The sequence below is a fragment of the Schistocerca americana genome, chromosome 1, assembly GCF_021461395.2.
Source record: "Schistocerca americana isolate TAMUIC-IGC-003095 chromosome 1, iqSchAmer2.1, whole genome shotgun sequence".
NCBI classification, from domain to species: Eukaryota; Metazoa; Arthropoda; class Insecta; order Orthoptera; family Acrididae; genus Schistocerca; species Schistocerca americana.
In genome coordinates this window covers 1,119,147,894-1,119,391,686 of record NC_060119.1, presented here as the reverse complement: position 1 = coordinate 1,119,391,686, position 243,793 = coordinate 1,119,147,894, and the positions used below count along the sequence as shown (strand labels likewise).

Genomic DNA, 243,793 nt, shown 5'->3' with positions numbered 1-243,793 from the left:
TCATGTCAGTGCCTGTCTGTCGCGCTGCCCCATCAACCGCCATCACCAAGCAGTGAGCTTCTGCTGTTGTCCTTCAGTACACAGTACCTCTTCACTCTGTGCTGTTCACGTGTTGTTGTTACTAGTGCTTTAAAGTAGTGACTGTTTTCTCGTGTTGTGAAGTTATTTTAAGGACAATGGACACTTGGTACCAGAGGATGTATTAACTCGCCGGATTGCTTCTGCTACATTTGTGACAACTATACCGTTAAAATGCAACAAAGAAACATTTCCCATTTTGTTGAAAAAGTATATTTCGTCTATTTTGGTACAAAGTTAGGCGATCAAGATAAGCCTTGGGCCCCACAAAAAGTTTGTTCAGTATGTGTTGAAGAACTGAGGCAATGGTTTCAAGGTAAAAAGCAGTACTTACGTTTTGGAATACCACTGGTTTGGAGGGAGCCCAAAAATCATAGTGATGGCTGCTATTTTTGTTCTTGCAGCTTACGAGGTTTCAATTTGAAAAACAAAAAGTATATTTCTTACCGTTGTTTTGCAGTGATGTTCCATGGCACGTTTCAAAATAGAATATTCTCCTCACATCTTGACTACTTCGCTGCAAACTTCGGTGATGTAAGTGAAGAGCAGGGCGAAAGATTCCACCAAGACATCAAAGAAATGGAAAGAAGATACCAAGGAAGATGGAACGTCAACATGATAGCGGACTACTGCTGGATGATAAAAAGAGATGATCCTCAACGAGTCCGCAGCCGGAAAAGCAATAAAAGAAGTTTCGACAGAAAGCGTAACCGTTATTATAAGAACTTATGAGCTTAATGAGAAATGGAAGTGAACAGGAAATGTAGTTTAGAACATGATTTATAAATAAAATAAAATTTTATAACGATGGAAAAAATGTGATAAATTGCTTAAATTTTGTTATTATACCCAAAAATACTCCCATTTTTGTGAGAAAACCTGTCATGATAGAAAAAAAAGGACTGCATTTTTGAAATCAGCGCTTAAAAGTACATAAAAGTCAGTTAACAAATTTCAAACAACTTTCAAAAAATATTTTTTTGCAGACTTGTGTTATCGCTTCGCACATTTTCCACAACGCGCGTGATTTAGACTGCTGTTACCGAACAGTTTCGCACATATTATTTAGGGTGCATAAGTTTTCGGCTCTGAGCACTATGGGACTTAACTGCTGTGGTCATCAGTCCCCTAGAACTTAGAACTACTTTAACCTAACTAACCTAAGGACATCACACACATCCATGCTCGAGGCAGGATTCGAACCTGCGACCGTAGCGGTCTCGCGGTTCCATACTGTAGCGCCTAGAACCGCTCGGCCACTCTGGCCGGCACATAAGTTTTGCAGACATATTTTGCACCGTCCCCCTCTCCTCATCATAAGTTCACTGACATGCAGTAACAAATTGAACTCTCTGGTTATAAATATACGGAGGTATTGAAAACCGCGCTTAACCATGGTTACGAAAGGGGCACAGATGATTTGCAAACACAACCTTGTAAAAAATAAACGACATGAATTAAGAAATTGTCCTCTCTGTTTGAAACGTCCCTGATGGATTTGTTTCTGCAGTGACATCCAATGACTTGTCCACGGTAGCAGTCACTGAGCTCCTGTTCAGCTGTCACTGCTTTACACAATACTCCCCGCCTCATTTAATACTGGCGAGTCAGCCTCTCCAAAATTCTGCGGTACATAGGAGGTTCCGAAGCTTCTGATGAGTATTCTATACAGATACCGTACAGAATACAGGTAAACTGCCTAGCGGTGCACTGGATTTCCGTACGAGCCATCCGCAGTTCTTCGTACGGTACCGCCGGCAGAGGGCAGCAGCGTCGGCGGCGCCGTATCCTTGGGAGGTCGGTTACTACGCGATGGTAGCCCGCTAGTCAGTAGTTCTTAGGCCGCGGAGCAGTGCAGAAGTGACCGCTCTCCATGGAGGACCACAAGAAGGAGGCAGAGAGCTCCACGGAACTGGAGGTCGACGATGTGAGGGACCCCAGCGCCGAATACGTCGAGTCAAGTACGTCACAGCCAGCGGCGTGCGATGCTCTGTGGTGCTGCCACTGCGTTTACACGGGACGCGATTCGCGCAAGACGAAAGTCCGATTCCAGAAATCGATTTTCACTGTCCTGTTTACACCTAAGCACAGCACTGATTTTGCTAGCGCAATCAAATATCGGTTGTCCGGGCATCAGCTATTTTTTACAAGACTTCGTTTCTAAATCCTCTGTGCTTATTTCATCATCGCGGTTTACAGAGGTTATCAACATCTACGTAATACTTGTAACAAAGAGAAAGTACAATTTCCTGACGGACGTCAGTAATATCTTAAAGATGAGGAAGGGGAGACTGATAAAAAGCAGTGTTTGAAAATCTTATCCACTCTAATAAATGCGTGCGAAACTATTCAATAACACCACTCTACACCATGCGCGCTGTGAAAAAAAGGCGCGAAGCTATATCTGGTCGAACATTCCTGCATTCGAGCGTGTGGAGACTTGGAATGGCTAGGAATTCTCCCAATGAGAGATGACATATTCTTAGCCCTGTATTTGAGCTTTTGCCACTAAAAGCGAGAGCAGCTGTTTAGAAATTATACTGCTACTCAAGGTATAGGACTGTTGCTAAATACTTCGATTTTGCAAATTCAGGAAATATATCACCATTCTTTTACGGTATGACAATTATAGAACTATATGAAATAAAAACTTCATAACGTTTAAAGGTTTGCGTTAGGACGTTCAAAATGCACGGTTGGCCGCGGAGTGTGATGGGATTTAGCATGCGCGTGCGCGACGAAGCCCTTTCACTTGGATGGGTTCATCAATAAACAAAACTGGCGCATTTCGCGATCGAGAATTCTCTTCACCCTCAACGGATGATTGTGTGTTGTGCAATGTCCAGTCACGGAATAATCGGTGCGATATTCCTTGATGGCTCGGTGACTACCGAACGGTACGTGAAGGTTTTGGAAGATGATTTGATCCCCATTATCCAAAGTGACCCTGATTTTCGACAAGAATGGTTCATGCAGGACGGAGCTCGACTTCATCGAAGCAGGAGAGTGTTTGATGTTTGGGTAGAGCACTTTGGGGACCGCATTCTGGTCCTGGAGTACCCAGAAGCCGCTGGCATGGGCCTCGATTGGCCGCCATATTCTCCGGATCTGAATAAATGTGACTCCTTTTTGTGGGGCTGCATTAAAGACAAGGCGTACAGTAATCTACATCTACATTTATACTCCGCAAGCCACCCAACGGTGTGTGGCGGAGGGCACCTTTGTGCCACTGTCATTACCTCCCTTTCCTGTTCCACTCGCGTAGCCTGTCGGAAAGCCTCAGTGCGCGCTCGAATCTCTCTGATATTACATTCGTGGCCTCCTCGGCAGGTATAAGTAGGGGGAAGCAACATATTCGATACCTCATCCAGAAACGCACCCTCTCGAAACCTGGACAGCAAGCTACACCGCGATGCAGAGTGCCTCTCTTGCAGAGTCTGCCACTTGAGTTTGCTAAACATCTCCGTAACACTATCACGCTTACCAAATAACCCTGTGACGAAACGCGCCGCTCTTCTTTGGATCTTCTCTATCTCCTCCGTCAACCCGACCTGGTACAGATCCCACACTGATGAGCAATACTCAAGTATAGGTCGAACGAGCGTTTGGTAAGCCACCTCCTTCGTTGATGGACCACATTTTCAAAGGACTCTTCCAATGAATCTCAGCCTGGTACCCGCCTTACCAACAATTAATTTTATATGATCATTCCACTTCAAATCGTTCCGCACGCATACTCCCAGATATTTTACAGAAGTAACTGCTACCAGTGTTTGTTCCGCTATCATATAATCATACAATAAAGGATCCTTCTTTCTATGCATTCGCGATACATTACATTTGTCTATGTTAAGGGTCAGTTGCCACTCCCTGCACCAAGTGCCTATCCGCTGCAGATCTTCCTGCATTTCGTTACAATTTTCTAATGCTTCGACTTCTCTGTATACCACAGCATCATCCGCGAAAAGCCGCATGGAACTTCCGACACTATCTACTAGGTCATTTATATATATTGTGAAAAGCAATGGTCCCATAACAGTCCCCAGTGGCATGCCAGAGGTTACTTTAACGTCTGTAGACGTCTTTCCATTGAGAACAACATGCTGTGTTATGCTTGCTAAAAACTCTTCAATCCAGCCACACAGCTGTTCTGATATTCCATAGGCTCTTACTTTGTTTATCAGGCGACAGTGCGGAACTGTATCGAACGCCTTCCGGAATTCAAGGAAAGTGGCATCTACCTGCGAGCCTGTACGTAATATTTTCTGGGTCTCATGAACAAATAAAGCGAGTTGGGTCTCACACGATCGATGTTTCCGGAATCCATGTTGATTGCTACAGAGTAGATTCTGGGTTTCCAGAAATGACATGATACGCGAGTAAAAAACATGCTCTAAAATTCTACAACAGATCGACGTCAGAGATTAGTTTTGCGCATCTGCTCGACGACCCTTCTTGAAGACTGGGACTACCTGTGATCTTTTCCAATCATTTGGAACCTTCCGTTCCTCTAGAGACTTGCGGTACACGGCTGTTAGAATGGGGATTGTTCTTTCGCGTACTCTGTGTAGAATCGAACAGGTATCCCGTCAGGTCCAGTGGACTTTCCTCTGTTGAGTGATTCCACTTGCTTTTCTATTCCTTGGACACTTATTTCGATGTCAGCCATTTTTTCGTCTGTGCGAGGATTTAGAGAAGGAACTGCAGTGCGGTCTTCCTCTGTGAAATAGCTTTGGAAAAAGGTTTTTAGTATTTCAGCTTTACGCGTGTCATCCTCTGTTTCAATGCCATCATTATCCCGGAGTGTCTGGATATGCTATTTCGAGCCACTTACTGATTTAACGTAAGACCAGAACTTCCTAGGATTTTCTGTCAACTCGGTACATAGAATTTTACTTTCGAATTCACTGAACGCTTCACGCATAGCCCTCGTTACGCTAACTTTGACATCGTTTAGCTTCTGTTTGTCTGAGAGGTTTTGGTTGCGTTTAAGCTAGCAGTGAAGCTCTCTTTGCTTTCACAGTAGTTTCCTGACTTTGTTGTTGAACCACGGTGGGTTTTTCCCGTCCCTCACAGTTTTACTCGGCACGTACCTGTCTAAAACGCATTTTACGATTGCCTTGAACTTTTTCCATAAACACTCAACATTGTCAGTGTCGGATCAGCAATTTTCGTCTTGATCTGTTAGGTAGTCTGAAATCTCCCTTCTATTACTCTTGCTAAACAGATAAACCTTTCTCCCTTTTCTTATATTCCTATGTACTTCCATATTCAAGGATGCTGCAACGGCCTTATGATCACTGATCCCCTGTTCTGCACATACAGAGTCGAAAAGTTCGGGTCTGTTTGTTATCAGTAGGTCCAAGATGTTATCTCCACGAGTCGGTTCTCTGTTTAATTGCTCGAGGTAATTTTCGGATAGTGCACTCAGGATAATGTCACTCGATGGTCTGTTCCTACCACCCGTCCGAAACATCTGAGTGTCCCAGTCTATATCTGGTAAATTGAAATCTCCACCTAAGACTATAATATTCTGAGAAAATTTATGTGAAATGTATTCCAGATTTTCTCTCAGTTGTTCTGCCACTAATGCTGCTGAGTCGGGAGCTCGGTAAAAGGAGCCAATTATTAACCTAGCTCGGTTGTTGAGTGTAACCTCCACCCATAATAATTCACAGCAACTATCCACTTCTACTTCACTACAGGATAAACTACTACTAACAGCGACAAACACGCCACCACCGGTTGCATGCAATCCATCCTTTCTCAACACCGTCTGTGCCTTTGTAAAAATTTCGGCAGAATTTATCTCTGGCTTCAGCCAGCTTTCTGTACCTATAACGATTTCAGCTTCGGTGCTTTCTATCACAGCTTGGAGTTCCGGTACTTTACCAATGCAGCTTCGACAGTTTACAATTACAATACCGATTGCTGCTTGGTCCCCGCATGTCCTGACTTTGACTCGCACCCCTTGAGGCTGTTGCCCTTTCTGTACTTGCCCGAGCTATCTAACCTAAAAAAACCGCCCAGTCCACGCCACACAACCCTTGCTACCCGTGTAGCCTCCTGCTGTGTGTAGTGGACTCCTGACCTACCCAGCGGAACCCGAAACCCCAACTCCCTATGGCGCAAGTCGAGGAATCTGCAGCCCACACGGTCGCAGAACCGTCTCAGCCTCTGATTCAGACCCTCCACTCGGCTCTGTACCAATGGTCCGCAGTCAGTCCTGTCGACGATGCTGCAGATGGTGAGCTCTGCTTTCATCCCACTAGCGAGACTGGCAGTCTTCACCAAATCAGATAGCCGCCGGAAGCCAGAGAGGATTTCCTCCATCCCATAGCGACACACATCATTGGTGCCGACATGAGCCACCACCTGCAGATACATGCACCCTGTACCCTTCATGGCATCCGGAAGGACCCTTTCCACATCTGGAATGACTCCCCCCGATATGCACATGGAGTGCACATTGGTTTTCTTCCCCTCTCTTGCTGCCATATCCCTAAGGGGCCCCATTACGCGCCTGACGTTGGAGCTCCCAACTACCAGTAAGCCTACCCTCTGCGACTGCCCAGATCCTGCAGACTGAGGGGCAACCTCTGGGACAGGACAAGCAGCCACGTCTGGCCAAAGATCGGTATCGCCCGGAGACAGAGCCTGAAACTGGTTCGTCAGGCAAACTGGAGAGGCCTTCCGTTCAGCCCTCCGGAATGTCTTTTGCCCCCTGCCACACCTCGAGACAACCTTGCACTCTACCACAGGTCAGGGGTCAGCCTCAATGTGGGCAGTATCCCGGGCAGCCACAGCCGTAGTACGATCGGGGGATGCGTGGGACGAGCTGGTCGTCCCCGACAAACCCCCATCCGGACCCCCCACAGTGATGCCCATTGGCAACAGCCTCAAGCTGCGTGACCGAAGCCAACACTGCCTGAAGCTGGGAGCGAAGGGATGCCAACTCAGCTCGCATCCGAACACAGCAGTCGCAGTCCCTATCCAAGCTAGAAACTGTTGTGCAAAGAACGTCTGAACTAATCTAAAAAGAGCACAAACAAACTCCAATACCATCGCTGAGCTGAAAACAGCCATTCAGGAGGTCATCGACAACATCGACGTTCCGACACTTAAGCGGGTGATGCAGAATTTCGCTATTCGTCTGCGCCACATCATCATCTATGATGGCAGGCATATTGAACCTGCCATAACCGAAATCCGAATATCTGTAGTGACGTTTACATATTGAATACTGTGTGTGCACGCCGTAGCTTGTAACTAATTCATGTTTTTTTTCCATACTGCTCAATAATTGTCACTCTGTATCTCTTGCATTTGATTAAAGAAAAACGTTCTACCCGTCAATTAAATAGTGGACATGAATAACTTCTTTTTTTTTTTCTTACGCACCACAAATGGTCCACGTTAGGAACAGTTTAAAAAGCAAATAGCAACTTAATGGCCTAACACGACTCATATGCGCCAGAATGTTCATATAGAGCCGAAATCGACTGTGGGAGCTCTAATACGGCAGTTACCAGAATCGGTACTGGAGAATTTGCATTACAGAAGCGGAATTAGGATATCACTTTACAGAAACGATTGAGAGACTTACGTAAACGTAATACGTGTAGGCAGCTCGGCGAGATGGAAAGGGTAAAAACTAGAAGTGTAGTCACTTTTATTGCTTATTCAATGGAGTACAGAAATTATTAATTAAATTATTTGAAGCGTAGAAAGCTCCAAACCAGAAAATTAAGACGAAGGTAGAAAAAATTAATGCGAAAAGAGAGAATATGCTTCATAGTAAGCAAAATTTTAGATTAGTACATATTCGTTTTATAGGCCCATAGTGACCAGATTCTTGAGGATGTGTAACAAGTGGGACAAATAAAAATGCATAGAGTATATATATATATATATACTATGAATTTTTATTTGTCTGACTTATATATATATATATATATATATATATATATATATATATATATATATCGCTTTAAAAATGGTCCTGAAGCATACAGAAGAGCCGAAAATTTTATACGTCTTTTTGATTTAAATACCAATTGAAAGCATACCATAAGCAATTAAAGATATAGGTTGTGAAGTGTATAAGCTAGTTCCAAAGTTATTGTAGGGAAGCATCATAAAAGAAATACAAGGCTTCCCTATAGAGACTGCATTACTGCGCTAAAATTGTATCGATGTCAGGTATAATACTACGTTGCATTTATTTTATGCAATATAGTTAATCATAAATATATCAACTTGTTCTGTTAATAAATTTATCAGCTGAGTAGGAGTTGGCTACCAATAAATCTTTTAGGGCGTTTTTCAGCTGTACTCTATTTATTTGTTGTAGAATCCTAGGAGATATTCTGAGCGCAAATGTACCGAGATACTCGAACAGAATGACCTCCTCCATGCCAACGAACATGGATTTCCCGAATATCCGTCAGGTCAAATCCAACTCCCCTTTTCTCACATGACATCCTGAAAGTGATGGATCAAGGCAATCAGGAAGTTGCAGCATTTCTTGACTTCTGAAAAGCATTTGACTCAGTACCATAGGTACAGTTATTATTGAAAATTAGATCTTGTGGCGTAACAAGTCAAGTTGTCACGATTTTGGATTTACTGTTAAGCGGGACGCCGCAAGTTACCTAGTATGGAGAGTAATCGAGAAGCGTAAAAATAATTTCAGATGTGCTCCAAGGAAGTGTATTTGGTTACTTGCTGTTCATGTTGTATATTAATGACATTGTGGACAATATTACCTATAATGTTAGACGTTTCATAGGTGATGCAGTTATTAATAATGAGGTAGGGTGTGAAAGAAAGGTGCACAATTGTTCAATCAGATTTTGGTAAGATTTCAAAGCGGTGCAAAGGTAGACAACTTGCTTTAAGTGATCAAAAATGTAAAATTTTGGAGTTCAAAAAACGAAAAATCGTAGTGTCCTATAACTACAATATCAGTGAGTCACAGATGAAATCGGGCAAACTATGCAAATTGAAGTGATTTGAAATAGGACGATTGCATAGGTTCACAGTCAGTCACAAGTAAAACAGGTGGCAGACTTGGTTCATCAGTGGATTACTACGGAAATGCAGTCAGTCTACATATGAGACTGCTTACAAAACGCTCATTCTGGAATACTGCTCATGCGTGTGGGATCCATGCCAAATATGGGATATAGAACGTATGCAGAGAATGGTCACATGTTTGTTTGACCAGTGGAAGAGGTCACGGACAGCCTCAAAGAACTGAACTGGAAATCTCCTGAAGACAGACGCAAACTATCGCGTGAAAGCATACTCGTACATTTTGTTCGTTATGGTTCGTTGTATTTCATCGTAGCGGACAGCGGACGTCACATGACATCCGTTGAAGCTCGTTGTTGATCTTTTCACTCTGTTTTTTTTTTTTTTTTTTTTTTTATTACAGAGGCCTTCCAGCTCTCTGACCGAACACGCTGAGCTACCATGTCGGCTTTTTTTTCGTTTGTTGCATCTGATCGGGGCGGACGTCGTAAGACACCCTTTTAAGTTCGTTGTTGATCTATTATCTCAGTTTTTTTATTACAGAGGGCAGCTAACCCTCTGACCGAACACGCTGAGCTACCGTGCTGGCAGTCTTGTACTATTGCGAAGGAACGTAGGGTGACTTCGTTGCCAAATGATGATGCATAAGTCAGAAACGCGTAATAGTTTGGAAGGTTTCTAATACCAGGCTTTACATAACTGCTTTCCATTGTTACTTGAAAGTTATAAACACGTTTCGATAATTACTAACTAAACCATTTGTGGGAAAAAGTACACAAAGTCACTAGTAACGTCAGTTCACACTCATGTGGCCGGCCGGTGTGGCCGTGCGGTTCTAGGCGCTTCAGTCTGGAACCGCGTGACCGCTACGGTCGTAGGTTCGAATCCTGCCTTGGGCATGGATATGTGTGATGTCCTTAGGTTAGTTAGGTTCAAGTAGTTCTACGTTCTAGGGGTCTGATGACCTCAGAAGTTACGTCCCATAGTGCTCAGAGCTATTTGACCCATTTCACACTCATGTAATATACGTAAGCAGAGCCGATGTCTTACTATTTAATGATCTTTAAACTCTTATTTGCTTTAAAATAATACGTATTTTGAGAGAATATCGACCGAAAACGTTTTCTTTTTGGATGTAATCATTCACAGTAACAACCTAACCTAACCATATTTCTAACAAAGGAAAATAGTCTATTATGAACTCACTTTCCAACCGGATGTGTCCTCTGGTGATTCTTTAGTAACACAATCACTAAATCCACAGCTAAAACCGCTAAATATGTTTAAAATAACAAATTATAGGTGACATAAACCGCAGCTCACTAATCGACAGGGCCACACCGAATCCAAAACCTCTCGGTACAATTGTCGTAAAATCGGTGGGAGGACCGTTCGGTAACAGGTCTCAGAAGCTTACTGAATAGGATATTTCGATAAAGAACCGAAAACTACGTCGCTACTGAAACGAATCAACTACACCGATCGATATGAACGGTACAGAATAGGGCCCCTGGTCACCGATTAACCGGCCCCGAACACAGTGGGAGCTGGCATGGCTCTCGCCTCCCTAATCGGGGGCCTACTTCGGGCAGCGTCTGCTGCCACTCCAGATCGGCTGCAATTGCCACGGGACCGCCACGCCGCCTCCCACCTCATCTCCTGGCAGCAATACGGAAGAAAAACTGGCTGTTCCGTGAGTGGAAAACTCACTCGCCAGCCAGCCACCAAGAACCACCTCAACAAGATGCGTAGGGAGATCAAGGCTGCTGTCGAGGATCACCGCAGCAGAGGCTGGATGGACGTCGGCCCCACCGTCGATCCTACGGACGGCAGCACCTAGAGGGTCGTCCGCACCCTCCTGCAACGTCGGCAGCGCGTCCCACCACTGCAGGACGGCCAGGTAGTCGTCTGTGACTCAGACGCGAAGGCTAGTGTACTGGCTGAAGCTTTCGAGGCCAATTTCACCCCATTAGCGGATGTTGTCGATGACGACCACATCTAGCTTGCCAATGAAAGGCTGCCTTCCTTCCTGGTTGCGCGCGCCGAAGACGATATCAGCCCCCTTCCCCCTTCCAATCTCTGAGGCGGAAATTGCTGTGCAGCTTTTATCCATCGATTCCAGACGGGTCAGGGTCAGTGATGGGATCATCAACATTCTCGGCAAGAATCTGTCGCCAGCAATCCATCGGCATCTGGCCAACATCTTTAATCTTAGTTTGGGAGCATGGAACACGCCGACATGGTCGCCATTCCAAAGACAAACAAGGGCCCTCAGCTGACATTCAACTACCATCCCATCAGTCTCCTCCTGTCCCTCTCGACGGTCTTTGACAGGCTATCACTGCGGTGCTACATATGCATGCCAACAAGGAACGCCTCCTGCCTGATGAATAGTTTGGCTTCAGAAGTGGCCACGCCACCTCTCACCAACTGCTAAGCCTGACTAAACCTGCCACGAGGGTGCTGGAAACGCAGCAGTATGTTGGAGCAGCGCTCCTGGACATGTCTGGGGCCTTTGACTTCGTGTGATATGACGGCCTCGTGTACAGGCTCTTTGTGCACGGGTTCCGACATCACACAAAATCCTCCCTGGTCCTACCTTTCTGGCAGGACGTTGCATGAACGGGCTGAACAAGCCACATCCACTGTGAGGTCAATACGTACAGGGGTGCTACAGTGGTCGGTACTCGGCCCCTTGTTGTCCTCTCTGTACATCGCTGATGTACTGCAAGCGGCATGCGTGGAGTTGGCTCTCTATGCCCGAGACATGGCGTTTTCACACCCAGTATGAACGTCGACAACATGGATCGCCGCCTCCAGCTTGGCTGCGACACTTTCGGTGCCTGGAACACATCAGCTCCACGAGGTCACGGGCCTCTCGTTGCTGCAGGACGGTTCTGCTCGATTGCAAGTGCTTTTTACGAGAGGGTGGGCTACTCCTGTAACCGGCTCGTCAGCAGTTTGGGTCACCAGCGCCACCACCGGCCGACTACGCATTGACCAGAACCGTTGGGCGAGTGTTCAGTCCGCAACGCCATCAGGCCCACCCTCGCCCCCGCCTCCAACGCAGGCCGATCTCCCACGATAGGCCACTCAACTCAAGATTGCCAAGCCATGAAAGAACAACATGACAGTGCTTACACTGTCACTGGTCGGTGATGTTATTTGTAGTCTGGTGATTCTAGTAAAAGTTTTCCAACGTGATTATGGCCGCACGACGGAAAGTTACGAACGCGGAGTTGTAGTTGGAGCTAGACACATGGGATATTACATTTCGAAAATAGGTTAATCAATTCCATATTCCGCCGGCCGGAGTGGCCGAGCGGTTCTAGGCGCTGCAGTCTGGAACCGCGCGACCGCTACGGTCGCAGGTTCGAATCGAATAAGATGAACATCAATAAAAGCAAAACGCAAAACGAGGATAATGGAATGTAGTCGAATTAAGTCGGGTGATGCTGAGGGTATTAGATTAGGAAATGAGACACTTAAAGTAATAAAGGAGTTTTGCTATTTGGGGAGCAAAATGAGTGATGATGGTCGAAGTAGAGAGCATATAAAATGTAGACTGGCAATGGCAAGGAAAGCGTTTCTGAAGAAGAGAAATTTGTTAACATCGAGTATAGATTTAAGTGTGAGGAAGTCGTTTCTGAAAGTATTTGTATGGAGTGTAGCCATGTATGGAAGTGAAACGTGGACGATAAATAGTTGGGACAAGAAGAGAATAGAAGCTTTCAAAATGTGGTGGTACAGAAGAATGCTGAAGATTAGATGGGTAGATCACATAACTAATGATGAAGTATTGAATAGAATTGGGGAGAAGAGGAGTTTGTGGCACAACTTGACAAAAAGAAGGGACCCGTTAGTAGGACATGTTTTGAGGCATCAAGTGATCAGAAATTTAGCATTGGAGGGCAGCGAGGAGGGAAAAAATCGTAGAGGGAGACCAAGAGATGAATACACTAAGCAGGTTCAGAAGGATGTGGGTTGCAGTAAGTACTGGGAGATGAAGAAGCTTGCACAGGATAGGGTAGCATGGAGAGCTGCTTCAGACCAGTCTCAGGACTGAAGACCGCAACAACAACAACATGTCACCTACGCTTGACAACATTTCATTGCATGCAACATTTTATTCATATGTTTAAGCAATTCTGTTGAATGCTACTCCCAATTGAATTTATTGCCAAGTTTAATGCACAAGAATTAATTCTGTCACGCTCTTACATCTGCATATCTTCATATTTTATACACGTATTGTGTGGAACCTTCTTGCAGTTTCTGAACTACATAGAAGGGGTTCTTTTTAAGTTACCACCTCATATGTTACAGCTACCATCGATTTTACATTGTTTCACATGGTTATGTTTCATTCACTCATTCTGTTTTAAAGGAGCAATTTATTTGATGTTTGATGCCATTTACAGGGTACATTAATAAAACTGACAAACAGCAGGGACAGTTTCCTGGCTGGAAATGGAGGGAAAAAAATGGTTCAAATGGCTCTGAGCACTAGGGGACTTAACATCGGAGGTCATCAGTCCCCTAGAACTTAGAACTACTTAAACCTAACTAACCTAAGGAAATCGCACACATCCATGCCCGAGGCAGGATTCGAACCTGCGACCGTAGCGCTCGCGCGGTTCAAGACTGAAGCGCCTAGAACCGCTCGGCCACATCGGCCGGCGAAATGGAGGAAAAAATGTCCTATGAACATCCTTGCCACGGTAGACGGCGCTGGCCAATGACAGTTCCTCTGACCACGTGCTGTGTGTTCTTATGTGTTGCGGCCTGTGTGATCTACGTAGCGTACTGTAAGCAGCAGTATGATCAGGTACTCAAGTCGGGAACAGTCCGAGATTTCTGTACGGCCGAGAAAATGGAAACGGTCTAGGAGCAGCACAGCTATACCAAAACAAGTACCCTGGCAGACATCAACCACATCACACATCGTTTCAAACTCTTTTTTGGCGTTTGTGTGATCGTGGGTCCTTTCAGACAGACTAACGTGCAGAGAGACGGCGGACTGTGCGTACACCAGATCTGTAGGACCGAGTTCTACAGAATTTCGGAACGAACCCTAGTACAAAAACTCCAGGCAAGTGGCCCGCCAACACGATGTATGCCAAAGTACGTTTATCTGTATTCTGCATGACAGCCGCTACTATCCCTATCATCTGCAATCCCATGGAGGCCACTTTGAGCATCTTTTGCGATGTGGATGCGATGCAGCTCTGTACTGTTTTCAGTTGTGCGCACACCGTCCATTTACAGACACATGTTCAAAGGGCCTTTCTCCATCCATTTCCTGTCAGGAATCCGTCCCTATAGTTGGTCGGTTTTATTAATGTTCACCCTGTATAAATACGTACATTTCCGGAATGATTACGAAGTCTGCATTACACATCACGTGAGGGCTCAAGTGGGGCCCCTTCTCTCCCTTCTCCACGAGGACTCTAGTGCCCACAGCACTCCTACATTTCCAGAGCTCCCTCGAACAAGATGTTGTTGTTGTTGTGGTCTTCAGTCCTGAGACTGGTTTGATGCAGCTCTCCATGCTACTCTATCCTGTGCAAGCTTCTTCATCTCCCAGTACCTACTGCAGCCTACATCCTTCTGAATCTGCCTAGTGTATTCATCTCTTGGTCTCCCTCTACGATTTTTACCCTCCTCGCTGCCCTCCAATGCTAAATTTGTGATCCCTTGATGCCTCAAAACATGTCCTACTAACCGGTCCCTTCTTTTTGTCAAGTTGTGTCACAAACTCTTCTTCTCCCCAATTCTATTCAATACTTCATCATTAGTTATGTGATCTACCCATCTAATCTTCAGCATTCTTCTGTAGCACCACATTTCGAAAGCTTCTATTCTCTTCTTGTCCAAACTATTTATCGTCCATGTTTCACTTCCATACATGGCTACACTCCATACGAATACTTTCAGAAATGACTTCCTGACACTTAAATCAATACTCGATGTTAACAAATTTCTCTTCTTCAGAAACGCTTTCCTTGCCATTGCCAGTCTACATTTTACATCCTCTCTACTTCGACCATCATCAGTTATTTTGCTCCCCAAATAGCAAAACTACTTTAAGTGTCTCATTTCCTCATCTAATTCCCTCAGCATCAACCGACTTAATTCGACTACATTCCATTATCCTCGTTTTGCTTTTGTTGATGTTCATCTTATACCCTCCTTTCAAGACACTGTCCATTCCGATCAACTGCTCTTCCAAGTCCTTTGCTGTCTCTGACAGAATTACAATGTCATCGGCAAACTTCAAAGTTTTTATTTCTTCTCCATGGATTTTCATACCTACTCCGAACTTTTCTTTTGTTTCCTATACTGCTTGCTCAATATACAGATTGAATAGCATTGGGGAGAGTCTGCAACCCTGTCCCACTCCCTTCCCAACCACTGCTTCCCTTTCATGTCCCTCGACTCTTATAACTGCCACCTGCTTTCTGTACAAATTGTAAATAGCCTTTCGCTCCCTGTATTTTACCCCTGCCACCTTCAGAATTTGAAAGAGGGTATTCCAGTCAACATTGTCAAAAGCTTTCTCTAAGTCTACAAATGCTAGAAACGTAGGTTTGCCTTTCCTTAATCTTTTTTCTAAGGTAAGTCGTAGCGTCAGTATTGCCTGACGTGTTCCAACATTTCTACGGAATCCAAACTGATCTTCCTCTAGGTCGGCTTCTACAAGTTTTGCCATTCGTATGTAAAGAATTCGCGTTAGTGTTTTGCAGCTGTGACTTATTAAACTGATAGTTCGGTAACTTTCACATCTGTCAACACCTGCTTACTTTGGGATTGGAATTTTTATATTCTTCTTGAAGTCTGAGGGAATTTCTCCTGTCTCATACATCTTGCTCACCAGACGGTAGAGTTTTGTCAGGACTGGCTCTCCTAAGGCTGTCAGTAGTTCTAATGGAATGTTGTCTACTCCCGGGGCCTTGCTTCGACTCAGGTCTTTCAGTGCTCTGTCAAGCTCTTCACGCAGTATCATATCCCCCCATTTCATCTTCATCTACCTCCTCTTCCATTTCCATAATATTGTACTGAAGAACATCGCCCTGTATAGACCCTCTATGTACTCCTTCCACCTTTCTGCTTTCCCTTCTTTGCTTAGAAATTCGTTTCCATCTGAGCTCTTGATATTCATGGAAGTGGTTCTCTTTTCTCCAAAGGTCTCTTTAATTTTCCTGTAGGCAGTATCTATCTTACCCCTAGTGAGATAAGCCTCTACATCCTTACATTTGTCCTCGAACAAGATAGGATGTTTTTTTTCAAACAGATACGGCTTTAGGTTTGTGCTCCGGTCGCCGCATAATCACTGATCACCGTTATTATACCGGCGAAGCATTGCTTGGCCTGTGGCATCCCAGACGGTCTAGTGGTTTTACTTGGTGCATATGAGAGGAACATGAACATATTCGTGTGCTCATAGAGTGTTGTCTGCATGGGAAAGAACATGCTTCAGAATCTAACAGTATTGGCTTCTCTCTAGAGTTAACGTCAACATTCACACACATTCCCTACGTAATGCGGGACTGACCACAAAATGTGACGAGATGCAGACCTGCCAGTACAAAAGCAGGCAGGGGGTATTACGTTGTCAACAGAGTATTGTGTTGCCAATATAGAAGCAGTGAAAGCAGAATCGGTATGTCAGGAGAGCTCTGTGGACTAGTAATTGGATGTCACATGAGAAACATATTCATTAGGGACATGTTAACCCATATAAAGCTGTTGAAGTCACGAAGGAACAACCACAGGTAAACCAAGACAGCCCGCCCGGTTAGCCGTGCGGTCTAACGTACTGCTTTCTGGGCGGGAAGGCGTGCCCGTCTCCGGCACGAATCCGTCCGGCGGATTAGTGTCAATGTCCAGTGTGCCAGCCAGTCTGTGGATGGTTTTTAAGGCGGCTTTCCATCTGCCTCGGTGAGTGAGGGCTGGTTCCCCTTATTTCGCCTCAATTACACTATGTCGGCGATAGCTGCACAAACACTTTCTCGACGTATGCGTACACCATAATTGCTCTACCAGGCAAACATTGGGGCTACACTCGTCTGGTGTGGGACGTTCCCGGGGGGAGGGGGGGGGGGCAACCACATAATAATCCTGGGTTCGGCGTGGGGTGGGGTGGTGGTGGAGTGAGTGGACTGCTATAACCTGTTGTGGGGTTGTGAACCACTGAGGGCTAAGGCGGGAACGAAGCCTCTCCGTCGTTTCTAGGTCCCCAGTTCCATACAATACAATACAATAAACCAAGACAAGGCAAACACCTTATGTACTGACTGACGAGGATCGTTGGACATTGTGGGGGGGCTTTCTCAACATTTTTAACAATGAAATTCGACAAACAGCCCTGCAGTTGAGATATTTTATTTCATTTTCGCTCCCAGTTTCCGCACTTCACATGCACTTCTCAAAAATAATCGATACTGGCGTACTGGGACCATATACTTCTGGATGTCATTGAGTCGTAGCTCTGCAACTCGGCAGTCAGGTCTTCGAAGGAAGCACTTGAGCTACGACTCCATGACATCCAGAAACATAATGTCTCAGTATGCCAGTATCGATTATTTTTGAGAGGTGCATATGGGGCCTGAAGATGACATAATGGATTGCCGAAACTGGTGGCGAAAATAAAATAAAATAAAATTTCAATTGCAGGGCTGTTTGGAGAATTTCGTTTGTTAAATATTTGACCAGCCGGTGTCCCACGTCCAGAATGGATCAACAGAGATTGTGGAGGATGGCCGTAAAAATCGCATAAAATTATCCGAAGGAATCATTAGTGTGTTCTAAAGTTCTACTAGCACTCCAATTAGTAGAATGGCTATTGGTAGGGAGTTAAAAAGAATCCTAAGCGACGCTTGAGGTGTAAACAGCGACTTCATAGAACAGTAGGTGTCTGGAAAGGAGTGTTTTGGAGTGATGAATCACGTTGTTCTCTGTGACAACATGATGGAAGGATTAGTTTTTGACAGACGCTTGGAGAACCTTATGCGCCTTCATTCGCAGTGCTAACAGTGAAGTACGCAGTACGTGAAGTTAGGTTATTGAGGGGTTCATCGTAGTAAGGATGTGGCCCCCTTATCGCACTTAAGAAAACATTAAATGTAGGATGATATGAACACATGTCATGTACTACGTACAGTAGAGGAACAGTTCGGAGACGATGATTGCATCACCATGAAAATGCACGCTGTCATAAAGCAGCATCTGTGAGGTAGTGGTTCAAATGGCTCAAATGGCTGTAAGCACTATGGGACTTAACATCTGAGGTCATCAATCCCCTAGAACTTAGAACTACTTAAACCTAACTAACCTAAGGACATCACACACATCCATGCCAGAGGCAGGATTCGAACCTGCGACCTTAGCAGCAGCGCGGTTCCAGACTGAAGCGCCTAGAACCGCTCGGTCACTACGGCCGGCGGCAGTGGTTCCATAACGCTTCTGAGATGGACTGGCATGCTTAGCCCCGACTCGTGCCCAGCTGAATACCTTTGGGACGAGTTAGAATGTCGTCTGCACTCCAGACCCCAGCTTCCAACATCACTACCGTCTCTGTTTTCAGCTCTTGAGGATAAACGGGGTGCCATTCCTCCACAGAAATTCAGACGTCTTATTGAAAGTGTCCCAAGCAGTATTCAAAGAAATGGCGAAGTTTGGATTCACCTCACGCTAATATCCACTAATAAGCGTCCGAATACATTTGATCAGATACTGTACATCCACCTCTCAGAGGCGGGAACAGTGCAGATGAATTAAAATGCTAACAGTGGTTTAATCGTCGTTTACCGAATATTAAAAACCTGCAGTAACAAAATACCAGCTGTTGACAATTTTAGTGATCTGTAGAAAGCGTTTAATTATGCTCTGTATATCATGATACTCTCTTGCGAAATCTTACAACTTATGTATTTAACTGGTTTGAAACATATGTAACAAAAACAGTGTAAAATCTATCGCTGAAAAACTCAAACAACGAAGAAAGGGGAGAAAATACTTGTGATTGATGAAAAACCACGAATGAAGTTCCCAAAGGGTTCAGTTTGGGGCCCCACTCTCCTATCTTGTGTATGTGGATCACCCGAATCCACAAATGCGACATATTACGCAAAATCGATACTTTTACAGATGATGCAAGAGTTGCAATTAATTGTGTTAAAGAGACAGTAGTAGAACAAACTGTTATTAATGTTTCTCTGATATTCATCAAGAGTTAACCCGGAAATGGATCTTGTTTTAATAAAAAATTATGGGGCTATTCAATTCCATAAAACAAACGTCATAAACCCACAATCAATATAACCTACGAATAGAGTAGAATTTATCAAATTGTGGCAAATACATTTTGATGAAATTTGAACAGGAAGGAATACGTTAGTAACCTAATCGGTGAGTGGTGTTTACGTTTTTATCTTCTTAAATAGTCAAATGCAGCAACCACTGCACTTCGTACAGTGCCTACGTTCAGCAAAAATTGATATTTCAACATGCGATTCACATTTCCACTCTTTAGCGCCCACGCCAGCATTTTCTGGCACAACTCTTCGGTTGAAAAGAAATTTTGAACTGTCAGTAATAATAACAGTAGACATTCAATCAGTCATCGTAAAAGTTCGCAATATACATATTCACCAACGAAATCTGTTATAAATAATTTGAAACAGCAATGTTCACAGCTTTGGCGCCTGAAGCCGACAGGAAATGCATTTTATAGTCTTTACTAAAGCTGCTGTCTCAGAAAGCACCCACCAGGATAGACGGGCACGTTAACGCACCGTTTCCGGGATTCGGGGAGAGAGCCTGACACGGTTCGAAACTGCCTGGCGGATTAACGAGGGTTGGTTAGCCGGCGAGCCAGGATGCGGTTTTCAGGCGGTTTCCCACATCTCACCAGGGGAATTCCGGGCCCACACTCCGTCTCAAGTTTGACGCTACGCAAACATTTAGAATAGGCTCTCACACTTGCGCATAGGATTAACTCTAGACGCAGAGAGATGGTTACATGGATTCCGTCCTGGAGGCGAATGAGAGACTGATGACCTTAGATGTCTCGTCTCTTCAAACCCTTAATCATCATTATCAGCAGTACATAAAGACGTTCAACATGAAGAAATAAAAATCTTTGATAATTTGTCTAATAACATAAAATGACTGACGTGTTGCAAAGCACATTTTAAATCTTATTTCAAATAATTTCTTATCGACAGCCTCTTCTATTCTGTAGATGAATTTGTAGTTCAAATGTGCGTGAAATCCTACGGGACTTAACTGCTAAGGTCATCAGTCCATAAGCTTACACACTACTTAACCTAAATTATCCTAAGGACAAACACACACACCCATGCCCGAGGGAGGACTCGAACCTCCGCCGGGACCCGCAGCACAGTCCATGACTGCAGCGCCTTAGATGACTTTGTAGTGAAAAAACTGTTAGACTGTCTAATATAGAAGACAAAAGTGTTTTTGTTGCCTTGGATTTTAAGTATGTTTCCGTGGCAAGCTTAATATGTTAATTTCCATTACACATACTAAATAATCTGTACATTTCCAGCATGTTTCCACCCATATCAACAAATACTGCACTCATTCGTTCATAATGGCTACAGAAATAATGCAAATGATTTATAGAACATAGAATTAAGTAACCAAATAAAGTACTTACTTTCACTTACCTGGTCATTTAACGGTTATATACGAACTGCTGCAGTTTTAATCCCCGTTTGTTGATACACTATTCTACGTAATTCTACTTACATACACCCTGCATGCCACTGTACCGCAGAGAACATTTTGTTTCAGTATGAGCGTCGCTCTGTACTGTTCCACTCACAAAGTGAGAGAGGGATAAATAAATGTGTACAGACTTCGCTGACCATCTCACGTTCCTACAAGATCCTCTTCCGTCCCCACAACGCAACCTTTCCAATACTTAATGTATATCTTTTTCCATATCAGTTCCCCTCCAATCTTATCTGCATTCCAGTACCTTATTTGCGAAATGTTACCAGAAAAGCACTGCACCATTATCTTCAGTTTTATATTAGATAATATTATTTTATTATGATCATAGTATTTTAAATTGTATTATTATTCTGTCGGATAAAATCTTTTATTATTATCATAGCATTTTTGTTTCCCTTAAAGGGTGAAGAGCGAAAATCGTGGTCGTTTTCAAATCGTCTCCAACGAGGGAATGTAAATAACATATTAGTAAAAGTGCCGCCTCATGCAACTGATGTGCTTTGTAATGCTTCACAAATTGCGTTTTCTTAGTAAGGTATGTTAACGCTGCTGTGTTCATCTTTAACATGCAAGTGTAGATGACGTTATGAAACCAGATAACTGCAAAATCAGTAGTTTTGCACGTTTAGTTACTGGAATTTACCTATATGGGGTGTAATGAGTATATGTGCAGATATTTATGTTGGTGACTAAGGATATATTTGTGTTGGTGACTAAGGACGGTGTACTGAACTACATTACATAAGTATTTACATTATTTGCAGACTAATAATTATAGCCATTATTAGTCATAAATTTTTAGGTTTGTTAGTACCTCCAACTATGTGTGGCAAGAGCAAGCCATTAATGCCTATTTTCCCCTGGGCAGGTCAGGTGTTGAAGAGTGGATACGTGAACAACAGACATAATCGACTTAGTGGTGCAGTTACTACCACGCAAAAAAACGTCAGGCAGTACATTTTGTGACGTGTTTGTGGGGAAAATGTTCGATGCAGAGAAGACACAACCAACACACTATCGTGTGTACATATTAAGGTACCACATATAAAAATACACTGAGGTGTCAAAAATCATGGTATACCTCCTAATATAGTGTCAAACCTCCTCCTGCTTGGCATAGTGCAGCAGCTCGACGTCGCATGGATTCAACAAGCCATTGGAAGCCCCCTACAGAAAGATTGAACTACGCTGCCTCTATAGGCGTCCACAACTGCGAACGTGTTGCTGGTGCGGGATTTTGTGTACGGATTGATCTCTTGATTATGTCCCATAAATGTTTCATGGGACTCATGTCGGGCGATCTGGGAGGCCAAATCATTCGCTCGAATTGTCAAGAATATTCTCCAAACCAATCGCGAACGACTTTGGCCTGGTGACATGGCGCTTTGTCATCCATAAGAAATCCATCGTTGTTTGGGAACATGAAGTCCATGAATGGCTGTAAATGAAATAGCCAAACATAACTGTTTCCGGGTGATGATCGGTTCAGTTGGACTAGGGGCCCAGTACATTACATGTAAACTCAGCCCACACCATTACGAGGCACCACCAACTTGCCTTTTTGACCACTTGGCTGCGTGGCTTCGTGGGGTCTCCGCCACACTCAGACACTACCATCAGCTCATACCAACTGAAATCGGGACTCATCTGACAAGGCCACGGTTTTCCAGTCGTCTAGTGTCCAACCGATATGGTCACGAGCGCAGGAGAGACGCTGCAGGCGACGTCGCGTTGTTAGGAAAGGTACTCGCATCTGTCTTCTGCTGCCATAGACCATTAACGCCAAATTTTGCCTCACTGTCCTAACGGATACGTTCGTTGTACGTCCCACATCGAACTCTGCGGTTATTTCACGCAGTATTGCTTGTCTATTAGCACTGACAACTCTATGTTAATGCCGCTGCTCTCGGTCGTTAAGTGAGGGCCATTGGTCATTGCATGCCCGAAATTTGGTATTCTCGGCACACTCTTGACATTGTGGATCTCGGAATATTGAATTCCCTAACGATTTTCGCCGGCCATAGTGGCCGAGCGGTTCTAGGCGCTACAGTCTGGAACCGCGCGACCGCTACGGTCGCAGGTTCAAATCCTGCCTCGGGCATGGATGTGTGTGATGTCTTTAGGTTAGTTAGGTTTAAATAGTTCTAAGTTCTAGGGGACTGATGACCTCAGCATTTAAGTCCCATAGTGCTCAGAGCCATTTGAACCGTTTGAACCTAACGATTTCCGAAATGGAATGTCCCGTTGGTCTAGCTCCAGCTACCATACCACGATCAGACTCTGTTGATTCCTGTCGTGTGGCTATAATCATGTCGGACACCTTTTCACACGAATTGCCTGAGTACAAATGACAGCTCCGCCAATGCACTGCCCTTTTATACCTTGTGTACGCGATACTACTACCGTATATGAATGTGCATATCGCTGTCTCATGATTTTCGTTACTTCCGTGTATCTGCTCTTATACCAATTACACCATATAAGCCGACTTCTGCTCGGATATGGAGGCGATGTACTTGTCGCAGTTGACAAGAAATTTAAATCCACCAAGACAAGCAGCGTCGACCGTATTCACTGCCAGCTGTAACCAACATCTCTAGAGAAAACCTCAGGCCTCTAGCGTGTAAGTTCGCCACCCGTATACAGATGAGACTTTAAGCACCCAGTAGTTACTGGGATAATTACGAACTGGTGGGCGTTGCAAGACATCCTGTGAAACATTACAAAATGACTTCTCTGAAAACTTTAGTATCAGATAGTGATTCCGATTCCTTGGCCAGCTCGAGAGACTTTCATACGACGGCCACAGCTTGCATCTGCAGAGGACGCCGCCGGCGCTGCGGTTTTGTCACGTGAGCTCGCAAACTAACGGGGCCCGTCCGTAAACACAGCGCCACCACGCATGTCCATCTGTCCTCGCTTTCTCTGAGGCCTCTTATACACGCAATTGATAGCAGAGCGATTGAAATTGTCTGGGTTTTGCGTTTTTTCGATCCGAATAGCTCCCTGAACGGTTTGCGCACGGCTATGACAACTTTTGCTACACTCTGGACTTTGCTTCTTGCTAGCCATTCAGTTCGTGAACTCCTCCATCATCGAGCACAGGAGCCGCCTGTTTGCTCCGTTGAATTTTGTCACTACTAGTGCGAGTGATAATAAACCGTGTTCTATCTGTGCAGAGTGGGATAGGAAAGTGACGACGAGGACTTTCTCACCAGGCAGCTACTCACTGCGAAGCATGAATCCCGAATTTCAGAAGTTGTGGCAGTTGCAGCTGCAACAGCGACATTAACTGCAAGACAAGCTGTGGGAAATCCAGAACAAAAACAGCAACGGCAGGGATTGCTCTTACAGCTACTGCAAGATCAACAGTACTATGCGGTTGCAGCACCATCGCATCCTCCTCAATCATTCACTCGTTCCGGCGAGACAAACGAGAGTTGGGACGTCTGTTTACGTCGTTTTGTCCATCGCTATTAGGCAAGTCAAATAACTGACACTGAACGTCAGAGTACATTCTTTCTGGCTTGAAGTAATAAATAGTACAAAGTGGTGCAAAAATTATGCCCACCCTCGGTCCCCTGTAGTTTTAGCGTTCCTGATATTTGCCGGCCGGTGTGGTCGAGCGGTTCTAGGCTCTACAGTCTGGAACCGCGGGACCGCTACGGTCGCAGGTTCGAATCCTGCCTCGGGCATGGATGTGTGTGATGTCCTTAGGTTAGTTAGGTTTAAGTAGTTCTAAGTTCTAGGGGACTGATGACCTCAGATGTTAAGTCCCATAGTGCTCAGAGCCATCTGAACCATTTTTTCTGATATTTGTGGTTTGGTTACTATTACTGTCACCAAACCTACATAGTTGCATCTAGGCTCAAATTTAATCATTGCGTTAAGCGATGTAAATAAACATGCACAAAATGAGATGCTGCTTCACAAGGCTTACCACAAAAGTGTGAGTTTTCCTGTGGTGCATCGTTTGCAGAATGATTAATCCGCGAAGTTATTATACGTGTAGCTCCTGATAATGAAATTAGTGCAAAGGCCTTAGAGTCATCTGGTCCAGTCCTGAGCCAAAACTCACAAAGTAATAACAGCGCAAGCTACGAGGAGCGTTCAATAAGTAAAGCAAAATTTTTTTCTCGATCAGTTTCCGTCGGATCAATGTGGAATTTGTTGTGGGACATCGAGGACCATTCCCGATTCAGTCGCTATAGTTTCATGAAGTTAACGATAGGTGGCGGCGCTAAAAGTAGCCTTCAAACTGGCATCTGCAACGGAAGTGCCTTCCAAGCAGAAAACTGTCACTGAGTTTCTTTTGGCGGAAGACCAGACCATCGCAGATATTAACAGACGTCTGCGGAGACCTGGCGGTGAACAAAAGCACGGTGAGTCGTCGGGCGTGGCGTCTGTCATTACTGCAACAAGAGCATGTAAAGCTCTCCAGTCTTCCTTGCGCCGGCCGGCCGCACTCATATGTGACTCCCGCAATGTTGAAACGTGCGGACGCAACGAAACATTTCGCTGCTCAACTGGACGTCTCTATTGGTAGTGCTGATACACTCGTCCACCATTTGGGATGTGTTTGTGTGTTGTGTGTATTGAACTGGGGACCTAGAAACGACGGGGCGGCTTCGTCCCGCCGTAGCCCTCAACAGGCCACAGCAGTCCAAAGCCCACCCACCCCACCGCCGCCCCACACCGAATCCAGGGTTAATGTGCGGTTCAGCCCCCAGTGGAACCCCTGGGAACGTCTCATACCAGACGAGCGTTATCCGAAATGTTTGAGTGGTAGAGTAATTATGGTGTATGCGTACAGTGTAACTAAGGTGGAATAATGGGAACCAGCCCTTATTCGCGGAGGCAGATGGAAAACCGCCTTAAAAACCGTCTACAGGCTGTCCGGCACACCGGACCTCGACGCTAATCCGTCGGGTGGATTCGTGCAGGGGACCGGCACGCCTCCTGCTCGGTAAGCAGCGCGTTAGAACGCGCGGCTAGCCGGGCGGGCTACTGTTTGGAGTGCTCGAAGGTGTCTGCCAAATGGATGCCTCGTCGCCTAACAGAAGACCATAAGGAGCAACAAAGGACCATCTGTGCGGAATAGCTTGCGCGATGCGAAAAAAATGGTTCAACTGGCTCTGAGCACTATGGAACTTAACTTCTGAGGTCATCAGTCCCCTAGAACTTAGAACTTCTTAAACCTAACTAACCTAAGGACATCACAAACATCTGACGTCATCAGTCCCCTAGATTTAGAACTACTTAAACCTAACTAACCTAAGGACATCACACACATCCATGCCCGAGGCAGGATTCGAACCTGCAACCTTAGCACCAGCGGCCGGCGCTGTGGTAGGTAACCCCAGCGCAGTGTGGTGACGTATTATGGACAGTCGATCACCTTACGGGGTCAGATCGTAATGTTACCTAAGTATAAAAAGGTAGCTTGGCAACTAATCCTGCTGGCAGTAAACTCTTAGACGATAAATGACTTTTTGGCTTAGATACTTTTGAGCTTTTTGATTTCTCAATTCAAAATTTAGTTAATTTCGTTACAATAACGATTTGGTTCATAGAGCTTGATATGTTATGTGCGCATTATTAGCATTTGTTTGAACCTACACTAGGTAGTACTATAAAGTTCCAAACCCACATATCCTTAAAGCGATACGTAGTACCTTGGTTTTGTAGAGCACTTCCACTGTCTTTTGCCACGTGTGACCAAGGTAAAGCAGAGCTAATAAATAGCAAAGCACGGTAATAATATCTTCAGTATCGTATAACAAGTGGACGACGCCCATGGTAAAGCTAAGAAACCAAATATATCACCCTGAATGAATTTCCGGTGCTTTTAATTCTGCCATTAATGCTCAACGTAGTGTACATCTGTGTCCCACTTCTGGGCCAGAGAAATTGTTGCCAAAATTGGTTGGAGGCCATTATTTTTCCACGATGGATCTCTCTGACACCAGTATTGTGCAGATGATCAGACGAAACAGTGTTTAGCGATTAATACGCCAGTCGGAATGTATTGTTCTAACCGATTGCCATTTGGGGTTACAAGCATTTCCGCAGCATTCCAGAGGTACTCTGAGGAATTCATCCAAGGTATCCTCAGTCGTGTCTATCATTTGCATGACCCGCCGAGTACAAGGGCCATATGGAGTCTGCTGCAGAATCCACAGATGATGTTTGAGTGCCTTCAACCCAAGGACTGTGTTGTCGCATCGACAAATGTAGTTTCTTTGAACCAAGTGTAAGGTACCTAGGACGTACAGTGTGATTTAACCGCCCCTAAAAAATCAGTCGTTATGCAACCCGCTACACGTTCAAATACCACGAGCACGATTTTCATGTTCTCTCGCTCACTGAAAGCAGACTATTAACCCTACAGAAAAAATTAACGGGATCTTTCACAGGAAATTTAATGTAGTGAAATTTTCTACTGGGATATGTTACCACTCCAGGCTGTAGTTTTTGAATTATTCAAAAAAGACCTTCAAAATGACCCTCAAACGTATTGTTCTTCAATGACTGGAAAATTGTGGCCTCCATCGAAAACGTATCCCATTACAAAATTTAACTACATTAAATTTCCTACATAGATCCGGTTTATTTTTTCTGTAGAACTAATAGTTTGCGTGCCTTTGACTATCAAATATGGTGTCAAAAAGATCCACATATATCTCTGTGGTATTAAGTTTCAATATCGAAAATAAGCCCCTCATTTCGCTATCCGGCACTGCCTCGAAACGTACCGATAAGATGACACACCGGCTGCTACGGTGGGCGTTGTTACTTAGTAACAGTTTCTACGACATTCATTAGCGCCCCACCACGCGGCACTCTAATGTGGACACATTTCCCCCCTTGCCGTTGGTCCAGATGAAGAATCTGATAGGCACGAAGGGCCGTTTTGCCTTAAATGCCCTCAGCGGCAGACCCTCGACGAATTCCCAATTATGGCGCACGGGATAACAAAGGAAACAGGTTTTGATCCCCTGCAGCGCTGAGTGTTGTCTAATGTACAATGGGGTTGGCCAGAACATCTGCCTAAGTGTGCGGATCTGACATGGCACACAAGTGTTTTGTTTCGTCACCTGTTTAATGCAAATGATCATATTGAATTAAGCTTTGTAAACAATTTCAGTAGACAAAATCGCATAAATTTGTCTTTATTTTTTATGACCGATTTTGACAGGTATAGCTGTCATCTTCTGGTCTTCAAAAAATTGTTGTTATTAAGCGCGTTCATTGTGAGTTAGACTTTATAGAAAGGTGTCTCAGAAATAAAATATTCACAGCTAAAAAGCATCTTGCGCATATGGCCATGAACATATACATAGCGCTCATAGATATTTGTTAAATCTTAAAAATCACAATGTACAGTAAGATGCACATTTGCCCATCTGTTTACACTTGTGTAACATGTTCCACACATTGAGGATCCTTTTTGTGGAGGTATATGATGCAACTGTTGGAACAGTTGAAGTTTAACATAACCGTATTTCTCACCCAAGATCATTGCGACTCGATGCCCTGCCAGCATAGAGCTAGGAAGCTCTGAGTATTAAATTTTCCGTCCTGTACGTCCCCAAGCCACCTGCCAATTTATTCATGTATTTTCCCACTATATTGTGGATGCACAACAAGTAAACTATCGTTTATTTCTATCCTTCCTGGTTTTGCGATTTTGATCCCGAGCAGCGTAAGGGGAGAGTGTTGTACTTTAGGGGTAGTTTACTTAGAGAACACAGATATTTTCAGGTCGGTGTTTCAACCTAATGACTGACTTTAGAAAAACATGAAGGAGTAGGCACTAGTGGCAGCCAAAAGTACTTTCCAAAATTTCTGCTGTTTTCGTTGTTATGAGACGTGAGGTTGTGTTTTGTGCATTATTTGTGTCGGCCTCAGTGACCGAACGGTTCTAAGCACTTCAGTCTGGAACCGCGCGACCGCTACGGTCGCAGGTTCTAATCCTACCTCGGGCATGGATGTGTGTGATGTCCTTAGGTTAGTTAGGTTTAAGTAGTTCTAAGTTCTAGGGGACTAATGACCTGAGATGTTAAGTCCCATAGTGCTTAGAGCCATTTAAACCATTTGCATTATTTGTAAATGTTTTCAGTTACAAACATTTTAGCGTTGTATAATACGTTAAAGCTATTTGGAAGGTATTATTAAATCTTCGGTGACAGAATTTTATGCTCGCATCTCGTGGTCGTGCGGTAGCGTTCTCGCTTCCCACGCCCGGGTTCCCGGGTTCGATTCCCAGCGGGGTCAGGGATTTTCTCTGCCTCGTGATGGCTGGGTGTTGTGTGATGTCCTTAGGTTAGTTAGGTTTAAGTAGTTCTAAGTTCTAAGGGACTGATGACCATAAATGTAAAGCCCATAGTGCTCAGAACCATTTGAACAGAATTTTATGATCGGTAAAATTCTATATATTTATAAAGCTAGTTATCACTTCGGCGGTTGTGTACCATCTTGTACTTCGAAACGGAAAAACTCCTTGTACCATGGAACCTGTGATGTTTGTAAATTAACTGGGATCAGCAACTTTACCTGTCTTGAAAGTGGAAATTTGAGGTTCCAGCTCAAAACATATTTAACTTGCAACAGGGTTTTGATAATACTCCTACTAATTTGATTTCATTTACTGCTTATTGATGTGAAGTAGATAGATTTTTAAATATACTCTGAAAAAATTTGATCGATTGCAATACTTTTAAATTGCAATGGATTATTTGTTCCTAGGTATCTAATCATGTTGTTCCTTGGAATATTTTCTCACACCTGGAAAAACCTTACTTTTTCAGTGCAATTTTCGTAATTTCAGAAGAAAACAGTAACACACAAAGGTGAATACTATCGTTTAAAAACGGAATAAGAAAATATGTTAAACTTCTGTTACAAGCATAAGTTTGAAAAGTGTTCCAAGATAAAACGCTCTCTCCTATGATGTCTTACAAATGCAAAGATTAAACTACTTATAGGTCAGGTACTGTCACATAACAGATGCTGTGTTAGGTTCTCCAGCGGGGCACATGCTCAGTTGTATGTCTGGTTACAATATCTTAAAAAGTCCATGAAGATACTGCAAGCAGTTGCATTTTCTGCTGCTGGTACTGGGAAATTGTGGTCGAAATTTGTTTTGTCTCTTGCATAAAGCTACTTGCTACTCACGATACCACTCTCACGAAAGGATTATTTTATGTACATCACCATCTGGTGTTGAGTCACACGAACGGGTTGGGAGGTTTCTAGTGCATGTAGAGCTGGAAACACGTACTTATCACTGACTTTAGGTATCGTTGTAGCGGTATTGGCTTCAAATGGCTCTGAGCACTATGGGACTTAACTTCTGAGGTCATCAGTCCCCAAGAACTTAGAACTACTTAAACCTAACTAACCTAAGGACATGACACACATCCATGCCCGAGGCAGGATTCGAACCTGCGAGCGTAGCGGTCGCGCCGTTCGGACTGTAGCGCCTAGAACCGCTCGGTCACTCTGGCCGGCGTAGCGGTACTAATAAGGGTAATGCTCATTATTTTATTCGTAAAATCCGAAACAAGTACACTAATTGTGCGAACATTTACTCCTACCGATATTAATTTGAGCTGCTTGTTTCAACAATGTATGTATCGGATACCTTTTCGTTCTTTTCTTTATGTTACCCTTGGCCAGTGCTGTCTGCCAAACGAAACGAAGAACAGATAAGGGTCTTCCTTGGGTTAGTATGGAGTAGTGTTTGTTTGCTCGTCCTGTTCGCACTGATAATGTGTTGCCCGAAATACCTGAGGCTACCGGACGATGCAGCAACACGACTAACGCGTTGTTATCGCAGCGAAGCAAACTCCGACGGCTAGCGAGCGACAACCAAACATGACGATAGCCGTTTTACGAGAGGAAAGTACATAAGCTCAGCTGCTACACACTGTCGGACTAGGAAGACCTCGCGAGGCACTTAACAGCACGCCGAGCCTCCGGCCTGTTAGCACGTCTCATTAGCAATGCCAAGTGAAAGAATAATATGGCTACAGTTGCCTGACGATCTCCTAATTAACTAATCTGTTCACCCGCTACTGTTGACAAAGGCTCAGGCTGACCCTTCAGAGTGCCGCAGAATACAGCAAGCGCATCTTCCCCGTCTGTATCCTGTTCCTCATAAATTTCAACAGAGATTACGCTTGATAGCGTTACGGCGCTCGAGTCGGAGGTAGTTCGTCTGAATCTAGCAGACGGAGGGCATTTTCGTAATCAGTATTTGGCGGGCAAAGGGAGGAGGAGTTGTGACGTACAGTTCCTGACCACCAGACTCTGCGCCAGTATCCTTCATTAAATACCAAACCCTTCACCGGTATCTCGTGGAGTGAGGTCATCTGGTTAAACAATTAAAATCGCTCTAAAGAGGAAAGGCCGCTGAACCTGATGGGATACCAGTTCGATTTTACACAGAGTACGCGAAGGAACTTGCTCCTCTTCTTGCGGCGGTGTACCGTAGGTCTCTAGAAGAGCGTAGCGTTCCAAAGGATTGGAAAAGGGCACAGGTGATCCCCGTTTCCAAGAAGGGACGTCGAACAGATATGCAGAACTATAGACCTATATCTCTAACGTCGATCAGTTGTAGATTTTTGGGATACGTATTATGTTCGAGTATAATGACTTTTCTGGAGACTAGAAATCTACTCTGTAGGAATCAGCATGGGTTCCGAAAAAGACGATCGCGTGAAACCCAGCTCGCGCTATTCGTCCACGAGACTAAGAGGGCCATAGACACGGGTTCCCAGGTAGATGCCGTGTTTCTTGACTTCCGCAAGGCGTTCGATACAGTTCCCCACAGTCGTTTAATGAACAAAGTAAGAGCATATGGACTATCAGACCAATTGTGTGATTGGACTGAAGAGTTCCTAGATAACAGAACGCAGCATGTCTTTCTCAGTGGAGAGAAGTCTTCCGAAGTAAGAGTGATTTCAGGTGTGCCGCAGGGAAGTGTCGTAGGACCGTTGCTATTCGCAATATACATAAATGACCTTGTGGATAACATCGGAAGTTCACTGAGGCTTTTTGTGGATGATGCTGTAGTATATCGAAAAGTTGTAACAATGGAAAATTTTACTGAATTGCAGGAGGATCTGTAACGAATTGACGCATGGTGCAGAGAACGGCAACTGAACCTCAGTGTACACAAGTGTAATGTGCTGCGAATACATAGAAAGATAGATCCCTTATCATTTAGCTACAATATAGCAGGTCAGCAACTGGAAGCAGTTAATTCCATAAATTATCTGGGAGTAGGCATTAGGGGTGATTTAAAGTTGATCGTCGGTAAAGCAGATGCCAGACTGAGATCCATTGGAAGGATCCTAAGGAAATGCAATCCAAAAAACAAAGGAAGTAGGTTACAGTACACTTGTTCGTACTGCTTGAATAATGCTCACCGGTGTGGGTTCCGTACCAGATAGGGTTGATAGAAGAGATAGAGAAGATCCAACGGAGAACAGCGTGCTTCGTTACAGGATCATTTAGTAATCGCGAAAGCGTTACGGAGATGATAGATAAACTCCAGTGGAAGACTCTGCAGGAGAGACGCTCAGTAGCTCGGTACGGGCTTTTGTTGAAGTTTCGAGAACGTAGCTTCACCGTGTAGTCAAGCAGTATATTGCTCCCTCCTACGTATATCTCGCGAAGAGACCATGAGGATAAAATCAGAGAGATTAGAGCCCACACAGATACATACCGACAATCTTTCTTTCCACGAACAATACGAGACTGGAATAGAAGGGTGAACCGATAGAGGTACTCAAAGTACCCTCCGCCACACACCGTCAGGTGGATTGCGGAGTATGGATGTAGATGTAGATGTGAGACAATAATATGGCAATTTCTATGCAAACAAATGAAATACCTCTTGATGTTTGATGGTTTCGATTAATTCCTTTGATTGATCTCAGATGATCTAATCAAATAACATAGTTTGCATTTCTTACGTTGAGGATTAGTTGACAGGCTTTGCACCAAACTACATTTGTCTTTACGGCGCAATGCCTGAAACTTAAAAGTACCTATACCAACAAAATACAAATTTTCCATAGTTTTTTTTTACTTATTGCTAGATCTTATTTTAATTAGATAACCCCATCGGAAGAAACAGGGAATCCTCACAGATCTAGAGGCATGTAGGAAATCATTCTTCCCCTCGTCCTCGGAATTCAATGACCACATTATCTCCTCAGCATTGTTACAATAAATATCTTCCGCCATGCACAGACTTTATTTTTTAAGAATGTGTATGTAGAGATCTGTGCGGAGATGCAGCATAGACGGTGACCACAAATTCATTGGATTTTAGTTATTGTTCCCATGAAAGGTACATAAAATAGATCTTCTCATTACGGAATCTAAACACAGAATTTCAATAATGACAGAAGAATGACAGAAGAATGACCCTTAACAGAATATCAGACACCCATTCAGTTAATTATTCAACTTTTAAAAAATCTAATAAAACGAGAATGGCTTGTAAAGCCAGTGAACTTGTTGAGAATGTGACACATCCTGAGGATGATAATAATGACCGTATGGCTCTAGTATCTGAAGTCAAAGGCTTCACTCGGACAATGCATTACAGTCCGCACTGACAAAGGGAATACCACGGTCACGTATTATGGAAGTGACTACACTGACAAACTCGGGAGTTTTTGCAGGACGATGATATTGGCGAAATCCTACCGAGATCTATGCTAAAGTGCGTAAGGCTTACTTAGAGAGATGCACATATATCATCTGTCTTGACCTCTTACCCAGTTAGAGTGATGAAGCCTAAGGCCTCTAACGTGGATGGACAAATAAAGACTCACAAGTTGGATTTCCCTATACGTCCTGTTGTTAATGGGATTGGTAACCGACGGGCACCGGTCTCTAAATATTTGCTTCAACTGACTCGCAGTGAGTTCACATTTCGCGAAAATTTTTCTGTTACTAATAGAAAGGAACTTGTACGACTCTTAGGTGATATATCTTTACCTCCGGGCTGCACTTCACCGTCGCTTGATATGTTGTTGTTGTTGTGGTCTTCAGTCCAGAGACTGGTTTGATGCAGCTCTCCATGCTACTCTATCCTGTGCAAGATTCTTCATCTCCCAGTACCCATTGCAACCTACATCCTTCTTAATCTGCTTAGTGTATACACCTCTTGGTCTCCCTCTATGATTTTTACCCTCTATGGTGCCCTCCAATACTAAATTGGTGATCCATTGATGCCTCAGAACATGTCCTACCAACCGATCCCTTCTTCTATTGAAGTTGTGCCACAAATTTCTCTTCTCCCCAATGCTATTCAGTACCTCCTCATTAGTTACATGTTCTACCCATCAAATCTTCAGCATTCTTCCGTAGCACCACATTTCGAAAGCTTCTATTCTCTTCTTGTCTAAACTATTTATCGTCCATGTTTCACTTCCATACATGGCTCGGTTCTAGGCACTCAGTCCGGAACCGCGCGACTGCTACGGTCGCAGGTTCGAATCCTGCCTCGGGCATGGATGTGTGTGATGTCCTTAGGTTCGTTAGGTTTAACTAGTTTCAAATTCTAGGGGACTAATGAGCTCAGAAGTTGAGTCCCATAGTGCTCAGAGCCATTTGAACCATACATGGCTACACTACATACAAATACTTTCAGAAACGAGTTCCTGACACTTATGTCTATACTCGATGTTAACAAATTTCTCTTCCTCAGAAACGCTTCCCTTGCCGTTGCCATTCTACATTTTATATCCTCTATACTTCGACCATCATCAGTTATTTTACTCCTCAAGTAGCATAACTCATCTAGTACTTTAACTATCTCATTTCCTAACCTGATTCCCCCAACGTCACCTGATTCATTTCGACTACATTCCATTATTCTCGTATTGCTTTTGTTGATGTTCATCTTATATCCTCCTTTCAAGACACTGTCCGTTCCGTTCAGATGTCATAGGCGAACCTCAAAGTTTTTATTTCTTTTCCGTGGATTTTAATTCCTACTCCACATTTTTCTTTTGTTTCCTTTACTGCTTGCTCAATATACAGATTGAATAACATCGGGGATAGGCCACAACCCTGTCTCACTCCGCCGGCCGGGGTGGCCGAGCGGTTCTAGGCGCTACAGTCTGGAACCGCGCGACCACTACGGTCGCAGGTTCGAATCCTGCCTCGGGCATGGATGTGTGTGATGTCCTTAAGTTAGTTAGGTTTAAGGAGTTCTAAGTTCTAAGGGACTGATGACCTCAGCAGTTGAGTCCCATAGTGCTCAGAGCCATTTGAGCCTGTCCCACTCCCTTCCCAACCACTGCTTCCCTTTCATGCCCTCGACTCTTATAACTGCCACCTGGTTTCTGTACAAATTGTAAATAGCCTTTCGCTCCCTGTATTTTACCCCTGCCACCTTCAGAATTTGAAAGAGTATTCCAGTCAACATTGTCAAAAGCTTTCTCTAAGTCTACAAATGCTAGAAACGTTGGTTTGCCTTTCCTTAATCTGTTTTCTAAGATAAGTCGTAGGGCCAGTATTGCCTCACGTATTGGTATCTTTATTTTTCCTATAGGCAGTATCTATCTTACCCCTAGTGATATACGCCTCTACATCCTCACAATTATCCTCTAGCCATCCCTGCTTAGCCATTTTGCACATTTTGCACTTCCTGTCGATCTCATTTTTGAGACCTTTGTATTCCATTCTGCTTGCTTCATTTACTGCATTTTTGTATTTTATGCTTTAATCAATTAAATTCAATATCTCTTCTGTTACCCAAGGATTTCTATTACCCCTCGTCTTTTACCTACTTGATTCTCTTCTTTCACTATTTCATCTCTCAAAGCTACCCATTTCTACTGTATTTCTTTCCCCCATTCGTTCCCTAATGCTCTCCCTGAAACTCTGTACAACGTCTGGTTCTTTCAATTTATCCAGGTCCCATCTCCTTAAATTCCAACTTTTTTCTGCAATTTCTTCAGTTTTAATCTACAGTTCATAACCAATAGAGTGTGGTCAGAGTCCACATCTGCCCCTTGAGATGTCTTACAATTTAAAACCTGGTTCCTAAATCTCTGTCTTACCATTATATAATCTATCTGACACCTTCCAGTATCTCCAGGCTTCTTCCATGTATACAACTTTCTTTCATGATTCTTGAACCAAGTGTTAGCCATGATTAAGTTACGCTCTGTGCAAAATTCTACCAGGCGGCTTCCTCTTTCATTCCTTATCCCCAATCCATATTCACCTACTACGTTTCCTTCTCTTCCTTTTCCTACTACCAAATTCCAGTCACCCATGACCATTAAATCTTCATCTCCCTTCACCATCAGGATGATTTCTTTTATCTCATCATACATTTCATCAATCTCTTCGTCATCTGCGGAGCTAGCTGGCTTATAATCTTGTACTACTGTGGTAGGCATGGGCTTCGTATCTATCATGGCCACAATAATGCGTTCACTATGCTGTTTGTAGTAGCTTACTTGCACTCCTATTTTTTTATTCATTATTAAACCTACGACTGCATTACCCCTATTTGATTTTGTATTTATAACCCTGTAATCACCTGACCAGAAGTCTTGTTCCTCCTGCCACCAAACTTCACTAATTCCCACTATATCTAACTTTAACCTATCCATTTTTCTTTTTAAATTTTCTAACCGACCTGCCCGATTAAGGGATCTGACATTCCACGCTCCGATCCGTAGAATGCCAGTTTTCTTTCTCCTGTTAACGATGTCCTCCTAAGTAGTCCCCGCCCGGAGATCCGAATGGGGGACTATTTTACCTCCGGAATATTTTACCCAAGAGGACGCCATCATCTTTTAATCATACAGTAAAGCTGCATACCCTCGGGAACAATTAAGGATGTAGAATAAAATGTTATCGGGTTTCCAACCGCGTCAATTGGTTAAAACTACACGAGCTTTCGGCCAAGCACTCCTTGGCCATTGTCAAGTGTTATGACTGCCAGTGGGCTGTTGGTGCGCCCTTATATACGCTAGCTGCCGGCTGTGACGTCACTGGTTCCCGTGACATTGCCATATATGGGCATGTTTTGAGTCGGTGTTCGATGTGCCCTCTTCAACCGCGCGATCGCTGGATCCCACGCAGCGCTGAGCTGTAAGCCACCGTCTCTATTCAGGGTGTTTGTGGTAATTTTTATTTTAATAGCTTCCTGTATTAAACTGTCCCAGAAGCCGTTAGTGCGAGCCACGACAGAGGTATCGTCAAATTTTATGTGGTGGCCGTTTTCTAACGCATGCTCAGCTAACGCAGATTTCTCTGGATAGCGTAGGCGATAATACCTCTCATGTTCTTTCCTGCGTTGTTCCACAGTGCGCACTGTTTGTCCGATGTACTTCTGACCACACTCACAAGGTATTTCGTAAACTCCAGGTGTCCTGAGACCTACTGTCCTCGAACTCCATAATTACGGCGGCATTGCTATGACACGAAGATCTGTGCGCTACTGAGCGAAGATACTTATCGGAAGCTCCCACGCGACCCGACATCAAGAATAGTAAGAAAAACATCAGAACTTCTTAAGCGATCTTCAGTGGAAGACAGTGTGGTTAAGAATCTTCTCCCACAGGCGCCTAGACCACCTTCTGCTTATGGTTTACCGAAGATACACAAGGACGGGACGCCATTTCGCCTTATTGTGTCCACAATAGGTTCTCCAACATACAAGCTGGCGAAGTACTTGGCCAAGCTCCTCGCTCCACATGTGGGACACTGCGAACATCATATAAGAAACTCAGCAGAATTTATCAGCAGAATCAACCGTCTACGCCTTAGTGAGGACGATATTATGGTCAGTTTTGATGTAGTGGCGCTGTTCTCGAATGTGCCTATCAAAGATTCTCTGGATCTAATTTCGCAGTAATTTGTAAGTGACGTGGTCGAGCTATTTAGGTACACTGTTACGTCATCCTACTTCGTGTACAACGGCCAGTATTACGATCAGACAGACGGAGTAACAATGGGTAGTCCGTTGGCTCCAGCTGTTGCAAACCTCTTCATGGAGAATTTTGAGGATATTGCCATAGATACTGCGCCATTGAAGCCTAAGTGTTTCTTTCGATACGTTGACGACACGTTCGTCATTTGGCCACACGGACGCGAGAAATTAGACGAGTTTTTGGAACACCTCAATGGCATCAACAGTAATACCCAGTTCACCATGGAGGTGGAAAAAGATAATGCATTGAACTTCCTCGACGTCCTTGTCCACCGTAAACGAACTGGGTGCCTTGGCCACAGCGTCTACAGAAAACCCACCCACACAGACCTGTACCTGCACGCTACCAGCCATCATCATCCAGCACAGAAGCGCACAGTATTGCAAACATTGGTGAATCGTGCAAGAATAATATCAGACGACGACAACCTACCCCACTAACTGAACCACCTACGCAAGGTTTTCAGGAATAACGGCTACAGCACCCATCAAGTGAAAGAAGTGATTTCTGGGAAATATCAGAATAAGACCAGCGACGAAGAGCATGAAAAGAAACTTGCTTTGCTGCCATTCTGTAGCTCTGTGTCGGGCAAGATATGCCACCCGTTCAAAAGACACAAGATCAAATCGATCTTCAGGTCCCCAACGAAAATCCGTCAATTACTGAGACCAGTTAAAGACGCTGTAGGTCTCAGAACACCTGGAGTTTACGAAATACCTTGTGAGTGTGGCCAGAAGTACATCGGACAAACAGTGCGCACTGTGGAACAACGCAGGAAAGAACATGAGAGGTATTATCGCCTACGCTATCCAGAGAAATCTGCGTTAGCTGAGCATGCGTTAGAAAACGGTCACCACATAAAATTTGACGATACCTCCGTCGTGGCTCGCACTAACGGCTTCTGGGACAGTTTAATACAGGAAGCTATTAAAATAAAAATTATCACAAACACCCTGAATAGAGACGGTGGCTTACAGCTCAGCGCTGCGTGGGATCCAGCGATCGCGCGGTTGAAGAGGGCACATCGAACGCCGACTCAAAACATGCCCATATATGGCAATGTCACGGGAACCAGTGACGTCACAGCCGGCAGCTAGCGTATATAACGGCGCACCAACAGCCCACTGGCAGTCATAACACTTGACAATGACCAAGGAGTGCTTGGCCGAAAGCTCGTGTAGTTTTAACCAATTGACGCGGTTGGAAACCCGAGAACATTTTATTCAATGTTATCGCCGCGAGACTCTGCATTCATACAAATTACGGCTGTAGTTTCGCCTTGCTTTCAACCGTTCGCAGTACCATCACAGCAAGACTGTTTTGGTTAGTGTTACAAGGCCAGATCAGTCAATCATCCAGACTGTTGCCCCTGCAACTACTGAAAAGACTGCTGCCCCTCTTGAGGAAGCACACGTTTGTCTGGCCTCTCAACAGATACCCCTCCGTTGTGGTTGCACCTGCGGTACGGCTATCTGTATCGTTGAGGCACGCAAGCCTCCCCACCAACGGCAAGGTCCATGGTTCATGGGGGAGGTCCGTAATGGTATGGGCTGGGTTTACATGATATGTACTGGGCCCTCTAGTCCAACTGAACCCATCATCGCCCGGAAATAGTTATGTTGCACAATGTCTGGCAAAAGGAGATACGACACGATATTAGGACGTATCCCATGACTTTTGTCACCTCAGTGTTTGCCGACTGAACGGTATCCTCTGATGGTTCCAGAACCACACACCCTGGACCAGGCCAGTGTGGCCGAGCGGTTCTAGGCGCTGCAGTCTGGAACCGCGCGACCGCTACGGTCGCAGGTTCGAATCCTGCCTCGGGCATGGATGTGTGTGATGTCCTTAGGTTAGTTAGGTTTAAGTACTTCTAAGTTCTAGCGGACTGATGACCTCAGATGTTAAGTCCCATAGTGCTCAGAGCCATTTGAACCATTTTGAACCCTGGACCAAGTGGCATGATTATCGTTGTTAACTATATATGACCCAGAGCATCCATCAGCGTTAGTTTGGCACCAAGATTATAGTACATCAGAAGCCCGAAATTTTGTTTTTGCGTGGGCGTGCGACACATATCAATGTCGCCTAAAAAGACGTTGCCTAGAATTTAAACCTGAACGAAGAGAAGATCGTCCCTTATGCCGACCAACTGTGTGTTACGTTGTTTGTGCTGCCTGTCCACCAGCGAAAGAATTGGCAGCAAGATCTGGCACAGTCGCTTGGCGCTCTCAAGTCTGCGGAGGTACTGCATCATCTCAACGTAGAGAAGAGAGATTTGGATGTGCCTTCAACATGTGTGCTAATGGGGTCTATGAGTTGCGCCGGGTTCTTTGACAGTTTAAGCCGACCAAACGCGCAGTGGACGGAGTAGATTAGAATGTCGGCTTTACGTTATGTTTTTGTAAGAGAGCTGCCTACTGACATGTAAAAGGCGTGACAGCGTTACTATACCGTATGCGACATATATAGAATTTCGTCACTCCGGAAGGTGTGACTGAACGTCTTCTAGTTGGTGTCACGTTCAGGAGAAGACTAATTGTAGTCACTACGTGACTTTTTACATTTCTGGCCGATGTGACATACTTAGAGAACTCTGCCCAAAAATTCTTGTCCCCGTTGTGTACAAACCTCGTTTGCTGCGATGTCTATGCCGAAAGTTGTTGGCTGTCTTTCTGGCCATGCTATCAGTAACAGCGATAGCCTTCGAGTTATGGGCCACTGCACAGACAACACGCAAGAACGCGTTGAAGTGTATGGTCGATCTCTCACTTAACGTGTTTGTAGAAGGGAAATAGCGAATGTATTAAGAGGAATCAGCTAAGACTACTTTTCGATGAGCGTGTATCTCGTGCTTCTTTTTTGAAGAGTGTGTATCTTGTGCTGATTGGTTCTCATCAGCCACTTTCTCTACACAACTACTAGAGAAAAAAAAGAAAGTTATCGGTGGACTGCTCCATTTTGTTTTGGCTCTTCTAACGGCCTACTACTGTGCAGCAGCGCGGGAATTTCAGCGTGTATCGGCACAGCAGACGTGTACCTGTAAACACACAAAAGTTTCGTTACATGACTTCATTTTTTCGAAATACTAATTAAAACTTCATTTAACAAAAGAATACATTGTCCGTTGCAGGCTGTATTGCGTTTTATTAAAATCGTGCTACTAGCTAATTTCGGCTGTGAACCACCAATAAGCACATATGTCGTGTATCGTGCTCATCACAGTCTTTTATGTGACATACATAAAACCAGAAGCCTTACTCCATCGTAACCACACTCTAAATGCTGTAATATGTTTCACTTAATTTTGCTGGTTCCTCCATTAAGTAAGTGAAACATATTTCAAACACACACACACACACACACACACACACACACAAACACACACACACACTACCACATATATCAGTTAATAGCAGGCATAACTATAATACGCCCAGTCGTAAATTTTCGAAGTAAATAACTGTTCTACATTAAGTTGTGTATGGTTGCAGAAACAAAATAGCTGGCCTAAGTTACGTAAAATCTAGGAAATATATAGTGTGTAGTAACAAGATATAGAAACAAAATTTCGTCTGTTTTTCAAATATATAAATGCTGGTTTAAAAACTCAAAGTTATATGGATACAAGTAGTTAAAATGATTTTTTCTGTTTTTTATAAGACAAGCAAAAACCCAATGATGATGCATAAACTTCAGCGAAACATGTCTGTAGACTAAAAAGAAAATGAAAAATTATGTTTTGCTCAAGGCGGACCCTCACAAAAAGAAATATTCAGAAGAATGAAAAAGAAAATGGAAGATCTGTTAGTTGACAATCAGTTTGGCTGTAGGAAAAGGGAAGGCACCGGAGGGGCATTTCTAGCGTTATGCCTGATAGTGGAAGCAAGACTTAAGTAAAATCATCACACGTTCATACAATATGTCGATCTAGAAAAAGTGTTCGATGATTCAAATGGCGAAAAATGTTCGAAACTCTCAGGAAAATTCATCTAAGTTGTAGGGGAAGACAGGAAATATACAAGGGGTAACCATAAAGTTTCTGTCCTAAGGTCGTATATTCCAGAATCGGTATGCCAATCAGGGAAAATCTCCTTGAGCATTGAGGCAAACATCTCACCGACGCGCCGAAGGAGGTGGCGCAGTGGTTAGCACACTGGACACGCATTCGGCAGGACGACTGTTCAAACCTGCGACCGGCCATTCAGATTCACGTTTTCTGTGATTTCCCTAGATCGCTCCAGGCAAATGCTGGTATGGTTCCTTTCAAATGGCAGGGCTGATTTCCTGCCCCGTTCTTGACACAACCCGAGCTAGTCTCCGTCTCTAACGGCTTCGATGTTAACGTGACGTTAAACCCGATCTTCCTTCTTCCTTCCCACCGACGCATCAGGTTGAAGATGCTCGTTTGATAAAACACCGTATCCTGCTACGTGAAGAAGGGCGTAACTGCCGTATCCTCGTCCTACGGGTATCGACGACCCATCAAGGCCTTTTTTAAGTGACTGAATGCGTGATACTCGCATGGGGAGAGATCAGGGCTACAGGGCGGTGGTCCTCGGGTGTCTCCCGCTTGACTTGTAATTTCTGCTGGCCTTCTAGAGCAACTGGCGTCTTGTGTCGAATGGTGAACAGCACGGAACTTGACGCACCATTTTACAATGGTGATTTTTGACAGACATGCTGCCCCATATATATTCTTCATTCTCCGATGGGTGTCTAACGGTGTTTTTCCTTCGGCAGCCAAGAAAAAAATAACAGCACTTTGATCTTGTTTGCGTACATGTCGCTGCTCATACACCCTCATCGGAGTCGCTTACGTTACATATACACTGCAGCAGCGCCTTCAAAAGGATATTTTCTGACAAGGGAACCTCCCCATCGCACCCCCCTCAGATTTAGTTATAAGTTGACACAGTGGATAGGCCTTGAAAAACTGAACACAGATCAATTGAGAAAAGAGGAAGAAGTTGTGTGGAACTGTGAAAAAATAAGCAAAATATACAAACTGAGTAGTTCATGGGAAGATAGGCGACGTCAAGGACTCTAAGCACACAGGAGTGCTGTGGTCTCGTGGTAACGTGAGCAGCCGCGGAACGAGAGGTCCTTGGTTCAAATCGAGTGAAAAGTTTAATTTTTTTATTTTCAGTTTATGTGACAAACTATTGTGTTTTCATCATTTTTTGGGAGTGATTATCACATCCACAAGAAAACCTAAATCGGGCAAGGTAGAAGAATGTTTTTACCCATTCGCCAAGTGTACAAGTTACGTGCGTCGACAACACATTCCTGTCATGTGACGCACATGCCGTTACCAGTGTCGTATAGAATATATCAGATGTGTTTTCCTGTGGAGGAATCGGTTGACCTATGACCTTGCGATCAAATGTTTTCGGTTCCCATCGGAGAGGCACGTCCTTTCGTCTACTAATCGCACGGTTTTGCGATGCAGTCGCAAGACACAGACACTAAACTTATTACAGTGGACAGAGACGTCAATGAACGAACGGACAGATAATAACGATGTAAAAATAAAGAAAGTAAAATCCTCACTGGAGGGAAGACTTGAACCAAGGACCTTTCGTTCTCCAGCTGCTCACGCTACCACGAGACCACGGCGCTCCTGAGCTCACATTGTCCATGATGTTATCTATGTGCCCCATGGACTATTCAGTTTGTATATTTTGCTTATTTTTTCACAGTTCCACGCAACTTCTTCCTGTTTTCTCAATTGATCTGTGTTCAGTTTATCAAGGCCTATCCACTGTGCCAACTTATAACTAAATCTGAGGGGGGTGCGATGGGGAGGGTCCCTTGTGAGCACTCCTTATACTATATGTAAAAAAAAAAAAAAAAAAAAAAAAAAAAAAAAAAAAAAAAAAAAAAAAAAAAAAAAGGAGGAGCAATAAGGATGAAAGACCAATAAGGAAGTGCTTGATTTAGAAACTGTATAAGAGATGGATGTAGCGTTTCGTCCCTACTGTTCAGACAACCGATCAAAGAAGCAGTGACCGCAATCAAAGGAACGTTCAATAGTGGAATTAATAGGGTGAAAGGAGATCAATCGTAGGGTTCTGTGATGACGCTTCTATCCTCAGTGAAAGTGAGGAAGAATTGCAGAAACTGATGAATGGAGCCGAAAGTCTTATGATCAAACAATATGGATCAACAATAAATCAAAGAAAAAGAAAGTAATGAGAAGCAGCAAAAATGCGATTACTGATCAACTTAACATCAAAATTGCTGACCGCGATGTACACAAAGTGAAGAAATTCTGCCATTTTGGTCGCAAAATAACGCATGGCGTTCGAAGCGAGCTAGGCAGGCTAGCGCGGGCAAAGAGGTCATTCAGGCCAAAAGAGGTCTGCTAGTATCGACATTTCTGAGAATGTAAGTCTGGAGCACGGCATTATATCGAAGTTAATCATGGGCTGTGGGGGAACTGGAGAAGAAGAGAATCGAAGTGACTGAGATATGTTGTTGTAGAAGGATGCTAAAATTAGGTGGACTCTTCACATAATAATAAGGATCTCCGCAGAATCGGGGAGAAGAGAAATTATGTGGAAAACACTGACGTGCAGAAAGGACATGTGTTGAAACATCAAGGAATAACCTCCATTGAACTAGGGGAAGGTGTAGGGGGTAAAACCTGTGGAAGACAGATTGAAGTACTGTATGTCTAACAAATATTCGAGGAGTTTGGTGCAAGCGTTCCTCTGAGAAGAAGAGGTCCGCACCACTTGGAAGACTAATGACAAAAATAAAAAAAAGACTGCCCTCTCCTGGAATATTTTCTTTGAAAAATACACGGCAAGTGGTCTTTGTCATCCTTGACTAGCCCGAGTTTGAGCTTCCTCCTGATTTTCCCTTTTTTCTTCTAACATTCACGTTTATCGGCCACATGTTTCTCTAACAAAGTTGGAAAAGGAAAGAATAAACACGGCCGCGTCCTGCTTGAGCTACGGGAGCCATCGACAGCACACTATACCTTCGAGCGGGAAAACAACCGAAATTATGGTAGTGTCCTACGTCAGTGTCGCTCTTAGCATTGCATATATTCCACTGCAACAGACGACGTTTCATTTCAGACTTTGTAGAATATTGCCGCTGTAATCGCTGTAACATGTTAACACGTATGACAGTCTTTGGCAAGAAAGCTTTCATTTAACACAGTACTGAATTTTATTTGTGCAGTATATAGAAAGATTTTGCAGAAGTTTCCAAGTAGCGCCTTTTATGGGACAAGACGCAGAATAAAATAACGTAATAGATTTTTGTCTGACAAAAAACCATAACCTTGACCGAGGTAGATGAACTGCTCAAGCTGTTCAAGCAATTAACTAAAGTCTCTTACATGCGTAAACAAATGCTAACAGGCTCTGAACAAAAGCTTAAACGTCAGGTGGGATCTCCTCTGCCTTGCTGTCAGCCCGTCCAGTATTTGGATGAAGCAAAAAAAACTGTTCCCATAATAAACTGGCTCTCCAACAGCCCGCTATATACTTTGTGGTAGAGAATAAACGGTATTTAAAAAATTATCAAAAGTGGCGTGGTAGAATTGTGGTTTGACAGGTATTTTGCCATATCTCAGCTAAAAATTTTGAATTAACTAAATGAAACATCTTTTTAGCCTTGTGTCACACACTGCATTATTACTGTATAACCTAGGTTTCGGGTTATAAGCCCATTTGCATAGTACATAACTGGTCCCAAAGACGAGAACCAATCAAAGATAAACATGTCAAGTTCTTAATCTATCAATTCTTCATTTAAACTGTAAAAGTTATCTCTGTTGACAATTGTGACACAATTACATATGGATTTACAGAATTAATTACGACAGGATTTACAATGACTATTACTAAACTTACATTGGACCAGAGCTATGTGCAGGAATGGAAATTTTACCATTATCTGCTCATGAATGAAGACACCACGATTCCTATCCTCTGTAGTGGTTCTAACATTGTCTAAAAGGGGCAAGTAATTGAACTAAGTTTGCTCATTCAGTAATAAATCTGGGGATGCAAATATCGTTTCTTAATTTCTAATATTTCTAACTGAGTGAGCTGTGCATTGTTTCCCTCTATGTATAGGACTTCTGCATCTTATGTATTTCTGATTTTCATTCAAACAATGTTCGGCGAAGGATGAATCTGACTGGTTTTTTTATTCTCAAGCTTCTGTGGTATCCTCTGAACTTAATGCGGATTGCCCACCCAGTCTATCTAATACACCAAACTGACATTCTAAGCAGATGATTTTACAAACCACACTTTTCGTGGTGGCTGGTTGTGTATCTTTTGAACTGAAAAAATATATATACCTACTGTCCGAGGCCGGTAAGAGAACATTATTGCAGCCAAGAGACTAATCGTTTGGCGCCCCCTCCCTTCCACAACTTTTCACTCGTACACTTTTACCCGTCTTCACTTGATAGCGAAATGCAGCCATCTGAGAGGCAGGCGACCATTCAGAGATGGCACACAATGAATCAGGGAAGGTCTTGACGCAATGGTAACACCAACTGCTGTCGATCGCCGAAGTTGGGCTTGTCTAGCACTTGGACGGGAGATCGTCCAGTCTGCCGAGTGCTGTTGGCAATCGGGGTGACTCAGCATTTACATATTGAAAATGTAACTCTCTTATACGTGGAGCCAGGTACCAAGCTGACCGTACATCGAGAAACGTATAGGTAAGGAAAACAGTTGCCGTCAACATGGCGTTAGTAAACATCCAGACAGTAGTCGGCGATCGAGGAGCGTAACCAATAGGAAGCGTACAATGAATTTATCGATTACGTACTATACGAGTCTGAAAGATATGGAGGAATTCATGCAGGCATAATTTAATAATGTGAATTATGCAACGTGCAGAACGAAAATACAAAACAACAAAATTCAAAATTTACAACTTAATGCGGGATGTTAGCTGCCATAAGTTAAAAAAAATTACAGTAAATAAATGTAGAACCTCATGTCGCATTTATTAATAATTACTATATATGCATGGTATACGAGATAGTTACATAAACATTTGTAATATAGCCACTGGTAACGTAACATGAGTTTTCTTTATTTATTATTTACCCAAGCATACACAAGAACAAAAAGAACAGCAAATATATATACATCAAAAAAGCGTGTGGCCTATCGTACGCTGAAATTTGAGCTGATAGACATTACACTGATAATGTAGCTTTTTGAAAACTCACAAAAAAACTGTGATAAAACATAAATATGAAGCTTTGCTAAATCCATTGTGCAGGAAGTATTGTGTGTCACGGTCAAGTACAGTTAGCTAAAATCAGCCTGCCATAAAATGCCATGCACGTAGTGTCAACTGTAAAATCAGTGAAAACATAAAACAAACTTAACGCATTAGTAATGATTAAGTAATCATGAAGAAAGCATCGGTTGGTAGAGCATATTCTGAGACATCAAAGGATCACCAGTTTAGTATTGGAGGGCAGCGTGGAGGGTAAAAGCCGTAGAGTGAGGCCAAGAGATGAATACACTAAACAGATTCAGAAGGATGTAGGTTGCAGTAGGTACTGGGAGATGAAGCTTGCACAGAACAGAGTAGCATGGAGAGCTGCATCAAACCAATCTCTGGACTGAAGACCACAACAACAACAAGCAATCATGAGATAGTGTCAAAATAGGAACTAAAATTATGTGGACCTTGCAGAAGTAGAAACAGAAATATTGTATGAGCTATGTGTCCATGGCAACATACACGTAGCGCAACATAGACTAAAGGCCATTCCTAATACGCCGTTCTTGACGTGAATCGCCAGGGGATCGTATGATGGTGCAGTGTCAAACCATAACAAGAAATTAACAATTTCCATTGCGCAGCAACCTCTGCAAAGACAAAATTGTGTAATTCTCGTTTCTTTACAAATACGCCTGTGTGTTTCCAGGATTCCTTTCAGGTTCGCGCAGTACGTAATCGAAATATTCATTGTATACTTTCCACTGGTTACGTTCTTTGACAGCCAACTATTATCTCTGTGGTTTCTAACCCCATCTTTTGACTGCAGTTGTTTTCATTCTACATCTACATCTACATTTATACTCCGCAAGCCACCCAACGGTGTGTGGCGGAGGGCACTTTACGTGCCACTGTCATTACCTCCCTTTCCTGTTCCAGTCGCGTATGGTTCGCGGAAAGAACGACTGTCTGAAAGCCTCCGTTCGCGCTCTAATCTCTCTAATTTTACATTCGTGATCTCCTCGGGAGGTATAAGTAGGGGGAAGCAATATATTCGATACCTCATCCAGAAACGCACCCTCTCGAAACCTGGCGAGCAAGCTACACCGCGATGCAGAGCGCCTCTCTTGCAGAGTCAGACACTTGAGTTTATTAAACATCTCCGTAACGCTATCACGGTTACCAAATAACCCTGTGACGAAACGCGCCGCTCTTCTTTGGATCTTCTCTATCTCCTCCGTCAGACCGATCTGGTACGGATCCCACACTGACGAGCAATACTCAAGTATAGGTCGAACGAGTGTTTTGTAAGCCACCTCCTTTGTTGATGGACTACATTTTCTAAGCACTCTCCCAATGAATCTCAACCTGGTACCCGCCTCACCAACAATTAATTTGATATGATCATTCCACTTCAAATCGTTCCGCTCGCATACTCCCAGATATTTTACAGAAGTAACTGCTACCAGTGTTTGTTCCGCTATCATATAATCATACAATAAAGGATCCTTCTTTCTATGTATTCGCAATACATTACATTTGTCTATGTTAAGGGTCAGTTGCCACTCCCTCCACCAAGTGCCTATCCGCTGCAGATCTTCCTGCATTTCGCTACAATTTTCTAATGCTGCAACTTCTCTGTATACTACAGCATCATCCGCGAAAAGCCGCATGGAACTTCCGACACTATCTACTAGGTCATTTATATATATTGTGAAAAGCAATGGTCCCATAACACTCCCCTGTGGCATGCCAGAGGTTACTTTAACGTCTGTAGACGTCTCTCGATTGATAACAACATGCTGTGTACTGTTTGCTAAAAACTCTTCAATCCAGCCACACAGCTGGTCTGATATTCCGTAGGCTCTTACTTTGTTTATCAGGCGACAGTGCGGAACTGTATCGAACGCCTTCCGGAAGTCAAGAAAAATAGCATCTACCTGGGAGCCTGTATCTAATATTTTCTGGGTCTCAAGAACAAATAAAGCGAGTTGGGTCTCACACGATCGCTGTTTCCGGAATCCATGTTGATTCCTACATAGTAGATTCTGGGTTTCCAAAACCGACATGATACTCGAGCAAAAAACATGTTCTAAAATTCTACAACAGATCGACGTCAGAGATATAGGTCTATAGTTTTGCGCATCTGCTCGACGACCCTTCTTGAAGACTGGGACTATCTGTGCTCTTTTCCAATCATTTGGAACCCTCCGTTCCTCTAGAGACTTGCGGTACACGGCTGTTAGAAGGGAGGCAAGTTCTTTCGCGTACTCGGTGTAGAATCGAATTGGTATCCCGTCAGGTCCAGTGGACTTTCCTCTATTGAGTGATTCCAGTTGCTTTTCTATTCCTTGGACACTTATTTCGATGTCAGTCATTTTTTCGTTTGTGCGAGGATTTAGAGAAGGAACTTCCTCTGTGAAACAGCTTTGGAAAAAGGTGTTTAGTATTTCAGCTTTACGCATGTCATCCTCTGTTTCAATGCCATCATCATCCCGTAGTGTCTGGATATGCTGTTTCGAGCCACTTACTGATTTAACGTAAGACCAGAACTTCCTAGGATTTTCTGTCAAGTCGGTACATAGAATTTTACTTTCGAATTCACTGAACGCTTCACGCATAGCCCTCCTTACGCTAACTTTGACATCGTTTAGCTTCTGTTTGTCTGAGAGGTTTAGGCTGCGTTTAAACTTGGAGTGGAGCTCTCTTTGCTTTCGCAGTAGTTTCCTAACTTTGTTGTTGTACCACGGTGGGTTTTTCCCGTCCCTCACAGTTTTACTCGGCACGTACCTGTCTAAAACGCATTTTACGATTGCCTTGAACTTTTTCCATAAACACTCAACATTGTCAGTGTCTGAACAGAAATTTTCGTTTTGATCTGTTAGGTAGTCTGAAATCTGCCTTCTATTACTCTTGCTAAACAGATAAACCTTCCTCCCTTTTTTTATGTTCCTATTAACTTCCATATTCAGGGATGCTGCAACGGCCTTATGATCACTGATTCCCTGTTCTGTACATACAGAGTCGAAAAGTTCGGGTCCGTTTGTTATCAGTAGGTCCAAGATGTTACCTCCACGAGTCGGTTCTCTGTTTAATTGCTCGAGGTAATTTTCGGATAGTGCACTCAGTATAATGTCACTCGATGCTCTGTCCCTACCACCCGTCCTAAACATCTGAGTGTCCCAGTCTATATCGGGTAAATTGAAATCTCCACCTAAGACTATAACATGCTGAGAAAATTTATGTGAAATGTATTCCAAATTTTCTCTCAGTTGTTCTGCCACTAATGCTGCTGAGTCGGGAGGTCGGTAAAAGGAGCCAATTATTAACCTAGTTCGGTTGTTGAGTGTAACCTCCACCCATAATAATTCACAGCAACTATCCACTTCTACTTCACTACAGGATAAACTACTACTAACAGCGACGAACACTCCACCACCGGTTGCATGCAATCTATCCTTTCTAAACACCGTCTGTACCTTTGTAAAAATTTCGGCAGAATTTATCTCTGGCTTAAGCCAGCTTTCTGTACCTATAACGATTTCAGCTTCGGTGCTTTCTATCAGCGCTTGAAGTTCTGGTACTTTACCAACGCAGCTTCGACAGTTGACAATTACAATACCGATTGCTGCTTGGTCCCCATCTAACCTAAAAAACCGCCCAGTGCACGCCACACAACCCCTGCTACCCGTGTAGCCGCTTGTTGCGTGTAGTGGACTCCTGACCTATCCAGCGGAACCCGAAACCCCACCACCCTATGGCGCAAGTCGAGGAATCTGCAGCCCACACGGTCGCAGAACCGTCTCAGCCTCTGATTCAGACCCTCCACTCGGCTCTGTACCAAAGGTCCGCAGTCAGTCCTGTCGACGATGCTGCAGATGGTGAGCTCTGCTTTCATCCCGCTAGCGAGACTGGCAGTCTTCACCAAATCAGATAGCCGCCGGAAGCCAGAGAGGATTTCCTCCGATCCATAACGACACACATCATTGGTGCCGACATGAGCGACCACCTGCAGATGGGTGCACCCTGTACCCTTCATGGCATCCGGAAGGACCCTTTCCACATCTGGAATGACTCCTCCCGGTATGCACACGGAGTGCACATTGGTTTTCTTCCCCTCTCTTGCTGCCATTTCCCTAAGGGGCCCCATTACGCGCCTGACGTTGGAGCTCCCAACTACCAGTAAGCCCACCCTCTGCGACTGCCAGGATCTTGCAGACTGAGGGGCAACCTCTGGAACAGGACAAGCAGCCATGTCAGGCCGAAGATCAGTATCAACCTGAGACAGAGCCTGAAACCGGTTCGTCAGACAAACTGGAGAGGCTTTCCGTTCAGCCCTCCGGAATGTCTTTCGCCCCCTGCCACACCTTGAGACGACCTCCCACTCTACCACAGATGAGGGATCAGCCTCAATGCGGGCAGTATCCCGGGCATCCACAGTCGTAGTCCGATCAGGGGATGCGTGGGACGAGCTGGCCGTCCCCGACAAACCCCCATCCGGACCCCCACAGTGATGCCCATTGGCAACAGCCTCAAGCTGTGTGACCGAAGCCAACACTGCCTGAAGCTGGGAGCGAAGGGATGCCAACTCAGCCTGCATCCGAACACAGCAGTTGCAGTCCCTATCCATGCTAAAAACTGTTTTGCAAAGAACGTCTGAACTAATCTACAGAGAGCGCAAACAAATCAACAAAATTTAAACGGCCCTACTACTACCTTTCTGGGTGTACGGATAGTTTGGCACCTGGCTCCACATACATAAGAGCTGTATTTTCAGTACCGTAAGTGTCCACTTTGGTGTTGTTTTTTGTACTTCATTGTAAGTATTGATGGATCTTGTTGGCCAATGTCGCACATATTTTTCCTGAGGCACCTTTTATACTGTATTTCTTTGTTCTTAGCACAGCTACATCTTACGATGACGTATCGAAACGGGTCAATAAATTAGTTTGCGGCCAAGGCCTTCCACGATATGCACCGAATTTCACTTTTGTCAGTTTTTTTGCTATTAATTGTGTTACGCACTGTACAGAAATCTTAAAGTTGTGACGCCCCTGGCGCCTCTTTCATCTTGGAGACGCAAGCGGACGCATGTGTCGCTTGAGCGTAAACCCGGTCCTGCTACTGTCTATGGGACACAGAAAAACACAGAGAAACCCTTTGCTTTTAAAATGTTGCTTATCCTATTTGGAGTTTTAACCACGAAAATTCTAACATTCAATAATCATGTGGTTGACATATATTATTCATATTAACCTTCTTATATAATTGAGAACAGAAGGCCGGCCGTTGTGGCCGAGCGGTTCTAGGCGCTTCAGTCGGGAACCGCGCTGCTGCTACGGTCGCAGGTTCGAATCCTGCCTCGGGCATGCATGTGTGTGATGTCCATAGGTTAGTTAGGTTTAAGTAGTTCTAAGTCTAGGAGACTGATGACCTCGGATGTTAATTCCCATAGTGCTCAGAGCCATTTGAACTTTTTTTTTCTTTTTTTTTTTTTTGAGAGTAGAAGCTCTTTCTTCAATACAAACCGCTCGAAGTAGTTTCACACCAGTTCCAAATCTGGAAATGCATATGGGCTTATGGTTAAGGGGAACAGGCGTTGAAAGAGTAAGGTTTATGAAAATAAAAGACTGACTTCAGTATGAGATAAAAAACAAAACGCTACCGAAATAAAGGCAATCTGTTCGAAGATGCACGCCTTTGCACATCAGCGAAATTGAAGTCTGCTACTGGGTCACAATCAGTACATGTTGTTCCACCCGTGTATTGTAACACGCTTAGATGTTTCTTGGCACACAGCCAGGACGGTGCTACTCTAATCTGAACCTCTCTTCGCGAGCGACCCTTCCGAGATGATCCAGTGTATTGGGGAGTATCCCTGCGACGACACGCTGCCAGTATTGACATGTAGCAACCAAGCAGAATGAATGGTAGTCGGTAATATTCTGTACGAGCCCGAATCACTCTAATTTTAACGTCGAGGTCACAACGCGAGATATAAACTGCTCAAAACAACTTTTGCATCAGCTGCATGTCTGGCGAAGATGTCTGGAGGGGGGGGAGGAGCGTGGAATGAAAGAATAAGTTTTATCAAAGCCAAAAAGTAACATTACTGTGAAACAAAAAACAAAACAAAGACAGACTAGAACCAAGATGGTCATTTTGAAAGTGGCATGTTGCCACATCTGTGAAATCGAAATCTCCTGCTGCATAGCAGTCAGTACTTTGGTACTCCAGCCACTGCACTGAAACACACTATGATCCTCTTTGCCATGCTGTCCATATGGTGATCGGTACGTCGCTGCTTGCTGCAGGTTTCAGCTGTGTCCAAGTGGGGCTGTTGATAAAATATCGATTCTCGATATTTCTTCCAGAAAATATCGATGTGTAACAGCGAACGTTCTTCCCCGGTATTGATAAGTCGATACCAAATGCAATATCGGGTGCTGACACTTTTATTTTTTATTATATTTTTCTCGCAATTTTCGGTAAATATTTGAATTTGTTCTTTTGAAACTGTAGTAGAATATAATTTCACTTTCACTGTGTGAAGGCGTCTTACTACTTTTTGTGCGTTCGATACGTCCAGTCTTTGACTGTGTGAAACAGTATACGAGGGGCGTTAGAAAAGTCCGAGAGATGGCATCACCAGCGCGCATCGAGATCATGTTCAGTTAGTAGCATCTTTGGAAAGAACACACACCAAGTTTCAGCCATATAGGTATATTTCTTAGTGTTTGGCATCGGTGTATCAAGGAAGTAGAGCGATTGTCAAAAACTGGACGAAAAAGAAATTCGTCTGGTGATTAAACATTACTTTATGAAAGGTAAAACGCCTCAGGAGACTAAAGAGAAGCTTGATAAACATTACGGCGACTCTGCACCCTCAATTAGAACAGTTCATACGTGGTATCAAAATTTTCGGAGTGGCCATGTGGGCACAAGTGATGCTGAACGTTCTGGACGCCCTGTGGAGGTTACGACTACAGAAATCATTGATAAAATCCATGATATGGTGATTGATGACAGAAGAGATAAGGTGCGTGAGATTGCTAATGTTGTGGGTATCTCGAATGAACGGGTACATAATATTTTGCATAAACATTTGGACATGAAAAAGCTATTTGCAATATGGGTTCCGCGATTGCTGACGCTTGACCAAAAACGGAATCGTGTTAAGTGTTGCAAGGATGGTTTGCAGTTGTTCAGGAAGAATCTGCAGGACTTTAAGCGTCGTTTCGTCGCTGTGGATGAAACGTGGGTACATTACTATACTCCTGAGACCAAACAACAATCTAAACAATGGCTTACCAAGGGATAATCTGCACCAAAAAAGGCGAAGACCATTCCTTCGGTCAGAAAGGTTATGGCGACTGTCTTTGGGGATTTGCAAGGGATAATCCTCATCGACTATCTGGAAAAGGGTAAACCTATTACAGGTGAATATTATTCAACGCTATTGGACCGTTCGAAAACGGAGCTGCAAGAAAAACGCCGGCGACTGGACCACAAAAAAGTCCCTTTCCATCACAACAATGCACCAGCACACACCTCAGCAGTTGTGGTCGCAAAATTGATGGAAATAGGATTTCAATTCGTTTCACATCCCCCCTCTTATCCAGACTTGGCTCCCACAACTACTATTCGTTCCCCAATTTGAAGAAATGGCTGGCAGTACAAAGATTTTATTCAAACGAGGAGGTGATTACAGCAAATAATAGCTGTTTTGCAGAATTAGAAAATTCCTATTATTCGGAGGGGATCAACAAATTAGAACAGCATTGGACGAAGTGTATAAGTCTAATAGGAGACTATGTCGAAAAATAAAAAAAGATTTACCCCTAAAACGTAAGTAGTTTTTATTTTTGCACGGACTTTTCAAACGCCCCTCGTAGGTGGCACAAACGAAGGAGTCCGATTGCACTTGGGGTGGCGGTGTGAATGGAATAACAAGATTTCTAATATTAAAAAACAGAACACCAGTTGTGTTGAGATAACAATTTTTAACGCAACTAGTGTGCTAGTTCTTCGCATGGACGTTCTTCAAAAAAAGCTGCTGAAAATGATGAACAAAAATCTAAATAACAAGATTAGTTTTTGCGACGGTGTGAAGGGAAATGCTGGCATAATCGGCGCTCGACGATACCAACAGAGAGCGCAACGTTTAGCTTCATAAAACAATTTTCCTACATCAGCGTCAAAAAAGTTTTATTTCGACGTGTAGCCAATGACAAACTAAGAAAATAAGGTATGAGAGGATAACTGTGTGAAATATTGCATGACAATGCGTCATGTACACAGTTGTCATACAAGCTTTTCGTCTGCACGAAGTCCCATTATTAGCTCAAACATTTTCAAAATCGATACTACACTATACAACTCTAAAACCAGCAGTATATTTACAATGTGCATTCGACATTTTTAGGCCGATATGTCGATTTATTCCTCCTTCGATAAATCGATTCTTTCCGACCGTATATCGTGTCCATTATTTATATTTCTATAAGTATCGATATATCGTATTCCCAAGACTTGAAAAAAAATATCAACAGTCCTAGTTCCAAGCATACTCATTCCGGTTCCCGGCGGGAGATACTGCAGGCCATTCCATTTTGTTTATTCACAGCTTCTGACGGGAAGTGTTCACTAGATGGGAGCTATGTGGTCTTGCATTATCATCTCAAAAGTCAAAACGCATCATCAAAATGTTGAATGTAGGGCTGGATAATTGGTTGGAGGCTCCTGCCTCGCTACTGAACACCTAGGTAATGATGAGAAGCGTTCGCACCTATACATGATACTTGGCCAAAACGACTTCCACACCTCACGTTGGACTGATTACATGTCTAAGAACTGTAAATAACTCAAATGCACCGTAAGAAATACTGCAGAATGGCAAAAACTGCCACATGCGTATGTGGACGGAAGTCTTTCCACGTCAGCTGCTGTTAACAAGGAGGGAAGAAGCAGTGGTTTAAAGAATATGTAAAGAAACACCGAGAGTAATTTTCACTTCAATTTTATAAACAAAACGCTGTTTTTGATCTAAAACAACCAAAAATGTACAAACATATGTGTCCAATTTGGAGAATAACCACAGAAGATGCTTTATAAATAAATGCTTCTGGTGTAATTCTCTTTAATTAAATTGTAGTAAGCCAAGACAGAAAAGCAATAATAGCTTATTTTAACAGCTGCTGCGTAAGATGGTCATGCAAACAAAAGTGTTATGTTTTTACGCCATTTAATTACAGAACCACTATGGCTTCCTTCCCTGAAACCTTAGAGCAGTGGTTTCCAAACTTTACGTATGACAGAACACTATCCAGGTGTTGTAGTGGAACACATTGGGAAGGGTTAATAATCTTTTAAAATTTAATAAAACTTGTTTTATTTAGCGATTACTTCAATTATAAATTGTATATGATGGCACAGAAATCGTAATAAAATAAAAAGAATAGTATCGTCAAAATGTCGGAAAAACGCCATGTTATTAACGGTTTCTCGTGGAGTACTTATTCCGTTTCTACAGAACATGGGTGTTCCACGGAATAGTTTGGGGAACCCTGCTTTAGAGAATCTAACTCCCATGTGCAAAACAGATTCAAACGTCTGATTACTTGAAAAGTTAATGTGTTAAACATTTCACGTTAAGTGAACAAGCCAAAAAATTTTTAGAAGAGGTTTGAAATCACGTTTAATATTTGCTGCAAGGTGCTAAGTGCTCTCATTAACAAACAACACATGGGTTCAGTATGGGTAATTTGCTCCCCGTTTTACGTTTAACGATTGTGGATAGAGTTCAAGTGCACTCATTAACCAACGATGGATGGGTACAGTCTGGATAATTTGCACCCCGTTTTAACAAAAAGTAAGTTTTCACGCATCTCAGTGTTTATGATGTCATACCTCCTTAACTATGTGTCGTACAATGATATAATTTTGCAGGTACATTCAGTGGCGTGTATTAATACTGTCTGCAAAATGCAGGCTTAGTAGCAAGGAAGTAATAAATTGAAATGCCATGCCTGAAGCACACGTTTTACTGCATCAACAGCGAAAGTATAGTAACCGATAAACTCTTTTCCTCACATAGCTCTGTGAGGGGCGTCAGTGAGAAAAAAACTTGGAAAAAGTTTAAAATTTAGCGTAAAGTTTGCTGCAAATCGGTGAATGCACTCATTCTCAAATACTGGATGAATATAGTCTGGGTTATTTGCGCGCCATGAGTTCCGTGTATGAAGACATACACAGTTTCTAATTTTGATACCTGCCTTATTCTCTTAAACCTTTAACATGAGATTATAACTATTAATGAGTAGATTACGACAGTATTTTAAATTTTCAAATTCGGTCGGTAATAATATGACACTTTTTTGTTTGTTTTTTGGGCCTTTTTTCTCCGCAATCCCAGTTATACTAGTAATACAGGTTTACATACCTGAAGATGGCAAGTAAGAAACTTGCTGAAACGTTTCTGGATAACAACACATTGACTCGGCTGTCAACACGAGAAGATTTTACCATAGGTTTCCATACCGACTTTTGAGAATGTAATAAAAGTCTAATTTACACCGTACGGTCTTCGCTTTCATCTTCGGTGATCATTGTAACAATCTGGTTTTCTGACAAATCTGTATGTCAATATCGGAAAAATTTCTCATGTTTTACTTTACTACTATTGAACATATATTAAACGCAGTTATTACTCAAGATTTTTTGCTTCCTTCTTCATTACTAATGTTTTTCCATCTCTAGGTGCTCGTTTTTTAGAACACTGCCCTTCGCTGACACTGGATATATATATATATATATATATATATATATATATATATATATATATATATATATATATATATTTTTTTTTGCATTATGTGTTGTAAGAAAGCAACATCATAACAGCGACCGCTAAAGATGTTGTGAAAAAAAGCGAATCGAGTATGGTTTACTTCTCTATTACGGTCACAAAAGACGGTTTATAACCTATGTTACTTGGAATTATATGAAATATTTGAAATCAACTTTTTGCCTCTGGAAGCCGTTAGACATATGAAGTGCAGCTGGAACTGTTGACCGTGGCCGCGCGGGATTAGCCGAGCGGCAGCCGGCACGGTAGCTCAGCGTGTTCGGTCAGAGGGTTAGCTGTCCTCTGTAATAAAAAAAATGACTTAATCGATCAACGACGAATGTCTTCCGACGTCCGCCCCGAGCAGATGCGACGAACGAAAGCGAACAAAATGAGATTAAAAAACAGAAAAAAATGAAAAAAGCGGTCTAAGGCGCTGCAGTCATGGACTGTGCGGCTGGTCCCGGCGGAGGTTCGAGTCCTCCCTCGGGCATGGATGTGCGTGTTTGTCCTTAGGGTAATTTAGGTTAAGTAGTGTGTAAGCTTAGGGACTGATGACCTTAGCAGTTAAGTACCATAAGATTTCACACACAATTGAACATTTTTTTTTTTTGTTGACCGTGCACTGGGTTAGCCGTTTAGTAATATAGATACTGTTCCAATATTTTTTGTGAGTTACTCGACGCTATTATCAGTCAGATGAACAGTTCAAGCTGTAGCAGAAATCTGTCGCTCCCGCGTCGGATACCTGTCTCGGTCGATGTAGCTGCTTGTTGCGTTAAATCACACACGCAGAGGTCGTCCGCTTCTGTCGCTCAGTCAGGACTCGATCTACACTAGTGTCTCGCAAGCTAGTAACGCGAGATTTGCCGCCAAAAGAAATCAGAGTCAGACGCGCTTAGCCCAACCCATATGCTACAGAGGCCCCGGGGGTCATCTATTTTGGTGCGTATCGCCTCAAGGAACCTATTATCTACTGCCGATAGCTGTTTGCATGACCGCAGCGGAGCAAGTTACTGATACATAACAACCGTTATGTTAAGGGCCTTGGCACTGGTTTATTATACATAGAAGTTGTAAAAGATTCGCGTTAAGTGGCCGATGTGATTACAGCAATGTATTGTGCATAATTTAAATGGCATATTTCTTCTGTTCCCAAAGAAAGCAGGTGTTGACAGATGTGAAAATTACCGAAGTATCGGTTTAATAAGTCACAGCTGCAAAATACTAATGCGAATTCTTTACAGACGAATGGAAAAACTGGTAGAAGCCGACCTCGGGGAAGATCAGTTTGGATTCCGTAGAAATGTTGGAACACGTGAGGCAATACTGAGCCTACGACTTATCTTAGAAAATAGATTAAGGAAAGGCAAACCTACGTTTCTAGCATTTGTAAACTTAGAGAAAGCTTTTGATAATGTTGCCTGGAATACTCTCTTTCAAATTCTAAAGGTGACAGGGGTAAAATAAAGGGAGCGAAAGGCTATTTACAATTTGTACAGAAACCAGATGGCAGTTATAAGAGTCGAGGGGCAAGAAAGGGAAGCAGCTGTTGGGAAGGGAGTGAGACAGGGTTGTAGCCTCTCCCCGATGTTATTCAGTCTGTATATTGAGCAAGCAGAAAAGAAAACAAAAGAACAATTCGGAGTAGGTATTAAAATCCATGGAGAAGAAATAAAAACTTTGAGGTTCACCGATGACATTGTAATTCTGTCAGAGACAGCAAAGGGAAGAGCGGTTGAACGGAATGGACAGTGTCTTGAAAGGAGGGTAAAAGATGAACATCAACAAAAGCAAAATGAGGATGATGGAATGTAGTCGAATTAAGTCGGGTGATGCTGAGGGAATGAGATTAGGAAATGAGACACTTAAAGTAGTAAAGGAGTTTTGCTATTTGGGGAGCAAAATAACTGATGATGGTCGAAATAGAGAGGATATAAAATGTAGACTGGCAATGGCAAGGAAAGCGTTTCTGAAGAAGAGAAATTTGTAACATCGACTATAGATTGAAGTGTCAGGAAGTCGTTTCTGAAAGTATTTGTATGGAGTGTAGCCATGTATGGAAGTGAAACTTGGACGATAAATAGTTTGGACAGCAAGAGAATAGAAGCTTTCGAAATGTGGTGCTACAGAAGAATGCTGAAGATTAGATGGGTAGATCACATAACTAATGAGGAGGTATTGAATAGAATTGTGGATAAGAGGAGTTTGTGGCACAACTTGACAAGAAGAAGGTACCGGTTGGTAGGACATGTTCTGAGGCATCAAGGGATCACAAATTTAGCATTGGAGGGCAGCGTGGAGGGTAAAAATCGTAGACGAAGACCAAGAGATGAATACACTAAGCAGATTCAGAAGGATGTAGGTTGCAGTAAGTACTGGGAGATCAAGAAGCTTGCAGAGTAGCATGGAGAGCTGCATCAAACCAGTCTCAGGACTGAAGACCGCCGCGCGGGATTAGCCGAACGGTTTGGCGCTGCAGTCATGGACTGTGCGGCTGGTCCCGGCTGAGGTTCGAGTCCTCCCTAGGGCATGGGTGTGTGTGTTTGTCCTTAGGATAATTTAGGTTAAGTAGTGTGTAAGCTTAGGGACTGATGACCTTAGCAGTTAAGTCCCATAAGATTTCACACACATTTGAACATTTTTGACTGAAGACCACAACAACAACATTTCTTCTGTTTCTCTGATTTTTCCTGTAAAATCTGTAAAGCCGAACAATGTATTGAGAGACTGAGGTGATGCTGAGTTTGATGTGTGGACCCCGAACTTAGCAGGGGACGTTAAAAAATTTCGGTACTTGCGAATGTTGTGTGAGATCTCTTCAAAATTGTAAATATGAATGTTAAAGTGTTTTCTCTTATTGTTTCGTCACTTGACACCCTGTACAATTGGTTGGAAGAAGGGGGGGGGGGAGGGGTGCTAGGGGTGGATTGTAAACGGTCCATCAAACATCCCACTTTACAGTCACTACGTTTAAAAATTTCATTAAATAATAAATTAAACCTTTATTATTTTTCATTTTTAGTTAAGTACAAAAAATAAAGGTTTCCGCTCTTTCAAACAAGATATGTCACAGTCCATTAACTTCAAGCAATGCGAATCTACAGTTGATAATGACGATGAACTGCTATACTAACATCGAGAATGACACAGCCCTATAACATTATTTTTTATCCATTTTTGTGCTGTATGTGTGGGAGGCAGTGAACTGCTGCCTTTCTGACACGTTTGAACTGACTTATCTAGGGAGCTATAGGGGTTTTTCGTACCTTATGTTTTAATACAAGTTGTATGGTTTCACAGAAATGTCTGAAGCTGGCCAATTTTAGCTCTACATCATCTGATATGGAAAATTTAAAATTACATCCTAGAAATTTAACCTCTCTTACTTCCTCATTTATTTCTCCATCCATGGAGTGAGGCAACTAAGAGAGGCCACCACAGATATATCTGAGAAAGAATAAATACACTCCTGGAAATTGAAATAAGAGCACCATGAATTCATTGTCCCAGGAAGGGGAAACTTTATTGACACATTCCTGGGGTCAGATACATCACATGATCACACTGACAGAACCACAGGCACATAGACACAGGCAACAGAGCATGCACAATGTCGGCACTAGTACAGTGTATATCCACCTTTCGCAGCAATGCAGGCTGCTATTCTCCCATGGAGACGATCGTAGAGATGCTGGATGTAGTCCTGTGGAACGGCTTGCCATGCCATTTCCACCTGGCGCCTCAGTTGGACCAGCGTTCGTGCTGGACGTGCAGACCGCGTGAGACGACGCTTCATCCAGTCCCAAACATGCTCAATGGGGGACAGATCCGGAGATCTTGTTGGCCAGGGTAGTTGACTTACACCTTCTAGAGCACGTTGGGTGGCACGGGATACATGCGGACGTGCATTGTCCTGTTGGAACAGCAAGTTCCCTTGCCGGTCTAGGAATGGTAGAACGATGGGTTCGATGACGGTTTGGATGTACCGTGCACTATTCAGTGTCCCCTCGACGATCATCAGTGGTGTACGGCCAGTGTAGGAGATCGCTCCCCACACCATGATGCCGGGTGTTGGCCCTGTGTGCCTCGGTCGTATGCAGTCCTGATTGTGGCGCTCACCTGCATGGCGCCAAACACGCATACGACCATCATTGGCACCAAGGCAGAAGCGACTCTCATCGCTGAAGACGACACGTCTCCATTCGTCCCTCCATTCACGCCTGTCGCGACACCACTGGAGGCGGGCTGCACGATGTTGGGGCGTGAGCGGAAGACGGCCTAACGGTGTGCGGGACCGTAGCCCAGCTTCATGGAGACGGTTGCGGATGGTCCTCGCCGATACCCCAGGAGCAACAGTGTCCCTAATTTGCTGGGAAGTGGCGGTGCGGTCCCCTACGGCACTGCGTAGGATCCTACGGTCTTGGCGTGCATCCGTGCGTCGCTGCGGTCCGGTCCCAGGTCGACGGGCACGTGCACCTTCCGCCGACCACTGGCGACAACATCGATGTACTGTGGAGACCTCACGCCCCACGTGTTGAGCAATTCGGCGGTACGTCCACCCGGCCTCCCGCATGCCCACTATACGCCCTCGCTCAAAGTCCGTCAACTGCACATACGGTTCACGTCCACGCTGTCGCGGCATGCTACCAGTGTTAAAGACTGCGATGGAGCTCCGTATGCCACGGCAAACTGGCTGACACTGACGGCGGCGGTGCACAAATGCTGCGCAGCTAGCGCCATTCGACGGCCAACACCGCGGTTCCTGGTGTGTCCGCTGTGCCGTGCGTGTGATCATTGCTTGTACAGCCCTCTCGCAGTGTCCGGAGCAAGTATGGTGGGTCTGACACACCGGTGTCAATGTGTTCTTTTTTCCATTTCCAGGAGTGTATATCGAGATGCAGCATTCTCAAAGTCATATCTGACAACTAGGCGAATTTTCTGACGTTCGTAAGTAATTTTATGTGTGTAGTCGCCGAACTACGACATCGCCTTAGCTTTTTTTCTGCTGAGCTATATATTTTACTCTGTGGCATTTCAAAGAAGCTTCTAAGAGACCATCAGGGACATGAATAGAGTGGGGCTTGATGAAATTGTATCAAGATAATCGCGCCCGCAAACCACCGTCTCCGCCTGGAGAAGAGGTTCCGTGAACATCACTCCTGTTATTCCAAATGTAAGCAAATACGGGTGTTTATTATGGCGGCTGTCATATCAAGTGCTCTTAATGTTGATCCTGTGCACTGCTACACGCTATAAAGTGATTCTGGAGAAATAATACTGCACGTTGAATTTCATCTGGAGTTAAAGGCAGCCCAGGCCCGTGTTATAAGGCATCTCATTACCTCCAGGAGTCATCGGTGTTTCCTAATAGACCTTTTGTTTTAATTTTAGCCACAGACAAAAGTATTAAGTTTCATGAGTGTGCAGACTATTTTGCATTTCCTGAACGAAGGTGCCAGTACTCTATAAATGTTCTCTTAAGGTCTGACATTATCTGTGCGGAATGGGAGGGACATCCGTCATGCCGGTACCACACCGATTACCTTATGTCCAATGGGATGTCTTCCAGTAACTGCAACAGCAGCTTGTCTTAGGAACTCTAGATACCTGAATGTGTTTAGATTCCCTTGAATGAAACAGAGACTAATGCTTAGGTATGCCGCATCACTTTGAAATTTTCGTAAACAACAGTCGGAGAACTGCTACGAAGTTTGGAAGCCATTGCCATGAAGCTGTAGACGCAGCGAAATGTGAAGAGGATGAAATGCAATGTTTGCAGAAAATTCATTTTGTTGATCACTCTCGTACTTCCGAAATGCCTCTTAGAGACATTTGCATTGAGTGTTACTGCTCCAAAAATATTAATTTCATTTCTTTCATCAATTGCTCTTCTTTTTCCTTCACTTTATTTTCTGCGCTTCCAGTCTGTTGCTGAAAGTGTACCTCATCGATTTTTCAATGTAAAGTTATGCACATTACGATGTTTAAAAACGTGTTTGTTATTCTTAATTCATTATGTGTGCCAATTTCTATTAGCTTCTTTCCCCTATTATTTGGGCCTTTAGGTCTCCCTTGAGAAGTACATAATAATTTTTATTTCTTTTTCCTGTACTGTTTTGTAACAAGTCATACAATTCCATATTATTTTGAGTTCTTACACCTTCTGGTGTATACAAAGACAACATGGACGAATACTGTCGACTTTAAGACATAGCATTAGTATTATTATTATTTCATATATAGAAAAATACGAATGTATTTTGTTCTTTAATGCTTTCCGGAACCAGATGGAGACTCCAGCAGCAGGCCTTTGTTCTCGTGACACTCTGCAACAGATCATCACATAATTCTGAATTTCCATTGCCCCCGTAATTTCTTTTTCATTTGGAAGATAGCGACAATATCGATGTTAGGTTTGCCTGATTCTTGTTCCAGTTCTGTTTCTGTATGTGTCAGAACTCTTACACTCCATCTTGCCATTTAAAACGTTTATGAAGAAGCTTGCACAGGATAGAGCAGCATGGAGAGCTGCATCAAACCAGTCTCAGGACTGAAGACCACAACAACAACAACATGATAGACAAGATTTGTCCTTACTCTTTATCTTATTTCTTTGGTTGTCGGCATATGATGATCAGTCAAGAGTGAAATTTTCTTTAGATTTTTAGCAATCTGAGTGTGTCCCCAGGCCGCGTCGCAAACGGAGCGTAGAATAAGGACAGCGGTGGGGCTGCACCTTAAGCTTCCGTCCCAGCTGATTTTATTTCAGAACTGATCTGCATTAGACGGACTGCCTTCTCTGCGGCTTCGAGATGCGTACCCCGTTGTGCTAGAAACGCAGCTTCAACTTGAGCCCCCTGTCTACTGTCTCCTATATCTCTGAATGAACACAGCGGACTAGCTTTATTTTGACCTAGATAACCATTTTTTTTAAGTACTAGGACCCAGTACGTTGTCCTGGAGGTGAGTATTCATCGGAGGCAGAAATATCGTCAGGAGTGCCCTATAGAAGTGTGATAGGAGCGCTCTTGGTCTCTATACACATAAACGATGTGATGGTTAGGGAGAACAGAAGTCTGCGACTGTTTTGTGATGACGCTATAGTGTGTGGGAAAGTAAGGGTTCAGGATGACTTGGATAAAATTTGTCTCGTGTGCTCTGAATGTGGAGAAAATTTAAGACGACTACAAAAACAATCCTCTAACTTTCAAATACAGTATTAGCGGTTTGCAGCTTGACAAAATCACGTCAATTGAATATATAGCTGTAACGTTGCATGAAAGGGAAGCAGTGGTTGGGAAGGGAGTGAGACAGGGTTGTAGCCTATCCCCGATGTTATTCAATCTGTATATCGAGCAAGCAGTAAAGGAAACAAAAGAAAAATTTGGAGTAGGTGTTAAAATCCATGGAGAAGAAATAAAAACTTTGAGGTTCGCCGATGACATTGTAACTCTGTCAGAGACAGCAAAGGACCTGTAAGAGCAGTTGAACGGAATGGATAGTGTCTTGAAAGGAGGATATAAGACGAACATGAACAAAAGCAAAACGAGGATAATGGAATGTAGTCGAATTAAATCGGGTGAGGCTGCCGGAACTAGATTAGAAAATGAGACACTTAAAGTCGTAAATGATTTTTGCTGTTTGGGGAGCAAAATAACTGATGCTGGTCAAAGTAGAGAGGATATAAAATGTAGACTGGCAATGGCAAGGAAAGCGTTTCTGAAGAAGAGAAATTTGTTAACATCGAGTATAGATTGAAGTGTCAGGAAGTCATTTCTGAAAGTATTTGTAGGGAGTGTAGCCATGTATGGATGTGAAACTTGGACGATAAATAGTTTGGACAAGAAGAGAATAGAAGCTTTCGAAATGTGGTGTTACAGAAGAATGCTGAAGGTTAGATGGATAGATCACATAACTAATGAGGAGATATTGAATAGAATTGGAGAGAAGAGAAATTTTTGGCACAACTTGACTAGAAGAAGGGATCGGTTGTTAGGGCATATTCTGAGGCATCAAGAGATCACCAGTTTAGTATGGGAGGGCAGCGTGGAGGGTAAAAATCGTCGAGGGAGACCAAGAGATGAATACACTTAACAGATTCAGAAGGATGTAGGTTGCAGTAGGTACTGGGAGATGAAGAAGCTTGCACAGGGTAGAGTAGCATGGAGAGCTGCATCAAACCAGTCTCAGGACTGAAGGCCACAACAACAACGTTGCAAAGCGACATGAAGTGGAAGGAGCACGTAAGGTCCGTTTATTGGGATAACTTTAGGAAAGTGTAGCTCATCTATAAAAGAGAGTGGGTACAGAACACGTGTCCGACCCATTACTGAGTACTGTTTGAGTGTTTGGGGATCCCCACCATGTCGGATCAGTTCAGAGGCGTGCTATTAGATTTGCTACTGGCAGTTTCTTTTAACTCGCTCCGTGAACTCAAATTGGAATCACTGGAGAGAAGAAGACGTTCTTTCCGCGAACAGTATTGAGAACGTTTAGAGAACCGGCGTTTCCGACAGGCTGCAGACGTCTCCTACTGCCATCACTACAAAATATGGAGCAAGCAGGGCTAGGACAGCAGTACATGGACAGTCGTTTTTCCCTCGCTCGGTTTGCTAGTGGAACAGGAAAGGGAATGACTATCAATGTGCAAGATACCCACCTCCATGTACCTTATGGTGGCTTGCTGAGTATGTACACTACTGGCCATTAAAATTGCAAAACCAAGAAGAAATGCAGAAGATAAAAGGTTATTCATTGGACATATATATTATACTAGAACTGACATGTGACTACATTTTCACGCAGTTTGGGTGCATACATCCTGAGAAATCAGTACCTAGAGCAACCAGCTCTGGCCGTAATAACGGCGTTGATACGCCTGGGCATTGAGTCAAACAGAGCTTGGATGGCGTGTACAGGTACAGCTGCCCATGCAGCTTCAACACGATACCACAGTTCATCAACAGTAGTGACTGGCGTATTGTGACCTCAGCCACCATTGACCAGACGTCTTCAATTGGTGAGAGATGTGGAGAATGTGCTGGCCAGGGCAGCAGTCGAACGTTTTCTGTATTCAGAATGGCCCGTACAGGACCTGCAACATGTGGTCGTGCATTATCCTGCTGAAATGTAGGGTTTCGCAGGGATCGAATGAAGGGTAGAGCCACGGGTCTTAACACATCTGAAATGTAACGTCCACTGTTCAAAGTGCCGTCAATGCGAACAAGAGGTGACCGAGACGTGTAACCATAGGAACCCCATACCATCACGCCGGATGATACGCCAGTATGGCGATGACGAATACACGCTTCCAATGCGCGTTCACCGCGCAGTCGCGAAACACGGATGCGACCATCATAATGCTGTAAACAGAAAAGATGACGTTTTGCCATTCGTGCACCGAGTTTCGTCGTTGAGTACAACATCGCAGGCGCTCCTGTGTGCGATGCAGCGTCAAGGGTAACCGCAGCCATGGTCTCCGACCTGATAGTCCATGCTGCTGCAAACGTCGTCGAACTGTTCGTGCAGATGGTTGTTGTCTTGCAAACGTCCCCATTTGTTGACTCAGGGATCGAGACGTGGCTGCACGATCCGTTACAGCCATACGGATAAGATGCCTGTCATCTCGACTGCTAGTGATACGAGGCCGTTGGGATCCAGCACGGCGTTCCGTATGACCTTCCTGAACCCACCGATTCCATATTCTGCTAACAGTCATTAGATCTCGACCATCGCGAGCAGCAATGTCGCGATACGATAAACCGCAATCGCGATAGGCTACAATCCGGCCTTTATCAAAGTCGGAAACGTGATGGACGCATTTCTCCTCCTGCACGAGGCATTACAACAACGTTTTACCAGGTAACGCCGATCAACTGCTGTTTGTGTATGAGAAAGCGGTTGGAAACTTTCCTCATGTCAGCACGCTGTCGGTGTCGCAACCGGCGCCAACCTTGTGTGAATGCTCTGAAAAGCTAATCATTTTCCGTATCACAGCATCTTCTTCCTGTCGGTTAAATTTCGCGTCTGTAGCACGTCATCTTCGTGGTGTAGCAATTTTAATGGCCAGTAGTGTACATGTAGATGTAACTGTTACGCTTGCTAGTCACTCTTGTCAATACATCGCGCTGCTGCAGCTTTGGCGTGCTTAGACGCAAGGTCTTGTAGCCGAGGACGTGGAGAGTCCCAGCCGCCCGTTCACTGTTTACTCACGTGACGCCTCATTGGAATTGCAGCAGACTCTCTACGTGGGACGCCCTTGACAAAACATCTCTGGCCATTTCCTCATAGTTACTCTGCGTCACAGTGCCGCCCTATCCCCTGCTCACGTTCGCGGAAATAACTCAACACCTCGCAGTTCTAGTGTGTCGGCGGCGTATTCGTTCGTAGAAGTTTGTAAAAAATGGTTCTAAGCACTATGGGACTTAACACCTGAGGTCATCAGTCCCCTAGAACTTACAACTACTTAAACCTAACTAACCTAAGGACATCACACACATCCATGCCCGAGGCAGGATTCGAACCTGCGACCGTAGCTGTCGCACGGTTCCAGACTGAAGCGCCTAGAACCGCTCGGCCATAGCGGCCGGCTAGATGTTTGTAATCCTGCAGTATTTTGACAGTGTATTGATAATATGCTTGAATTGTTCTTTCACTCTACGGTAGAGTGTGCGCTGTTTTCAAACTTCCTAGCTAATTGAAACTGTGTGCTGGATTGGGACTCGAACCCAGAACCTTGCTTAGAATGGTTATTCTCTTACCAATTGAGATAACCAAGTACGATTCGCGACCCGCCCTCACAACTGCATTTCAGCTAGTACCATCTTCCCACTATCCAAACTTCACGGAAGTTCTCCTGGATACGTTGCGGAACTACCGCTCTTGGAAGGATGGGTACCGAGGAGATATGGCTTAGCCGCAATGTACGAGGGTCACTACAAACGAAATGAACACTATTTTTGTAAAAATACAGCTTTCATTCTGCATGTGTGAAAGTTTTACAGTGTGTAGATACATCCTTCCAGCTTGTTTTAAAACTTAATTTCTTCAAGATGGCTGCTACAAAAATGGTTCAAATGGCTCTGAGCACTATGCGACTTAACTTCTGAGGTCATCAGTCGCCTAGAACTTAGAACTAATTAAACCTAACTAACCTAAGGACATCACACACATGCATGCCCGAAGCAGGATTCGAACCTGCGACCGTAGCGGTCACGCGGTTCCAGACTGAAGCGCCTTTAACCGCTCGGCCACACGGCCGGCTAATACTGCTACACTTGACGTTCGTCAGAAGCAACATGCTGTCATAGAATTTCTGTGCTGTGAAAACGAGACAGTGGGAAACATCCACAAGAAGTTGAAAAAGGTGTATGGAGATGTTGCTGTCGATCGCAGTACAGTTAGTCGGTGGGCAAGCTGGTTACGTGATGAAAGCGGCCACGGCAATATTGAGGATTGTCCTCGCAGCGGCAGGCCTCGTACTGCACACACTCTACACAATGTGTAGACAGTTAACGAATTGGTGAATGCTGACAGACGCATCACAGTGAACGAATTGTCACGCTACGTTGGGATAGGGTAAGGAAGTGTTTGCAGAATACTGAAAGTGCTGGCTGGCTGGCTGGCTGGTTTGTGCCAGGTGGGTTCCCAGGATGTTGACGGTGGCTCACAAAGAAACAAGAGAAACGGTATGCAGCGAACTTTTGAAACAGTACGATAATGGCGGAGATGAATTTCTTGGAAGAATCGTGACACGTGGTGAAACATGGCTCCATCATTTTTCACCAGAGACGAAGAGGCAATCAATGGAGTGGCATCATGCAAATTCGCCCAAGGAAAAAAAAATTCAAAACCTCACCCTCTGCTGGAAAAGTTATGGCTAAGGTGAGACCTGAGTTTCTCCTGGCGTATACAACTTTCAAATAACTTCCGAGAATTCAGCCAGGTATCACTTTCAGCGACCGCCGATATTGGCATGCACGTCCAGCTATTGGGACAGTGTTATTAGGGAGGTAGTTGAGAATAAATTAGCGAGCAACCTCGTTAACAGGGATGGAGGTTTCTGTTTAAACTCTGTTTGGAATCCGGCTCTCTGCCTTGTCAAAAAACAGAGGGACAGAGTCAATGCTACCTCACCTGCGAATTCATAGTCTCACTATCGATAGCTCTGGCTTTGGTCATCTTTGGTGGCACTAGTGTTCAGTGTGTGTGTGTTATCTTTCCTGCTTCATCCCGAGAACCGAGGTTTTAAATTGGCATGTACGCCGCGTGTCCGTTGCAGTTTGCCTAGAAAATGGCGGGGTGTTCTCCCGCCGAAATATCGGCGGTCGCTGAATGTGTTACCTGGCTGAATTCCCGGAAGTTATTTGAAAATATGGCTAAGTTGTTTTTCGTTTCCGAAGGCCTTATGCTTGTGGACATCATGCCAAATGGAACCACCATAAATTCTGATGCATATGTGACGACACTGAAGAATCTTCATGCTCGACTGAGTCGTGTTCGACCACATCGGCAAAAGCAGGATGTTTTCCTGTTGCACGACAATGCACGGCCACATGTCAGTCAAAAAACCATGGAAGCGATCATAAAACTCGGATGGACAACACTGAAACACCCGCCTTACAGTCCTGACCTGGCTCCATGTGACTATCATCTCTTTGGGAAATTGAAAGACTGTCTTTGTGGAACAAGGTTTGAAGATGATGACTCCCTTGTGCACGCCGCCAAACAGTGGCCCCAACAGTTTGGTCCAGAATTTTACCGTGCGAGTATATAGGCGCTGGTTCCAAGATGGCGTAAGGCACTTGAGAGGGATGGAAATAATGCGGAGAAATGAAAATATTGTTCCTAAAGGACGTATCTACACACTGTAAAAATTTCAAACATGTAGAATAAAAGATGGATTTAAAAAAAATAGTGTGCATTTCCTTTGGAGTGACCCTCGTATAGTTGCTGAGATGAAATTTTCGGACCACAAACAGACTACTTGTGAACAGCGGGTCGCGAAAACTAAACTGATCCAAAAAGATTTTCGGCATTTCTCCGATTTTTTTCTGATTCATGTTTAAATCAACTGACAGAAGATGAGTGTACCCGATATTATTGACAGAGGAAGTAGAGCAGATGTCAATAAGGGCAGCACGTTTCGTTAAAGGTTCGTTTAGTAATCATGAATGCCTCACGGTGATGCTCATCCAACTGCAGTGGCAGACGTTGCAAGAGAGGCATTGTGCATCCACTGTTATAATCCCGAGAGGGTGAGTTCCTGGAAGAGTGAAACACAACATTGCTTCGACGTACGTAAGTCTTGCAAAGTGACTTTGAGTATAAAATGAGGGAGATCCGAGCACATTCGGAGGCTTACCATCAATCATTATTCCCACAGACCACTCGCGACTGGAACAGAAAAGGAAGGAAATAGCACTGGTAAACAGAGTACCCTCTTCCGCACGCCATAAGATGACTTGTGGCGTACAGACGTAGGTGCAGACGTGCGGATATTTTCAAAAAGACGAGGCAACAGTACACACCTGGCGTGTATGGCTCTGAGCACTATGGGACTCAACTTCTGAGGTCATTAGTCCCCTAGAACTTAGAACTAGTTAAACCTAACTAACCTAAGGACATCACACACATCCATGCCCGAGGCAGGATTCGAACCTGCGACCGTAGCGGTCTCGCGGTTCCAGAATGCAGCGCCTAGAACCGCACGGCCACTTCGGCCGGCACACCTGGCGTGTAGTCTTGGCATGAGATCATAAGGTGTTCGGAGAGCACAGCGTAGTAAAATTATGTTCCTGTATTGGGTGTTGACTGTTAGAAATAATATACTTTAAACAAATTATCGCGCCATTTGTATCAAGCATCGAGATGTGAAGTGTGGTAATGTTTGGAAATGCTTTTGCGTATTTGTAATTATTTGTATTTCACTGTGTTACATGTTCAAGTGTGAGCCTAAGGCAAAAGCAGACGTCTCAACCAGTTAAGGTGACCACCATCAGCAACGAAAGTGCAGTTCGAGACGCCTCGTGGGAAATGCAGTGATCTACTGACCCAGGATCTCGCTTAGAACAATCTAAACTACAACGAACAAATAAAAAGCACACAAAGATATATTGATAAGGGACCATGCAAGAAAGCTGATGATTGTCAGAAAAAGGGCAATCGCTAACCATTTGCCGAACCAAACGAATCAGGGAAAAAAGAAACTTTCCGGCAGAATAAAACTGTATTCCGGTCGGAGACTCCAACTATGTACCTTTGCCTTTTGCTTGGAAGTGCTCTGCCGACTGAACTACGCTAGCACGACTCCCACCCCGTTGTAACAGCTCTTCTTACGCTAGTATCTCATCTCCTACCTTTCAAACTTCACAGTAGTTCTCCTGCGAAACTTTCAGGCCTAGCACTCCTGGAAGAAAGGATATGGCGCATACAACTTCTGGCCACAGACAGAAGGATTGTTTCCAGGATGAATTTTTCACTCTGCAACAGAGTGTGAGCTGATATGAAACTTCCTGGAGAATTAAAACTGTGTGCCGGACCGGTACTCGAACCAGGGACCTTTGGAAGGTAGAAGATGAGGTACTGGCGGAAGTAAAACTGTGAGGACGGATCTTGATAGGTGCGTGGGTAGCTCACTTGGCGCCGGCACGGTAGCTTAGCGCGTTCGGTAAGGGTATTGCCACTATCCATTAAAAAAAAGTGAGTAAAGATTTCATTGTTAATACTTTGAGATACGTAATGCGACGCCCGTACAGAACTTATCTCCCTAAAGAAGAAACAGGACGGAAAAAACAGATAGCTAGAGAGATAGGAAAATGAGTCGATAGAGCACTTGCCCGCGAAAGGCAAAGCTCATGATTTCGAGTCTCAGACCGGCACACAGTTTTAATCTCCCAGAATGTTTCAAAGCAGCGCACCCCGCTCCAGAGTGAAAGTTCATTCTGAGAATCACGATAAGCTCAGTCTATGCCGTCCTGACGAGGTAGATGTCGAGCACTTACTTTCATAATTTGTCTACTTGGAAATACAGGAAAAACTTAATTAGCTCAGCAGAGAGATCGCCTGAAGTGACAAGGAACATCGTTCATGTGAAACACAACTCGCATATTTCTCCCGCGACATACTATAAGCTATGAATCAAGTCAGTCACGTAGGTGCAGTAATTCTTGATGCCCGAAAAGCATTTGAACTACATGTACGGTTACTGTTGTTGATAGAGAGGACGCATCAAGTTGTATCGGATGGAGAGTCATCAACAGATGTAGAAGTAACTTCGGGTGTGCCCCAGGGAAGTGTATGTTGGGACCCTTTCCGTTCATGTTGTACACTCATGCTCATAAATTACGGTTAATGCTGATACATAGTGAAACAACGCTCTGGTGGGCGGTTTGATCGTTTAAATCACCTCGGGGTATGACCATGCGGTACATTTGACCTGTGCTCGTCGCACGGTGGCGCTTGCAGCAGTCCACATACGCAGAGATGTGTTGGTGCATGTCAGAGTACGGTGCAGCGAGTAAGTGTGCAGGAGTTTTCAGGCGTGCTAATGGTGAATATGTGTTGAAAATGGATCAAAGAACTCATATTGATAACGTTATGAGGGGTAGAATACTAGGGCGACTGGAGGCTGGTCAAACACAGCAGGTCGTAGCACGGGCCTTCTGTGTGCCACAAAGTGTGATTTCAAGATTATGGCAACGATTCCAGCAGACAGGAAACGTGTCCAGGCGCTACAGTGCGGAACGTCCACAGTGTACAACACCACAAGAAGACCGATATCTCACCATCAGTGCCCGCAGACGGCCACGGAGTACTGCAGGTAGCCTCGCTCGGGATCTTAACGCAGCCGCTGGAACAGTGGTCTCCAGACACACAGTCTACAGACGACTGAACAGACATGGTTTATTCGCCTGGAGACCTGCGAGGTGCGTTCCACTGATCCCTGGTCACAGGAGAGCCCGTAAGCATGGTGTCAAGAACACAGTACATGGTCATTGGAATAGTGGTCCCAGGTTATGTTCACGGACGAGTCCAGGTATAGTCTGAACAGTGATTCTCGCCGGGTTTTCATCTGGCGTGAACCCGGAACCAGATACCAACCCCTTAATGTCCTTGAAAGGGACCTGCGTGGAGGTTGTGGTTTGATGGTGTGGGGTGGAATTATGATTGGTGCACGTACACCTATACACGCCTTTGACAGAGAAACTGTAACAGGTCAGGTGTATCGGGACGTCATTTTGCACAAGTATGTCCGCCTCTTCAGGGGTGCAGTGGGTCCCACCTTCCTCCTAATGGATGATAACGCACGGCCCCACCGAGCTGCCATCGTGGAGGAGTACCTTGAAGCAGAAGATATCAGGCGAATGGCGTGGCCTGCCTGTTCTCCAGACTTAAATCCCATCGAGCACGTCTGGGATGCTCTCAGTCGACGTAGCGCTGCACGTCTTCATACCCCTAGGACACTTCAGGAGCTCCGACAGGCAGTGGTGAAAGAGTGGGAGGCTATACCCCAGCAGCTGCTTGACCAGCTGATCCAGAGTATACCAACCCATTGTGCGGCCTGTGTACCAGTGCATGGTGATCATATCCCATATTGATGTCGAGGTACATGCGCAGGAAACAGTGTCATTTCGTAGCACATGTGTTTCGGGACGGTTTTCTCAACTTATCACAAATACCTTGGACTTACAGTTCTGTGTTGTGTGTGTTTTCTATATGCCTATGCTATTAGCACCAGTTTTGTGTAGTGCCACGCTGTGTGGCACCACATTCTGCAATTATCCTCAATTTATGAGCATGAGTGTTTAATGACCTTGCAGACAATATTAATAGTAACCTCAGACTTTTTGCAGATGATGCAGCTATATATAATTAGGCACGGTTTGAAAGAAGTTGCATATACTCCATATTCAGTCAGATCTTGATAAGATTTCAAAGTAGTCCAAAGATTGGGAACTTGCTTCATATGTTCTGTAATATAAAATTGAGCTCTTCACAACAAGAAACTACCTATAACCACAATATCAGTGACTCACGGTTGGGATCGATCAAATCTTACAGATAGCTGGAACTTTGTGGGAATATGAAATGGAACCAGCACATAGGCACAGTCGTGGGTAAAACAGATGGTACACTTCGGTTTATTGGTAGAATACTGGGAAAGTGCAATCAGTATACAAATCATTCGTGCGACCCATCTTAGAATATTGTTTAAGTGTATGGGACCTGTACCAAATAAAATTTACGGGGGATATTGCACGTATGCAGAGAAGGGCAGCGCAAAGAGTCACAGGTTTGTTTGATCCGTAGGAGACTGTCACAGAAATGTTGAAGAAACTGAACCGGCAGACTTTTGAAGACAGACGGAAACTACCCCGGGAAATCCTACATACAGAGTTTCAAGAACCGGCTTTAAATGATGACTCTAGGAATATATGAAGCTGGTGGACAAGTTCGTAAGGTTTTTGTTTTGCATGTTGTTATTACGGTTGCCATGGGTCTATTTATCGATTATCATTTTTTATTTGTAGTTCACTGCTGCTATTTGAGTTAACATATTGTCATTTTGTCATTTGGAAATAGTGAGTGGAGCTGTGGATGGTAGAAAATGAAGTACCAAAGGGAGAAATCGGAACATTTCCGACATATTTTTCTGTTTGAATTCAGTAGATGGGTGATAGCAGCGGATGCAGCCAGAAACATTTGCACCGTTTATTGTTTTCTCGTTTTAAGGTGGTTCATGCTGACATTGGTGACTCTCTACGTTCAGAAAGGTCTCTGGGATTTGATGAAGATCGTTTAAAAGCATTAATCCACAATCATAAACGTCGGTCTACTCAAGAACTGGCAAATGTGATGAACTGTTATCATTCCATCATCGTGCGATAGTTGCATGTAGTGGTGAAGGTTCAAAAATCGGGAACATCATGCTCTAAGCCAAAATTGCAAGAATCTGTGGGTGGTCATATGCGCATCTCTGCTTGCTCGTAGTCAATTGGCTCGTGAACAACACAGACCATTCCTATCCTGTATCGTTGTTGGTGACGAGAAATGGTATCCTTATGCTAACATAGGGAAAAGAAAGGGATTTTTGAGACCAAGCAAAGCACCATCTCCCCGTACAAAGACCTCTGCACTTCCCCAAAATAATTTTATGTATCTAGTGGAACAGTGAGATTGTAGTGCACTACGAATTGCTCCCCCGAGGTGTAACAATCACTGCCGGCACTTATTGTCAACAACTGAGACGTCTTGCAGATGCAGCCCAAGAACAACGACCAGGAAGACTGCGTAAAGTTATGCTACTCCACGCTAACGCCCCCCTGCATTCTGTTCACAAAAACCACTGCACAGGAGTTGGGTTAGAAAGTCGTTGTATACCTACCTTATTCATCTGATACTGCGCTGTCAGATTTTCACATTTTCCGCTCTCTATCGGAAAACCTGCGAGGTGGCGGGGCTAGCAGTGTATTTAACACTAAATTCTTCTAGAATCTACATATGTAAATGATGCTCTAAGCCCCCCCTATTCTAACTCCGACTTTTGCTGTTGCACAAGGATTAAAAAAAATACGCGAACTGACTCTAATCAACCCTGCCAGTGGAGTAGAAGAAAGTTTGGCACCTGCAATAATTTAATTTGATAAATAAGTTAAATAAACGAAGGTTTCATTAACATAGTGAGGAATGATAGGGTTGCTCTACCGATTAACAGAGTGAAAGTTCTGTCCAAAATAACAATATGATTTATTAAGACTAAACACAAAATAATAAACAAAAACACATGAAACATTTACAATACATCAAATTGGCTCAAATTGGATACTCAAACAAACGCTGTGAATGTGAAGTTGTCCCTAAACTAGATTGTGAGGATTATGACGAAGTGGTATGTGGAGCCAATTCCTTGCAACTCAAATCTTAAGAGGAAACACATTGCCAACCCAACATTTATTGCTGCTACCCAAGACAGAACAAAGTTAGAAAAAGACGAACAGGCGCGCTCTGCTGAGCTCTGATTATCACCTAGGAAAATCGCTGTCTGCCGGTGCTGCGGACATACCTTACCAATCTGTCTTCTTAACTGCAAGAACACGATTTGGCGTACCGGAGGCGATGGCTGGTTGCTTCGACGTCCTCGACCGAAAGGCGAGAGCCGACTACCTAGAGCACCCGTACAGGCCGAACACACAACATTCCCGCCCCCACGACAGTGGCCATGGTTAAACGTTCCAATCAGCAACTCGAAAACCGGCGGAAAATTCCACTCTATTGCCGGAGCACTACCATTCCACCAATGGAGATTCTTGGCGCCAATTTCTGCGCTGATTTTGCTACATCACGGAGCTATGCCCTGAGCAAGCCAATCACAGTTACTATTTTGCAGAAAGCGCGGGAATTTTCCTGCCACAACTGCCTGGGTACACAAGTCATTCCCACACCTCGCTAGTAGCCCGCCAGAAAGTGTTTTCGCTAAGTTTCTGCGAAGTAATGGAACCTCTAGCCCAGCCGCTACTTCAGACCCCTCCGGGCGTGTCTTTTGACAATGTCAGCGTCTGCAAAGCATTCACTCGACTTCCTCACACCCGTCGGCTTAACCCTTTCCAGATCAGCAGAGCCCGCCTGTCACCGGACCACCCGGGTGACGAGAGACGCTGCGTGGGAAGTCCGCGTGTGAAGGAATAGTGACTTTTCACTGCATGCAATTAGAGAGGAAAATCGTAAGATAGAACTATGAGAGGGGGCTCATGCCACCTCTCAAACCTTCAAGGAACTTCCTCTCCTGATGAAAATGCGGAAAATTTGGAAATTGGTGGTAAGGTCTTATGGGACCAAACTGCTGAGGTCATCGGTCCCTAAGCTTATACACTACTTAATCTAACTTATTCTAAGGACAACACGCACACACATGCCCGAGGAAGGACTCAAACCTCCGACGGGGGGAGCCGCGCGGCCCTTGACAAGGCGCCTCAGATCGCTCGGCTACCCCGTGGGTCACGAAAATGCGCTCCGAACACCGCTCGAGGAGTCCACCTCAAAACCACGTGATTTCTACAGTTGCCGAATCGAAAAGTTACTCCAACGTTGGCACTCTGTTGTAAATAGTGAAGGAGAATATATTATTGATGACTTAAGTCTCTGATAGGTTTATATGTTGTGTTTATTAAGCTTATGGACAAACGCTACAGACTTATGCACCAATCAAATATCGCAACCCCCTACATATCACTCGCATAGGGACGGTAAGAACAATATTAGATTAATCGTAACACGCACGTAGGCATTTAATCATTCTTCATCCGCCACATAGGTGAATGGAACGGGGAAAAACCGTAGTAAGTGGTACAATGGAACGTGCCCCTGACTTGGAGTTGACAGCGGTATGCAGAGTATAGATGTAGATGTAAATGTATATCATCTAGCGCCGCAAGGCGCGGTTTGTCAACAGTGCTATGAAAGACATGAAACTATGTATCTCACGCAGGGAGGAAGCGGAACCGGTAAGGGCAGTACCCGTGTGTTGAAGAATGCTTTCTGAAATGACTTAGTCAGTGCAATGGAAAAAGCACACCTACCGAAGGTTATAGGCTTACTTTAAAACTTTATACCGAAAAGAAGCAGTGTCGATGATACTGAACAGCACAGAAGATGGCCAGAGGTCCAACGTTGGATAGCACAGGAAATTGCCAGAGGTCCAATGTAAGTTTTCGCAGCATTGGAGAATGATTTTGAATTGTTTCAAGAAACACGAATTCATCGAGCAGCCACAGAATCAGCTCAACAACATGACAGGGATAAATAGACTCGGATTTCCCCGATAGGCCTCCATTGCGCCTCCTTCCCGACTTAGGAGCTAGTGTAATGTTTGATGAATTCATGCGTTTTGAGGATCAAATGGCAGTCTGCGTGACCTGCCTGACGTTAAATGTTTGCTGTCCGGGATTATATGAACGAAAACGATGACGAACTCGATGAAGAAGTATTTGCGGTTTTGCTCACAACACAAAAAGCGCTTGAGCAAGGGTCACCAAAGCAGAAGAAGATCATTAATTACTTTACAAAGTGACTCTGAAGTTTTGCTATGTATTTTCGGAATGACCCTCTTTCATACATGAATAATTCGAAATGCCCCACATTCGACGCCTGAAAATGTCTCTGGGCCGCAGCTCAAGAAATTGATGGTCGATGCTCGAGAAAGGTTTCATTGTAAGATGTATTTGAACGTGTTTTAATGCAGGCAACGGGAAAAGACTAAACTGCACACTCCAAGAAAGACGGCGTACGAGGTTTGTAAGCACTTTCTAGGTAGTAACTTCTGTCATGTTAGCGAGGAGTTGCAGCATCACATGACGCAGTCTTCGCGATCGGTTTCCTTAGTCTGTGGTGTTAAGCCGATGTCGACAGCACACATTGGCAAGGAAGGAAAATTCTAGGTTTGTTAACGATAGACTGGCAGGCACTGATGACACGTTCCTGTAGTGTTTCTGCAGCATCACGAGGCTTGTGTACGCCAAAGGTTTCAAATGTTCCCAAAAACAAAAATCCAATGTATTAAAATAGCGAGGAATGATCTGGCCGACCTAACGGAACTCCCAGACCAACCATTGCCCATTAAATGTCTCTGTCAGGTGTTCTCAGACATTTCGGAGAAAATGGTCTGTCGCTCAATTATGCATGAACCACATCTCCAACCGTGGTTGGATGGTACTTCATCTACCAGGAGAGGCAATTCGTTTGATAGGAACTGATGACGATAGCTTGCACCAGTCAGCATGTTTGGTAGTGTCTAAGGGCACCAGCCCATTTGCATCGAAATGTCCAACAACATCTCACAAAGATATTTAATGGTCAATCGGTTACCATTGTTGGGGAGGCCAAGTACGCTAGGCAAACCGTTCGCTCGATCTTAATCCATTGGGTTTTTGGCTGTGTGGATATTTGAAAGCTTTAGTGTATGCAAGCCCTATAATAATGTACGAATAATACAGGAACGCGTCACCAGTGCCTGCCAGCGCTTCTGTGACAAACATGGAGATTTTCTGACAGTGCATGATTCCCTAAAACTTCGGACAGAAGCATGCCTTACTATAAAGGGACAACGTACTCATCAATTCCTTTAGCGATGTCTCATAAGTCCAGGTCGCGTGTAACAGCAAGCATATTACATTAGATGATCTGCGGTTTCGCAGTAACAGAGTAATGTGTTCTCATTTGCTTATTGCAATCTGTAGGTAGATCTTGTTAGCAAAGAAATGTACAGAGCACCAATACTTTCCATAACATGTGTAAACGACATATTATATAGCGCCGGAAGTTAAAAGGCTTTTCCTGGATGATGCTGTTTTATACAGAGAAGTCGCAACGCTATAAAACTGTAGTACAATGCAGGAGACCCGCACAGGACCGACACTTGGTGCAGGGAGTGGCAGTTGACCCTCAGTATAAACAAATGTAACGCATTGCGAAAACATAGAAAGTCGCGGTTACAGAACAATCATTGGAAGCAGTTATTTCCATAAAACATATAGGAGTATGTGTAGGGAGCGATTGGAAGTGGAACGCCGACATAAGGTTAATTGCGAGTGAGACACGTGCCAGCATGAGATTCGTTGGAAAAGTTCACAGCAGATGTATTCATCAGCAAAGGAAATAGCTTATAAAAACTTGTTCGACCAACATTTGAATATTGTCATCAATATGGGTTCTGTACTAGATAGGAATGATAGAGGAAATAGAGAAGATCTAAAGAACAGCAGCAGGTTTCATACAGATTCATTTGGTAAGTGCGAAAGTGTCACGCAGATGCTCAGTCGATTCTAGTGGCAGACCCTGCAAGTGAGGCGTTCTTTATCGCGGTATGGTCTACTATTAAAGTTCCGAGAGCGTACGTTACTGGAATAGTCAACCAATACATTGCAGTCGGGTGACGTCGTCGGCAACCGCTGATATTTCGACAGGTGTACACCCTGTCTTTTTCAAGGCAAAACTAGCAGGTTTACTTTGAAAATGACAGGTGTGCACCTGTCGAAATATCGGCGGTTGTTGACGAAGTCACCCGGCTGTATTCCCGTGAGTTATTAGAAGGTGGTATACCCCAGGAAAAAGTCAGGATTCACAACCAATATACTGCTCCTTCCCGCGTTTATCTCATGAAAAAGCTATCAAGATAAAATTACAGAGATCCAAACCCACACGGAGGCTTGCCGGAAATAGTTCCTCAGACAAACCATACGCGATTGGAACAGGAAAAGGAGCAAGTGAGACTGGTACATAAAGTGCTCTCCGCCACACACCGTAAGGTGGCTTAGGGAGCATATATACAGATGTAGATGTAGTTCTCGTTCGTTCCTGCTGCTGCAAGCGCTAGCAGCAAGATTAGTTGCTGTTAGACGCCTAGTTGTAGATATTGTTGTAATACATGCACTGGGACCCTGAAAATCTATATTTTTGAATCTTGGGTCAAGCAAGCAGAATATTGAAGCCAATTGATTGTCTGCAGTTTGTCCAAATCTATGGTCTGTTTGCTTGTCTAGCTCGTCTTCTGCTACCTCAGTCACACTTGCTGTCAGTGCTGTCTTCAGGCTCGCTTAAACCATTTATCTGCACTTTTAAGCAGTAGACCATTGGTACAATTTTGCGTATAGTCACATACTGCTTACGAGACAGCTCTCCGGTAACAGGAAACAATGAGAAAGAGTTCACATTCTGTATTTCTATACTGTGCAATTAAATTCCCTTTACAGACGTTGAGGACTTGTAGTTGGGACCAAAACCGTTGAATGTAACATAGAAACTCATATCCGGAAACGATTCCCGATACAGACAAAATACCACAAAACACGTCCAGTTCTCCCGCGTTTTCGGCGCCATTGTCTAGGGTACTTCGTATATCATTCACCGATCACCTGATGTTCCGACTCAGAATCCGCTAGAGTACACGTGTGGGGGTAACGTGAAACCCTTGATTTATGAAACCCCTGTGGCATCCGAGGAGGACCTACTGGCGCGGATTACGTCTGCAGCGGATGCTGGAGGACCAGGGACTGGTGATCGTGTGTATTTGAACATGGTAGGGAGGTACCGTATCTGCGATGGCGTCGAGCCCTACTTGTAAGAGGACGCAGATGACAAGCAGCAGGTGTCAGAGGGCAACGTGTGTTGTGGTACTTTTGTGTAGTGGGCATACGATACATCTCCGGACATGAGTTCCTATGTAAAACTTAACCGTCTTTGTCCCCACTGTTAGATTAGATTACATTAATACTAGTTCCATGGATCATAAATACGATATTTCGTAATGATGTGGAACGAGTCAAATTTTCCAATACATGACATAATTATGTTAATTTAACAACATAATTAAGTTAATATAACAACTTTTTTAGTTTTTTAAAATTTTTTTAATAATTTTTTGTTTGTTTTTTTCTTTTTTTTCTTAATTTATATCTAAAAATTCCTCTATGGAGTAGAAGGAGTTGTCATTCAGAAATTCTTCTAATTTCTTCTTAAATACTTGTTGGTTATCTGTCAGACTTTTGATACTATTTGGTAAGTGACCAAAGGCTTTAGTGGCAGTATAATTCACCCCTTTCTGTGCCAAAGTTAGATTTAATCTTGAATAGTGAAGATCATCCTTTCTCCTAGTATTTTAGTTATGCATACTACTATTACTTTTGAATTGGGTTTGGTTGTTAATAACAAATTTCATAAGAGAGTATATATACTGAGAAGATACTGTGAATATCCCTAGATTCTTAAATAAATGTCTGCAGGATGATCTTGGGCGGACTCCTGCTATTATTCTGATTACACGCTTTCGTGCAATAAATACTTTATTCCTCAGTGATGAATTACCCCAAAATATGATGCCATATGCAAGCAATGAGTGAAAATAGGCGTAGTAAGCTAATTTACTAAGACGTTTATCACAAAAATTTGCAATGGCCCTTATTGCATAAGTAGCTGAACTCAAACGTTTCAGCAGATCATCAATGTGTTTCTTCCAATTTAATCTCTCATCAATGGACACACCTAAAATTTTTGAATATTCTACCTTAGCTATATGCTTCTGATTAAGGTCTATATTTATTAATGGCTTCATACCATTTACTGTACGGAACTGTATGTACTGTGTCTTATCAAAATTCAGTGAGAGTCCGTTTACAAGAAACTACTTAGTAATTTTCTGAAAGAAGTTATTGACAATTTCATCAGTTAATTCTTGTTAGTCAGGTGTGATTACTATACTTGTATCATCAGCAAAGAGAACTAACTTTGCCTCTTCATGAATACAGAATGGCAAGCCATTAATATATATGTCCCCAAAGTCTATTAAGCAAATTTAGTTACGCCCTATATAACTGAGAAAGCGGCCACAACACGATACCTCTTATAAAGTACTAGTTAGACAGTAAGTATCAGCTGAAAAATGTCGTATCGAGTGAAAGAATTCGATAAAACGAAGCAGCGGCACTTTTTTCGAGTTCGTAGGCGCATGGCTTGTACCTATCAACAAGGCGACAATTACTGAACTATATGAAAAAAAACGTAAATCAGTTACAAACTATGGCGTGCACAAACATTATTCAACATGTAAACGTCACTATAGATATTTGGATTTAGGTTGTCACATGTTCGATATGCCTGCCATCATTGACAACGATGTGGCGCAGACGAATAGCCAAATTCTGCATCACCCGCTGAAGTGTCGGAACATCGATGCTGTCGATGACCTCCTGAATGGCTGTTTTCAGCTCAGAAATGTGTGTGTGTGTGAAATCTTATGGGACTTAACTGCTAAGGTCATCAGTCCCTAAGCTTACACACTACTTAACCTAAAGTATCCTAAGGACAAACACACACACCCATGCCCGAGGGAGGACTCGAACCTCCGCCGGGACTGGCCGCACAGTCCATGACTGCAATGCCTCAGACCGCTTGGCTAATCCCGCGCGGCAGCTCAGAAATGGTTTTGAGGTTATTGCTGTACACCTTGTCTTTAATATACACCCACAAAAGATTCGCATATGTGCAGATCCCGAGAATATGGCGGCCAACCGAGGCCCATGCCAGTGACCTCTGGGCACCCCAAAGCCAGAATACTGTCCCCAAAGTGCCCCTCCCGGACATCAAGCATTCTCCTGCTTCGATGGGGGTCGAGCTTCGTCTTGCATGAACCACATCTTGTCAAAACAGGGTCACTTTGGATAACGAGGATGAAACAATCTTCTAAAACCTTCACGTACCGTTCGGTAGTCATCGTGCCATCAAGAAATATCACATCGATTATTCCGTGACTGGATATTCCACACCATACAGTCACATGTTGAGGCTGAAGAGACTTCTCGATCGCGAAATGTGGGTTCTCAGTCCCCCAGATACCCCAATTTTGCTTATTGACGAACCCATCCAAATAAAAGTGGGCTTCGTCGCTAAACCAAACCATGGATGCACATACTAATTTCCATCATGCCCTGCGGCCAACCGTGCAGTTTGAACGCCATAACGCAAACTGTTCAGAGGTTATGACGATTTTATTTCACATAGTTCAATAATTGTCACCCTGTAAACACAATGTATTCTGATATTAGAATCTTATTAGCATGAGCGCAAATATTCCCACTTTTGTCGACTAACACCATTCCGGAACGCATTACTCGGTAACTCCACATCCGATGGCCGCTAGAGATGGGGGATCCGCTCCTGAACTGATTCATAGAGTTGAATCTTTCAAAGGAGTGAACAATCAGTGATTCAGAAAAAAAGAACGGTAGCTCCAAAAGTTTCCCACAGCAGAGAGAGAGAGAGAGAGAGAGAGAGAGAGAGAGAGAGTCGGAGCAGATCAGCGGGGCCTCTGCTGGTCAGAGCACCGTGCACGCCACACAACACAGCCAGCGCCGGCCTCTGCCCTGCTTCTGCCTTGGCTGCCTGCATTGTGCAGTGCCCCATTGGATTTTGTGTTTCACATATGCCGTAACGTCTCTGTGCTTCCTCTGCCGAGTGCAGTGTCTGGCGCACCTTAACTTAGCATCGCACTCCGTCGGCGATCGTTTCAGTCGCACATCCTGCACTCTAGGCAGTTGTTGCGAGCAACAGGACAGAGAGCTTCCTAGCGGAAAACATAAGAACTACTTGCAACAACCTGCTCGCAAGAGAACACGATTTGTCTCCGAGCGGGTGACTGGTGGCCGTTCACCGCTCCCCCCACCCTCGGAACTCGACCGCTCAACGCTCACCCCACCGTTCTCGACTCTAGCCAGAGCGTTGAGCAAAGCAACTCAGGTGTCACTCTGGTCTCTACGGTCTTAGCCCACGCAGTAATACAGCTCGCGGCTCGACCTGCTTGACTCAGCGCCTCTGCACTGGAGTTCGTCTACTGGGTATTGTTCTTTGTAGTACATATATTACATAATTATGTTATGTAAACATCATTTGTTTTTATTTTATTTTTATTTGTTTAAACTGATCAGATTAGGTTCCTGACGACTCCTCTTAATATAGGATTTTTTATTATGGACACTCGAATTTACGCTTTAATTACGAGCGAACCGATAAACGTATCGCACAATGTGATACACCAATATTTTCCTTGTTTTGTTCTGCATAAGACTATATGCAGCACTTTGGTCTTACAGTCAAATGTATATACTTTTCTTATTGTAGTACAGATTTTGCGATTTTAGGCGTCTTCGGAAGGAAACGTTCACTTAAAAATATATGGCTTGCGATGTATTTGTATGAGGTTAATGAAATTTTAATACATTATAGCCAGATATATTGTTAATGTAAATCTCAAGTTACAACATTTTCCGATCACCCAAAAAAACACGATAGTGCAAAATAAATCAATAATCAAAAACTTTGTCATATTGTGGAAATTTCAATAAACAATACAAAATTCTTACTCATTATCTGTGTTACTTCAAAATAGGATCAAATAAGATCAAAATACAGGTATAGTACTGGAATAAACCAAGTTTAAAGAGCAATGTGCCTTCCATTTATTTTCTATTGTGAATGAGTGGTGAGTCATGAAAAAGAGCTAGTTCACTTCAGGGAGTGAACAGTTCTGATCCAATCTCTGAAAAGAACAGTTTTGCCCATCTCTAATGGCCGCCTCTGCTCCGGTCAGATGACCACATTGTCTACTCCGTTTGCTCCGGAACGCCTGCGAATGCTCGTCGCCTACTACGATATTGCCGAAGACAACCGGATGGAGTGCACTATGCGGAAACTCCAATTTATTCCGCAGCGTCATCGGAAAGTCCCCCGGGCCGCAGTACCAGGAAAAGCGGGATTCCGTCATTAAGTGTTGTAGTCAAGCCACGGGGATTCCGTGCGGGACGAGGCCGTTGCAATACAGTCTTCAAAACTCCTGCTTGACAACTGCCTGACAAGATTCGCCTTACGTTTTAGTCAGTGCAGACGATGACGGGATCTCGAAGGTGAATTGCAGTTAATGCAAACAGACATGAACACCGTAAACAGTTTCACAGCAGAACCCGCTCACGAGCAGAACACGGCAAGCGCCATAACCTGATTTCCCAGAAACTTCGCTCAGTGGAAGAGCGGACAAAATAAGCTAACACGTGTGGCGCCTTATCGGTAGATACTCGACCGTCGCTGAGAGAACGACGGTCAAAGTTTTCCAAGTACCTCATGAGTCTTTTAGAGAGCAAAAAGTTCAGTCGAAGCAGTGGCACAGTGGCTAACGTCGCGGTTTCACACTTCTGCGCCCTGTTTTCAAAATGCGGTTATTATTGTTATTTTTGTTTTCGATTGATCTACCCGTGTCCATTAAAGAACAATACAGGAATATTTTCCAGTACATACAAAAATAAAGGGGTCCTTATTTGTCTATAAATTTCATGTCCGGTGAATAAATTAAAAAAAAATGAGTTACAAAATTATTTGAAACGTTTGCGATGAAATTCCTGTAGTGTATCTTGATTTATAACCAATAGCAGCGCCAGATCTCGGTAAAGTGATGCGTTACACGTGATTTGCCTCGAAATTATTGTCAGTGCGTGAAATCTTCAGAAGTGTTAATGAGATTTCTTTCCCAAGTGAGATTCACACGAAGAAATGTCACTGTGGCAAACCTGCTTTCGGGCGATGCTCGTGGTATTCACAATTTCTATGTTTCGATTGTTTCCATGAACGGTATCATCCAAGGGAGCCGCGCGAGGTGGCCGCGTGGTTTGAGGGACCATGCACGGATTTCGCAGCTTCTCCCGCCGGAGGTTCGAGTCCACCTTCAGGCATGGGTGTGTGTGTTGTTCTTTCCTGATTTACACGAAAGACTACAACTGAAACATGTCGACCCAAGCTGGGGGATGGTCCATTTCCTGACAGGCCACGGGCTGTATCCGGTACATTTAAACCGTATGGGACTCACTAACGATGAAGTATGCGTATGCGGAGAAATACACCAGAACATGTCACACTGCTGTGCAACACGCTAGCACAAGTGAGACCTATACAGAACGACAATGATATCGCCAGAATGATACGTAATCCCGATGACTGGAACACAATAAATAGCGTAGCCGACATTGTACCGAACACTCAGCACGAAGAAACAAGCGCCAAAACCCATATGGAAGGAGGCGTAGACAAGCACATACAACACAACAAACCACATGGTAGGACACAAACACGACCACAGATTCTGAAACCGAGGAAGGAACACTAAGTGAACATGACTCAACATGTAAGGGGCCAAAACCAACAATGCATGACACTGCATGCCACAACATAGTCACAAACAACACAGCAATCATAAAACAAATAAACACTGGCACCACTTAGTAAGATTGTAGTAATAAGGTAACGTCGCTTGGGAGGAGAAGGCTCGAAGAACTTTCATTCCGAGGATCCTTCTCCCCAATGACAACCTGCATAGTGTCTAAAGTATACTGCACACAAGCAGTAATGTATTGCTCGTCTTATTGTGTGCAGACAGAAGTATATTCTCTGTTCAAAGCTACAATCAATGAATTTTATACATCAGAATTGTATTAAGTTATTTAAGGAATAATGCATTCAAGTAGCAATGAACTATATTCTATTTCTACTAACAAGTTGCAAACATAAGTGAGTTACTTAAGTAAAGCTAAAATTCATGATTCCATGCCTGAAGTGCTCAATCAGCATTTAATCTGTATAATCTGTGTAAACATACATTAGCAAAAAATGGCTCTGAGCATTATGGGACTTAACATCTATGGTCATCAGTCCCCTAGAACTTAGAACTATTTAAACCTAACTAACCTAAGGACATCACACAACGCCCAGTCATCACGAGGCAGAGAAAATCCCTGACCCCGCCGGGAATCGAACCCGGGAACCCGAGCGCGGGAAGCGAGAACGCTACCGCACGACCACGAGCTGCGGACCATACATTAGCACAAGCCATTTCAGATGAGAATACATCGAGGTTGTACCGACACCTTCTCATCTGAAATAGGTAGAAACAGGCCATTATTAACCAACATGCTACTTAGACTGTATTACACATCGAAATATAGCATATCTCTTCCCTCTACATACTAAGAATTACTTTCACCACGCTCATTGTGTTATATTTTCTTCTTATTTTTCTTTGACATTGGCATTATATACATTATATTCTCATCAACTAGGTAGTAACAAATTATATGGAACCATTTTACAAATGTTAAGCATTCAGTTCGCTGTAACCTCATAGAAATCTTTATATATTATGTTCTTTATAGTATTAAAAAAAACATTAACAACTGTATACCAATAAGATTGTAACAATGAGATGTCTTTGCTATTAGATTCAGAAGCATCCGACCAACCTTACATTTCAAGGCGGTGGTTACTCTGGACTGTTAATGAAATAAATAAATGTTCTTAGCATAAGTTAGTTTAAGTGGTGTGTGTCTAGGGACAGATGACATCAGCAGTTTGGTCCCTTAGGAATTCACACACATTTGAACACATTTTTCCAAGGGGAAGCACCAAATCTTGCTGAAGAATAAACATTAGAATAAAATATACGAATGATATAAGAATGAAATATAAGAATGGAAGCTGCTAACAAGGGAACCTCCTCATCGCACCCCCCTCAGATTTAGTTATGAGTTGGCACAGTGGATAGGCCTTGAAAAACTGAACACAGATCAATCGAGAAAACAGGAAGAAGTTGTGTGGAACTACGAAAAAAATAAGCAAAATATACAAACTGAGTAGTCCATGCGCAACATAAGCAACATCAAGGACAGCCTCCGCTCAGGAGCGCCGTGGTCCCGTGGTTTGCGTCAGCAGCTGCAGAATGAGAGGTCGTAGGTTCAAGTCTTCCTTCGAGTAAAAATTTTATTTTCGCGAAGTTATGATCTGTCCGTTCGTTCATTGACGTCTCTGTTCACTGTAATAAGTTTAGTGTCTGTGTTTTGCGACCGCACCGCAAAACCGTGCTATTAGTAGACGAAAGGACGTGCCTCTCCAATGGGAACCGAAAACATTTGATCGCAAGGTCATAGGTCAGCCGATTCCTCCACAGGAAAACACGTCTGATATATTCTATACGACACTGGTGAGGGCATGTGCGTCATATGACAGGAATATGTTGTCGACCCACCTAACTTGTACACTTGGCAAATGGGTAAAAAGATTCTTCTACATTGCCAGATTTAGGTTTCCTTGTGGATGTGAGAATTAATCCCAAATGAATACAACAGTTCACAGTCGCACAGTTTTCCCTGTGCTCTGTCAAAACATATGTTTTTAATGTTTTCAATTTTTTTCCGAGTGTAGACCGTCAAATCCTGCGTATGTCCAAGCAAATCTGAACATATCCTGGAATTTTGGAGAGCGAAGTTGATTATTTGTGAGTGCCTGAACTTTGATAATTGACACACGATCACGTAAACAATACTGCTCTGTGTACCTGTGCAGCTTCGAAAAATCATAGAATCTTTTCATAAAGTATTTCACTTGCCGAAAACCAAACAGATCTAACGGTAGCACAAGAGGTGTACACCCTGGAGGAATGGTAATCACGTCTTCTCCCACACTAAAATTGTACAGTGCCTGATCCTTCTGTCCTGTATAGCTGTCAAGGGGATAATAATTGGCTGAAAATAAAAAATTAAATTTTTCACTCGAGGGAATGCTTGAACCAAGGATGTCTCGTTCCGCAGCTGCTCAAGCTAACCGCGGGACCACGGCGCTCCTGAGCTCACACTATCCTTGATGTTGCTTATGTTGCGCATGGACTACTCAGTTTGTATATTTTGCTTTTTTTTTCATAGTTCCACACAACTTCTTCCTGTTTTCTCGATTGATATGTGTTCAGTTTTTCTAGGCCTATCCACTGTACCAACTTATAACTAAATCTGAGGGGGGTGCGATGGGGAGGTTCCCTTGTAAGAAAGTAGGCCTAAGTATAAATGAAACTAAAACAAAGTTCATGGTAATAGGAAGAAGGGCTCAGTTAGGACCAAACCATTGAACAACAATCCCAACAATACAGAAGATAAACACATTCACTTACATCGGTGTAAACATCAAACAACAAAACCTTATAAAACAAGACATTGTAGCGAGAATTCATGCCGGGGGCAGATGTCTAGGAGCTATACATAACATCATAAGATCTAAGTTATTATCCAGACAGACAAAAAAAAGAATGTATCCGACCATCATCAAAGCAATAGTTTGCTACGCAAGCTAGACTTGGACTCTGAAAAACAAAATAAATAAATAAATAAAATGACTTATCACTCTAAAAAAAGCACTGAGAAAATACATGGACCAGTGAAAGAATACGAACAGTGGAGAATAAGTAAAAACAAGAAACTCAGACACTTATACCCTCTAAGTGACACCGTAACAGAGTGAAAACTAAACGGTGTGGCTGGTCCCGGCGGAGGTTCGAGTCATCCTCGAGCATGGGTGTATGTGTGTGTTTTGTCCTTAGGATGATTTAGGTTAAGCAGTGTGTAATCTTAGGGACTGATGACCTTAACAGTTAAGTCCCATAAGATTTCACACACGTTTGAACTTTTTTTTTTAAACTAAAAGTCTCGGGTAGTACGGACATGTGAGGAGGAGAAGGGGGAACAGGGTAATAAAGACAGTGACGGATGGAGGAGCCGAAGGAACGAGACCACTAGGACGACCGAGAATGAGATGTAAGGATAACACCATAGGAAACTTGAAGATACTGGGTCTGGGAGACGAAGATACAGCTGACAGGAAAATAAGGAAGGCTGAAATGAGTGAGGCCAAAGACCGGCTGTGCTTTGTGTGGCCGGTAGAAATAAGTACATAAGAATATGAGAATTTAAAGAGACTGCAACCCCGGAAAATACCATAGACGCATATATTATATAAGAAACGCATGACATTTCTTGTGAAACCCAGTGGTAATTTTAAAATTAATATAATGTCCTTGTATTCCTTAACTTGATAAGAAATATTCGTGAGTAACATTCTACGGATATAGGTAGATAAGTGAAAAAAATTAAATTAAATTAAAAGAGTGATCGGATTACGAACACTGGACGCAAATGTGAGAGACCATGACGCTAGCTACTGTGCCGCCATTTCGGCTGAGACTACTTCTCCCCCCCCCCCCTCCCCCCCTCCCCCCCCCCCCTTTCACCTAAAAGCATGGAAATTACGTCGAAAACTTTGACCAATGTTTTGTCAGGAACAGTCGAGTATCTACAGACAGGCCGATTCTCCCCCCCTCCCCCCCCCCCCCTCTCACCTAAAAGCATGGAAATTACGTCGAAAACTTTGACCAATGTTTTGTCAGGAACAGTCGAGTATCTACAGACAGGCCGAGACTTGTGCTCGCTTATTTTGTCTCCTCTTCCACTGAGAGAGGTTTATGGGAAATCCAGTTAGGGAACTGCCGTGTTCTTCTCGTCAATCGATCGACAACGACATCGACATCGACAACGTTGTCATCGAGTATGGCAGAGCATTCCATCAGTAAATACTCTTAGAGAACACTTTTCCAGTTGAAAATGCCACAAGTGCAAGGCAAGTTAAAGGGCAAAGTTCTTCATAGCCAGATAGGCGGAGTAGCTGCAAACGTCTACCAGCTATGAACACAGGAGCTGTGCCAGGTGCTCCGTTGAAACTACAATCCACATTGAAACGAGTGGCCGAAGCAAATAGTGTTTGGCGAATCGAGATAGAACTGGAAAGAATCTAGGTATGTGAATCCCCGACATTTTCAACGTCTCATAAGAGGCAGTCCAGAAGATCTTGGAAGGCCAGTACAAACAGTTTTGATGAGCAATGCCGCGTGGTGAATAATTTCTACATTACAGGCAAGAGAGACACATTTTAAAGAAAGTTCATAAAAAGGTACAGAGTTCAACAAATTTTGAAGGATGTATAAACAAACTTTGTAACATTCTTTTCACTCTAGGATACAGGAAAAAGAAAGGACAGATAACCGAAAATTTATGCAGCACAAAGTAGTATCTGTACAAAAAGAATTACTTACCTAAAAAGTCTCAGACAGTACAGACGTGTGTGTCGTCCAAATTGTCTACAAGGAAAAGACACACAATATGTGACCAAAACTATCCGGACACCCCCAAAAACATACTTTTTCATATTGGGTGCGTTGTGCTGCCACCTACTGCTTGGTACTCCATATCAGCGACATCAGTAGCCGTTAGATATCGTGAGAGAGCAGAACAGCACAAAAGCGTACAGGCGGACCTCATCTGTTGACTGACAGAGACTGCCGACAGTTGAAGAGGGCCGTAATGTGTAATAGGCAGACATCTATCCAGACCATCACACAGGAATTCTAAACTGCATCAGGCTCTACCGCAAGTACTATGACAGTTAGGTGGGAGGTAAGAAAACTTACAAAACTTGGATTTCATGATCGAGCGGCTGCTCACAAGCCACACATCACGCCGGTACATGGCTGACGACGCCTCGCTTGGTTTAAGGAGCGTAGACATTGGACGATTGAACAGTGGAAAAACGTTGTGTGGAGTGACGAATCACGGTACACAATGTGGCGATCCGATGGCAGGATGTAGGTATGGCGAATGCCCGGTGAACGTTGTCTACCAGCGTGTGTGGTGCCAACAGTAAAACTCGGAGGTGGTGATGTCATGGAGGGGGCTTGCACCCCTTGTTTTCTTGCCTGACTCTATCACGGCATAGGCCTACATTGACGTTTTAAGCGCCTTCTTGCTTCCCACTGTTGAGGAGCAATTGAGGACGGCGATTGCATCTTTCAACACGATCGAGCACCTGTTCATAATGCACGGCCTGTGGCGGAGTGGTTACACGACAATAACATTGGCCTGCACTGAGTCCTGACGTGAATCCTATAGAACACGTTTGGGATGTTTTGGAACTCCGACTTCGTGCCAGGCCTCACGGACCGACATCGATACCTGCGCAGCACTCGGAGAATAACGGGCTGTCATTCCCCAAGAAACCTTCCAGCACGTGATTGAACGTATGCCTCGCGAGAGTGGAAACTGTCACCAAGGCTAAGGGTGGGCCAACACCATATTGAATTCCAGCATTACCGATGCAGGGCGCCACGAAGTTGTAAGTCATTTTCGGCTAGGTTTTCGGATACTTTTGATCACATAGTGTATGTTCACACTTTTCACACAGCCTCGTACGAATAGACTGACAGTTCACTATAGGATCTGTTAAAACCTGTTTCGAAGGAAAGGAGAATTATCATCGTCCATGCTAGCGGGGAGGACGGTTTCGTACCGAATACCTATGTAAGGTTTGAATGTGGCCAGAAAACAGGCGATTATCGCGACAAGGGCTTGACAAATTAACAAAAATGGCTCAGGGAGAGATTGATACTTCTTCTATTCTCTCACTCTAGTCCACCACAGTAGCTGCGTGGACAGCGCGCCTGCTTTTTATGCCGGGTTGTCCGGATTCGATTCCCGGCTGGATCGGAGATGTTCTCCGCTCAGAGACTGGGCGTGTCGTCTTCATCATCATCATTTCATCCTCAACGACGCTTAAGTCGCTGAAGTGGCCTCACCTCAAAAGACTTTCACCAGGCGATCAGGTCTATCCGCCGGGAGGCCCTCGCCACACGACATTTCATTTCATCTCACCCTGTCCTCGTTTTGGATAACGCCCTTTACCGCAATAAGGAACTTACTTGTGCTCCAGCGTCAAACTCCACGAGGAGAGAAATAACACCCTAGTTAAAAGAAAAGGAATTTTTTTTACAAGGACATGCAAAGACCCTAGTTTTATTCATTGATCAAAATGAACAAACCACACCACGCCACTTATAAAATAGACAGTATTTTATAAACAACTTTCTGGGAAGGCCAATGATAGCATAGACACATTACGAATAACAATAACAGTCTAACATCAATAACCATCCAAATTATAATAAAAATTACAACAATTAAAAGTCGCTATTTGCATAGAATGGGAAGAATTAATATCGCAATCATTACCTACGCCATGAATTCATCGCTGTTTCATCCCACATAATTATTTGTTGAGGTAACTTGGGCACTGCCAACCGCTCACTAAAGCAGTAATGTAAACAAAGAATACAAAAAAATCTGTCTTAGCGAATGATTGCAGCTTTCTGCGACCGCTCATGTAACGAAGTCGGTAGTGTAGTGTCCCTTAGGATATTAAACTGGTAGTAGAGGTGAGCGGTATCTCCCTTTATATCCTTCGGTTCCTCTCATTTCATTTTCTAGCATGTGCGCGAGATTTTACTGTGCACTGTTACAGAGGGGGCATACGTGATGCTGCCACATGTCTATGGGTCTCCTCATTTAGTTACTATCTTTACATATGCTTTTGCATTTGCAGCGAACTTGCTGAAGCAACTTACCGACACATTTTTGTATTTGTTTTTATGTTATCCAAAGTAGGGGTGACCTGGCAGTGACCACAGTTTTACTCTTCAGAAGTTGGATGAAACAATTAAAACGACATTGATAAGAGTGAAAACGATTGTATGACGCTAGATGAGCTGTTGGTGATTCTGAATCCTGTAAGGACGATGGTGGCGGAAGCTCTGGTAAAATTTTATGGATAAAGAATTGGGATGGAGATGGGACCAGAGATGGATTGATAATTATGAAGTAAGGATGTAGGATGACTAATGGGAAAGGCCAAGAGATGGGGTATATGTGGTAACAGGAGAGTATAACCTAACATGAAAGTATCTTCGGGTTTGCTGCCGGATCCTAAAATCAACTTGATTCGATATTTCGGCGATCCAACTGGTCGCGATCTTCAGGAAAATGCTGCTTCTGCTGATGAGTCCCGCTGAGAACTGACGCCAGGTTGCAATTCGACGTCCTACATAGGCCACCGTTTAGTACACGGCGCATGCGCCGCCCATCACGGTTTCTGCCTTCCAAGACAGGGAGGTGGCGCCGCCCTTAGTGAAACACTGCTGGCAACGATATATCGCAATCAAGGCCGCACCGAAAAACGTTCAGTTTTGATGCGAGGTAATACAGGATTCCATGTCTTGCTAAGAAGAAACCCATTGTCTCTGTTGATTAAATTATCAGCCAACCTAATTTCAATCGCCTCTTTATAGACACTATTCCAAAAACCGGAAATGTTGGCAACTACCACAGTTTCATCAAATTTCATACTATGTCCCTCATTTAGGCAGTGTTCTGCTACTGCCGATTTTTCCGGCTGTTGTAGCCTCGTATGACGGCGGTGTTCCACACTGTGCGAATCGAACGGCCAATGTAAGCTTTCCCACATTGACCCGGAATTTTGTGCACACCGGGTTTCCTAAGCCCCAAATCATCTTTCACAGAGCCGAACAGAGCCCTAATCTTAGAAGGTGGACCGAACACACTCTTAATGTTAAAATTCCTTAAACTTCGTCCAATCTTAAACGATAAGCCTCCAGTATAAGGAGAAAGGCCACAGATCTATGTTCCTCTTCATACACCTCCGGAGATGGTCCAAACTCCATAGCCCGACGAATCTGCTTCTCGGTGTATCCATTTTCCTTAAAAACAGCCATCAAATGCTCAAGATCTTGGGTTAAGCTGTCTGCGTCGGAAATGGCATATGCTCTCCGTACCAGAGTCCTAAGGGCCCGCATCTCGTGGTCGTGTGGTAGCGTTCTCGCTTCCCACGCCCGGGTTCCCGGGTTCGATTCCCGGCGGGGTCAGGGATTTTCTCTGCCTCGTGATGGCTGGGTGTTGTGTGCTGTCCTTAGGTTAGTTAGGTTTACGTAGTTCTAAGTTCTAGGGGACTGATGACCATAGCTGTTAAGTCCCATAGTGCTCAGAGCCATTGTTGAACCAAAGTCCTAAGGACGCCACTGCATTGGTGTGGTGGATGACAACTCTTAGGATGCAGATAGCAATCTCTGTGTGTCGGCTTTCGGTGAACACTGTGTCTCAAAGTACCATCTGGTTTTTTTATAACTTAACATCTATGCAGAGAGAGGGTGGGGTCGAGCCTTCATCTCAAAGAGAAGAAAGATTATAGTAAAGAGGATGGATCGATTTCGGAAACGATTTCATGGCCTAGAAGGGTAGTTGGTTGAAATTACTCTAGGAAAGGACAAGGAGTGTATGAGGTTGTAAGGAAGGAAGATAAGACTTTGTAAATGAGATGCAAGAGCAGGCAATAGTTCTCAAGTACGAGTAATACAGTGGCGTTTGTGATTAGATTTCACAGGAGACAAAAGATTGACGAAGATGAACAAATTGATGAGCTGGTTCAGGGAAGGACAGTAGGATACGGTAAAGTGAGACAGAGTGCATGACGTTCTGGGATTTGCATAGATGAGGATGGGATGGCAAAGGGTTTGGGGGTACATGTGATGGTCATGGGATTTATTGCTCATGTTTGGCCAGTTAGTAATTTCGTGAGAGCTTCACGTATGTGACATGCTGTTGCAGAGGGGGCGTGCATGATGGTGCGGCACGTCCAGGTGGCGCTCATGTGCGGCGCAGTGACCATCGCCTACGCCCTCAGGGTCAACATGTCCGTCGCGGTCGTCGTCATGGCCAGCCACAACGCATCCAACACCGACATTCGGGTATGGCTTCTGCCAATTTATGTGAAATACTTATTACCGTACGTCGTGGCTGAGCAGTGGTTGAATCATATCTTACAGGGTGTCAGCAGTACATAACGAAAGGAATGTAGAACACTCTATGGAAGACATATCCAGTATCCCTCAAGGATCAGTGTTAGAGCCATTGTCATTTTTCTTTTTTTTCCATTTAGTCGTCTGACTAGTTTGATGAGTCACGCGATGACATTCACTCCTGTACCAACCTCTTCATCTCAAACTAGTGCTTACACCCAATGTCATCAAACATTAGTTGAATATTCCAACCTCTGTCCTTTACTACAGTTTTTTCAGTCTACAGCTCCCTCTGGCGCTGTAGAAGTTACCTCCTATGTCTTACCACATGTGTACTCATCCTGTCCTTTTTTCTTGTCGATGTTTTCTCCATACTTCTATCAAATGTTCAAATGTGTGTGAATTCCTAAGGGACTAAACTGCTGAGTTCATCGGTCCCTAGACTTACACATTACCTAAACTAACTTACGCTAAGGACAACACACACACCCATGCCCGAGGGAGGACTCGAACCTCCGGCGGGAGGGGCCGCGCAATTCGTGAGATGGCGCCTCTAACCGCGCGGCCACTCCGCGTGGCATCCTTCTATCCTCACCGATTCTGCGGAGAACCTTCTCACTTCTTGTCTCACCAGTCCACCTAATTTTCAGCTTCCTTCTATAGCACCACATCTCAAACGCTTCGATTCTCTTTTCATCCACTTCCCCTACATTCCATGATTCACTGCCCCACAATTCCAGAAGTACATTCCCATAAATTTCTTCCTCACATTAAGTCGTTTGATAAGTGCAGAATTTTTTGTCCAGGAATGCTTGCTTTGCCTCTGATAATCTACTTTTTATGTCCTCCTTGCTTCATCCATTATTCGTTGTTTTGCTTACAAGGTCGCAGAATTTCCTCACTTCGTCTACTTCGTGGTCCCTAATTTTGATGTTGATTTTGTCCCTAATCTCATTTGTACTTCTCCTCATCACTTTTGTCTTTCTTCAGTTTTCTCCCAGCCCGTATACTATGCTAGTAGGCCGTTAATTTCATTCAGTATAATTCTTTACCCCCTTTCACTGCGTATAGCAGTGGTATCAGCGAATCTTATCGTTGATATTCTTTCGCCTTGTGTTTTAATGCTGCTCCTGAACCTATCTTTTATTGTCACCATTCCTTCTTTGATGTACAGTTTGAGCACTAGGGGAGAAAGGCTGCATTTCTGTCAATTTTTAATCCGAGCACTTCATTCTTGAATTTTCATGCTTCTTTTATTGTTTTGGTTCTTGTACAGATTGTGTATTGCCTATTTTCCCCATATTATGAGAATATATTTTAAATTGTTGAACGCTTTTCCCAGGTCAATAAATCCTGGGAACATGTCTTAATTCTTTTTAAGCTTTGCTTCCATTATCACGTGTCACATTATTACTGCCTCTCTGGTACATTTACCTTTCCTAGAGCCTAAATGATCGTCATCTAACAGATCCTCAATGTCCTTTATTCCTTACTTTATTATTCTTTCCTTCTTTATTGGTGGCATATTTTATATATTTTCATCATGTAACTACCCCCTGTAAGTGGATGATCTGCTCTTGTCTGAGTGGCGCATTAGACAAACTAATGGCTGCTACCAACTTCATTAATGAAGATCTCCAGGCAGCTTATCAATGGGTCGACGTAACAGAACTCGAGCTGAGCCTTACTAACTCACAAGCAATCCTCGTAATGCATGAGTGACTCATCAGTTCACATTTATGTGGAACACTGCTGTATAACGTTCTGAATAAAACAAAATGTCATTTTAGTTCCACAATTGCCTGTGTCGGTATAAAGCAGCAAGCACGTGAATTGAAAATGCTATCGCTGGGTGCTGGAAGTCACTTGAAAGCTTCCAATCTCTCTTCCACCTTCAACATTTCAATGGACGTTAGCGATCACAGCTAATTTAGTCACAGTCAGTCTAAAATTATTTAGGTAGTTGCGGAAGTGGGGATCTCACACACTCACGTACTGGTAGACACGTGAAGGTTAAGAGATGCGACCGTGTGCCTAGTACGCGTCCCATGTCCCTGTTAGATTTAAATATAGCTTAATCATTATTAACTCCAATTCAGTTTGATAAGAGAATGCGCATGATTCGTATTCAGTAATTCACATCGAACGAAATATATAAACACAGTCACTGTTTTTTAAACAAATATATCAACTCTAACAATTCCAGTCCGCACTCGCACTCATCACTATTATTACAATACTTATTTCACTCTGGTTACTGTAACTCTGGAATATTTCCCACAGAAATCCCAAAAGTCTTGATCGAACTTGCTATGGGACATATGTTGTAGGCTTTCTCGTCAATCGCACATTATTGTTAACTTCACCCACTTCAAATCTGAACACTGCATCCTTAATAACTCCTTGTCACCACCTTTTCTTTCTACTTATAGTTAATATTCTTCTTCTCATCTAGTTTCCTCTGCTCACATATCACCTACATTAATCTCTCATGTTATATTCACCAGCATTCCATGTAATGTCTTACTTCAAGATTCTGAGTACCTCCACTAGACTCCAGCGACGCACTACCTAGGGATGGACGATTAACTGCAATTAACCGATTGAAAACAATTATTCTGGTAATACCACAGTAACAGCTAGGATTTAGTCACTGAAGTTCGAATCTATTCACAGCAACCTGTAATCATCCGAAAATCATCTCTGCAATTCTGGGAATACAATGAGGTAACGTATCGTGTTCTGTGTATTGTGGCTCGTAAATATCTGGGAATAATGGCCTCCTTGAAAGACTGTATTCTGAGGCAGCGGAAACAGCAACAGCTATCCGTTCGAGTGTCATGTAAGCATATTTACAACAGTATTTGTGGTAGAAGTAAATGTATTAATTACTTATGTTAATAAATGTTATATAAGTATTTATTTTGGCGAAAATAAAGTATGGTAATTATGTATTTCATAAAATTGAGCAACTATTGTTGGTTACAAAAAGAGAAATATAAGTGTGAAAGCACTGCTTTCCTTTAGCAGACCTTGTTATTTAAAAAATCGTATGAGGTCCGCTTTCTAGACATAAAAATAAGACGTAACGTAATAATTAATTGAGTAATCCATTATTAGGTTACGATTAATCGATCCATTTTAATAATCTTAAAGGCCAATTAACCAACAATTACTCATAATCACCCACAATACATTTTTCAGAGACAAGAAAAGAAAATGGTTTAGGGACTAGTTTTGTTCATAATCGAGTACAAGGTCCAGTGACATCTCCCATCTCTTGGACCTCTTTTTACGATCCTGTGTGAGACATCTGTATGGTCACATTACCTCTTCTAAGGAACAGTTATCCTGGTTGCGATAGTCCGAAGGCACAATTAACATTCAAGTTTTACCGACTGTTTAATAATGACACCTCTAAATATATACCCTCCAACGTAACATTCATGCACCAACAAAAATCATGGTCTTCCTGATCATTATATTCCAAAACACTTTCAGTCTTTCCTCCATGCGTTTATGTCAAGTACTTCTGAACTACAAACAATCGACTATTGAACAACCTGCCCCATAACATGAGATAAATTACAGATTTCTTCTGCATCAGAAATATAGTATCATCCTATCTCTGAAAATAATGGTGGCTCTCCTTTTACTTCTAGTTGAATTCACTTAAAGATTAGTTTTTAGTCTCCATATTATCACACAAAGTATTAAATCGCGTTTTAACTTCTTGGCTCCTTCTTCTCTTTCCTGCTTTTTTCAATTTCCTTTTTTTTTCATCCCTGTAAGTATTGATGGTACGATACAAATAAGATCGATACTAATACGAGCTAATTAATCGACTCTTACTCAGAATCGCCCCTCCCCACCACTGACCGCAGGAAAACACATACACGAGCTAATGCAACACATAGATATTGAATTCCCCTAGATCACGAAGACAAGATTAGGCTAATTACATCGTGCACATACACATTTCACAAATCATTCTTCCCGTGCTCGATACGCGAATGGAACGGGAAAAAGCGGCAATTACTGGTACAATGAGGTGTACCCTCTGCCATGTATTGTTATAGTCGACCTTAAGGGTGGTTTGAGCAACTAGTGCTTTACTAGGCATGGGGCTTTTAGAGATGGTATCCCTTGTCATTCCTCCGACCTTTGAACTGATTTCACCAGCTCGTTGCAGATGGATTTCTTGTGGCGAAAGACGAGGTGAGGCAGTGAACATACGGGACTCCCTTCAGGAGGTTGGTGATTCAAATCCCTGTCCAGACATAAAGATTTAGATTTTCCATGATTTCCCTAAATTGCTTAAGACAAATGACAGGATGGTTCTTTCGGAAAGGATACGGCCGATTTCCTTCGTTACCCTTCCGTAACTGGAGCTTGTGTTTCTTCTCTAAAGATCTTGTAAGCGATGAGACATTAAATCCTAATCTTCCTCTAATTTAATGTGGCCTCCGACTCATAGCGCAACATGGCACTTTTCGCATATACATATCATTTTCAAATGTGAAAGAACTAATAAATAATAGAAAATAATCCTAGCACTGACAGGAGTATTGAATCCATAGCCTTTGGATCTGCAGTCTGACAATATTCCAGCCACTAAGCCATACGTAGTTATTACTATGTAATGGATTTATACACCACTGTGTGTATTTATAACCTAAAGAACCCAATCTCGCCGGGAAAACAATAAACTAACAAAAATAAATATCCCACGTCGTGTGTAAAAGAATAGTATCTCCTCATATGTACCCGTGAGCTTGAGTGCACTCCATTTGTCACCCGACGAAGTAAAAATCGTTGGCAAGTCTGTCACACTGATTAGCCAATAACAGATTTGTACCCTTGGTATACATGGGCCATAAATTTATTCTGATTGGCCAAAACTCATGAGAAGCACTGGATGTGAAGTTAATACTCCGTCGCTCCTCTGCGAGCCCTAAAATCTGCAGTAACACTTCAGGGCAGGGCTCTATGAGGCGTTCGAATCGTTCTGGAGACATATACTGGCCTACACATCTTGCAGTACTACCCACAAATAGCACTGCGAAGCATTGTTGAGATCAGTGGGCATATTTGAGTATAGGTATCATCTCAAAAACGCTGGTGATCTGAGGAGGCGAATACACGAGTGCGTTCATCAAGCCACCTGTGATCGACCAAAGAGTGGTGACATGTCGCACTGTCCATCTTCATCAGGGCACTCTAACACTAGGCAAGGACGCAGTGATCTGCAAGAATGTTCATGTAATGTGCGACTGTCATTGGTCCCTGCAGCTAGGCAATGGAGCATAACTGCGAGTATACGAACACAGCCAGACCATAATTGAGCCACTTCCTGCCTGGGAACAATTTTGTTCAGATGCAGGAACTACTGTTTCATGGGGCATACGCCACAGTCTCAGTGCAATACAACTGAAACTGGGATTATTGGATCGTGTTACGTGTCCTCCCTGATCATCCATGTTCCCTGATCCAGTGATGATGTTCGGAGGGTCCCTACCAATCATTGACTTCTTTGTTGAGGTATCAGGTAAGATGTAGAAGTCGGTTGTTGGCTAGTGAGGCTCATGGAATGCATTTGTCTCTGTACAGTCCTTATACAGGGGTGGACAAAAATGCGGAAATACCAAAAACACAACACATAACCGTACTAAATACGATGTAGGAAATCCGTTGACATTCAAAAGAGCTTCCAGTCATCTCGGAATGATTAAATACAGGTCCATACGGTTTCCAAGAGAATCTGATAGCATTGTTCCTCCAAAATAGTGGCAAGTTCAGATAACGATGCTGGAGGTGGATAATAAACAGCCGGCCGTTGTGGCCGAGCGGTTCTAGGCGCTTCAGTCTGGAACCGTGCGACCGCTACGGTCGCAGGTGCAAATCCTGCCTCGGGCATGGATGTGTGTGGTGTCCTTAGGTTAGTTAGGTTTAAGTAGTTCTAAGTTCTAGGGGACTGATGACCTCAGATGTTAAGTCCCATAGTGCTCAGAGCCATTTGAACCATTTGATAATGAACATGCACCCTTCTCTCCCACGAAGACCACAAAGGTTCAACATATCTGGTGACTGTGGTGACCAGGGAAGATGCAACAATTAATCTTTGTGCTCACAAAACCAGTCCTGGACGATGCGAGATGTGTAAAAGGGAGCCTGTCGTCATGGAACACAGCTTCACCATTAGGGAACAAACATTGTACCATGGGATGGATATGATCAACTAAACTGATCACAAAATCCTTGGTAGTTATGCGACCTTGCAGATAAAACTTGGGGGCCATGGAATAACACGATATTTTTGCCCAATTCTTCACTGAACCCCAGCCGTGTTTCACTCTCAGGAGCATCGTAGGCTTTGGGTGGCTTATGCCAGATGTAAACTCTGCCAGAATATGGAAACAGAATGGAACAAGACTCACCTGACCAAATGACTTTCTACCATTGTTCGATAGTCCAGGTTTTACGGCACCAGGTTTTCCTGTTAACAGGCATCACTCATGTGTGACTTTGGAATTCCACCTCGCCCTGAAATTCCCTGGTTATTGAGCTCCCTTAACGTTGCTTTGATGGTTGGTGGGTTGGTTGTTTGGGGGAAGAGACCTAACAGCGAGGTTATCGGTCTCATAGGGTTAGGGAAGGATCGGGAAGTAAGTCGGCCGTGCCCTTTGAAAGGAACCATCCTGGCATTTGCATTGCTTTGATGCTGACAAGGCTTGCTAGTGCAACATTAAGTTCTTTAGTGACTTCAAATGTCGTCCTCTTGTTTTTCGTCACAATCCTCTTCAATGATCGTCTGACACAATCAGTCAACACAGACTTTCGTTCGAATAGTAACAGATCGGATGATGTTTTTCCCCTTTCCCAGTACGAGGTACAAATCTTAGATACAGTGCCTCTTGAAATACGTAACACTTCAACTACCTTGATTATGGAAGCACCCATCGTACGAGCGCCAACAATTTGCCAACATCCGACTTCACTTAGTCCGACACAGTGCACTCACAGCTACACATAATACTGTTCTCTCTATGACAGATATTCACAGCGTATTGAGGGCATTTCGACCGTGCCGTTCGTGGTCAAATACACTCCTGGAAATTGAAATAAGAACACCGTGAATTCATTGCCCCAGGAAGGGGAAACTTTATTGACACATTCCTGGGGTCAGATACATCACATGATCACACTGACAGAACCACAGGCACATAGACACAGGCAACAGAGCATGCACAATGTCGGCACTAGTACAGTGTATATCCACCTTTCGCAGCAATGCAGGCTGCTATTCTCCCATGGAAACGATCGTAGAGATGCTGGATGTAGTCCTGTGGAACGGCTTGCCATGCCATTTCCACCTGGCGCCTCAGTTGGACCAGCGTTCGTGCTGGACGTGCAGACCGCGTGAGACGACGCTTCATCCAGTCCCAAACATGCTCAATGGGGGACAGATCCGGAGATCTTGCTGGCCAGGGTAGTTGACGTACACCTTCTAGAGCACGTTGGGTGGCACGGGATACATGCGGACGTGCATTGTCCTGTTGGAACAGCAAGTTCCCTTGCCGGTCTAGGAATGGTAGAACGATGGGTTCGATGACGGTTTGGATGTACCGTGCACTATTCAGTGTCCCCTCGACAATCACCAGTGGTGTACGGCCAGTGTAGGAGATCGCTCCCCACACCATGATGCCGGGTGTTGGCCCTGTGTGCCTCGGTCGTATGCAGTCCTGATTGTGGCGCTCACCTGCATGGCGCCAAACACGCATACGACCATCATTGGCACCAAGGCAGAAGCGACTCTCATCGCTGAAGACGACACGTCTCCATTCGTCCCTCCATTCACGCCTGTCGCGACACCACTGGAGGCGGGCTGCACGATGTTGGGGCGTGAGCGGAAGACGGCCTAACGGTGTGCGGGACCGTAGCCCAGCTTCATGGAGACGGTTGCGAATGGTCCTCGCCGATACCCCAGGAGCAACAGTGTCCCTAATTTGCTGGGAAGTGGCGGTGCGGTCCCCTATGGCACTGCGTAGGATCCTACGGTCTTGGCGTGCATCCGTGCGTCGCTGCGGTCCGGTCCCAGGTCGAGGGGCACGTGCACCTTCCGCCGACCACTGGCGACAACATCGATGTACTGTGGAGACCTCACGCCCCACGTGTTGAGCAATTCGGCGGTACGTCCACCCGGCCTCCCGCATGCCCACTATACGCCCTCGCTCAAAGTCCGTCAACTGCACATACGGTTCACATCCACGCTGTCGCGGCATGCTACCAGTGTTAAAGACTGCGATGGAGCTCCGTATGCCACGGCAAACTGGCTGACACTGACGGCGGCGGTGCACAAATGCTGCGCAGCTAGCGCCATTCGACGGCCAACACCGCGGTTCCTGGTGTGTCCGCTGTGCCGTGCGTGTGATCATTGCTTGTACAGCCCTCTCGCAGTGTCCGGAGCAAGTATGGTGGGTCTGACACACCGGTGTCAATGTGTTCTTTTTTCCATTCCCAGGAGTGTACAACAGCGCGACCTGCAGGCTTTGGTAGCATATTCATGCATGTTCAAGCATGGATGTCTAGCGGTGTTTCCGCATACACGATGCAGTCACATTAGTGTGACTACAGCCTATGTTCAATTTTAGCGTTCTGTAACCACTCGTAGACGGCAGGTGGTAGCACTAACAGGTAGGGTATATAAAGCAGGTCAGGGAGATGCGAAAAACTGTGTACTCGTTGTTGTGATGCAGAAATGGTGCGATCCTTTTTTTTTTTTAGTTATTTGTGGTACGATCTTATGCGACCAAACTGCTGAGGTCATCGGTTCCTAAGCCTACACACTACTTAATCTAACTTAAACTAACTTACGCCATGGACAACACACACACCCATACCCAAGGGAGGACTCGAACCTCCGACGGCGGGTGCAGCACGGATGGTGTGATTTCTCTGACATTCAAAAGGGCTTCATCATTGCTCTCGCACCAAGGGTAGAAACATTTACGAAACGGCTAAGTTCGTAAATTGTTCGCATATTGCCGGGGTAAGTGTATACCGTGCATGGCAAATTGGTGCTATCCAAAATCGGCGCTGAGGCAACTGTTTGCACCACTAGCCACAAATGACAGGGGTGAATGACGGCTGTGGTGGCGTATACGGTCGAACAGCTGTGCAACTGTTCAGAAACTAATCGCCAAGATGAACCAACGGATTACCAACCCTGTCTCCTCAAAGATAGTTCAGCGAACGTTGCTGTGTTTGGCCCTCTGCAGCAGGTCATGCACCCATGCTGGCTGCAGTTCGTTGGCGACGAAGGCTGGAATTTGCATGCCAATATCGCAGTGGACATCCACTGAATGGCGACAGGTGCCTTTTCAGATGTATCACGTTTTATGCACCATCAGGCAGATGCCCATTGGCGTGTACAGCTTGAATCTTCCGAAAGCAAACAGCCTGCAACAATTATCAGAAGGTCCCACAATGGAGGGGGGCGGGGGGCGATATGGTCTGGGGAATGTTTCCCTCACATTCTCTTGGTGATCTTCTATTTCTGGAAGGCAAAATGGATCAGAACAAGTGTGCATCTATCCTTCGCGACCACGTCCACCACTATTTGCAGTTTGTTTTCTGCTTGGCTAGGTTCAAATGGCTCTGAGGACTATGGGACTTAACATCTAAGGTCATCAGTCCCCTAGAACTTAGAACTACTTAAACCTAACTAACCTAAGGACATCACACACATCCATGCCCGAGGCAGGATTCGAACCTGCGACCGTAGCAGTCGTGCGGTTCCAGACTGAACCGCCTAAAACCGCAAGGCCACTGAGGCCGGCTGCTTGGCTAGATTGCATCTACCAGCAGGAAAATGTCATGTGTCAGACAGTTTGCGCAGTATATGTGTATGGTTTGAGGAGTACCATGATTGGGTTATCCATACTCCTCTGGTCACTGAACTCCCTGGATTTAAACCCATTTGAGAATCTATGGGACCACCTTGATCGGGCTGCTCGTGCCCTGGTTCCTCAACCGAGAAACATGGCACAATTGACTATGGTACTGGAGTCGGCATGGCTCTTGATTCCTGTCAGTACCTTCCAGAATCTTAATGACTCTCCTCCTGCATATCTCGCAGTAGTCCGCATTTCAAAAGGTGGTTACTCAGGCGTTTGATAGGTTGTCACATTGATCTGACTGGGCAGTGTATTTGTCCATCCATTATCTTAAAGGATTCCTGGCGTTCCAAAATCAAATTGGCAGCAAGTAGAGCATTGAATTGCCATGTGTGGCACTGCAGAGGTTACATGATATCCATTCACTGAACACTCGTGGTCTCCAGTGTGATGGTTTACATGTGTGGAAACATGGCCTCTGCAATACTGAAGATCCACCCGAGATACTGTTGTCTCTGGAAACCCGATTTCTCGTGCAGTCTCTGATATGCTATAGCCTATGCAACTTGCCTCGAGCATTATCCTACATTAAAAATCACTTAACTCACTACATGCCGCCATGTTCACTACACACCCCCCCTGTAACAGACTGTTCAAATTTTGTTCCTACCCTTCTAAGTGCGAACTTCAGAGGTCCTACAGCATATCGTCATCTGGACAATCCTTCCTGTGACTTTCGACCATAAAGTTTCATATGTTTCTGTTTAGTTTTTTAAGCCTTCAGATCAGGCAGCACTGGCTTTAAGGGGCTGGTCGTGCGTTTGTGTTGCAGGATTTCGGTTGGACGACGTCCGAGACGAGCGCGGTCCTGAGCTCGTTCTTCTGGGGCTACGTGGTGACGCAGGTGCCGGGCGGCCAGCTGGCCGAGCGCTTCGGCGGGAAGCGTTTCATCGCGGGCTCCATCTGCCTCACCGGCTTCTTCACGGCGCTCACGCCCCTAGCGGCCGACATCGGCGGCTGGCAGCTCGTCTGCGCCTCGCGCCTCGTGCAGGGGCTCTGCCAGGTAAGGCCCTGCGCTGAGCCCGGATCAGAAACTATAGTAGCCTGCGCTTGTTTGGGTCTCTGTTAAAATTGTGACATTGTCGGATTATAAAACATAATTCAGACCAGTCTCTACGTCTGTTCCAATACCTGTACGAAATCTATTTTTCCATTCGCTTACGCTCGCCCGTGTGTGTGTACAGGGTGTTTCAGAAGTGATGATCAATAATTCACACATGGAAAGTACAGGACACAAGTAGCCAAAAAGCTTCAATAAACATGTCTCCACAGATCAACCGTTGTCGAGATGCAACGAATTTCTGTTACAGTTCATCAGTGTCTAGGACCGTAGGGCATCTCTAAACGTTAAAGTAGGCCTTGTAAATATTGTCCATGCCTTTGAATACCACACTGAATTCGTCTCTGAAATGAGTTGCGAATCCTCTCAGGCAGTCCTGGAGAATTCTTTAAATGATGGAAGGCTGCTTCAATCCGCAAGCGTAATTCCTCAAGAGAATTGATCTTGGTAGCATAGACCAGGCTTTTGTCGTAACCCTATACACAGAAATCCATGGCATTTAAATCCGTAGGCCCTCCTCTGCCTATCCAATGTTGACCATACGTTCGAGTTAGAAACCAGCGCACTCGTAAATGAAAATGTGCTGAACCACCATCATACATGAACTGCATGTTCAGGCGTTGGTTCAGTGAGATATCATCATGTACATTTGGAAGTGATGATGATGAGGTTCCATACTCTGAGGAGCATAGGGAACAATGTGGGAGACCCGCACTGCTGACTAGGCAAGGTCCTAGCGGAGGTGGTCTGCCATTGCCTTCCTCCGACCGTAATGGGGAAGAATGATGATGATGAAGACGACACAAAAACACCCAGACATCTCGAGGCGGGGAAAAATCCCTGACCCCGCTGGGAATCGAACCCGGGACCCCATGCACGGGAAGCGAGAATGCTACCGGGAGACCATGAGCTGTGGACCATTTGGAAGTACAGTTCGCAAAACAGCATGTACTGCTGCCCGGTTAGTCTCTGTGGTAGGAAGTGTGGTCCAATTATGCGGCCTTCGAGCAGTGCTGCTCAGAAGTTCAAAAAATAACGCTGCTGATGTCGTGATCACGTGTGTTGCGTTACGATTTACATCGGACCAAATGTGACAGTTACAGTAGTTTCTTGTACGACTATATGATAGCGGAACAAACACTGGTAGCAGTTACTTCTGTAAAATATCTGGGAGTATGCGTACGGAACGATTTGAAGTGGGATGATCATATAAAATTAATTGTTGGTAAGGCGGGTACCAGGTTGAGATTCATTGGAAGAGTCCTTAGAAAATGTAGTCCATCAGCAAACGAGGTGGCTCACAAAACACTCGTTCGGCCTCTACTTGAGTATTGCTCATCAGTGTGGGATCCGTACCAGGTCGGGTTGACAGAGGAGATAGAGAAAATCCAAAGAAGAGCGGCGCGTTTCGTCATAGGGTTATTTGGCAAGCGTGATAGCGTTACGGAGATGTTTAGCTTGCTGTCCAAGTTTCGAAAGGGTGCGTTTCTGGATGAGATGTCGAATATATTGCTTCCCCCTACTTATACCTCCCGAGGAGATCACGAATGTAAAATTAGAGATTCGAGCGCGCACGGAGGCTTTCCGGCAGTCGTTCTTCCCGCGAACCATACGCGACTGGAACAGGAAAGGGAGGTAATGACAGTGGCACGTAAAGTGCCCTCCGCCACACACCGTTGGGTGGCTTGCGGAGTATAAATGTAGATGTAGATGTAGTTACAAATACCGTCACGGGTAAATTTAGCCGCATCCGTGAACAGAATACTGCTTACAAACATAGTATTCAGCGTACACTCTTGTTGCACTCATTGGCAGATTCTCTCTAGGAGGGAAGTCCGCATTGTTGAGGGCTTGTACTCGCTGGAGATGATATGGATAGAGTACTTGCCGATGTAAAATCCGCCACACACTGCTATGACTCAGGACACACTCTTGGGTAGCGATCCTCCTTGTTAAAGTACTCAGACGTTCGTGTACAATGCCTAACACCCTGTCCTCAACATCGGATGTTATGGATCTGGATCGATCTTCTCGTACATGGTGTGCGAATCTCCCGGTTTCTCTAGGGCGCTGATGTACCCCGCTAAATATACGCTTGTCAGGCAGCCTGCGAAGAGGAAAAGCTTCTTCATACAATCGCACAGCCTCAAGGGCACTGCCATTCGCTTTGTCATACGTGAAGTGCATGTCAGCGTTCTCTTCATTGGTGTAACCTCTGTCCACGTTCGTAACTGCTTGTGAGGTCGTAACGGCACAGTGCACGAAGGTGCAAGGGGAAGTGTAGTTGGCGCATGCATGAACAAACAGATAATCGATCCCAAATCGTGAGATACCAACGCAGATACCGCGGTATCCAGGGCTTTTTCAATTGGTTCCCAACTCGAATTAATGCGATACCTCGGCAACGGTTGGTTTGCGAACCCATGTGTATTGGAGTTTTTTAGCTATTTTTGGCCTGTACTTTCCATGTGTGAATTATTGACCATCACTTTTGAAACATCCTGTACACGTATATTAAAAAGCGTAGGACAAATGCACATCCCTGACCTACCCCGCTCTCTATTTATATCTAACATCATTGCTAAGTTTTCGTATAGGTTTCGTAAAGCATTTATTAAGTAGAATGGGTGCCGAACCCTCTTTTGTTTATTATGCTCCACCATTTTTCCCATTGGCTTTATCAAAGGCCTTTTCCAGTCCAAAAACTGCTAAGCGGATCACTCGACTAAAGTCTGCAAGTTTGTCATTGACCTGTTTTATTACACCACACTTGATGAATAAAAGTTTGTATGAGAGTATTATTTACATGTTCAGTTCCACTCCAATATGCTGTGCATTATTGCAAATTTCCCTTTAATACCACTGATAAGAGATAACTTGATTTACGAAGTTAAAAATGCCCATTTAAAAATCGCGTATTGATATACTCTGGTACCGAAAGATCTACGTCTATATCTACATCTCTCCGCAAGCCGCCTTACGGTGCGTGGTGGAGGGTTGCATGTACCACTAATAGGCATTTCCTTTCCTGTTCCATTCGCAAATAGAGGGAGGGAAAAACAACTATCTATATGCCTTCGTATACGCTCTAATTTCTCGTATCTTATCTTAGTTGTCCTTAAGCACAATGTACGTTGGCGGTAGTAGAGTCGTTTGGCGGTCAGTTTCAAATGCTGGTTCTCTAAATTTTCTCAATAATGTTGCTCGAAAAGATCGCCGTCTTCCCTCCAGGGATTGCCATTTAACTTCCCAAAGCATCTCCGTAACGCTTGTTGTTCTAGCCTACAAGTAACAAATCTAGCAGTCCGCCTCTGAATTTCTTCGATGTCTTCCTTCAATCCGACCTGATACGGATCACAAACACTCGAGCAGTACTCAAGAATAGGTCCCACCAACGTCCTATATGCAGTCTCTCTTACAGGTGAACCACTCTTTCCTAAAATTCTCCCAGTAAACCGAGGTCTACCATTCGCCTTCCCTACCACAGTTCTCACACGCTCCTTTCATTTCATATCGCTTTCCAATGCTACGCCCTGGTATTTAAACGACGTGACTGTGTCAAGCAGGACACTAGTACTCATCCCCATTTTTCCACATTTAGAGCTACCTGACATTCATCACACCAAGTGGATATTTTGTCTAATTCGTCTTGTATCTTCCTGCTCAGCTTCAACACCTTACCGTACACCACTGCATCATCAGCAAACTACCACGTATTGCTGCCCACCCTATCCGCCAAATCATTTATGTATATAGAGAACAACAGTGGTCCGACCATACTTCCTTGGGGCACTCCTAACGATACACTTGTCTCTGATGAACACTCGCTGTTGAGGACAACATACTGACAAGGGAACCTCCCCATCGCACCCCCCTCAGATTTAATTACAAGTTGGCACAGTGGATAGGCCTTGAAAAACTGAACACAGATCAATCGAGAAAACAGGAAGAAGTTGTGTGGAACTATGAAAAAAATAAGCAAAATATACAAACTGAGTAGTCCATGCGCAAGGTATGCAACATAAAGGATTGCCTGACCTCAGGAGCGCCGTGGTCCCGTGGTTAGCGTGAGCAGCTGCGAAACGAAAGGCCTCCCTCCAGTGAAAATTTTTTTATTTTCAGACGATTATCAAAGTTAAGGCACTCAAACATAATCAACTTCGCTCTCCAAAATTCCAGGACATGTTCAGATTTGCTTGGACCCATGCAGGATTTGACGGTCTACACACGGAAAAATTTGAAAACGTTAAAAACATATGTTTTGACAGAGCACAGGGAAAACTGTGCGACTGTGATACTATTGCATTCATTTGTTGCAGTTCATGTGACAAACTCTTATGTTTTCATCACTTTTTTGGGAGTGATTATCACATCCATAAGAAAACCTAAATCGGCAATGTAGAAGAATCTTTTTACCCACTCGCCAAGTGTACAAGTTAGGTGGGTCGACAACATATTCCTGTCATGTGACGCACATGCCGTCACCAGTGTCGTATAGAATATATCAGACGTGTTGTCCTGTGGAGGAATCGGTTGACCTATGACCTTGCGAGCAAATGTTTTCGGTGCGCATTGTAGAGGCACGTCTTTTCGTCTACTAATCGCACGGTTTTGCGGTGCGGTGGCAAAACACAGACACTAAACTTATTACAGTGAACAGAGACGTCAATGAACGAACGGACGGATCATAACTTTGCGAGAATAAAGAAAGTAAAATTTTCACTCGATGGAAGACGTGAACCAAGGACCTCTCATTCCGAAGCTGCTCACGCTAACCACGGGACCACGGCGCTCCTGACCTCATAATATTCTTAATGTTGCTTATGTTGCGCATGGACTACTCAGTTCGTATATTCTGCTTTTTTTTCGTAGTTCCACACAACTTCTTCCTGTTTTCTCGATTGATCTGTGTCCAGTTTTTCAAGGCCTATCCACTGTGCCAACTTATAACAAAATCTGAGAGGGGTGCGATGGGGAGGTTCCCTTGTGAGTTCTATTGCTTAAGAAGTCTTCGAGCCACTCACATATCTTTGATCTTATATATGCTTGTACCTTCGTTAACAGCTTGCAATGGGACACCGTGTTAAATGCCTTCCTGAAGTCTAGAAATATGAAATCTGGCTGTTTCCCATCATTCATTGTTCACAGTATATCATGTGAGAAAAGGGCAAGCTGAGTTTCGCAGAGCAATGCTTTCTAAAACCACGCTGCTTCATTGACTAAGCTTCTCAGTCTCAAGAAAGTTTATTATATTCGAACTGAGAATATGTTCAAAGATTCTGCTGCAGACCGAAATCAGGGATATTGGTCTGTAAAAAAAATGTAGGTCGCTTTGGCAGAATGGATAATCAGAATACCCCCAGAGTCTAACAGCTCATCATTTCAATTAAGATTAGTGACAGTCTAGCTCACCTAGTAATATTTTTGCGGTCCTTGTTTTACTTTAATTCATTACATTAGAGTTGGGCTAAAACTTGTACACTCCTGGAAATGGAAAAAAGAACACATTGACACCGGTGTGTCAGACCCACCATACTTGCTCCGGACACTGCGAGAGGGCTGTACAAGCAATGATCACACGCACGGCACAGCGGACACACCAGGAACCGCGGTGTTGGCCGTCGAATGGCGCTAGCTGCGCAGCATTTGTGCACCGCCGCCGTCAGTGTCAGCCAGTTTGCCGTGGCATACGGAGCTCCATCGCAGTCTTTAACACTGGTAGCATGCCGCGACAGCGTGGACGTGAACCGTATGTGCAGTTGACGGACTTTGAGCGAGGGCGTATAGTGGGCATGCGGGAGGCCGGGTGGACGTACCGCCGAATTGCTCAACACGTGGGGCGTGAGGTCTCCACAGTACATCGATGTTGTCGCCAGTGGTCGGCGGAAGGTGCACGTGCCCGTCGACCTGGGACCGGACCGCAGCGACGCACGGATGCACGCCAAGACCGTAGGATCCTACGCAGTGCCGTAGGGGACCGCACCGCCACTTCCCAGCAAATTAGGAACACTGTTGCTCCTGGGGTATCGGCGAGGACCATTCGCAACCGTCTCCATGAAGCTGGGCTACGGTCCCGCACACCGTTAGGCCGTCTTCCGCTCACGCCCCAACATCGTGCAGCCCGCCTCCAGTGGTGTCACGACAGGCGTGAATGGAGGGACGAATGGAGACGTGTCGTCTTCAGCGATGAGAGTCGCTTCTGCCTTGGTGCCAATGATGGTCGTATGCGTGTTTGGCGCCGTGCAGGTGAGCGCCACAATCAGGACTGCATACGACCGAGGCACACAGGGCCAACACCCGGCATCATGGTATGGGGAGCGATCTCCTACACTGGCCGTACACCACTGGTGATCGTCGAGGGGACACTGAATAGTGCACGGTACATCCAAACCGTCATCGTACCCATCGTTCTACCATTCCTAGACCGGCAAGGGAACTTGCTGTTCCAACAGGACAATGCACGTCCGCATGTATCCCGTGCCACCCAACGTGCTCTATAAGGTGTAAGTCAACTACCCTGGCCAGCAAGATCTCCGGATCTGTCCCCCATTGAGCATGTTTGGGACTGGATGAAGCGTCGTCTCACGCAGTCTGCACGTCCATCACGAACGCTGGCCCAACTGAGGCGCCAGGTGGAAATGGCATGGCAAGCCGTTGCACAGGACTACATCCAGCATCTCTACGATCGTCTCCATGGGAGAATAGCAGCCTGCATCGCTGCGAAAGGTGGATATACACTGTACTAGTGCCGACATTGTGCATGCTCTGTTGCCTGTGTCTATGTGCCTGTGGTTCTGTCAGTGTGATCATGTGATGTATCTGACCCCAGGAATGTGTCAATAAAGTTTCCCCTTCCTGGGACAATGAATTCACGGTGTTCTTATTTCAATTTCCAGGAGTGTATATCTGTCTAGACCGAAGGAAAGTTAGGAACAGCAAATGCTTGAATATGCACGAACTAGTGACACAAATGGAGGGTTGGAGAAAAGTGGATGTGGTTATAGACAGACCTGCAATGTAGCCTGAGGTCTGGGCTGGGTTACAGTGTGACAGTTTGGTCTTTTTGAAACAACCCATTTAAAACAATCGTTTTATAAACTTCATGAAGTATTTTCAGATGTCCAGATTTGCAAGGTGGTAATCAGCAGGAAGCTTGGAGTATGACTTCAGTTTTATGTAACATTCTGTTTTATGTGATCGCATTCTGCACAACTATATCAGGATCAGAATAACGAAGTCATTGATGGCTAGTTGTTTACAGGACAGCTACCACAGCAATCATCAATCAGACAATGGGCTTGTTCACACCTTTTGTTCTGTTCACAGTTGTCACATTGTTCTGCTACCTCAAGTGCTAACTGTAACAGACAATAATTGCAGACAACGCTTGTGGCCCATAACATAACAGTTTTGATTTGTTTCCATTGTTTCTATGTGCGGTCAGCAGTGTGTTTAATTTATGCTATATAATGTCCCTAAATTAGTTGCAAAAGTGAGGAGAAAAATGAAATAAAATGAAAAAGGGGGAGGGAAAGTAAGCCTGGCTCCAGTATAGACCTTTATGGGGAGAACAGCACTGTGCGGTGAATGCCTGCCTCTTACAGTGGAAGCACCTTAACCAGGCCTCATACTTCCACAAAAGCAGAAGACATGCACAGAGGTACAAATTCCTTAAATGTTTTACATTATCGAAACTGAAGTTGTTTTATGAGTTGAAATGTTAAATAAAGATCGCCTTTCAATTGATATCTAGATGTTACAATCTAAATTTCAGAAAGTTCAGATCTTATTGCAAAATATTTTATGTGTCTGCAACAGGCTTATTAGCATCTCTGTTAAGAAAGCTATTCTACTTCTTACTTTTCATTTCTTATAGATACGTTCACAAGCAAGAAACTATTATTAGGAAGTGTCTTAAATGATTCGGGTGAAGTATGATCAATATAAAATGAAGTCTGCATAATTTTCAGTAATAAATATGTCCTGTTAGCTGCATCTGTTTCTGGAATTTCTGAAACCTCACAAAGTCTATATCAATGTAGATATTCAAGCTCTGTAAGTATAACAGTTTTGCAGGAAAACATGTAACAGTGTTGTTTTGTCTTTATTTATTGATGAAAATTATGAAATATAATTATGGAAATTCTCTAGTTTCTTTTCTCCAATTACAGAGTTGCATCTACCCATCTGTCCACGCACTGCTGGCTAGGTGGGTTCCACCAGATGAGAATGGTCGCTCGGCAACAATTGTATATGCTGGTAAATATTTTTCATTTGTTGTTGGGACAAAGATGACAGAAAAGTCTGTATGAACAAATTAATGACAGATCAAATTAAAATTTGCACTCCATTTCTCTACTCATCTTAGTAACATTTTATTGGACTGAGACAATGCAAGATTTGTTTTAGTGAAAAAATTGTTTCTACTTTCATAAATAAAATTGATATATGGAAGCTGACCTTATTAATGAAAGTCTGGGTAACTGAACACAGACACTGGTGTCAAACTGAAGAGGCCAACTGACCAGTCCCCTTTCACTACTGAAAGATTTTTGTGTCAGTTAATTTCAATCTTAATATTCAGAAAAACAATATCCAAAAATAGCTAACGAATTATATAAATGTTTGTGAAGCTACACTTCTAATATTCCATACAAATCCATTAAAAATTTAGTACTAGTATTTTCACAGTAATTTTACATCATTGTTTACATTTCTGCATATATTGCAGAAATTTAAAATAAAAAATTAAATAAAAGGCTATTGAAACAATGCATTTCTTCTATTGACGACCACCTATTACTGAAACACAATGTGTTATGAAAACTAACCTGAAATCAACAGAAAATAAATATAAAATATTATGAGCACATTTAACTGCAGCTCACTGTAGCTCAATGAAACATATTCTGTGAGAAAAATGATGTAAATACAAAAAATACACCCAGTATCAGGTACTTCATTAAAGAATGTGATCATGTAATGCATTACAAGCTATCTAAGACAGTTAGCATTTGTTGAAGTCATCAAATACTTACATTTACACATCATGTCTATGCAGGAGAGTTCATGGAAAAGTCAGGAATAAAGTGATATCTCAGAAGATTACTTTTGTGTTTTAAACTGCCTACTTCAGTCAGCTGTGCCAGGCTTTCAGTCTGTGGGTTGTTACCAAAGGTTTTTTCCCATGAGATGTCATGTAGGCAGCACTTGTGCTACAGCCCCTTACATATAATTCCTGCAAGAACCTTGATGACGAGATTAAAATTATTAGTTTGCCCAGTGGCAGCAAAGCAGCCATTCTTCCCAAATTCCATATGGAAATGGAAAGAAAAACATCTTAACATGTGATAAGTGGGAAATACTCTCCTGCACACATTTCATAGTGTTCCGTAGAGTATTGCTCTAGACATAGGTTGTAGCAAAACATAATAGTCTGAACTGCTTGAAAGTAAAAACTGAGACTTCGCAGTATTGCAATGAATGTGTCAGTTACTGAATGATTAATGCTATTAGCATGAACAGTTCTAGACAGTTTAACCATAAAGTGTGGATAAAAATGAAAAGTAAATGGAAACAAATATAGAAAACTTCAGTTGAGGAAATAAAGAACTATTAAAAGTGGCAGTAAGAATGGTAGGTCTTTCATCCATTATGCAGGGTGAACACTGTAACTGTAATGAACTGAAGTTTTGAGTAGTGACTGCAAACAGCCACTTTTTGTGTTGGTAGAATTTTTATTTCTCATTACCAGTTTCAGTTCACATAATGATGCTTCATCAGGTGGTACAGCTTTAGTATTCACTCATAGCATTGCAGGAATCTTGTGTAGAGTTATTTGATTCTGAATGACTACTCCTGGGGCACAAATTACTTCAGAAAACATTGCTTATATTCACCTATATGTTAACTACACAGCACTACCGGTACATGCACTTTGGCTAAAGTAATGCAGTGCAGCATTACATTCTACAGCTGATGACACTATGGTGAGAGCAACCAATAGCTATGTCTCTGGTACAACTACCAGTGGGCAGGCACACAACCATTTACTACATTCAGTAGCGCAACTTTTGGACTAGTAGCCAGTCACACTTGTATGAGCCAAATATAAATTCAATAACAACAATCCAGCCTCCTGAACAGTCAACGAGCAATTTACAGCATAATATGGAACATCAAATGAGAATTTGGGAATGGTCCATGTGGACAATGATGTATCCTGATACAAGTTTTGACTCAACTAAGTTTTATTACATTCAAGAAACATTCTCTCAATTGGTGATCATACTGAAACTAACATTCAGAACAATTAAACATGAATATTACAGCAGCCCAAGCAAACAATCAGTTTCTGCACAGGTAATGTTTTACTTGAGCAGTGTCTCAGTCCAGTACTCTAACTCGCTAATGTCATTTAATTCCCCACATTTATCTAGTTCGTACAGTCGTTTGTGTAACAGTCACATATAAATATCAATACCGTTGTTCATGATAACTCACAACAAGTAGCACACCTCTGCACAATTGCATTATACCAATAAATGACAATAATATAAACTATTTGTTCAGAGGCTAAGCTGTTTTGTAATTGTGATGGACTTCCTGTTTTGGCACACAACCATTGTAGTGGGATATTTTTGTTTATAACTAATTCCTCTGTTAGAGTAACAGTATGTCACATAGTCTCTTTCTATAGCTATCTTCATTCTCCTTTGTATGTCATGTCATTCGATTGTAGAAAGAATGCAGCTTTTCCTAAACAACATATATAATCTCAGCAACATTACTAAATTTAGTGTAGTACATAGGTAGTGAGATCTTTATTGGGATTGACATTCTATTGTGATTTTTTGTGTTTCTTTTTTGTGAATATATAATTTAGTGTTAGATACACTCATAAACTCATCGTGTGAGCATGCTGCCTGCTAGCGATCGGCCATGTGGTGTGCTTAACACTGCGGGATTTCCTGTAAGCAGTTGAACAGCCATCCGTGGCTCAGCTGTCCCAGCCTCCCTTCCAGCATATGTCTCACTTTATACAGCCACTATGTATGTCAGCTAGATGTCACTCAGCACAGCCTTTGCTCTCTCTTATTAATTTATGCATATAAAACCTATGGCTTGCAGCATTACCATAGCTCAAGGTCATAGGGCCTGGAGTGATCTGCAGAGGGCCTTTGCTTGGCAATGGGTGACCTATGGCTGATAATAATGATTATGAGTGTGCTTTGACCCTTGCCATCCACAGCATCCTGCCCTTTACTGTTCCACACCATTCAATACTTGTATCTTCATGACTTGGAAAGTGAGGGTTCTAATATAAGGATGCTAGCATATAGGGTGATATTTGTTTTGTTATTTTATTAATTCACTTGTTACCTAGTCCCCAAAAATAATCACAGACATTCTAGACTGTGTGACTGTCTCCAATATGGGTTTGTAAGCTTATTTTCCAATTTAGTGATTTTAATCGACCCAACATCTTGATCATAATTAATTTTTTAAATATTAATCACATTATCAAGTAACCATACCCGAACAGCTCTTTCCTATCACTAGACAACACTAACTCAGAATTTGTTGTGAAGCAGGGTAAATCTTACAGTGTGTTGGTATAATTGGTGTGTTGGTTCATGGTGTGGGTTCCTGTAGTCATGTCCTAGTTCATGAACCATGGGCAATGTATGAGTGGCCAAGTAAGTGGTCCCGACAGTTGGGATACCGGTTACTTTGGAATAGGGCTTGGCATCTCGGACATATTCTGAGTCGTGGTCACCTTTGTGCTCGTATGGCAAAGACTACCAAATCCACCGGTTAGTCCCTCAACCGTTAGGGGTAAAACTCAATGGGACTCGGGGCAAGTAAGGTTAGCAACCTGATTCCCTGGTACTTTAAATATGATGCTGGCAACAATCAGAGCAAAATGCCTCGGACCTTTGGAGGTGACGGAGTCCCACCTCTAACTGACAAACCAGGGACTCCTAAGATACGAGTTGGCAAAGAAATGGTAATGAGATGGGGAACTATTAATATCAATGGGGGCTACTCTGGGAAGAAGGTAGAGCTGGCAGAGGCTGCAAGTAAGATGGGGCTGGACGTTTCAGCTGTTAGTGACATTCGGGTAAGGGGTGAGAAAGAAGAGGAAGTGGGAGAATACAAGGCCTACTTGTCAGGAGTCAAAGCAGGAATAGCACGATGGGGTGTAGGGCCTTACATCAGGAAAGAAATGGAACCCAGCATAGTTGCAATAAGGTATGTAAACGAACGACTGATGTGGATGGATTTGACAGTATCTAGCAAGAAAATTAGGATTGTGTCAGTATATTCGCATTGTGAAGGGACAGATCAAGATAAGATGGATAGTTTTTATGACACACTCAGTGATGTAGTTGTTAGAGTAAAGGACAAGGACAGTGTTCTGCTCATGGGGGATTTTAATGCCAGGATTGGAAATCGAACAGAAGGCTATGAAAAGGTTATGGGTAAATTTGGAGAGGATATGGAGGCCAACAGGAACGTGAAACAACTCTTGGATTTCTGTGCCAGTATGGGCTTAGTAATCACAAACTCCTTTTTTAAACATAAGAACATTCACCGGTATACTTGGGAAGGCAGGGAACCAGATCTGTCATTGACTATATAATAACAGATCAGGAATTCAGGAAGGCTGTGAGGGACACACGTGTATTCAGGGAATTCTTTGATGACACTGATCATTATTTAATCTGCAGTGAAATTGGGATTGTGAGGCCAAAAGTGCTGGAGGTCAGGTCCATATGTAGGAGGATAAGAGTGGAGAAACTTCAGGATAAGGAAATCAGGCACAAGTACATAACAGTGATCTCAGAAAGGTACCAGTTAGTTGAATGTAGTCAATTACAGTCATTGGAAAACGAATGGACAAGGTACAGGGACACAGTACTAGAAGTGGCTAAAGAATGTCTTGGAACAGTAGTGTGTAAAGGTAGGATGAAGCAAACAGCTTGGTGGAATGATACAGTCAAGGCAGCCTGTAAAAGGAAAAAGAAGGCGTATCAAAAATGGCTACATGCTATAACTCAGGTAGACAGAGAAAGTTATGTTGAAGAAAGAAACAAAGCCAAACAGATAATTGCAGCATCCAAGAAGAAATCTTGGGAAGACTTTGGAAACAGGTTGGAGACTTTGGGTCAAGCTGCTGGAAAACCATTCTGGAGTGTAATTAGCAGGCTTCAAAAGGGAGGTAAGAAGGAAATGACAAGTATTTTGGACAGGTCAGGGAAACTGCTGGTGAATCCTGTGGATCCCTTGGGCAGATGGAGGGAATATTTTGAAGAGTTGCTCAATGTAGGTGAAAATACGATCAGTAATGTTTCAGATTTCGAGGTACAATGGGATAGGAATGATGATGGAAATAGGATCACATTTGAGGAAGTGGAGAAAATGGTCAATAGATTGCAGTGCAATGAAGCAGCTGGGGTGGATGAAATTAAGTCGGAACTCATCAAATACAGTGGAATGTCAGGTCTTAAATGGCTACACAGGATAACTGAAATGGCCTGGGAGTCGGGACAGGTTCCATCAGACTGGACAAAAGCAGTAATCACACCAATCTTTAAACATGGAAACAGAAAAGATTGTAACAACTACAGAGGTATCTCTTTAATCAGCGTTGTGGGCAAAATCATCTAAGGTATTGTTGAAAGGAAAGTGTGAGTATTAGTTGAGGACCAATTGGATGAAAATCAGTGTGGGTTTAGGCCTCTTAGAGGTTGTCAGGACCAGATCTTTAGCTTAAGGCAAATAATGGAGAAGTGTTATGAGTGGAACAGGGAATTGTATCTATGCTTTATAGATCTAGAAAAGGCATATGACCGGTTTCCTAGGAGGAAGTTATTGTCTGTTCTACGAGATTATGGAATAGGAGGCAAACTTTTGCAAGCAATTAAAGGTCTTTACATGGATAGTCAGGCAGCAGTTAGAGTTGACGGTAAATTGAGTTCATGGTTCAGAGTAGTTTCAGGGGTACGACAAGGCTGCAACCTGTCTCCACTGTTGTTCATATTATTTATGAATCATATGTTTAAAACAATAGATTGGCTGGGTGAGATTAAGATATGTGAACACAAAATAAGCAGTCTTGCATATGTGGATGACTTAGTTGTGATGGCAGATTCGATTGAAAGTTTGCAAAGTAATATTTCAGAGCTAGATCAGAAATGTAAGGACTATGGTACGAAGATTAGCATCTCCAAAACGAAAGTAATGTCAGTGGGAAAGAAATATAAACGGATTGAGTGCCAAATAGGAGGAACAAAGTTAGAACAGGTGGACGGTTTCAAGTACTTAGGATGCATATTCTCACAGGATGGCAACATAGTGAAAGAACTGGAAGTGAGGTGTAGCAAAGCTAATGCAGTGAGCACTCAGCTACGATCTACTCTCTTCTGCAAGAAGGAAGTCAGTACCAAGACTAAGTTATCTGTGCACCGTTCAATCTTTCGACCAACTTTGTTGTATGAGAGCGAAAGCTGGGTGGATTCAGGTTACCTTATCAATAAGGTTGAGGTTACGAATATGAAAGTAGCTAGGATGATTGCAGGTAAGGGTAGATGGGAACAATGGCAGGAGGGTGTGCACAATGAGGAAATCAAAGAAAAACTGGGAATGAACTCTATAGATGTAGCAGTCAGGGCAAATAGGCTTAGATGGTGGGGTCATGTTACACGCATGGGAGAAGCAAGGTTACCCAAGAGACTCATGGGTTCAGCAGTAGAGGGTAGGAGGAGTCGGGGCAGACCAAGGAGAAGGTACCTGGATTCGGTTAAGAATGATTTTGAAGTAATAGGCTTAACATCAGAAGAGGCGCCAATGTTAGCACTGAATAGGGGATCATGGAGGAATTTTATAAGGGGGACTATGCTCCAGACTGAACGCTGAAAGGCATAATCAGTCTTAAATGATGATGATGATGGTGTGGAGCTCCAGTACATAGTAATAGTGAACGATAGATGGCGCAGTGGTATGGAGTACACAACACACTTTATTTTATAGAAACTCAGTACATACAAGGACACACAACAGAACACACTCGAGTCACAGAGTGAACTCCACTGCTTCCATCAATAATCAGAGATAAGACTGTGAGTGACTTTCTCTGGCTAGAGATGGTAAAGTTCCCACAGAGGTCCCCCACCCCACCCGGATAGTGCAGAGCACAGTGTGGAGGCAATGACCATGGATCTGTAGTGCAGGCAAGTGTGTTCTGGTGTAGGGTATAGAGATGATTGATATGGAAATGGGTGGGTGCATGGATAGCATGGCTTACGCGGGTGAGCATGAGAGGGAGAGGTGAGGAAAATGTCTTCCCCCAGTGCTTGTGCATTTGGTGGGTCTGTGAGGAGCTTGCTGCCTGGAGGGGCAGCAAGTAGTGGAGATGGCCAGGTGGCCATCATCAGTGAACTGTGTGTGCACAGTTGCAGCACTGATGTTATCAAGTGAGGTGAGAACTTCTTGGGAATAGTGTTCCTGGGACTCCAGTTATCCCGTGTAGTCTTCATAGATGCCTGTGACTACCAACTCCTTGTCTGTAACCGTGAGGCTAAGATGCTCCAGGCAGAATCAGCAGACACTGAGTAGCATCTGGAAAGGAGAGGATGCAGTCACAGGGGGCAGGTTTTAGTCAGTTGCTAGAGCACATGACTGGCTTGCCATTACACGTAATGTCATAGGTGTTGGGGCCGCATTGGGGGTGAAATGTGGTGTGGACAGTATCATCATGCAGAATGACATGGTCACACATGGGAAGGTCTTTGGAGGTGAAAATTATAGTAGGGGAGGGAGGGAACATGAAGTTTGGCAATGTGATGCCACACACTGTCAACCAAGATGGGAAGCAGGGTTGGCATACAGGGGTGGTTGGAAGAGATGAAATCACTGGGGAAGGATAGTGTCTCCCAATATAAAACCTCAGGTAGTGAGGCATTGAGGTCTTGTTTATGTGCCATGCGGATGGTGGGGTGGTTGGAAGAGATGAAATCACTGGGGAAGGATAGTGTCTCCCTCATGGCAAATAAGAGGAGCCTTTAGGCTGCAATGCCACCTCTTGACAATCCCATTAGCTTGAGGGTGGTAGGCAGTGGTTAATATTGCATTGTTTACAGAGCTTGGCAAACAGTAAGGACTCAAATTGCATGGAGGCAGGAGGCAGGGCAGCCAAAACCCAAGAACAAAATAATCATAAGACTCTTGCATCCATTTCAGCAGTGATATCTTGGATGGGGATAGCCTCTACCCATCATGTTACCTGGTCAACAATGGAGAGGAGGTAGCGGTAGTTGCTGGATGGGGGAAGGGCACTGACCAGATCCACACAAATGCATTGGAAATGTCCCTTCAGTATCTGGAAGGTGCCTAGCAGGGGCTAAGTGTACCATGTGATTTTACGTCGCTGGCACAGTTCACAGGCCTTCATCCACTATCTGCAGTCTCATTTAAGTATTAAAAAAAGTATTAAAAAGGTGTATAAAATTTAAAAGACAAGTAATAGGTCTGACACTGGGATGGCCGAGGTTGTGAAACAGGTTGAAAATAATTCTGCAGGAATGTTGTGGGACAAGTGGGTGTGTGCAACTCAAGTACATGCCACAGAGGACAGGGCAAGTTGAACAGGAGATAAACTTAGGCTAAATGATGAGGGTCATGGAGGCATTGTTTAAGAGGTCCTGTAGCTCAGGCTCGTCCTGCTGAGCTTCAAGAGCTTGTTGAAGTTGATCTTGGACAAGATGGCACCAATGCTTGGCAAGCAGTCAGTGACTAAGTTGTCTGCGCATTTCATGTGACACAGATGTCCATAGTAAATTGTGAGATGGTAATGGCAGAGGCACGGGCTATTGGTAGCACTGGCTAGGGTCTGGTGCCCAATGTGAATGATAAGGGGTCATCCTTCGATATTGTCTGTGAAATACCACACCGCCTCATAAACGGGCAGTAGCTCCTGGTTGCAAGCTGAACACGGGGTGTGCTTTGCCTTGGACAGCTTATGGGAGAAGAAGTGCAAGGGTTGATTGGAGCTGTCGATTTCTTGCTAAAGGACAGCTGCTATCGCTAAATTGCTATTGTCAGCAGTGATGGACAGGAAAGTTTCTGGAATCAGGTGAGAAGGCTACCTGAACCAGATCACTCTTGATGGTTTGGAAGGCACGCTGCATGTCTGTGATTGACGTGAGCTACATGTGGCCAGTTGTATTTTTGCCTTCGAAGGCCTGTGTTAAGGGTTCCTGCAGGGTAATGGCGTGAGACAAGTGACAGCGATAGAAATTGACTATCCTGAGAAAACGGCATGACCCAAAAAGGTGACTTGTGCAAGAGTTGACACTTGTCAGTGTTGATCACTACACCATTGACTTTGAGGTGGGTCCATGCCTGGCGAAAAAATGAGGATATCGTTCAGATACGTGTAACAAAATGAAAATTTAAAAGGTGGGCTGTGTATAATGTGTTTCGAGGTTTGTGCAGTGTTGTTTAGGCATAAAAAGCAACTAAACAATCCAAAAGGTGTGATTATGGCAGTCATGTGAAAGTCATCTTTGTACATCAGTATCTGCAGATACACCTTCTTACAGTCAATTACACTGAACACTATAGCATCAACAAGATATTGTGTGAAGTCTTGAATAGTAGGGATTGGGTAATTTTCCCCAACTTTATGAGCACTAAGGGCATGATAGTCCCCACAAAGTCTGGCCGAATTGTCCTTCTTAGGGATGAGGTGGATGGGTGAGGCCCAGCTGCTGTATGATGGGTGAATGATGCCAGCTTGTAAATATTCATCCACTCCTGCCTTCAGCAAGTGGATGTAGTCAGGGGGTAAACCTCTGGAGCCCTGACTAACCAGAGGACTGGGTGTAGTGTTAATGTGATGCACCGTGCTGCTGTTGATGGCTGAGAAGACTAAACCATCATGCAGGGTAGAGTGATTGATTGAGAGTGTATCAGCACTGGCTGCATGGAAGGCGGTGTCACAAGTAAAAAAAATGATGTCCAATATCAGCTGTCTCTGGATCTGAGTTGCCTGACCAAGGTAGTGGCATGGCATGGTCAGCAAGCTAAGGTGGTTAGGATGCAGTACAGCAGGCAGCACTGCATGCAAGTGCTGACTCGACCTGGGAGGCGATGGCATCAGATGGCAACTGCAAATTGGAGCTGAGTTGCCTGGGGGAGGCTGGTGCATGTGGATAAGTGGTGTGGTCAAAGAGCTGCAGAGGTTTCATCGTGGCACGGCAGGCAGCACTGGGTCCAGGTGCTGCCTCAGCATGGGCATCAGCATACTGCACAGATGCAGGCGCAGTGGGGGAGAGGCCAATCTGCAGAGGTGTGTGGCATGGGTGTGTGTGGGGGAGAGGTGAACAGCAATGTGTGAACATGGCATTTATGACAGCAGGTGGTGAAGAAGTGAGCACAGAATAAGTGGTAGGCGATGTACTGACCTATGTAAACAGTGAGGTAGGGTTGACTGTGTCAGGCAGCTCTAGGCATCAGATTACAGTTGCAGGTCCACAAGCATAGGCAATAGGTGAGGAATGAAGATGCCTGAGGGTGGGCCATGCCTCTGCGAGTTCTGCCTGTGTTATTTGGATGTGTCTGCATAGGGACACATCCTGTCAGAGGCAAGTGAGTGTTTCTTGTGTGGCCATATGCTGTTGACAGACAAGTAGTAAGCAATCAGTGCAGTCCACATACTGTTGTATGTACCATTGCATGGGCATGGCCGTGGAAGGAGTATCGATGCCATCACAATGGGGCCATGAGGTGACCAGAGAGCATGTACTGTTAGCAACGTGTTGAGGAGGCAAGTAGAAGAGCTTGTTTGCATTCAGTATGAGTATAAGGCCCATAGGAAATCAGCACCCAGGACTGTCTCCGTAACTTCAGAGATGATGAATGACCACATGAAGCATGTAGCAAAGCCGAGGTCTAGAGTCCAGATCTGGATACCCCTAGCAGTGATAGGAGAGCCATTAGCAGCTTTCAGGCAATGGCATGAGTCTTCAGACATTGGCAAGGCAGCCTTGTGCCGTGCTGATCTGAGATTTGGTGTCGAACAGGGACTGTAGCACACTGGTGCGGTCAAGGATGTACAGATGTTGTTCAGAGCAACATCGGAAGCCAGCAGGCAGGCACTAATTTGTGAGTGTTGAGGCAGCTTATGCATCATTCTACGCTCAGGGCACCACTTTCAGGCCATGGAGTGAGTTTGGTGAGTCACAAGATGGATGACAGACATCTGTCGATGTACTGGGAGTGACAACTGTAGCCAAGTTTGTCTTGTAAACACAGGAGTGGTGGCTGCTGTGACATCAGCATTGGATAGGTGGCTGTTGATGGCTGCAGAATGTGTGGCTATGCAGCCTGCATATCCATACCATTGTTAGCAGCTGTGTTGATGCTGTGCCTATGTCAATAAATGGCAAAAATGCTGTTGGTCAGGGACAGATGGGCGTCTAGAGACTGGTTTCTAGTGGCAACTAAAGTCATCTGCACATTGGATAGGAGCATGATGATCCAGATCGTCCACAGTGCCTCGTTGGGGATGACGCAGAGGTCTATTTTGCTGCAAAGACACCACCACAATTCAGAGGGGGTCCCATCCTGTAAATATTCATTGTGAATTACCTAGGGTAGTTGCTCTTCAGGAGTCCAGGAGAGACATCATAAGAGCATTGTTTTGGAGGTCCCATACCTGTCCATAGGTGGCAGTGCCAGGATGATGTCACAGATAATGTCAGCATAGGTGTCAAAGTGGCCGAGTAGAGTGACATACTTTGTGTCGTCCATGACACTGGCATTGGGAGTGAACATGCTTTCAACAGTCCCAAACCACAGGCATCGGTTGCCCATGCCATTGTGCCATCTGGAGCCATCCCACCAACACCAGCTTTTCTGAACTGTGCAGGCCAGAACTCTCCCCACAATATATCCTACATTCCTGTAACCCTCCTCATCTCAACCTTCGTTAGTCATTGTCCTTATCCATACAGCCCCTTCCCTGTTCCCATTACAGCACTACACAGCCCTCTATTCCACTAACGCAACCGGTCTTTTTACTTCTCTCCTTTTCCGCTACCCCCTCCCTCTCCCTCATCCACTGTCTAACCTCCCAACTGCACCTAGCTGTCCCACTCTCCACCTCGTCCCTGCGTGCTCCCAGCAGCACTTTACCATCTCTGACCCCTACCATGCTATCCCTTCCCCTCCCCTCCCCAACCTCCTCCTTACCCCTACCCAGTTGCCTCTCCCATAATGCCCTGTTGCTCACAGTCTGGCTGTAGCTGCCAGAGACTGTAGTCATGTATGTGTTAACTGCATTTGCGTGTGTATGTGTGTGTGTGTGTGTGTGTGTGTGTGTGTGTGTGTGTGTGTGTGCGCGTGTGTGTGTGTGTGTGTGTGTGTGTGTGTGTGTGTGTGTGTGTGTGCGTGTGCACTTGTATGTATGTTGTCTACTTTTGACAAAGGTCTTGTTGGCCAAAAGCTAACTTTCTGACAGTCTTTTTGTAGTGCCTTTGACTCAACATCTCTGCTATATCGTAAGTCGCAACTATCCTTTTCATAATTGTTAATTCTATCCTGGATTTTTCATTGTTTTAAATAAACATCTCCATGTGAAAAAATGAATAATAGTAAACCACGAACATAAAATAACAACTTATAGAAATAGAAATGTTAGAAATGTGTTAACTTAGTACATTCACATATTGATAATTTAAAAAACACTGCATACGCTTTGCCATAGTTAAGAACTCCCATGTGGATGCATATAGTCAAGACCAGACCATATAAGACCTGGAGAAAAAGTTGTCTTTGCTTATGTCAACATCAAATTACTGACAAAACAGTACTCCTAATAGAGAAAGCAAGTGCAACCCTTAATTGTGTTTACAAATGGGCAGTATGTAATAAATTAACACTGAACATCAAGAAAACTAATAGTGCTCATTTCAGTATAAAGATGGAAAACAACTCTGTTACATTGAGCATAGATCATAAACTCATAGATTGTGTAGCAAACCAAAGTTTTGGGGATGAAGACTGATTGTCACTTAACACAGAATGAACACACAAAAATTCTGACTACAATAACACCATCAGCATGCACTTAAGTGTTGTTGTAGCAGTTTGTGAAAGCCAGTGCCTTGTGCTTGGTCTCTGTCACACAGTGTTTTCTCAGTCACAAAATTTATGCCAAATGTTGTATAATAAAAACTTAGTTTTGAATTGCACCACTCCACATGCAGTGGAACCCTGCTAGTGACTCCAGAACCATGATCATTCATTTCTTCATGTCTTCTCTTCAGTTCATCTCGAATAATGAGTCAGCACCCTCTAATGAGAGAGGTGTTGAGCTTAGGGGAAAAGCAAGACTTTACTATCATGCACTATTAACCTCAGAACATTTTCTTGTTAAAACAAAACCATTGTGATTATGTTCTGTAATGTGAAAAGGTGCTGTGGTTGTCCCCTTTGTTATCAATCCCTATTCTGAGCCAAGTAATCTTTAATTACGTAGTTTGTGTTACATGAAGTACATTTTGGCTGCCTTTTCACATAGACGTATGGAGAGTTTATTATACAACTTTATGCCCTAGTAGAAAACACTGTTTTGAGTTTTTTTTTGTTTTTCCTTAATAAATGCAAGTCCAAACTGGCTCTTGTTCCATGAGTATGTATAGAATTAGAATTTTCCATTATCTTAAGGCAGTGTGATAAATGTGTGGTCCCTTGACAGTTGGTGCATTTCTTTCTGCTCCCTTTCTTCAACAATGGTATTATAATTCTTTTTTTCCATTCATCTGGCACTTTGTTTTCTTTCCATAGCACTCCCATCACCCAGTGTAACCATTGCATTCTATGGATTCCTGCGGCTTTAATCATATCTGCTGTCAGCTCATCTACTCCACCTGCTTTCCCACTTTTCATCTGTTTCAGGAAATTCTCTGTTTCTAACTAAGAGATTGAATCCTGCTCCTCCTCTAATTCAATGACTTCGGTGTCACTTTCTTGTTCACTTTCTCCATTCAGTAAGATTTCAAAATAATTCTTCATCTCTTCTCTGATACCTTCCATGTCCCTGATAATATCCCCATTCTCCGATTCAATCACTTTTATGCCTTCTCTATCAGATCCTTTAATTTTCAGAAACCCATATAGCAGTTATGGTTCCCTTTACTATCCTGCATTAGTTTCTGGGAGAGTATTTCTGAACTCTTCTCCTTTTCTTCTTTCACAATTCTCTTTGCTTGGAGTTTCTTTCGTCAGTATTCCTTTTCCAGTGTTGCCACCTTGTGTTCATCTTTTGGCTCCAGCCCCTGGTTCTGATTTCTTTTTTCAAACTCCATGTTTTTCTTTTCCATATTACGTTTTTTAATAGTGTCTTTTACTCTGTCGTTCCACCAACTGGTCTCTTTATCTTTCACTTTACCCTTTGTTTTGCCACATATCTGCACAGCACCATTAACTATTGATGTTTTAAATAGGTTCCACTCTTCCTCTACACTACCCCTTTCAGTTTTTGGCAATTTATGTGCTACTAGATGTTATTTTCTTCTTCTTTCAACTTCCACATCTTAATTTTTGGCATTCTTTGTACAGCATTCAAACTTTTCATCTTATAATTTAGATCAGCTACTAGTAACCTGTGGTCACTATCCAAGTGCTCACTTGGTATGACTTTAGTGTCCCTTACTTTTCCTCCAATTAATTTGTCTGTCAATATATAGTCTATAACTGTGTTAGATTTGCCATCCAAGCCATATCTAGTAATCTTATGGCTATCTTGTTTCTTGAAGAATGTATTCCTCACTAAAAGATGATTCCTTATGCACAGATTTAAAATTTCTTCACCCTCAACATTTTATCATCCATATACAAAAGGGCCTATCATCTCCTCATATCCATTTCTATCCATGCTGATCAGAGCATTCAGATCCCCAATTATCATAATGTTATCTTCTCTTACTTGGTCTTCCAGATCTTCAAGGAATTTCATTTTTTCTTCCCCACTGCACCCTTGCTGAGGTGCATACACTTGGAGCATAGGAAAACTATTCTTCCCCAGTTAACTCTTGTTCTAATTATCCTTTCACTTACAAAGCTCACATCTGTAACTGGGTCAATGCCTTTGTGAAACACAAACCCCACTCCATTTTTGTACCTCTTTATTGTGAATCTGCCAGTATAATTTGTACCCACCTCTCAGCAATTTATAGTTTTCTCCCTTCCACTTGGTCTCACTCAATCCAAGGATATAAATCTTTCTCCTATCCATCATGTCTAAAATCTCTCCAGTCTTTTCTACCGAGGTTATTATATTTAATGTTCCCACTCTCAACTTGTTCTTTGTTGGGTTCTAATTTCCTGTTCTTGTTTAGTGTATCTTCTTACATTCCTTGGTTTTTCTTCAGGCTGTGAAGAGCCATAATTCATTCCAGGGGTATAAGAAGTGCTGTCGACATTACATATTTTCAATCTGAGGCTAGTTCTTTTATTGAAAGCAATAACAACTTTTTCTCATCTGCTGGCCTGCTAAGCCTGATGCATCTGAGGATTTTCTTTCAGGGTTTACTTCTTCAGCCTTTGAAGATCCCTCTTCACCACAAGGCAGTGGTTCCACTCCTCATTTGCCCTTAGGAGGGAAAGGTTGCCTCCTCTGCCAGCTGCACTGTAGCAAAGATGTTCTTCTCTGACATAGCTGCCATTAAGGACTTTTTCAATCTGTGTTTATTCAGTTTATTATATGACATTTGGTGTAAATTATGTAACTGAGAAAACGCTGTGTGACAGAGACCAACCAAATGAGGCAATGCAACTGTTGAGACACTGACTTCATATTTGGGAGCACGGAGTTCTCTCTATCCTGCCATCCAGATTTAGACTTTTTGTAGTCTTCCTAAAACATCTTCAACAAATGCAAGATTGGTTCTTTCAGCAAGACCATTGTTGTCAACCTGTTGTTTACTCATAAACATTTATGTATATTGGAGATATTTATTTTCATTGTCTTATGATGACAAATCATACATCATTCTGAATGTGGTCCCTGGAAGAATGAATAAATACATAAAAAACTGAATGAAATACAAAAATAACTGAATAGATTTGTAGATAGTGAACTAACTTTCCTTAACAGACCACAATATGGCATTAGAAAGTTGCAATTTAATAAAAGACAAAGGGAGATAGAGAGAGAGAGAGAGAGAGAGAGAGAGAGAGAGAGAGAGAGAGACTAAGATGATGTGCTATTGCTAAAATGAAATGCCTTACTATAATGTTAGGATAAGAAAATCACAACATCATACATGCAAGTAAACTAAAGCTGTCTTCAATCTGAAGGTTAGTTTGATTTTGTGCTTTATTAGGTATGTTCCTGTTCTCTTGACTTTCTGAGGCAGTTATAAGGGAATATAGTTTTAAATAGACCATGAACCATGGAGCAGTTTGGCATTTCACACATTAACAACTCATTGCCAAAGGTGAAGCAAGCAAAAATCCAAGACTAACAGAGGACTGAACTCCAGATTTTTGAACATGTAGTTGGATACTTACTCCTTGTGCCATTGAACCACACTGCAACTGATCTTACAATTTAGGTTTAATGTAATAGCTTCTTTCCCTGTGGTTCTGAAGAGTCTTCATGTAGCAGCTTTGAGATGTTTAACTGTAAATTCACATGTTATTTGAAAAGTGTCTTTTCATCTGTATGTATACATTAGACTAAGTGTTTTTACTGTCTCAGATATGTCAAATAATATTCAAGCATTGAAGGAATAATACAATTTTTTTGTTGTTTACCAACAATATATGGATGCAGTTGTGGAAATTGTCTTACTTAGCCTGAAAACTGTCTGCAGACTAATAATACACTGAAGAGCCACAGAAACAGGTACTCCTATTTGATAGCACGCAGGGACCCCACAAACATGCAGAAATGCTGCAACAGGACACGGCATGGACTCAACTAATGTCTTAAGTAGTTTTAGAAGGATTTGACATCAGGAATCCTGCAGGGCTGTCCATAAATCTGTAAGAGTGCAAGGGGGTGGAGATCTCTTCTGAGCAGCACATTGCAAGGTGTCCCAGATATGCTCAATAATTTTCATGGCTGGGGAGTTTTGTGGCCAGCGGAAGTGTTTAAATTCAGAAAAGTGTTCCTGGAGCCACTATGTAGCAATTCTGGACATGTGTGAGTTACATTGTCTTGCTGAAATTTTCCAAGTCTGTCAGAATGCACAATGGACATGAATGGATGCAGGTGATCAGACAGAATGCCTATGCATGTGTCACCTGTCAAGAGTCATATCTGTATATATCATGGGTCTCAGATCACTCCAACTGCACACGCCCCACACCATTACAGAGCCTTCACCAGCTTGAACACTCCCTTTGCTGACATGCAGGGTCCATGGATTCATGAGATTGTCTCCATGCTCGTACACATCCATCAACTCAACACAATTTGAAACAAGACTCATCCGACCATGTTTCCAGTCACCAACAGTCCTATGTCAATGCTGATGGGCCCAGGTGAGGCGTAAAGCTTTGTGTCGTGCAGTCATCAAGGGTACATGAGTGGGCCTTTGGTTCCAAAAGCCCACATCAGTGATGTTTCATTGAATGGTTCCAACACGGACATTTGTTGATGGCCCAGCATTGAAATCTATAGCAATTTGTGGAAGAGTTGCACTTCTGTCACATTGAATGATTCTCTTCAGTTGTTGTTGGTCCCGTTATTGCAGGATCTTTTTCCAGTTGCAGCGATCTCAGAGATTTGATGTTTTACTAGATTCCTGGTATTCACGGTAAATTTGTGTAATGGTCACATTGGAAAATCCCCACTTCATCACTACCTTGGAGATGCTGTGTCCCATTGCTCACGCCTCAACTATATCACCGTGTTCAAACTCACTTAAATCTTGATAACCTGCCATTGTAGCAGCAGTAACTGATCTAACAACTGCACCAGACACCTGTTGTCTTATATAGGTGTTGCTGACCACAGCACCATATTCTGCCTGTTTAAGTATCTCTGTACTAGAATATGCATGCCCATACCCGTTTCTTTGGCACTTCTGTGTAAATAAATAAATAAATAGAAATTAACCAGACAAGTACAATTTGGGAACCCTTAACATCAAAGAATAAAGAATGCTGAGGAAAATACTACAAATTCTAAATTTCGTGTTCTACCAAATCTTTCCTATGACTCTCCTGTTTAACTGTTATAGCTTAATAGTATTATATATAATTTAACTGACTGATTCTTTTCACATAGGTTCTCAACTGGGAACAGTGATTGCGATGCCTGCGTCTGGCCTCTTAGCAAATAGCAATATGGGCTGGCCATCCATTTTCTATGTATTTGGTGGAGTGGCTGTGGCATGGTCACTATTGTATTTTATTTTGGGAGCAGACACTCCTGCAAAGCACAAATACATTTCCAGAGTGGAGAGAATTTATATTGAAAAATCATTAGCACAAACTGCTCATGGTAAAGAGGTAAGCCAATAACTTAATTATACAATTTTTCAGGCGACACTTAGCAGTAGAAACATATTTTGAGAAATGCATACCACAGTGCTTAATGTATTTGTTATTTATTACAACTGATTTCAGTCCTTGACCCTCATGCAGGTAAAAAAAGAAAACAACAAAGACTTCACATGTCCTGCATAATTCCACATAAGAGGAAATACTTAAGTACAGTCAAATTTATAGTGTACAAAAAAACAAACAAAATTTTGAAAAGTGAAATGCTGTGGTCGATTCAATGGCAGGGGGATAGCTCCTCTGCCACTGAATGGGTCACAGTGCTTTATTTCTGAAAATTTAGTTCTTTTTGATGTACTATATTAGTTTGACTGAACTCAAGTAGTTCGTCTTACATGGAGTTACGTATGACATAAGGACTCTTTATTGTTTTCCTTCTTAGCTAGATGGTCATTGAGGATCAAAACTGGTTTTAAAAATATGAGGGCAGTTTGAAAAGTTCATGGAATCACTATCTGAAGTCAGCATTAGCACAAATGGATTACCATGTACTAGTATGTCATCCTTTATGAGTAAATACAGGATGCATCGGTGCTCTGGTAGAGATCTGTGATGTGAACATCTCTCTTTTCTTTCTTGGTAGAAAAAAATCAAGATTCAAGCAGTGATTAAGTACTTCATAAAGAAAGATCTAAAAGATAAGAAAATTCATGCCAATTTTTAGAAAACACTGGGGGCTCTGCACTTTCATATTCAGCTGTTGCCAAGTAAACAAATGAGTTTAAATTTGGTCAGGACAGCTTAGATGATGATCTGCTTAGTGATCAGCCAAGACCTGCCACTATCCCAGATATTATTGCAAAAGTGCACAAAATGGTCATGGAGGATCACTGACTGAAAGTGTGAGAAATTTATGAAGCTGTAGGGATGTCATGTGAATGAGCATATCACATTTCAACTGTGGAATTGGATATGAGAAACTGTCAGAAACACATCAGAATGTTTGGTCGATTTTCAGAGCAACTAAAAACATTTTTTGGGCTGGTTCATGATCACACATGCAACTCTGATCCACTACTATATCCCAGAGACAAAACATTATTTGATTCTTCAGCACCACAGAAAACAAAGTTAATATGGTCATCCTGAAAGGTCAAGGTATCAGTTTCCTGGGATGCCAAAAGGATTCTCCTGATTGATTATTTTCTCACTGGTCAAACAATTATGGAACAATACTGAGCTAATCTCCTGGACCAACTACAATGAAAGATATGAAAAAATACCCTATTCGGCAAGGAAGCAAGTCACCTTCCATTAAGACAATGTGAAATTTACTGGCAGAGTAAAACTGTGTGCTAGACCAAGACTCGAACTCGGGAGATTTGCCTTTCACAGGCAAGTGCTCTACCATCTAGGCTACCCAAGCATGACTCACACCCAGTCCTCACAGCTTTACTTCTGCAAGTATCTTGTCTCCTACCTTCCAAACTTTACTGAAGTTCTCCTGCCCGCAGAAGGCAAAGGTCCCGAATTCGAGTCTTGGTTCGGCACACAGTTTTAATCTGCCAGTAAGTTTCATAACAGCGCACATTCTGCTGCAGAGTGAAAATCTCATTCTGAAGACAACGTGTACTTGCACACAAGGATCATTACCATAGCAAAAATACATTAAGTAAGAAAAATTGTTGCCATGCCCATTTTATTCACCTGGTTTCGCTCCACCAGACTTTCATTTCTCCCCAAGGCTCAAACTTATCCTCAGTGGATGCAGATTCTCTTCAAATAAATAACTGAAAGCTGAAGTTGAAGGGTTTTTTGCAGGCCTGGAGGAATCTAATTTTCGAGATGGGATCAAGGTATTGGACAACATGAATTAGTGTACAGGGAGACTACAGTGGAAGTTTCACTGAGGAAAGTTGTGTCTTTCCATTCCATTCCAAGAACATGAATTAGTGTCTAGGAAGATTACAATTGAGGTTTCACTGAGGTATGTCTTTTTTTTCTATTCCATTCCAAGAACTTTACAAACTACCTTTGTAAGAAATACATTACTGTACAGTACTGTACTATGCATTTCTCAAAACAATTAATTATAGTCTTAGATAATGTATGTGCACACAATCCCTGTTTTAATATCACATCTGCAGAGCATCAGTTATCCAAACTTTGATCTGCTGAAACATCAGTTAACTAAAAGAGTTCCAGTCAGTAAATTCAAATTTGTATGCATTTCATGCAGCTGGTAGTTTGGCAGTTTCCCAGTCCATGCCAACATCATTATTGCTCTTCTATGTTGACACCTGAATCTCTGCCTGTGGGAGATTCAGAACAGCCGACAGTCACACAAAAAAGCCGACAAAAATAAATTTAAAAAATCTATCTTTCAGAAACTTGTTCCTTCATTGGAGAGGAGGGAGGGAAGAAAGGGAAATAAGGGAAAGTGGGTGTAGGTCACTCACAACCTAGCTTATAAGGTAACAAGGGAGAGGTATAAAAGATGGAGTAAAGGGTGTGAGAGGGAAGTCAAAGATAGTGCATCATAAATAATGTACCAACTTCAAAGCACAGAAGATAGATGTGTGATAGTAAGTAAGAAGAGAAAGATAGCAAGATAAATTAAATAACTAATGGAAAAAGATGAAAAATGATAAGATGAAAAATGAAAAGTAAATAAATGAGTAAATGACCAAAGAAGAGGATAGAGTAGGTTAATTTAGGTTGAGTCTAGAGGGTGGTAATATGAAAGGATATGTTGGAGAGCAAGTTCCCATCTGTGTGGCTCTGAAGGACTCATGTTGACTCGGAGGATCCAAATGGTTCCTGTGGAGCAGCAGGCTCCTAGGTCACAAGAGTTATACTGGAGGGCATGCTTCGCCACTGAGTATTGATCATCCCCCTTTCACTAGCTCAGACAGTTTTGGGGTTGTCATAACTATGTAGAAGACTGTGCAGTGAACACACACCAGCTGAAAAATGATGTGTTGTTCCACATGTGACCCTGCCTTGAATTGTACATGTTTTGTCAATACTGGGGTTGGAGTAGGTGGTTGTGGGGGGGATGCATGGGACAGGTTTCTCAGTGGGGTAGGTTACAGGGATAGGAACCTTTAGGTATGGAAGGTGGTTTGGGAATGTCATACACTTTGACAAGGCTGTAGCAGAGGTTAGGAGGACTATGAAAGGCCACTATGGGTGGTGTGAGAAGGATATTTGGAAGGGTGATCTCATTTCAGGCTCAACTAGAGAAAGTTATAGCTCTGGCAGAGCAATGTGATGAGGCATTCAAGGCCAGGTTGGTACTGGGTGATGAAGGGAATGCTTCTGTGTGGCCTGGAGGTGGGAACGTAGTTGCCAGAAGGAGAGGAGTAAACTTCTCAGGAGATGTGCTTATGGACAGGGCCTGCAGGGTAATTGTCAAAGAGGAAGGCATTAGAAAGGTTACTGATGTAGCTTTTGAGGGATTTGTGACTGGAACAGATAAGTTTAACACAGATACCTAGGCTGTAAAGAAGGGAGAATTTGATGTGGAAAAGATAGTAGCTGTCAAAGTGGAGCTACTGTTGTTTGTTTGTGGGTTTGATATGCACAAGGGATTGGATGTGAGCCCCAATGAGATGCTCAACATCCAAGGAGGTGGCTGGGTTCCAGAGAAGGGCCATGTGAAATTAAGGTTAGAAAAGGAGTTGAGATTTTGAAGTAAGTTAATGAAGTTTTCTTCACCATGCTCCCAAACCACAAACATGTCATCAGTAAACCTATATCAAGCCAGGGGATGCAACATCTGGGTCTTAAGGAGTGCCTCTTCAATGAGGCCCATAAAAAAGTTGGCAAAGTTGGTTCCCATTGCTGTCCTCCTAATTTGTTTGTAAGTCTGATCCTCAAAAATGAATTAATTATAGGTGAGGATGAAGTTAGTAAGTGAAGAAAGAAATGAGGTTATCAGAAGGCATTCAGGTGGGTGCTGGGAAAGGTAATGCTCAAAGGCAGAGGACCATGATTTGTGTGATGTTTGTATAGAGAGAAAACTCAACCTGCAGAACTGTTCCATGAGACCTCATTCCCTCCATCTAGGTCAGCAACTAGAAGCAGTTAATTCCATAAATTATCTGGGAGTAGGCATTAGGAGTGATTTAAAATGGAATGACCATATAAAATTAATCGTCAGTAAAGCAGATGCCACACTGAGATTCATTGGAAGAATCCTAAGGAAATAAAATCCGAAAACAAAGGAAGTAGGTTACAGTACACTTGTTTGCCCACTGCTTGAATACTGCTCACTGGTGTGGGATCCGTACCAGATAGGGTTGATAGAAGAGATAGAGAAGATCCAACGGAGAGCAGCATGCTTTGTTACAGGATCATTTAGTAATTGCAAAAGCATTATGGAGACTATAGATAAACTCCAGTGGAAGACTCTGCAAGAGAGATGCTCAGTAGCTCGATACGGGCTTTTCTTGAAGCTTCGAGAACATACCTTCACCGAGGAGTCAAGCAGTATATTGCTCCCTCCTATGTATATCTCACGAAGAGACCATGAGGATAAAATCAGAGAGATTAGAGCCCACACGGAGGCATACCAACAATCTTTCTTTCCACGAACAATACGAGACTGGAATAGAAGGGATAACCGATAGAGGTACTCAAAGTACCCTCCGCCACACACCATCAGGTGGCTTGCAGAGTATGGATGTCGATGTAGGCTGAGATAGAGAATATCCTAAAAACCTTACACCTCTCACAAGGTCTGACAAGTGCCTCCACAGATCTACTAACTCCACCTGAGCGACACACCTGTACCTTCTACCTATTACCAAAACTCCATACAGAGGACCAGCCTGACCACATCCTTGTCGAATCTTATGACATTCCCAAACCACCTTCCCTAACTGCAGGTTCCTACCACTGTAACTGACACCACTGCAAAACCTGCCACCTGCATCCCCTCATAACCAGCTACTCCAGCCCACCACTGGCAAAACATATATCATTTAAGGCATGGCCACATGCGAACCAACATGCCATTTATCAACTGACATGTGGTCACTGTATGTCCATTTACATTGGTATCTTTCTCTTCTTACTTAGTATTATCCAGCTATCTTTGCTTTGAAACTAGCACAGTACTTACGATGTGCTATCTTTGATTTCCCTTTGACACTTTATTTCGTCTTTGCTTACTTACTCTTTGTTACCTCATAATACATATTCTGAGTGACATAGATCAACTTTCTTTTCTTTCTATTTCTTCCCAGTTCTCTCCTCCCTGATGAAGAATAAGTTTCTAAAAGCTATGTCTATTATTTATTTTTGTTGGATTTTTTTATAGCTGTCAGCTGTACTGAGCCAAGGTATGTACTGGCCAGTCCCTCTGTCTGTTTGCATATTTTTCATGTTTATGTATAATGTTCATTTAATCAAGCATGCTGTTATTGCGTTCTTCACGAAGGTGACTAAACAGAAGTACATTGTTCATGGTGTTTCCAATAAATGTAAAATAACAGACAAGTTGTAGAAAGGTGCTAGTGGATCCAGTTTAGGTTGGGAATATAGTGTGGTAAATGCAACAGTACTGATCAATGAAAACAATGTAGATGCCACTGCAAAATTTGCAAGTGGAGTTGGCAGAGAAACAATGAACATACAAAAAACTATGATTTAGATGCATTAGTCTGCACATAGTTCCTTCAGGTACGTAGCCACAAAAAAGTAATAAATGATATTTTAATTTCTGAAAAATCTGTTGAAATGATAAAGGAATAACACAGAATTTCCTTCTTTCAGTAACTTAGTTCTATTTCTCCACAGATTTTATGTTTCTTATTTGCTTTTAATTTTATTTAATATTCAGTACCCTTACATCACTACTTCTAATATTGTTTCACTCTTATTTTCATAGTAGCCTCTGTTGTTTATTTGTGTCCAGGCGATTTTTATTTGTTTACTATTGTTTTCAGACTCTCTACTGCAGCAGTAGAAACAGAATCACAACAGAATGGAGACCTCACATTCAACTTAATATTGCATAATATTATAAATTTCTGATGTGCTTACAGAAGCTGTCCACACCATGGAAGGCCATATTCACTTCTCCACCAATGATATCTCTCATAATAGCTCACTGCACACAAAACTGGGGCTTCTGGACTTTATTGACGCAGATGCCCACTTATATGGATAGAGTACTGGGTTTCAACATCCAATCAGTAAGTTTACATCACTAGAGAACTTCACAATTACTGCTTCTCTCAAAAGTGAGTCTTGTGCTATCATGAAAAATCTTTTCAGAACAGTTTGCTGTCAGCTCTGCCATATCTTGTGATGTGGGGACTCAGCTTTGTGTTTAGTGGGGTATCTTATGTCTTGGAACGGAAGAAGTGTCTATCCTTAGGAACACTCAGGAAGCTCTTCAATTCCATTGGTACAGTACAATAAAAATAGTTATGTTTTTGTCTGTAAGATAGTTAATTACACAAACTGAAAACTGACTCTCTCTCTCTCTCTCTCTCTCTCTCTCTCTCTCTCTCTCTCTCTCTCTCTCTCTCTCTGTGTGTGTGTGTGTATGTGTGTGTGTGTGGGTGTGTGTATACATGCTTCATTAATTTTAACTTTCTAAGTCTTTTCTAACCTCTGATAGTTATTCCAAAGGTATGTTATTTGTAATTGCTTCCACCTGTCCTTCCTTTCATGAGTAGTATAATAATTATGAGTTATTTCCTACAAAATTTTCCTGACAGTTCCTTATTCTACATGTAACTACCTTTCGGATTCACTGATTTACCGACGCAGTACAGCATTCATCACATGGTAAATGCTGCACTGCACCTGTGCCTCACTGAAGCTACAACTTTGTAATAAGCACATAAATGTGAAACAAGGAGCTGCAAGTTGCAAGAACAAAGGCAGCTGCAATGTTCAAACTGCAACAAGCAAAGTCATTGTATTCATGAAGATTACACCAATTGAAAATGGGTGAAAATCCTAAACGTCTCTTGGCATAAATGATATTACATAAAAAGTCATTAGTTGCTGTATTTGTTCAATAATTTAATCTACAGTCATACAGCTCAATTATCATTACCATGGATAACCTAATGCTACGACAATGAGTCCGACAGTAGCTATTTACTATAGCTCAGAAATCAGTAGCTTATTTCAAAGTAGTTACTTATCTATAAAATTCAGCATTTTAAATATAACCTGTTTATGCACGACCATTACTTAGCAGTGAGGTGATGTTTTGCGAAGACAGTGCACTGATTTTTTTTCCTCAACAGTTACAGCCCCTTCATTAGTGTAAATAGGCTGATTCCACATCACTGAATATTGTTGGAATCTACAGAGCATAAAATAATTATGTTGGTTGAATCAACAGTTAACTACCATTAAATTGACATCTATTTTTCCTTATATTAAGAATTAAGGAGGAAGAGTAGAGTTTAATGCCCTGTCTTGTGGAAACATCAGGAACTAAAAGTGTTAGGTAGGAATAAAACTTGAAGATATACTCCATTCAGTGTTGTTAATATATTTCTGTAAGTTTTTTGCCCTTTTAACAATTAAAAGTTACTTTTTTATAACAGATATATAGATAACCTGCATAAATATCAGTTTTTACAAAAATACAAAAGAAAAAGAAGAAGGCAGCCTGTGACTGTTATTCTGACAAAACATTCTGTGACTATGAAGGTAACTATGCTATTTACTTAACAACGTCTGAATCATATCAGTATGCAGTTATAAAAGCATTAAAAGAGAAAAGTGAAACATCATTTAAGAGAACCATATATACAACATGTCCGTCGGGAAAGCCTCAAGCAACACATCATTTAAGAACACAGTAATATTGGTTCATTTGGCAGTTATTCTAATAGAGCTAAGCATTCTGTAACAGAAAAATGTTTTACTTTTTGGTAATGATCTAGCTTTAAAATAAATTGCAAATAAATAGTGAAAAATGTATTTCTTATTCAATAAATTAAATTTTCAAATATTTTTATACGTTTATTACCATTGCTTGACAAAATAATGTAATATTTTACAGCTCACTGGGGTCCTGGAATTGCTCTTGTTGTGCTGAGCTATACTCATGTGTCAGATCCCACTGCTGCAGTTGTTCTACTCACAGTGGCTGTTGGCATCAATGCTGGTGTCTATGTAGGCTACCAGATAAATCACATCGATCTGTCTCCAAATTTTGCTGGAACCATGATGGGCATAACCAACTGTGCAGCTAACATCATGTCTATCATAGGACCTCTTATGGTTGGATTGTTTGTGAAGAATGATGTAAGTGCACCTCTTAAAAACAAATCAGACTCAGTTATTGTACACATGGTAAAAAGCACATGAAAAATTACTAAACAGGGGAAAATTTCTACTGGTCATATGGCTGTGTAATAATCCACATGAATAAAAGATGGCTACCAAAAACAATATGTGAAGGACTAGTGTGGTTGTAGCTTATTCTTATGCTAGCAGTACATGCCTATCACCTCAAAACTGAAAACTTTTTCAGGTGTTGAATGGTTTTAAACAATAACAGACTGTTATAACTTCAAGTTGGACAAATATATTTCAAGGACGACGCAATACATGAAAGTCGCAGATCAAGTAAACAGAGTAAGACGTGTGTCACTTTAACAGACAAAGCATAACTGAGTCCAAGTCTAGCGGCCACTGGATGGCTGGTCGCTTAGGTGGCGCTGCTGCTGCATGTCTGGCAGACAGCGCCGCATGTAGAGGACGCGCGTAACTGTGCGGCGGCACTTTGAAAGATCGGCGAGTCACAACACAGACACAACATCACTGTTTTTAATTTCATGTGTTCACACATTTATTAAATTTAAATTGACCTTCTGTACAGTGACCAGCTTCTTAACTCTTCTATTCACTTATCAAACAAAACCGAGACTAGCCCACACAGTTGATGACCAGTCAGTGTGACACATGTATCATAGAACTCATCCTCCAACTTATCACACTTCAGAGAAACATAATCAGATAAGCACAATTCTCTGCTCTACAGACATTTAGTATGGCACAAGCCAATAATACATCTGTTAGGGTCATACTAACACACACAGTTCTTGTTCATATCAACTAGAAAACTTTAGAAAGATACTGACTAACACACAGATGTTAGTTGAAACAGTTCTGACAGCAGACTGACTTTCAAACATTTTGCTATATAATGAGACCTGAGTGGCCACTAACTCTCACAGATAATATAGCTTGGTGATTGCTTACAAGCTTTGATATATTTTCCATAATGTAAGCCACAAACTTTCATCAAGATGTTATCCAGGTTGTTACTTGTGAAGACTCACAGAAAGGCACAAATAAATTACAGTGTGAGGTACTACTGGTATATGATGTTGGCACTATGACTGTGAAGCTGGGATTCTAGACTTTTGGGGAGGGGGCAGTATTTATAGACAGGCAAAAGGATATTTTATGATTTCAGTAGATATATATTAATTTATAAAACTTTAAGGTAAGAATTTACTGTTGCAAATGATCTATATGTTCCAAAAATAGCTTAGCTTACATAATATGTGGTTAGTTAAAATAGCTGAAAAAGGTTACAGAACTATTAAGTATGCCTTTGCTATGACTTAGCTATTTACAAATATGATTAACATCTCTGAAATTATGTTATCTTATGCATATACTTAATTAATGACTTAACTGAATACTGGAGTGCGTCATTTAGTTCATGATTCAAGTTTTTCTGATACTAGTTCTTTTTTAAGAATGTAAGAAAAAACATGACGTAAAACTAAGCACATTGTATAAAACATTATACACTGCTGGCCACCGTAAATGCAACACCCTGAAGGAAGCATCCGAATCAAGTGAAACTTACACCATGGGTTTGCAGCGATGAGATATGCAACTGATTAGAATTTCAGCGCAGACGCACATCACGCGCGCCTGTGGCGCCACCTCATAGCGCCATTTAACGCTTGGCGATTTCGACGAGTGTACGTTCGGCACGTGTGTTTACCTTGTGGTTGTTTCACAAGACGATCAGTTATGCCTCGTAGACAACAGCGAACATCGTTTGATCAAGTATCCGAGTTCGACAGAGGAAGGATAGTGGCTTACCGAGATTGTGGATTATCATAGAGAGAAATCGCTAGTCGTGTTGGACGAAACCAAACAACTGTAATGCGGATATGTGACCGTTGGATGCAGGAGGGTACGACGGACCGACGTGGTCGATCGCATTCACCTCGGTGCACCACTGCACGTGCTGACAGGCAAATTGTGCGCATGGCAGTGACGGATCGCTCAGTGACATTTCAAACCATAACACAGCACATTGCATCTGTAACGCATCATCCAGTGTCTGCGCGTACCATTCGACGCCGTTTACAGCAGAGTGGTCTGTCCGCAAGATGTCCATTGCTTTGTCTACCATTGACGCAGAACCACAGACGTCTCCGTTGCCAATGGTGTGATGACAGACGGATGTGGACGGCAGAATGGAATGACGTTGTCTTTACTGACGAGGCACGCTTCTGTCTGCAGCACCACGATGGTCGGATTCGATTGTGGAGACACCATGGAGAGAGGATGCTGGACAGCTGCATTATGCACCGCCACACTGGTCTTGCACCGGGTATTATGGTATGGGGCAGTATTGGATATTACTCTCGCATGCCTCTAGTACACATTGCCGGTACTTTAAATAGCCGGTGCTACATATCCGAGGTGCTGGAGCCAGTTGTCCTTCCTTACCTTCAGGGCTCGGCCACAGCCATATTTCAACACGATAATGCGCGACCACACGTGGCACGCATTGTCCAAAGGTTCTTCGTCAATAACCAGATTGAATTGCTTCCCTGCCCGGCTTGCTCTCCGGATCTTTCGCCGATAGAAAACATGAGGTCCATGGTTGCTCAACGAGTCACCCAGATTACATCCCCAGCTGCCACACCAGATGATCTTTGGCAACGTGTGGAAGCTGCTTGGGCTGCTGTACCCCAGGAACACATCCAACGTCTCTTTGACTCAATGCCGAGACGTGTGGCAGCGGTGATCTCCAACAATGGCGGCTACTCTGGCTACTGATTCTGGCAGGAGCCACATGTCACAGACATCTGTAAACGTTATCATTTGATACTTGGTCAACATGTTATCTACAAAATAAATTTTGTTGTGCTACCTCTTGTCTTTCTTGGTGTTGCATTTACGGTGGCCAGCAGTGTAGTTGGAGTCACGAACAACAGCAGTCAAGTTTCGGCTTGTTCTGTACACCTATATCACACATTCTCCAACAACCCAACAACCAGTGAGCATTCAGCAGTGTTCTCAGCACTCTGGTGTGAATGTCATAGCCAGTGCAATTGTTGAGCATGATTGTTGCAAGTTATTTAGTGAATTTTTATTCCATTTTTTGTGGGTTGTCACAGGTGATGGTGGCAGTAAGTGACAAATTCTGCACAAGCAAGGGAGAGACATAATTTTCAGTATACATTCTTCAAGTGCAGAGCACATGTAAGTGCTTACCATGACTGTCACTTGCAACTAGCAACAATGCAATCCCCATCTATCTCTCAAGCCATGTGCATTCATGCATCAGATTGTAATCACCTCTAGGAGGTATCATATTGATACTGTGTAACATTGCATCTAGCCTTTATAATAGCCTTAATTTGGCAAGAAATGGAGCCCATTAGTTACTGCAGCCATGTCATATGAAACTGAAGCCACTCCAGATGTAGCAAAGTGGATTATAGATATGCAATGCTCTCTTTCTGTTACCATTTATTTATTCGTTCAAAAACTCTTTCCAGATTATTGCGTGTTCACTCTCTCTCTCTCTCTCTCTCTCTCTCTCTCTCTCTCTCACACACACACACACACGCACACACACACACACACACACACACACACACACACACACAAAGTACAAATGCAGCAATATTTCAGCAAATAAATTATTTTTTTCCTTTATCCATTAAAGAACTTTCAGACTTGCAGAAGCTGCACTGTCATGTTTCAGCTCTGTTGCATTTAACATGTTCTAGAAATTCAGCTACTGAATAGAAACAATGATCTAATAAGATTGGCCTTTTTGTTTTACAAAGAAAGTGAGAATAAAAATATAATTTGTACCTTGTGTGGAAGACTATTGTAAATTTGTATAGCACTATTTTCAGTGGAGGTCTTAAAACTGATGTCCTTACTGGCTGGACACGAAGCTTTCCCATTTGTCTTGTATTATGTTTATGGATATTAAAGATTTTATTTGTCTTTTAAATTCTTTCAAACTAAAGAAACTTACTCACTTATGAGCAGCTAAGGCACACACTTCTTTCAAGACAGATATCTGATACTGGTCACTTTCATCATGAGCTTCAAACCATCAAAAGTCAATATCTAAATGTCTAAATGCTTCAGAAGCAGCTGATATATTTTCATCTTCATTTTTTGCACGACTAGTTGATGAGATGCTGGTAGTATCACCATATCAGTGAAGAGGTTCACAGTTTTGCTGCCCCGCATGATTTGGTGCCTCGATCTGCATCATTGACACTTTGGCATTTCTTGAACATCTTCATCACATTCATAGCAACTGCATTCTTTTAGCATACCAAGCATTTTTGACGTATCACTCTGTTTGTCATTTTCAATTAGACTCTGAGAACTTTCCACCCTATACAAAATTTTATTCCAGGTGTTATTCAAATTTTGGTCTTTTACATCATTCCATGCTGCCCTGATTATGTAGAATGCATCTTGCAAATCAATATTTTTATGTAAAAATTATTCCATTCCAATGTGGCAGGGTGCTACAGCACCCAGTTTAAAATTACTTCAGAATAGAAACAGTCTTGGTTGCAAAATTATTTAATGTCAATAATGCATTTCTCCCCTTTGGGGCATCATCAGATTGTGTAAAAGTTGCTGGATATTAAACCAATCCATCACATAGTGACATAAAATGGAAAATGGACACAGCTACTGTTGTGTCCCTTTTCCATTTGATATGGCTATGTGGCAGATGGGTTTCATATCCAGCCACTTTTACACAGTCTGATGATGCCTCAAAAGGGTGAAACACATCATTGACATTACATAATTCTGCAACCAAGACTCTTTTTATTCTGAAACAATAAATTGTGATTTCTTAACAGACTTTCTTCTCTCTCCTTTTCTTGTTCTAACAATAAATTTGGTAACAATTCTATTCTTTAATACTGTTTGAAAGAGGAATATGCATTTCACCTAATTCAGGAGAAGAATAGAACATGTATTAGGACAAATGACACCTGATGATGGACCCACAGGGTCCGAAATGCATCGTGTAGTTAATAAAACACGAAAAAGTTGTGACTGAAGGCATTGTTTAATTCATACATCCAATCTATTAATTATTGTCTAGCTATGATTATTGGGGCACAACCTATGTCTTTCTCAGTACAGTGATGTGTAACATTTGTTAGACAACTTTTTTTAGTTTCTGAATATAATAACTTTTACGATTTCATGCCAAAATTTACTACAACTTCTGGTTCTAGAAACTCCTGCTCCACATGTATTCTGTATGTAGATGTGCATGGGGATCAACAAACGAGCAGTCTTAATTCTGTCAGTGATGGTCAGTCATTTTAATCTGCACTTAACAAGGTTAATTTGCAACAGTGTGCCTGTCAAACCATATATTTAGCATAAACCAACAAAAACCTTTAAAAGTTAAAGTCATGTAATTAATAACCAGTGTTAGTATCAGTGGCTTGTACTGCTCAAAAGTGTATGTTGCTGCCATTGGAAAAGTACATAATTTGTTGTCATTTTAAAAATAGAACAATGTATTGCACTCCTGTTGGAATTATTGAAATGTTGCTGTGTGTGCTAACAAAAATGACCACCACACTTCTAATGCTGTGCGATGATAAGAAGCATTGTGACTTTGGAATGCAAGAAAATCCACTCCTCTCTCATCACATCACTTGACAGTGAAAGTGAAGAAAAATTACAGAATGTACTGAATGGAATGAACAGCCTAATGTTTACAGAATATGAATTGAGAGTAAACCAAAGAAAGACAAATGTAATGACGATTAGTGAAAATGAGATTATCAATAAACTTAACATTCAAGTTTGGGACTATAAAATAAATGAAGTGAAGGAAATCTGCTGTCTTGGAAGCAGAATAAATGACAGATGAAAGAAGGACTTAAAAGCATATTGGCACAGGAAAATACGACACTCCTGGCCAAGAGAAGTCTGCAAGTATCAAACATCAGTCTTAATCTGAGGAAGAAATTTCTGAGAATGTACGTTTGGAGCATAGCTTTACGTGGTAATGAACTTGGACTATGGGGCAACAAGAAAGAAAGAGAATTGAAATGTGTGAGTTGTAGTGCTACAAAAGGATGTTGAAAATTAGATGGAGAGATAAGATAAGGAATGAGGAGGTTCTCAGCACAACTGATGAACAAAGGAACCTATGGAAAATGGTGACAAGAAAAAGGGATATTATAGAAAGACTTATGTTAAGTGATCAGGGAATAACTACCATGGTATTGGGGGGAGTTCTGGAGGGTGTAAACTGTGGGGGAAAATGAAGATTGGAATACATCTGACAAATGATTGAGGATGTAGGGTGCAAGTGCTACTTTGAGAGGAAGATCTTGGCATAAGAGAGCAATCCAGGTTGTCGGGATAAAATCAGTCAGAAGACTGATGGAAAACCAGGGGTTAAGCCACTGATCTTTTCATAGCTTCATATTATGCGGTTAAACCATAAATTATGTGATTGTACATTTCAGATGCATCATTCTCCACAGAGTGCATGAACTCATTTAACTATATTTTCCTAAGCAACATCCTCAAACTGCCTACAGATTATTTCTTATTTGATTGATGTTCAGGACTAGCCCATAATCATAAGCTCATGCAAGAGATTAAAAACAAAATTTTCTAAATATAATCAGAGTCACCATATCTGATAATAAAAAGAGATGAAAAAAAAAATAAACACACCTTACACTACTACCGTTCATACACATGTTGGCATGCACCTTTCATCATTACTTAATAATAATAATAATAATAATAATAGCTTTATTCAACATTGAATGGTGCACTGCACACGTACAAAGAAACAGTAATGATTAAAGTTATTTGTACAATACACAAGACACATTCTTCTGAATAAATCATTAATTTACAACAAAATTACAATAAGATGTTTACTGATTTCTATTCACATAATTTCACAAAGGATTTGTTGTTCTTCATATAAGTATGGTACTATTCTTTTGCTACAGGGAAACAGAGAACAATGTATACTGACATGGAAAAGAAAAAGTGTTGTGATAATTAACCACCTAGCATGTGCTAACAAGAAATAAACTTACCGTGAAATATAGAACCATGTAAATACATGGTAACTTGGTAAAAATAGTAGGTAGAACCAGCACCTCTTGCTAGCGTCAGTACAAGACCAGCTGTATTGAATTCTGCTGCTCTTTAGTGTATATTAATACTCAGTACAATGAGATCCCATGTTGATCCACTAAGCTAGCTTCAGGTGTTTGCTATAGTGTACCCTGTAACATTAACAAATTACCATTTATTTCTATGGTATTCAGTTTTGGAAAGTAACTTTATTTCTTATCAGCACATGTCAGGCTGCCAAGTATCATAATTTTTTTTTCACTTTTTATGTCAGTGTATGTTGTTCCCGTTTCATGCTGACAAAAGAAATGCAGACAGTTGTTAGACAATTTAGATGCTAATTTGAATGTGATTAGTGACAGGGTAAGGTGAGTTTATTTTTATTATTCCTTTTCATCATCTGACCTGGTGAGAGTGATTATAACCATTTAGTTTTGTTTATTATATCCAGTGTCAGGTTCCTGATTATGGGCTAGTCACAAACATCAATTGAATAATAAATAGTATGGATTCTGCTTAAAAGAATCATTTTGGATTATACTTATTATCAATTTATTTTGATTTATTTATTCAGCTATAAACTTTTCCATCATTTATTTATAAATATTGTATTTGGATGTATGCTCATATGTACATGCCTGCATGCATGCCTGTGCATCTGCATGTGGGCGTACACACACACACACACACACACACACACACACAGACAGACACACACAAACACAACTTACTATTACAAAAAGTGCAGAAAATTTAACACAATTATGGTATTAAATAAATAAAGATATTCAAGAGCTTTCACTATCTGCAGTAGCAATTTTTGCGTTTTCTTAATATGTTTGTTTGCACGGCCATCTCCTGCAGCAGCTGTTAAAATCAGTTAGTATTGGTTTTCCATCTCGAGCATACTACAATTTAATTAAAGAGAATTACACCAGACATGTTTACTTTTATTTATAGAGCATCTTTCTTGGTTATTGATGTTTCTTTACATATTCTTCAAACCATTGCTTCTTCCTTCTTTGTTAGCAGTGGTTGATGCTGAAAGTCTTTCTTTCACATGTTTGGCAGTTTTTGCCATTCTGCAGTATTTCTTGCACTTAATTCGGGTTATTTACACTTTACCTTTATAAACTGAACTGAAGTTATTTGTGTTTCTCAATGCAGATTGACAAAAATTGCCAAGTGCATGTATGAAAGGAAGTTTTTCAATGTCAGCCACTTCTAACAAGGAGGGAAGAAGTAGTGGTTTGGAGAAAATGTAAAAGAACACCAATAACCACAGCAGATTCTTCACAAATGTAGGCAAAATGTGTCTGGTGTAATTCTCTTTAATTAAACTGCAGTAAGATCAAGATGGAAAACCAATAAATAATAACTGATTGCACTTTCTTGTTTCATATCTCTTGTATTTCAATGTTGTGATGCTGAACAGAAACAGTGATCTAATGAGAGTGCTATTAAGGTCTTACTAAACAGGTGAACATGCTGAAAAAATGTTTATCTTGTGTGGAAAACTTTTGTAGCCATCTGTCACACTATTTGTAGTGGAAGTCTTAAAGGCTGGTGTCTCTTATGCACAGACATGGAAAATTTGCGTTTGTCATGTGTGATGTTCATGGATATAAATTTTTTTTAAAATTCTTTCTAAGATCCCAGAATGGATTTTCATTCTGCAACAGAATATGCACTGATTTGTAACTTCTTGGCAGATTAAAACTGTGTGCTGGACCAAGACTCAAACCTGGAATCTTTGCCTGTTGAAACGCAGAGTTCCTATGTTCAATTTTTGAAACAATGGCTTGCAAGAGTTTGCTTGTCAAGCATGCACCACTGCTCATACAGTTCTTTTCTGGGTTAAGAAAGACTGAACTGGGTGGCATATTGTTCAGAAAATAATTCCATACTAAAGGATACTATAGAATTAGACAAAGTAGGCTGTCTGGTTGGTGTGAAAACAAGTTTTAACAGAAAGAAAATGTAGGCTGTAACATATTTTATTTAATGCTGTTTTTACTTTGTTTATATCTATGTATCATTTAAAGCCATTTAAAGCAAATTCCTAAAATTTTTGTTTTCAGAGAGGGTGTAATTTTGCTGGAATTTCTTGCCACACAAGTGGTGCAAGGATCAACTGTTAAGCAGAAATTTGAGATTCTGTTTTAATCAATCACTTATCCTCCTCAGACTATCTGTTTAGTTTGGCTGAAGCTTTCTTTACAGCTGTTTGCAATTAAGAAGAGTTTTCTTATAATGACACATGTGTTATTTACAAAAAAATATGTGTGTGTGTGTGTGTGTGTGTGTGTGTGTGTGTGTGTGTGTGTGCGTGTGTAAGTGGGTGAGATTAAGTATGCAGCTCTAAGTCATTTATGTATAGGAAGTTTTTCAGTTTTTCTGCAGTTCAGAAGCATACTCTAGTATCTTCCTTCGGTTAATTGTTTATTTGTATTTCTAGTTTTGTGATTGTCAAGTAAAAGGTGAACCATTTTAAAGTAATGTGTTAATGCCATTTACTTGGAGTGCTTCCAAAAGCTTTTTTGTTATCCAAAATGTCAAAAGCTTTACTTAGGTCTACAAAATAGCATTACTGTTGTGTTTTTTGTCTGCTATCACTAGAGCATTTAGTACAATATTATAGATGGCACTAGTTGTCTGTTAATTTTTTCTGAAGACATACTGTCAGTGAAGATTTTGTTTCTGTTCAAACATTTTATTAACCTGTTATTCATGACTCTTTCTTGACTTTGTTGAATCCTGATAAAAAACCAACTGGTCTCTAGTTTTCTAAATTTGATTTGTCACCTTTCTTATGAAGAGACTTTGGCATTTTTAGACAGTCAGAAAACACGCCTGTCAGATAATATGATTTTATATCTTAAATTAAACTGAAATGTATGTAATGCATATAATCTGGAATACTGCCAGTTTTTGCGGACGTTTTCTTAAGTTTTGTTGTGACATTAATGATTTCATATGTTGCTATTTTGCAAATATACGCTGCCTGACAAAGAAACTCAAGCATCCAGATGAGGAGGCAAAATAAAATGAAATGAAATTTCGTGGGTTGAAGGGATACTTGATCTTATTTCAGTAGTTACAGAAATGAGTCAAATTTAAAAAGAACTTGGTAAAATGAGCCCACTTATTAGTATGATGGCATAACCCCCTCTGTCCTGGATGCAAGTACTGAATCAAGTGGGAAGTGTCCCATAAAGCATTGTATTCTCACCTAAGGCAAGCTGGCCCACTATTGTTGCGACAGGTTCCTGGTATCCTGGATACTGGCACACACACATATGTTCTATTGAAGACAGATCTTGGGCTCTTGCTGGTCATGGGTGTATCTCATTACACAGACATTTCGTAGAGACACATGCCATGTGTAGATGAGCATTGCCCTGTTGACAGAATGTTCATGACACAGTGCTGGGCCATCAGCTGATGTGGAATTGAACAAATAATGATGGCATGTGATCGCTTACTGCCTCTTTACTTCTTGCTTTTCCCATGCTGAAAATTATGTTGACAAATAACTTTTGTACCACAGTTAAATATGACTATGTTCTTTCATCTCTAGACATCAAACAGTACTTTTCAGGGACTGATGACCTAAGATATTAAGTCCCATAGTGCTCAGAGCCAGTACTTTTCACATGTAACTGCACAGATGTTACTATCACTATTAATGGACAACAACACAACAGAGAACTGAATATTTTTAGACGACAGTGTGAGGAGGAAACCATAGGCATTCTTGAATTAGTACCTCATACATTATTACTTTTTTCAGACGCAGGAGGAATGGCGTTACATATTTCTTATGGCTGCTGGAATTTACTTCCTAGGAAACTTGACATTTGTTATCTTTGGGAAGGCAGAAGTACAGCCCTGGAATGATCCCAGCTTCATGAAAAAGAAGCATGAAGGTATATATTTTTTGGTCATTTATTTTTTATATTCTACAGAGAAAAATATAGGAACAGTTATATTGATACCAGAATGAGATTTTCACTCTGCAGCGGAGTGTGTGCTGATATGAAACTTCCTGGCAGATTAAAACTGTGTGCCGGACTGAGACTCAAACTCGGGACCTTTGCCCGCGAAAGGCAAAGGTCCCGAGTTCGAGTCTCGGTCCGGCACACAGTTTTAATCTACCAGGAAGTTTCAGTTATATTGATAATCTTGTCCACAATATAATTAAATGAAGTTGTCTGGCTATATTTTATTAGACTTTTTTTCAAATAAGGCTTTTCTATTCTATTTAGTTTTTGATTTCATTTGTTTCTGTCCAGCGATTATCAGAGTGGTATTCATGGTGTCAGAATGGGAAAAGCTAGTAAAATCATCACACAAAATTTGGGACTTTTAAAAGATACTAAAATGCTTTAAAAAATCTCATGTAGTACATTATATCTTGTATCCTTTGGTAGTAGTCAACAGATACAGACAATTACTCAGTGTGACAGTAATGGAAATTCCTTTATGGAAACAGGAAAAAAGAAGAAATTAGGTAAGGGAACCCACCATACACTTGCAGATGACTGGAATGTGGCACATCGACACATATATCACCTTACAGACTCAAACTACATTTCCAGCTGTACTGTCATTTTTTTATAGTGTACAGCATAAACTTTTACAAAACATTGGGACAATAATAATAAAAAAGTCCTTATGAAATTTCGCTAAAAACTCCTATACTTTCAGTTATTACTGATAGATTATATTACACACATTCCAGAGTAAAATTCAGGTGAAATTTGGCACTCATAACTAAAATTAATTTTGGTAAATAATGTATTGATATCTCTTAGTGTGTACATTATACCCTTGATGTCAAAAATACAGACTAAAATTGTAGAGGGCTTTCAGGTAGTTCCATATGTGGTCCTGATATGTCTTACATCTACATATTTATCTACATCTATACAAACACTCCACAAGCCACTATATGGTGCATGGCAGAAGATATTCTGTGCCACTACTAGTAATTTCCTTTCCTGCTCCATTCACAAATAGAGCAAGGGAAAAACTACTGTCTGCATGCCTCTGTACAAGCCCTAATCTCTCCAATCTCATCTTCATGGCACTTACACAAAATAAACATAGGTAGCAGTAGACTCGCTCTGCAGTCAGCATAAAATGCTGCTTCTCTACTGTTTCACAGTAGCACTCCTTGAAAAGAACATCGCCATCCCTCCAGTGATTCCCATTTGAGTTCCTGAGGCATCTCCATAATACTTGCATGTTGTTTGAACCTACTGGTAGCAAATCTAGCAGCCCATCTTTGAATTGATTCTATGTCTTCCTTTAATTTGACTTGGTGTGGATCCCAAACACTCAAACAGTACTCAAAACAATGGCTCACACTAGTGTCCTATATGTAGTCTCTTTCACAGATGAACCACACTTTCCTAAAATTCTCCCAATAAACCAAAGCTGACCATTTGCCTTCTCTACTACAATCCTCCATTGCTCATTACATTTGATACTGCTTTCCAACATTATGCCTTGATATTTAATTGAGGTGACTATGTCAAACAGCACAGTACTAATGCTGTACATCGCACTACTAATGCTGTACTTGAACATAATGGGTTTGTTTTTCCTACTCATCCGTTTAACTTACATTTTTATGAATTTAGATCTACCTGCCATTCATCACACCAACTAAAAATTTTGTCTAAGTCTTCTTATATCCTCCTACAGTTACCCAACAATGACATCTTCCCATACACCACAACATCATCTCTAAACAGCCACAGGCTGCTGTTTACCCTGTCTGCCAAATCATTTATGTATAAAGAAAATAACAGTAGTCCTTTCACACTTCCTTGGGCACTCCTGATGAATACTTGCCATCAGGGACAATATACTGGGTTCTGTTACTGAAAAAGTCTTTGAGACACTCACATATCTGGGAACATATTCCATATGCTTGTACCTTTGTTAACAGTCAGCAGTGTGGCACTATGTCAAATGTTTTACAGAAATCTATGAATATGGAATCTGCCTGTTTTGCCCTTCATCCGTGGTCAGACATATGTCTGCCTGTGTCTGTATATGTGCGGATGGATATGTATGTGTGTGTGTGTGTGTGTGTGTGTGTGTGTGTGTGTGTGTGTGCATGTGCGAGTGTATACCTGTCCTTTTTTCCCCCTTTTTTCCCCCTAAGGTAAGTCTTTCCACTACCAGGATTGGAATGACTCCTTACCCTCTCCCTTAAAACCCACATCCTTTCGTCTTTCCCTCTCCTTCCCTCTTTCCTGATGAAGCAACCTTGGGTTGCGAAAGCTTGAAATTTGTGTCTGTGTTTGTGTTTTTAATTGTGTCTATCTACCAGCACTTTATCGTTTGGTAAGTCACAGTATAAAGAAATATTGCACATGGGAAAAATATATTAAAAAACAAAGATGCTGTGACTTACCAAATGAGAAGGTGCTGGTAGACAGACACAATAAAAAACACACAAACACACACACAAATTTCAAGCTCTCACAACCCATGGTTGCTTTATCAGGAAAGAGGGAAGGAGAGGGAAAGACGAAAGGATGTGGGTTTTAAGGGAGAGGGTAAGGAGTCATTACAATCCTGGGAGTGGAAAGACTTACCTTAGGGGGAAAAAGGGACAAGTATACACTCGCACACACACGCATATCCATCTGCACATATACAGACACAAGCAGACATATGTAAAGGCCTTTACATATGTCTGCTTGTGTCTGTATATGTCTGAGATCCTGCAAAGCACTCTGTGAGAATTACCTCATTCGTAAGCCCATTCATGGTGGAAGTATATTAGATCTAATAGCAGTAAAAAGATGCAATCTCTTTGAGAATGTCCACATAGAAACTGATGTCAGTGACCATAAGGCAATTATAGTAACATTGATTACCAAAGTAACAAGGGCACATGAAATGAGTAGCAAGATTATATATTCAGCAAACTAGATACAGAGGCAGTGGTCATACCTCAGTAAGGAATTCCAAACATTCAGCCGTGGTGGATAGCATGTAGAACTGTGGCTCAAGATAGGAAAACAGTCATCCTGCACTTGAGGGGTATGTAGCCAGTAGGATAGTTTATGTTGAGTCACTGTAAAGAAACTTCTAAAGAAACAGAGACTAGTACATAATAGTACGGTATACTGATAATTTTTACTTATGGACCGTCTGACAGCAACTGAATAAAACACAATTTTAGTGCCATACGCGTTTCGCCTTTATTTTCTGCAAGGCATCATCAGTGGCCTGGAATATGTACATATGATTGCTATTTTATTTACATTTTTGTCACTGTGCCTATAGGTTATAAACAGTTCTGGTGGTTGCTATTTCCTATTAAGTAGTAATGTTTTGAACTGTACTCACAGGTTGCATGGACAATTTCTTACATATTACTCTCCTGTTACTTTTTTGGTGTTGTTCTTCTTCTTATGAACGCCAATTTGCAGTTTTTCCCACATTCCACAGCACTATGCACTGAACAGTGACAAAAATGTAAATAAAATAGCAATCATATGTACATATTCCAGGCCACTGATGATGCCTTGCAGAAAATAAAGGCGAAACACGTATGGCACTAAAATTGTGTTTTATTCAGTTGCTGTCAGACGGTCCATAAGTAAAAATTATCAGTATACCGTAATATTACACACAACTGAGGAAGACAGGACTACAAAAGTTGAAGATGTTAGTACATAATAGGTATAAAATTAAATGTGGAGCTATGCATAGGAAGATGCTGAAAGAAATGTGTTTGGCTGTGAAGAGGGCAATGCATGATACCATCAACAACTACCATAGCAGAATATTATGAACAGCTCTCTCACAAAACCCAAACAATTTCTGGTCATATATAAAGGCTGGTCAGTGGTACCAAAGTTTGTGTCAAGACACTCGTGACTAAGTCAGGGACTGAAATTGAAGGTAGCAAAGCAAAAACAGAAATGCTGAACTTTATTTTCAGTTGTAACTTTACAAAGGAATATCCAGAGCTATTTCCACAATTTAATTCTTGTATCACTGCAGAGATGAGTGCTATAAATATTAGTGTCAGTGGCATTGGGAATCAGCTAAAACTGCAAAAATTGAAAAAGACTCGAGGGTCCGACAGAATCCCTATAAAATTCTATACTGAATTTGCAGTTGAGTTAGTCCCTCTTTTAACAATAATCTACCACAGATTCCTCAAACAAAAAACCATACCCAGTCATTGGAAGAAAGCACAGGTTACATCCATCTACAAGAAGGGCAGCAGCAATGATCCACAAAACTACTGTCCAATATCATTGATATCCATCTGTTGCAGATTCTTAGAACAAGTTCTGATCTCAAATATAATAATGTCTTTTGAACAGAGTGACTTCCTCCATACCTTCGAGCATGGTTTATGAAAACAATGGTCTTGTGAAACCAGCTCATGCTTTTCTCACATGACATCCATAAAAGCGTGGATTGGGCCTAACAGATACTTGCAGTATTTCTTGAGTTCCGAAAAGCGTGAGTGTATGTGATCAAGGAAAATTTGTGACTGGATTGAGAATTTCTTGGTAGGGAAGATGCAGCATCTTATTGTGGATGAAGAGTAATCAGCAAATGTAGAAGTAGCTTGGCTTATGCTCCAAGGAAATGTGTTGGGATCCTTGATGTTGACGTTGTATATTAATGACTTTGCAAACAATATTAATAGTAACTTCAGACTTTTAACAGATGATACAGTTATCTATAATGAAGCATATAGTCTGTAAAAAGTTGGACAGACATTTAGTCAGATCTTTACAGGATTGCAAAGTGATGCAAAGGCTGGTAATTTGGTTTAAATGTTCACAAAAATAAAATATCACACTTCACAAAACGAAAAATGTAGTACTCTATCACTACAGTATCAAGGAGTTTCAACTGGAATTGGTCAACTTATATAAATACCTGCACATAGCACTTCATTCCAATATGAAATGGAATGATCACATAGGCTCAGTCATAGCTAAAGCAAGTGGCAGACTTTGGTTCTTGGTAGAAAACTAAGGAAATGCAACCAGTCTGCACAGGAGATTGGTTATAATAACTGCTGCAGTGTATAGGCTCCATACCAAATATGACTAACAAAGGATATTGAACATATACAGAGTGAACTATGCTGTTTATATATTGTTTGCTAACTGGGGCTGTACTGAACTATTGTGGACAATACAGAGAATAATCTTAGATTGAATAAGGATAAGACAGTTGTCATCAAGTTCTTGTTAAATCATAAGCAACTTCAAGGGGACATAAATATGAATCACTATGTACAGTTGAAACTTCTGATAAACATAAATTTTTAGACATTACATGGAAAGAGCATATCAGCTACCTCTGTAAAATGATTAGCTGCAGTATTTAAAACACCTCAGAAATATAACATCATCTCCACCCTAAAATAAATATATTATGGAATAGTATGGATTAACACACTCACATTTTCAATATGGGATTGAAATTTGGGACATGGGACCACAGCCTACATGTAAGAGATATTTGTACTTCAGAAGAGAGCAGTGAGAGTAACTGGTAATATGAGCAGTTGCCAGTTCTGTAGGTACTACTTCAACAAGTATTATTTAGTGAAAAGAGAATGAAGAAATAAGTGTAACAAATAAAGACATTCACCTCTACAGTATAAGAAGCAGTTGTGGTTATCATGGGATACAGAGTAATAAAAGAGTTACAGATCACAGTCCACTTGCTGTTGGAAGACAATAATTGTAGAAAAGATTGTCAAATAATATAAGGCAGTTCTAAGGAAATCGTTTTAAGGGCAAGTTGAAACAGTTGTTAATTAAAAGTTGTTTAAATTCACTAAAAGATTTCTGAACTCCATTGCTTATAGCACTGTTTTTCTATTTACATATGTCTAATGTGCTACTTTTATTATGATATGGTAATTTAAATCCTAACACTGATATGGTAGAGGATGAAAATCACCAATAACTTATTTGTTACCAAAAATGTTAATGAAACATACAAGCACAATACATTTGAACAACTTATAATGGCATACAGACACAAAGACAGAGGGAGCAGAGTCAAATATCTTAACATCAAAGATGAATGACAGTGTTCTAGTTATCAATGGTCAGCACAGAGCACCCCTTGAGAAGTGTGGAGCATGAGTGAGATGCACAGCAAGTGATGCCATCAATGATAAAATGTCACATCCACTCAGATGGATGAAATTGACATCCATTGTGAGTGCAGGGGAGGTCGTTGGCTGGAGCAATATACATACTCAGCACTCAAATGTGGATGATGATGGAGAGTTGGCCATTTTTGCTGAAATGAGACTCTTATCAGCATTGGGAGGAAGCTCGGGAGAGTTCAATAGTTGGATGTGCATGGTGGGGGCAACATGTAGAGGCAGTGATGAGATGACAAAGACAAATGTTGCGCTGTTCCTGACCTTGATAGAGAGGTCACTGTACAGTGAGAGTTGGGTGTGGAGAGGTGGAGACAGGGTTGACGTATGGTACATCACTATCGTCGCACATGTCAATCAAAACATTGGCAGTGAAGTGGGATCCTTGACGGGTATTGACTCACTGTCAGCACACATATCATATGTCAGATCACTGGCAGATGAAGCTGAGGCTGCAGGGATTGGGGAGGGGTCATTGTGTGGGTCCAGAAGGGCTGTAGGTATGGCCTGAGTAAGGTTGTTGGTGAGTAACAAGGCAGCTTTCAATCAAGTCACCGAGACTGTCTGAAGTTTGTCATTATGTATGATGTTGAAGGTGTTCTGTGCATGATACTTTGACAGAGTCGTCACAGAGCAGCACGTAGTTGTGAATAGCCAGTTCTTCAGGGACAAAACATTGGGTAGAGAATGTGGTTGTGAAGTTGGCACATAACCATGCATGATGTATGCACATACATGATCAACTGATGCTGAAAGCTCATCATCCTGTGGGGGAGTAAAAGGGACAATGAATTTGGTAGATAAGATGAGGGGCTCCCATACAAGACATCTGTAAGTGATGCCTGGAGATCTTCCTCAGAAGCAGGACATATGCCTAAAATGGTCTGCAGTAGCGCTTCTAACCAGGAACTACCATGGCACAAGAGTGTTACTTTATGTGTGTGGTGCCATCATTTCAAGAGACCTCCGCTCTGAACGACATGTGGTGTTATGAAATTTGTCAACAGCACACAGCTCACAAAGTTTTGAGAAGTGCAAGGACTCAAGCTTATAGCCCAGGTCACTTTTAACTGAGGAGGGACAGATGAAGTGTGTAATCCAGGAATTAACAAAAGTTTGGGCAGCTGTTTTGGCCATAATGTTAGAGAGAGGAATGACTTCAACCCACATTGTAACTCGGTCGATGATAGACAGACCATAACAATAAACATCTGAGAGTGCTAGTGGTCTGATGGCAATATGGACATGATGTAGGTGGCCCTTTGTGATGCTCAGTTGTCCGAGAGTGGGCTGGGCTTTCTGTCTCACCTTACTCCTCTGACACAGGATAAATCTGCATAACCAAGTGCGACAATTATCTTTTATTCCTGGCCAAACAAAACGCTATGATGCCTGGATGAGACAGTCCATGCAGGGATGTAGGGATGTGATGATCACTGTCAGCACACATATCATATGTCAGATCACTGGCAGATGAAGCTGAGGCTGCAGGGATTGGGGAGGGGTCATTGTGTGGGTCCAGAAGGGATGTATGTATGGCCTGAGTAAGGTTGTTGGTGAGTAACAAGTTGGCAAGAAGGTAGCTAGGAAGAGGAGGTACTCAGACAGTTTTACTTTGCATACATGCAATAGACACGACCAACTGTCAGAGTTGAGTGGAGAGGAGCCTCGTGTAGCCGTAGATGTAGGTAACTTGCAGCAGTCCTCAGCAATTAGGAGGCCTAGGTTAGTTGCAAAGTCTAGCAGAAAGAAGGTTCTGCTGCTAGGTAGTTCCCACGGTAGAGGTGTGGGCCAGCAGTTGCAGGAAGTGTTGGGGAGTGAGTACCATGTCACCAGCATTGTGAAGCTTAGTTCAGGGTTGGCTCAGGTGACTGAAAGCATAGGGGAGCTATGTAAGAATTTTACGAAAGAGGATCAGGTAGTGATAGTGGGTGGAGCAGGGAACAGTCTCGATAGGGACGGGGAATATGGTGTCAGTGGTGACTTGGTTAAGATAGCTACTCAAACTGGTGGTACTAATGTGCATTTCATGCAACTGTTTCAGCGTCATGATCGGCCTCACCTTAATACGGCTGTTAGGCACATTAATGTGGGGATGGGGAGGGCACTGATGGCGGAGGGCATGGATCACATCTCGTGGTGCCAGTTGGGTCTATCAGTAGATGGGGTTTCACTAGGCATGGCCTGCAACTCAATAGGTATGGGAGGGGGAGGCTGGCTAAGTTTATAGGTGACAGTGTAGTGGGTGGTGGTGGTGGTAGTAGTATCACTCATGGAAAAATTCCTATAGTAGTTGGTGTTAGAGCTGCACCTTTTTTAGACTGAAGTCAGCTGATAGGTATACCTGCTTAAAGGAAGTGCCTCTAACTAAGGGCTCACCTCCAGAGGATGTAATATTTCCAAGTAGAGAAGGAATTAGCATATTTCATCAAAATATGAGAGGTATTAGAGATAAAGTTAGTGAACTGCTAATAGATGCTAACTCTGAAATTATTGGTATATCTGAGCACCACTTAAATAATTTGATAATTCAGAGGCTTCCTTTACCAGGCTACAGATTAGCTGGCTGTTTCTCAAGGAGTTCCTTGCGGGGTGGGGGAGTGGCTCTGTACGTAAAAAACAGTATTTCATTTGAGACCATAGACGTATCACGACACTGCACTGAACAGATATTTGAAAGTTGTGCAGCATTAGTTGCATTTAGTGATACTAAACTTCTAATTGCTGTTGTTTATAGGTCCCCTAAACTCTGACTTCAGAGCATTTTTGCTTAAGCTAGAGAGGGTTCTTGATTCACTTTGTAGGAAGTACCAGAAAGTAGTTCTATGAGGTGACTTCAATATTAATTTTGTACATGATTGTGCAAGAAAAAGGATGTTGGTAGACCTCCTACATTCATATGATCTAATGCAAACTGTGTTTTTTCCAACTAGGGTGCAGGGGAACAGTAGCACAGTCATAGACAATATTTTTATTCATTCTTCATTACTAGATGAGCATTCTGTTAGTAAAAGGGTGAATGATGCACAAATTTTAACACTAAAAGGTTTTTGTACTCTAACCAATGTCGTATTTAATTACAAACTACGTAGGAAAGTTAATCCAACAGCAATAGACAGTTTTTCAAAACTTGTAAAGGAACAAGAGTGGCTAGATGTTTATAGTGCCGATAATACAGATGATAAATACAATGCTTTCCATGACACATTTCTCATGCTTTTTGAGAGTTGCTTTCCATTAGAACATTCTAAATGGGGTACTAGCAGTAATGGACAGCCCAGTTGGCTGACTAGTGGGATAAGGATATCATGTAGAACAAAGCGGGTATTATATCAAAATGTTGGAAGTAGTCACAATCAAGCTACAGTAGCCCATTACAAACAGTATTGTAAGGTGCTTAAAAATGTTATTAGCAAGGCAAAAAGTATGTGGTATGCAAATAGAATAGCTAATTCACAGGATAAAATTAAAGCCATATGGTCAGTTGTGAAGGAAGTGTCTGGTCAGCAGCACAAGGTTGACGATATAAAGTCAGTTTGCAGTAATAATATTTCTGTTACTGATAAATCAGATATATGTACAGTATTTAACAACCATTTTCTGAGCATTGCTGGTGAATTAAATAAAAATTTAGTATCTACAGGAAATCATATAAATTTCTTAGCAAATGCCTTTCCGAGATTGACGTCTGAAATACTCCTGTGATACAGACAAGAGAGAGATTGAGACAATAATCAAATCACTGAAGACTAAGGACTCTCATGGTTATGATGGAGTGTCTAGTAGAATATTAAAGTACTGTGCTGCACATGTTAGCCCTGTATTTAGCCGTATTTGTAATTTTTCCTTTAGGAATGGTCAGTTTCCTGAGCGATTAAAGTACTCAGTAGTAAAGCCGCTTTATAAAAAGGGAGAAAGGGATAATGTAGATAATTTTAGACCTATTTCTATGCCATCAGTGTTTGCAAAAGTTATCGAAAAGGCTGTGTATGTAAGGTTAATTGATCATTTTATATCACACGATTTGCTATCAAATGTACAGTTCGGCTTTAGAAGTCGTTTGACAACTGAAAATGCTATATTCTCTTTTCTCTGTGAGGTACTGGATGGGCTGAACAAAAACTTTCGAACACTTGGCGTATTTTTTGATTTAACAAAGGCATTTGACTGTGTTGACCACACAATATTGCTCCAGAAGTTGGACCATTACAGAATAAGGGGAGTAGCTCACAATTGGTTCACCTCTTACTTTAGCAACAGGCAGCAAAAGGTCATTATTCACAATGTTGATAACGGCTGTGATGTGGGATCTGAGTGGGGTACTGTCAAGTGGGGGGGTGACCCAGGGATCAGTGTTGGGGCCGCTCCTGTTCCTTATTTATATAAATGATATGACCTCTAGTATTATGGGTAACTCTAAAATATTTCTGTTTGCTGATGACACTAGCTTGGTAGTAAAGGATGTTGTATGCAACACTGACTCGGTTTCAAGTAGAGCAGTACATAACCTCAGTTCATGGCTTGTTGAAAATAAACTAACGTTAAATCACAGTAAAACTCAGTTTTTACAGTTCCTAACACACAATTCAACAAAACCTGACGTTTTAATCTCACAGAATGGGCATATGATTAGTGAAACTGAACAGTTCAAATTCCTAGGTGTTCAGATAGATAGTAAGCTGTCGTGGAAAGCCCACGTTCAGGATCTTGTCCAAAGACTTAATACTGCCATTTTCACTATTCGAACGGTATTGAAAGTGAGTGATATTTCAACATGTAAATTAGTCTACTTTGCTTATTTTCATTCACTTATGTCGTATGGTATTATGTTTTGGGGTAACTCTTCCCATTCTAGAAGGATATTTTTGGCTCAGAAATGGACGGTTCGGGCAATAAGTGGTGTGAGTTCACGAACCTCTTGTCGACCTCTTTTCACGAGTCTGGGTATTTTGACATTGGCCTTTCAATATGCATATTCCTTATTGTTGTTTCTTGTTAACAATATTAGTTTATTTCCAAGAATAAGCAGCTTTCACTTGGTTAATACTCGGCAGAAATCAAACCTCCATTTGGATCGTACTTCCTTAACTCTTGTGCAAACAGGTGTGCAGTATACTGCTGCATCCATTATCAATAAGCTGCCACTCGAATTCAAAAATCTTAGCAGTAATCCACCCGCTTTCAAATCGAAACTGAAGAGTTTCCTCATGGGTCACTCCTATTCTGTCGAGGAGTTCCTTGAAAAATTAAGCTGATTCTCATTGTATTGCTGATAGCGTTTGCTTAAACTTATGGACTGATTTTCTTTCAGGTTCATGAACATTTATTTTTATCTGTTATTACTTTTTATGTTGTAAGTTCATGTACTGACACGCTCCATGACCTTGGAGATTTGCTCCTCAATTTGGTCCTACAGAACTTGACATTTAAATAAATAAATAAATAAATCACTTGGCATAGAGAGGCAGTAATGAATGTGTGGAGCATGCTTATCAAAGTGTCACACATCATGGGTGTGGTGGAGAGCAGGTGGAGGCAACACTTGAGTGTTAAAGAGCATTTTGTGTCCATCATCATTTTGGTTAGCTCAGGATTGTCTGTCTGTAAGTGTGCCAACTCACTCATGTCCAGTGGAGTTGGAAGAAATTGCCCATTACAACATTAATGGACCCATGTGTGTACCGTACATCCATGGAATGCTGCCAGATGAGGTCCATGTGCTGGAGCAGTCAAGGAAGAATGTCCAGTCCAGGGCTATGGCAACAGCTATCAGGACGTGCTCCATAAAGATGGTAAATTTGTGTCCCTAGATATTTTCATAGAAGTGTTTGATTGCCTCATAGGCCATGAGGAAATTGTGGCTGAATGTTGACCATTTGTGCTGAGGAGGTGAAATTTTCTTAGAAAGGAACCAAAGAGACTCAGTTGTGCTGCCAATATGCTGCTGCAAAACTGCATCAATCAATATGTCACTCCTGTCTGCAGTAACTGAGATGTGAGCATTGGGCATCAGGTGTGGTAGTGTGGATGGGGGAAGTCTTGAGTGACTCGAAAGCTGTGATCAAATTGTTTGTCCAAGGCACTATCCTAGCACCTGACGTGTGCTTACCAATGAGGGCATTGGTAAGGGGGGACACTGAAAAGAGGTGGAATGTGGGAGGTTGAAATTTATGATATGGAGGGATCTACATAGTCCATGGTAGTCTGTAGGAAAAGGTAGATTGCGAATGAGCTCAATGCAGTCAGATGTTGGTTGGGTGCAGTCAGACAAAATGATATAACCCAGGGAAATGATGTTATCATGGGTAATTTGTGACTTTTCATGATTGGTTTTCACACCATTGACTTTTAATGATTGGTTTTGACACCATTTTGATGTAGTGTTGCCTAGACCTGTGACAGGTGCTATTCATGCACCTCAATGGTAGATGACAAAATCAAAATATCAAGATAAGTGTTTGCGAATGGCAAGTTGAACAAGAGGGAATCAATACATCTCTGCCACATTTGGACCACATTTTTGAGGCTATAATTCATTGCACAGCACCTGTACAGCCCGAAGTAATCAGCGGGATTTTTGGAATGTCATCAGTGAACATAGGCTTATTTAGTGGTAAGCCTTGCAGCAGTCCAGGAGACTTAACACCCTTGCATGATTAACCAACTGAGTGAAGTTGGGGTCACTGATGTAATAATTCCAGCTGATGTAGTAGTCACCAACAAACAATTTGTTATAACAACTTTAATGAAATGTAGAAGCACAATACAACTGAAAAACTCATAAAAGTGTCCAGACACAAATATAAAGAGAGCAGAGTCAAAGATCATAACATTAAAGATGAATGTTAATGTTCTTGTTGTCAATGGTCACCACAGTTATTGTTATTATTCTTACTATTTTATTATTATTATATCTTGCTACATCAAGTGGTCACTTACTTATGTAAACTACTGAGTTTGCAGTTGCACACATTTGTTATAGACTGTATTAAAAATTAAAATACATAGAATACCTCATAAAATAATCAAACAAAATTAAAGTTACCAATAACTGATGCTGCAAACTGTGTTGTCACTGGCCCTGTTACAGTTATCTGTCAACTAGTTAAAACATAGTTACTTAGCTTGCCTTGGAACATGCACAGGTTTTATGTTTCCACTTACTATAATCAAAATTTTCTACCATATCTCTGTTACAGGCTCAGTAATAACTCTCTACTTTTCTTTTTTTTTTAACAGATGATGTCATAATTGAGACTGAAAAATTGTAACACTGAAAAATTGCAGCAAGAAGACAGACTGATGGCTCAGACAGAAACAAGAGTATTGGCATGCTGGAGCAGCATTATGGAGTGGAAGGTAGACTTCACAATGGGAAGGATAAAGCTGGCTGGTATGCCTGAAATTGCATCCTACTTGCTTCAAGTGCAGCTAATTGTTATCCTCAGATGTAATGAACATTTTTTGCAGCTGCTGAACTTTTATTCCAGTTGCAAAGAAATATTTTCTTGACCTTTTTTTAAAAACCTATTAAATATCAGTAAAGACTGACAACCACAGAAATATTTATTTCCCTGTGCATTCCAGCAGTATGTGAAATGTTGTTTTGTGTGCAACATGTGCAACTGTGACATTTATTTTGGTTGAATGTGTCTGAAGCTGATGTAACAAAATGTACATCTGTTATGGCCAGAAAATAAATATCTCAAAAATAATTAAATAACTAGTTTGTACTACACAGATTGATGTAACGTAATAAGAAGGTCATTCAGAAAATGTAATTCATGAGCATCCACACCACTGCCATTGCACAGTGGCATAGTGAACAACTAGCACAGAGGTGGTATCAACATTTCTCCAAAGATACATTATTTCCATAAATGTAACTGAAATATCAACTGCATATGGTGTGAACAATGAAAATTTGTGCCATATCAGGACTTGAAAGTGTATTACCTGGTTTTCAAAAACAGTTAGCTTAATCGATTAGGATATCCAATCACACCTCCAAGCCTGACCCATTCATTCATTCACTGACGGATACTTCTCGACTTATTGTCCTGAAAACACAAACAATGATTCTCCCTTCAGGGATAGCACCTATGTGTTTTGCAGAAATTTCTGCAAGAGAGTGCCATATTCTAAACTTGCCACTTTTGATTCAAGTGATTTGGTTAAATTGAAAAAAGTCATCCCACAAGAACTAAATTTGTACGTATGTGAAACTGGTAATTTTTATTTTGGCTGGCAATTTTTTTTAATGATGCTGCTGCCATTTGACTGTAATAATTTTTGGTTCATTGTTACATGTTCCAGATTTTGGCCTTAGCCCGTTTCAAGTGCAAAAACTTATTTGTATGTCAAAAAACATCAGATTGGTATGAAGCAGAAGTCCTTCTCAGTAAAGGACATGTGGCCTTATAGTCCAGTCTGTCATTAGTAAAAGTGAGAACATCTCTGAAAAGCCTGAATAAGTTGCAGACTTTCATTTCTGGATCCCATAGTACAGCTGTTATATGAAACTGTTAACCAATAAAAAGGTATGTGCCACACTACTGTGTCTAATCAATCATGTAACATAATGTATGCCTGTATGGTCAGAAAATTTGTTGTTAGGCATAACAGTGTGGTGCACACTTGTTCAATGGTTAGCAGTTTCACATAACAGCTATGCTAAATGATCCAGAAATGAAAGTCTGTAACTTACACAGGTTTTTTAGAGATTTTTTCCCTGCTACTAATTACAGATCTGGACTATATGATCAGATATGCTTTTCTGACAAGGACTTGTATTTCATACCAGTCTGATGTTTTTTGACATACAAATAAGTTTTTGTACTTGCAAATGGCCTTCAACTGACAGGTTCCCCTTAATATGATGTTCTAGGGTGTTGGACCATGCCTTCCTGCAGCTCAGTAAGTGCTGCAGGTGGGAATGTCAGATAAAACACTGAACATACTAACACACTCAGCGAAGTTAGATCTGCAATTTACTAGAGCCACATACAATCATTGTTATAAATTCATGGGAATTCTGTAATGAATAAAGCGCCTGTACATAGATTCTACAAGGAGAAAAGAGCCCTCTCTTGCTCCCCCCTTGAGACTGCCTATGAACAGAAGCAATATATCAAATGGGGGGCTGTATCTTACCCATGTACAGTTGTAGTTGGATACACAACAACTGAAAAAAATTCATTGAAATGAATATAATCATTGGTAATGAACTTAATGAAATGCAGGTGGCATGATATCAATGGTTAAAGCAATCATTTGCAAAAAGCAGGACACTTGGGTTCAAGTCCAAGTGTGGCACAAATTTTTGTCACAATATGAATTTCTGTTATTATGTAAAATTTAATTTGCAGGTGGTTTACCTTGAAATTACATTCCAGAATTTATCAGCACATGACAGGATTGAAATGTATGTTGCCAGAACAATAATTAGATATTTTATACTTAGCTATGAAGGAATTCCGGTGATATGTCAATTGTGTTAGTAGTACCAGATATGTTGAACACTGTTTTCAAATTCTTCTTTACAAAGGAAAATCCAGCACTATTGCACAGTTTAATTTTCACACCAATGCAGAGATGAGTGATATGGGTGATATGGATATTAGTGTCAGTGGTGTTGAGAAACGGCAGAAATTCCGAAGCTCAACAGCCGATGGAAGGGTGTCCCCAAGGAAGTGTGTTGGGACCCTTTTGTATATTAATGACTTTGTAGGCAATATTAATCGTAAACTGAGACTTTTTACAGATTATATGTTGATTATGCTACAAATATAGCACCATTCTTATCCATCATCTATCAGAGATCATTGGAACAGCGGGAAGTTCCGCAGGACTGGAAGAAGGCCCAGGTCATAGCAATCTATAAAAAGGGTAGAAAATCAGATGCACATAACTACCAGCCAATTGCACTGACATCAATTTGTTGAAGAATCATGGAACATATTTTGTGTTCAGACATAATGACCTTTCTAGACTCTGAGAAGTTCATCTGCAGAAACCAGCACGGTTTTAGGAAACAGTGGTCATGCGAGAGACAGCCGGCCCTCTTTGTGCATGGTACACAATGTCGCTTGCTCCTAAAAGTGCATGCTTACGGTCTATCTGATGACATATGCGGTTGGATAGAAAGTTTTATAACAGCCAGTATGTCATCCTGAATGGGGTGACTTCATCAGAAACAAGTGCAACTTCAGGTGTGACCCAGGGCAGCATAATAGGTCTGCTGCTTTTTACGATTTACATAAACAATCTGGTTGATGATATTGACATTGGCATTAGACTGTTTGCCGATGATGCTGTAGTCTACAGGAAACTAGTGTCATATGAATGTTGTGAACAAATCAATGAGGATTTGCAGAAAACAAATGCATGGTGTAATGACTGGCAGTTATCTCTCAATATTAGTAAGTGTAACCTGCTGCATATAACAAAGCAAAAATCTCCATTCATGTACGAGTACAAAATAAATGCCCGGTCTTTGGAAGCGGTAGCATCCGTCAGGTATCTGGGTGTGACTATTAGAAATGATCTCAAATGGAATTATAGGATTACACGTGTAACAGGTAAGGCAAACTCTAGATTGCAGTTTATTGGTAGAATCCTGAAGTGATGCAGTCCTTCAACAAAGGAAATAGCTTACAATATGTTAGTTCATCCAGTCTTAGAATATTTTTCGTCTGTATGGGATACTTACCAGTTGGGTCTGATACAAGAGATTGAGAAGGTCCAAAGAAGAGCGACAAGATTTGTGACTGGTACATTTAGCCAATGTGAGATTGTTTCAAATCTCATAGAAAGTTTGGAGTGAGACACACTTGCAGATAGACGGCATGCTAAATGGATGGGGCTGCTCACTAAATTCTGAAATCCGATCTTCACCGAGGATGTAGAGCATATATTATTACCACCAACTTTCAAATCACACAATGATCACCATTCAAAGATAAGGGAAATTAGAGCTCATACTGAGGCTTCCAGACAGTTGTTTTTCCCTTGCGCAGTCCGCGAGTGGATCAGACGGGGGGAAATATGACTTTGGCACGAATTGTGCACTCTGCCAAAAACTGCTTGGTGGCTAGCGGAGTATATATGTAGATGTAGGGTCATGAAATGGAATTGTCATATAGACTCAGTTGCACATAAGGAGCTGGCAGACTTTGGTTTATTGGTATAATAATTTGGAAATTCTATCAGTCTATAAACGAGATTGCTTAGAAATCACTCCTGCAACCCATTCTAGAACACTGCTCAAGTGTATGGGAACCATACTGAATAGGACTATCAGGACTGAACATATACAGAGAAGGGCAGCAGGAAGGGCACAGGTTTGTTGGACCCATGAGAAAGTGTCATAGAGATGTTGAATAAACAAAAGTGCAGACACCTGAAGATAGACGCAAACTATCCTGGCAAAGTCTACCCACAGAGTTTTGAGAACCAGCTTTAAATAATAAATTTAAGTATATACTGTAACCCCCTACATATTGCTCCCATAGGGATCATGAGGACAAAATTAGATCAACTACAGTGCATACAGAGGCATTCTTCCTGCATTCCATATGTGAATGAAATGGGAAGAAGCCCTAACAACTGGTATACTGGGAAGTGCCTCTGGCATGCACTATGTAGAATTAGTTGTAGGTGGTTCAGGATACACTAGTCCCAGGCTTTTTCTCAAGTTTCAATATCTTGACACTCATTTTTTTCATAGTTTCATCTTTTATATTTTCCAGTGGTAAAAAAATGATTACAGATGTTGTCTCAGTTAGCTTTTCTCACTCTTAAATTAACTTGAACAAAAAGCAGTGTTTAATCATCATAAACCACTCCTGAATGGTGGCTAAAAACACTTTGTTTTATTTTCTTTATTTACTCAATTTCTGAAGGGGTTGTTGGGCTGCAGTAGGGTGGGGCCCAACCAATGGCTACAAGAGCTAGGGCTACTTATAAAAATTTTAACCATATGAATGTGTAATTAATTTTTCTTTGACTTCAGTACAATTAAAGCTACTAAATTACAAAGAGTTATCAACTTGTAGTGGTATTTATGTTTGTTCACATTTAGTCCTAGTGACTGAAAGCACAACGTTAACGGATTACAAAAAATAACTAATGAAGTACATAGTCAATGATAATTTACAGCATCACATTTATAAGCAGTGATTTTTTTATCTCAGTCTGTTCCAAAATCATTACTAACATTTTCATAGTGATTTTATGTCATTCTTTACAATTTGATGTAAGCAGTCTTTAAATAACAGTTTCATCATTCATAAAAATGTACTGAAACAGTAAGTGTTTTCACTTATTAGCAGTTATTAAGAACATGTCAAATGTTGTAAGCTATGTTATTAGTGCAAAATAAATTATAAGGAAATCATTCTTTTATGGTTCAGCATGGAAAAGTGAAACAAAAGAATTGTGTCCCTTGATATTACCCAACACTGTTAGGTACATTATAAATTACATTAGCCTACAGGTTTAGTTAGTTTATAATGATATCATCTTCATTAATTTTATCTGGAATTGTTTCTCTCAATTTGTGTCAGTGTATTTAGTGAAATTCACATAGATCCCCTATGACTGGCTACGTCATAGTCTTGAACCAATCTGTTCCTCTGGTGGCGCTACTCCCACATAACCCATTGGAGAATCTCTGGCTGTAGTGTGCAGAAATAGTAGGTAGCTATATCAGTGACAGTGAAAGTTTCAATTATATTTTTAGGTGTGATCAGATACGCTAATGGCTAATGTGACTGCCTGTGATAAGCAGAAAATCCTGGTTCAAGTTGATCTGGCACAACTTTTCATTAGTCACATCATATTTAGGCCTATTACATTTTAAGTGCAGGTTCAGCATTTCTGAAAGATTTCACACTGATATCATGTCATGTTATGGCATGTACAATGATTTAATCCCAACTGATCCAATCATTTCCCTATGACGGATTTAATTCAGTTCACAAAATGCTCTGTTTTGGACGGATTATCAACAGCAGAAATTCATTCAGAGTTGTAGGGCTTTATTTGAAGACTGTTCCTTAATATTCAACTTTTAAAAAATGGTTGCTTTCAGTTATGACTGGCGCACTTTAGGGAGTGTTGGATTTCAGCATCAATAGGTGATTGATGAGATAGGAGAAATGTTCTCTGCTTTGTAGAAACCTGCCATTTATTGGTAATGGTGGGAGATGTTCTGCTGGCAATAAAAATAGGTTGCTACAGAATACAGGTCTTTTTTTGGTTGATTCCAGCCAGTGCAAGATTGTCTCCTGATATGGGTGAAACAACATTGTTTTCAGCCTCTTGTGGTGCGTACAATATTGATAACTGAAGATACTTTTTCCTTACCTTTTAGTCATTTTAGTTTGAACAATCCTTTGTCAGTTCTGCACTCAGTTTCTACATTGAATGGCAGTTTTACTTTTACAAGGTGAATGATTGTGCCAACTAATATTGAGAATAACATGTGAGCTACAACATATCCCAGTTTAACACATGCAACAACTTCATATGGTTCTCCCTGTGAGTTATTGGATAGTACAGTGCCTTCATATTGTCATGCAGTAATTTAAGAACCACAATGTGTTTCTGTGTGCAGCTAATCAATCCTAATATCCTCCAGAATGCATCTTCCTTTACTGAGTCAAAGGTAGTGACAAGATTATAAGGCCATACACAGAGGACACTTTTGTTCTGCGCAATTCTGTTACATTAAGGGGTCAATGAATATTACAGTTGTGGTTCCTCAGCTGAAACTAAAGCTATTGCAGTGAATCAGGTAGAGATTCTTCAGTCAGGTATATCAGTCAGTTGGACAGAAATCTAGTGAGAATTTTATCAGCATCAGAGTGCAGTAAAAATCCAAGATAGTTACCAAAATCAGATCTGTATCTTGTTTGGAAGATGATAATGGCTGAGTCATATCTGAAGTCAGCTGAGATTGTTTTGGTTTTCCATAAATTTAGGATGAGCAAACTCATATCTTAATAAAGGATGGGACAGCTTTCCTTAAAGAAATCAGCAGTTGGTTATTTCTTGTTTTGAAGCTTTCTACTTCTTTCCTTGACTTCTTAAAAAGAAGGTACCTCACCAAGTTGATTCTCTATTGGCATCTGAGTCAGTTTAGAAAATTTCTCTTCATCTATAATGGGCAGTTGAATGAAAATGAGACAGAGGAAAGAAAGTGAGTAAATTGTTTATTATTTCAAAATTATTCACCATAATTGTTAATTAATTTATCCTACTGTGAGACAAGAGTGTGAATGCCTTCATGGAAAAATATCTACAGTTGTTTATGAAACGATGATTGAATCCACGCATGCACCTCTTTGTCTGAAGCAAATCGGCAGCCATGAGTGCCCTTCTTCAGGGCTCCAAAAACATGGGTATGGTTTGGGGGGGTGGGGGGGAGGAGGGAGGGAGGGATATCAGGTCTGTATGAATGACATGCAGGGGTTTCCAAGGGAAACTCCTACAGTACACTCACCACCTTCACAACACATGGGCAAGCCCCCATCCTCCTTACAGTCCTGATCTCTCCCTATGGGATTCCTATATTTTTAGTCCCTCAAGAAAGACATCTGTGGCTGTCGATTTGCTTCAGATGAAGAGATGCACACCTGGTTACAATGAGGGTTCTGTAGGCAACCACAAACATTTTTCTGTGAAGGCTTTGACAATCTTGTCTCACAGTGGGATAGATGTATTAACAGTTACAGCATGTACATTTGAAATAATAAAAAGCTTACCTACATCTTAGGATTTTGTATCTCAGTTGGCAAAAACTGAACCCTTATAGATCACTTTGTTGCCTCTCTGTTTGTTTCTCTGCTCGACTGTTAAAAAACATTTTTCTCAGGAACTGGTAGATCTAAGAAGATCTACAGTTCCTCGGGAGTATAAAAAATTGAAACTTGTGAGTCAGTGCAGTCTAAAGATGCAACCATTTATGGCAAATATTTTGATACTCACAAACTCGCTCATTAAAACCCATAGGATACTCCACATTGATCTAGAATCATGAAATTTAGCAAGAAGCAAGGTTTCACAGTCTAGGCAAATGAAAAAAAAAATCAGAAAATTGTTAGTTGGTAATTATATCACACAAAAATATTTCTTTTATCATTTGTTATGTGAACCGAAATAGGAATTAAACATTCCTGAAAGAATTGGATTTCATGGAACCAATATCTTCCCTGTATCAGTGTCGATAACAGGCAAAAATCGTCAAGATTCTCAATGAATGGGATGGATGAACTGTCTATATATGAATTCTACTTGCACCTGGCCAGTTTTCTCCATTGTCTCCTTTTCATTTGCCTGCCCCTTATACCTATACACTTCTTTTCAAAAGCAATTGAAAGTGTTGGCTCTATCAATTGCTTGTAGAACATCTACTTTTCAGAAGCCTAGTGTCATCTTTAGACTTTGTGGGACTGAGACCTTCACTTGAAAGACCATACACTGGCTTGGTAATGCTGAAGGAAGCTAGAGTTGTTTTGGTTACAACCAGATGTTGCGCTTTATGGGATTCGATCAGCTACCATTGATTAATCTGTTCTCGAATTTCTTTTTGTAATTCTGCCTTGATTTACTGATAGTGAAGTTTCCTGAAAGTGGACCAACAGTTGTGTTGGTAGGCAATAAATGCTCTTCTTTTATTGTTTACTTTTGGTCATTTTCATCAAACCAATTAGACTGATTTCTCATGGCTAGAAAGAGAGAATGTGCAACGATGAGCCAAAACATAATAACCACTTGCTTTATACTGTGTCGATCTACCTTTGAAACACAATATGGTAGCAGTTCTACAGGACAAGTCCTTGGTAAGTTTCTGGAGGAGACATCTATGCGCAAATCGTGCTACACCTGTAAATAAAGGGACAAAAGTTTGTGACACGGGGCTGGCACCCAACTGTCCTAGATGTGTTCCATCAGGTTCAGATTAGATGAACTTTGTGGCCAAGACATCAGCATGAGTCCGACATCATCCTCAAACCACACTAACATGGTTCTGGTCTGCTGGAAGATGCCATAATTGTCAGGGGAGAAATCAAGCATGGAGAGAAGCAGGTGGTCCTCAGTTATGTTCACATAGTCCACAGCTGTCCTGGTTCTACCATAGGTTCCTTTGAAGCCCAAGTGAATGTCACTTATAGCATAATACTGTCACCACCGATGTGCATTCATGGAGCACTGTATGTTTTAAGCAGATGTTCACTGGGACAGTGTATCCAGATAGGACCATCAATATGGAGTAATAAAAAACATGAGTCATTCGATCAGGTAAAATTTTTCCACAGATTCACAGTCCAAATATCAATGATCCCATACTCACTGTATTCGTGATTGACGACATCACTGGTTGAGCATGGGAAACTGTAGGGATCACCTGTTGCAGAGACCCATGCTCAATTATGTCCACTGTACAGTGTTACAGAAATACTTGGGTCTCCACTAACATTGTACTTGCACTCTGTTGTAAGATCACATTCCGTCTTGCTTTGCAGAATGAGCAAGGTTCCTTCTGACCTACGCAGGAGTGGCTACTTAGGGGTAATAAGTGAAGTGGCACTTCAGCAATATCTTTATCTTGGCACACTTAAAAAAAAAGTTTATCTTACCACATACTGGTATACTACTTTTTAAATCACAGCCAACATATGGTTGATCCAGCAACCGTGATATCATCTGCTTGAGTTTGCCAGGGGAGGGGGCATTCGGTGAGGTAGATGGAAATTTTATTCCTGGCTACTCCCAGTTGCTGGCTATAAAGCAGTGGTTGTTGTGTGCTTGTAGAACGCTTCCATCTCAAGTGCGTTAACTGCAGCCCCTGCATCTACGATATTTCTGAGCCGGGACAAAAACTTGGTAGTGGCGACCCCCACTCCTTACCCTCAAGAGCTTCAAGTAGAATGATTTTTAAAAAATGTTCATTTTGTAGCGCACATCTTTCTGAAGAGTTTGATGTATAAAACATATATGTTCGAGAAAATGTAAGACATGTTATTTGGTCTTAGTTTGCCAAAGTGCAGTGCCACACCTCTTCACAAAGCATTCTTCTGACGCACGTCACTGTATTTTTCTCTGTGGAATTCAAACATGTATATTTTATAATGGAAGCCATCAAACCTATATTCAGGACAGTGGAAATTAAAATGTCCTGTGATATTTCTGCTGCTCCCAGTCGACTGGCTTGACATCCTACACCCTTAAAAAAACTCACAGCTAATAATGGGTTCGATTATTTGTGACTGGGAGAATAAGACCTCTTCAGAAAATTTGCATTCTTTATTGCCTATTAGTTAATAACTTTCTCTTTTGTGTGACATAAAATTAAATGTAGGGAACATAAACAAGCAAGACAGTACATATTTCTTCAACCCTTAGGTACCAGCTTTTTTTTCTCTCTAATCTTGCCACAGCTTCACATGGTGTGGATTCCTTTCTGCGAAAGAATCTATTACTTCATCAAAATTTGACAAACGTTTTGCTACATGAAAAACCACAATGTTATTGTCTAATACTGAAAAAGCTGTTAACCCATTTCTCCCTAGTGAGACATATATGTCACGTAACATACTACCACGGTTTTCTCTTGTTGGCAACGATGCATGCATTTGAAATGGCTAGTGTTGTATGTCTCTCAGTTAAGGAAGTTCTATTGTTGATATTTAAGCGAGTTTCTGCCAGTAGAAAGCAGGAAGAGGACAGTGTCTGGTTGTTCATTTACTAAAGACTTTTCTGAACAAGAGTATGTCTTGGAATAAGAAGTAAGTACTATTTTCTGAATCAATATACCATACAATTTTAATTATAAAATTAATTATTAAGTTAGAGGTGTTGAAATTTATATTACAGGTTAGCCACAAAATGCAATTCATTATTATTGTTCGAAATCCAGTTTTCAATTGTGGCAAAGCTGTCAATATAATGGGTACTTCTTTCTCAGAGGCACGTCTGTGCATGAAATCTGGACTATTCTTGAGGAGAACGAAGAAGCTGCAACAGATATATTCATTGAGCCTCCTGAAACGTATGTAGAAGCGGATGAAGGTTGTGGTGAAGAAGATGGGGTGGAAAGATAGATAATCTTGGAGCAAGGCAACTTCATGCTGATACAAAAGTGGTATTGGCTAATAAAAACAGGTTAGATGGTGAACCTGAGGCTGATGATGATAAAACAGAAAAAGTCATTTCAGATGAAACAGAAAAGCTACTGACCTCAAAAACTGTAATAAGATATTGAGTAAAGGAGTATTTGCAAAGTGATAACGCTCTATTTCCTGAGAGGATGACAATAAACAGAGATGCTTGGCTCCAGTTCAATGCTTTGGACTGTTTTGGAGTGATGAAATGATTAAATTTCTCAGTACTGAATCTACAAAATACGCTTTGTTTAAGAACTGTCCAGGTCCCAAAATAACACATGAAGAGATAACAGGTTTTCTAGGAATTCCAGTTCTCTCAGGCTGTAATCCCAGATGTTACTGGGATCCAGGATTGCACATGAGAAATGGAATGGTGCAAAACATGTTGAGAAGAGACAGATTTAAAACATTTATCAGATTCACTCACTCATGTGATAATACACAAACTAATGTAAAAGATAAAATGTGCAAACTTCGTCCATCAGCAGATATATTAAGAAAAGTGTTTTCTCTCCACTTTTAGCCTGAGCAAGATCTAGATTATGATGAGAGCATCATACAATATTTTGCAGGCATGGATGCAAACAATTTCTGAAAATAAATCCATTAGATTTGGGTACAAAGCATGGTGCCTAAACACAAACATGGGTTATCCAGTGGGTTTTCAAATATACCAAGCAAATGATCCACAAAGGAAATAAGTGTATGAGAAAGCATTTGGAAAATGTGCTGCAATTCCGGTTCAAATGACTGGTTCACTTCCTGATAAACGTAAAAATCTGCCTTAGAGGTTTTGACTATCTGTTTACATCACCAACATTGATGGTTCACCTAAAAGAACGAGGTTATGGTGCAAGTGGCACTATTCGTGAGAATTGACCGCCTAAAGAATGTCAACTTATACGCTCTAAGGCAATATCCAACAGGAATGAGAGAGGAGATTTCGATTACAAGAACAGCCAGTAAAGTAGAATGATTATTTTCAGATGGCTAGATAATCCTGCAGTAACAGGTGCTTCGACCAGCCGTGGGACCAATCCAGTGAGCTCTGTGAGCCGATATTCAAGACAAGAGAAGAAAAGAGTACAAGTATTTTCTTAAATATTCAAGACAAGAGAAGAAAAGACACTTGTTTCGCGGGCGACGACATGTTACGGGGAATACAACAAGAATATAGGAGGGTGGAACTGACCGAATGGACGAAAGGTTTATATAGTGAAAACAGAGGAAAGTCATGGTGGTGCAAATTTTTACGTGGCTACTGGATGTGTCTGTACATAAGGTGTGGCTTCTCAACAGAAAGACAGGTATGAATATGTCACAACTACAATTTCGGCGCTATGTTGTGAAATGCTATCCTGACTTCCAATGTTACAGTCCTTATAGGCCCTGGTCGCCTTGTAGGTAATCCACATCAAGGTGGAATGCTGTGCGAAGTCAGATACGATGAAAAAACTAATCTGGTAGATTGGGTGCCACAGAAAAGAAGAAGACGCTGCGCTGCAGAAAACTGGAAAGGAACTCTAAGAACAGTGTGCTGTAAATGTGATGGTGGTTTGTGCACAGAGCGTTTTGTACCAGAATGCTGTTGGCTAAACATAATGTTAATGACATATGCTGATTTATTTTATTTGCTGTCACGTGTTTCGCCTAAAACGTATTATCTTCCCAGTGTGACATACGTTACTACCTCTATGCTTAAATTATTTACTTTTTTGTTTAACTTGTTGTAGTACATTTCATTAACGACAATGAACAAATAAATATCTGATTTGTAAAATTCAGAAATGAAAATTAATTCAGACAGAAGGAGGTTAAAACGAATAGTACCCAAGACTGGTATGGTTTCTCGATTTGATTACGTCTATTTTGTCACTGCATGTTAGATAAAACTACATATGCCTTTCTAACATTGCAGCAATTGTAACATACGCCAAATGAGCAAGACTGTTTTGGTACAAACGGTGGTTTTTATCTACCTAATTTAGGCTACATTAAAAACACGACAGAATATAATTCGCGAAGTACCAATATCAAGTGCCCGCTAGGCTTGCTACAAGCAAAAAGTTTTATGTTAGGAAATAGTTCCACGTTTCATTCCTATGCTCCAGGTTCTGAAGCATAAGATCGAAAAGTAGCATTAGTAGTACGAAATTTTTATGTACATTTGCAATCGTCATATCCTTCCTTATTATTTGTGTGATATACCAGTTTCTTCTCCTTCCTCGTTCTAACAATCTTGATGATTATGATGAAGTGCCATACTCCTTGGCAGAGCGTTGGGGAAAGATGCGGGCGACCCGCACGGCCGTAGTAGGCTTCCCGTGCTCGGCAAGCGAGAACGCTATCGCGAGACCACGAGCTGCAGACTCGTCAACATTCTGCTACTGTCAAAACTGATACTCTGGTTAACTTCACTGGCCCTGCCAGAATAACCGGTTTAGTTATCCCGCGTTTATTCTTCGGTTAGGCGTTATTACGTGTTCGTACGACGCATTTACCGCGCTATTCCGAGAAAAGGACTCAAGCGGCTGCTAATCGGGAATTGTACAACTGGTCATTAATAATGTAGCAATTTGGCAAAAAATTTTGTGTCAACATTTATTTTTCTGTATACACCGCGAGGATAATATGTAATCTTTCGTACTTGTTATTCCTATTAGACATTTATTTGCACTCTGGTAGTCTGAATCTTTGGATTTAGCTAATAGTTATAACAACGCTTACCATTCAGATGCGTCAACCACATACAAAAACAGTGATTGGTATTCACTATTTCACTCGTTCGGGTTTGTTCGGCTCAGCTCGCGAAGTCCGGTCCCCTTTTGTCTGCGGGTAAGCTTTTTTCTTTCTAGATTCGACGGGTTTTCCCCTGGCAGAGACATCACGTACATTATGCATGCATTCAAAATCAACTTAGGCCTACGATTCGCTCAAAAACCATCGTAAAACGTGTTAAAAATGTTGAAAAACCAACAGAGATGCGTTTCAAAATTATATGAATAATCGATGGACCAACGCACGCTGGATGCTATCCGCGTTGTGAAACAGGTATTTTTCGTTAAGAATATGAATTTGGCGCCCCCTGAATTTGCACCGGGTCAGATACTCCCCCCCCCCCCTACTCCCCCCTCCCCGCCCCTTGATCGTGCCTGGTGTAATGCTGTGGGTTTTAAATATTATATAGCGTGCATTTTAGTAGGAACACCTTCGTAAGGTTGGAAAGACGAAGATAAGAAGGAAGTTTTAAATTTTGAGCGCCCTACAAATATGCAGTATGAAGGAAGTGAAACATTCAGTAAAAAAAACTTAGCCAATATCTCGTCAATATTTCCTTATTTTCGACAACTGGTTTCGACAGACTTTGCTCTTATCTTCTGGTCTTCAAAACTTTTTGTTACTAAACGTGTTCATTGAGTCGAAATCTCGAAGTTGTCATATTAGTCGATAACATGTAATATACCGCAGTATACAAAGATTTGTCAGAGATAAAACATTTAGTCACAAAGCATCTTGTGCACATGACGATGTCCGTATATGTAGCGCACACCGATGACTGTTAAGTCTTAAAAATCACAGTATACAGTAAAACGCACATTAGCAAGTTAATTTATGTTAGCTTGGCGTGTTATATTCATTGATGATCCACCTTAGTGGCGTATTTGGCACAACATACAGTATCTATGCGACACAGATGTAGAAAGTTTTTTACTAAGTCAAACAGATCGCTTCTTCTCATTTCTCAACACGAGAAAATTCGGTGAAGCATTCAGGTAAGTGCTACAATCTTATTTTCAAACGCTTGTGGTTTATGGAATTCCGTGGCTATGCTTCTCTCCAACTCTGCAGAATCGTTTCTTGACCATGCTTGCTTTTTAGCAATGGAAGCAAAATGATCAGTACACACATTCAAATTCGGCAGAGCATTGAATGTGGCAAGTTAATTTGAAAAGTTTACAAAGAAATCGAAATACAGTTTCAGAAGCCATAAATGGAAATGCTAGACTGTATGCCGTGCAGTTCAATAAGAACGTACGTTGGGACAGGCTCTTCCTACAATTCGTGATTGGTACATTACTCTATTAAGGAAGCAAGAATGAGCATTTCACTGTCACGAAGGTTCAATAGAGTTTAGAAATTTTGGAATTTTAAGGAACAGCTGATGTATCAAGGAGGCCTGTAGGAATACAGAACCAATATTCCAAGATAAAAAAAAAAAAATTCAGTGGTGACTCAAAAAAGTATACAAAATGAACTGATCGATTGCATTTCAGTCTACATTTGTTATTTTGTAAAAGCTGAATTGAGAAGTGCTGGATTTCTTTCTGTTTAGGTAGACGATATAACAGACATTACACAAGTGTCTCAGTGTTCTGTGATTATGAGGTTCGTTAATGCTAAAGGATCTGTAGTGGAGCGTTTCTTAGGTTTCTATGATGCAGGTGCCAGAAGAAACTTGGTTTGCTGTATTGGACAACAACTAGAGACCATTAGACTTCGAGCACAAATTATTAGGGCAGTGTTTTGATGGTGCAAGCGTGGTGTATAGCCATTTATTTATTTATTTATGCATTTATTTTACCTGGCAAGATTAGGGCCTTCAGGCCCTCTCTTACACCTAACCAGGCATACTCAGATTCAACAAATTTCAGTGTCTACAGAAAATTAGGACATATAACATGTTATACAGTATTAATGTTAAAGAAAAAAAATAGAGATTATAAAAGTAGTACAATGATAATTATAACAATCAAAAAATAATTATAACAATCAAGAATAATAAAAATAATAATAATAATGATAATAATAATAATAATAATAATAATGACTATGTATATGAAAGTAAACATATTTTTCTTTTATGAGTGTCAGTCCTATTGCTAGTTGGGAATTTTCTCGTTATATTCTTGCAGCTTGTGAGTTATTCTCATCAAGCAGAGACATAAGACGATGGAATGGGGTGAAAGAGATATAGAAGAGGTAGATAGGTTAGAGGAAGAGAAATAGAATGGTAAAATTCGAAGCTATGATGGAGAGGAGAAAGAAAAAGATGAGGGGGGGCACAACAATGGTGGCTATACCGTCCCTAATATGTAAGTCTTAAGTTCCCTCTTGAATGTTGAGTGGTTTTGGATAAGACGCAGATCACAGGGGAGCGCGTTCCATAGTCGTATGGCTGAGATGGAGAATGACATGGAGAAAGATTTTGTGTTATGTAAAGGTACAGCCAAGATGCTAGACGTATCCGATCTGGTATTGCGGTTGTGGAATGATGATAGGTGTTTAATGTGAGAAGATAAGTATTGGGGGCACCAGTGGCTAAGAAATCGATGAGGTAAGCACATCGTGTGGAGATCGCGTGCCTTATGTGGGCGTATCCAACCTAGCTGGGAGTATGAAGGACTGATATGATCATACAACCGTATGTTGCATACGTATCTAACACAAGCATTCATCACTAGCTCGAGGCATCTCGAATTTTCATTATTTGTGCCATGTTGAACTACATCACAGTAGTAAAGATTAGGCAAGACTAGTGTTTGGACTAATTTTTGTTTAACATGGGTTGGAAATATTTTTCTAAATTTTTGAATTGCATGTAGGGAGGAGAGCGATTTCCGGCAAGCTGTGACTGTTTGTTCTTCCCAGTTTAGGTGTTCATCCAAGATTATTCCAAGGTCTTTTACTGTTTTTTGGTATGGTAGTTGGGTACCATTGAGGAGTATTTGAGGGACTGTTTCGCGAAAGTACCGAAAAAAATTAAGGACGAAGTTCCTTTTGCAGGATTTGTACACTGTTTGGGACGCCGACTGGTCTAGTTTTGCAAAACAGTTGCAAAAAAATGTGAAGCATCGTATCATTTTTTCCTTTTATTACCGGATTTTCTAGCTTTTTCATCACTCGCCAAATAAAACGTACGGAATTACTTCTTCATTGGGACCACGCATTCCAACTATAACATCTGTCTGCTGGAGCTCTTAACTCTAAATTCTTGCGTGTGATTATGGATCACTGGGAAATGCTGCAAGAAGTTTTCGAAACCATAGTTTGCTGTGAACAGTCTGATGATAACTCCTGTCTACTTGCCAGACGTCTTCTAAACGACATAAACAGTTTTGAACTTACATTTCTGGCTGTAATATTTCATGTCCAGTCAGCGATGGAAAATTAGGAGAAAAAATTCGTGTAGTCACAAATTTTTGTACGGTTGTAGGAAGTAGTGCCATGAACAGCACACTAGAAACCCAGAGCGATGGGGTGTGAGAGTGTGGCTGGGAGGGAAAGGGGGGCGTTTTAAGGTCACTCTTTTACGTTTTTTCTGGCTAGAACGCAGCAGCTTCTAGCGAAAATATTTCCCAGTGCAAAATTAAACTACCTAATAGTTTCCACGTTTGAGGGTCTCTCCAATATTAATATCAGTTTCATTTTATCTATAGTTGACAGTGTGTCTCCTCCGTGAATGTATTACTTCCGTAAAATAAAGAACAACTGTCTTCAATTATAATCGTGATTTTATTTCAATGCGTGATGCAATTCGAGCCCTGGGGAGCTCATCTTCAGGTGCTTTGACAGTCTACGTCAGTTTTTTTTTTTTTTTTTTTTTTTTTTTTTTTGCAGTATATAACAAAGTGGCACATCGTGAATGATGTTTACAGAACTAAGACAAATCAAGAAACAACTGTAAGCTAATATGAAACTTCCTGGCAGATTAAAACTGTGTGCCCGACCGAGACTCGAACTCGAGACCTTTGCCTTTCGCGGGCAAGTGCTCTACCATCTGAGCTACCGAAGCACGACTCACGCCCGGTCTCACAGCCCCACTTCTGCCAGTATCTCGTCTCCTACCTTCCAAACTTTACAGAAGCTCTCCTGCGAAACTTGCAGAACTAGCACTCCTGAAAGAAAGGATACTGTGGAGACATGGCTTAGCCACAGCCTGGGGGATGTTTCCAGAATGAGATTTTCACTCTGCAGCGGAGTGTGCGCTGATATGAAACTTCCTGGCAGATTAAAACTGTGTGCCCGACCGAGACTCGAACTCGAGACCTTTGCCTTTCGCGGGCAAGTGCTCTACCATCTGAGCTACCGAAGCACGACTCACGCCCGGTCTCACAGCCCCACTTCTGCCAGTATCTCGTCTCCTACCTTCCAAACTTTACAGAAGCTCTCCTGCGAAACTTGCAGAACTAGCACTCCTGAAAGAAAGGATACTGTGGAGACATGGCTTAGCCACAGCCTGGGGGATGTTTCCAGAATGAGATTTTCACTCTGCAGCGGAGTGTGCGCTGATATGAAACTTCCTGGCAGATTAAAACTGTGTGCCCGACCGAGACTCGAACTCGAGACCTTTGCCTTTCGCGGGCAAGTGCTCTACCATCTGAGCTACCGAAGCACGACTCACGCCCGGTCTCACAGCCCCACTTCTGCCAGTATCTCGTCTCCTACCTTCCAAACTTTACAGAAGCTCTCCTGCGAAACTTGCAGAACTAGCACTCCTGAAAGAAAGGATACTGTGGAGACATGGCTTAGCCACAGCCTGGGGGATGTTTCCAGAATGAGATTTTCACTCTGCAGCGGAGTGTGCGCTGATATGAAACTTCCTGGCAGATTAAAACTGTGTGCCCGACCGAGACTCGAACTCGAGACCTTTGCCTTTCGCGGGCAAGTGCTCTACCATCTGAGCTACCGAAGCACGACTCACGCCCGGTCTCACAGCCCCACTTCTGCCAGTATCTCGTCTCCTACCTTCCAAACTTTACAGAAGCTCTCCTGCGAAACTTGCAGAACTAGCACTCCTGAAAGAAAGGATACTGTGGAGACATGGCTTAGCCACAGCCTGGGGGATGTTTCCAGAATGAGATTTTCACTCTGCAGCGGAGTGTGCGCTGATATGAAACTTCCTGGCAGATTAAAACTGTGTGCCCGACCGAGACTCGAACTCGAGACCTTTGCCTTTCGCGGGCAAGTGCTCTACCATCTGAGCTACCGAAGCACGACTCACGCCCGGTCTCACAGCCCCACTTCTGCCAGTATCTCGTCTCCTACCTTCCAAACTTTACAGAAGCTCTCCTGCGAAACTTGCAGAACTAGCACTCCTGAAAGAAAGGATACTGTGGAGACATGGCTTAGCCACAGCCTGGGGGATGTTTCCAGAATGAGATTTTCACTCTGCAGCGGAGTGTGCGCTGATATGAAACTTCCTGGCAGATTAAAACTGTGTGCCCGACCGAGACTCGAACTCGAGACCTTTGCCTTTCGCGGGCAAGTGCTCTACCATCTGAGCTACCGAAGCACGACTCACGCCCGGTCTCACAGCCCCACTTCTGCCAGTATCTCGTCTCCTACCTTCCAAACTTTACAGAAGCTCTCCTGCGAAACTTGCAGAACTAGCACTCCTGAAAGAAAGGATACTGTGGAGACATGGCTTAGCCACAGCCTGGGGGATGTTTCCAGAATGAGATTTTCACTCTGCAGCGGAGTGTGCGCTGATATGAAACTTCCTGGCAGATTAAAACTGTGTGCCCGACCGAGACTCGAACTCGAGACCTTTGCCTTTCGCGGGCAAGTGCTCTACCATCTGAGCTACCGAAGCACGACTCACGCCCGGTCTCACAGCCCCACTTCTGCCAGTATCTCGTCTCCTACCTTCCAAACTTTACAGAAGCTCTCCTGCGAAACTTGCAGAACTAGCACTCCTGAAAGAAAGGATACTGTGGAGACATGCCTTAGCCACAGCCTGGGGGATGTTTCCAGAATGAGATTTTCACTCTGCAGCGGAGTGTGCGCTGATATGAAACTTCCTGGCAGATTAAAACTGTGTGCCCGACCGAGACTCGAACTCGAGACCTTTGCCTTTCGCGGGCAAGTGCTCTACCATCTGAGCTACCGAAGCACGACTCACGCCCGGTCTCACAGCCCCACTTCTGCCAGTATCTCGTCTCCTACCTTCCAAACTTTACAGAAGCTCTCCTGCGAAACTTGCAGAACTAGCACTCCTGAAAGAAAGGATACTGTGGAGACATGGCTTAGCCACAGCCTGGGGGATGTTTCCAGAATGAGATTTTCACTCTGCAGCGGAGTGTGCGCTGATATGAAACTTCCTGGCAGATTAAAACTGTGTGCCCGACCGAGACTCGAACTCGAGACCTTTGCCTTTCGCGGGCAAGTGCTCTACCATCTGAGCTACCGAAGCACGACTCACGCCCGGTCTCACAGCCCCACTTCTGCCAGTATCTCGTCTCCTACCTTCCAAACTTTACAGAAGCTCTCCTGCGAAACTTGCAGAACTAGCACTCCTGAAAGAAAGGATACTGTGGAGACATGGCTTAGCCACAGCCTGGGGGATGTTTCCAGAATGAGATTTTCACTCTGCAGCGGAGTGTGCGCTGATATGAAACTTCCTGGCAGATTAAAACTGTGTGCCCGACCGAGACTCGAACTCGAGACCTTTGCCTTTCGCGGGCAAGTGCTCTACCATCTGAGCTACCGAAGCACGACTCACGCCCGGTCTCACAGCCCCACTTCTGCCAGTATCTCGTCTCCTACCTTCCAAACTTTACAGAAGCTCTCCTGCGAAACTTGCAGAACTAGCACTCCTGAAAGAAAGGATACTGTGGAGACATGGCTTAGCCACAGCCTGGGGGATGTTTCCAGAATGAGATTTTCACTCTGCAGCGGAGTGTGCGCTGATATGAAACTTCCTGGCAGATTAAAACTGTGTGCCCGACCGAGACTCGAACTCGAGACCTTTGCCTTTCGCGGGCAAGTGCTCTACCATCTGAGCTACCGAAGCACGACTCACGCCCGGTCTCACAGCCCCACTTCTGCCAGTATCTCGTCTCCTACCTTCCAAACTTTACAGAAGCTCTCCTGCGAAACTTGCAGAACTAGCACTCCTGAAAGAAAGGATACTGTGGAGACATGGCTTAGCCACAGCCTGGGGGATGTTTCCAGAACGAGATTTTCACTCTGCAGCGGAGTGTGCGCTGATATGAAACTTCCTGGCAGATTAAAACTGTGTGCCCGACCGAGACTCGAACTCGAGACCTTTGCCTTTCGCGGGCAAGTGCTCTACCATCTGAGCTACCGAAGCACGACTCACGCCCGGTCTCACAGCCCCACTTCTGCCAGTATCTCGTCTCCTACCTTCCAAACTTTACAGAAGCTCTCCTGCGAAACTTGCAGAACTAGCACTCCTGAAAGAAAGGATACTGTGGAGACATGGCTTAGCCACAGCCTGGGGGATGTTTCCAGAATGAGATTTTCACTCTGCAGCGGAGTGTGCGCTGATATGAAACTTCCTGGCAGATTAAAACTGTGTGCCCGACCGAGACTCGAACTCGAGACCTTTGCCTTTCGCGGGCAAGTGCTCTACCATCTGAGCTACCGAAGCACGACTCACGCCCGGTCTCACAGCCCCACTTCTGCCAGTATCTCGTCTCCTACCTTCCAAACTTTACAGAAGCTCTCCTGCGAAACTTGCAGAACTAGCACTCCTGAAAGAAAGGATACTGTGGAGACATGGCTTAGCCACAGCCTGGGGGATGTTTCCAGAATGAGATTTTCACTCTGCAGCGGAGTGTGCGCTGATATGAAACTTCCTGGCAGATTAAAACTGTGTGCCCGACCGAGACTCGAACTCGAGACCTTTGCCTTTCGCGGGCAAGTGCTCTACCATCTGAGCTACCGAAGCACGACTCACGCCCGGTCTCACAGCCCCACTTCTGCCAGTATCTCGTCTCCTACCTTCCAAACTTTACAGAAGCTCTCCTGCGAAACTTGCAGAACTAGCACTCCTGAAAGAAAGGATACTGTGGAGACATGGCTTAGCCACAGCCTGGGGGATGTTTCCAGAATGAGATTTTCACTCTGCAGCGGAGTGTGCGCTGATATGAAACTTCCTGGCAGATTAAAACTGTGTGCCCGACCGAGACTCGAACTCGAGACCTTTGCCTTTCGCGGGCAAGTGCTCTACCATCTGAGCTACCGAAGCACGACTCACGCCCGGTCTCACAGCCCCACTTCTGCCAGTATCTCGTCTCCTACCTTCCAAACTTTACAGAAGCTCTCCTGCGAAACTTGCAGAACTAGCACTCCTGAAAGAAAGGATACTGTGGAGACATGGCTTAGCCACAGCCTGGGGGATGTTTCCAGAATGAGATTTTCACTCTGCAGCGGAGTGTGCGCTGATATGAAACTTCCTGGCAGATTAAAACTGTGTGCCCGACCGAGACTCGAACTCGAGACCTTTGCCTTTCGCGGGCAAGTGCTCTACCATCTGAGCTACCGAAGCACGACTCACGCCCGGTCTCACAGCCCCACTTCTGCCAGTATCTCGTCTCCTACCTTCCAAACTTTACAGAAGCTCTCCTGCGAAACTTGCAGAACTAGCACTCCTGAAAGAAAGGATACTGTGGAGACATGGCTTAGCCACAGCCTGGGGGATGTTTCCAGAATGAGATTTTCACTCTGCAGCGGAGTGTGCGCTGATATGAAACTTCCTGGCAGATTAAAACTGTGTGCCCGACCGAGACTCGAACTCGAGACCTTTGCCTTTCGCGGGCAAGTGCTCTACCATCTGAGCTACCGAAGCACGACTCACGCCCGGTCTCACAGCCCCACTTCTGCCAGTATCTCGTCTCCTACCTTCCAAACTTTACAGAAGCTCTCCTGCGAAACTTGCAGAACTAGCACTCCTGAAAGAAAGGATACTGTGGAGACATGGCTTAGCCACAGCCTGGGGGATGTTTCCAGAATGAGATTTTCACTCTGCAGCGGAGTGTGCGCTGATATGAAACTTCCTGGCAGATTAAAACTGTGTGCCCGACCGAGACTCGAACTCGAGACCTTTGCCTTTCGCGGGCAAGTGCTCTACCATCTGAGCTACCGAAGCACGACTCACGCCCGGTCTCACAGCCCCACTTCTGCCAGTATCTCGTCTCCTACCTTCCAAACTTTACAGAAGCTCTCCTGCGAAACTTGCAGAACTAGCACTCCTGAAAGAAAGGATACTGTGGAGACATGGCTTAGCCACAGCCTGGGGGATGTTTCCAGAATGAGATTTTCACTCTGCAGCGGAGTGTGCGCTGATATGAAACTTCCTGGCAGATTAAAACTGTGTGCCCGACCGAGACTCGAACTCGAGACCTTTGCCTTTCGCGGGCAAGTGCTCTACCATCTGAGCTACCGAAGCACGACTCACGCCCGGTCTCACAGCCCCACTTCTGCCAGTATCTCGTCTCCTACCTTCCAAACTTTACAGAAGCTCTCCTGCGAAACTTGCAGAACTAGCACTCCTGAAAGAAAGGATACTGTGGAGACATGGCTTAGCCACAGCCTGGGGGATGTTTCCAGAATGAGATTTTCACTCTGCAGCGGAGTGTGCGCTGATATGAAACTTCCTGGCAGATTAAAACTGTGTGCCCGACCGAGACTCGAACTCGAGACCTTTGCCTTTCGCGGGCAAGTGCTCTACCATCTGAGCTACCGAAGCACGACTCACGCCCGGTCTCACAGCCCCACTTCTGCCAGTATCTCGTCTCCTACCTTCCAAACTTTACAGAAGCTCTCCTGCGAAACTTGCAGAACTAGCACTCCTGAAAGAAAGGATACTGTGGAGACATGGCTTAGCCACAGCCTGGGGGATGTTTCCAGAATGAGATTTTCACTCTGCAGCGGAGTGTGCGCTGATATGAAACTTCCTGGCAGATTAAAACTGTGTGCCCGACCGAGACTCGAACTCGAGACCTTTGCCTTTCGCGGGCAAGTGCTCTACCATCTGAGCTACCGAAGCACGACTCACGCCCGGTCTCACAGCCCCACTTCTGCCAGTATCTCGTCTCCTACCTTCCAAACTTTACAGAAGCTCTCCTGCGAAACTTGCAGAACTAGCACTCCTGAAAGAAAGGATACTGTGGAGACATGGCTTAGCCACAGCCTGGGGGATGTTTCCAGAATGAGATTTTCACTCTGCAGCGGAGTGTGCGCTGATATGAAACTTCCTGGCAGATTAAAACTGTGTGCCCGACCGAGACTCGAACTCGAGACCTTTGCCTTTCGCGGGCAAGTGCTCTACCATCTGAGCTACCGAAGCACGACTCACGCCCGGTCTCACAGCCCCACTTCTGCCAGTATCTCGTCTCCTACCTTCCAAACTTTACAGAAGCTCTCCTGCGAAACTTGCAGAACTAGCACTCCTGAAAGAAAGGATACTGTGGAGACATGGCTTAGCCACAGCCTGGGGGATGTTTCCAGAATGAGATTTTCACTCTGCAGCGGAGTGTGCGCTGATATGAAACTTCCTGGCAGATTAAAACTGTGTGCCCGACCGAGACTCGAACTCGAGACCTTTGCCTTTCGCGGGCAAGTGCTCTACCATCTGAGCTACCGAAGCACGACTCACGCCCGGTCTCACAGCCCCACTTCTGCCAGTATCTCGTCTCCTACCTTCCAAACTTTACAGAAGCTCTCCTGCGAAACTTGCAGAACTAGCACTCCTGAAAGAAAGGATACTGTGGAGACATGGCTTAGCCACAGCCTGGGGGATGTTTCCAGAATGAGATTTTCACTCTGCAGCGGAGTGTGCGCTGATATGAAACTTCCTGGCAGATTAAAACTGTGTGCCCGACCGAGACTCGAACTCGAGACCTCCTTTCTTTCAGGAGTGCTAGTTCTGCAAGTTTCGCAGGAGAGCTTCTGTAAAGTTTGGAAGGTAGGAGACGAGATACTGGCAGAAGTGGGGCTGTGAGACCGGGCGTGAGTCGTGCTTCGGTAGCTCAGATGGTAGAGCACTTGCCCGCGAAAGGCAAAGGTCTCGAGTTCGAGTCTCGGTCGGGCACACAGTTTTAATCTGCCAGGAAGTTTCATATCAGCGCACACTCCGCTGCAGAGTGAAAATCTCATTCTGGAAACATCCCCCAGGCTGTGGCTAAGCCATGTCTCCACAGTATCCTTTCTTTCAGGAGTGCTAGTTCTGCAAGTTTCGCAGGAGAGCTTCTGTAAAGTTTGGAAGGTAGGAGACGAGATACTGGCAGAAGTGGGGCTGTGAGACCGGGCGTGAGTCGTGCTTCGGTAGCTCAGATGGTAGAGCACTTGCCCGCGAAAGGCAAAGGTCTCGAGTTCGAGTCTCGGTCGGGCACACAGTTTTAATCTGCCAGGAAGTTTCATATCAGCGCACACTCCGCTGCAGAGTGAAAATCTCATTCTGGAAACATCCCCCAGGCTGTGGCTAAGCCATGTCTCCACAGTATCCTTTCTTTCAGGAGTGCTAGTTCTGCAAGTTTCGCAGGAGAGCTTCTGTAAAGTTTGGAAGGTAGGAGACGAGATACTGGCAGAAGTGGGGCTGTGAGACCGGGCGTGAGTCGTGCTTCGGTAGCTCAGATGGTAGAGCACTTGCCCGCGAAAGGCAAAGGTCTCGAGTTCGAGTCTCGGTCGGGCACACAGTTTTAATCTGCCAGGAAGTTTCATATCAGCGCACACTCCGCTGCAGAGTGAAAATCTCATTCTGGAACTGTAAGCTATTTTTCGTTTTGTCTTAGTTCTGTATATGTGTCACTTTGTAATATACTGTAGGCTGAGCAGGTGATTCCCCACTCTGTTTACCCGACTACGCCACAAGAAGCAACAACTGGGTGTTTCACAATGGTGTACCAACACTCCACAGTGCACCTTTTGAGATGATGAAGTGTGTAGACATGCCTGAGGGTGTTTATTTTCCACAACACTATATGCAATGCAGATCTGAGTTACTAGTGACACTAACCCAGGAAATGTACACAATCTAAGTAAATCTCTGCACACTGTTCTACACTACTAGAGGAGACATTGATTCTTAGTCACCTTGTACGGCAGCTGTAGAGTTCATCCAGGAAAGGCATCTTACCCCATCACGAGTGCTGCTCGCATTTCAGTTACAGACAAACTACACCTCACCAGATTTTACTGACCAGTTTTCTTATGTGAGTAGACAAAAAAACGGCTCTGAGCACTATGGGACTTACCATCTGTGGTAATCAGTCCCCTAGAACTTAGAACTACTTAAACCTAACCAACCTAAGGACATCACACACATCCATGCCCGAGGCAGGATTCGAACCTACGACAGCAGCGTGAGTAGACAAAATAACTTGCTTGTGTAGTGGAGATATTTTCATATTTATTAAATATTTACTTTGTAGCTGTAAATTGAGCTTTTATGTTTCTCCAAACAATGGATGAGAAGTGTTTAATTTGTGTCATATTGTCAGTGATCTATGTAGTGTTGATGGGAAAGAGGTGGATTGGTAAATGTGGCACCTTGCTGCTGTCTATCACTGACAGCACGTTGTAAAGCCGTTTCATTGTGTTATAGTAACTTGATGGTGAACTAATGAATGACCAGAAAGTTAATGCATTTCTTTCATCATTAATTATGTTATTGGAGACTACATAAATCTCTTAGACCAGGAAATGCTGGCACATGCAGAGCGAGCTACACTGAGTGGAGCGACTTACCATGCATCCAAAACATGTCTTAAGTGGGTATGAATATTTCTGATGGAAAGAAACTGGTCATGTTCAAGTCTAGAAATTAATCTGTTGTAATGCATTGTTTGATTTATGCTGAAATATCTGAAGTTCAATGACACGTAGGTGACGTGCTTCTGCTGCAGAGGGGCCTCTTCAGATGTTGGAAGAGCTGAGGTTGGAATGAAGCATTTGATACCTTCCATGCGTGGAAAGAATTCCAACCAGTGATAGTGGAGACAATGAAATTGATATTATCGAATAGATACTGACAGCACGTTGCACATAGGATAAGCTCTTCAGTGTGGTAGCAGTTGACAGTTCCAGCTGATGAGCTTTTCTGCATCATAGCTCATTTAACAACTGCAAATAAGTACTCGCTAAGGCGTAGCGCTGTATACCGATCCTGGCTTGGAGGCAGTTAAGTGGGAGATGTGTCTCATAATCAGAGCTGGATAGTGACAGATGGTGACGCGAGACGGGACGCGAATGTAGTTTATGTATCAGCTGGTAGAGGACAGTATTGTATAGGGGACTGTGATTTAGTTTCGATTGTGCCCACTAGAGTGCACTAAAGTAATAGAATGAATAAGATGTTCTCGGGTTTCCAACCGCATCAGTTGCTTGTGCAGTTTTAAGCAATTGACGCGGTTGGAAACCGGAGAACATTTTATTCAATGTTAATGCCGCGAGACTCTGCATTCATATGCAAAGTAATAGAATGTTTTTCAAAAACTGTTCTAGTATTTTCATAAAGTGTTATTACTTACCAAAAAGGAAAATAGCTCCACTATATAAACACGAGCTCGGTGAAGTTATTTTGTCTATTCAGGAAAACTGGACAGGAAATACTTGGGAGGTACAGTCTAACTGAAAAGTGTGCAGAGCTGAGGATGGGGGAAGTTCCATTTCCTGGAAGAACTGTACAGCTGTTATAAGGGATAACTAAGTACCAAATTTTCCTCTAGCAGTGTACAACAGTTTACAGAGATTTGTGTAGACTGTCCATTTGCGTTTCTTGCGTTAGAATTATTAGTAACTCAGATCTGTACTACATGTAACATTAACGCACTTTGTGGAAAACAAACACTCCCCTCCCCCTGAGACGTCTGCACAGTGCCTCGCTAGTCACTCATAGGGCGCGCTGCAGAGGGTTGGTGAAGTTTGTGAAACATCCTGTAGTTGCTTCCTGTGACGTAGTGGCGTAGATAGAATGGGGAATCACCTGCTCGCCCTTCAGTTTGCAGACGTATGATGGAGGAAAATGCATGATCACAGTCTGGTGACTTACCTTCCCTCACACACCTACATATCTATCCTCCCCCCCACCCCTCCCTTTTTCATCCTGTTACTCTCCTGGAGCACATTGTATCCTCTAATAGTCTAATATATCTGTGCTACACCTAGATGTGGTAGGGGAGAGCAGGGAGATACCGTGCACGTAAGCCATTTTTCAAATATTTCGTAATTTTCGAACTCAATTGAAATGCTGAACACCTTTTTTTGGGCAGGAAATCAATGCCCCACACGTTTATGGCTTCATATTTGCTATATTACATCGATTTACGTTCCTACAGCTGTTTTACAAAAGTGTTACATTGGACGGTATTACCCCGAGGGGTGGGGTAATACCACACAATATATCTTATGATACAGCATTGCACATAAAATGACAAAAACTCTGTAAAAATAAATCAAATTAAGAAATTCGAAATTCAGAATTTATTTATAATTGAAACACACACATTTTACAACTTATTAAAGTTTCTAAAGACAGAAAATCCTTTTACTGGTAAAACAAAATTATTGGATTTTGGTGTCAATTTGTCTCTGATCGCATTTATCCCCTGTTTTAATGGAAGTAGTCGCAAATATAGTTTTCAGCTGTGTCACATGCACTACACAAGGAAAACTTGTAAGATGACACACACACACACACACACACACTTCCAAATATATAATTCACGAAAATTCCAAAAGAAATTACCATATGGGGCAATACCGATCACCACGGGGCAATACCGTGCTTCGGGCATGGTATTGCCCCGAGACAACATGACTCGCCATTTTAAATTCTAACCCAACAATCACGAAATTTAACGTCTAACATTTGATGTTAAAAAGAAGATCAAGAAATGCGTAATTAAATAGAGCTACTTTAAATATTGTTGCTATTACATATTTCGCTCACCTCTAGACTTATTATCTTCAGATTTTATAAGAAAACAGTCGAAATCAGTTGAAACCGATTGTCGAAGACGTCTGCGCCGTTGGAACGATATAGACCCCTTTGTGTCTGATTATAGTTACTTCCGCTATGTGGCAGCACCATGCAGCGCTCTTTGGGAAACTGGATAAAGCGGTGCACGGTATTACCCAGCTGTACGGCATTGCCCCGCTCTCCCCTACACATATTTCATTATTGTTTTTAAGTCACTTCATTTCACAATGAACATAATTTTATACCATTAAAAAACTACCGTACTTTTAATGACGTGCAATTTTTCCACCCCTGAAACGTGGAAATTATAAGTACGGAGAAAAAAAAGAATATGGCCATTTTTGTAGGAAATTTAATGTAGTTTACTTTTGTGTTGTCAAACATTTTCGCTAGAAGCCGGTGTGTTCGAGTTATTAAAAAAAACATAAAAAATTACCTCTTAACGCCCCCTCTCCCCCCAGCCACACGCTCACAGCGCACCGTTTAGGATTTTTAGTGTGTTGTTCACGGCACTTACTCCGACCACTGCACAAAAATTTGAGACTACACGAATTTTTACCATATTCAACTACACTCCTGGAAATTGAAATAAGAACACCGTGAATTCATTGTCCCAGGAAGGGGAAACTTTATTGACACATTCCTGGGGTCAGATACATCACATGATCACACTGGCAGAACCACAGGCACATAGACACAGGCAACAGAGCATGCACAATGTTGGCACTAGTACAGTGTATATCCACCTTTCGCAGCAATGCAGGCTGCTATTCTCCCATGGAGACGATCGTAGAGATGCTGGATGTAGTCCTGTGGAACGGCTTGCCATGCCATTTCCACCTGGCGCCTCAGTTGGACCAGCGTTCGTGCTGGACGTGCAGACCGCGTGAGACGACGCTTCATCCAGTCCCAAACATGCTCAGTGGGGGACAGATCCGGAGACCTTGCTAGCCAGGGTAGTTGACTTACACCTTCTAGAGCACGTTGGGTGGCACGGGATACATGTGGACGTGCATTGTCCTGTTGGAACAGTAAGTTCCCTTGCCGGTCTAGGAATGGTAGAACGATGGGTTCGATGACGGTTTGGATGTACCGTGCACTATTCAGTGTCCCCTCGACGATCACCAGTGGTGTACGGCCAGTGTAGGAGATCGCTCCCCACACCATGATGCCGGGTGTTGGCCCTGTGTGCCTCGGTCGTATGCAGTCCTGATTGTGGCGCTCACCTGCACGGCGCCAAACACACAAACGACCATCATTGGCACCAAGGCAGAAGCGACTCTCATCGCTGAAGACGACACGTCTCCATTCGTCCCTCCATTCACGCCTGTCGCGACACCACTGGAGGCGGGCTGCACGATGTTGGGGCGTGAGCGGAAGACGGCCTAACGGTGTGCGGGACCGTAGCCCAGCTTCATGGAGACGGTTGCGAATGGTCCTCGCCGATACCCCAGGAGCAACAGTGTCCCTAATTTGCTGGGAAGTGGCGGTGCGGTCCCCTACGGCACTGCGTAGGATCCTACGGTCTTGGTGTGCATCCGTGCGTCGCTGCGGTCCGGTCCCAGGTCGACGGGCACGTGCACCTTCCGCCGACCACTGGCGACAACATCGATGTACTGTGGAGACCTCACGCCCCACGTGTTGAGCAATTCGGCGGTACGTCCACCCGGCCTCCCGCATGCCCACTATACGCCCTCGCTCAAAGTCCGTCAACTGCACATACGGTTCAGGCTGTCGCGGCATGCTACCAGTGTTAAAGACTGCGATGGAGCTCCGTATGCCACGGCAAACTGGCTGACACTGACGGCGGCGGTGCACAAATGCTGCGCAGCTAGCGCCATTCGACGGCCAACACCGCGGTTCCTGGTGTGTCCGCTGTGCCGTGCGTGTGATCATTGCTTGTACAGCCCTCTCGCAGTGTCCGGAGCAAGTATGGTGGGTCTGACACACCGGTGTCAATGTGTTCTTTTTTCCATTTCCAGGAGTGTATTTATGGTCTTCGTTGACTGGTCTAGCCGCCACGTTCCGTAATGAAGTATGGACATCCAGCAACTTGTCACCTACTCGTGGCTTCACTGTCCTTCAACAAATTCCCATAGATGCTCACGACCGTAACATGCGAGCAACTAACCAGCTTCCCTGTATCCGCGATGCTCGTTTCCAGGCGTCAGGACATAACAATCTGCCCTTTATCAAAATTGCTTACTGGTACGTCAGTAGATTTTCCCATTTGTAACCCGCATCGTCTACTAGAATGAATCCCTATTCGTTACAGTTTCGCTTGTGTACTTTCCTTACACATTCTCGTACCTGCAATTCCACCATCTGGCATTCAATCATGCATTTGGCATATTCCTTTGGCTCATTTATGTATGAAGAAATGTTTCGCTAAACACAAGTGCGTCAGATTTATGATCTCCTTCATAGCAAAAGTTATGTTGCTCTGCTGTAACTATGTTCATTCGTTGAAACCACATAATAAATCGGGAATAACAGGGTCAATAATTATTTTAAAAAGTGGCGCTGTAAAGCTAGCTATTGCTCACATGTCTCCCAGCAAAGCTCGTCAAGCTTCTACTTTACTATTTTTATTCGTTCTTGAGTAATGCTCCATCTTTACAGTTTTTTCAAGCAGAACTGTACTGGAGTGATCCTGCACTCCTGACGGAACTGCCTCCTTTTCCCCTAAAATTAACTTTCTGCATATTTTTTTCTACCCAGACCTAGTAATTTTTTTGAGCCATCAGTCATCTGACTGGTTTGACGCGGTCGACCACGAATTATTTGCTGGATGTATCCTAATCTCTGTCTTCCTTAACAGTTTTTAACTCTACACCTCATTCTAGTACCATGGAAGTCATTCCCTGATGTCTTAACAGGTGTCCTATCATTCTGTCCGATGTCCTTGTCAGTGTTTTCCACATATTCCTTTCCTCTCTGATTCTGCCCAAAACCTCCTGCTTCCTTAATTTATCAGTCTATGTACTATTCAACATTCGTTTGTAGCACCACATTTCGAAAGCTTCGATGTCTTTCTGTTCCGGTTTTCCCACAGTCCATGTTTCACTACCATACAATGCTGTGCCCAAAATTTTGTCAGTAGTTTAAATAAAAATGAATCATTATTGAAAGAAATTACATAAAGAAGCTGTATTGATGAAACACATTTCAAGCAACATATTAAATGGTTCGTTGCAATAAATTAAGAATCGAGTAACGTTTCTAAAAAAATGAAAGTAAAACAAAATCCGGATCTTATTGTTTATAGCAGCGCACTGTTTTTACTTGACATACAGCGTGTTCCAAAAGGATCCTTAAAACTTTGATCACATATTTTTCAGGAATATGGATCGTTAGAGAGGTGTGATTTGCGCAATAATATTCACACACACCAAATTTTTTTATTTTTCATTATTACTCATTTTATTTTAATTTTCTTTTCAGATTAGTTTTTAGCAAAAATGGCCACCCCTGCTTATGGCACAGTGTGTGGCATGTTTGGTAGATAACAAATCTGACACCCAGGTTCAGCGGAACTTCCAGGCACATTACAAAAGCACACACAATCATGTCCGACCATCAGACATGGAGCACGAGATTCAAGGAATACGGAAGTGTGATGAAGAGAACGCATTCTTGGCGTCCGAGGACGAGTGATTCAGATGTACAATGGGCGCAAAGGGCATTTATCCAGAGCCCAACCAAATCAATCTGTCGAGTGTCTCGACAGTTGCAGCTACTACCGAACACAGTGCACAGAACGCTACACAAGAAACTGAAACTTCATGCCTACAAGAGCAGTTGCTGCATGTCAACCTTGTGACTGGCCAAAGAGCAAAGCATTTGCAATTGAGTCCTTGAGCTGCACTAATGATGATTCAGACTGAAAAAGGTCATGTCAACGGAAGAACCTTGCTTTCATGAGTCTGCTAAGGTAAACTGATACAATGTGAGGATCTGAGAACCCAGACTTTAGCTTGGAAACTGTGCGCGACAGTCCGAAGGTAAACGTTTGGTGTGGTCTGCTACATGATTTTGTGGAGGGACTGTTTTTCTTTGCAGAGGCGCCAGTAACCTCGACTGTTTATTCGGACGTGTTGGAAGAGTTTGCATTTCCGCAGGTCGGAGAACTTCATCCTGTCATCATGCTGCTGCCGGATGGTGCCCATCCTCACTAGGCCTCGATTGTTTGGAAGACTTTAGACGACATATTTCTAGGTCGCTGGATTGGCAGAGGAGAATCCATTTCCTGACCCGCCAAGGCCTTCAGACATAAACCAATTAGATTTTTTTTTTCTCTTGTGTTTTGGAATGGATACTGTCTACCACATTGGGAGTGCGGTATCTGCAGGAACTACGAGTTCGCACTGGAGCAGCAACTGTACATGTTAATGAGGAAATGATACGCCAGACATGGGAGGAACTGGAATGTCGCTTACATATCCCACATGCTACAGATGGCGCATACGGTGAAGTCTGTTAAACAGTTACTAAGACTTTCCAAGGTGTGTGAACGTTGTGCCGCAAAACGTAACTTTCTGAAATATACAGGGTGATTCAAAAAGAATACCACAACTTTAGGAATTTAAAACTCTGCAACGACTAAAGGCAGAGCTAAGCACTATCTGTCGGCGAATTAAGGGAGCTATAAAGTTTCATTTAGTTGTACATTTGTTCGCTTGAGGCGCTGTTGACTAGGCGTCAGCGTCAGTTGATGCTAAGATGGCGACCGCTCAACAGAAAGCTTTTTGTGTTATTGAGTACAGCAGAAGTGAATCGACGACAGTTGTTCAGCGTGCATTTCGAACGAAGTATGGTGTTAAACCTCCTGATAGGTGGTGTATTAAACGTTGGTATAAACAGTTTACAGAGAATGGGTGTTTGTGCAAAGGGAAAAGTTCTGGACGGCCGAGAACGAGTGATGAAAATGTAGCACGCATCCATCAAGCGTTTGTTCGCAGCCCAGGAAAATCGACTCGCAGAGCTAGCAGAGAGCTGCAAATTCCACAATCAACTGTATGGAGAGTCCTACGAAAAGGTTAGTTATGAAACCTTATCGTCTGAAATTGGTTCAAGCACTGTCTGCAGCTGATAAGATTAAAAGAATCGATTTCTGTGATTTTATCCTTGCGCAAATGGAAACAGATGAATCTTTCGTTTCAAAGATTGTGTTTAGTGATGAAGCAACTTTCCACACTAACGGGAAAGTCAACCGTCACAATGTCTGTATATGGGGCACTGAGAATCTGCGGGAAACAACTCAGTATGAACGTGACTCGCCTAAGGTGAACGTTTTCTGTGCCATTTCAGCCAATAAAGTTTTTGGTCCCTTTTTCTTCGAAGGTGCTACTGTAACTGGACTACAGTATCTGGAGATGTTAGAGAATTGGCTGTTCCCTCAGCTCGAACAAGAAGCACAACAATTCATATTTCAGCAGGATGGAGCGCCACCACATTGGCACTTATCTGTCCGTAACTACCCGAGGCGATGGATCGGCCACCAGGCAGCCCGTGACAGAGCACTTCATCACTAGCCTCCAAGAAGCCCTGATCTTACCCCCTGCGATTTTTTCTTATGGGGGTATGTTAAGGATATGGTGTTTCCGCCACCTCTCCCAGCCGCCATTGATGATTTGAAACGAGAAATAACAGCAGCTATCCAAAGTGTTACGCCTGATATGCTACAAAGAGTGTGGAACGAGTTGGAGTATCGGGTTGATATTGCTCGTGTGTCTGGAGGGGGCCATATTGAACATCTCTGAACTTGTTTTTGAGTGAAAAAAAAAACCTTTTTAAATACTCTTTGTAATGATGTATAACAGAAGGTTATATTATGTTTCTTTCATTAAATACACATTTTTAAAGTTGTGGTATTCTTTTTGAATCACCCTGTATATGACAAAATTGTAAAGATAATTTTGGAATACATTGTACAATAAAGAACAGATTTTATTTGGTCGTCATAAATAATTAGTAGCCCTCAGCTGGCATAAATCGGCAAAAATTGGAACCCTTCGGTCAAATTGCGTATTAACTTCAGCACACGCATGAAGAGAGCTTTGACAACAGCCACGTCGCAGCAAGAACGCCATTGTTGATCAAGAGCGCCCTGTGTGAGCGGTAGCTGTGTGATCTGAACGTAATGTTGCTGCATGTTGGCGACAGACATTTGTTTGGTAGCAATCGTTTCATTATGGTGCTACCTGGACGAAATGACACGTACAAGTGGCACTGACAACACCATGCTTTCACAGTCACGGGTCGGGAGAAATGCTGCTTCTCGTCGGCAGAAGGTAGACCTTTCCGCGTCTGCACCCTGTGAGAGATCCTGTCTCGTTACTCCATCGGTGCGGATCTGATTGAAAGCTTCGTTGAACATGTTTGTCGAATGATGTATTTCGAATCCCGCCGTTCATAGGTCGGGAAGCTCTCAGATTGCAAGGCCGTGGATAAAGCATTGATTTGTTGTAGACTTTCCCATTCATTTACTCAAAGGGGAAATGACAATACGATTCTATATTTACCTGAGTGTGTGTAATCTGCAGACCATTGTACCGTGAATGTTGGATGGAAATTAGTACCAACATTAACACCTCTTCTTCTGTTCTGTAGACGAATGGAGCGACGGAAAAACGACTATATGTCTCGGTGCGCCACCTGACCTCTTATCCTATGCTTCGTAAGTACGGATTGAGGTAGCAGAGAGACTGCAGTATTCTCCGAATACAGATTCTCTATATTTATTCCACAGATTTCAGCGAAAACAACGTCGCCTTTGAAACTTCTTGACTGGGATCCGAACCTAGGACATTTGCCTTTCGCGAGGACGTGTTCAACTGGTTGAGCTGTCCAAACACCCTTGGACAGGTACGTCGGTAGAGCATTTGCCCGCGAAAGGCGGAAGTCCTAGGATCGAGCACGGCGCAGCGAACGGTTAAAATCTTCCAGGAAGTTTCACTTCAGCGCAGACTACACTACAGGGTGCAAATTTATTCTGGAAACATGGAAGATACCTGTTTAAAATTCCCGTGCATCTATTTTGCACTTTCTTAGGAGCTACGCTGTTAGAGCCTCAGCAGCGCGCCTTTTAAATCGTCCGATGTCAACCACCATGCGAACGTGACAAGGACTCAGAACAGTGGAACAGCATGTCTACTCCAAAACTGATGCAACAGCGTCCTCCCATCACTGATGAAGTGCCTTCCTCCAGAATCCTTCCAGCAAATCTAAATTTTCCACCTATTTTCCGTGCCATTGATCTTACATAATTCCTACAACACTTGACAAAGAGAAAAATGAGTAATAAACGCTTTTAGCTCGTCACATCGTGTAAGTGTTTACATCTACATCTCTATTTCCTGGGTGGTTATAATTAAAAGTGCACTTACTCGCGAAGGGCCCGTGTGGGCTGTAATTTTCGTATGGCAACGAAGCTGATGCTGATGCGTTAATGCGGAACCGATTTACACTGGAAGTGATTAGATCAAATTTTGGCCACCAGTTGCAAATCTGGCGCTGTGTAGCATCTCGTCTACGTCTCTGGTGTTCTTATTGAACAAACTGTGTAAGCAGTGGTTAATGATAAAAACAGCATTATTTCTATCTCACTTGTTTGGCCTTTTCTGCCCACATTCCGTTCCTAATCCATTACATATGGAAGCAGTTCTATGCGTCTTTATTGCATCCACAGCGCCAGACTTTCACTTGGTGGCCAAAATTGGAACTAATTTTTTTTCCAGTGTAAATCAGTTTCGCGTTAACGCATTGGAATATCTACCAAGTTTCGCTGCCATACAATTATTACAGCCCACAATCGAACTCGGTGAGTAGCTGCACTTTAATTAATAGCCCAGTACATACACACTCAGTATAGTGCGTGGCGGAGAGTACCCTGTACCACTACTAGTCATTTCTTCTCCTGTTCCACTCGCATGAGCCCTAATTTCTCTTATCTTCGTAGTCCTTACGCAGAATGTACGTTAGCGGCAGTAGAATCGTACTGCCGTCAGCTTCAAATGCCGGTTCTCTAAATTTTCTCAGTGGTGTTGCTCGAAAAGAACGTCGCCTTCCATCCAGCGATTCCCATATGAGTTCAAATGGTTCAAATGGCTCTGAGCACTATGGCACTCAACTGCTGAGGTCGTTAGTCCCCTAGAACTTAGAACTAGTTAAACCTAAATAACCTAAGGACATCACAAACATCCATGCCCGAGGCAGGATTCGAACCTGCGACCGTAGCGGTCTTGCGGTTCCAGACTGCAGCGCCTTTAACCGCACGGCCACTTCGGCCGGCCCCCATATGAGTTCCCTAAACATCTACGTAGTATCTGTATGTTGTTCGAAACTATCAGTAACTAATCTAGCATCCTCTCTCTGAATTGCTTCATTATCTTCCTTTAATTAGAATGCTGTGGATCCCAAACACTGAAGCCGTACTCAAGAGTAGGTCATACTAGTGTCCTGCATACTGTCTCCTTTACAGATGAACCACACTTCCCTAAAATTCTCCCAATAATCCGATAGTTCTCCTTCTGTATTACAATCCTTACGTGCTCGTTCCATTTCATGTCACTTGGCAGCGTTACGTCTAGATATTCAAAGGACGTGACTTTGTCAAGCAGAACACTAATAATGCTGTATCCTAACGTTATGGGTTTGTTTTTCCTACTCATCTGCATTAACTTATATTTTTCTACATTTAGAGCTAGCTGCCATTCATCACGTCAACTAGAAATTTTGTGTAAATCGTCTTGTATCCGCTTTCAGTCACTCAACGATGACACATTCCCGTACACAATAGCATCATCAGCAAACGGCTGTGGAGTATGTAGGGGTTACAGTAAGAATAACTGGGACGGTCACGTAAACACAGTACCAGCGAAGCGTGAAGCGTGAAGCGTTCAGTGAATTCGAAAGTAAAATTCGATGTACCGACTTGACAGAAAATCCTAGGAAGTTCTGGTCTTACGTTAAATCAGTAAGTGGCTCGAAACAGCATATCCAGACACTCCGGGATGATGATGGCATTGAAACAGAGGATGACACGCGTAAAGCTGAAATACTAAACACCTTTTTCCAAAGCTGTTTCACAGAGGAAGACCGCACTGCAGTTCCTTCTCTAAATCCTCGCACAGACGAAAAAATGGCTGACATCGAAATAAGTGTCCAAGGAATAGAAAAGCAACTGGAATCACTCAACAGAGGAAAGTCCACTGGACCTGACGGGATACCAGTTCGATTCTACACAGAGTACGCGAAATAACTTGCCCGCCTTCTAACAGCCGTGTACCGCAAGTCTCTTGAGGAACGGAAGGTTCCAAATGAGTGGAAAAGAGCACAGGTAGTCCCAGTCTTCAAGAAGGGTCGTCGAGCAGATGCGAAAAACTATAGACCTATATCTCTGACGTCGATCTGTTGTAGAATTTTAGAACATGTTTTTTGCTCGAGTATCATGTCGTTTTTGGAAACCCAGAATCTACTATGTAGGAATCAACATGGATTCCGGAAACAGCGATCGTGTGAGACCCAACTCGCTTTATTTGTTCATGAGGCCCAGAAAATATTAGATACAGGCTCCCAGGTAGATGCTATTTTTCTTGACTTCCGGAAGGCGTTCGATACAGTTCCGCACTGTCGCCTGATAAACAAAGTAAGAGCCTACGGAACATCAGACCACCTGTGTGGCTGGATTGAAGAGTTTTTAGCAAACAGAACACAGCATGTTGTTATCAATGGAGAGACGTCTACAGACGTTAAAGTAACCTCTGGCGTGCCACAGGGGAGTGTTATGGTACCATTGCTTTTCACAATATATATAAATGACCTAGTAGATAGTGTCGGAAGTCCCATGCGGCTTTTCGCGGATGATGCTGTAGTATACAGAGAAGTTGCAGCATTAGAAAATTGTAACGAAATGCAGGAAGCTCTGCAGCGGATAGGCACTTGGTGCAGGGAGTGGCAACTGACCCTTAACATAGACAAATGTAATGTATTGCGAATACATAGAAAGAAGGATCCTTTATTGTATGATTATATGATAGCGGAACAAACATCGGTAGCAGTTACTTCTATAAAATACCTGGGAGTATGCGTGCGGAACGATTTGAAGTGGAATGATCATATAAAATTAATTGTTGGTAAGGCGGGTACCAGGTTGAGATTCATTGGGAGAGTCCTTAGAAAATGTAGTCCATCAACAAAGGAGGTGGCTTACAAAACACTCGTTCGACCTATACTTGAGTATTGCTCATCAGTGTGGGATCCGTACCAGATCGGGTTGACGGAGGAGATAGAGAAGATCCAAAGAAGAGCGGCGCGTTTCGTCACAGGGTTGTTTGGTAACCATAATAGCGTTACGGAGATGTTAAACAATCTCAAGTGGCAGACTCTGCAAGAGAGGCGCTCTGCATCGCGGTGTAGCTTGCTCGCCAGGTTTCGAGAGGGTGCGTTTCTGGATGAGGTATCGAATATATTGCTTCCCCCTACTTATACCTCCCGAGGAGATCACGAATGTAAAATTAGAGAGATTAGAGCGCGCACGGAGGCTTTCAGACAGTCGTTCTTCCCGCGATCCATACGCGACTGGAACAGGAAAGGGAGGTAATGACAGTGGCACGTAAAGTGCCCTCCGCCACACACCGTTGGGTGGCTTGCGGAGTATAAATGTAGATGTAGATGAAGGCGATTGGAAAGCTTGCACGCATGTCTGGAACGACAGAATACAATTTCGTCTGCTGAATGTATCACACTGTAATATGATTACTCCACATCTGTTATATGACCGTGTTATGTAGACGTTAGCCGAGTACGTTGAAGGAATTTTGCTTTATTAGGCACTTTTAGTGCAGGTCTGGTTTGAAAATAAACGGCTAGCGACAGAAATGTAAATTATAATTCGTTGGAAGGGTTCTGAAAGTGTGGAAGAAATCACATCAAGACGCTACTGTGATCAATTTTAGAGTATTGATTCATTGTTCGGCGTCCTTATCAAGCAGACATCGAACGAATTTAGAGACGCGCTCCTAGGCTCGTAACAAGTCGGTATGGCCCACACGAAAGTGCAACAGAGATACTCGAAGAACTTAAATGAGAATCATTGGAAGAAAATTGACGTGGTTGTCGCAACACTTGTTGGGTAAATTTAGACAGTCTGTATTTGAAGAAGACTGCACGACCATTGTACTGCTACCAGCGTGTATCCCGTGTAGGGATTATGAGATTAAGAGGGATTAGAGAGCGTTCAGAAGCTTATAAACATTTTTTCCTCTCTTAGCAAGTGAATAGGACAGATGATCGATAATACTGGCACGAAGTTCACTCCATCATGCAATGTGTACTGCCGTTAGAAGCATATGTGTTTCGTTATACAAATACGTTCTTTGGCACTAATAATTGGTAACAAGTCTCAGGTGGACATCACTGCTTTGTTTCGGAAAGCTCGTTCCTCAACCTATGTTATGATCAGCCACGAATATTTTGAATAGATTGACGGCCTCTTATGGTGGCCAACCTTTTTATGGAGGACTTCGTGGAGAGAGTGCATGAATCGGCAGCCCACAAAGCAACTGTATTTTCGAGGTACGTGGACGATTCTTTTGTAGTATGGCGTGATGGAGAAGATAAATTAATGGAGGTTTTACTTCATCTCATCTCCATTCATTGTTTACTACTTTTCCCTGGACGTTGTGGGTAGACGGAAGAACCACGGCTCTCTGAGGCATTTAGTATGTTGTAAGCCCACACATACCGACTTGTATTTACAATCATCGAGCAGTCATCATACATGGCAAACTATGGATATACTTAAAAAGACTCTTGTACACAAAGCTTAACGGTCTTCGATGCAGATAGTTTGCCTAAAAGTGCTCGCCCATCTAAAGGCAGTAATCGGGGAAACGGACATTCTACCCGAGAGATTAATAGATTAGATTAGTACTTGTTCCATAGATCATGAATACGACACTTCGTAATGATGTGGAACGTGTCAGGTTAATAAAAGGCGTCTATACAAGATATTACATTACACAAAATATTACACGACACTTAATATTTTTAATTTTTTTTGTGGGTGTTGGGGAAACTACCCACTTACTATATCCAAAAATTCATCTAATGAGTAGAAGGAGTTGCCATTAAGAAATTCTTTTAATTTCCTTTTGAATGCTATATGGCTATCTGTCAGACTTTTGATGCTATTAGGTAAGTGACCAAAAACTTTTGTGGTAACATAATTTACCCCATTCTGAGCCAAAATTAGATTTAACCTTGAGTAGTGAAGATCATCCTTTCTCCTAGTGTTGTAGCCATGTACACTGCTATTACTTTTGAATTCGTTCGGATTGTTAATAACAAATTTCATAAGTGAATATATAATTTATTGTGGGGCTACAGTGGAGAACTCAAGCTCCTTAAATAAGTGTCTGCAGGATGATCTTGGATGAGCTCCAGCAATTATTCTGATTACACGGTTTTATGCAACGAAAACTCTTTTACTCAATGATGAGTTACCCCAGAATATGATGCCATTCAAAAGCAGAGAATGAAAATAGGCGTGGTAAGCTAATTTATTCAGATGTATATCGCCAAAATTTGCAATGACCCTAATAACATAAGTAGCTGAACTCAAACGTTTCAGCAGATCTTCAGTGTGTTTTTTCCACTTCAACCCCTCATCAATGCATACACCTAGAAATTTTGAATATTCTACGTTAGCTACCGATTTCTGATCGAAGTATATATTTATTATTGGTGTCATTCCATTTACTGTGTGGAACTGTATGTACTGTTTTTTGTCAAAGTTTAATGAGAGCCCATTTGCAGAGAGCCACTTAATGATTTTCTGAAAAACATCGTTTACAATTGCATCAGTTAATTCTTGTCTGTTGCGTGTGATATCTATACTTGTATCATCGGCAAAAAGTACCAGCTTTGCATCTTCGTGAATAGAGAATGGCAAGTCATTAATATATATTAAGCACAGCAGAGGACCCAAGAACTCGCCAGGATTTTGCATATTATGCGAACTGCTTATTTCAACTTTCTGCACTCTTCCAGTTAGGTATGATTTAAACCATTTGAGCGCTGTCCCGTTCATACCATAGTACTTGAACTTATCTAGAAGTATTCCATGATTTACATAATCAAAAGCCTTTGAGAGATCACAAAAAAACCCAACGGGTGACTTCCAGCTACTCAGAGCATTTAATATTTCATTAGTGAAAGTATATATAGCATTTTCCGTTGAAAACCCTTCCTGGAAGCCAAACTGACATTTTGTTAAAACTTTATTTTTTACAAAGGTGTGAAGCTACTCTACAACACATTACTTTTTCCAAAATTTTGGATAAGGCAGTCAGAAGAGAGGTTGGGCAGTAGTTGTTGACATCAGACGTATCCCTTTTTTATGCAGTGGTTTAACAATGGCATACTTCAGTCTATCTGGGAAATAACCTGCTTCAGAGAGCTATTACATATGTGGCAAAGAATCCCACTTATCTCTTGGGAACAAGCTTTTATTATCCTACTGGAAATACCATCAATTCCATGTGAGCTTTTATTCTTAAGAGAGTTTATTATCTTCCTAATTTCAGAAGGAGAGGTGGGTCGAATTTCAATTGTATCAAATGGTGTGGGTAAAGCCTCTTCCATTAACTACCTTGTTTCTTCTAATGAACATTTATATCCTATTTTCTCTACAAAATTTAAGAAATTATTATTCAAAATGTTTTCGACTTCCGGCTTATTGTTTGTCAAGTTTCCATTCACTTTGATGGTAATGGTGTCATCGTGTGCTCTCGGTTGCCCTGTCTCCCTTGTAATAATATTCCAAATTGTTTTGATTTTGTTATCAGAGGTATTAATCTCAGACATGATGCACATGCTTCTGGACTTTTTAATAACCTTTGTTAATGCAGCACAGTAGTTTTTATAATATTTGGCTGTTTCTGGGTCATTACTCTTTCTTGTTGTTAGATACAGTTCCTTTTTGTGGTTACAAGATATTTTATTCTTTTAATAAGCCAAGGTTTTTTGCAGGACACTATCAGTTAAAACCAAGACCTAGGAAGTGGATAAAGGGGAGAGAATGTTGGCAAAATCTTTAGCTTTTCTTGAGGTGAGCGAGATTGTGGGATGGCGATGTGCACATACACGGATGGCAGTAGTATCGCGTACACAAGGTATAAAAGAGCAATGCAATGGCAGAACTGACGGTTGTACCCAGGTGATTATTGTGAGAAGGTTTCTGACGTGATTATGGCCGCGCTGCGGGAATTAACTTCAGGGAATTAAATGTTCCGAGATCCACAGTGTCACGAGCGTGTCGAGAATACCAAATTTCAGGCGTTACCTCTCACCATGGACAACACAGTGACTGGCGACCTTCACTTAACGACCGAGAGCAGCGGCGTTTGCGTAGAGTTGTCAGTGCTGACAGGCGAGCAACACTGCTCGAAATAACCGCAGAAATCAATGTGGGACGTACGAAGAATGTATCTTCAGTACCTCTGCTGGGCTCGTGACCATATCAGTTGGACTGAAGACTGCTGGAAAACCATGGCCTGGTCAGATGAGACCCGATTTCAGTTGGTAAGAGCCGATGTGTCGGGAGTGGCGCAGACGCCGCGAAGCCATGGATCCAAGTTGTGAACAAGGCACTTTGCAAGATTGTGGTGGCGCCGTAATGGTGTGGGCTGCGTTTGCATAGAATGGACTGTGTCCTCTGGTCCAACTGAACCCATCTTTGACTGGAAATGTTTATGTTCAGCTACTTGGAGACCGATTGCAGCCATTCGTGGAAGTCATGCTCCTAAAGAACGATGGAATTTTTATGGATGACAATTCTCCTGTCACTGGGCCACAATTGTTCATGACTGGTTCGAAAATCATTCTGCAAAGTTGGGGCGAATGATTTAGCCGGTCAGATCCCCCGAGATGAATCCCATCAAACAGTTATGGGGCATAACTGCGAGGAAAGTTTGTACACAAAATGCTGCATGGGCATCACGTTCACGTTTGCATTTATGGCCGGCTGTAGCAGCAATGGCAAACCACCTCTAATTGGACCTTACCTAGTAGACGATGCGGGTCTCCTGCATCGTCCCCTATGCTCCTCGGAGCATGCAACCTCATCATCATCATAGCGGCAGCATGGCTCAATATTTCAACAGGGGACTTTCACCGACTTTATAAGTCCATGCCATGCCGAGTCGCTGCACTACGCCGAGCAAAAGGAGGTACGAGGGTCACTCCAAAAGAAATGCACACTATTTTTTTTTAAATCCATCTTTTATTCTACATGTTTGAAAGTTTTACACTGTGTAGATACATGCTTTAGGAAGTATATTTTCATTTCTCCACATAATTTCCATCCCTCTCAACTGCCTTACGCCATTTTGGAACCAGTGCCTGTATACCCGCACGGTAAAATTCTGGACCAACCTGTTGGAGCCACTGTTTGGCAGCGTTCACAAGGGAGTCATCATCTTTAAACCTTATTCCACGAAGAGAGTCTTTCAGGTTCCCAAAGAGATGATAGTCACATGGAGCCAGGTCAGGACTGTAAGGCGGGTGTTTCAGTGTTGTCCATCTGAGTTTTGTGATCGCTTTCATGGTTTTTTGACTGACATGTGGCCGTGCATTGTCGTGCAACAGCAAAATATCCTGCTTTTGCCGATGTGGTCGAACACGACTCAGTCGAGCTTGAAGTTTCTTCAGTGTCTTCACATATGCATCAGAATTTATGGTGGTTCCACTTGGCATGATGTCCACAAGCAAGAGTCCTCCGGAATCGAAAAACACCGTAGCCATAACTTTTCCAGCAGAAGTTGTGGTTTTGATTTTTTTTTTTCCTTGGGTGAATTTGCATGATGCCACTCCATTGATTGCCTCTTCATCTCTGGTGAAAAATTATGGAGCCATGTTTCATCACCTGTCACAATTCTTCCATGAAATTCATCTCCACCATTCTCGTACTGTTCCAAAAGTTCGCTGCATATCGTTTTTCCTGTTTCTTTCTGAGCCACTGTCAACATCCTGGGAACCCACCTGGCACAAACCTTTTTAACGCCAACACTTTCAGTATTCTGCAAACACTTCCTTCCCCTATCCCAACGTAGCGTGACAATTCGTTCACGGTGATACGTCTGTCAGCAGTCACCAATTCGTTAACTCTCTGCACATTGTCTGGAGTGTGTGCATTACGAGGCCTGTCACTGCGAGGACAATCCTCAATATTGCCGTGCCAGCTTTCATCACGTAACCTTCTTGCCCACCGACTAACTGTACTGCGATCGACATTACCTTTTTCAACCTCTTATGGATGTTTCCCACAGTCTCGTTTTCACAGCACAAGAATTCTATGACAGCACGTTGCTTCTGACGAACGTCAAATGTAGCAGCCATCTTGAAGACATACTGTGACGGCGCCACTCACGGGAACAGGTTAACTAAGTTTGAAAACAAGCAGGAAGGATGTATCTACACACTGTAAAACTTTCACTCATGCAGAATGAAAACTGTATTTTTACAAAAAGGGTGTGCATTTTTTTTTTTTTTTTTGAGTGCCCCTCGTATCCCATGACTTTTATCATCTCATTGTATACTGCGGAAAGGAGTTCATCTTCGTTAGTATTCGATGACTCACTGGAGGATGACTGACAGGTACCCAGTTGAAATATCGTGGAGTATAGTCGACAACAACGGGCTAGAAGCCCGAAATTTCTTCGAACATACGTACAGCCATTAAATGATACCGCAAAAATACTTATTTTTAATGTGACTACTCGAAAAATGCTAGTTTTCATAAATAAGTGTGACTTTTTCATCGTAAGCATGTAAACAATATATGATCCGATTGTTTGTAATTTGAATTCATCCCCGCTATTCATTTGAATCTGAGTATATCTCAATGCAAAATTACTTTTATCTATAGCACATCTTAGCTCTGTTCACACTCAGCAGCTGATCAATAAATGCGATGCAGCCTATCTGATGATGAACGACATGTCCGAAGCCATTAATGGCAAGAACCAATAAAATGTTTTAGTATTATTTGATGTATTGAGCGGTACGGTAGCTGTTATAGAAGAAATATATTTTATTAAGCAACCACAGGACTTTCAAAATATCTTCTACCGACAAAACTGCGTTACCTCTTCGTATATTATCGAAACAATATGGCTGAAATATGAATATTAAACCATTCTATCATCAGATTCAGGATAAAATTTTCGTCGTTATTTACTCGATGAATTTTCAGACTGACCTTTTATTTTGAGGTAAGGTGCATAAGTAAAAATACCTGTTCGTTACTTACCGATACAGTACGGATTAAGTGTCAGCCGGCCGAAGTGGCCGTGCGGTTAAAGGCGCTGCAGTCTGAAACCGCAAGACCGCTACGGTCGCAGGTTCGAATCCTGCCTCGGGCATGGATGTTTGTGATGTCCTTAGGTTAGTTAGGTTTAATTAGTTCTAAGTTCTAGGGGACTAATGACCTCAGAAGTTGAGTCCCATAGTGCTCAGAGCCATTTGAACCCTTTTGATTAAGTGTCGGGTGTTACATTTGAAACGCTATTCGCTCGATATCGCAGCGAGCAACCTCGTGCTTTCAGTATTCACATCTCGTCAACTATTCTGTTGCTTGACTTGATGAACGCAGCGCATTTTTAAGTAGTGGCGGCTCGTCGAGATACGAATCGTTTTATTTTGACGTGGACATCTTACGTTTTCTGTACGTTCTTATCAGCCGCTGTGTGGACACATTGGCCTTGGTAGATACAGGCACAGAATGGAAAAATTTATAAACATGGAAACAAATAACGTTTTATTTGGAAAGAACGGGAGCGAGCGATGTCAGTAGCCCAGTGATACATACTACACGATCGGATGGAGCTGTGTTGCTAGCGGGTTTGGTTAACGATGGTCGAGACGAACCTCCTGGTTGGCGGAGATCGCTGTGTGACGTATGGTAGCGTCAGCAGAATCAGGGCATCGTATTCAGGTATGTTCGTATCTATTTGGTATATGACTTTGAACAGGTGTCTTTATCCGTTATCTTCGCAGTAAAGGACACAGTGGTCTAAAAGGCAACTGTGTCTGAGTGGATTGCGCCCGAAAGTGTTAAAATACGGATACATCAGTCCAGTTTTCAATCCCAAGTTATTCTAGATCTTATTCCATGGATGCCAACGCAATTTTCACTTTTGGCCCCACTTTATAAACGACTTGAGCCAAACATTCGAGCCAGAATTAAAGAAATGATAGAGGAGGCAAAACTCAGTGTCTGTAAATAATGAACTAATGGTCGGAAATGAACAATTTGTTTTTGTACTGATATATACAACTTACGCATTATATCTACAACTTAAGCTGAGAGCAGCCGTTCAGAGTAACGACAGCCACTCTTAATGCATGCATTACAACTTCGCATGCAATTTGGTCACACTGTCTGAAATATCCCTATTGTCTGTTGTATAATAAGACACGCAGCCAGGAACCTGCTACTGCTAACCAGTTCCTCTTCAGCGAAAATTGGAGTTTCTAAATCAATAACATCACGTTAACCCACAGGAGAAAATGAATTTTGGACATATCATAGGCGACTGTTGTTGTTTATCATAATATCACCATCAACGTTGATGCTGAAAGACAAGCATACGTGTGCCTCACTAGCATTGTCCATGAAAGACTTCATATCGCATGAAATGCCATCTCCAATTACAGATTCTTTATTTCAGAAAACAACTTAGCATCCTCTGCTTTGTATAATTGGGATGTAAAAGGTTTGTGGCGATCCGTATAAACGGCGATGCAATAAAGTGGTGGAATATGGCTAGGGAACTAATTCATTCGTTGTTCAGTGTTATTCCTCACCTTGTAAGATCTGCGGTCAAAATACTGTCAGCGATTTAAAAGAGGTCACTTGTCGCGTCGGAGCGCTGTAGGGATGTAGATCCGGTATCATGAGACCATGTGACCATGTACTGCTGACGTAAGTAATGGCGGTGAGGTGGTGATTTCGAACCGGTCGGTTGTTTGAAATCAACACAGTAAGAAGCTTCGACGTGGAGACGGGACAGACTGTCAGAAAGAGCTGTCATGTTTGGACGTGCCCATGACCAAGCGTGAAAGAAGTTTCCCGATTTGTTGGTGTATCAACGCAGACTGACCAACGTTTCTATAAACAATCGTGTACCAACTGCAGCCGTGTTCCACGGGTTATGAACAGTGGCCATTAGAAGATCCTAACCAACAGGTGAAAGGCTGTAACATCAAGAGAAGTGGTAGTTTTTTTGCGACAGGAAACACCTTTTCCTGCATACATGTATAAAGGAACCACTCTGGATACCAAAATTTATATTGTCGTCAAGTAGTCAGTCCGTGTGGGCAAACACTTCGGTGTCGAGCGTTGACTGAAGCAGGTGTGTATTGATATGAAGGCCTGATTTCGGAAGCCTGTTGCTGCAGCTTGGTATATTTAGCGTGAGTCAAATGAAAACCTTAAATATTTTTGTAAATATTATTTATTGTGCAGAAGTGGTACAAAGCTGTATCACTTTTCAACATAATCTGCCCCACGCTCAATGCAAGTCCTCCAGCGCTTACAAAGTGTATAAATTCCTTTAGAAAAAAATTGTTTTGGTAGTCCGCGCAACCACTCATGCGCCGCGTGGCGTACGTCTTCATCAGAACGGAACTTGTTTCCTCCCACTCTTTGAGTGGTCCAGCCACATGGAAATCACTTGGGGCAAGGTCTGGTGAGTATGGTGGATGAGGAAGACACTCAAAATGCAGGTCTGTGATTGTTGCAACTGTTGTACGGGCAGTGTGGGGCCTTGCATTGTCACGTCATGCTGTGACAAACATGCATCACCTTACTGAACCTTCATCCGTCGATGAATTTCAATAGGTTCCACTCTTTCACTACGCAAAAACTGAAAAACAGAATGCTATTCTTCCCTGGTGCAAGTCACAAGTGGGGCGGCCATCTTTATACTGATACTGCGACGGTATGTGTGCATCTGCACTTTGCTGCCACCTACAGGCCATTCTGCACGCTGTTGGTACCACTTTTACAAACTTAGAGGATAACAGCTCGAAATTTCGATTTGTTATTATAAATTTAAGGTTTTCATTTGACTCACTCTCGTATTACAGAAGGTAATGTCCGACTATGCATTCGCATGCACCAATATTGCAGAAAGTCAGCTATCGAGTTAGGAAACCTCAGGTTTGGTTTGTACATTTCGTAGCTCGCATTGTTTGACTATTTGGTACTATTTTTTCAGGTAATGCAGAATATAAACGAACTCAGGAAACAATCACATCACTCCTAACCTATTTTTATTTCAAAGCAATGAATGTAAATTTTGTTTCATGAACTAAATTCATGAAAGTTTTCTTTAGAGAGCACACCTTCTAAACTTACTATTTATTTTCAAATTACAACAAACTGTTAATAACCTGTCCAATGATGCAGGTACCGTATGTTCATATCTTATAATTTCTGCTAAAGAATGCAAAATTGAAGTGCAATTAGTTTTCAAATTATTCGATTCTGAACCTCCACATCACAGTTTCTATTTAAAACAATTTAAACGTACGAGTTCTGACTGGCATTGCAGCATCCTTGATCCGACTATTAACTTGTGATATGTTGCCGCTTAACACTCTTGCACTGCACTCAGGACGTTGTATTTAAGTAATGGCAAAAGAGCGTGATTTCTTTCAGCCTATTCCACCGAAACATTGCAACAGCCTCAGTATCCGTTGTCGCACAGGTAAGCCAAGTGATTATCCGAGCCGGAATTAAACACTGTTTTTTGCACATAGGGGATAGTGATTGACTATTTACACTCATGCTCATAAATTAAGGATAATGCTGATACATGGTGAAACAAAGCTCTGGTGGGAGGTTTGCGGTTTAAATCACCTCGGGGTATGATCATGCGGTGCATTTGACCTGCGATCGTCGCACGGTGGCGCTGGCAGCAGTCCACATACGCAAAGGTTTGTTGGTGCATGTCAGAGTACGGTGCAGCGAATATGTGTGCAGACGTTTTCAGACGTGCTAATGGCGACTGTGTGTTGAAAGTGGCTCAAAGAACGCGTATTGATGACGTTGTGAGGGGTAGAATACTAGGGCGACTGGAGGCTGGCCAAACACAGCAGGTCGTAACACGGGCCCTCGCGTGTGCCACGAAGTGTGATATCAAGATTATGGCAACGATTCCAGCAGACAGGAAACGTGTCCAGGCGCTACGGTACGGGACGTCCACAGTGTACAACACCACAAGAAGACCGATATCTCACCATCAGTGCCCGCAGACGATCACGGAGTACTGCAGGTAGCCTCGCTCGGGACCTTACTGCAGCCACTGGAACAGTTGTTTCCAGACACACAGTCTACAAACGACTGAACAGACATGGTTTATTCGCCTGGAGACCTACAAGGTGCATTCCACTGACCTCTGGTCACAGGAGAGCCCGTAAAGCCTGTTGTCAAGAACACAGTACATGGTCATTGGAACAGTGGTCTCAGGTTATGTTCACAGACGAGTCCAGGTATAGTCTGAACAGTGATTCTCACCGGGTTTTCATGTGGCGTGAACCAGGAACCAGATACCAACCCCTTAATGTCCTTGAAAGGGACCTGTATGAAGGTCGTGGTTTGATGGTGTGGGGTGGGATTATGATTGGTGCACGTACACCCCTGCATGTCTTTGACAGAAGAACTGTAACAGGCCTGGTGTACCGGGACGTCATTTGTCACCAGTACTTTCGCCTTTACAGGGACGCAGTGGGTCCCATCTTCCTCCTGATGGATGATAACGCGCGGCCCCAACGAGCTGCCATCGTGGACGAGCACCTTGAAACAGAAGATACAGGCAAATGGAGTGGCCTGCCTGTTGTCCAGACGTAAACCTTATCGAGCACGTCTGGGATGCTCTCGGTCGACGTATCGCTGCACGTCTCAAACCCCTAGGACACTTCAGGAGCTCCGACATGCACTGGTGCAAGAATGGGAGGCTATACCCCAGCCGCTACTCGACCACCTGATCCAGAGTATGCACACCCGTTGTGCGGCCTGTGTACGTGTGCATGGTGATCATATCCCATACTGATGTCGGGGTACAAGCGCAGGAAACAGTGTCGTTTTGTAGCACATGTATTTCGGGACGATTTTCTCAACTTATCACCAATACCGTGAACTTGCAGGTCTATGTAGTGTGTGTTCCCTATATGCCTATGCTATTGGCGCCAGTTTTGTGTAGTGCCACGTTCTGTGGCACCACATGCTGCAGTTATCCTTAATTTAAGAGCTTGAGTGTAGATTACATTCAGTGAGAAAATAACTGGTTTGATAAACGGTCGTTTTGGTCCACTGATTGTGTGTTTTGCACTGGACATCTAAATACTGAGATTACGTATGATTTTATGCAGTAATAGACTGGTCAGTCACATTAAAGTGACTAACTGTCAGAAGCCAGAATAACCACCTTAAGCAGCGCGGACCGCTGCAAAATTTCCAGGAAGAGCGTCAGTGAGGTTCTGGAAGCGACCGACGGGGATGTGGAGCCATGCTGACTCCAGTGCCGTGGCCAGCTGCGATAGGTACTGCGGTTGAGGATTCATGGTGCGAAGAGGCCTATCGAGATGTTGCCACAGTTTGTCGATTGGGTTTAAGTCTGGGGAGCTTGGTGGCCGCGGAGGTACAGTAAACGCATGCTGGTCCTGAATGAGATTTTCACTCTGCAGCGGAGTGTGCGCTGATATGAAACTTCCTGGCAGATTAAAACTGTGTGCCGGACCGAGACTCGAACTCGGGACCTTTGCCTTTCGCGGGCAAGTGCTCTATTAACTGAGCTACCCAAGCACGTCTCACACCCCGTCCTTACAGCTTTACTTCTGCCAGTACCTCGCCTCCTACCTTCCAAACTTTACAGAAGCTCTCCTGCAAACCTTGCAGAACTAGCACTCCTGAAAGAAAGGATATTGCGTAGACATGGCTTAGCCACAGCCTGGGGGATGTTCCCAGAATGAGAAGTATCCGGCACACGGTTTTAATCTGCCAGGAGGTTTCATATCAGCGCACACTCCGCTGCAGAGTGAAAATCTCATTCTGGAAACATCTCCCAGGCTGTGGCTAAGCCATGTCTCCGCAATATCCTTTCTTTCAGGAGTGCTAGTTCTGTAAGGTTCGCAGGAGAGCTTCTGTAAAGTTTGGAAGGTAAGAGACGAGGCACTGGCAGAAGTAAAGCTGTCAGGACGGGGCGTGAGTCGTGCTTGGGTAGCTCAGTTGGTAGAGCACTTGCCTGCGAAAGGCAAAGGTCCCGAGTTCGAGTCTCGGTCCGGCACACAGTTTTAATCTGCCAGGAAGTTTCATGCTGGTCCTCTTCGAACCACACACGCACACTGCCTGCTGTGTGAGACGTTGCATTGTCCTGGTGGTAGATGACATCGTGCCTGGTAAAAATAAACTGCATGTTCACATCTACACCTACGCCTACGTGATTACTCTGCTATTCACAATAAAGTGCCTGCAGAGGGTTCAATGAACCACCTTCAAGCTGTCTCTCTACTGTTCCACTCTCGAACGACGCGGGAAAAACGAGCACTTAAATTTTTCTGTGCGAGCTCTGATTTATCTTATTTTATCGTGATGATCATTTCTCCCTACATACGTGGGTGCCAACAGTTTTCGCAATTGGAGGAGAAAACTGGTGACTGAAATTTCACGAGAAGATCACGTCGCAACGAAAACCTCCTTTGTTTTAATGATTGCCACTCCAATTCACGTATCATGTCTGCGGCACTATCTCCCCTATTTCGCGATAATACAAAACGAGCTGCCCTTGTTTGAACTTTTTCGATGTCATCCACCTGATGCGGATCCCACACCGCACAGCAATACTCCAGAGTAGGGTGGACAAGCGTGGTGTAGGCAGTCTCTTTAGTAGACCTGTTACACCTTCTAAGTGCTCTGCTAATGAATCGCAGTCTTTGATTTGCTCTACCCACAACATTATCTATGTGATCGTTCCAATTTAGATTATTTGTAATTGAAATCCATAAGTATTTAGTTGAATTTACAGCCTTCGGTTTTGTGTGACTTATCACGTAATCGAAATTTAGCGGATTTCTTGAAGTACTCAAGTGAATAACTTCACACTTTCCTTTATTCAGGGCTAATTGCCACTTTTCGCACCAGACAGATATCTTATCTAAATCATTTTGCAAGTCGTCTTGATCATTTGATGACTTTACAAGACGGTAAATGACAGCATCATCTGCAAACAATCTAAGACGGCTACTCAGATTGTCTCCTATGTCGTTAATATAGATCAGGAACAACAGAGGGCCTAGAACACTTCCTTGGGGAACGCCGGATATTACTTCTGTTTTTCTCGATGACTTTCCGTCTGTTACTAAGAACTGTGACCTTTCTGACAGAAAATCACGAATCAAGTCGCACAACTGAGGCGATATTCCATAGGCACACAGTTTGATTAGAAGACGCTTGTGGTGGACATGGTCGCCAAAGATAGATGCACGCTTATGTTGATCCATTGTGCCTACCAGAATGACAAGATCACTCAGGGAAAGCCACGAAAACGTTCCCCAGACCATAACGCTCCCTTCTCCGGCCCGGACCATCCCGCTCATGGTTGCGGGGTGCTTGCTTTCGGATGTTTCACGTCGATGGTGCATAAACGTGACTCGTTTGAAAAGACCACCTACGGCTACTCAGCAGACGTCCAGTTGCGGTATTCCGACGTTCGTCACCTACGAATAGTAGTCAGCAAGAGTGCATGAATCAGGTGTCTGCTGCGGAGGCCCGTGCACAGCAACGATCGCTGGACGGTCGTTGACGCAACACTGTTAGCAGCCCCTTGGTTCAACTGGGCGGTCAGTTTCTCAACAGTCGCACACCCATTCGCCTGTTGCCATCTCCGCAGCCGTCGTTCACCCCTGTCATCTATGGCCCCTGGTGCACCACAGTAGCGTCTGCTCCGTTTTTGGACAGCGCCATGTTGCCATGCACGGTGTACTTTACTCACGGCGGCACGCGAACAGTTTACAAACTTAGCCGCTTCGGAAATGCGTCCATTCTTGGCCCACAATCCCATGATCATGTCCTTTTGGACATCAGATAAATCGCTCTGCTTCCGCATTACGACAAAGACTGCACTGTTTTTCGTGTCCTTCGGACCAGCTTTATATATCCTCCACTGCTAGTGCTGCCACCCACCGTGTGTTCCCTGTTGACGTCGAACATAGGCTGTGGTCACATTAATGTGACTGAACCGTGGATAATATTCACATGTAGAAGATCAAATGTGTTATGTTTATTACACTCATGCTCATAAATTAAGGATAATGCTGATATATGTTGAAACAACGCTCTGGTGGGCGGTTTGCGGGTTTAAATCACCTCGGGGTATGACCATGCGGTGCATTTGACCTGCAGTCGTCGCACGGTGGTGCTGGCAGCAGTCCACATACGCAGAGGTGTGGTGGTGCATATTAAAGTACGGTGCAGAGAGTAAGTGTGCAGACGTTTTCAGCCGTGCTAATGGTGGATGTGTATTAAAAATGGCTCAAAGAACACATATTGATGACGTTATGAGGGGTAGAATACTAGGGCGACTCGAGGCTGGTCAAACACAGCAGGTCGAAGCACGGGCCATTAGTGTGTCATAAAGTGTGATCTCAAGATTATGGCAACGATTCCAGCAGACGGGAAACGTGTCCAGGCGCTACAGTGCGGGACGTCCACAGTGTACAACACCACAAGAAGACCGATATCTCACCATCAGTGCCCGCAGACAGCTACGGAGTACTGCAGGTTGTCTTGCTCCGGTCCTTACCGCAGCCACTGGAATAGTTGTCTCCAGACACACAGTCTACAGACGACTGAAGAGACATAATTTATTCGCCCGGAGACCTGCAAGGTGTATTCCACTGATCCCTGGTCGCCGGAGAGCGACAAGAAAACAGTACATGGTCATTCGACCAGTGGTCCCAGGTTATGTTCACGGTAGAGTCCAGGTATAGTCTGAACAGTGATTCTCGCCGGGTTTCCATATGGCTTGGACCAGGAAGCAGATACCAACCCCTTAATATCCTTGAAAGGGACCTGTATGGAGGTCGTGGTTTGATGGTGTGGGGTGGAATTATAGTTGCTGCACGTACACCCCTGCATGTCTTTGACAGACGAACTGTAACAGGTCAGGTGTATCGGGACGTCATTTTGCACCAGTATGTCCGCCTTTTCAGGGATACAGTGGGTCCCACCTTCCTCCTGATGGATGATATAGGGCGGATGGAGTAGCCTGCCTGTTCTCCAGACCTAAACCCCACCGAGGACGTTTGGGATGCTCTCGGTCGACGTATCGCTGCACGTCTTCAAATCCCTACGACACTTCAGGAGCTCCGACAGGCACTGATGAAAGAAAGGGAGGCTATACCCAAGAAGCTGTTCGACTACCTCATCCAGAGTATGCCAACCCGTTGTGCGGCCTGTGTACGTGTGCATGGTGATCATATCCCATACTGATGTCGGGGTACATGCGCAGGGAACAGTGGTGTTTTGCAGCACATGTGCTTCGGGACGGTTTTCTCAACTTATCACCAATACCGTGGACTTTCAGATCTGTGCCGTGTGTGATCCTTATGTGCCTATGCTATTAGCGCCAGTGGTGTGTAGTGCCACGTTGTGTGGCACCACATTCTGCCGGCCGGTGTGGTCGAGCGGTTCTAGGCGCTACAGTTTGGAACCGCGCGACCGCTACGGTCGCAGGTTCGAATCCTGCCCCGGGCATGGATGTGTGTAATGTCCTTAGGTTAGTTAGGTTTAAGTAGTTCTAAGTTCTAGGGGACTGATGACCTCAGAAGTTTAGTCCCATAGTGCTCAGAGCCATTTGAACCATTTTGCTCAGAGCCATTTGAACCACATTCTGTAATTATCCTTAATTTATCAGCATGAGTTTATTATTGCAGATAATGTACGTAACTACGCATGTAGGTCCTTTAAGCATAGAAGCTTCATGTGCAGTACAATTAATGGTTACATACAGCTACTAATGAGCGTACTGGTATTGTTAGACAATCATACGGATAAGGAAAGTTAATAAGACTTGAAAAGTTTTACACTAAAGCCGTCCTCACACGGGACGAGACATCTAACGTTGACGTGGACGCGGACGTGACGCGCGACATCACGACAGACAGCCAGAGACAGCTACACATAATATACAGAAAGTTTCATAATAACAAACCTCCAGTGTGTAACTTGTGTTTAATATCGGACATGGATCGGCAACCACGATAAAAATTCTGGCGACTGTTCCAACTATGAAATTCCATCATCAAAACCGTTATGGCACTGATCGGTTGTTCGTCTCAAAAAAAGGAAAGTTCTATTTTAATTACCATTAAATTCATAACTAGAGCCTGGATGTTGGTCTTGTAAAAGGGTTTAAAAATGTACATACAACGCTAGAAATTACTTCAATTAATGACCCAAATCTTACGAGAATATGTTATAAAATTAAGTAAATTAATTCATAATGAATATTTAAAACTTACATCATAAATTACTACCTTAAGCATAAACTTCAAGTGCAAACAATAAGGGCCTTCAGTACCCTAAGTAATGTTTATAATTCACCTTAGTTTGAGATGAATTAGATTCGTTCGATTAACGATCACAACCGGTCATGATCACGGGAATGCGTTTGGTCAGACATTCTCTCAGTTTCAGTGAGTCATGGCTGGCCGTCGAGTGCTGGCTAATGGATTGTAATGACTAGTCTTGAGTGATTACAGGAATTTCTTCTGGCCACTCAAAAGCATTTAATAACCTCGCTTTTTGTGTTCAGTCTCGCAGCTTGCTCATTGAAGAAAACAGATAAAAGGCTCCTGTTAGCTTCTTAAATGACGGCGCATTTTGATCTTTCGAATATTTAGTGCATTTTAGTGTAATTTCATTCCATTGAGAAATTTTTCAGCATGAATGCAACGTGTATATGAATCGTGGGGCATGGAATGATATCGCTTTGTATGAAACCGTAGGTCTTACAATATAAATAATCTCCGGTAATCCACTGTTCGGGACGCAGCTGTCTGGTAACAGGTGTGCAGGAAGCAAGGGGAATCCTAGAGATGGCATAGTTACACACACATCAAAAAAAGCTTTGTATCTCCTAGGTTCCGAGAGTTCCGGAACCTGTACAGAATATTGGAATAGAGATGAACATAAACACCATTTCCGCCCGTTTTATTACTCATGATAACCACACATTGCATTTTGTACCACCATACAGCGAGAACTTCAGAGGTGGTGGTCCAGACTGATGTACACACCGGTACCTGTAATACCCAGTAGCACGTCCTCTTGCATTGATGCACGCCTGTATTCGTCGTGGCATACTATCCACAAGTTCATCAAGCCACTGTTGGTCCAGATTGTCCCCCTCCTCAACGGCGATTCGGTATAGAACCCTCAGAGTGGTTGGTGAGTTACCTCATCCATCCCAGGCATGTTCGATAGAGTTCATGTCTGGATAACATGGTGGCTACTCTAGTCGAGCGATGTCGTTATCCTGAAGGAAGTCATTTACAAGATGCGCACGATGGGGGCGCGAATTCTCGTCCATGAAGACGAATGCCTTGCCAATATGCTGCCGATATGGTTGCACTATCGGTCGGAGATTGGCATTCACGTATCGTACAGCCGTTACGGCGCATTCCATGACCACCAGCGGCGTACGTCGGCCCCACATAATGCCACCCCAAAACAGCAGGGGACCTCCACCTTGCTGCACTTGCTGGACAGTGCGTCTAAAGCGTTCAGCCTGACCAGGTTGCTTCCAATCATGTCTCCGACGATTGTCTGGTTGAAGGCATATGCGACACTCTTCGGTGAAGAGAACTTGATGCCATTCCTGAGGGGTCGGCAAGTTGTTGGCCCATCTGTACCGCGCTGCATGGTGTCGTGGTTCAAAGATGGACCTCGCCATGGACGTCGGGAGTGAAGTTACGCATTATGCAGCCTATTGCGCACGGATTGAGTCGTAACACGACGTTCTGTGGGTGCACGAAAATCATTATTCAGTATGGTGGTGTTGCTATCAGTGTTCCTCCGAGTCATAATCCGTAGGTAGCAGTTATCCACTGCAGTAGTAGCCCTTGGGCGGCCTGAGCGACGCATGCCATCGGCAGTTCCTGTCTCTGTGTATCTCCTCCAAGTCCGAACAACATCGCTTTGGTTCACTGCGAGACGCCTGGACACTTCCCTCGTGGAGAGCCCTTCCTGGCACAAAGTAACAATATGGATGCGATCGATCCGCGGTATTGACCCTCTAGGCATGGTTGAACTACAGACAACACGAGGCGTGGACCTCCTTCCTGGTGGAAGGACTGGAACTGATCCGCTGTCGGACCGCCTCCGTCTAATAGGCATTGCTCATGCATGGTTGTTTACATCTTTGGGCGTTGCCATGTTGTCTGTATTTGCTTTACAGTTCCTGAGGATATTTTTGTTCGGTAATTACAAGAAATGGACGGTTTTCTCAGCAGATGCTTTTCGGATTATTGACGTAAAACATCATCAGTGGTCTGTAATTAACTAATTAAAATTTGTTTTGTTTGTAAGATCGAAAAACAGTTCGTTAACAATATGTTGCTTTTTACCGTAAGTAAAGTGATTTCTGCTTGGTTTCTCGCCTCCATTAAGAAATGTCCCACCTACCAAATAAAACTAAAAAAAAAAAAACCCTCCATCACTATTCCTTCATTATTCTTACACAGTATATAAATGCACAGCAACATAATTAAATAGAATAACACACATATAATTAACTAAAAAAAGAAGTACAGGTCAAAGACAAAGTAGTGGCAACACTACAAAACACGATACACACTTAGAAGTATACAAATAAACAGTAAACAGAGGTGTACGAAAAAGTGTGTTGCATAAAATGTAGGAAAAGCATAGTTCCGCAGAACAACGAAAAATTAGACTGTAAGTATTAGTGCCTAATGCAGAAAGACACCAAAGACTTGGTAGCAGACGGCATTTCCTGATGTAAATGAGAAACCAACCAGAAACCACAAATGGTTCAAATGGCTCTGAGCACTATGCGACTCAACTTCTGAGGTCATCAGTCGCCTAGAACTTAGAACTAATTAAACCTAACTAACCTAAGGACATCACACACATCCATGCCCGAGGCAGGATTCGAACCTGCGACCGTAGCGGTCACGCGGTTCCAGACTGAAACGCCTTTAACCGCACGGCCACACCGGCCGACCCAGAAACCACAGTGAGTAGTAGTAGTAGTAATAGTAGCTTTATTCATCCGTAGATCTCTTTTTACAAGAATATAGGACATGTCAAAATATTTACAAATTTAGATCAATTTAAAATAAGCTAATTTGTATACACATAAATTTACAGACTTCTAGTTAGAGACAATCATCCTGGTATACTATACTTTTCTTTACAAAAAACTTATTAAATAAACCAACAAATTGATAACGAACTGTTTTTCGATCTTAAAAACAAATCAAATTGTAAATATTTTTAAGCACAGACCACCGATGATGCTTTACCTCAACAAAGCGAAACGCGGTTAGTGAGAAAAACGCACATTTCTTATACACTGAAGCGCCAAAGAAACTGATATAGGCATGCGTATTCAAATATATGCACAATACAGCGCAGCTTTCGGCAACGCCTATATAAGACAACAAGTATCTGGCGCAGTTGTTACATCGGTTACTGATGCTACAATGGCAGGTAATCAGAATTTAAGTAAGTTTGAACGCGGTGTTACAGTCGGCGCACAAGCGATGGGACGCAGCATCTCCGAGGTAGCGGTGAAGTGGGGATTTTCCCGTACGACCATTTCACAAGTACTGTGAATATCAAGAATCCGGTAAAACATTAAATCTCGCACATCGCTGCAGCCGGAAAAAGATCCTGCAAGAGCAGGACCAACGACGGCTGAAAAGAATCGTTCAATGTGACAGAAGTGCAACCTTTCCGCAAATTGTTGCAGATAAAATGCTGGGCCATCAACAAGTGTCAGCGTGCGAACCACTCAAGAAACATCATCGATATGGGCTTTCGGAGCCGAAGGCCCACTCGTGTACCCTTGATGAGTGCACGAAACAAAGCTTTACGCCTCGCCTGGGCCCGTCAACACCAACATTGGACTGTTGATCACGGGAAACATATTGCCTGGTCGGACGAGTCTCGTTTCAAGTTAAATCGAGGGGATGGACATGAACGGAATGGAGATAACCTCATGAATTCATGGACCCTGCATCTGAGCAGGGGACTGCTCAAGCTGGTGGAGGCTCTGTAATGGTGTGGGGCGCGGGCAGTTGGAGTGGTATTGGACTTCTGATACGTCTAGATACAACTCTGACAGGTGACACATACGTAACCTTCCCTTCTGATCACCTGCATTCATTCATTTCCACTGTGCATGCCAACGGACTTGGGCAATTCCAGCAGGACAATGCGACACCCGACACGTCCAGAATTGCTACATTGTGGCTCCAGGAACACTCTTATGAGTTTAGACACTGCCGCTGGCCACCAGACTCTCCAGACATGAACATTACTGAGCATATCTGGGATGCCTTGCAACGTGCTGTTCAGAACATATCTTCATCCCCTCGTACTCTTATGGATTTATGAACAGCCCTGCAGGCCTCGTGGTGTCAATTCCCTCTAACACTACTTCAGACATTAGTCGAGTCGATGCCACGTCGTGTTGCGGCACTTCTGCGTGTTCGGGGGCCCTACACGATATTACGCAAATGTATCAGTTTCTTTTGCTCTTCAGTGTAGTTATTTGTCTACTGAGGGCTGTCTTAAATATTCATTTATGGTATAATAATAATCTTGTTGGCTTCTGTCACTGGTTCTTCGTGTGACATTTCTTTGAGGATTTCTCTGACGTTTCGCCTGTGGCTGCCATTATCAAAGCTTGACCCTTCATTGCTGTTAGTGCACTGGAGTCGAGCTTGTGGCCGCAGATTATATGCACCTGGCGCGCGCGCCAACGTCCAACGGCTTTTGCTTGGTCATTATCGCTGCGGTTCTCCCCTTGCTACCTACAACAGCCATTCTCTGCAGCCCGCGAATCCAGGATCCGTTCACCTTGAAGCTTTGTTCTTTCTTGTAAGTTATTGTCGTGTTTGTGTAGTTCTATAGTTTTCCTGAAGAAGTGGGTGTGATAGCTTTCCTCCACAGCAAGAACTTCTGTGACGGCGAATTTTACGATGTGGTCGGTGCCACACAGCACATGCTCCGCCACGGCCGATCCTTGTGTTGTTCATCGTCCAGTAGAAAGAGTCCCAGGGTGGCGAATAGAATCAGCCGAATATTGCGTAAACATGGCATAACGAGTGTCCCAGACCGACATAGGGGATGTCGGGAGTATACTGCATGCCATGTAGGTCTGTGTTAGAATGATTGTACTATCAATCAGCACAAGGATCATCGAACATAAGCGGCACTGCAGGTTGGGGCAGTTGGAGAAATCGCCCGTGGCAGAGCACGCGCTATGTGAGACTGACGACATAGTAAAATTCGCCGTCATGGAAATACTTGCTGTAGAAAAGGTCTGTCACACTCGATTTTTCAGGGAACCTGTACAAATACACAAATATGAGAACAGCTTCAACAAGAAGAAGAAAGCTTCAAGGAGAACAGAGGCTGCATTCCAGTGCTGCAGCGAATGGCCGTTGAGGGTCGCAAGGGAGAACTGCAACAGTAATGACCATTGAAAAGCCCTTGGATGTCGGCGCGCCAGGTGCATATCAACTGCGGCCGCGAGCTCGTCTCCTACCAACCACCAGAAATGGAGGGTGAAGCTTTGATAACGCTATACATTCGTGCTGGCGGAACGTCAGAAAAAGTATCAAACAAACGTCGGACGAAGAACCCGAGACAGAAGTGAAGAGGCAGTTTGTCAACAAATAAACAGGAAAGCCTTAAGAATGGTGTTTTAAACCTTTCGCTAAAGGTTCTGCGGTCATTTAGTCTTTAATTTCCTGTGACAAGCTGTTGTGCAATTTTAGTACATGATATAACATTCAGTCTTGTCTTTTAGACTTGTTCTCCTGTTTAGATGTAGACAATGATTCGTTCTGGTTCCATACTCATGTATAGAGCTGTTCGTGGCATACGGACGAATATTTTTCAATGAACTTCATATTCTAAAATATACATTCATATGTTACAGTCAGAATTTGAAACACATCGGTCCCAATAATTACATTTAACAAGAAGAACGCAAATCTCAGACAACTGCTACCATCTCATTGATTTGACTATCTGACATTATATCCTCATAGTCTTAAATCTAATGTATCCAAGTAGTTAGCTAACAGAGCTAGAAGATTTAACAACATATATTTGTATTCATATACAAATAACGTCGGACAGACACTGAAAACAAAACATCTAAAACAGAAATAAAACTCAGATTTTGTGAAGGTTCTCTTGGATATTAAATAAAATAATATACAACGCTACTTCACAGTGACGAAATGTGAATTAGCTTTAGAAAACTCTTATTAAACTTCGATGGCGTTTGTAACTACATTTTTAATTCCAACACTTTTAACTGATCACGTTAGTGGAATTATTGCATTATGCTTATGCAGTTTTCTTTAATGTTGACTGTAGTAAGTAAAGTGGAACAAAATATGTTTTGGAATCAAAATTTTTTGGATTTGTTGGTAAAGTGTAGCCCAGGGCCAACATTCGACGAGATTAACACGAAAAACGTTCCAGTACAGCCCTCAATTGGCCTGTACTATAACTGAGCAAATTTGGTCCCTGTCTCTACACTTAGTCAAATTATTATGCAACCATGCCAGCTGGAGCGTAGAATTCGATCTCTATGATTACACATTGCCCTTTGTTGCACCTAGTAGAGATTAAGAAGCTCGCGACTTCTGTGTAGTTTGCTGTAAACAGCCTGACAACCAAATCAACCCAAACTATGAGTGATGCTAATATTACACCCCAGGTTTAATAGGATCGCGTACATTTCTAGAGATTTGTGATGGTACAGTAACGAATCATTAAAAAATATGTAGTCTAAAATACAACACGGGGCAAGTGTCCTCTCTAACCCTCCCGCCCCCTGGCGGACCCCTGTTTTGCAGACTATGGTCAAGGTGAATACTGCTGCCATCAGTCGTTTCCGCCTACGTTCGGAAAATCAGTCTTCGTTCTTCCTTCTTAGTGGACGATCTTTCCCTTTCTGTTTTGCCTTAACTCCTTGTGATTTGGTTTGCATGTTCTACCAGTGGTCTCACGAACTGTGTCTTGGCAGTAGGTACAATCAGGCTGTGAATGTGCGATTTCTCCTACCTGGAAAATTCTCTGGGGACAGTCAAGATCGTAAGCTCATCCACGTAGGCAAACACTCGCACGAACAGCTGAAAAGTAACCACTGTTTACTTTAACTTGTAATTTTCAAGGGTCTTAGTTTTCAAGTTTCATTCTTCGGAAGTTAGCTGACAAATTTTGAAATTACACTGCCTGCCAGAAAAGGTGAAGCTCCCAGAAGGGCAGAAGGAAAAAAATGAAACTTGACGGTGGTGTCTACTCTTTCGGACATGCCCGAAAGTACACCATTTTTTGACCCAGCAGCAGTTATGAATTAAGAAACAAATTTAATGCAGACATTGGCTGCTAGTGGGCATTGATTGAAATCAACACGTAAAGTCGAAAATTTGTGACTGGGATTCGAACCCGGTTCCCCTGCTTACCAGCTAGTTTCCCTGACCACTTTTTTTCTGATCTCATTTTGTTCGTAATTGTTCGTTGCATTTGGTTTGGGGCGGGCGTCACATGACACCTGTTCAAGTTCGTCGTTGATCCGTTCGCTCAATTTTTTTTATGAGGACAGCTAACCCTCTGACCGAACACGCTGAGCTACCATGCCGGCTAACCACTGACCCATCCCGACGCTATTGTCATACCAACTGCACGGTCTACCCCAGCTCGCCTCCCGTCAGTCTTAAATTCTCAATTTATCCACACACTACTAATGCAGTGCCCCTTGCCCATTATCCTCATTACTCGCGGCATTTCACCGATTCCCGTGAGAGTTCGAGACTTGTGCGCATCCGCGCTGAAGAGATGCACACCAGGCTTGAACTATTACGGGAATCGGTGAAATGCCGCGAGTAATGAAGATAATGGGCAAACGGCACTGCATTAGTAGTGTCTGGATAAGCTGAGACTTTAGTTATGGTGGGAGGCGTGCTGGCTAGCCCGTGCAGTTGTGATGACAATAGCGTCGGGATGGGTCAGTGGTTAGAGCAACTGCCTAGTAAGCAGGAGAGGTGGTTTCGAATCCCGGTCCTGCAGAAACTTTTAACTTTCCCCGTTGATTTCAATCAATGCCCCCTCGCAGCCATTGTTTGTATACCCTTTGCGTCTTGAAACTTCACGGACTGAGAGGGCATGTGATGAAATTTCAGTGATTACAAAATTGAGTAAAATTTATAAGTAAAAGTATAAACCCACTCATCAGTATGACGCTGCATCCTCTCTGCCCTGCATGCATGGAGTGATTCGGCTGGGAAGGGTGTTGCAAAGCCGTCGCTTCGTCTCCTGAGGCATGCTTGCCCACAGCGGTTGTAACTGATCCTTGATATCCCGGATACTGGCACTGGCATGCAGTTGACCTCGGAGCAGCCCCAAACATGTTCTACTGGGGACAGATCTGGGGATCTTCGCACCCTACGGGATACCTCAAGATCATGCAGATAGTTCATTGACACACTTGATATTTGTGGACGACCACTGTGCTGTTAAAAAATGGCACCACGGTGCTGCTGATGAGAGGTAACACATGAGGATGCAGGATGTCCATGACCTACTGTTGTGCTGTCAGAGTTCCCACAGTCACTACCAGCCATGACCTGGAGCAACACACGCTGACTACTCCGCCACGACAAAAGAAATAACACCGCTATGTTGTGGGGTTAACATCAGCCTTTGCATGGAACGGTAGTTACCTGGTCCGGGTGCTGCTAGTCTCTGACCAATGGTGCAAGATGACACAAAATATTGCACAGAGTTCACCACCTGTTCTCGGAAGATAGACGCAGATGTGAAGGGGTTACGACGGACCTGGTGCACAAACCGGCGATCCTCCCGTGTGGTAGTCAGATCTGGTCGATCTTATTCCAGATGTCGAGTATAGTTTCCCTCATACTCCCATGCAATCGAACTACAGGTCACTGTTACATGCGAATGACCCAGATATCCGGATATTTCACGATTTGACCAGCTGGCCAAATGGAGACCCACAATGAGGGCGCTTTCAATCTCTGTCAGGTAATGATAATGAGCGTATGGCATTGGTGGCCGGGAGACCCCTCGCGGGGCGGTTCGGCCGCCGCTCCTCAAGTTCTTTAACGCCACTACGGCGACTTGCAAGTGAATGAGGATGAAATGATGATGAAAAACACGTAACACCAAGTCATCTCGAGGCAGAGAAAATCCCTGACCCTGCCGGGAATCGAACCCGGGACCCCGTGCGCGGGAAGCGAGAACGCTACCGCAAGACTACGAGCCGCGGACGTCTGTCAGCTGTTGATAACGCTGTCTCATACGAGTAAGTGGGATCTTCGTGTCATTCCTAGTGATCACTCAATATCTGACGCTGTTCAAACGACTAACATACCGTACCAAGCCTGGTAACAACACTAAACACGAACAACACTTTCGCAATCTGATGGTCGTTCTATCCGTCACAGAAAATCACCGGCCGCAGTGGCCGAGTGGTTCTAGACGCTTCAATCGGAAACGCGCGACTGCTACGGTCGCAGGTTTGAATCCTGCCTCAGGCATGGATGTGTGTGATGTCCTTAGGTTAGTTAGGTTTAAGTAGTTCTAAGTTCTAGGGGACTGATGACCTCAGATGTTAAGTCCCATAGTGCTCAGAGCCATTTTTGAACAGAAAATCGCAGCTCTAATCATTTACATACCCTTCGCTGGGGGAGGGGGTTCAGGAGGGGGGGGGGGGGGGGGCTCGCACTCCTCGTGCTCCGCCTCCCCACTCCGTGCCTGGACTCAGAAGATGTGGGAACGTAAAAGCAAGTGCAGTATGGCACGTCGGTTGCGGTGGGAACAATGCCAGCATATGAATGAATTCGACAGGTAAGAATGATCAGTCATATCTCGTACCGTAACTTGGATGGAAGAGGGTCGTACGCAGCAACTATCAAGTACCGGACATCACAATGTGACAACAAGAGGGGATGATAACTATCTAGTCCTCATTACCGTAGCGATCTGTACGATTTCGTCCAAAGTGTTGGCTCAAATGGCTCTGAGCACTATGGGAGTTAACTGCTGAGGTCATCAGTCCACTAAAACTTAGAAGTACTTAAACCTAACTAACCTAAGGACATCACACACATCCATGCCCGAGGCAGGATTCGAACCTGCGACCGTAGCGGTCGCACGGTTCAAGACTGTAGCGCCTAGAACCGCTCGTCCACCCTGGCCGGCAAAGTGTTGGTTCGACACTCCGACACCTATCTATTGTGGATTGACCACATTTGTAATCTTGAGTCGTAAGTTCTCTGGACTTGCAGTTTTTGTGTACCAGCTGCCGCAGTACTGAGCTGTTATCTCAGCTGACAGTTATCACGTGTTGCACGCGTGCTTATATCAGAAAATCCTGAGTTGCCCGACGGGCGTCATACTTATCACATACTTGGGAAAGCGAATAGGCGATTTGCGAGTTCTGATCGAGTAGATAGCGAGGATTATCTGACACAATAGACACAGCAAAGCCACGGACACGAGATAAGGAGGCACTTCTTATCTGGAATCTGTGTTTGTGCAACATTAAATGACAGCCACCAGTATTACTTTATTGTTCGATAAGTAATCTCAGATAGTATATGATCTGTGGAAAATCAGTCGGCAAGATAAAGAGACAGAAATACGGATACTACGTAAATCCACCAACTGCATTCGTGTTTCATCTGCTTTTTAAAGCGCGAGTCAGGAACAATTCAGAGTCATTCAAAGGATTAGTTACAGTTTGCAGCTGTATGTGACGTGTTGGCAGTTGGTCTCCGTTCTGTGTCTGCAAGCAATCCCCGTCAGTATAAGCTAGAGGATTTGAGCCCTTAATCTGCCCTACCGTTTCTCTAACAAGTGGAATCCAAGCAAAGAGATAGCGTTCTATATAGCGTCATATTCGATCCTATTTACAACTGTGAAACCAGTTGTGAATTATTGCAGTGATTTATCAACGTTAATTATATAGATGCAGGTGAATAGGACGGACCATACGACATTCTTATTAACCGAGAAAAGCCGAAATTGGACCAGATAACATAAATGCGAGGTGTTTCAAAAACATTAATCCAATTTCGCAAAACTTCATCTTCTACATCAGTGATCGTCAAACTGCGGCCCGAGCGCCGCATGCGGTCACAATTAAGTATTCGAGCGGTCCGCGATTCTTATCCGAATTTCAAATAAACTAGCTGTTACCCGCTGCTTCGCTTGCGTATCAGTAGTTTTGTTATGATGAGTGATAGTGAGTAAATAAGCTACTAATTTTACGATATGTCCGTGTATAAAGAGGTGTTGAGACGTCTATATAAAAATGTATGCAATGCCGATAAGTAGGTACATATGAATGTGTTTATATTATTTTGGTGCACGTGGAACCTGAAAGAATACATTAAATTTTCTAATTACATTAAAAAATGCCTCGATTCACTATATTCGTGCAATAGTAGAGCTTAAGGGATTTCTCTTTCTTACCTAGTACTAGATGTGAGACCTTGCCACCGGAGCAACACATACCAACCTTTACTTCCATACACTTTACTGCATTATTGTGCCTACATTTTTCATCCATCCCCCTACGATCATTAATTTATGATTAACATAGTCAGTTAACAGATCATAATCAAATGGAGTCTCACCAAAAGCTCCACACTCGACTTGTAATGACACGACTCTCTGTTTGTCATACAGCCATTAACTGACACCGTCATTGTTAGTTCTCAAACGTCTTGGAAGTTGTAAGAGCGGGCTTGTGACTCTTCTAATGTCAGTGTAGCACTTAAGCCCCTCTGAAGTTCCGTGTCCGAGTTTGGCGGACGTAAGATTACTCTGAGATTGGTTGTATTCTACGAGGGTCACTCCAAATGAAATGCACACCCTTTTTGTAAAAATACAGTTTTCATTCTGCATGTGTGAAAGTTTTACAGTGTGTAGATACATCCTTCACGCTTGTTTTAAAACTTAGTTCAACCTGTTCCCGTGAGTGGCACCGTCACAGCATGTCTTCAAGATGGCTGCTACACTTGACGTTCGTCAGAAGCAACGTGCTGTCATACAATTCCTGTGCTGTGAAAACGAGACAGTGGGAAACATCCACAAGAGGTTGAAAAAGGTGTATGGAGATGCTGCTGTCGATCGCAGTACAGTTAGTCGGTGGGAAAGCAGGTTACGTGATGAAAGCGGGAACGCCAATATTGAGGATTGTCCTCGCAGCGGCAGGCCTCGTACTGCACACACTCCAGAAATTGTGCTGAGAGTTAACGAATTGGTGACTGCTGACAGACGAATCACAGTGAACGAATTCTCACGCTACGTTGAGATAGGGGAAGGAAGTGTTTGCAAAATACTGAAAGTGTTGGCGTTAAAAAAGGTTTGTGCCAGGTGAGTTCCCAGGATGTTGACGGTGGCTCACAAAGAAACAAGAAAAACAGTATGCAGCGAACTTTTGGAACAGTACGAAAATGGTGGAGATGAATTTCTCGGAAGAATAGTGACAGGTGATGAAACATGGCTCCGTCATTTTTCACCAGAGACGAAGAGGCAATCAATGGAGTGGCATTATGCAAATTCACCCAAGAAAAAAAAATTCAAAACCACACCTTCTGCTGGAAAAGTTATAGCTACAGTGTTTTTCGATTCTGAAGACTCTTGCTTGTGGACATCATGCCAAGTGGAACCACCATAAATTCTGCTGCATATGTGACGACACTGAAAAAATTTCAAGCTCGACTGAGTCGTGTTCGACCACATCGGCAAAATCAGGATGTTTTGCTGTTGCACGACAATGCACGGCCATATGTCAGTGAAAAAACCATGGAAGCGATCACAAAACTCGGATTGAGAACACTGAAACACCCGCCTTACAGTCCTGACCTGGCTCCACGTGACCACAGTCTCTTTGGGAAATTGAAAGACTCTCTTCGTGGAACAAGGTTTGAAGATGATGACTCCCTTGTGCACGCTGCCAAACAGTGGCTCCAACAGGTTGGTCCAGAATTTTACTGTGCGGTATACAGGCGTTGGTTCCAAGATGGCGTAAGACAGTTGAGAGGGGTGAAAATTATGTAGAGAAATGAAAATATTGTTCCTAATGGATGTATCTACACACTGTAAAACTTTCAAACATGTAGAATAAAAGATGAATTTAAAAAAAAAATAGTGTGCATTTCTTTTGGAGTGACCCTCGCTCTAACTTCATTAGGTTGAGCTCCCTTACAGCTATGCGCTGAACCAGACTTACGTCTGCAAGGCTTATAGACTGAAGTGCCAAAGAAACTGGTACATCGTGTAGGGTCCCCGTGAGCACGCAGAGCCGCAACAGTCGATTCAACTAATGTCTGAAGTAGTGCTAGAGGGAACTGATACCACAAATCCTGCAGGGCTATCCCTAAATCCATAAGAGTACGAGGGGATGGAGATCTCTTGTGAACAGCACGTTGCAAGGCATCCAAGATATACTCAGTAATGTTCACGTCTGGGGAATCTGGTGGCCATCGGGAGTATTTAAACTCACAAGAGTGTTCCTGGAGCCACTCTGCAGAAATTCTGGACGTGCAGGGTGTCGCATTGTCCTGCTCGAATTGACCAAGTCCGTTGGAATGCACAATGGAGACGAATGGATGCAAGTGATCAGACAGGATGCTTACGCACGTGTCACCTATCAGAATCGTATCTAGATCCACACCATTACAGAGCCTCCACCAGCCTGAACAGTCCCCTGCTGACATGCAGGGCCCATGGATTCATGAGGTTGTCTCCATATCTGTACACGTCTATCCACTCGATACAATTTGAAACGAGACTCATCCAACCAGGCAACATTGTTTCCAGTCATCAACATTCCAATGTCAGTGTTGATGGGCCCAGGCGAGGCGTAAAGCTTTGTGTCATGCAGCCATCAAGGGTACACGGACCTTTGGCTCCGAGAACACATATCGATGATGTTTCGTTGAATGGTTCGCACGGTGGCACTTGTTGATGGCCCAGCATTTAAATCTGCAGATATTTGCCGAAGGGTTGCACTTCTGTCACTTCAACGGATTCTTTTCAGTCGTCGTGGTCCTGTTCTTGTAGGATATTTTTCCGGTCGCAGCGAAGTCGGTGATTTGGTGCCTTACCGGTTTCCTGATATTGACGGTATACTTGTGAAATGATAGCATGGGAAAATTCACACTTCATCGCTACTTCGGAGATGCTATGTCCCATCGTTCTTGCGCCGACTATAACACTACATTCAAACTCACTCACATATTGATAACACGCCCAGCAGTAAGCGATCCAACAACTGCGCCAGACACTTATCTTATATAGCGATGCCGATCGTCGCCGTATTCTGCCAGTTTACATATTTCTGTATTTGAATACGCATGCCTATGTCAGTTTATTTGTCGCTTCAGTGTAGTAACAGTTGTAAGTATGGTACTCGGGCTTACAGCTGTATTCCCACCAAAATCTCCTACCATACCAGGTGACGTAGAAACTCAATATCATAAACCGTGCGCGCAATAATATTGGATTTGCAGTCTCACAGAGTAATCTATAGATAATGCAGATTCGTCGATCATCGCGCCGGCGTCGTCTGCATGCCACTCACGTGTGGAATATTTAACAGTTTTAATATTACGAGTACTTAAATAGATACAACTTTCTGAAGTAGCCTATGGTCTTCCTCAGGTTCAAGTTATCCCCACACCAAATATCATTGGTATTGCTTCAGCATAGAGTAGTGAAAACGGAACAGAATGAGTCACTTTCGCAATTAATAATACAGGTATTAGCACGAAAGTATGGATTAAACGTGTTGTGAATTGAATAAGGGTTACACTGATTACGTTGAATCATATTACATACACTACTGGCCATTAAAATTGCTACACCACGAAGATGACGTGCTACAGACGTGAAATTTAACCGACAGGAAGAAGATGCTGTGATATGCAAATGATTAGCTTTTCAGAGGTTGGCGCCGGTGGCAACACCTACAACGTGCTGACAAGAGGAAAGTTTCCATCCGATTTCTCATACACAAACAGCAGTTGACCGGCGTTGCCTGGTCAAACGTTGTTGTGATGCCTCGTGTAAGGAGGAGAAATGCGTACCATCACGTTTCCGACTTTGATAAAGTTCGGATTGCAGCCTATCGCGATTGCGGTTTATCGTATCGCGACATTGCTGCTCCGTTGGTCGAGATACAATGACTGTTAGCAGAATATGGAATCGGTGGGTTCAGGAGGGTAATACGGAACGCTGTGCTGGATCCCAACTGCCTCGTATCACTAGCAGTCGAGATGGCAGGCATCTTATCCGCATGGCTGTAACGGATCGTGCAGCCACGTCTCGATCCCTGAGTCAACAGATGGGGACGTTTGCAAGACAACAACCATCTGCACGAACAGTTCGACGACGTTTGCAGCAGCATGGACTATCAGCTCGGAGACCATGGCTGCGGTTACCCTTGACATCACAGACAGGAGCGCCTGCGATGGTGTACTCAACGACGAACCTGGGTGTACGAATGGCAAAACGTCATTTTTTCGGATGAATCCAGGTTCTGTTTACCGCATCATGATGGTCGCATCCGTGTTTGGCGACATCGCGCTAATCGCACATTGGAAGCGTGTATTCGTCATCGCCATACTGACGTATCACCCGGCGTGATGGTATGGAGTGCCATTGGTTTCACGTCTCGGTCACCTCTTGTTCGCACTGACGTCACTTTGAACAGTGGACGTTACATTTCAGATGTGTTACAACTCGTGGCTCTACCCTTCATTCGATCCCTGCGAAACCCTACATTTCAGCAGGATAATGCACAGCCGCATGTTGCAGGTCCTGTATGGGCCTTTCTGGATACAGAAAATGTTCGACTGCTGCCCTGGCCAGCACGTTCTCCAGATCTCTCACCAATTGAAAACGTCTGGTCAATGGTGGCCGAGCAACTGACTCGTCACAATACGCCGGTCACTACTCTTGATGAACTGTGGTATCGTGCTGAAGCTGCATGGGCAACTGTACCTGTACACGCCATCGAAGCTCTGTTTTACTCAATGCTCAGGCGTGTGCAGGCCGTTATTACGGTCAGAGGTGGTTGTTCTGGTTACTGATTTCTCAGGATCTATGCACTCAAATTGCGTGAAAATGTAATCACATGTCAGTTCTAGTATAATATATTCGTAAAATGAATATCCGTTTATCATCTGCATTTGTTGTTGGTGTAGCAGTTTTAATGGCCAGTAGTGTAGAACATATCAACTAATAAAAGTCTTTTCACAAATATGGTGAAATTCAAAATTGAGAGATGTTTTAGTTCTACGTGAAGATTATTTGCTGAGTGTATTTATATGTTTTGACGATGCCATTACGGCTTTATCACATTAGGAAATGGTGTAGAACAGATGTGAAGATGGTCATTACTAACTGAAACTTGTAAAGTAGCCACCTTCTCCATCAGGCTTCAAGCTATCTCACGCCAGATTTCATTGACATCGGTTCAGCGGTTTAGTTGTGAAAATGTAACATACAGAGTTACTTTCGCATTTATAATATTAGTATGGAAGTATGGATTAAACACATTGAGGTTTGTATAAGCATTGTACGAGGGCTATTCGGAAAGTGAGGAACGATAAGTCGCGAAATGGAAACCACAGTGAAAATCAAAACTGTTTTAATTGCAAAATTTAGCTACAACTTCCAGCTACTTATCTCCATAGTCGCCGATACGACTTAGACGTTTGTCGTAGCGTTGTACCAACTTTCTAATACCCTCGTTATAGAAGGCAGCTGCCAAGTCTCTACGCTGGCCTACAACTCGTTTTCTGTGCCAAAATGTTGTCTTCATAGCCAGCAGTTCATGTGAGCAGAGATGAAACTCAGAGGGAGACAATTACTGGCTGTATTGTGGGTAATCAAACATTTACAATTGAAAATGTTGCAGGAGCATATTCATTGCCCCTGCAGAATGCGGCTGAGAATTGTCTTGAAGTAGAAAACGCACGACAGTTATGTAATTTTGGCTGCATAGCTTCAGGCGAAATTTCTCACCAGGCTCTCGAACTTGGCAGGAGACACTATTGCTCTAGGTATCTTTATGTGCTCCCTGTGTGCTCAGACTAAAAAGAACGATGTAACGCGATCGACCGGCATAATAGAGGCACTGCCCAACACACCTGTGAAAAACTTCATCGGATTTTCACTGTGGTTTCCATTTCGCGGCCGATCGTTCCTTAGTTTCCGAATAACTCTCGTATTACCGCTATTACCCCTGTTGCCCACGTCGTCGAAGATGGTTGTTGTCTTGCAAACGTCACCATCTGTTGACTCAGGGATCGAGATGTGGCTGCACGATCCGTTACAGCCTTGCGGATAAGATGCTTGTCATCTCGACTGCTAGTGATACGAGGCAGTTGGGATACAGCACGGCGTTCCGTATTACCCTCCTGAACCCACCGATTCCATATTCTGCTAACAGTCATTGTATCTCGACCAACGCGAGCAGCAATGTCGCGATACGATAAACCGCAATCGCGATATGCTACAATACGACCTTTATCAAAGTCGGAAACGTGATGGTACGCATTTCTCCTTCTTACACGAGGCATCACAACAACGTTTCACCAGACAACGCCGGTCAACTGCTGTTTGTGTATGAGAAATCGGCTGGAAACTTTCCTCATGTCAGCACGTTGTAGGTGTCGCCACCGGCGCCTACCTTGTGTGAATACTCTGCAAAGCTAATCATTTGCGTATCACAGCATCTTCTTCCTGTCAGTTAAATTTCGCGTCTGTAGCACGTCATCTTCGTGGTGTAGCAATTTTAATGGCCACTAATGCAATACACTTTTCCGCCGATCAACATGGTTTTAAAAAGTATCACTCATGTGAAACTCAGCTTCGCCTTTTCTCACGGTGTGCTGAGAACTATGGATGAAGAACAACAGACAGATTCCATTTTTCTAGATTTCCGGGAAGCGTTTGATACGATGTTCCATTGCAGGCTGTTAACGAAGGTACGAGCATATGGAATAAGTTCACAGATATCGGTGCAATGGTTCGAAGACGTCTTTTGTAATAGAACCCAGTATGTTGTCCTCGATGGGCGTTCATCAGACACGAGGGAATCGTCAGGAGTCCCCCAGGGAAGTGTGATAGCACCGATGTTGTCCTCTATACACATAAATGATATGGCTGACAGGGTGGGCAGCAATCTGCGTTTGCTTGCTGATGACGCTGTGGAAAACAGTAAGATGTCGAAGTTAAGTGACTGTAGAAAGATAAAGGACGACTCAGACCAAATTTCCAATTGGTATGATGAATGGCAGCTAGCCCAAAATGTGGAAAAATGTAAGTTAATACGAATGAGTAGGAAGATCAAACCTGCAATGTATTATAGTATTACTACTGTCCTCCTTGACTCAGTTAAGTCTTTAAATATCTGGGCATAACGTTGCAAAGCGATACGAGATGGAACAAGCATGTGAGATCTGTGCTAGGGATGGCGAATGGTCGACTCAGTTATTGTGAGAATATTAGGAAAGTGTGCTTCGTCTGTAAAGGAGACCGCATGTAGGACGCTGGTGCGACCTATTCTTGTGTATTGCTCGAGTGTTTGGGATCCGTACCAGGACGGATTGAAGGAAGACTTTGAAAAAATTCAGACGCAGGCTACTAGATTTCTTACCAGTAGGTTCGAACAACACGTAAGTGTTACGGCGATATTTCAGGAACTTAAATGACAATCCGTGCAGGAAAGGCGACGTTCTTGTCGAGAAACACTATTGAGGAAGTTTAGAGAACCGGCATTTGAAGCTGACTCCCGGACGATGCTACTGTCGCCAACATACATCGCGCGTAAGGACCAAGAAGATAAGATACGACAAATTAGGGATCACACGGAGACGGGGTTGTAGCCTATGCCCGACGTTATTCAATCTGTATATTGAACAAGTAGTTATTTAAAAAAAAATCTGAAGTAAGAATTAAAATCCATGAAGGAGAAATAAAAACTTCGAAGTTTGCCGACGACATTGTACGAGGGGCGTTTGAAAAGTCCGTGAGAAGTCCGAGAGACGGCGCCACCGGCGCTTATCGAGGTCATGTTTAGTTAGTAGCATCTTCGGAAAAACGCATTCCAACTTTCAGCCATATTGGTCTATTTCTTTGTCTTTGGCATTCGTGTGAATCAAGGAAGTCGAGTGATTGTCAAAAAATGGATTGATTAAATCCATGATATGGTGATGGATGACAGAAGTGTTAAGGTGCGTGAGATTTCTAGTGCTGTAGGCACCTCGAACGAACAGGCACGTAATATTTTGCGTAAACATTTGGACATGAGAAAGCTATCAGCAGGATGGGTTCCACGATTGCTCACGCTTGACCAAAAATGGAATCGTGTGAAGTGTTGCAAGGATGGTTTGCAGCTGTTTAGGAAGAATCCCCAGGACTTTAAATGTCGTTTCGTGACTGTGGATGAAACATGTATACATTATTATACTCCTGAGACCAAACAACAATCTAAACAACGGGTTACCAAGGGAGAATCTGCACCAAAAAAGGCGCAGACAATTCCTTCGGCCGGAAAGATTATGGCGACTGTCTTTTGAGATTCGCAAGGGATAATCCTCATCGACTATCCGGAAAAGGGCAAAACTATTACAGGTGCACATTAGTCATCGTCACTGCACCGTTTGAAAACCGAGCTGCAAGAAAAACGTCGGCGATTGGACCGCAAAAAAGTCCTTTTCCGTCACGACATTGCACCAGCACACACCTCAGCAGTTTTGGTCGCAAAATTAATGGAAATAGGATTACAACTCGTTTCACATCCCCCCCCCCCCCCCCCTATTCTCTAGACTTGGCTCCCTCGGCTACTATTTGTTCCCCAATTTGAATAAATGACTGGCGGGACAAAGATTTTATTCAAAAGAGGAGCTGATTGCAGCAACTAATAGCTGTTTTGCGGACTTGGACAATTCCTGTTATTCGGAAGGGATCAAAAAATTAGAACAGCGATGGACGAAGTGTATAAGTCTAAAAGGAGACTATGTCGAAAAATAAAAAAAAGGTTTACCCCAAACACATAACTAGTTTTTATTTTTGCACGGACTTTTCAAACACCCCTCGTAATTCTGTCATGGACAGCAATGGACCTGGAAGTGCAGATGAACAGAATGGACAGTGTGTTGCAAGGAGGATATAAGATGAACATCGACAAAAGCAAAGCAAGGATAATGGAATGTAATCGATTTAAATCAGGTGATGCTGAGGGCATTAGTTTAGGAAATGAGACACTTAAAGTAGTAGATGAGTTTTGCTATTTGGGAAGCAAAATAACTGATGTTAGTCGAAGTAGAGAGGATATAAAATGTAGACTGGCTATGCCAAGGAAAGC

The 243,793-nt window shown here is 42.9% G+C and overlaps 1 protein-coding gene across 1 annotated transcript; it reads left to right on the top strand.

Moving 5' to 3' along the window:
- The first annotated feature begins 1,913 nt into the window (after positions 1–1,913).
- On the top strand, positions 1,914–167,705 carry LOC124618973 (putative inorganic phosphate cotransporter). The gene is made up of 10 exons (XM_047145390.1): positions 1,914–2,039; positions 96,828–96,967; positions 107,747–107,977; positions 116,206–116,293; positions 134,343–134,566; positions 140,611–140,760; positions 140,843–140,975; positions 142,599–142,843; positions 153,765–153,900; positions 167,391–167,705. The coding sequence occupies exons 1-10, from the start codon at positions 1,952–1,954 to the stop codon at positions 167,420–167,422; spliced, it is 1,467 nt and encodes a 488-aa protein (XP_047001346.1). The 5' UTR covers positions 1,914–1,951; the 3' UTR covers positions 167,423–167,705.
- The last annotated feature ends 76,088 nt before the right edge of the window (positions 167,706–243,793 follow it).

What these genes read in the sequence shown, in the direction of transcription:
- LOC124618973 (XM_047145390.1), top strand. Translation starts at nt 1,952, where the DNA reads ATGGAGGACCACAAGAAGGAGGCAGAGAGCTCCACGGAACTGGAGGTC. An exon ending in GGCAACAATTGTATATGCTG is followed by an intron (nt 116,294 to 134,342) that starts GTAAATATTTTT and finishes CTTTTCACATAG; the next exon opens with GTTCTCAACTGGGAACAGTG. An exon ending in TGGGTTTCAACATCCAATCA is followed by an intron (nt 140,761 to 140,842) that starts GTAAGTTTACAT and finishes AAATCTTTTCAG; the next exon opens with AACAGTTTGCTGTCAGCTCT.